General features: G+C 56.3%; 81 protein-coding genes and 2 non-coding genes across 83 annotated transcripts in view; 43 read left to right on the top strand and 40 right to left on the bottom strand.

Moving 5' to 3' along the window:
• Nucleotides 1-947: 947 nt before the first annotated feature.
• Nucleotides 948-1,800, top strand: D7B24_003415 (uncharacterized protein; the record flags this gene model as incomplete). Its single annotated transcript, XM_028637606.1, has 2 exons — nucleotides 948-1,226; nucleotides 1,291-1,800. 2 exons carry the CDS (start codon nucleotides 948-950, stop codon nucleotides 1,798-1,800), a joined length of 789 nt encoding a protein of 262 aa, XP_028499162.1.
• Nucleotides 1,801-2,529: 729 nt separating this feature from the next.
• On the top strand, nucleotides 2,530-3,318 carry D7B24_003416 (uncharacterized protein; the record flags this gene model as incomplete). Its single annotated transcript, XM_028637607.1, has 4 exons — nucleotides 2,530-2,619; nucleotides 2,779-2,962; nucleotides 3,075-3,191; nucleotides 3,254-3,318. The coding sequence occupies 4 exons, from the start codon at nucleotides 2,530-2,532 to the stop codon at nucleotides 3,316-3,318; spliced, it is 456 nt and encodes a 151-aa protein (XP_028499163.1).
• Nucleotides 3,319-4,881: 1,563 nt separating this feature from the next.
• D7B24_003417 (uncharacterized protein) lies at nucleotides 4,882-8,529 on the top strand (the record flags this gene model as incomplete). The annotated part of the gene is made up of 7 exons (XM_028637608.1): nucleotides 4,882-5,303; nucleotides 5,401-5,614; nucleotides 5,689-6,079; nucleotides 6,138-6,289; nucleotides 6,347-6,412; nucleotides 6,488-8,083; nucleotides 8,485-8,529. The coding sequence occupies 7 exons, from the start codon at nucleotides 4,882-4,884 to the stop codon at nucleotides 8,527-8,529; spliced, it is 2,886 nt and encodes a 961-aa protein (XP_028499164.1).
• A 1,228-nt stretch (nucleotides 8,530-9,757) lies between these two features.
• D7B24_003418 (uncharacterized protein) lies at nucleotides 9,758-11,604 on the top strand (the record flags this gene model as incomplete). The annotated part of the gene is made up of 3 exons (XM_028637609.1): nucleotides 9,758-10,096; nucleotides 10,329-10,790; nucleotides 10,855-11,604. 3 exons carry the CDS (start codon nucleotides 9,758-9,760, stop codon nucleotides 11,602-11,604), a joined length of 1,551 nt encoding a protein of 516 aa, XP_028499165.1.
• Nucleotides 11,605-11,878: 274 nt separating this feature from the next.
• ERG27 (3-keto-steroid reductase) lies at nucleotides 11,879-13,571 on the bottom strand (the record flags this gene model as incomplete). Its single annotated transcript, XM_028637610.1, has 3 exons — nucleotides 11,879-12,817; nucleotides 12,901-13,420; nucleotides 13,501-13,571. The coding sequence occupies 3 exons, from the start codon at nucleotides 13,569-13,571 to the stop codon at nucleotides 11,879-11,881; spliced, it is 1,530 nt and encodes a 509-aa protein (XP_028499166.1).
• Nucleotides 13,572-14,943: 1,372 nt separating this feature from the next.
• D7B24_003420 (uncharacterized protein) lies at nucleotides 14,944-17,672 on the top strand (the record flags this gene model as incomplete). The annotated part of the gene is made up of 3 exons (XM_028637611.1): nucleotides 14,944-15,455; nucleotides 15,545-16,967; nucleotides 17,049-17,672. The coding sequence occupies 3 exons, from the start codon at nucleotides 14,944-14,946 to the stop codon at nucleotides 17,670-17,672; spliced, it is 2,559 nt and encodes an 852-aa protein (XP_028499167.1).
• Nucleotides 17,673-17,990: 318 nt separating this feature from the next.
• Nucleotides 17,991-18,713, bottom strand: D7B24_003421 (uncharacterized protein; the record flags this gene model as incomplete). Its single annotated transcript, XM_028637612.1, has 2 exons — nucleotides 17,991-18,103; nucleotides 18,215-18,713. The coding sequence occupies 2 exons, from the start codon at nucleotides 18,711-18,713 to the stop codon at nucleotides 17,991-17,993; spliced, it is 612 nt and encodes a 203-aa protein (XP_028499168.1).
• Nucleotides 18,714-20,325: 1,612 nt separating this feature from the next.
• On the bottom strand, nucleotides 20,326-21,477 carry D7B24_003422 (uncharacterized protein; the record flags this gene model as incomplete). Its single annotated transcript, XM_028637613.1, has 1 exon — nucleotides 20,326-21,477. One exon carries the CDS (start codon nucleotides 21,475-21,477, stop codon nucleotides 20,326-20,328), a length of 1,152 nt encoding a protein of 383 aa, XP_028499169.1.
• Nucleotides 21,478-22,402: 925 nt separating this feature from the next.
• On the bottom strand, nucleotides 22,403-24,813 carry D7B24_003423 (uncharacterized protein; the record flags this gene model as incomplete). Its single annotated transcript, XM_028637614.1, has 2 exons — nucleotides 22,403-24,505; nucleotides 24,586-24,813. The coding sequence occupies 2 exons, from the start codon at nucleotides 24,811-24,813 to the stop codon at nucleotides 22,403-22,405; spliced, it is 2,331 nt and encodes a 776-aa protein (XP_028499170.1).
• A 2,271-nt stretch (nucleotides 24,814-27,084) lies between these two features.
• KRS1 (lysyl-tRNA synthetase) lies at nucleotides 27,085-29,650 on the top strand (the record flags this gene model as incomplete). Its single annotated transcript, XM_028637615.1, has 12 exons — nucleotides 27,085-27,347; nucleotides 27,404-27,474; nucleotides 27,521-27,788; nucleotides 27,857-28,001; nucleotides 28,054-28,149; nucleotides 28,201-28,306; nucleotides 28,357-28,437; nucleotides 28,493-28,566; nucleotides 28,620-28,815; nucleotides 28,914-29,281; nucleotides 29,377-29,560; nucleotides 29,640-29,650. The coding sequence occupies 12 exons, from the start codon at nucleotides 27,085-27,087 to the stop codon at nucleotides 29,648-29,650; spliced, it is 1,863 nt and encodes a 620-aa protein (XP_028499171.1).
• A 324-nt stretch (nucleotides 29,651-29,974) lies between these two features.
• Nucleotides 29,975-31,488, bottom strand: COX15 (Cytochrome c oxidase assembly protein cox15; the record flags this gene model as incomplete). Its single annotated transcript, XM_028637616.1, has 2 exons — nucleotides 29,975-31,055; nucleotides 31,130-31,488. The coding sequence occupies 2 exons, from the start codon at nucleotides 31,486-31,488 to the stop codon at nucleotides 29,975-29,977; spliced, it is 1,440 nt and encodes a 479-aa protein (XP_028499172.1).
• A 415-nt stretch (nucleotides 31,489-31,903) lies between these two features.
• Nucleotides 31,904-34,726, top strand: D7B24_003426 (uncharacterized protein; the record flags this gene model as incomplete). The annotated part of the gene is made up of 1 exon (XM_028637617.1): nucleotides 31,904-34,726. One exon carries the CDS (start codon nucleotides 31,904-31,906, stop codon nucleotides 34,724-34,726), a length of 2,823 nt encoding a protein of 940 aa, XP_028499173.1.
• A 1,077-nt stretch (nucleotides 34,727-35,803) lies between these two features.
• On the bottom strand, nucleotides 35,804-37,435 carry D7B24_003427 (uncharacterized protein; the record flags this gene model as incomplete). Its single annotated transcript, XM_028637618.1, has 3 exons — nucleotides 35,804-36,490; nucleotides 36,549-36,997; nucleotides 37,117-37,435. 3 exons carry the CDS (start codon nucleotides 37,433-37,435, stop codon nucleotides 35,804-35,806), a joined length of 1,455 nt encoding a protein of 484 aa, XP_028499174.1.
• Nucleotides 37,436-41,413: 3,978 nt separating this feature from the next.
• D7B24_003428 (uncharacterized protein) lies at nucleotides 41,414-44,251 on the bottom strand (the record flags this gene model as incomplete). The annotated part of the gene is made up of 3 exons (XM_028637619.1): nucleotides 41,414-42,273; nucleotides 42,323-42,467; nucleotides 42,518-44,251. The coding sequence occupies 3 exons, from the start codon at nucleotides 44,249-44,251 to the stop codon at nucleotides 41,414-41,416; spliced, it is 2,739 nt and encodes a 912-aa protein (XP_028499175.1).
• Nucleotides 44,252-45,845: 1,594 nt separating this feature from the next.
• On the bottom strand, nucleotides 45,846-47,128 carry D7B24_003429 (uncharacterized protein; the record flags this gene model as incomplete). The annotated part of the gene is made up of 3 exons (XM_028637620.1): nucleotides 45,846-45,896; nucleotides 46,148-46,791; nucleotides 46,852-47,128. 3 exons carry the CDS (start codon nucleotides 47,126-47,128, stop codon nucleotides 45,846-45,848), a joined length of 972 nt encoding a protein of 323 aa, XP_028499176.1.
• Nucleotides 47,129-47,425: 297 nt separating this feature from the next.
• On the bottom strand, nucleotides 47,426-48,397 carry D7B24_003430 (uncharacterized protein; the record flags this gene model as incomplete). Its single annotated transcript, XM_028637621.1, has 1 exon — nucleotides 47,426-48,397. The coding sequence occupies one exon, from the start codon at nucleotides 48,395-48,397 to the stop codon at nucleotides 47,426-47,428; it is 972 nt and encodes a 323-aa protein (XP_028499177.1).
• A 399-nt stretch (nucleotides 48,398-48,796) lies between these two features.
• Nucleotides 48,797-49,330, top strand: D7B24_003431 (uncharacterized protein; the record flags this gene model as incomplete). Its single annotated transcript, XM_028637622.1, has 1 exon — nucleotides 48,797-49,330. The coding sequence occupies one exon, from the start codon at nucleotides 48,797-48,799 to the stop codon at nucleotides 49,328-49,330; it is 534 nt and encodes a 177-aa protein (XP_028499178.1).
• Nucleotides 49,331-50,869: 1,539 nt separating this feature from the next.
• Nucleotides 50,870-54,299, top strand: D7B24_003432 (uncharacterized protein; the record flags this gene model as incomplete). The annotated part of the gene is made up of 3 exons (XM_028637623.1): nucleotides 50,870-51,264; nucleotides 51,327-52,546; nucleotides 52,603-54,299. 3 exons carry the CDS (start codon nucleotides 50,870-50,872, stop codon nucleotides 54,297-54,299), a joined length of 3,312 nt encoding a protein of 1,103 aa, XP_028499179.1.
• A 1,463-nt stretch (nucleotides 54,300-55,762) lies between these two features.
• On the top strand, nucleotides 55,763-57,588 carry D7B24_003433 (uncharacterized protein; the record flags this gene model as incomplete). Its single annotated transcript, XM_028637624.1, has 2 exons — nucleotides 55,763-56,420; nucleotides 56,477-57,588. The coding sequence occupies 2 exons, from the start codon at nucleotides 55,763-55,765 to the stop codon at nucleotides 57,586-57,588; spliced, it is 1,770 nt and encodes a 589-aa protein (XP_028499180.1).
• Nucleotides 57,589-57,746: 158 nt separating this feature from the next.
• On the bottom strand, nucleotides 57,747-62,744 carry D7B24_003434 (uncharacterized protein; the record flags this gene model as incomplete). Its single annotated transcript, XM_028637625.1, has 6 exons — nucleotides 57,747-58,828; nucleotides 59,049-59,083; nucleotides 59,637-60,316; nucleotides 60,517-60,884; nucleotides 60,917-62,371; nucleotides 62,456-62,744. 6 exons carry the CDS (start codon nucleotides 62,742-62,744, stop codon nucleotides 57,747-57,749), a joined length of 3,909 nt encoding a protein of 1,302 aa, XP_028499181.1.
• Nucleotides 62,745-64,012: 1,268 nt separating this feature from the next.
• On the top strand, nucleotides 64,013-65,293 carry D7B24_003435 (uncharacterized protein; the record flags this gene model as incomplete). The annotated part of the gene is made up of 1 exon (XM_028637626.1): nucleotides 64,013-65,293. The coding sequence occupies one exon, from the start codon at nucleotides 64,013-64,015 to the stop codon at nucleotides 65,291-65,293; it is 1,281 nt and encodes a 426-aa protein (XP_028499182.1).
• A 201-nt stretch (nucleotides 65,294-65,494) lies between these two features.
• Nucleotides 65,495-69,338, bottom strand: D7B24_003436 (uncharacterized protein; the record flags this gene model as incomplete). Its single annotated transcript, XM_028637627.1, has 3 exons — nucleotides 65,495-67,401; nucleotides 67,454-69,011; nucleotides 69,072-69,338. 3 exons carry the CDS (start codon nucleotides 69,336-69,338, stop codon nucleotides 65,495-65,497), a joined length of 3,732 nt encoding a protein of 1,243 aa, XP_028499183.1.
• Nucleotides 69,339-70,324: 986 nt separating this feature from the next.
• On the top strand, nucleotides 70,325-71,968 carry D7B24_003437 (uncharacterized protein; the record flags this gene model as incomplete). The annotated part of the gene is made up of 4 exons (XM_028637628.1): nucleotides 70,325-70,381; nucleotides 70,426-70,551; nucleotides 70,605-70,767; nucleotides 70,821-71,968. The coding sequence occupies 4 exons, from the start codon at nucleotides 70,325-70,327 to the stop codon at nucleotides 71,966-71,968; spliced, it is 1,494 nt and encodes a 497-aa protein (XP_028499184.1).
• A 533-nt stretch (nucleotides 71,969-72,501) lies between these two features.
• OPI3 (Phosphatidyl-N-methylethanolamine N-methyltransferase) lies at nucleotides 72,502-73,370 on the top strand (the record flags this gene model as incomplete). The annotated part of the gene is made up of 4 exons (XM_028637629.1): nucleotides 72,502-72,562; nucleotides 72,660-72,699; nucleotides 72,752-72,768; nucleotides 72,847-73,370. 4 exons carry the CDS (start codon nucleotides 72,502-72,504, stop codon nucleotides 73,368-73,370), a joined length of 642 nt encoding a protein of 213 aa, XP_028499185.1.
• Nucleotides 73,371-75,375: 2,005 nt separating this feature from the next.
• On the top strand, nucleotides 75,376-77,256 carry D7B24_003439 (uncharacterized protein; the record flags this gene model as incomplete). The annotated part of the gene is made up of 3 exons (XM_028637630.1): nucleotides 75,376-75,617; nucleotides 75,686-76,704; nucleotides 76,760-77,256. 3 exons carry the CDS (start codon nucleotides 75,376-75,378, stop codon nucleotides 77,254-77,256), a joined length of 1,758 nt encoding a protein of 585 aa, XP_028499186.1.
• A 1,295-nt stretch (nucleotides 77,257-78,551) lies between these two features.
• On the bottom strand, nucleotides 78,552-79,912 carry MPG1 (mannose-1-phosphate guanyltransferase; the record flags this gene model as incomplete). Its single annotated transcript, XM_028637631.1, has 4 exons — nucleotides 78,552-79,448; nucleotides 79,545-79,691; nucleotides 79,776-79,819; nucleotides 79,906-79,912. The coding sequence occupies 4 exons, from the start codon at nucleotides 79,910-79,912 to the stop codon at nucleotides 78,552-78,554; spliced, it is 1,095 nt and encodes a 364-aa protein (XP_028499187.1).
• A 3,044-nt stretch (nucleotides 79,913-82,956) lies between these two features.
• Nucleotides 82,957-83,778, bottom strand: D7B24_003441 (uncharacterized protein; the record flags this gene model as incomplete). The annotated part of the gene is made up of 2 exons (XM_028637632.1): nucleotides 82,957-83,303; nucleotides 83,748-83,778. 2 exons carry the CDS (start codon nucleotides 83,776-83,778, stop codon nucleotides 82,957-82,959), a joined length of 378 nt encoding a protein of 125 aa, XP_028499188.1.
• Nucleotides 83,779-89,452: 5,674 nt separating this feature from the next.
• D7B24_003442 (uncharacterized protein) lies at nucleotides 89,453-91,428 on the bottom strand (the record flags this gene model as incomplete). The annotated part of the gene is made up of 5 exons (XM_028637633.1): nucleotides 89,453-89,705; nucleotides 89,780-90,109; nucleotides 90,245-90,362; nucleotides 90,490-90,620; nucleotides 90,734-91,428. 5 exons carry the CDS (start codon nucleotides 91,426-91,428, stop codon nucleotides 89,453-89,455), a joined length of 1,527 nt encoding a protein of 508 aa, XP_028499189.1.
• Nucleotides 91,429-99,237: 7,809 nt separating this feature from the next.
• Nucleotides 99,238-101,755, top strand: D7B24_003443 (uncharacterized protein; the record flags this gene model as incomplete). Its single annotated transcript, XM_028637634.1, has 2 exons — nucleotides 99,238-101,596; nucleotides 101,655-101,755. The coding sequence occupies 2 exons, from the start codon at nucleotides 99,238-99,240 to the stop codon at nucleotides 101,753-101,755; spliced, it is 2,460 nt and encodes an 819-aa protein (XP_028499190.1).
• Nucleotides 101,756-106,059: 4,304 nt separating this feature from the next.
• D7B24_003444 (uncharacterized protein) lies at nucleotides 106,060-108,289 on the top strand (the record flags this gene model as incomplete). Its single annotated transcript, XM_028637635.1, has 2 exons — nucleotides 106,060-107,004; nucleotides 107,063-108,289. The coding sequence occupies 2 exons, from the start codon at nucleotides 106,060-106,062 to the stop codon at nucleotides 108,287-108,289; spliced, it is 2,172 nt and encodes a 723-aa protein (XP_028499191.1).
• Nucleotides 108,290-108,592: 303 nt separating this feature from the next.
• D7B24_003445 (uncharacterized protein) lies at nucleotides 108,593-109,603 on the bottom strand (the record flags this gene model as incomplete). Its single annotated transcript, XM_028637636.1, has 1 exon — nucleotides 108,593-109,603. One exon carries the CDS (start codon nucleotides 109,601-109,603, stop codon nucleotides 108,593-108,595), a length of 1,011 nt encoding a protein of 336 aa, XP_028499192.1.
• A 3,456-nt stretch (nucleotides 109,604-113,059) lies between these two features.
• D7B24_003446 lies at nucleotides 113,060-113,160 on the top strand. The gene has a single exon. It is a non-coding gene; the product is annotated as a tRNA-Val (tRNA).
• Nucleotides 113,161-115,067: 1,907 nt separating this feature from the next.
• Nucleotides 115,068-116,269, bottom strand: D7B24_003447 (uncharacterized protein; the record flags this gene model as incomplete). The annotated part of the gene is made up of 6 exons (XM_028637637.1): nucleotides 115,068-115,142; nucleotides 115,197-115,557; nucleotides 115,627-115,706; nucleotides 115,761-115,803; nucleotides 115,864-116,068; nucleotides 116,260-116,269. 6 exons carry the CDS (start codon nucleotides 116,267-116,269, stop codon nucleotides 115,068-115,070), a joined length of 774 nt encoding a protein of 257 aa, XP_028499193.1.
• Nucleotides 116,270-120,472: 4,203 nt separating this feature from the next.
• D7B24_003448 (uncharacterized protein) lies at nucleotides 120,473-122,576 on the top strand (the record flags this gene model as incomplete). The annotated part of the gene is made up of 2 exons (XM_028637638.1): nucleotides 120,473-121,107; nucleotides 121,160-122,576. 2 exons carry the CDS (start codon nucleotides 120,473-120,475, stop codon nucleotides 122,574-122,576), a joined length of 2,052 nt encoding a protein of 683 aa, XP_028499194.1.
• A 587-nt stretch (nucleotides 122,577-123,163) lies between these two features.
• Nucleotides 123,164-123,817, top strand: D7B24_003449 (uncharacterized protein; the record flags this gene model as incomplete). Its single annotated transcript, XM_028637639.1, has 1 exon — nucleotides 123,164-123,817. The coding sequence occupies one exon, from the start codon at nucleotides 123,164-123,166 to the stop codon at nucleotides 123,815-123,817; it is 654 nt and encodes a 217-aa protein (XP_028499195.1).
• A 190-nt stretch (nucleotides 123,818-124,007) lies between these two features.
• Nucleotides 124,008-126,108, bottom strand: D7B24_003450 (uncharacterized protein; the record flags this gene model as incomplete). Its single annotated transcript, XM_028637640.1, has 2 exons — nucleotides 124,008-125,134; nucleotides 125,211-126,108. The coding sequence occupies 2 exons, from the start codon at nucleotides 126,106-126,108 to the stop codon at nucleotides 124,008-124,010; spliced, it is 2,025 nt and encodes a 674-aa protein (XP_028499196.1).
• A 449-nt stretch (nucleotides 126,109-126,557) lies between these two features.
• On the bottom strand, nucleotides 126,558-128,454 carry D7B24_003451 (uncharacterized protein; the record flags this gene model as incomplete). The annotated part of the gene is made up of 3 exons (XM_028637641.1): nucleotides 126,558-127,849; nucleotides 127,906-128,329; nucleotides 128,389-128,454. The coding sequence occupies 3 exons, from the start codon at nucleotides 128,452-128,454 to the stop codon at nucleotides 126,558-126,560; spliced, it is 1,782 nt and encodes a 593-aa protein (XP_028499197.1).
• A 2,809-nt stretch (nucleotides 128,455-131,263) lies between these two features.
• On the top strand, nucleotides 131,264-132,916 carry D7B24_003452 (uncharacterized protein; the record flags this gene model as incomplete). Its single annotated transcript, XM_028637642.1, has 3 exons — nucleotides 131,264-131,344; nucleotides 131,419-132,243; nucleotides 132,293-132,916. The coding sequence occupies 3 exons, from the start codon at nucleotides 131,264-131,266 to the stop codon at nucleotides 132,914-132,916; spliced, it is 1,530 nt and encodes a 509-aa protein (XP_028499198.1).
• A 787-nt stretch (nucleotides 132,917-133,703) lies between these two features.
• D7B24_003453 (uncharacterized protein) lies at nucleotides 133,704-134,486 on the top strand (the record flags this gene model as incomplete). The annotated part of the gene is made up of 1 exon (XM_028637643.1): nucleotides 133,704-134,486. One exon carries the CDS (start codon nucleotides 133,704-133,706, stop codon nucleotides 134,484-134,486), a length of 783 nt encoding a protein of 260 aa, XP_028499199.1.
• A 516-nt stretch (nucleotides 134,487-135,002) lies between these two features.
• D7B24_003454 (uncharacterized protein) lies at nucleotides 135,003-137,045 on the bottom strand (the record flags this gene model as incomplete). Its single annotated transcript, XM_028637644.1, has 2 exons — nucleotides 135,003-135,860; nucleotides 135,918-137,045. 2 exons carry the CDS (start codon nucleotides 137,043-137,045, stop codon nucleotides 135,003-135,005), a joined length of 1,986 nt encoding a protein of 661 aa, XP_028499200.1.
• An 887-nt stretch (nucleotides 137,046-137,932) lies between these two features.
• Nucleotides 137,933-139,821, bottom strand: ADE13 (adenylosuccinase ade13; the record flags this gene model as incomplete). The annotated part of the gene is made up of 6 exons (XM_028637645.1): nucleotides 137,933-138,253; nucleotides 138,399-138,642; nucleotides 138,708-138,733; nucleotides 138,790-139,156; nucleotides 139,278-139,434; nucleotides 139,491-139,821. The coding sequence occupies 6 exons, from the start codon at nucleotides 139,819-139,821 to the stop codon at nucleotides 137,933-137,935; spliced, it is 1,446 nt and encodes a 481-aa protein (XP_028499201.1).
• An 808-nt stretch (nucleotides 139,822-140,629) lies between these two features.
• GLO1_1 (Lactoylglutathione lyase) lies at nucleotides 140,630-141,627 on the top strand (the record flags this gene model as incomplete). Its single annotated transcript, XM_028637646.1, has 2 exons — nucleotides 140,630-140,676; nucleotides 140,733-141,627. The coding sequence occupies 2 exons, from the start codon at nucleotides 140,630-140,632 to the stop codon at nucleotides 141,625-141,627; spliced, it is 942 nt and encodes a 313-aa protein (XP_028499202.1).
• Nucleotides 141,628-141,892: 265 nt separating this feature from the next.
• On the bottom strand, nucleotides 141,893-144,381 carry D7B24_003457 (uncharacterized protein; the record flags this gene model as incomplete). The annotated part of the gene is made up of 4 exons (XM_028637647.1): nucleotides 141,893-143,329; nucleotides 143,387-143,687; nucleotides 143,739-143,982; nucleotides 144,039-144,381. The coding sequence occupies 4 exons, from the start codon at nucleotides 144,379-144,381 to the stop codon at nucleotides 141,893-141,895; spliced, it is 2,325 nt and encodes a 774-aa protein (XP_028499203.1).
• A 2,043-nt stretch (nucleotides 144,382-146,424) lies between these two features.
• On the top strand, nucleotides 146,425-148,777 carry D7B24_003458 (uncharacterized protein; the record flags this gene model as incomplete). The annotated part of the gene is made up of 2 exons (XM_028637648.1): nucleotides 146,425-146,598; nucleotides 146,657-148,777. The coding sequence occupies 2 exons, from the start codon at nucleotides 146,425-146,427 to the stop codon at nucleotides 148,775-148,777; spliced, it is 2,295 nt and encodes a 764-aa protein (XP_028499204.1).
• Nucleotides 148,778-149,166: 389 nt separating this feature from the next.
• Nucleotides 149,167-149,300, bottom strand: D7B24_003459. Its single transcript has one exon. It is a non-coding gene; the product is annotated as a tRNA-Leu (tRNA).
• A 760-nt stretch (nucleotides 149,301-150,060) lies between these two features.
• Nucleotides 150,061-150,450, bottom strand: D7B24_003460 (uncharacterized protein; the record flags this gene model as incomplete). Its single annotated transcript, XM_028637649.1, has 1 exon — nucleotides 150,061-150,450. The coding sequence occupies one exon, from the start codon at nucleotides 150,448-150,450 to the stop codon at nucleotides 150,061-150,063; it is 390 nt and encodes a 129-aa protein (XP_028499205.1).
• Nucleotides 150,451-153,128: 2,678 nt separating this feature from the next.
• On the bottom strand, nucleotides 153,129-156,402 carry D7B24_003461 (uncharacterized protein; the record flags this gene model as incomplete). Its single annotated transcript, XM_028637650.1, has 6 exons — nucleotides 153,129-153,146; nucleotides 153,203-153,289; nucleotides 153,342-154,565; nucleotides 154,637-155,901; nucleotides 155,968-156,086; nucleotides 156,170-156,402. 6 exons carry the CDS (start codon nucleotides 156,400-156,402, stop codon nucleotides 153,129-153,131), a joined length of 2,946 nt encoding a protein of 981 aa, XP_028499206.1.
• A 1,072-nt stretch (nucleotides 156,403-157,474) lies between these two features.
• Nucleotides 157,475-158,896, top strand: D7B24_003462 (uncharacterized protein; the record flags this gene model as incomplete). The annotated part of the gene is made up of 3 exons (XM_028637651.1): nucleotides 157,475-157,855; nucleotides 157,905-158,569; nucleotides 158,623-158,896. The coding sequence occupies 3 exons, from the start codon at nucleotides 157,475-157,477 to the stop codon at nucleotides 158,894-158,896; spliced, it is 1,320 nt and encodes a 439-aa protein (XP_028499207.1).
• A 943-nt stretch (nucleotides 158,897-159,839) lies between these two features.
• D7B24_003463 (uncharacterized protein) lies at nucleotides 159,840-161,554 on the top strand (the record flags this gene model as incomplete). Its single annotated transcript, XM_028637652.1, has 4 exons — nucleotides 159,840-159,958; nucleotides 160,034-160,976; nucleotides 161,026-161,381; nucleotides 161,434-161,554. 4 exons carry the CDS (start codon nucleotides 159,840-159,842, stop codon nucleotides 161,552-161,554), a joined length of 1,539 nt encoding a protein of 512 aa, XP_028499208.1.
• A 602-nt stretch (nucleotides 161,555-162,156) lies between these two features.
• On the bottom strand, nucleotides 162,157-163,417 carry GNPDA1 (Glucosamine-6-phosphate isomerase 1; the record flags this gene model as incomplete). Its single annotated transcript, XM_028637653.1, has 3 exons — nucleotides 162,157-163,059; nucleotides 163,154-163,186; nucleotides 163,238-163,417. The coding sequence occupies 3 exons, from the start codon at nucleotides 163,415-163,417 to the stop codon at nucleotides 162,157-162,159; spliced, it is 1,116 nt and encodes a 371-aa protein (XP_028499209.1).
• Nucleotides 163,418-165,563: 2,146 nt separating this feature from the next.
• On the top strand, nucleotides 165,564-167,329 carry D7B24_003465 (uncharacterized protein; the record flags this gene model as incomplete). Its single annotated transcript, XM_028637654.1, has 3 exons — nucleotides 165,564-166,222; nucleotides 166,277-166,849; nucleotides 166,900-167,329. 3 exons carry the CDS (start codon nucleotides 165,564-165,566, stop codon nucleotides 167,327-167,329), a joined length of 1,662 nt encoding a protein of 553 aa, XP_028499210.1.
• Nucleotides 167,330-167,573: 244 nt separating this feature from the next.
• On the bottom strand, nucleotides 167,574-168,989 carry D7B24_003466 (uncharacterized protein; the record flags this gene model as incomplete). Its single annotated transcript, XM_028637655.1, has 2 exons — nucleotides 167,574-167,774; nucleotides 167,982-168,989. The coding sequence occupies 2 exons, from the start codon at nucleotides 168,987-168,989 to the stop codon at nucleotides 167,574-167,576; spliced, it is 1,209 nt and encodes a 402-aa protein (XP_028499211.1).
• Nucleotides 168,990-171,512: 2,523 nt separating this feature from the next.
• D7B24_003467 (uncharacterized protein) lies at nucleotides 171,513-172,319 on the top strand (the record flags this gene model as incomplete). Its single annotated transcript, XM_028637656.1, has 3 exons — nucleotides 171,513-171,653; nucleotides 171,714-171,848; nucleotides 171,909-172,319. 3 exons carry the CDS (start codon nucleotides 171,513-171,515, stop codon nucleotides 172,317-172,319), a joined length of 687 nt encoding a protein of 228 aa, XP_028499212.1.
• Nucleotides 172,320-173,376: 1,057 nt separating this feature from the next.
• Nucleotides 173,377-174,054, top strand: D7B24_003468 (uncharacterized protein; the record flags this gene model as incomplete). Its single annotated transcript, XM_028637657.1, has 4 exons — nucleotides 173,377-173,587; nucleotides 173,686-173,826; nucleotides 173,880-173,894; nucleotides 173,939-174,054. 4 exons carry the CDS (start codon nucleotides 173,377-173,379, stop codon nucleotides 174,052-174,054), a joined length of 483 nt encoding a protein of 160 aa, XP_028499213.1.
• A 114-nt stretch (nucleotides 174,055-174,168) lies between these two features.
• On the bottom strand, nucleotides 174,169-175,572 carry D7B24_003469 (uncharacterized protein; the record flags this gene model as incomplete). The annotated part of the gene is made up of 4 exons (XM_028637658.1): nucleotides 174,169-175,175; nucleotides 175,224-175,273; nucleotides 175,327-175,501; nucleotides 175,554-175,572. 4 exons carry the CDS (start codon nucleotides 175,570-175,572, stop codon nucleotides 174,169-174,171), a joined length of 1,251 nt encoding a protein of 416 aa, XP_028499214.1.
• Nucleotides 175,573-177,675: 2,103 nt separating this feature from the next.
• D7B24_003470 (uncharacterized protein) lies at nucleotides 177,676-179,749 on the bottom strand (the record flags this gene model as incomplete). Its single annotated transcript, XM_028637659.1, has 2 exons — nucleotides 177,676-179,262; nucleotides 179,321-179,749. The coding sequence occupies 2 exons, from the start codon at nucleotides 179,747-179,749 to the stop codon at nucleotides 177,676-177,678; spliced, it is 2,016 nt and encodes a 671-aa protein (XP_028499215.1).
• A 647-nt stretch (nucleotides 179,750-180,396) lies between these two features.
• Nucleotides 180,397-182,295, bottom strand: D7B24_003471 (uncharacterized protein; the record flags this gene model as incomplete). Its single annotated transcript, XM_028637660.1, has 7 exons — nucleotides 180,397-180,600; nucleotides 180,657-181,092; nucleotides 181,148-181,393; nucleotides 181,451-181,602; nucleotides 181,672-181,938; nucleotides 181,990-182,102; nucleotides 182,271-182,295. The coding sequence occupies 7 exons, from the start codon at nucleotides 182,293-182,295 to the stop codon at nucleotides 180,397-180,399; spliced, it is 1,443 nt and encodes a 480-aa protein (XP_028499216.1).
• Nucleotides 182,296-183,066: 771 nt separating this feature from the next.
• Nucleotides 183,067-184,046, bottom strand: D7B24_003472 (uncharacterized protein; the record flags this gene model as incomplete). The annotated part of the gene is made up of 3 exons (XM_028637661.1): nucleotides 183,067-183,153; nucleotides 183,219-183,292; nucleotides 183,341-184,046. 3 exons carry the CDS (start codon nucleotides 184,044-184,046, stop codon nucleotides 183,067-183,069), a joined length of 867 nt encoding a protein of 288 aa, XP_028499217.1.
• Nucleotides 184,047-185,206: 1,160 nt separating this feature from the next.
• Nucleotides 185,207-187,894, top strand: D7B24_003473 (uncharacterized protein; the record flags this gene model as incomplete). The annotated part of the gene is made up of 5 exons (XM_028637662.1): nucleotides 185,207-185,337; nucleotides 185,391-185,765; nucleotides 186,351-186,781; nucleotides 186,831-186,852; nucleotides 187,420-187,894. 5 exons carry the CDS (start codon nucleotides 185,207-185,209, stop codon nucleotides 187,892-187,894), a joined length of 1,434 nt encoding a protein of 477 aa, XP_028499218.1.
• A 1,962-nt stretch (nucleotides 187,895-189,856) lies between these two features.
• Nucleotides 189,857-193,176, top strand: D7B24_003474 (uncharacterized protein; the record flags this gene model as incomplete). Its single annotated transcript, XM_028637663.1, has 6 exons — nucleotides 189,857-190,262; nucleotides 190,788-190,878; nucleotides 190,938-191,137; nucleotides 191,781-191,864; nucleotides 191,939-192,268; nucleotides 192,833-193,176. The coding sequence occupies 6 exons, from the start codon at nucleotides 189,857-189,859 to the stop codon at nucleotides 193,174-193,176; spliced, it is 1,455 nt and encodes a 484-aa protein (XP_028499219.1).
• A 66-nt stretch (nucleotides 193,177-193,242) lies between these two features.
• D7B24_003475 (uncharacterized protein) lies at nucleotides 193,243-194,947 on the bottom strand (the record flags this gene model as incomplete). The annotated part of the gene is made up of 3 exons (XM_028637664.1): nucleotides 193,243-194,258; nucleotides 194,318-194,383; nucleotides 194,443-194,947. 3 exons carry the CDS (start codon nucleotides 194,945-194,947, stop codon nucleotides 193,243-193,245), a joined length of 1,587 nt encoding a protein of 528 aa, XP_028499220.1.
• Nucleotides 194,948-195,693: 746 nt separating this feature from the next.
• On the top strand, nucleotides 195,694-197,546 carry D7B24_003476 (uncharacterized protein; the record flags this gene model as incomplete). The annotated part of the gene is made up of 6 exons (XM_028637665.1): nucleotides 195,694-196,103; nucleotides 196,161-196,817; nucleotides 196,875-196,938; nucleotides 196,999-197,086; nucleotides 197,164-197,228; nucleotides 197,283-197,546. 6 exons carry the CDS (start codon nucleotides 195,694-195,696, stop codon nucleotides 197,544-197,546), a joined length of 1,548 nt encoding a protein of 515 aa, XP_028499221.1.
• A 9,020-nt stretch (nucleotides 197,547-206,566) lies between these two features.
• On the top strand, nucleotides 206,567-208,542 carry D7B24_003477 (uncharacterized protein; the record flags this gene model as incomplete). Its single annotated transcript, XM_028637666.1, has 3 exons — nucleotides 206,567-206,634; nucleotides 206,723-207,620; nucleotides 207,673-208,542. 3 exons carry the CDS (start codon nucleotides 206,567-206,569, stop codon nucleotides 208,540-208,542), a joined length of 1,836 nt encoding a protein of 611 aa, XP_028499222.1.
• Nucleotides 208,543-209,624: 1,082 nt separating this feature from the next.
• On the top strand, nucleotides 209,625-210,227 carry D7B24_003478 (uncharacterized protein; the record flags this gene model as incomplete). Its single annotated transcript, XM_028637667.1, has 1 exon — nucleotides 209,625-210,227. One exon carries the CDS (start codon nucleotides 209,625-209,627, stop codon nucleotides 210,225-210,227), a length of 603 nt encoding a protein of 200 aa, XP_028499223.1.
• A 1,092-nt stretch (nucleotides 210,228-211,319) lies between these two features.
• On the top strand, nucleotides 211,320-212,869 carry D7B24_003479 (uncharacterized protein; the record flags this gene model as incomplete). The annotated part of the gene is made up of 2 exons (XM_028637668.1): nucleotides 211,320-211,418; nucleotides 211,484-212,869. 2 exons carry the CDS (start codon nucleotides 211,320-211,322, stop codon nucleotides 212,867-212,869), a joined length of 1,485 nt encoding a protein of 494 aa, XP_028499224.1.
• A 1,684-nt stretch (nucleotides 212,870-214,553) lies between these two features.
• D7B24_003480 (uncharacterized protein) lies at nucleotides 214,554-215,235 on the top strand (the record flags this gene model as incomplete). Its single annotated transcript, XM_028637669.1, has 2 exons — nucleotides 214,554-214,825; nucleotides 214,899-215,235. 2 exons carry the CDS (start codon nucleotides 214,554-214,556, stop codon nucleotides 215,233-215,235), a joined length of 609 nt encoding a protein of 202 aa, XP_028499225.1.
• A 1,041-nt stretch (nucleotides 215,236-216,276) lies between these two features.
• D7B24_003481 (uncharacterized protein) lies at nucleotides 216,277-218,104 on the bottom strand (the record flags this gene model as incomplete). The annotated part of the gene is made up of 2 exons (XM_028637670.1): nucleotides 216,277-216,767; nucleotides 216,838-218,104. The coding sequence occupies 2 exons, from the start codon at nucleotides 218,102-218,104 to the stop codon at nucleotides 216,277-216,279; spliced, it is 1,758 nt and encodes a 585-aa protein (XP_028499226.1).
• A 2,741-nt stretch (nucleotides 218,105-220,845) lies between these two features.
• On the bottom strand, nucleotides 220,846-221,286 carry D7B24_003482 (uncharacterized protein; the record flags this gene model as incomplete). Its single annotated transcript, XM_028637671.1, has 2 exons — nucleotides 220,846-221,139; nucleotides 221,191-221,286. The coding sequence occupies 2 exons, from the start codon at nucleotides 221,284-221,286 to the stop codon at nucleotides 220,846-220,848; spliced, it is 390 nt and encodes a 129-aa protein (XP_028499227.1).
• A 1,700-nt stretch (nucleotides 221,287-222,986) lies between these two features.
• On the top strand, nucleotides 222,987-224,156 carry D7B24_003483 (uncharacterized protein; the record flags this gene model as incomplete). The annotated part of the gene is made up of 1 exon (XM_028637672.1): nucleotides 222,987-224,156. One exon carries the CDS (start codon nucleotides 222,987-222,989, stop codon nucleotides 224,154-224,156), a length of 1,170 nt encoding a protein of 389 aa, XP_028499228.1.
• A 222-nt stretch (nucleotides 224,157-224,378) lies between these two features.
• D7B24_003484 (uncharacterized protein) lies at nucleotides 224,379-226,225 on the bottom strand (the record flags this gene model as incomplete). Its single annotated transcript, XM_028637673.1, has 2 exons — nucleotides 224,379-225,991; nucleotides 226,057-226,225. The coding sequence occupies 2 exons, from the start codon at nucleotides 226,223-226,225 to the stop codon at nucleotides 224,379-224,381; spliced, it is 1,782 nt and encodes a 593-aa protein (XP_028499229.1).
• A 922-nt stretch (nucleotides 226,226-227,147) lies between these two features.
• On the top strand, nucleotides 227,148-229,118 carry D7B24_003485 (uncharacterized protein; the record flags this gene model as incomplete). Its single annotated transcript, XM_028637674.1, has 5 exons — nucleotides 227,148-227,389; nucleotides 227,539-227,725; nucleotides 227,817-228,633; nucleotides 228,693-228,814; nucleotides 228,870-229,118. The coding sequence occupies 5 exons, from the start codon at nucleotides 227,148-227,150 to the stop codon at nucleotides 229,116-229,118; spliced, it is 1,617 nt and encodes a 538-aa protein (XP_028499230.1).
• Nucleotides 229,119-230,271: 1,153 nt separating this feature from the next.
• Nucleotides 230,272-232,643, bottom strand: D7B24_003486 (uncharacterized protein; the record flags this gene model as incomplete). Its single annotated transcript, XM_028637675.1, has 9 exons — nucleotides 230,272-230,345; nucleotides 230,402-230,477; nucleotides 230,527-230,730; nucleotides 230,784-231,069; nucleotides 231,120-231,520; nucleotides 231,572-231,739; nucleotides 231,792-232,354; nucleotides 232,414-232,556; nucleotides 232,639-232,643. The coding sequence occupies 9 exons, from the start codon at nucleotides 232,641-232,643 to the stop codon at nucleotides 230,272-230,274; spliced, it is 1,920 nt and encodes a 639-aa protein (XP_028499231.1).
• Nucleotides 232,644-234,847: 2,204 nt separating this feature from the next.
• Nucleotides 234,848-236,797, top strand: GEM1 (ERMES complex Ca(2+)-binding regulatory GTPase gem1; the record flags this gene model as incomplete). The annotated part of the gene is made up of 2 exons (XM_028637676.1): nucleotides 234,848-234,857; nucleotides 234,924-236,797. The coding sequence occupies 2 exons, from the start codon at nucleotides 234,848-234,850 to the stop codon at nucleotides 236,795-236,797; spliced, it is 1,884 nt and encodes a 627-aa protein (XP_028499232.1).
• Nucleotides 236,798-237,279: 482 nt separating this feature from the next.
• On the bottom strand, nucleotides 237,280-240,118 carry D7B24_003488 (uncharacterized protein; the record flags this gene model as incomplete). Its single annotated transcript, XM_028637677.1, has 2 exons — nucleotides 237,280-239,459; nucleotides 239,509-240,118. 2 exons carry the CDS (start codon nucleotides 240,116-240,118, stop codon nucleotides 237,280-237,282), a joined length of 2,790 nt encoding a protein of 929 aa, XP_028499233.1.
• Nucleotides 240,119-240,921: 803 nt separating this feature from the next.
• MEU1 (S-methyl-5-thioadenosine phosphorylase) lies at nucleotides 240,922-241,955 on the top strand (the record flags this gene model as incomplete). Its single annotated transcript, XM_028637678.1, has 2 exons — nucleotides 240,922-240,949; nucleotides 241,060-241,955. The coding sequence occupies 2 exons, from the start codon at nucleotides 240,922-240,924 to the stop codon at nucleotides 241,953-241,955; spliced, it is 924 nt and encodes a 307-aa protein (XP_028499234.1).
• Nucleotides 241,956-242,905: 950 nt separating this feature from the next.
• On the bottom strand, nucleotides 242,906-244,673 carry D7B24_003490 (uncharacterized protein; the record flags this gene model as incomplete). Its single annotated transcript, XM_028637679.1, has 2 exons — nucleotides 242,906-244,171; nucleotides 244,275-244,673. The coding sequence occupies 2 exons, from the start codon at nucleotides 244,671-244,673 to the stop codon at nucleotides 242,906-242,908; spliced, it is 1,665 nt and encodes a 554-aa protein (XP_028499235.1).
• A 2,163-nt stretch (nucleotides 244,674-246,836) lies between these two features.
• On the top strand, nucleotides 246,837-248,287 carry D7B24_003491 (uncharacterized protein; the record flags this gene model as incomplete). Its single annotated transcript, XM_028637680.1, has 5 exons — nucleotides 246,837-246,983; nucleotides 247,082-247,451; nucleotides 247,520-247,637; nucleotides 247,695-247,835; nucleotides 247,906-248,287. The coding sequence occupies 5 exons, from the start codon at nucleotides 246,837-246,839 to the stop codon at nucleotides 248,285-248,287; spliced, it is 1,158 nt and encodes a 385-aa protein (XP_028499236.1).
• A 519-nt stretch (nucleotides 248,288-248,806) lies between these two features.
• Nucleotides 248,807-253,480, bottom strand: SSN2 (mediator of RNA polymerase II transcription subunit 13; the record flags this gene model as incomplete). Its single annotated transcript, XM_028637681.1, has 2 exons — nucleotides 248,807-253,384; nucleotides 253,442-253,480. The coding sequence occupies 2 exons, from the start codon at nucleotides 253,478-253,480 to the stop codon at nucleotides 248,807-248,809; spliced, it is 4,617 nt and encodes a 1,538-aa protein (XP_028499237.1).
• Nucleotides 253,481-254,304: 824 nt separating this feature from the next.
• D7B24_003493 (uncharacterized protein) lies at nucleotides 254,305-256,265 on the top strand (the record flags this gene model as incomplete). The annotated part of the gene is made up of 2 exons (XM_028637682.1): nucleotides 254,305-255,349; nucleotides 255,406-256,265. The coding sequence occupies 2 exons, from the start codon at nucleotides 254,305-254,307 to the stop codon at nucleotides 256,263-256,265; spliced, it is 1,905 nt and encodes a 634-aa protein (XP_028499238.1).
• Nucleotides 256,266-256,417: 152 nt separating this feature from the next.
• Nucleotides 256,418-256,957, bottom strand: D7B24_003494 (uncharacterized protein; the record flags this gene model as incomplete). Its single annotated transcript, XM_028637683.1, has 2 exons — nucleotides 256,418-256,689; nucleotides 256,747-256,957. The coding sequence occupies 2 exons, from the start codon at nucleotides 256,955-256,957 to the stop codon at nucleotides 256,418-256,420; spliced, it is 483 nt and encodes a 160-aa protein (XP_028499239.1).
• A 3,688-nt stretch (nucleotides 256,958-260,645) lies between these two features.
• Nucleotides 260,646-263,174, top strand: D7B24_003495 (uncharacterized protein; the record flags this gene model as incomplete). The annotated part of the gene is made up of 3 exons (XM_028637684.1): nucleotides 260,646-260,856; nucleotides 260,910-261,030; nucleotides 261,182-263,174. The coding sequence occupies 3 exons, from the start codon at nucleotides 260,646-260,648 to the stop codon at nucleotides 263,172-263,174; spliced, it is 2,325 nt and encodes a 774-aa protein (XP_028499240.1).
• Nucleotides 263,175-263,607: 433 nt separating this feature from the next.
• On the bottom strand, nucleotides 263,608-264,188 carry D7B24_003496 (uncharacterized protein; the record flags this gene model as incomplete). The annotated part of the gene is made up of 4 exons (XM_028637685.1): nucleotides 263,608-263,654; nucleotides 263,806-263,922; nucleotides 264,010-264,057; nucleotides 264,101-264,188. The coding sequence occupies 4 exons, from the start codon at nucleotides 264,186-264,188 to the stop codon at nucleotides 263,608-263,610; spliced, it is 300 nt and encodes a 99-aa protein (XP_028499241.1).
• A 2,184-nt stretch (nucleotides 264,189-266,372) lies between these two features.
• Nucleotides 266,373-267,135, top strand: part of D7B24_003497 (uncharacterized protein) — a gene marked incomplete at both ends in the record, with an annotated part of 1,543 nt that continues 780 nt past the window's right edge. Inside the window, 2 exons of the mRNA XM_028637686.1 lie at nucleotides 266,373-266,778; nucleotides 266,861-267,135. The exon at nucleotides 266,861-267,135 is cut by the window's right edge and continues 780 nt beyond it. Coding sequence (XP_028499242.1) covers nucleotides 266,373-266,778; nucleotides 266,861-267,135 — 681 coding nt within the window. The remainder of the gene's footprint in view (nucleotides 266,779-266,860) is intronic.

Consider the following 267,135-nt stretch of genomic DNA (forward strand, 5'->3'; position numbering starts at 1 on the left):
TCCCCCACTCGCCATTACCTACTGGCTTGTGGATTTGCCATCCCAGCCACTTTTTCTCTTAGCTGCCGCTGCTTGACCAGAAACCACAGCCCCGTCGCAGCCCGCCCGAAGCCCGATCTCTCGCCTCGTCTGGCGTCGTCCTCGTCCGTCTCCTTGGAGCATCCACCTTCTATCGTCCTGTTCATCCTTTGGCTCGCTTGGTCTAGTACTGTCTCGGCTGGCCTCCTCCACTTGCCTCTCTCTTACCCCCCCCTCTTCCCTCCTCTCCTACCTGCGGGCCTACTACAGTCTGCACCTGCATCCATCTGCGTCCCCCCGTCTCGCTTCCCAAGTCAAAACAAGTCAAGGCAGGTCACAGCTTCTACGCCCAGCGCCCAGCACCCAGCACCCAACACCCAGAACCCAGCAGCCGGCATCCAGAACCCAGTACCAGGTGGCCTTGCAACTTGCGGCCAGTTCCCCACCCCACCACTAGCATAACCTGGGATCTCCGAAGCTTCGCTGCCCACAATCCACAGTCCACAGTGTACTGGCGCCCTTCTCCTGCCGCCCGCTCGATTCGTTGGCTGGCCCGGCTGGCTACAAACAAGCTGCTAGGGGAAGCTCTGTCGCAGAACCTTCCACCTTCAAAATGTCAATAAAGTACGTCCCTGCCATACCCGCCGCCCCTGTTCCAAATTGTCCAGCCTTCTCTGCTTCCTCCTTGCCGCTGTCGCCGTCGCCGTCGTCGTCGTCGTCGCAGCCGCCGTCGCCGCCGACGCCCCCGCGGTTCCCGTCCTTCAACAGCACCATCTCCCCCCCTCTCACTGCACGCCAAGTTGCTCGAGCCTCAACATCCAGGACATTCTCCGGCATCTCGCGATACCCCGCCGTCGACCAGCCGGCCACGGGCCCGTCCTTCCCCGCCTAAGCTGCTTCAGCACAGAGTTGGCCACACCATCTTCAACATGACAGACCAGTATCTTCAAGAGCAGCACGCATATCACATTGCACGGAGGGTGCAGAGGGAACGAGAACTTGCGCAGGCCAGCTTGAATTCTAATCATCAGTCTAGTTGGGTCATGATCAGGGACAATGGCAACATTATTCCCCTGGACAACGAACGCATAAGGCATAGGACGAATAAGATCAGTCTCGAATTGAGTGTCCCGAAAGCCCTTCAGCAAGGCCGAACGCCATTTTCACACAAGAGCGCCGATGGCACCGCTTACATTACTACGAGACGAGTACGTATTCTAGTCTGTCCATTCCTTAAAAAACGACGTTGAGCTAATCTCTTGTCTCTACCAGGTGATCTATATCCCTTCAAAACCAACCGAAGAGTTCAAGTCGTTCCAAGCATGGATATTGGACTGTCAGGATAGCCATGTTGGTTCGCCCCTTTTTGGTGCATGGTACTGGTCGTCCATTGTACGGCCAAGCCCGGGAGGCGGCGTTCCGCCGGATCTGCCACGTCTGGAGTTGAAGCTCAGCTTCCGCGAGGGCGGGCACACTGAGTTTGGGCAGAAATTCGAAGAGCTCAAAGAGCGCATGGAGCACGTCAGGCGGCTACAGCAAGAGACTGGTCAGACAATCAACATTCCTGACGAGCCGTTGCCAGCTTACGAGGCGCGAACCGAGGGAACAACAGGCGCACCCAACCTGAGCGCCCCGTTGCCTGCTTCACTGCCACGATCTGCCAGCTCAGCGAGCCAGAATCAGCGACCAAATGAGCCGCCACCAGGTTATGACGAGGCCCAGGCCCAGCAGATCGGCATGCGGCTCGAGAGTCACATACGGGACGGCGCTGATCGTTCGTAGGGCTTCGTTGCGGCTTGTCATTGATTTGAAGAGCATTATCGCGCACGAGACATGATGGGAATTACGACTGGAGTCTTTGGGTTTGAGAATTCACACCGGCCGGTACAAACTGCATCTTGTTCTTTTTTATTTGTTCCGTTGACCAGTTTCTTTATGGTGGCAGATCTGACATAGCGAGGGAGGAAGCCTTCTTTACTCGATGCGACGTGATGCGGTTCAGTTCACATAGTACCGAACGCAATTGACTCTGCACGAGGTGTTGTATATCGCAAGCTTGGTCACCTATCACGTATGTAACTGCCAATGCCTTGGGACATTTTGTAAGGTCAGCACATGTGAGCTGCCTCGTTGCGAATGCGGGCGTGCACGTCGACTTCTTCATGTCAGTCATTGAAAATGCTGTAGTGAGAAAGCTGCCGATTGCCCCAGTCGCATGAGGTGGGTGTCTACAATGCCTTGTACTCTAGGCGTTTCCAGGCAATTCAAGTTGTAGTCAACATGTGTCTGGGCGTTGCTTGCTCAGCTCAGACCACTCGTGCAGTCACGTGCTCTTAGTCATGACGCATCAACAGCCCGGCCAATCAAAGCCCCTCAATTCATGATCACTTTTCCAACCTGCTCCCAACCGAGAAGCTCCCGACTTCTTCCATTCCCTTGCCCCCGAAGAGACGGAACCACGCAACGCCCGACCACCGCCAATCGCTCATCACGAATCCACAACAATCGAAAATGGGTATCTGGGACGCTTTCACAGACCTCGTCGAGGCGGTCACGCCCTGGAGCACCGTCGAGGCCGAGGCGCCCGCGGCTGAGGAGAAGGTATGCGCGCAAAATATTTCCCGGGCAGACGGGCGATCGTATGACCTGTCGGCGCGCCAGCGCCGAGGTCCATTGTCGAATACCATCGTCCCGAGTCCCTTGTGCGAGACGCATTGAAGACGACGAATCTGACCGAGTTTTCTTTTTTTTCACATGCAGACCGAGGAGACCACCGAGGAGACCAGCACCAAGGACGAGGAGCCCGCGAAGGACGAGGAGGCTTCTGAGGAGCCCGAGGCCGAGGCCGAGTCTGAGGAGGGCGAGGCTGAGGAGGAAGAGGAGGAAGAAGAGGAAGAGGAGGAGGAGGAGGAGCTCGAGGATCCCAAGACCAAGCTCGAGGAAGGTATGGTTCTCCCGCCCGCACGCTTTCTCCCCTCCCCCCTTCACACGCTGCGCTGCAACCACACGATGCCATTCCAGACCGAAGGTAGAGGAGACCGCTGACCGGATTGCAGAGTGTGTGGAGTCCAAGCAGTGCGCCGGCCCCAAGCACCACTACGACGACTGCGTCGCGCGCGTCACGGCCGCTCAGGACGAGGAGGGCGGTGCCAAGGAGGACTGCGTTGAGGAGTGTACGTCTTTCCTCTTCTGCCGCGACGATGGGTCAATCTTTCTTTGCTGACATGATCTTTAGTCTTCCACCTTGCCCACTGCGCTACCGCCTGCGCTGCGCCCAAGCTGTGGTCTAAGCTCAAATAAACAGCTCGCTCCCATCCGCCTGGCTGTCTGAAGACCCTTCTCCCCCCCCCCCACCTCGATTCCTGGAACCATGATATTTTGACCATCCCACGAACGAATTCTTACGACCTCTGGGGGAGCCGGGAAATCGTGAGACGGCGGCTTCTTCCAACCCCCCCTGTATAGTGTGCTGCGTGGCGCGTGTCGCGTGGTTATGCCGTTGTCTTGTGTAAAATACGACTGCGTCGCCTGAGAATAGATTCCTCTGCCTTACGACTCTGTGTTTCGGACGTGGAGAATCAACGAAAGAAGTGTCTTATGCCTGTTGCACTCGCAAAGTCGATGTAGCATACCCTCGAAACGGTCGAGAGTCATACCCATGACCTCCTTATTCAGCTGGTTCCAACTTGACACACGAACCTAGTAGTCAAGGCTACAGCCTCCAAACGCCGCAAGCCATGCCGAGTCCGTAGTGATGGCCCAGGCGGCCATCTTCCCAACAGGGTTGGGCCGTGTAGTTTTCTTCTACCCGCTTCGTCTGCAGGACAGAAATCGTGATCGATACAGCCTGTCGGCTGTGCAGCTATGTCGGTTCGAATCACTGATGATGCTCACTTCTAGAATGACATGCAGCTCCATCTTGGCGGAACAGACCAGAACTGGACACTCTTTGCTGCTTTCGATGCAACGTGTCTGGGTCTAGGGTCGACGTCAAGAATCAGTGGGTACGTGCAATCGGTCAGCCTCCGTGTCTTTTGTTGTTTTTGTGACATCGTTCACAATGTGCTGGGTGCGACTTCGTCAGGCGAGCTTCTCTGGCATTGCCTCCAAGGCTCAGCATTCTCATAGTGTCCTGTTTTGATGCTACCTTAAAACGCCTTGCGTTGACTCGAGGAAAAGAAATCTTCTGGCTCATTCGGCTTCACCAATTCATGATGAGTCCACCGAGGAGTCTGCATTCTACGAATGTCCTGAGTGAGGCCTACACGCCTGACTGCACAGGCACGGAAGGCTTTGACAAAGCGTGGACGCCCGACTGATCAAACGGTTGGCGAGTCTGACACAACGACGAATTTCTTGGGTTTGTCCTACACCTGTTGGAAATGAAAGCAATAAGCATCATGGATCTTGCTGCGCTCATCGCACAGGATGTACTGAAACGGAGTAAATGCGTGTTTGGCTGGTTCGTTCGTCTGGTGCTGCTCGGTCGGCACACGGTCTCCGGAGCCCGGCAAAAGCAAGGCGAAGCCGATGGGATCGCCGGCCGGTATCGGCAACGCCTCGGCCCACGCAGGCGCCCTTAGCTCCTCACTCCGCGACGCCCGACCCAGACAACGTGTGTCCACCGGTATTCCTTCAGAGCACTTGGACGGGCCATGCCCGTCCCAACTGTTCGGCCATCGGGGTAAAGTCTTACGAGTGCGGGGTATATCATCCGCGGTCCCGTGGTCCTGTCGAGGGTCGGTCCCCGTGGCACGAATCATCGGTTGCTGATTGTGCTGCCTGTTTTGTTGCAGCAACTCTCGTTGATCACAGTCAGGGTGCATTTACGCATTTGTGCATGAGTTTCCCCGTCCGGCGCCCATGTTTGAAACATCCATCATCGGCTTCGATGCCGCGCACGGCGCCCTGGACCTCGCCGGCCTCCCCGTCCTTTTTGACAGGGACGAGTTTGAGGGAACCCAGATCGCCATCAGGAACCTGGCCCGCGATCTTGAGTCCGTCACTGGCAAGCCTTCCGCATTGCTGAACACGACGGAAGGGCAGAGCGCCGTGGACGGCGTCATCCTCGTCGGCAGCCTTGCCAGGTGCAAGTTCCTCCAGGAGCTCGGCCAAGAGGGCACGCAGCGGGTTCGGTCGCTCGAGGGCAAATGGGAGACGTTTTCAACCCACGTCGAGGACAGCCCCTGGTCCTTTGCGAAGCGCGTCTTTGTCCTCGCGGGCAGCGACAAGCGCGGTGCCATTTTCGCGAGCTATACCCTGACCGAGCAGGCTGGTGTGTCACCGTACGTGCGAACCCGGGATCTAGATGACGTCTTGCTGTCTGCTTCTTTCGCATTGGCAAGATACAAAAAAAATGTTTCTGGCTAACATGTAGAAAAGATGGTACTGGTGGGCCGACGTTCCCATCAAGAAGCACTCGCAAGTGTATGCCGTGTCTGAGCCCACGATCCACGGCGAACCGAGCGTCAAGTACCGCGGCATCTTCATCAACGATGAGGCACCGGCCCTCACCGCATGGGTCCACGAGAAGTACGGCGTGAACTATGGCTCAGAGTTCTACAAGCGCGTTTTTGAACTGCTGCTGCGCATGAAGGTAGGGAACCCCACGCGTCGTGTCCTTTGTTTCTCATATCCTCCGTCACTGACCAGCATGCATCATCATCATAGGCCAACTTTCTTTGGCCTGCCATGTGGTCCGGCTTCCCCTGGCCTGGGAGTTCCTTCTTCACTGATGACCCTCTGAACCAGCCCCTCGCTGACACGTACGGCATCGTCATGTCGACGTCTCACCACGAGCCCATGCAGCGGGACATGACCGAGTGGAGAACCGCCAACAAGGGCGTGTGGTCTTGGGAGACGAACAAGGAGGCCGTGGCCGAACACTTTGAAACGGGCATCGAGCGCGCCAAGCCTTATGAATCCGTCATCACAATGGGCATGCGCGGCGAGGGCGACAAGAAGATGATCGCAGAGGATCCCCAGGGCACGTTGCAAGATGTCCTCGACAGCCAGAGGGAGATGATCGAGCGTGTGCACGGGACGCCAGACGGGACGCCGCGTGAGTCAAGCCTTGCGCAAGAGACTGCGGTCTCGGGACGTCGCTAACCGTCCGACAGAACTGATGGCTCTGTACAAGGAGGCGTTGCAGATGTACGAGAAGGGCTTGAAGGTGCCAGAGGACGTGACGCTGCTGTTTGCCGACGACAACTTTGGCAACGTTCGTCGGTATCCGACGGAGGAGGAAAGGAAGAGAAGCGGAGGCGCCGGTGTAAGTTGAGTACCATGTGTGTCTGGGAGAGTTCCAGATTCTGACTCGCAGCGATAGCTATACTATCATCTTGAGTACGTGGGCCATCCGCGAAGCTACAAGTGGCTTCACTGCACTTCCTTGGTAAGACAGACCCCAGGTCGGTTCGCGCGGCATGTGATACGCTTTGCTTGGGAGGCATACATTGACACTCCGTAGGGCAAAGTTCAACAGCAACTGAAGGCCGCTCATGCCAGCGGGATTGACCGTGTCTGGGTGTTCAACGTTGGCGACATCAAGCCCATGGAAGCGTCGAGCAGCTTTGCACTGTCGTTGGCCTGGAACATCAACGCGGTGGACCACTCCGCCATTTCATCCTACTTTTCGACATACGCACTCCGAGAATTCGGGACAGACCATGCGCAGCAGATCGCAGACGTGCTCGCGGGACACGATCGTCTCGTCGGGCTTCGCCGTCACGAGCACATTGACACGGACACGTTCTCGGTCGTGCACAACCGAGAAGCAGAGTCCATCGTTCAGCGGTGGAAGGCTCTGGAGTCACAGGCTCTGGAGATCTTCCAGGCGGTGCCCGATGCCCAGAAAGCGGCCGCGTATCAGCTCGTCCTCCACCCAGTCAAGGCATCCCGGATCTGCACCGAGCTGCGGGTGACGCAGGCGCTGAACCAGCTCTACGGCCTACAGAGACGCAACACGACCAATGTTCTGGCCCAGCGTGTCTTGGATCTGTTTCAGGAAGACTACGACCTCGAAGATGAGTATCACGACAACCCGTGGTTCGGCGACAAGTGGAACCACATCATGTGCCAGCCGCGCTATGGATACGATCCCACCACATGGCACGCCCCAACAAGGGACATGATTACGGGGCTTTCCTACGTGCAGACGCGACGAAAGTCGACGCGCATCGCCGGCCAAGTGGGCGTAGCCGTGCAGGGCCACGGCGGTGTCCGGCCGGGGCTGGCAAACGAAGAGTGCGACCGCACGCACCCCTCGACAGGCAACCTCGTGCCGGGCTTCACACTGCCGAAGCTCAGCCCGTACGGGCCTCAGAGCTACTACTTCGAGATCTTCGCCCGTGGCATCGAGAAGATTGAGTGGACTGTTGAGCCCAGCGAGTCTTGGATCCAGGCGTCTCCGGCGAGCGGCACACTGCTGCCCGATGACAAGCAGGACGCGCGGGTCGAGGTTACGATCAACTGGGATACCGCGCCCAAAGACTTCCAGGGCGTGGTCCCCATCAGCGTGCGGTCCGTTGCCGGATACTTTGAGCAAGTCCATCTGCCGGTAGACAGCCGCAGGATCCCGGATGACCAGAGAGCGTTCGTCGAAGCCGCGGGCATCGTCTCGATCGAAGCCGGCGATGCGCACCTCGATGCCTCGCTGGCCAAGGTGTACCGCCAGCTTCCCAAGCTCGGCCGAGTGGAGCGCGGATCTGTGTCTCTTCAGCTGACGGCGAATCCGGAGGGGGCATCATACCTCGAGTATCCGATTTACCTGTTCTCGGAGCCCAAGGCTGTGTCCGTGACCCTGTATTTCTCCACTGTCCTCGAGGTCCGCCCCGACACGCCGATCAAGTATGACATTGCGTTTGATGATGCCGAGAGCACGGGCGTGCAGCTGCTGAATAGTCCTGGGCGAGGCGATCTGCCCAAGGGCTGGGCCGACGCCGTGATGAACGGAGTCTGGACCCGACAGCACGATTTCACACTGACAGGTGACCTTTCTGGACCTCATGTCGTACGCTACCGTCCTTTGAGCAATGAGCTGAACTTGGAGAAGATTGTTGTGGATGTAGGTGGGCTGCAGGCAAGTTATCTCGGGCCGCCAGCGAGCAGCTTTGTCGGGGGCCAGTCTGATGCTTGATAATTTGGTCAGCATAAGTCTGGTGTGGTATGAGCTGGCTGACTTGAGACCGTCGAAGATGGGGGTTTCCGCATGTGATGAAGCTATTGGAAGTATCTCAACGAAAAGTGGATAGTGTCACAAGTAGACTGAAACTATCTGTGATTAGTATTTGGAAACCCTGTTGTATACGCTTGGGTGCGTGGTATGTTGGCCGCTTCGGAGTCGTGATGATGATGGAGAGATCGGTCATGGTATGCGCGGCACACGGATGGCATATCAACCCAAGCGCAGATATGAAAGCTCCTCCACCATGGAGAGTTGACGGTTGCAAGTCTGTCGCATTGCAGAATCAACGCAGCTTTTCATACAACCTTGCCCTTCCCGAGCAATGAGACGACATGATCTCGAGCCCTCAGAGGCAGAGGACAACGTGGATGTGCCACGGCAGAGGGCTCTGCCGCCCGACAGTCTGTCAGTCTAGCGATCAGGATGTTGGCTGTTTTGAGAAGAGTGACTTTCCGCAGGCGCTGTTTTGAGGAGAGTACTTCCCGCAGGCGCAATCACGATAGCTTTCAGAGACACCAATTCGACGCAGGCCTGGTCGACCCCGTCCCTTCTTGCTCCCCCCTCGGCTCGTGCGGCTCTTGACTCTTATCAACGATCATCACCCGCCGATCAGTACCGTCCGTTTCAAGAACGTGAGGAGATGTGCCGACAGCCGGAAGGGGGGGGCGTACAGATGGTCGAGGCACGAGACAGGCCATATGACCCCCTTGTCTCTCCCCCGCAAATCCAGAGACAACAACGGCTCTCCACATGTCGACCCAGAATGGAGCGCCATGCCGCGGCTCGTCGTCGTTCCCATGCGACGTCGACGGACCGTGTGTCCAAATCGAGCGACGAGCTAGACCCTTCTGACCTTGGCGACAGCTCTCGACTGGGATTGCTGTGAGGGGGGGACGCATCCTTGGGGTTGGCGATAGGGCGCGTGAGGGGGTCGGATGGTGCACAACGATGCACACAGTCTGGCACTGGGCCCAACGACAGGAGCAGCAGCAGTAGAAGCTGCCGGTGAAGCTTGGGGTGACCAGGGTTGATGGAGGGAGGGTCGGTTCAAAGGTGAGGGTTTGTCTGTCTGGTCTTGCGGCGCAGGTAGGAAGGTAGGTAGGTTAGGGTACCTACCAGGTAGGTAGGTAGGCGAGAGGGCTTATCATCCAAGATTTCCCTTGTCTTATTTACCCGCCATCTCCCCCCCCCCTTTTTCTCTTCGATTCACCTTTGAATGTTTAGGTCGAGAATTCTGCTCTGTTTGTGTTTCGGTTTCGGAGTTTTCCGGACAAACACCCAAACTCTGTCGCGTGAGGACACTGCTCGACAGGTGCATCGTGTTGCCCCCTCTCGCATTGCTCCCCTTGTCCTACCATCAAAGCTTGTCACGCCTTACGAACGGGACCCCATCCCTCGGTCCTGCCTAGGTTCCTGCTTAGGTCCACCTAGGGAACAAGTATAGCACTGGCACGAGACCCGCTAGCAGGTCCCCTGAAAGATCCACCCCCAGCGTGTCCCCTGGACGAAACTCAGTACAGTGGGCTTCTTCGCTTTCGCATCGTCGCAGGCACCATGGGTCTCCTCACGTCCAGTCCCCAACATCAACCCCCCTCAGACGACAATGCCATCGTGACTTCTTCCGCCAACAATCCCACGACGCCAGACGACAAGATGGCCGCCGCTCCAGGCCGTCACAGCGACAATTCGCTGAGTCTTGCCGACAAGAGCGAAACCATCGAGCTCCAGCTGCGCGCCACCCAGTCGTCCGCCGTCCAAAAGGAGGACCTCGATCTCGACCGTGATGGTCGCGACAGCATCGCCGACGGCCAGGTCACAGACTACCGCACCTACCGCCGCCGCTGGTTCGGCGTCGCGCAGCTGACATTGCTCAACATTATTGTGAGCTGGGATGTAAGTCGTCGTCGTTCCATTCCACACACACACACACACCTCTCAGCCCTACAGCTGCGCTGCTGTCCGCAAGGCTATGTGACAAGTCGAACCGACAGCTTGGCGAGACCAGCTTGTCGTTCTCGTCTCTCCGTTTCCCCTGACAAGGCAGCGAATGAGAAGGGAGCCGCACCTGCAGGAAGAACGATTGTCGAAATACAAGAGCAATTGCTGACGCACCTCGTGGCGGTAGTGGCTCACCTTTGCGCCTGTCGCCTCGAGCGCCGCAACGTACTACAATGTGACCGAGACGTCGATCAACTGGCTCTCGACGGCATTTCTCTTCTCCTTTGTCGTCATCTCGCCCGTGACCATCAAGGTCCTGCACATGGGGCCCAAGCTCTCCATCATGGTCGCCGCCGCCCTCGTGCTCGTCGGCAACTGGGTGCGCTACGCTGGATCGCATTCCAGCAAAGGGGGCACCTACGGTGTCGTCATGTTTGGCCAGATCCTGACCGGTCTCGCCCAGCCCTTCGTCCTGGCGGCGCCGACTCGGTACTCGGACCTGTGGTTTTCGAACCGTGGACGTGTCGGCGCCACTGCTCTCATGAGCTTGGCGAACCCCTTCGGGGCCGCCATCGGTCAGCTCGTGGTGCCCTTCATGGTCGAGAAGCCGTCGCAGATGTCCCAAGGCGTCCTCTACGTCTCCATCATTGTGAGTTCCTCCCTCTGCATCCGACACGCCCAGTCATGCTGACAAAATCCCCCCTCCAAAAAAGTCGTCCGTCTGCGCGCTGCCCGCCTTCTTCGTCCCCGCCGCACCGCCGACGCCGGCCTCGGCCTCGGCCCTGACGTCCAAGCTGCCCCTCATGGCCTCGCTGCGCACCGCCTCGCGCTCCCTCGAGCTCTGGCTCTTGCTCATCCCCTTTGCCTTTTACGTCGGCTTCTTCAACTCGTGCTCGTCGCTGCTCAACCAGATGCTCAACCCCTACGGCCTCTCCGACGACGAGGCCGGCATCGGCGGCGCCCTCCTCATCGTCGTCGGCCTCGTCGTCGCCGCCGTCACGTCGCCCATCCTCGACCGCACAAAGGCCTTCCTGCTGTCCATCAAGTGCGCCGTCCCCATCATCGCCATCGCCTACCTCGCCTTTGTCTGGATGCCCGAGACGCGCGGCGTCGCCGGGCCCTACGCCATCCTCTCGCTCCTCGGCGCCGCGAGCTTCGCCCTCGTCCCCGTCGCCCTCGAGCTCCTCTCCGAGATGAGCCACCCCATCAGCCCCGAGGTCACGAGCGTCATCGCCTGGGCCGGCGGTCAGCTGCTCGGCGGCTGCTTCATCCTCATCTCCGACGCCCTGCAGGCCGGCCCCGAGGCCGACCCGCCGCTGCACATGAAGAAGGCCCTCATCTTCCAGGCCGTCGTCGCCGTGCTCATCGCGCCGCTGCCGCTGTGCCTCGGTCTCTTTGGCCGCGCCGACAAAGTCAGCCTCAGGCGCGTTCGATCAGATACGGCGGCGTTGTCGTCGGCGTGAGCCGATGTGTTTCGGGGGTTGATTTGAGAATGGATTTTGTCCGACAGGCCAGCCCAAGGGGAAAGGATGACGTTGTTGATCTAATTAGCTATTATATAAGTAAAAAAATACCCTGTATATGCCCCAAGTGCTCGCTGCTGCCGTCCTTCTGTTGACTCTGCGGATTTCTCGTCATCTTCCTCGTGCAATGCCATACCTCTACCAGCCGTACCTCTACCAGGGGCAACCAGGTGGCCAAGCCTTCCTCGCCAACACCTTTCCTTGCCGCAGCCGTTCACCTGCTGGCACCATGCCCACTGGCAGCGCCAGGCCCAGCCGCCCCATCGCGCACGCCGAGCCTCGCCTCCCAGAAGACGCGCAACCTCTCCATCTCCTGCCAGCACCGCGCGCCCGTCTCCTCAAAGGCCTCGCGCGCCTCCCTCGTCAGCACGACGGCGGTGGGGCGGCGGCCGCGCAGCTTGCGCAGCACGCCGACGGCCGGGTCCTTGCGCAGGGCGTCGTCGTCCTCGACGCGGCCCTCCCAGCCCCAGCCCTCGACCTCGGTCTTCTTGACGTAGGTGCGGCCGCGGGCGTCGGCGGCGGACCCCCACTTGATGGCGCAGGCGTCGAGCTCGGCGAGCTCGTCGTCGTCCTGCAGCACGGCCCACACGGACGCCTTGGCGCCGCGGTAGCGGTCGACGGGGAACCAGGGCGAGCCGCACCAGCGCGCGAGCAGCAGGGCCAGCCAGTAGAGGGACACGAGGAAGCCCGGCACGGGGAAGAAGGTGCTGTGGACGATGCCCGGGTGGGTGACGAGCATGGACGGCGGCGTCTTCCTCGGGCCCGGCCCCGCTGCTTTCGGGCCCTGCTTCGTCTTCGTCTTCGTCTTCGTCTTTGTCTTCGTCTCGGGGGACGAGTCGTCGTCGGCGTCGGCGGACACCTGGAAAAAGCCCGCGGCGTATGGCTGCGCCGCCGGCAGCCGGCAGGTTAGGGCGAGGAGGTCGGTGATGCGCTTGGAGCTGCTGTAGGGGTCCAGGCTCCGGATGCCCTGGAAGTCGGCGAGGTCGAGCGACTCGCTGACGGGCTCGATGCTGCTCGTCCAGGCGATGCGGCCGGCGGGGAGGTCGCCGTCGGTCGCGGCGTCGCGGCTCAGGAGCGGCATGAGCTCGTGTGTCAGGATGTAGTGACCGAGGACGTTGGCGCAGAAGACCTGGCCCACGGGCGGAGGGGCGGGCTGTGCACGGATGTGTCAGCTCGTCTCTTCAGGAAGGACATCGACGGCAAGGGGAAAGAGGGGAGAGGGGGGGGCTTGTGTACCTCATCCGGGTGAGCCGGCTTTTGGGGCGCCAAGAGACCCGGGATGGCAATCTTGTAGTCGGGGAAGCAGCACATGTAGACGATGCCGCGGGTGAGGAAGCGCCATGCCAGCTTGAACCAGTCGACGCCCTTGAAGCCGCCGATGCCGGCGTTCAGGATGACGGCGTCGAGGCGTGGCACCTTGTACTGGGTGTTGTCGGCGTCGGTGGGGTCGCCGACGGTGCCGTGCACGAGCTGGCGGGCGACGGCATAGGGGCTCCGCAGGTCGAGCAGGTCGAGCTGCACGCTGAGCAGGTGGACGCGGTCGATGGTGTCCTGCGGCTTGTAGGAGGGGCCGGCGCGGGCGGCGAGGGCTTTCGAGGTCGTCGCCGTCTTGTGGAGGTGGGTTCGAAGGGACTCGACCGTCTCCCGGGACTTGCGCAGGTCGCGGGTCGTGGGGATGAGGATGAGGTGGGAGGAAAGAGAGCGGGAGGCGAGGAATTCGTCAATGATGCGCTCTGCCGTACCGAACCCGATGCCACTGTTGGCACGTCAGCACTGCTGGGCTTGTTGCGTCGAAGCTTTGGGGTCGTCAGGCCGTGACGCAAATGGGGAACGTACCTGTTTGCGCCTGTGATGAGGACGAAGAATTGCTCGTGGGTCTGGGCCTTGCTCCAAGGTGGTGCAGCCATTGTTCACTGCCTTTTTTTTTTCCCTCTCCTCTTTCTGGGGGTAATTTCTTTTCCTCCTTCTGGGCGTATTCCTTTCCTCTTTCCGGGGGTATCACAAGAAATCGCTTCAACGCAAGGAGACGGAAAGAATGGAAGAGCCAAATCGGCAGGGCAAGCGGAGGTGGCTCGAGGCTGGCAAGGCGGTCTATGTGAGGGCGGGCAAAAGTTGAGGCTCGCATTCGGGTTCAGGGTTTCGGAGGGGGAGGCAGCAGAAAGCTTGGGCGCCGGGGTCCAGGGCCTCGGTGGCGCAGACGTCCAAGGGGTCCGGACACGAGCGCTGGGATTCTGCATGTCGAGTGGAATTCATCTTTGGGTAGTACGAGCGAAGAACCCGAGCGGTTGCGTTTGTGGAAGCCACACGGCGTTATGAAATGCCACACGGCTCGGCCGGCGGAACTGGAGCATCATGGGCACTTGGCTCGATCGGACGTGTAGATGCATGGCATGCAGCTTGCGGGACCCAGATGCGATGCGTGATCAAGGCTATCAATGGATTAGCCACTGGCTTCAGACGGTGATACAGTATGCAAATCGATTCTGGATGCTTCGTACTCGCAAACGATGAGCATACGATAAAGGATTGAAAAATCATTCACGTGATGGTGTCGACTTTGCCTGTACATGTACATCTGTCCATGGTCTATGCTGCAGAAGTACATCTTTGTTACAGCACCAGATGAAGCCATCCAAGGCTGGAGACGCGTCACATGGGATGGTGTGGTCCGATTTTTCCAGAGTTCTGGTTCGCGGGCTGCGGGTGCCCCTGGAAAGGGGACGTACCGCGCCAGGCCAGGCACAGCCAGGGGAAGAAGGCAGAGGGGCAGACGGACAGAAGGGCTGCAAAGCGCCGCGGTAAGGGCCACAGGGACCACCTCAAGGGACCACTGTAGGAACCACCTGTAGGAACCACCTGTAGAAACCACCTGTAGAAACCACCTCAAGGGACCACTGGAACCACCCAGACCACAGGGACCAAGTGTAAGTGCCACTCATCACCCACGTGACCACCCGCCTCGACTTTCGCGTCGCGCCGCGCCCCGCTGGCACGAACACGGTCCAGGCCCCATTTCCACCGCGTCGTCGCCTAAACAAATCCATGCCGTCCCCTGTCAGACCTCGACGCAAGGCAGCCCAGCGAGCGTGACAGCAATCAATTCGTTCGCCTTGACCCTGCTGCTGCATGTACCGAGACGGTATTTTTTTTTTCTCACCCTCCCTCCTGCCCATCATCCGCATCGCGACACAAACGGCCTGACCACGCCCTCAACCTCTCGACGTCCTGCCATTGGCAATCTTCCAGGCATCGATCGTCGCCCTCTGTTGTCTCTCCGCCATGGCACCCCTCTTTGGCGAATGCACGTTCGCCTTTGTCCCGAGCTCGCTGCTCACACCGACCCAGATCGGCTCCTTCACCCAGATCCTCGAGAAGCATGGCGGCACCGTCCTGGAACCGGCCGAAGATGGCTCCATTCGCATCGAGGAGAACGTCACCCACATCATCTCCAACACGATCGATTTCAAGCAGTTCACCGACAGCCAAGCCTACATGATCCCCGTCGTCACCCACCAGTGGATCTCCTCGTCGCTGCATCGCGGCAAGCAGGCCCAGGTCCGCCCGCACTCGCCCGACCCCCGCATGATCTTCTCCCAGGTCACCTTGTCGTGCGCCGACCTGCCCGTCATTGACAAGGAGACCATCATCGGCGCCACCCTGGCCCTCGGCGGCATGGAGTCGCCCGACATTACGCGCCTGACGACGCACATTTGCGCCCTGACCATGGACCATCCCAAGTGTCAGACGGCCGTGCAGAAGCAGCTCAAGGTCAAAATCGTGCTGCCACACTGGTACGGAAAAGAGTCGTCTCGCAGAAAGGCGTCCTTTTACCCCTCCCTCTTTTTCCTCCCCGGACGCATCACGCTCATGACGTTCACAGGTTCGAGGACTGCTTCAAGCTCGGCAAGCGCATCGACGAAACGCCCTACCTCCTGCCGGATCCCGAGATCCTCCTCGCCGACCCCAGCGACGAGATTGGCTTCCCCGAGACGAAGAACCTCGAGGGCGCCACCGACGCGAATCCCAGCCCCGAGAGCTTCCCGCCCGTCAAGGGACACGTCGAGCCGTCCATCATCTTTCAAGGGAAGGCCGTCATGATCTCGAGCGATCTCAACATCACCAAAAAGGCCCACGCCATATGCCGCTCGCGCATCACGCAGGGCGGCGGCGAAATGGTCGCCGAGGTCGAGGACTGCGACATGTACATCTGCCAGTACCGCGACGGTCCAGACTACATCAGAGCCGCCCAGCTCGGCAAGGATGTCGGCAACCTGGCGTGGCTGATGCACCTCATCTCGCGCAACGAGTGGACGTCCCCACTCCGCCGCCTGCTGCACTACCCCGTACCCCGGGGCGGTATCGACGGGTTCCAGGACCTGCGCATCTGCGTCTCCAACTACGGCGGAGAGTCCCGCATCTACCTCGAGAATCTCATCAAGGCCTGCGGTGCCACGTATACCAAGACGATGAAGACGGAGAACACGCATCTCATCACGGCCCGCGACAGCAGCGAGAAGTACGAGGCCGCCAAGGACTGGGGCATCGAGACGATCAACCACCTGTGGATCGAGGAGAGCTACGCCAAGTGCGAAAAGCAGCCCGTCACCGTGGGCAAGTACGCGCACTTTCCGCCGCGGACCAACCTCGGCGAGATCATCGGCCAGACCTTCTTCGACGAGGCGCAGCTGCGCGACAAGTTCTACCCCGGCGGCGCGGCGGTCCGCAAGTCGTCGCCGCGGGCCGCGAAGAAGCGCAAAATCCTGGACGCCGCCCAGGACAACGCCTACAAGAGCGGCCCCGCCGAGGGCGCCGTCATCGGCCGTCAGGAGCACCGGGACTTTGACGTGCTGCAGGACGAGGCGGACGAGTACGCCGAGAAGACGCGGAAGCAGTTTGGCGTGTCGGCGCCGCCGGGGGAAGAGCCGTTCGCTACGCCCGCGCGGAACATGCCCGTGCGCGGCAAGGAGAACGAGACACCGACAGCGAGGTCGACCGGCGGCCGCAGCGCCAAGAGCAAGGCGCTGAGCAACCTGCAGCGCATCGCGCCCGACATTGCGCTGTACGAGAAGGAGAAGAATCGCAAGAGCAAGGACGGCATGTGGGGCGGCAAGCGCGCGGCCGACATGCTCGATCGCGACCAGGAGGCGCGGACGTCGAGCCCGGCGCAGGCGGATGATGACGAGGTGGCGGAGAAGCGCGCGGCCAAGAGGCGGCGGTCGTCGAAGCCTGACGGCGTCATCAAGGTCATGCTGACGGGGTTCTCGCGATGGCTCAACGACAAGCACAAGGAGGACGTCGAAAAGGTGAGTTTTTCCCGTGCGAGAAATCTGGGGTGAACGAGATGTGCTCTTGTATTTTGATGGGGCGTGCTGACCTGGGAACAGAGGAAACTACGGGAGCTCGGCATTCACATCGTCTCGGAGAATCAACCGTGCGACTACCTGGCGGCGCCCTTCATGGTCCGCACCGTCAAGTTCCTCCGCACCCTCGCCAAGGGCGTCACCATCCTGTCGTCCGACTTTATCGAGACGGCGCTGACGGACGGCATGGCGCCCGATCCGACGGACCACATTCTCGTGGACGAGGAGAACGAGGCCAAATTTGGCGTCCCGCTGCAGACGGCCGTGTCGCGCGCGCGCGCCAACAACGGCAACCTCCTGCGCGGGCTGCCCATCTACTGCACGTCGGGGATCCGCAACGGGCCCGAGAGCTTCCAGCCCATCGTGCAGGCCAACGGGGCTCAGTTCCTGACGTACAACGCGCGCAGCGGCACGACGATCAAGCCGACGACGGCCGAGGAGGACGGCGGGGCGGCGCCGGACCCGGTGTACCTGCTCACGTCGGACACGGCCGAGGAGAAGAAGCTGTGGCCCAAGTTTGAGGCCATGGCGGAGCGGGGCCACATGGAGCCGCGGATCGTGGCGGCCGACTGGCTGCTGGACGTGGCCATGACGCAGCGTGTTTCGTTTGACGAGAAGTATCTCGCCGTCAACTTTTTCAAGCATTAATTGGGGTGTGTATCTGCCTGCGCAAGGATCATGAGACCGGGACAGGGAAGGGGGACGGGGGGCAAGCGAAAAAGGTGTGTGTTTGTGTGTGTGTGTGTGGGATTACGTGGCCATGTGCATGAACTCGGCGTCGAGGTGTTTGTAGGGACATGGCAGGCTGCGCGCAGCCCTCCGGGATGGACGAGGCCTGGGCTGATGGGCGCGGTCGTCTTTTTTGTTCACGTCCGTATTGTGTCATACCATTTTGAACATGTCGTTCCCAAGCACGTCCGTTTCTGAAGACCCGTTTTGCTCTGCCTGTTTGACGCTTTCTCGCCCTCAGAAGAACTTGACACCGAGCGAGTCGTCCTGGCCGAAGACCTGCGCCTTGCCCCGCTTGGCGAGGACCTGCAGCGCCTTGAGCAGGAGATCAGGGTCCATGCCGTGGAATTCTGTGTCCCGCCGCCCCCGCGAGGCCCTCGTTAGCGTGTGTTGTCAAAAGGCCACCTGCCTGCCTGCCAAGGAGGTGTCAAGACAAAAAAAAAAGAAGAAAAAGGACGCACCCGTGCCGAGGGAGGTGTCCCCCTCGGTCAGCTCATACAGCGTCACGACGACGCCCTTCTGCGCCGTGTCGTCGACCCACGCCTCGACGAGGGCGGCCCACTCCTCGGGCGTGCGCCAGTACACCCAGACGGCGTCGCCGTCGCGGGCGACCGTCTCGGCGCGGCCGTCGCGGCGCATGGCGTCGAGGACCTCGCGCGCGTCGGCGGGGCCGAGGCGGCGGTTGAGCGTCTTGTTGTGGAAGAGGTCGTCCGTGTTGTGGTGGGTGGTGTTGGCCGTCGCGGCGGCCGGCAGGAGGCTGGGGTCCGCTGCTGCGGCCGAGGACGAGGCGGCCGAGGGGGGCGTCAGCTTGAAGATGCGGTGGTGCTGCGTGTAGGCGAGGATGAGGGCGGACCATTTCTCGAGCTGGGCGTGGTGGGTCGTGAGGTTTGTCTGGCGGGTGAAGAAGGGGGGGAAGGAGTATTCGCGGGGGAAGACGAAGGGGGGTTTTGGCTGGGCCATGGTCGGTGGTGTTGCTAGGCGCAGTGCGGTGTTGGTGGTTGATAGACCAAGGTAGGTATGTTGAGGTTGAGGTTGAAGTTGGAGCTCCCCATCATCCGTGGAGGGGCTCTGTGGTCCTCGACAGGTACCTAGGTACTGTGTGTGCTCTTGAATGGGCAGTGGGGCAAACTGGTGGGGCATCTTGGGCATATGCATAGCTCCGGTTGACAGCTTCAAGACATCACTCCTGCTTCACATACATGGACTTCGTCATCAAGAGTTTTCCCGCGCGAGAAGAAAATTCTAGAAGCATACTATTCATCCACTGTTCCGTTCTTCCACGGTGCAACCAACCAGCGGAGATCCCCGTGAAGTGGTCAAGAGCCTTGAGCATGTCGACAGACGATGATATAACAAGAAGCCCCCAGCATCATGACGGCATCAAATCTGAAGCCTACTCGGCTCGACTCTATGCATGACACGGAGACCTGGAAACAGCCGACGCCAAAATTCACAGCCCTCCTCCGGTCTACACCCATTTCCTCAACATACGGCCCAATGACAGTCCTACCGGATTCCCCTCGTCGAAGCAGCGTCCGGAGCTTCTCTCCACTCGTCCAACCCGAAGTCTCTCACTGGCCCCAGCCCGCCAGAGGCTTTGCGGGCAGCGTCTCGTGTTCCCATCGCAGCCGACCCAGTCGGCGTGGGCTCGGGCCGGAGGATTCGGGGCCAAGAAGGCCGTGCTGATGTCCTTTGTCAAAACGTCCACGAAATAATGCTGAGAGCGGCGTATTCCCCATGCGAAGGTGCTACGATCATCAATGCGCGGGGCGCACCTACAGATAGAGTCTCGAAGCGCAAGAAGCATAGCTCACAACTAGTTCAACGGATGGAAAATACAGGCCCACGTTCATAGACCCTGTCCCAGCCAAGCCACATGCGTCCCATCTTGCTCTCCTATCGTCATGCCAAACCAAATCGTCAATCCTATTCCGTCTGCATCGGCAAACATGAAGAATCCTAGTCATCCCGACAGAGAGCGGGATGCAGAATGATTCTGTGGCCCGGGGCTGACTACGGGGCTCCTTCGTGGAGCTGTCAAAGGCTCTCAGTCCTTGCCTCGCGGACGCGAACAACAAAAGGCAGGCCCTTGCCAGGACCATCTTGGAGGTTGCGGATGCCTTGCCACGGAGAACGCCGGCGGATGATAATTCTAAGCGATGCGTCTGTGGATTCGAAGATGGATCTCTGCATAACATGCAGAATGATCTCAGGGAGCGTTGGCGACGATTCCTCTCCGAATCACAAGACGGTGCAGTGCTCGGATCTCTTGAGCTCAACAGCGCAAATGCAGACCGTACAATTTCGTACTGACTGCCTTGATGGCAGACGTGGTGCAACACAGGCAAGACCATTCTCTTGCACCAGTCGCCATTCCTGATATAGCCAACAGACGTTGGCACGTTGCCTTCCTTGATGACAAGGTCGATGAATGTCCAAAGCTCCGTGATGCGTCTACTTCCTGCCCTGTGGCTCTAGTTTATGTATCTACATTGTGGTATATATCTCCCCCCGACAGATGACGTTCCTCGCACAACATGCAACAGCAACACGCAACACACTCACAGCTCGCTCACCAGCTCATGACGCCCCTCCCACGGTCAAAGCCGCCCCGCAGCTGCGTTTCCGGCTTGACGACCTTGCCCTGCAAAATCGTATACCGAACAAGGTTCTCGCAGTCCTCGGGCATGATGCGCGCAAGCCAGATGCACTGCCCGACACCGACATCTCCCTCTTCCTCCTCTTCCGTCTCGGCAGCGCCATTCGCCGCGGCGGCCACAACCTTTGGCCTGACGTCGCCCCCAGCCGTAGCCCTCTGGACGGAATCGAGGCCGAAAGCGTCGGGCTTGCGGTAGACGATAACGTTGGCGCTGTACTTGTGGCCGCCGACGTGGGAGATGAAGTAGATGCCGACGCCGCCGGGCCTGTGGTCGTCGAGGTCGCGCGCGAGGCCGAGGGGCCGCAGGTGTCTCTCGAGCTCCTTGCGGATGAGGGGCGCCGACTGGCCGCAGCGGGCGTCGCGCGTCTTTTGCGAGCACAGCAGGACGAGGGCACTGTGGGGGCTCGGGCGGCGGACAAGGGCGGCGACCTGGGCGTCGGTGCTGTCGGGCGCCGGCAGGGAGCGCGGCAGGGTCAGGGGTTCCAGGGGCGACGTGTTGGTGGGCGCCTTTTCGACAAACTCGGTCAGCAGGGCGGGGACGTTGGCCGGCGTGACGTTCTCGATGATGGTGAAGGCGGGCAGCAGCAGGACGGTGGTGGGCTGGTCGTAGTCGCTGGTGCCGTGGGGCGTGGGCATGTTTGTGGCGGAGAGCATGAGTTTCTGGGCCGTTAGCATGGTGCTCAAGACGCTGTTCACAGTGGACTTTTGAAGGAGTCGGGAGGGAATGTGTGAGGCAGGGAAGCATACCCCGTTACTTGGTGCCGCGGCCTTGCCAATGGCCTCCATGACGCTGCCCTTCTCGTCCTCAATCTCGCGAACCCAGTCGGTCTTGCCGGTGGCGACGAGGAGGTGGGTGCTGAAGCCCTTTTGCACGCCGTAGAGGGCGTCCTCTGTCTCAATCTTGAAGCCGCGCGGGTACTTGATATGGCAGCTCTCGCAGTCGTGGGAGCACTCGTCACCGTCGACGGCGGGGTCCGTTTTGGGGAAGAGGTCGAGCATGGGCGTCGCGCCGCCGGTGCCGAGGGCGAGGCGCTTTGCGCCGGCGACGAGGGAGGCGAAGACCATTTTTTGTGTCCCTCTTCCTGACGTGTCGTATGGTGATGGAAACGGCGTCCGTGTGTTCTGGACAACTGGTACAGCACAAAACAGGCGTCGTGGAGGGTTGAGTGTCGAGGGCGAGGGTCGAGGGTCGAGCAAGGAACAGGCAACGGCAACCGAGCGAGCGAGTGCCGTGCGGGTGGGTGTCTAAATACAGGAACAAAATGGAAAGAGCGGAAAAAAAGGGACCCCTGGGCTGACTCGTTCGGGGAAGCTTCGTCGGGCGAGTCGGTCTTTCCAGCGCCGGCTCGGGACTGCGGGGCAGTTGCGACCATCGGATCTGATAACGCAGTACGTACCCGCGGCACCTAACCTTTGAATTACCAAAAACCTACCTCAGGTACCTTAGGTAGGTAGTACCTAAGGCAGTACCTTGTTCGGCACGGAACGGTCAGCAAACTTCGTCAGTCATCTTCCTTCCCCCCCTGTCCGGCAGCCCGTTGCCGAAAACACGCGGCGCAGCTCAGCAAATGTCAGCCACCAGGTCGCATCGTCGACGTGAATTGGTCAGCAGCCTTTTACACACGACAGCCTGATGTGGGATTGTGGTTGCCTACTCTCCATGATGACCACATCCCACAAGCTACATGTACCTAGGTAGACAAGGGCGGAACGCGAAATAGGCTACACACCGGAATTAGGAATGGATGGAACTTGTCATTAATCAACTGCCTCATGCAGTACACCCCTCTGCCGACTCGACGTGCCGAACGCCTAGACTCGCGCCCGCGACACACAACGGGAATCGTCTCGTCTCATCTCAAACGACATCCTCTACGCTTGATTCTCCGATTCTCCCCCACATACCGCGGCCCCCCACTAACCTTCTGCCCCCTGGGGCCGTCCCCACGGTGTAGAGAATCCACATCTAGGTACCCAAGACAATGCACATCTACGTCTTCTTTCTCGCCTCTGTGTACTCGTCGTCCTCGTCTTCCTCGCTGCTGTCGTCGCCAATCTCAATCTTCCTGACGTCGCCGCTCTTCCGCCTGCGCAGCTTCATCGCCTCGCGAATCTTCTTACTCGCCACCTCAAACCCACCCTGCGAATCGAGCGTCGTGAACCCGCTGACAGGGAACCCGCCTGAGCCGAAGCCACCGCCGCTGCTGCTGCTGCGGCTGCGGCTCCTCGACCGCGACGGCGGCCGCGTCGAGAAGATGCCCACGCCGCCAATGTTGCTGAACGACTCGTTGCGCGGCAGCCCGCGGCTCGACATGGTCGTGTTGCGCCGTCCGAGCGACGGCGGTGTCTGCGCATCGTAGTTGCTTGACGCATCGCTGTCGCGTCGCTGACCATATGGCTGCTGCTGCTGCTGCTGATATGGCGGCGTCGAGGGCCGGCCATCTGCTGTGGCTGCCGTGCCTCGGCTGCTGCCTTGCGAGTCTGCCACGAGCCGCGTCTTGTCAAAGTCGGGAAACATGTCGGGCCCCAGCGTGTTGATGACGTCCGTGACCTCCGTGCTGAGCTGTGCGCGGCGTTCGCGCAGGTGGTGAATGTTGTAGCTCGACGCCGGGTTGAGGCACAGCACGAGCGGCCGCAGCGACTTGAAAATATCCATGCCCACCTCGCCAAAGCGTAGCGCCGCGAAGCTGATGCCCACCATGAGCGGCCACATGACGAGGTACGCCGTCCACCACGGCACCCACGCCGGCACCGTGCCCCAGAGGTGGTCGACGTAGACGCGCCACGTGACGACGGCCGAGTAAAAGTTGTACAGCGTCGGCGCGAAGAAGATGGCGACCATCAGCTTCCACGTCGCCATGACGTCGCGGCCCTGGATCTTGACCGTCGATCCGGCGAGCGCCTGCTTAGCCTTGCGGATCGAGATGACCTTGGCCGCAATGAAGACGGGCGCGAAGAGAATGAGGCCCGGCAGCACGCCGACGAGCAGTGTCAGCAGCTTGCCGATGCGGTAGATGAGCGTCAGGATGACCTTGGGCGTCGACATTTTGCCGTACTGCACCTGGTGGTCGCGCAGGTTGACGTAGCGCAGCTGCCGGTTGTACTCCTTGACCGCCTTGGACAGGTGCACGATGCGCTCGTCATCCTTGTACCGCTCGTAGCCCAGCGCCAGTCGCCGGTTGAGCTCAATGACCACCGGCAGCGGCAGCTTCTTGCCAGTGGGGTTGTAGAGCCGCCGCGCCGCCTGGATGAGCATGAGCGTGTCGTAGTCGGGTGTCGAGACGGTGACGGCGCTGAGAATCTGGTGCGTTGTGTCGAGGAGCTCGCCAATCGCCTCGCGTCTCTGGTTGTTGCGATACATGTCGATGATGCGCTTCGGGATCTCGTACGGCGCGCCAAACTCAATGACAGCCCGCGACCGGAACTTGTGCGCGTGGAAGTAGTTCATGCCGACCGGCACGATTTTCAGCCCAATGTCGGGGTCCTCGGCGAGGGCACCCAGCGCCATGATGGCGAGGCCGGCCTTAAGCGGCAGGAGCTCCGTCCTGTCGTGGCTGCCGCCCTCGGGGAAGATGCCGACGCAGCCGCCGTGTCCCAGACGGTTGAAGACGGCTTCATACACCTTGGTCTGGTCGACCTTGGGCGCGAGCTTGTACTTTGTGCCTTGGAACTCCTCCGAGAGGCCGCTGCCGGCACCGTCGTCACGGCCCGTCAGCTGGCGCATGGGAATCTTGCCCTTGAACGCGCGCTTGATGCGAATCTCCTCGGGGCTGACGATCTCGGCAATGTCAATGCTGGCGCCCGTGTGGCCCTTGGTCGAGGGCAGGAACAGCATGCCGCCGACCTCGCCCTCGCCCTCGCCAAACTTTGTACCGACGCCGCGAATCAGCGTCGGGTCGTTGTCGGGGTCGGGCAGGTAGATGGTGCCGGTGCCAGGCTTCGCGGCATCCTGAGGGCGGCCAACAGGCACGGAGCCGACCTGGCGCGAGCCCCAGCCGATGAAGCCGTGAACAGATTTCTGGGCGATCAGCAGGCTCACGCGACGGCCGGCCTCGTTGCGTAGGGTTCGGTACAGCACGAGGGCGTCAACAAACTGGGGAAGCAGAGATATGTCAGCAAAAAGCGTCGAGAGTATAGGCATCATCTCGACGATGGTGGGGGAAGGCGACGAACCTGGTTGGCATGCGGCGCGGCGACGAAGAGAACGGGACCGGTCCGTGGGACCTTCCACGTGCCTCGGGGGTGAACCTCGCGGAAGAAGAGGTCGACCAGCACACCCATGACCCAGAGGAAGAGGTCGTATTTCCACGGCACCATGGGATACAGCTCCTTGGGCCTCTTCTTCGATATGCGGCCCGTAGGCGGCGCCGCGGCGGCGGCCTTACCAGGCTGATCGCTCATGGTGGGCGAAGGTGTCGAATGACGCAATCTCTGCGCACGAACAGAGGGGGGGTATATGTGTGTGCGTATGTCTCGAGCGAACAAAAAGTATATAAGGCCGTGGGGATGAAAGGAGATATGTTTACCCCGTCATGTCGTTGCGATAGCAAGGCGAAGCAAATGAGGTACCTGGAAGACCACGCGACAGAAAGGGGAGGGGGCACGGGGGTATCAAATAGGCAAGAAGACGTGTGTCGGGCTTGTCCAGAGGAAAGAGGTAAAATGTCGTGGATGTGCGGCGACGCGAGCACACATGCAGCCGAGCAGCACAGAAGCAGACGAAGTTGAGGATCGGGCAGGGAGGAAATGCTGGGGATCTGCGAGATCAATCGGCGACTGTCCGAGCTGCCGGCGGTGGTGGTGGTGGTGGGATGTAGACGGCAGGTTTTCGAGGCTGGCCGTGTCGGATCAGGTTGATACTAATGGGCTGGATGGATTGGATGGATGAGCACACTCGGGAAGGTCAGCACCAAGAAAAGCGCCTTAACCCGGAACAGGGCATGGGGCAGGCAGAGAGCTGAGGGGATCGACGGGGGTCGGACCGTAACGTCCCATTGGCCCGAGCCCCGCGGAGCACCCAACAGGACCCCCGGAAACCCCCTCCACAGGGCCCGAGCACCCGCTAAGCCCACTGAACCGAACCGAACCAGCAGTGAAAGACGACCCCCCCAAGCCCCCCCAAGCCCCTAAACCTCCGAACCCGACAGAGAAAACCCTCAGGGAGGAAGGGCTCCAGAATCACATGAAAGAACTGTAGGCTGGCTCGTCTCATGCCGCTTCTTCTGCCTTGCCTTCCATGGAGCCTCATCTTACTGCTCCACTTGCAACGAGATCAAGAAAATTCAAGATCGGAGGCCGGATGTAGCCGCGGCCACGTCTGCCTTTCCCTTGACGGTTCTTTTGGCCAGGCTCATCCAGCAGGTCTTTTGGAAGGCTTCGCAGGGAGGGTCAGGACCTCGAATGATTCGGCCCCCTCAGTGCACCCCCCCCTGACGCATCGTACATGCGGTGGCATGACGCCAATGCCATGCGCGACCTCATTGTTGGCTACGAGCTGGCTGGGTCCAAATTCTCTTGATAGGCTCAGGCGTCGGCTCAACAAAACCAAAATATGGCTGCAAGCGACACTGGACGCGGGGGTGGAAGCATGTACAATCATGAGACACGAGAGACTGGGCATCATCCCTGTGGGTGGGTGGTGTCTCATCGAAGCTGATTCTATCTTCCATCGTTCCCGACGGCGGGATTCGGCCATGGCATGCCAGCCATCATTGATGTCTCACGCTGCTGTCTGTGGGCAATGTCGTCTGTGGGCAAAGACCTTCATGCCAATGACTTTTTCGAAACGACATGCAGACTGACTGTCCTTGTCATTGCGTGTGCTGTTTGCACTTCTGTCCGAGACAGGAGCAGAATGACGACTGTTGGTGGAGGCTGCAGCTTTCCTCGCTGAATTATGTGCTTGCATGCAAAGGCCGTCTCGGCGCAGCAGTGGTGCGAGCAAGGTGGAGAGGCCGCCGCATGTTGCAGAGAGATGTATGTAGTTGCAATGGCGAGGCACGACGCCATGCCTCGTCTCCGCATTCACAAGGCTCATCGCTTCACCACCAACATTCATCATTTGCCATGTTTCGTGGGATCTACCTCCATGTATATAGTAGTGGAGACCAAGCCCTATCTATACAGTACACATCTGGACGCTTGGTTTTTGATTTTTCTTTTCAATTCTTTGTTCCATCATGGCCTAAGAATCGGACCTCAGTGCAAACCATCGATTCGAGATGGTGTCCCTCAGTACCTTGCCTTACGGTCCCTACCTAGGTCCCTACCTGGGTCCCTACCTACATACCTTAGGTACCTGCCTAAGGGATGTAGGTATTAGTGACGACAACGTCCAGCAAAAGAGGCCCCACCTCTATCGATAAGCTACAGTGCGCAGAGGCCGTGCTCATCTGCCCCTCGTTCCGCTGCTCGATTGCCCCTCGTTGCTTTGGCCCATCCGTGAGTCAGGGTCAAATAGTCACAAATTACCCCGCCGCGACATAATATCGTCCAACGGCACCGCACTCGGGGGCTTCGAAATTTTTGTCCGATATCACAGCACGCCGCACGCAGCACGCGACACGCAATTACCCCCCTTCTCCGGATCGCTCTTCGCCAGGCCATCCGCACGACAAGAAATTCATCTAGCATCGTCGCCGTTGGCACCTGATTGCAAACGACCCCTCCAACATGGCCGACTCGAGCGCCCCCGCCCCGGCCCCGCCCACCGAGGCCGTCGCCAACATGCACCTCGACAGCGTCACCGGCGAGATGGTGTCCAAGAGCGAGCTCAAGAAGAGACAGAAGAACCGTGAGAGGGACGCCAAGAAGGCTGAGAAGGCCGCTGCCGCCCCTCCCAAGCCCGTCGCCGCCAAGAAGGACAATGCCGAGGCCGACGAGAAGGCCCTCGACCCGCGCCAGTACTTTGAGATTCGCTCGCGCGCCATCAACAAGTGCGCCATCGCCCCGTTCTTGTCAACGTCTGAGCTTCGCCTGCTGACCAGTCCAGGCTGCGCGAGAACAAGTCTCCCGACCCTTACCCCCACAAGTTCCACGGCAAGCTTGACCTCCCCTCGGGCCGTGGCTATTTTTTTCCTTCTCAACCTTGCTGACCTCTGACCCAAAGTCGACTATGACGCCCGCAAGTTCACCACCAATTTCGGCCACCTCAAGTCCGGCGAGCACAACAAGGACAAGATCCTCCGCGTCGGCGCCCGTATCTACAACAAGCGCGCCTCGGGCTCCAAGCTCGTGTTCTACGATGTCCGCGTCGAGGGCGTGAAGGTTCAGGTCATGTGCCAGGCCCAGGAGGTCACCGGCGACGTCTCGTTCGACGACCAGCACCTGCACCTTCGCCGTGGTGACATCATTGGCATCGTCGGCTACCCCGGAAGGTCAGCAGCCATACCGCTCTTAAGCTCTTGGGGGTTCCTGGACGCCATAGCTAACCCCCCGCATACAGGACAGCGCCCAAGTCCAAGCTCGAGAAGGGCGAGGAGGGCGAGCTCTCCATCTTCGCGACCGAGATTAAGCTCCTGACGCCCTGCCTGCACAACCTCCCCGACGAGTACTACGGTCTCAAGGACCAGGAGGAGCGTTTCCGCAAGGTATGCACGCCTTCGGACCGTTGCTGCAGGGTCAACCGCTGACGAGGAACAGAGGTATCTCGATCTCATGATGAACGACCGCAGCCGCAACACCCTCATCACAAGATCCAAGATGGTCACGTACATTCGTCGCTACCTCGACGAGAGGGTCAGTATCACTGCGAGTGCCATGCTGAAACCATTGCTCATTCGCTCCTAGGACTTCGTCGAAGTCGAGACCCCCCAGATGAACGCCATTGCTGGCGGCGCGACTGCCAAGCCCTTCATCACCTACCACAACGAGCTCGACATGACCATGTTCATGCGTGAGTCCTATATGCTCTACGTAATGATGCAGTGTCTGACTTTTGCCCAGGTATCGCCCCAGAGCTGTACCTCAAGGAGCTTGTCGTTGGTGGCCTGAACCGCGTCTACGAGATTGGACGTCAATTCAGGAGTAGGTGCCCGTGACCACACAGCATAGTGGGCTGGATGACTGACTTGGGTCGCAGATGAGGGCCTTGACCTCACCCACAACCCCGAGTTCACCACTTGCGAGTTCTACGAGGCGTACGCCGATGTCTACGTGCGTTTGATTTGCTCTCGTCTCGCCCGACTCGATGCTAACGCGGTGGACAGGACCTCATGAACACCACCGAGGACCTCGTCAGCGGCCTCGTCAAGCATCTCACCGGTGGCTACAAGACCCAGTTCCACACGCAGACCGGCGAGGTCTACGAGGTCAACTGGGAGAAGCCCTGGAAGCGCTTCGAGATGATTCCCGAGCTCGAGAAGCAGACGGGCGAAAAGTTCCCTCCCTCGGACCAGCTGCACAGTGCGTTCCCTATTTCGCTGTTCTGCACCTATTTCTTTTCCCTTTTTTCCCTCTCCACTCTGTTATGAGCATCAGTGCCCGACTAACATACGCCCCAGCCGCCGAGACAAACGAGTTCCTTCGCGGCGTCCTCAAGAAGATGAAGCTCGACTGCTCGCCCCCGCTCACCAACGCCCGCATGATCGACAAGCTCGTCGGCGAGTACATCGAGGAGCAGTGTGTCAGCCCCAGCTTCATCTTCGGCCACCCGCAGGTCATGTCGCCCCTGGCCAAGTACCACCGCTCCATGCCCGGTCTGTGCGAGCGCTTCGAGGCCTTCGTCTGCAAGAAGGAGATTGTCAACGCGTACACCGAGTTGAACGACCCCTTTGACCAGAGGCTGCGCTTCGAGGAGCAGGCCCGCCAGAAGGACCAGGGCGACGACGAGGCGCAGATGATTGACGAGAACTTCTGCATGTCTCTCGAGGTACGTTGAGCGCCGTGCTCCCATCGTGCACAATGCGGCAGCGGAAGATTGCAGCATACGCAGACAAAGAAAGAAAATGGGCTAACGCTGCGCAGTACGGTCTCCCCCCCACCGCCGGCTGGGGCATGGGCATCGACCGCATGGTCATGTTCCTGACCGACCACTACACCATCCGCGAGGTCCTCGCCTTCCCCTTCATGAAGGACGACACGCAGAAGCCCCAGCAGAAGCTCGCCGCCGAGGAGGTCGGCATCGAGCCCCTGCCCGTCGAGGGCATCGGTACGTTAGCCGCAACTTCTTGGCTCATCATTTGCCATGACCATTCATGACCGTTTCGTGACTAACGACAATGCCTCAGCCCACAAATAAACAATCGTCTGCCCGGCAAGCATCAAAGGGGGAGAAAAGGTTTGCATGCTGATCGTAAATGTCGTGCTGAACGATTTGAGAAAAGAAAATGGAATAGTATTCAAGCCTCGATACAGGCCCTCTTTGAAGTAAAGAAAAGGTCAAAGATGTCTAGAGAGTTGAGGTGTTCTACAACGGATACGGAGGTGGAGGGTTTTTGGTAGACCAGAAATGAAACGCCTACTTTGGGGGGGTACCCCTATCTGCGATGTGATAGTACATGCTTATACATGATGCGTTCTTGTGCTGTTTCGTTACAAATCCTGCTAGTATACAGGCGTGTGTTCATGGCTTCTTGGGCACCTGCACCTTGAGCTTCCGCTCGAGCATGGCGAGCGTAGACTTGGGAACACGCAGGCGGTGTCCGAGGATGAGGACGCCCGTCAGCAGCGCCAGGCTGCCGGCCTGGTGGGCCGAGGCGAGGGGGATGGGGACCATGTAGATGAGGGTGCTGATGCCGAGGGCGGCTTGCAGGCAGACGAGATGGACGACGCCGAGCATGCCCTTCTTGGCGTCCTTGGGCAGGGCGGCGCCGACGCGGCCACGGCGCGAGTACACGAAGAGCGTGAGGATGGTAGTGAAGGTGGTCATGGCGAGGATGCGGTGGTCGAGCTGGACGGTGCTTGGGTTCTCAAGCATGTTGCGCCACCAGAGGTCCGAGCCGTCGGCCTTGCGCGAGTAAAACTTATCCCAGAGCTCCGCCTCGGGGGGCGTCAGGCCGAGGCCCATCTTGGGGAACTCGTTGTAGATGAGTCCGGCATCGAGACCGGCGACAAGGGCGCCCGACATGGCAGTCGTGAAGACAAGGGCGGTGAGGCCGTAGATGGAACGGCGGAACGGCGTGATGGCAGCGTGCTTAAGGACGTGCAGGGACTTGACGGCGGCAACGGGGTCAGCCGTCAGCTTGCGCGTGCGCAGGATGGTCAGGGCCGTCAGGAGCATCCAAGAGTAGCAGGCAAAGGCGGTGCCAAGATGGGCCGTCAGGCGGTACTGGCTAACCCTGGGGTGCGAGCCAGGGGCAAAGAGGTCGTCCTTGAGGCCAGACTTGACCATCCACCAGCCGATGAAGCCTTGGAAGCCAATCAGCAGGGAAATGCCGAGCAAGTTGGCTGCCATGGGCTTGGAGACGCGGCGTCGTGCGACAAAGTAAAGGGCAGGCAGGACAAAGGTCATGCCGACGAGACGGCCCCAGACGCGGTGGCTCCATTCCATAAAGTAGATCTGCTTAAACTCGTCCATGGTCATGTGCGGGTTGAGGAGCGCAAACTCGGGCGAGGCGCGATACTTGTCGAACTCGGATTGCCAGTCTTCAAGGGTCGAGGGAGGTAGCGAGCCGGTAACGGGACGCCACTCGGTGATACTGAGACTGGAAGACGTTAGTTGTTGCCACGGAGCATGACTTTTGATGCTTCAGCTGGAGCGGAACGTGCTTAAACATACCCAGACTCGGTCAACCTCGTCAGGCCACCCCAGACGACAAGACCAAAGACACTAACAGCGCTGCCCAGCAGCCAGATGGCGACAGGCTTGGAGGTCGTCTTTTCGGGAAAGGACTTGGTCGCAGCCTTTGCAGCCTCCTTCGCCACAGACGGCGCAGCCTGAACCTGCTCAGCCGCGGCATTGGCCGTGAAGCTCATAGATGGTGCCTTTGCGACGGCATACTGGCGGGATCGTACGATGTTGATGATGCGTGATGGTGAGCGCAAGGGAACATGCTGATGCTGGCATTGGCGGCAGACAATTGCTGGAGTCGACAGCCGAACGGCTAGTCGACGTAGACCTGGGGCGAAAGACGCCATGTTGGCCAGCAATCGGGGTCGGTGGTGAAAAGCGTCGATCTGAGGGTGCTTGGTGGGTGATGTTAAGGTACAAGTCCAAGGTGGGATGGAAAGTCGAGAGAGAGGCTCTGGACCCTAAATGATTCATTGGATGGGAAATCCAGATGCTCCGAGTGGACTCGGGACTTCAAGATCGGAGGGTACGTACCCGGTTTGCACCCTGTCAAGAGCCCATGTGGACCCCTGCTCGTCCTGTCCAGCGACAGTGGTGCCACTTACAGGGGTCCCCCACTGTAAAATCCAGCTCACCGCTTTGCCCACCGCGGCAGAATCAGAAAAAGTCCAAATTGTCCAGCAGGCAAGCACCTCCGAGCTTCAGTGGGCAAGGCGCCGATTGACGACAACTACATCAAACCTCACCAACTCGATCGACACGATGCCCGGACGACAGGCACACGGAAGGCCGCTCATCTCTGCCAAGTCGGCGCCCAAGCCGCACAAGAAATCCAGCCAAAAGGTCCGCGCCCGGGCTCTCGACGCCTTTGGAATCGCCTCCGAACAGTTCCCCACAAAGGAGAAGAAGACACCGCGGTTCCGTGAGATCAATGCCGATGTTGGACGCAAACACAGTCGCGAGGAAGATGAAGAAGACGAAGACGACGAAGACGACGAGGACGAGGCCCAGTCGAGGAGGAAACGCGTGAAGCCCTCGGCGGCCCCCACTGGCGATGACGAGGAGGATGAATTCGGCAGCGACAGCGAGGGCAACGAGTGGCGATACGGTGTCGGCGCCGATGACGATTCGGAGCTTGACAGTGACGAGGCGTTTGGAGAAAGCGACGAGGAGGAGTTCCAGGGCTACACCTTTGGCAAGAGTTCGAAGAAGAAGACCAAGAAGACCAAACAGGACGATTCTGACGATGACCACCCGTTCGACGACCCGGAAGACTTCGACGCCGGAGACGATGGTGACGACCTCGGAGAAGACGCCATTGACCTGGCGCAGATGCTCGATATGGCGGAAGACGAGTCGGACGAAGAAGGAGAGGAGGGAGAATCTGACGAGTCTGATTCGGACGAGGACGATGCGTCCAGCCCACCATCGTCCGACGAGGACGACGAGGACGATGAAGATGTTGATTCTTCCAAGCTCGATGCTCTGCAAACCTTCATCTCTGGCTACGGTGGCGAAGACGACAAGGAGGATGCTCCGGATGGATCAAAGCCCCGCCAGAAAATTAGCTTCAAGGACCTCGGCCTCGCGGGCGTCAAAGACCCGCAAATGAAGAAATCCATGAAGCTCATGTCCAAGGAGGAGAAAGAAGCCCGCCCAGGGGGCGCTAAGAAACTTGCTATTCCACTCGGCAAGCGCCAGCAGGACAAGCTGAGCCGTGCTGTTGCGTACGACAAGACAAATGAGACTCTCGATCGCTGGACCGACCGCGTGAAGCAGGATCGTCGCGCCGAGCATCTCGTCTTCCCCCTGCCCGAGAACGCGCAGGATGCGGGCCTCAACCACGACGAGCTGGCGCCCATCACGTCCAAGACGACAGGCAACGAGCTGGAGCAGACCATCATGAGCATCATGGAACAGAGCGGTCTGGCGCTGAACAAAGAGGAGGAGAAGCGCATCAAGGCCAAGGACAACCCGAACGAGGGTCTCTCAAAGGAGGCGCTCCAGGAGCTCGTCAACCAGAAGCGCCAGGAGAAGGAGCTACGCTCGCGCGAAGCCAAGCGCAACAAGCGCATCAAGAAGATCAAGAGCAAAGCGTATCACCGTGTGCATCGCCGGCAGCGTGAGCGCGATGAGCTCAAGCTTCACGAGGCCATGGCGGAGGCGGGTGAGATCGACTCGGAGGAGGAACGCGATGCGCAGGACCGCGCGCGCGCCCTCGAGCGTGTTGGCGCTCGTCACCGCGACAGCAGGTGGGCCAAGGCCGGCAACTCGAACAAGCGTGCTGTCTGGGATGACGACTACCGCTCCGGCCTTCACGACATGGCCCGTCGTGAGGAGGAGCTACGACAGCGCAAAGAGGGCCGCGCAGGTAACGCTTCGGATGATGATGACGACGAATATTCCGACAGCGGCTCCGAGGACGGCAAGAACCGAGACCTCCTGGCTCAGCTCGACAGGGCGGAGAAGTACGACGATGATGAGCCCAAGTCTGCTCTCATGAAGATGAAGTTTATGCAGAAGGCCGAAGCTGAACAAAGGGCCGAGAACGACGCCATGATTGCGCAGATCCGCAAGGACCTTGCCTCCGATGCCGAAGACATGTCCGACGAGGAGGTCGAGGAGATTGGTCGCAAGAAATACGGCGGTGAACAGTCTTCCATCTCCGCGCCAGCCTTGATGGCTGCCCGCGAGAAGAAGCGTGCCGCCGCTGCGGCAGCCGCCGGGGAAGACAACGACGCTCCTTCTGGGAAAGCCTCCCGCCCCAAAGCCGACGCCGCATCCCTCAACATCGGCACCTCCATCACAGCCGACGGTACCGCCCTGAAGAGCGACGCCTGGTCCTCCAATGAACCGCGCCGCAAGAACAAGAAGCACGCGCCCGTCGTCGACACGATCAGCACGACCGATATCATCAAGGCCGGCTCCAAGCGCGTCTCAAAATCCACCAAGACATCGGCGGCCGGTACCGAGATGGACGTTGACGGCGACGATGCGGACCTTCACCTGCCCCTCGCCATCCGCGACGTTGACCAGCTCGATCGCGCGTTCGCCGGTGACAATGTCGTCGAGCACTTTGCGGCCGAAAAGGCCGAGATGGAGACCGAGCAGGACGACAAGGTCATCGACGAGACGCTGCCGGGCTGGGGCAACTGGGTCGGCGACGGCGTGTCAGCGCGCGACAAGGCGCGGCACAAGGGCAAGGTGCTCCGCAAAGTCGAGGGCATCAAGAAGGCGAACCGCAAGGACGCCAAGCTCGAAAAGGTCATCATCAACGAGAAGCGTATCAAGAATGTGAGGACCGCCCATCTCCCCGTCTCCTCGTGCCTCTTTTTTCTCCCTGTATCCCCCCCACAGGCCTCTTTCGGATACCAGACGCGAACGCAGCTAACGAAAACGCAGAACGACAAGTATCTCGCCTCGCAGCTCCCCCACCAGTTCGAGTCGCGAGCGCAGTACGAGCGCTCCCTGCGCCTGCCCATGGGCCCCGAGTGGCAGACCAAGGAGTCGTTCCAGGACGCGACGAAGCCGCGGGTGCTGGTCAAGCAGGGCATCATTGCGCCCATGCTGCGGCCGACGCGGTGAGGGCTGTTCGAAGATTGCTGGCGGGTCGGAGCATGATGAGGACATGGCCAGATGTCTGTTGCATCAAAAAGCGTCTTTTTTTTTCTTCTTCTTTGTTTTCGGGCATGTGGGATCTACAATCCGCAAATAGAATGCTCATAGAATCACGCCGTATATAACTACATCTTCTCAACGCTGCCTCCGGACAAGGTCATGGCTGCAGGTTCAGATGGAGGCGCGAGCTATGTGTGATACCATGCTGCTACAAAGTAGCGATGTATGTGTGCCATAGTCACGCGATCCAACATGTCGCTTGCTTACCGGCATGGAACCTTACTGTGGATGTGACCATGAACTCGCGGCCTAGTCGTCGAAGATAGATGTCAGATGCGTCAACCCCCTATGCTCGTTTCCTACCTGGCGACAACACAACGTGGAGAGGTGCACCGGCCTGTTTCATTGGCTCTTCCAAGCCTACCGACGCAGGAGATTTGTCGTTATGGAATCAGCATGACCAGCGCAACTCTCTGGCGTTTGTGCCCAGACTCGGCGAGCAGCGTCTCTCACAGGGACTCCTCAGCTCACAGATACTAGACGAGGATGGCAAGCCCTCGACTGCATCATAGACTGCATCATCATAACCTGCATCGTCGTTCTCCATGAAACGACAGTCACCACATTGTACATCCGGCAGACTTCATCTTGCGAAATTGATCTTGTTGACTAGCATTACGTACGCAAAGCATCGCAACGCAGCCGAGGACCCTGCCAATTGCAGGATCACCATATCCCTTTTTTTCTGGGAATCGAGAGGTCAGACCTGCCTGCCTGACATCGCCGCACCGTGCCGCACCGTATGTTACATTGAAAGTTGTTCGTACTTAAAGGAAATCATACACTGTAAGGAATATCTTTGCGACCTCTTGTTTGAAAGGTTTGTTTGAGGTGGACAAGTCCGCTATTTGCGACTTGTACCACTATTGATCGAGGTCATGCGTGGCCTGCCAAAAAGAAAAGTGGCCGTTTCAGCGACTGAAAACGGCCGTCGAGAAGTGAGGAAATTTGTGGTGGAACTGGCGAGTCTACGCGCCTTCAGACTTAGCGACTGACAAGGTTGAGCGCTTTGTCCATGGCGTCGCTAGGGCTGACGTAGAAGGCCAGCGCGATGATAAAGTAGAGGCCCAGCAACATGGCACCCTCGAGGTAGTTCGACTTGCCGTCTTGGACGGTGTAGGTGACGACGAGAACGGAGAAGGCAAAGGCGACCGTCTCGAAGGTCTCAAAGTGGAGGGTCATGGGCTGGTCGAGAACAGCCCAGCCGAGGATGACGAGGAAGGGGGTGACGAGAAGAGCGATCTGAATGCTGGATCCGATGGCGACGCCCATAGCCAGATCCATCTTGTTGCGAATGGCCACCACAACAGCGGTAACGTGCTCAGCAGCGTTTCCGACGATGGGGATAAGAATAAGACCAATGAAGTTCTTGCTGATATGCGCCTCCTCCACAATATCGTCGATGCTGCCCACGAGGTAGTCGGCGCAGATGGCGACGAGAACGGTGGTCACGACAAGGACAAGACCGGCGGCAACGGGGCCCATGGCGGGCTCCTCCGTCTCCTCCTCGCTAAGCTGGACCTCGGAATCGAAAAGGTTGGGGTGGGTGCGAAGCTGGAACCACAAGTACATGACGTAGAGGACAAGGAGGGTGATGGCGGTGCCGCGCGAAAGCACGAGGATGCTGTGTTCCTTCTCGGGGCTGTCGGCCTGGTTCAGTACGGACCAGAGCTGGACAAGGGTTAGCGAGGAACGCAGGGAAGATGAGTGAAATCTGGCAAACACATACCGTAGCGGGGATGACGAGCGACGCCGACGACAGCGCCATGAGCGAGCAAGTCGTCTGGGCCGTGGCCGAGGCGAAGCTCTGCTCCATGCCGAGGCCGGTCGCAGGGTCGCGCATGTTGACGATGCCACCGAAGAAGAAGCACATGCCCATGACAAGCAGCAGGTTCGACAGGATGGAGCCGAGCATGGAGGACTGGACGACCTCAATCTGGCCGTCCTTGAGGGCGACAATGCTGACGATGAGCTCGACAGCGTTTCCAAAGGTGGCGTTGAGGAGACCGCCGAGGGACTCGCCCAGCTTCATGGAGATCTGCTCGGTAGCGTAAGAGAGAACGGCGGCCAAGGGGATGATGGCGAAGAAGTTGATGGTGAACACAGCAGTCGCACCCCAGCCCATCTTGCCGGCAACGATGCCCAATGGCACCATGAAGAGGAGGAAGTTGACATAGTCTGGCGCGAGAGGCGGTCATGTCAGTCAAGTGCTAGAGGGTTCGAGGCCGCGGTCGCAAGCCAAGGGAGAAACGTGGAGAGGAGACAGGCGCGCGAGAGTAGGAAAAAGACAAACGTACTGCTGAGGAGGGTCACCTTGGTGACGTGCCAGGTGTAGGCGGAGTACTTGACGAAGACATTGTCGCTGTCGCTGCCGGGCGTCCTCTCCGTATCGAAGAAGAATTGAACCGTCTTGTTCCTGGAGTGACCATTCGCGCGAGGCTCGTCGCCGTCGGCGTCCCTCAGATGGGGCTGGCCGGAGCCGTTGCCCAGCAGTGGTGAAGACTCGCTGGCGCCATCCTCACGACCGGCGTCGGATACAGGCTTGCTCGTGTTACTGTCCCATGTGCGGCGAACCTGCTCGCGGAAACTGACGTTGGCTGTGTTGTTGTCGGCCATCGTGGGCCATGCAATTAGCCGAGGTGTGCTATGGTATCAAGGGACTGGCGGCGATCTTGTTGTCGTCGGGTCGTTGGGTAAGGCTCGCAGGTGGGAAAAGGCAAGGCAGGAGGACGAGGCTGACTGGAGCTGGGCTTGGGTAGAGGGGGTCTAGGCGGAAAGAGTTGGATCTGGTCCAGGCTGGGAGCGAAGTGACAGGACAGGACGATGCAGACCAGAAAAAAATTGGGAAAGCGAGGAAGAGGGTAAGGTGAGGTGAGGTGGACTAGCAGAGAAAGCGTTTCTTTCTCGTGTGTGACACGGTCTGTGGCTAGTAGGCAGGACCGGGCAGATATGTGGGAGGGCAGGGAGAGAAGGAGGAGGAGGTGTGTGGATGCGCGAACTGGACGATGGAAGAAGGAGACGGACGAGAAGCAGGTACTACTTACAAACCATTGTGGCTGGTTGGGCACGCGATGTCTGGTAAAGGATACTTTTCAGATGGTGGGGTCGAACAGGGTCGAACAGGGTCGAACAGGGAGCGCTTCGCCTTGCGATGGCGGTCAATTTGCTTGTCGGAACGGGGCAGTCGCGCGTGTCTCGATCTCAAGCTGCGACAGTGGTAACCGTGACAGCAGCGGTAGTGGCAGAAGGGGCAGGTGAAGCGCTGGTCGCGGCGTCGGAGATGGAGACAGAGCAGCAGCTCATTAGACACAGCCCCCTCCCCCGGTCAAGGTTCGGGTGGTATCAGAAGGGGAATAGGGTGTTTTGCGGTGCACGGCTAGACTCTGGAGTGCAGCAGGCGAAAGTAGGGACCAGGGTGTGGGCAAAAGACCTGCAAGGTGGCTGAGAGACAAGAGTAGTAGGAGGTGAGGTAGTAGGTGATCGTGGTGTTGATTGTAATGCTCTGACTCGATAGAGATGAACGTGAGAAGTGTACCAGACTGGTCGGGCGAGAGCCAATGCGGGTAAAGATGCCCTGGTCAGGCAGTGGGCGGCCTCCGGGGGGGGGGTCTGTGGCAGCACAGGTACGCTATGATGAGGAACGTCCTTAGGTATGTGTGTGTGCGCGGTGAGCGATGGGGGAAGGAAGAGACTGAGAGAGGTGAAGCTTCGGCCAGGGTAGCTCCTGCCGGAAGATCAGAGGTCCAGTAGCAACCCAGAATCCCTGCAGATATCCCACGTCATGGAGAGATCAACCAGTCACGGGCTACTTTGACGGCAGGGAACCCTGTTCCAGATGTGCCCCGTCCAATGGGGCGGCGGTTCTAGAGTGGGGTCGAGCGTGGCTATGCTCAACCCGTCGACCTGTTTGCTCGTCGTCCACTGTACAACCCACTGATTGCATCGAAATTTCAACTGGTGTGCCTGTCACCACCCCCGCTCCGTCGCCGGATGCGTTCTGCTTTGTGTCCTCTGTTCTGTTTCACGATGCAATCGAAATCGTGAGGGGCGCCTCCGAGGTTTCAATACACCTGTTTGGCCTCCTCCCCATCGAATACTCCCACGAAAAGAGACAACGACCAACAAAACTCGGTACGACGCGACGTCGACACAGCTTCCCCTGGAAACATCCCCACCATGATGACATGCAAGATCAAACGAAACAGGGAGGCCCAGGTACCATAGCCAAGCTCCATCCTCAAATGTGGCTCCTTTGCGTCAAGACTCGGCGCCATGGAACCTCGAAGCTCCAGCAACGCACAGAAGCACTGCGAGCAACCAACGCCAGAGATCTTGGAACGTGGACCTGATCGACACCTGCTTGACGTGTGCGATTGAACTCTGCTCACTCTGCTCTGACGCTCACTTCCTGCCTTTTTTTTCCCTCTCCATCCTGGGACGTTTGACTTGCTTTTCATTACACGCCGTGCCAGTAGATGTACCACTGGCTTGGCATTCGGCCAATCGCCCTGCACCGCCTCCCTTCGTCCACCCAACCCCGTCGCCCGCTGTGCTGACCTCACGATGTTCCGACGCATCTGTGGCCGCCTCTGATCGAATCGCTGTTCGAGGATAACGTGAGGGGAAGACAGCACCACGATGACTAGCCGCAGGTGCTCACCATTGAGCCTAAGACTTCTATCCTGGACCACTTGCGCCTGACGCGTCGCTTCACCCCCGTTCGTGCGGACTGGACCCAGGCGGGCTGTGTGCTGGCAACGCAGGACGCCGCCTGCCTGCGCCAAACCGCTTCACCCGGACGGAGGTGAGTGAGATGATCCCTTTGCAATCTTGCAATCTTGCAATCTTGCAATCCAGGCAGTGCCGTTCCACGTGCACTTCGGTTAGGTGGCCAACCCGGATGGATGATCGAGTGCGGTCCTGTCACCCTCCGCCTCACTCTGCTGAATCGCGTGTCTTGGCTCAATCAGCAACACATGCCGAGCGCTGCTGACGGAGCGGCGGTTTGTCTTGCGTTATCCTGCGGCGCAGGCGGTAGGCACAGCCCGTGACGATGCTCAAGACCCTGGGCCTCTAGGTCTATTAAGACTCGGCGGACTGCTTGGCTCAAATAGTTTGACTGCTTCGCCGCTGGCCTCGGAGATGGTACACGAAGCAGTATGGCTGGGTTTTACAGATCCCGCCCACGTTCGGCGTCCTGATGTCGGCCCAAGATTCCGGTGGCAGAGACGGGTCGGAGGCATTCTGTCCATCTGCCTGCCATGACGCCTCTCTTAGGTAATGTGGGTCCGGTCAGCTTGCGTCTGAGCTTGCGTTTTGGGGGGGGGGGGCAGTGATCAGAGCGGCTCATCACCTGAGAGACGACCTATCGTGATATCGAATGATTCGGATGGCCGGCATTGGCAATACGTCTCAAATCACAAGGCGTTGCGGCCTCTGTCGATTCACCGGCAAGCACAACAGTCAGCCAAGCAGGCCGCCCAAAGAAGCAGACCATAGAAGTCGCCCAACTCGGTCACAGTCTCAACATCTTGTCGCGAAGACATCTTCCTTCCATGCCATCACCAAGTTGCAACGCCATCTATACGCAAACGATTCCCAGCAGACATGCCGGTCATCGTCCAATCCAGAAACGCCACAGGTGAGGTCAAACCAAGCTTCAGAGCCAAGCTTTCCAACCCCCTCCCCATCCTACGCCAAAGTTCGACATAGACACCCAGAAAAAAAAGAGCCACGCCTTTCCCGTCCCCATCGCCAGGCCGCGCGCGCCCCGCAAAATCCCCCTGCCGCACACAAAAACCCGGGGGATCGGGTTGATGACGCGTCACCCTCATCAGACCCCCCCCCCCCTTCCCTGGATTCATTCGCCCACGTTTATTTGTTTCGTCTCGTTGTGTCTATCTTTGCCTAGCCCGTGGTTTTCAATGAGGAATTCTGTCACACCGTTGGGTCTTGGGTCTCGCTTCGAGAGAGAGAAACCCTGTCTGATGGGTAGTCCCTGCATAGATAGACGTCTGGTCAAGCTTTCGAAGCTCCCACCACCTTCGAAGAGAGCGAGAGAGCTCCCTGGCCCGAAGATTCGGATTGGAGGAGACGGGACTTTGATCTGATCTGCGGAAAGGAGGGGGTGTATCCACGCACGTTGTCACTGTGCTATGTGTGCTATTGTGCTTGTTCCGACTCGATCGCTTGGCAAGGCTGGCCGTCGTCTTATGCAAGTAAGACTTGACGCGAAGTGCTCACCAGTGACGCAGCGCGGCTGCACTTCTGCCCTCCCAGGTCGGTATTTGCCGCTCGCCATTTGCTTCACCAAAGCTCATCCAAGGCACATAAAAAGTCACCATGAGGAACATATGTAAAGTGGTGACAGCATCGATTGCTGCCTTTCATGTATCCATTTTGCGAATCAAATCGTGGTATCTAGGTGCTGGTCGTCTAGGGTTGTCGTTTCTCCGTATTCCATGTCTCATTAGTGGGCGTTGTCGTTTCCGTTCCGTCCTCCTCTTCGAAAGGAAGAGCGCCATTCTCTCTATGCCTTGTCTCGCTCTCATCCAAACGTCGCACAGCATCAGACGCCGCCCATGACTATAATCGTTAGCACTTACGAATCATAGGGACAGGGTCGAGCTCGGGAAACTTACCGGCAGAGTAGGCGAGATACCATGTCAAGCTCGCACCGCCATCGATCCAGCTAGGATCAAAGTTGGTCGAGTTGAAAAAGTCCCACGCCGCCTTCGGGTTGAGTGTGGCCAGGTTGCCAAAGATGATGCCCTTCCACCCGCCCTGGATATCCTGCGCCCGGCCGTTGCTAAAGTACACGTCCCATTCTTCCTGGACAAACTGACGCGTTCGGACGAGCGGCGATGAGGGGAGGAGAGGGATCATGTGGATGCCTTGTATGAACTCAATGTTGGCGCCAAAGTAGGTCGTGTGATCGATCTTGTTCTCGAACAGAATGCCCGCGACCTTGTTTCCAATAAACTGGGCCGGCTGGACCTTGTTGTCCTTCGTATAGAGGTAGTAGTGCTGCAGCGAACGCGCCTGGACGGAGAGCATGAGGTTTCCTCTGGCAGCCATTTTGGCGTCGCCCGACACTGTACCCCACATCTTGATGGCGTATGCCTGCATCATGTCCTCAGAGCTTGACTCTTGGTCTTTACCGTCATAGGACTCAAAAAGACCCTGAGCCCAGGAATGACCGTGGAACCAGTCGAAAGACCTTGATTGCGGGAAGTACATGTCGTGGACACTCGGGTTCGCAAAGTCGCGAACCAACACGTTGACGTACGCCTTGTTTTCGGGGATCCAGCTGGGGTCCAGATGACCGATGACGGCGGCGGCCAAGACGTGGTATGCGTAATGGAAGTGGTGGTCGTTATAGTACGTGTTGCCGAAATCTGCGCCACTGTTTCCGGTGACGTAGGAAGCAGACGAGACCAGACCACCCCATGATCCTAGACATGTCAGTTTTGCAGCATGATCATGGGATTTGGCAGTACTCACGCTCATATACCAGGGGAAACTTTTGCTTGTTGGCGGCAAAGCGTGCGAATGCCTGCTTGAGTTTCCCTAGCGCCGGTTCTGCAAGTTTCCTGTCGTCGAGGAGGTCGTTGATAACCGTGAGCATGATGGCGAACTTTGCGAGTGCCTATGATCGCATGAGCTCTGGTTCAATAATAATCCGAATCTTGAACTCACCTTTCCACTAAAATACATCGAATCCAGGTCAGACTGAGCGGCCATATTCTGAGAAGCCTCCTGGACTGCGATCCCGCGAATCAAAGCCCTCGCTTCGTCCGACATTTTCGTCATGGTGCCCCTCTCGGGGTCCCAGGGAGCAAAAGTCATGTCCAAGGGCATATTTTGCTCGACCATGGTCCACTCATCCGCCATGACGGCAGTGGCAATGCCCTTGGTTGTGGTCTGCAACTTCACCTCACGAACTGCCGCTCGCGTGTTGTCGTCAAAGGACTCAACGTGGTGGGGCAGAGCATACATGACAAGCTTGCCTTGTTGATGACCGTCCTTGGCGAACTTGAAGGTGTATGAACCCGCTTTGTTACGGGTTGACCCTGACAACACGACGGTTGTAGGGAAAACACCAGCCGCTTCATCGTACAGAGCCTCGGCATTGCCAGGGTCCTTAGCCACCTGAATTATACCGTAGAAGGGGCTTTTGGCCTCCGCATAGCCGTTGTTGATGACCTGTAGCTCCAACGGGTCTCCCTTTGTCGCGTAGGCATAGATTCTCCAGGTTCTGCCGTCTTCCAGGTGAAAGTTGAATTTGGCAACACCAGGTTTGGGGTCAGTAGTCACCTTCGTGACGTTTCGGAAGAAAACGCCACTCTGGATGACGGGTATCGCGCCCGCAAACTGAGCGGTGACAAAGGCCATGCCCTGGACCAGCGGGAAAGATACAGCCGGCACGGCTGTCGCATTGGGCCGCAAGTGGACCCGGGCCGAGAAAGCAGTGATGCTGTCTGTTGCGATTACTGTGTCTTTACCAAGATCTTTGGAGCTAACAATCAGAGACTGGATACCGATCGGGTTGATGAAATATGAAGCTTCTCCTCCTGATCCAGGTCTAGCTTTGCCAAACACTCGCTGGCTCGCTTCAATGTGGGAGATGGCCATACCCCAGCTACCTGCTGCCCCCTTGCCCGCCGCCCACGCGACAGAGTAGGGGTGAGTAAAAGCTGGAGCGCTCTGACTCCCAACCAGGAAGTTTCCAAAGAACTTATTCGTCTGCACTGGAGTTGTGGAGTTGACGCCCTTCTTTTCAACCGGGTGGTCATTGCGAATCTGGAATTGAGAAGGGGGCGCCGCCGTGGCGATGGGGTCCGCGAATATGTCTCCTGAAGGCATAGTGACTGTAGAGATGGGTTTATCCACAATGGCCGATGTCGCCGTAGAGTTGGAGACGGTTCGAATGAGCGATGTTGGTGTTGTAATGGGTGCCTGGATAATGGGAATAGATGTGACTTTGCCTTTCAGGTCAAGCCCCGAGTCAACAACACCTGTGGTTTCAGGCCTCTTGCCAGACAGCGTAGCCGGGATCTGAGCGACTCCTGTCTGAACAACACGAGTCGTCACTGGAACCGTCTCGTTGGGAGCGAATATCGGGACCGACGAAGCGGAATATGTCCCGTCCGCGTGTGTACTAGTTGTAGTGCGCGGGGCAAGGAGGGTCAGTGTGTAGAGAACTGTCTCTGTTGCGCAAGTTGCGAGTAAGCTGTCGTCGATTGGAGCTACCCGAGGCTCGAAGAGTTGGAGAGCTGTTCCCGGGGAGAAGTCTTGGCGGGCGTTCTGCCGATGCTGGTGGTGATGATGTAAATCGCCAATGGCGTTGCCCCGAAGAGATACCTGCAGAACAGTCAGCTTCACCAGCCAACTCACGAGGTTCAAGCCCATTCGGGCGGGGGCGGGGGCCATGGTCAAGAAGTATCAGTCAGTCTTTCGGGAGCAGATGTGGTTCGTGTTGGGGTGCAGGTATTCAAGATTTGATTGGGATAGCGAGCCAAATGTCGAGGCGAGCAGCTGGTAGAGGTTTTCCGAGTGATAGATGGGATGGCGGTAGTTCGCCATTGATATAACCGCAACATGTCGACCCGGCATACAGCACCAGCTGCTTTGCTTCTCCGGGAAGATGACTCCGTGCAGTCCGAGGCGAATTCTGCGATCTCTCGGCTCCAGTGGGTTACCGCGCAACGTGGGCAGGTGGAATGTGTGTCTCATTCACAATAGACTGGGCTTACTCTTGGAGGAATGCCAGACCAGGCGTGGCGGATACTGGTGCGTAGTCTGCCGTAAGGAGGCGTGCGATATCGAGCGGTATATGCAAGGATACTAAGGAATGAGGAGCATATGATTCGAGGTTTGGCGAAGCTAGCTGCTGGTTCGTCTGGTCGGCAAGTTGCTGAGCAATTCCCGGAGCGAGAAAAAACGACGCCACAAGCAATTGACGGGGACAAGAGACGACACCAAAGTAGCTAGTTTTGGCGTTTCGGGGAAGTGCAGCCTGAGACAAGAAGTAAAGGGTCCTTTTGGTCTCAGAGGCATGTGGCAAGGGCCGCGTGCTACTCTTGATTTTGGCGATTTGAGACTTGGAAGACGAACTCAACGGCCTGGGAAGGTACGGATGACACACACACGACAGGGTCAAGCCGGCCGGTAGCCCCTCACCACTGACGCGTTGCCCTTGGCGTGGGTCCATTCTACTCACTTGTCAACATGCTGCCACATCCATAATACTGAAATGAAGACAAAATACTACTTCGAACCCCTGTGCTCAATTAAATTGACTGGACCATTGTCGTCTGATTGAGATGCATGGCAGGTTGTGAGGTGAGGTCCGAGGAATATGCCAAGCGTGAATTGCGACGGTGGAGGGGCAGGCCGCCAAAGCCACGAGCCAGGCTTCTTGGCTGGTTGATGAAGCATTCCAGTTGTCGTTACCAAGGCTGTTGTTGCACGGCCAGGTGCATCATGTGGATGTTCAGTCGCATGACCGGACATCACAAAGCACGAGATAGTTGCTGTTCACCAAAACGAAGCCAACTGATATTCAGTCTCATGCGGAGCGCCAGCGCCATCCGCGATACATATAGGCCTATGTTGGTAAAATCGAAATCCCATGCCGAAACGCCCATGCCCCATTGATTCTCATAAATAGACGGTCTGTACCAATTGTACGTCTCAGAACCGTCTGTGCTAGCCTCATGAGCCCAACTTCTTTTTTCGTTGCCCGAGTACGTTCGGCTCGACAGAGAGGTGTCGTGGGCGTCCCTCACCCACGTCGTCTGGCCTGTAATGGGTAGCTCTACGTGACCTCTCCAAACCTTCTGCCTGTCCCATCTTCGGGTGCTCTCCAGTTGACTTGGTGGATTGATCAGCGTGTGTTGGAGTATTCCTTCTTCCACAGCCCTCTTCCATAAATGCCACCGAGCGCTGTCTGGCAGGCGGTCTTGACCCCTCAAGCCCTTGCATCTGATTCCTCGCTGGCTGCTCAGACCTCGCTGGATTCTCTTCAGCGAGCCACAACGTCGGCTGTGAGCGCTCCAGGCCCTCGGCTCTCGGCCTGACTTGAAGGTCAACATTGGGTCCGGAGGTCCTTGTCGACATCGCCGAGCCAGAACCTTCGTTCATATGCCGCTTGTTGTCGTGACGAACACCGACATTCTTGTGGTGACGTTTTGATTGTGAGCTTTCGAGGCCTTGAGACAACGCTGTGACAAATGTGGCAGGTCTTGACTTCCCGGACCTCGTAGATATTTCGCCAGTCGCGCCATCGTCGCCGCGGCTTTCATCAGCAGATGCTCCAGCACTCACCACCTTCCTCCCTGATTTTTTTTCGAGGCCGGTGACAGCCCGGTCTTGAGCCTCGGGCACCTCATCGTCAGCGATGTACGTGCTTGTCAGCCTTGCACCACTGGCCCTCTCCAGCCCTGTAACCGGCTCACCGTTCTCCGCCTCACGTCGCTGTCTGTCCTTTTCCTCGCGCTTCTCTTTCCTCTCTCGCCCCTCGGCCTCCCGCCGACACCGTCGCATCTGCTTCTCACCCACCACCCAGGGCACCCCCAGCACATCGCGCTTGAAATTATCCCTCTTCTCCCAGAGCGCAACCTCTTGGGCCGTGGACCTTACCATCTTGACCTTTTGTATCTTGACCGTCTTCTCATCGCGAAAAAGCGCCACGCTCCCCTTGATGTCTACCACGGCGCCGACATCAACATCATCGCAACCCGGCTGCAGAAATTCGAGTCGTCGAGGCGCATACGCTAGCGGATCCTTGTCCCCAAAGGTCGGAAGTACGGCAGGGATGACTTTGACGGCAACATTACACTCGATGCAGGCGCCGCTGCTGTCGTCAATGGTGAAGATGCGACGGTTGTAGACATCATCGATGGCGACTACCACGCCGACGAGGCGTACCCATTTCACGGGAAGATTGCGGTGGAAGAACAGACCTTGCCCTGCGTGAGCCTTGTTAGTGTTTGCCGCCCGGGAAGATGAAGGTGGATGGAGACGCCTACCTTCATACTCGCGGTGCGTGTCGAGGGCGTGAATGGTCGCCGCGGTGAGCAGGCACCATTGATCGAACGTGGGGGAGAGGTGGAAGCAGTATTGAGGGTACAGGTCAGTGGATGCGCTGGTCATGGCATGGTCGGCAAACTGCGCTTTGAGGATGATGGAGAGATGTCGCAGGCGCTGAAGGTAGGACACCTTGTCGTGTCTCGTTTGACGCGGTCCAAATTGAGACGCGTCGATAGCAGATGCATGCGAGCACTTTAAACCAATGTGGAGTCGCATGGTGCGCCCTGGTGACGCAGTTGCAGGTTGGGATAGGTAGCACAGAGGGACCCGTTGACCCAGCGACAACCGGCCCAGCTCACCAAATTTCACCCTGAAGCCGCAGTCAGTCTGGGCGAGTGGCAAATCATCAATGCAATCACTTGAGCAAAGCTCTGTAACGAATTCATTCAGAATATGATCTGTCTTGGTATAGCCTAGGCCCAACGCCACATAATCCATGAGCTACACATCGTGAAAAGCCAACCCAAAGTACCATCATCCCATGCGCCGATTGACTTCCCTACCAGCTCACGCTCATCTCTTGGAGCTCCTTGTTGGCCGACTTGACTCAGAGGCCTTGGCTTTCTTGAGCCTCGCAGCCGCCGCCTGAAAAGCCTCCTCCGAGGGCTCCTCCTCAACAACCCTCTTCTTGCCTGTCTTCGTCTTGCTCGGCGCTGCGTATTTGGCCTCGAGGTCTTGGAGAAAGTTGGCCCGCTTCGCCTGGTTCTGCTGGATCAACGCAGCCAGATCCATCTCATCGTCCTTCTTGTTCTTCTTGCCCTTCTTCTTGTTGCCAAACAGCTTGTCGTGTACGCCCAGCTCCTTTGCGTATTCCTCGGCCTCCTGTCCCTCTGCTTTCGCGGCCTTGACCCGTGCCGTTTTGGACTTGGCGCTCTCCTTCGTGTAGGCCGTGAAGGGTGGTACATCTCCCGCCTTGATAGCCGCATCGATTATGGAGCGGAAACGCTCATCGTCCTCGAGCACGTCGCTCAGCATGACTGATTCGTAAATTTGGTCCATCTTGCCCTTGTGCTCCTCGTACGCCACGAGCACGTCATCCTTCTCCTCGTCGGAGCCCTTGTACTTGGCGGCAAACTTCTCGATGGCATCTGCCGAGATGGAATCGCGGTACTGCTCACGGTAGAAGTCGGACCAGTTGAAGCCATCGGCGTCTACGATGGATTCAGAGGTCGAGCCGGTCGTGTCGTAGCGCTTGCGGCGCGCAGGGTCGGATAGGATGGCATAGGCGAAGGCGATGGACTGGAACTTTTCGTTGGCCTCAGACTTTTTGTCTTCGGGGACCTTGTCTGTTTGGCTCAAGTTAACGCGTGCACACAGCTTGAGGCTGGGCATGGAGCTTTGCTGCCTACCTGGGTGGTTCTTCAACGCTGCTTTGCGGTAGGCCGACTTCACCTGGTCGGCAGTAGCCTCCCGCTCGAGACCCAGCGTCTCGTAAGGGTCGATGACTGGCGGCTCGCCATCAATCAGATCGTCGGAGGAAGACATTGTCGATCTGTTGAGTGTTTGATGAATGTGTGGTCGTTCTTGGTGCGTTGAGCGGGCAGAGCATCAGCCATGAACGCGTTTCGACGCGTCCGCATAAAGTGGCAGGCTAGGTGAGCTCCAAGTGGGGGTCAAGTCGGCAATCGGCGCTTGCAGTGCCGGTGGCAGCTGGAGTAATAGCCCCGCAAGAGGATCTCCATCACTCTACCCCTCCCTGACCAGTCTGCCTTTTCACATCTGCATCTCAGGCAGAGTGGCAAGGCGAATCAGGTGTATGACTGACTACCCACTGACAGAGACGAAGCTCGTCAAGAAGGACACCGGCTTTTTCTTGGTACTCAGGACAAGGTCGATCGACAATCGCTGATTCTCAATCGCGCCTGCAACTTCACAGTTGTAACCATGGCTTCAATGACAGGCACCGAGCCAGCGCCGCCCATCAATCCTGGTGATCACAAGGCGTATCTCCAGTACGCTCTGTCTCTAGCGGCCCGATCGCCTCCGAAATCGACAAACTACAGTGTAGGCGCGGTTCTCGTCGACCCCAATACCAACGCCATCGTCTCCACCGGCTACACGCTGGAACTCGAAGGCAACACACATGCCGAGCAGTGCTGCTTCATGAAGTTTGCGGCCGCCCACCGTGTGACGGAAGAGGAGCTCGCCACGGCCGTCCAGTCACCACCCTTGATCCTATACACGACGATGGAACCTTGCTCGGAGCGGCTCAGTGGCAACCTGCCCTGCGTGAAACGCATCCTCCGCCTGAAGCACCTCATCACGGCCGTCTACGTCGGCGTGCAGGAGCCAGAGAAATTCGTCAGTGACAACACTGGCCGAGGCGCTCTCCAAGCTGCAGGCATTGAGTTTGTTCACATTGGAGGGCTCGAGAAGGACATTCTAGCCGTCGCCACGGCAGGACATTTGATCGAGTAGGGAGCAGACCACCCCACCACCACTGTCCAAGTTTGGCTTCTACCTACACAACATTGCAGGGGACAGCGTCCTGCGTGCTACCCCGAGACATCCGTCACGACTCCCTCATGGTTTCTTCTTGATTTGGTGGCTGGCCAATCCGGGCACCCCACCATTCCAGTTGGGTAGCTGCATCGATCCAGTGGCGAAAGCTACCCTTGCAATTGTCGGTTGGACCAGCGTCACGGCAATGATTGAGAGCTGCAAATAGCGTTGTGACAGCTCATCCATCCACGCATGCTCCAGGTAGCTAGCGGAGCGGTGTGCCTTTCTTGGATGGAGCTCACCCACAAGCTGTCTTGCCGACACAACATTGGATCTCCAGCAAGAAAGAACAAAACAACTGCCAGCTTATCATCAATTCTAAAGAACCTGATTTCCTTCCATCACGGCGATGCGTCGCTTCAAGGGCAAATCCAGTTCTGTATCAATGGATTTGTCCGCACCCAGCAATTTGCACGACTTCTCAAGTTGCGGCACATCCCTCGGACCATCATCCTGGAGTCATGACGGTAGCCAATGCAGACGGATTGTCACTGTAGCGTGCTATCACGTCGGGACGTATGGGGAGACTTGTGCCGCCGTGCCTCTCGCCCCCAGACGGCTACGATCCCGACTGGTCGATGACGCTACACCACCCACATGGTAAGCCGCATGCTTGACATTCATTGTCTGGCGTGAATTGACACCTGGGGATGTCAAAGGAGGCCAACCAACCCCAGACATGACCTCCTCGTCTTGATGTTCTCTGGCCAGCCATTCATGTTGAGGCTCGGCAGAAGGCGGGCGGGGGACAAAGTGGAAATACCCACTAGTGGGCCTCCCGCCTAGATGATCCACTAGGGGTGTAGTGCGTGCCCAGGTGCCTCAGCTCAGCTACCTCGTCTTCCAGTTTGGATTCTCACACACCTGTCGATCGGAGCAGGGCATCATCGAACATTTGGCTCAGGACCCGTGATCAGTCTCGTCTTTTCAAAAACAAAAAAAGAGTCTCCGGAGTGTTTCTCTGTCTCACCTCACAACCCACTTCCTGCTATCGCATGCTAACAAGTGCACCAACGACGACCCCTTGGAAGCTTGCATCCATTGGACCCATGGCAAACCGAGGCTTGCTCTTCTTGACGCAAACCCCGTCCGCGAGCTTCATGCTTCCATAAACGCGCTTCTACAGGTAGCCTGATCAAAGGGAGTTCCCTTCGAACCAAGAGTATCTTTGCGTTTGGTAGCCCTTTGCGCAAGGATTTTGTTGGCCTAGGCAGGAGGATTGGGCAGTCCGGCAAACGGAACGCCTTCAACACGACAGTCAAAAACTCTCACCACGCCTCGGATATCTAATTCTTCGAGCGACACCCGCCCATTACTCAATAAACTCACATCACACTATCACTAAAGCTTGGAAGCCTCTATATTCGCCTCCCATTCGTCCTGACCTGCTAATTCTACGTCGCTGAACTTGGACTCGAACATCTTCACCAAACCTGTCGCTCACCGTTTTGCATCATGGCTGATCATTCACGGGGCGGTCGCGGCGGAGGCCGCGGGGGAGACCGAGGCGGAGACCGAGGCCGTGGTGGAGATCGTGGGCACGGAGTGGATCGTGGACGCGGAGGGGATCGTGGGCGCGGGGGAGATCGAGGTCGCGGCAGCGCCTTTGGGGGCGGCCGCGGTGGGTATGGTGGTGACCGTGGAGGCCGGGGCAGTTACCGTGGAGATCGTGGAGGAGGCAGCACGTATGGCGACCGCGGTGGCGGTGGTGGAGGTGGCTACCGAGGCGATCGTGGTGGAGGTGGCTACCGAGGCGATCGTGGTGGTGGCGGCTTCCGAGGACGTGGAGGCCGCGGCGGATTCGCCCCTCGCGCCGAGCCGTTCGAAGGCGAGCCTCATCGTGTCTTTGGGTTTGTCTCTCTTCTCATGTCCCATTTCACATGCGTAGTAACCAATACTGACACTACTTCAGGCAAGACCAGGCCATCCCAGAACCTAGCGCCACAGTTACGGCTTTGGAAAACAAGCTCGTGGCCGCTTATCAGTCTCAGGGCCTGAGCATAAAGATGAGCAAGCTCAAAATGTCCGGTGAGGCTGATTTGCTGTTCCCCCTCCGTCCTGCATACGGAACCAAGGGAAACAAGGTGGTGCTCTGGGCGAACTACTTCGAGATGGGCGTCAAGCCAAAGGTTGTGTACGCTTACAACCTTGAGGTACACAAAGTTCGCCCCAACAAGGGCGCTCAGCGGCAGGTCGATCCGAAGACCAGGATCAAAAACAAGGCACTGAAGTCAGATGTCTCGGGACGAAAGCTAGCCATCATCATCCAGCTCGCTATGGACAAGCTGCGCGAGGAGGATCCGAAAGCGATCCTCGCCACCGAGTTCAAGAGCAAGCTCATTTCGCTTCACAAGCTCAAGTACAACGATGATTGCCTTGAGGTAACCTTCAAGGGTGAGAATAGCAATAGGACCGAAAACTTCTTTGTCCGGATCGTTGATCCCATCGAAGCCTCGTTCGACGCCACTTTGCAGTATCTCAAGACCATGACGGACAAGGGCGATCCCAATGGCTTCCCCAAGTTTGCCGTCCCCGTCGATGCCCTCGGCGTCATCCTTGGCTACACCCCGCGCAAGAACCCCGAAGTCTCGCCCGTCGGAAGCGCTCGGTTCTTCCCTATCGGCCCAACGTGCGTCGAGAAGCAGCTCGGCGTGAACAATCGGATCTCTGCCATCCGTGGATACTTTCAGAGTGTCCGTCTTGGCACAGGACGTGCCCTCCTCAACGTCAATGTCACCAGCGGCATCTTCAGGACTGCCGTTTCGGTTGCCGACCTCTGCCGTTGGGCCAATATCGCGCAGTACGGCGGAACGAACCCGCCCGACCCAGGCACTACCGCCAAGACCAAGGCCCTGTCCAACTTTCTCAGCAAAGCACGCGTCAGGTGCGTCTTCAGGGACGGCAATGGCCGTGACTATGAGGCGAAGAAAACAATATCGGGCCTTGCTGGAATCAGCAGCTCGCAGATTAACAGGGACGTTCTTAAAAGCGAGACTGTCAAGTTCAAACAGAACTTCCAGTGGGGCGGACCCAAAGACGTATGGTTCAAGATGGAACTTCGCGAAGGCGAGACGACTGTGATGGGCAACAGGCGTCCAGGTCTCTACACCGTTCATGAATACTCAAAGTGGAGTATGTGGACTGTCTCCTTAACCTGTCTCAAAGCTTCACGCTAACTTTGAATGTAGAGTACGGCATTGACTTTGACGCGAAGCTTCCACTCGTCAACCTAGGACGACCCGACAAGCCGATGTATGTGCCCGCCGAGCGTTGTACCATCATTGAGGGTCAGTCGGTGCGGTCCAAGCTCAGCGGCGAGGAGACAACGTTGATGCTCGACTTTGCCTGCCGGTCTCCGTTTGCCAACGCCCTCTCGATCAGCACGGAAAGTCGCAGCGCGCTGGGCCTGGATGAGAACCCGACGCTCCAGCAATTTGGCCTGACCATCGACCGGCGCCTCCTGACGGTCTGGGGCCGTGAGCTCCAGTCACCCTCGGTCCTTTACCTCAAAAACAAGGAGGTGAGGACGTTTGGCGGCGGATGGAACATGCGGGATGTGCAAGTTGCCGAGGCAGGCCCCAAGATCATGAACTGGGCCTGGGTGCAGGTAACGGAGAGCGAGCGCTACACCGATGCTGCCGAAGCGGTGGGCAATTTTGCCGCCTTCCTAGCGAACACGGGTATCCCCATCGACACCGCCCCTCGTCGAGGTCTTCGGGTACGCACTTCGTCGTTCCGATACCAGGACGACGTGGAGGCGGCGTTCAAGGAACTTGAGCAAAGGGCTGCCAAAGGGCCGCCTAACCTCTTCGTGCTCGTCATCCTGCCGCGCCAGGACACAACTCTCTACAGTGTCATCAAGACGCTGGGCGACTGCCAATTTGGATTCCACACCATTTGCGCCGTGGAGAAGACATTCACCAAGGAGAATCCCATGACGTTCGCCAACATCGGTCTCAAGTGGAACCTGAAGAACGGCGGCATCAACCACAGGGTCAAGGATCCCATCGGCATCGTGGCCCAGGGCAAGACAATGGTCGTCGGCTACGATGTCACACACCCCACCAACATGGGTCTGCGGCCAGGCGACAAGGACCTGCCGCCGAGCATCGTCGGCCTCGTGGCTAGCGTTGACAAGGATCTGGGACAGTGGCCGGCCGTGGCGTGGGAGCAGGAGGCGGGCCAGGAGATGCTGGACAGCAAACTCCTGGAGAGCTTCAAGTCGCGGCTGGAGCTCTGGCGCAAGAAGAACCGGCAGTCGCTCCCCGAGTTCATCATCGTCTACCGCGATGGCGTCTCAGAGGGTCAGTTCAGCCAGGTGCTTGAGCACGAGCTGCCACAGATGCGCGAAGCGTGCCGCGTCATGTATCCGAATGGCCGCACGCCTAAGCTCTCCATCATTGTGTCGGTCAAGCGGCACCAAACACGGTTCTACCCGACTCGCGAAGACCACATGGATGGCAAGTCGCGCAACATTAAGAACGGCACGGTGGTGGACCGGGGCGTGACGCAGGCGCGGTACTGGGACTTCTTCCTGACGGCGCACACGGCGCTGAAGGGCACGGCGCGGCCGGCGCGGTACACGGTGCTGCTGGACGAGATATTCACAACCAACTACGGCATGACGGAGCAGGCGGCCAATCAGCTGGAAAAGTTCACGCACGATCTGTGTTACCTCTTTGGGCGGGCCACCAAGGCCGTCAGCATCTGCCCGCCGGCGTACTACGCGGACATTGTGTGCGAACGGGCGCGGGTGCACAGGCCCGAGTATTTTGACGTCTCGGACACCATGTCGTCGTCGGTGCGCAGCGGCGGAGGCATGTCGGCAGATGACGGGGCCAAGGTGGTGCATGCACGGCTCCAGGACACGATGTACTACATTTAGGCAGACGGCCTTCGTTGACGTCATGCACTGCAGACTGGAAATGGCGTGCTTCAGGGAAGATGGATGATTGTATGTATCAGTGTGGCCTATGAGAATAGCGAAGGGCATTCGAGTTGCGTCGCATCGATCGGCCTTCGAGTTCATCCGAGTGACGATGTTTTTTTCTCCTGGTGGGTTCGTCGGTGGGTTTAGCCCGAGAACCACACCAGAGATCAGCGCTCGGTATCCGGGGAAGGCCGAGTCCTGATGGGGCCAGCCCTATGCGTGGGGCAGCATCCAACGGATGACGGGACGGGTGTTGGGGACACCATCGTCACAGCGTCGTACGTGAATGGGGCAGCAAATCTGTGCAGGTGATGTGCACGACGCTGAACATGACTGTTCGTCAGCAAGGTGAACGAGGACACTGGGGCTGCTAGGCAAAGTAAGATGACTAGTGACCTTAGGTACGGTACCTAGTTATGGTACCTAGGTACCTTAGCTACTTTACCTTAGGTACCAAGGTCGGTAGCTCCGAAATGGCTCTCACGATCGCGCAGGCCAGTGAACGGCGTCTTCGTCCGATTGGGCCCCTGCTACTCCGATCCAGCACTGTTGCCTGATGGCTGCTGCTCTCCATCTACTGACAGGCTTGTCCGGCCAACGAGAGAAGAGGGGGACCAGCAATTCTCCTCTCTTGATGTCGTCGGATGATGTTCTAGGCAGGTACTGGTAAGACTTGTGGCGTACCGTACCTCTCTGCCTGCCGCTGACCGTTGGCCTATGGCTAGGACGCCCTGTAGTGCTGCAAGCCCAGGCAACAGCGTGGACGGAGATGAAAGAGGGAAGGGACTTTGGGGTCTGGTCGCTTCCCCTTGCTGTCACGCCGCCGCCGGCCCCATGTCTCTCCAAATTGCGAGGGAGGGGCCGAAAGTTCAGCTCGGCCTTGGGCGCCAGTGGAAAGTGCACCCGGCGGACCCTGCCTTGCCTGCTTCCCATGCACGGTTTGGATTTCCTTCCTGGTTCCGTACCAGTCGCCAGGTCCAGTCCCTTGCTCTTGCTCCTGCTCGGTAGACGGCCCAACAAAAACGTGCGAAATCGAACTCGGACTTCGGTCTTTCGTTTCGTCCAGGAAAGACCGTTGCGCGACGCACTCACTAGTCGCCATTGCTTCTGCTGCATTTTGTTTTCTTTGTTTCGTCGCGTCATCATTCTCTTCCCCCCCTTGTATGAATTTGCTTCTCGTCAATAACTTCACTGCAATTTGCGCACTACTAAAACCCTCCTGCTGTCCCACTTCCGTTCTCCTGACAGCCTCCACCCGGACCGGACGACGCCAGCAGTCATAGTCCAGCCCATACTAGCAACCGCGAAGGACAGAACACACCCAGACCATATTGGCCGCCTCCCACCTCGCCTTATGAACCCCTTGGAATCCAGACTCATCCTGCTCCCTGGCGTGTCTCTCTATCTAGCTTTGCAATATGGCTTCGCCGCCGGAAACCACACCCGTCGAGGTCAAGCCGACCCAAGTACACGCCCAACCTCAACCACAGCCGCAGCTGGAGAAGAGCGACGACACCACCTCGACAGAGGTGCCCACCCACGACCCCATTGATGAGAAGGCATCAGTCGATAGAGATAGAGCCTTTGATGAAAAGACACTTGACGACGGCGCAGCGGAGAAGCCCGTCGAGAAAAGTCAAGATGAGCCAGCCGCGGATGCAAACGCCAACGGCTCCGTCGAAGATGAATCCATCTACCCCAAAGGCCTCAAGCTCACGCTCATTCTCACTTCACTGTGCCTCGCGGTTTTCCTCGTCGCCCTCGACCAGACAATCATCGCCCCGGCCCTGGGCGCCATCACGGCGCAGTACAACTCGGTCGGCGACATCGGCTGGTACGGCTCTGCCTACCTCTTGACCACGACAGCGCTGCAGCCCCTCTATGGTGCCATTTATAAGCATTTCAACGTCAAGATCGCCTTTCTCATCGCCATCTTCATTTTCGAGGTCGGCAGCGTCGTCACCGCTGCCGCGCCCACCTCGACCGCTTTCATCATCGGTCGTGCGGTTGCTGGCATCGGCACAGCTGGTCTGTTCTCCGGATCCATCGTCATCCTGTCCTACACCATGCCGTTGCGTCTTCGGCCCTGGCATTCGGCCTCATCGGCGGCATGTGGGGCATCGCCTCGGTAGCCGGCCCTCTTCTCGGCGGTGCCCTGACTGACCATGCCACCTGGCGCTGGTGCTTCTACATCAACCTGCCCATCGGAGGCGTCGCCATGGCCGTCATCGTCTTCTTCCTGCATCTGCCCAAGAATTCGCACAATCTGCAGGGCCTCACCGTCAAGGAACGTGTCAAGCGACTCGACATAATCGGTGCCCTCCTCTTCTTGCCGGCCATCGTCTCCCTCCTGCTCGCCCTGCAGTGGGGCGGCAACAAGTACAAATGGAATGCTCCCACGACCATTGGCCTGTTCGTCTGCTTCGCCGGCCTGCTCGTTCTCTTTGGCGTCGTTCAGCTGCGCAAGGGTCCCAACGGCACCCTGCCCCCTTGGCTTTTCCGAAATCGCAATGTCGTCTGCGCCATGCTCTTCGCTTTTTGTTTTGGCGGTGCCTTCTTCCCGCTCATCTACTATCTCAGTCTGTACTTCCAAGCCGTGCAGGGCGTGTCGGCCGTCCAGGCCGGCATCAAGATTCTCCCACTGCTCCTCTCTGTCGTCCTGTCTTCCATCGTCAGCGGCGCGCTCATCTCCTGGCTCGGCTACTACAGCGCCGTCACGCTCCCCTGCCTCGCCCTCTTCGTCGCTGGCGCCGGCGCGCTGACGACTCTCGACGTCGGCACTGGTCTGCCGAAGTGGTTCGGCTTCCAGGTTCTCGCCGGCCTCGGCGTCGGCCCAGGCTTCCAACTCGGCGTCCTTGTCGTGCAGACGGTGCTCAAGCTCGAAGATGTGCCAGTAGCCACGGCCTGCGTGCAGTTCTTCCAGGCCCTCGGCGGCGCAGTCATGATCGCCGTCGCGCAGTCACTGTTCCAGACGGGGCTCATGGACGGCGTCCGCAAGAACGTGCCGGGCATCGAGCCGCGCATCTTCATCAACTCTGGAGCTGATCAGGTGCGGGAGCTTCTCGAGAGATTGGGAAGGGAGGATGCGCTGGGCGACGTTCTCGATGCGTACATGGTCGGACTCCGGGATACGTTCTACGTCACTCTCGCGTGTGCGGCTGTTGCTTTTGTGGCGTGCGCTGGTTTGGAGTGGAAGAGCGTCAAGAAGGATGGAAATGGGGCAGCCGCTGTGGCCGCCGTCTAGATTGTCAAGAGGATGATGATTTTTCACGTTCATTGGATGATTTTGTACAACAGGACATATGATAGATACCCTGCTCATTCTGGAGAGATTTGCTTGCTCCAACATTGTACTAATTGAATTCATTGAACTCGACGGTATTCGCAGTCTTCTTGTCTCTGCTATTGTGTATCATCCGGCGGTCTGTCCCACCCTCTTCTCCTGGCCTTTCCCCCGCGCGCGCCCCTCTCCCCCTCCTCATCATCACCGCCCACGAACCGCAGCACCCAGTCCCTGACCCTCCTCGTCTTGTCAACTTGCGGATGTCCGCCCCTGCGCAGGTCCGCGCCCGAATAGCACCCCGCCCCCTCCCCACGCGCCCCGCCCCGATGCAGCAGCGAGACCTTGGTCCGCCCCCTGCGCAAGCTCTGCCCGTACACCCTGCCCCGGAAGACGTGCAGCGCCACGTCGCGCAGCATGACGACGTCCCGCCTCCGCAGGCGCAGCACCAGCGACGGCACCGCCGCCGCGAGGTCCGCCGCCGACAGCCAGAACGTCACGGCGAAGCCGGCGCGCGTGTCGTCGCCGAGCAGCAGCTCGAGCACGTGCAGCGTCGCGCCGTAGCGGGTGCGCACGGGGCGCGGGGCCGACGGGGCGATGACGCCGGCTATGAGGTTCAGGGTCACCGTTTGCGGGTGCAGGGCTAGGAGGGAGTGGGCCGGGGGCACGTCTTCGAGGTCGGAGAGGTGGAGGGGTTGCTCCTGGTGGTGGTGGTGGTGCTGCTGCTGCTGCTGTGCGGGTGCGACGGGGAGGGGAGGCGCGCCGGGCGGGTTGGAGGCGAAGGAGGTCGAGGTTGTGAGGAAGGATGTTGTTTCTTCGGCGGAGCCGGGGACGGGGCCGGGGACGGGGGAGGAGGGCAGGGCGGTGTGGTGCGCCAGGGAGTGGTCGTAGAACTGGGTCGTGAGGTTGTGAGAGTCGGAGCTGGAGATTGATGGGGTGAGGGACGTTGTGAAGAAGTTGGCGTCTGGCTGGAAGGCGGGGGCGTTGGGGTAGGCGTGGACCTGCGAGAGGCGCGTCTCAAGACGTTGACGCGTCAGGGGCAGGGCGCGCCATGATGGGTTGCTGGATGGTGGGATATCGTGTGGGTTGCCATCGCTGAGGAACGCCGTGAAGGGGGTGAGAAGTCGTTCAGGAGGCCAGAGGGATCCCAGGTCAGGGCGGATGAGAGGGGGGCGCCGGCGAGGATCAACGTCTTTCGGGGCATCTAGAGTCGATATTCTTTATGAAACTGATGCCCTGAAAATAGCCGAGAGCGTCGGCTCTGCGCATTGGCTCTGAGATGGAAAGATTATATCTGAGTGTGTTCATCGTGAGTGCACGGTGCCTATATCCGAGGTCAGTACGATAGAAGCGAATATTGAATCTGTTAGGGACATAATCGCATACAGCGGTGTAAGTCGGCCAGGAACGTGTGACGGGCACACCAGGGTGCTCAGGAGTGCTCCGCATCTTCATGGTCCTGTAGGCGATATCTGTCAAACGAAGAAAGTCTATGGTCTTTGGAGACCGTTTGCTGATCTGGATGTGACTCTGTCCGACGCCATACCACAGCCAGCTTGCAGGACGCAGGTACGCTACCACTCCACGTTTCCTTAATCACCCTTCGCCAACACGCATGCACGTTTGACCTCCAACAGGCCAGTCCTGAAGTTCGTGCCACTCTCTTAGGTGACCTTACAATAGCGACACTTTCCTTGCAACTGATGCCGGGCCGAACCTGGAGGACAAGTTTTTCACAGCCATTAGCCTGTTGTCTAGAAAGCGCTTCACGTACAGCCTAGGTGTAAAGGAGACAGTAGACGCATCAGATGACAATGGCGCACGACTGATCTCGTGTACCATCTTCACCCACACAATTATCAAGATGTGTTCACTGTTCACCGCAAGAGCACCAGATTCGGGTCGTCTGAGAAGAAATACTCCATAGCCGACATATCAAAAGGGAGAATTTTAGTATTGACAAGACTGTCGCCCGTGTGGGAGATCTGACCGACAAAACCCCCTATTCTTACCCCTTTAATGTGCTGGAGAAATTGTGCGTCCCAGAAGGCACCGTATAGACGGCGTACCCCTCCTCCTCCCCAACAAACGTGGCCCTGCCCGACGCGCGTACTTTCTCGCCAGCCACCCTGACCTCGGCCTCCGTATTGGCCGGCACCGTCACGCTCAGCGCAAAGATATCGCCGACCCTCGTCCACTCGCTCCTCGCCTCGCCGGCTCTCGTCCTGAACATGCCCGCCGCGCTCGTGAGGTCTCCGACAGGCTTCGGCTGGAATACGAGCTTATCGGCCCACGTCGCGCTGATGGTCCCGAGGGAGCAGGCCTGGATCCCCGCCACACCGGCGTGGAACCATTCGTCAATCTGCGCGAGGATCATGTGATTCTTCGAGTCGCTGCGCGTCCAGCGCTCGCCAATCGTCGTGAATCCGTCCGGGTTCTCCGGCGTGGGGCCCATGAAGTAGCCGTAGCTCGGGCGGTCATCTTGCTGCAGGGCGGCCCACAGCACGTCGTCGCGCCCGCCGGCGGAGAGGGCGCGGACGATGGGGCCGAGACCGATGGTGCCGCCGCTCAGGTGCGGACCCTCGCCGTCGGCGGAAGGGTAGAACTCTACGAGATCGACGAGGGCTTCAAGGACCTTCTCGCGGTGCTCGGACGGCACGAGGCCGGCGTCGAGGGCCAGAGCTTGCGCAGCCTGGGTGGCGTTGACGGGGCTGTCGTTGCCGCGACTTGTGTAGCGCCCCGTAGCGTTGTTGAAAAAGGCATCGTTGAAGGCTTCACGAATGTCGACGGCCAAGCTGGCTTAGCGGACGGCGTCTTCAGTGTGGTTTGTCAGATTCGCCATGCGCGCCATGGCCTGGATCGTGTGGTAGTAGCCCCATGTGCCTGTGATACGGCCCGAGGTGCGGCCGTCTTCTCGACCCAGTCGGCGAGGGCGGCGTCGACGATGTGGTCCTGGACCTTTTCGCGTTGGATGTAGTTGACAAAGTCTATCATCTGGTCGTAGTATGCAGACATGACAGTTGTATCATCATACAAGTCGTGGAGAAAGGAGGGAACAAATACAATGGCATTGCCCCAGTTGATCTCGTCACCAAAGCGTCCGCTGTAGCCCCAGTCGTAGACGGGTGTTTTGAGAGCGACGTTACCTGCCATGGGCGTGTCGGCGACGGACTGGCCTTCGACGAGATGACGCATAGAAGTGCGCAGCATGCCATCAACGTGGAAATTGCGGTATATGGCCCCCATGGGCATGGTGTAATCTGCGGGTACGAAAGCTTCTCGCGCCCGGGACAATCGGTGAAGACAGACATAAGATTGCTGGCGAAAGAGTAGTGGGCCATTTTGTTGATGCGGTTCAAGCGAGCATTGGAGGAGGTGAAAGTACCGGCAATGGGAACATCGGCCTGCAGCCGAATGCCGGTGACCAGCTCTGGGCCGGGCTCAAAGCCCGAAGGCAGACCGGTCACCTGGACCCATTGCATGCCAAAATAGTTGAACCGGGGGTGCCACGTTTCGCCGCCAGCCCGACCAGCTGTAGTATAGGTGTTGAACAAATCGCTGCCACGAGGCCTGGGGCCTAGACTTGCCTGGTTGACCGTTCCGTTGGCGTTGAGGCCCTCCGCAGGCGCGACCTTGATCGTGACGCCGGCGGGCAGCTCAGGGAGGGTGATAAGGGGCCAGCCAACGATGTTCTGGCCAAAGTCAAACACCCAGATACCAGGGACGGGGTTGGTGACCGAGACCGGGGTGAAGCGTTCCTGTTCCTTGATCAGCTCGGCGGCACGGGCAACCAGTCTGGTGGCGAGGTTGGGAGCAGGTGCGATGCCAGCCGATGTCCAAGCGGACGGCTTGAGATCGGTCCCTGGCTGGTCCCAGCCAAGTTGTTCTCGACGAGCATCGTAGTCGGAACCAGAGTACCACGCGTCGGTAACAAGGGGACCAAGGGCTGTGCGCCAGGAGCGATCGGTAACAATAATGGTGGAGCTCCCATCGCCAAACATGATTTCCAAACGAGCAATGAAGCGCGGAGTGACGGCAGCGCCGGCCGAGGGGTCACTCGCCGCGATATTGTTGCCCGAGCCGGTAACCTTGGCACCCGCCTCGTGCGACTGCTCAAGCGCGGGAGTGAAAGAAATGATGGAGGTATCGTTGTCAATGGCCGTGATGACACGCGACTCAAGCCGGTTACCACCGTCGCCTGTGTCAATATTGATTGAACCGCCAATGTTGTACCTAGCGACAGAACTCAATCGAACATTGCTGCTTCCCGTTGCGACATCGGCAGAAAGAGTGCCGTTGCCCATGAGTTGGCTTTCCCACCAAGAATAGGGGGCGTTGCGTCCAACAGCCGGGTTTCGAACATTGCGACGAACGTAAGCCGGTCCGTTGCCCAAGCTGACGCCAACAGCATTGGGGCCGGGCCTCAGAGCGTTCATGACATCGTAGGTGCGGTATTCGCTGGAGAGTTGGTAGTTGGAGTAGCCAGGGGCCAGGACCTCGTCCGTGGCATCCTCGCCATTGACGGTAGCGTGGTGCATGCCAACTCCTGAGATGTACAGACGGGCATCAGCGACAACTTTGCCGCTGGGAATGTCGAAGGGGCGGGCAAAGAGCGGCAGTGGCTGGCTATCATTCCGGTCAGGATAGTCGATCCAACGGGCTCGGCCCCAGTCAGACTGATCGAGCAGGCCGATAGTCCACGTAGACGGCCTTGACCAGCCCGAGGGCTGCCCAAGAGCATCCCAGACTTTGACACGCTAGGCGACTGTATCGCGGGAGGTGAGGCTGATGCCAAATAGCACATTTTGCTCGTTGCCTTCAGTCCTCTCACTCTTCCAGATGAGGCGGCCGGCCAGTAGGTCGTCAACGGTGGCGGCTGCCTGTATCTCGTAGGCTGTTTGTCGGTCGGCCGGGCATATGTCATCAGACTCGGGACAGTCTCGAGTTTGTATCATCTGCCATGCGAGAGTAGGGCGAGGATTGCCGAGACCGAGCGGCGCGTCAGTACGGCCATCGACGCTGAGCTGACTGATCTTGACAGCGCCGCAGGATGAGGCGGTTGATGCCGGTACTGAGGCCAGCATCAGGGCCGCAGTTGATATGGTCGCGCAGAGACGCATCTTGCACCGTTTGAGAGTGGTCGCCGCTGGAATCTGATCTGGGGGTCTCTGGCCGGAGGGTTTGAGACGTGGGTCGAAATTTCACAGGTCAATTTATAGGAGACATATCTCGCAGCCTGCTTGTTGGCAACTGAAGGCGATACTTCTTTCCCAGTTGTTACCGCTACACAGACGAGGAGGGCAAGATTCGGGTTCTCGCCTCGTTGATCGTCCGGCATGATCATGATGATCTGAAGCGTCGCGACAAGAGACGGCGAGGAGTGTGCTGGATGGCTGATGGAATAGGGCCGAAGATCTCTTGGAGAAGCCTGGCATTTGTAGATGATTCAGTCGGCACAAGCCGTGGGTTTGCGGAAGCCATCCAACGAGGATGCACTGGTTGAATGCTCCAGCTTCTTGATGGGCAACGCAACGAGTGGCGGGGTCTAGCATGTCCCCGGACTTTGGCAGTGACTTGGGGCGATCCACCCCGCAAGAAGGTGACATCGTATCTTCTTCCGGAGTAATTAGGTGATATGGTGTAAGAATTGTATTTGTCTGTCTAGAGCGAAGCGCTATGCATTTCTCCGACACGAGAGTCTGCATAGAGGCGTGGTGCGCTCAGCAGTGCCGAGTGCCCCAGAGCGAAAGAGCGAAATCGGAAAGGTATTTCATCTCGTGTGTGAAAAGGTCAAAAGGCACAGAGCAGGTCTATCGTTGCCTGGATGAAAGGGATCTGTAAGTACAACTGAGCTCCGAAACGATGGTGATGGTGATGGTTATGGCCGTTGTTGGACTCGGACTTTTAAGTCTGGCTGCAGTGTCATGGACGCAACACGGAAGTGACATGAGTCAGGGCAGGTGCCTCCCAGTGGAGTGAGGAAGGATGACGACTCATTCGTTCTTTCCCCATTTCTTATCGGCATCTGTCATCTGCGATCGTCCGGGACACGACAGCACGTGACGTGATTCCCCGGATGCCAAGGGCGGCACACCGAAGCTCACCGTGCAAGTTCGGCGTCGTTCGGCAGCGAACCTCGGCATCTACGGGTCCACCCTCACTTCTACCGGCCGTCGTCGTCGCTTCTTCAACACCACTGCAAAGCATTTGCATTGGCCTTTTCCATCTGCTCGTGCTCTGTCTCTCATTGTTGGTCAATTCGATTTGATCTCATAATATCCCGCGCTCCCCTGTGTCAGGAAGCTACTACCCAGGCCCCAAACGTGAGGCGCCGGGTTGTGTATTCTCATCAAGCTACCTATTCTCACCTCACCCGCCACCTCCCACCATGTCGTTCCCCTTTACTATCACCGAGCAGATACTGCCCGGTGCCTACATTCGCGAATTCCCTCACGCTCTGAGCACCTCCCAGGAGTCGACCCTTCGTCTGGCCGTCAAGATCTACACACCAAAAGACAACACCTCTCCGCAGCCTGGTGATGTGACCCTAATCGCAGCCCACGCCAACGGCTTTCCCAAGGAGCTCTATGAGGCCATGTGGGCCGACCTTCATGCAGAGGCGGCCAAGGCCAACCCCCCCTTCCGTATCCGCCAGATCATCGCCGTGGACGCCGCCTGGCAGAACGCCTCGGCGCCTCTGAACGAGCACCTGCTCGGCAACGACCCGGGCTGGCTGGACTATCCCCGCGACATGCTGCACATAGTCAACACGCTGCGTCCTCCACAGCCTCTCGTCGGCGTCGGCCATTCCTTTGGCGGCAACGCCATTGCCAACCTGGCCCTGCTGCACCCGCGCCTGCTCTCGACCGTCATCCTCCTCGACCCCGTCATCTCGCGCTGGTCCTCCAACGCCACAAGCGACGTCTCCCGCTCGCCGGCCGCCATGTCCATCGGCCGCCGCGACCTCTGGCCCTCGCGCGACGCCGCCCGCGCCGCCTTCGCCAAGTCCCCCTTCTACCGCGCCTGGGACCCGCGCGTGCTCGAGGCCTGGCTCGCCCACGGCCTCCGCGACACGCCGACGCCGCTCTACCCCGAGCCCGGCCACGTCACCCTCGCGACGACCCGCCACCAGGAGGTCTTCACCTACTTCCGCCCGAGCTGGGACGCCTACGCCGCCGACGGCACGACGCTCGTGCGCCCCGACCTCGTCCCCGACCTCGACCCGGCCCTCAACAGGGGCTTCGTCACCTACCCCGTCTACCGCGCCGAGGGCGCCAACACGCTCGTGCGCTTGCCCAACCTGCGGCCCGGCTGCCTCTACCTCTTCGGCGGCACGAGCGACCTCTCGCTGCCCGAGCTGCGCGACGAGAAGATGCGCCTCACCGGCAGCGGCGGCGGCGGCAGCGGCGGCGCCCGCGACGGCCGCGTCGAGGCCGTCACCCTGCCCGACAACGGACACCTCGTGCCCATGGAGGTGCCTGGCGTGTGCGCCGCCCACGCCGCGCGCTGGATTGGCCGCGAGATGGTGCGCTGGCGCCGGGAGCAGGCCGACTACGAGGCCTGGACGAGGAAGACCGTCGAGGAGAAGACACAGCTGTCGGACGAGTGGAAGAAGCGCCTCGTGCGCCCGCCCAAGCCGGGCAAGACCAAGACGGAGGCCAAGATTTGAAAGGGTGCTGTAGATGACATGATGAATAGCCTCGTTCTATGCGTGCAGGAGTTTTGTGTACATTCCATGAGGCAGCTGTAGAAATTGATGGATGGGTAGGGGGCGCGGCATGATTGTGGCTACTGGTTACAAGGCCAAGAGAACAAGATCCCACATTTTTTTTGAATATCATCATTACATACAGTTGACATTGTGCTTCTTCTATGCCTCGTCTTCCTCGTCTTCTTCATCCTCCTCCTCCCCCTCCTCCTCTGGTTGACCCTCCGCCGGCGGCACCCACAGCAGCAAACCCTCCTTGTCAATCTTCATCCCCTCCGTCGGGATGATCCGCAGCACTTTCTGGAAGTACTTGTCCCTGACGGCCAGGTTGGGCCGTACATAGGCACCCCTCACCAGCGGTAGCAGTCTGTACGTAACAGCTCGCCTGCTCACTGGCAACACGTGCAGCGTCGTCTGTTTCGCCCCTGAAAAGGCAAACTCTTCGCTCGGCTCAAGGCTCAGCCCAAACGTGAGGAAGTGGCTGGATGCATTCTCGATCGTCACGTCCAGGTGCATGAGTCCTGTGGCAGCGTTCACGTAGGACACGGACGCCAGCACGCGGGGTTCGGTGCCGAGGACAATGGAGCGCGGCACCGACATGGTCGTCGTGTTGACGGGGCTGCTCGGGTCGGCCGTGCCCCGGCGCCAGTGGAGGACAAAGGCCACATCGAGCGAGGCTGGGCCGCGGTCGTCGAGACTCAATTTCTGAACGATGAGGTCAAATTTGACTTCTTGCATCGACTTTGGAGGTATAATCAGCCCAGCTGGGGAAAGGTCGGGCCGCCCAGCTGCATGACCACGTGCCCCTGGGAGGCACGACAGTACTTTGGCTTCCATTTCGACCACTTGGAGGTCCTCAGTCGCGAATGACGCGTAATGACAGACGAGCGACCATCGCTGTGCTAGTCCGCGTGGATGGGCTATCAACTCTTCACGGTCCACTGTTTCCGGGGTGCCCTCGAAATCGAAGAGACTCGGCCACGGCTCCGGGTGAAGGCGGGGCACTATGTCGTAGTTTGCCTCAAAGGGGTTGACGATGGTGACCTGGAACGTCATGACCTGTAAGATTGGCGTTGCAGGATCTGTGGCTAGGTGATAGCCAACCCTGGCAGTGATGTCATACGAAGTCGGCGCATCAGAGGGGCTGAGGTGCAGCACAGCTCGCTTCGACTGCGAGGCATCGATGCTACCGAGAACAAGGCCCTGAAATCTCGACTCTTCCTTGGCAGCCTTCACACTTTGTTCTGCAAGTCCGTCGACTTGCACGCGAAGGGCAGGTACGTGCTCGCCAAACACATGTAGCTCTAGCTTGGCCGTTGCATCTGTATCTTCGGCGTTGAAAATATCGAGTGGTAGCTCAATCGATTCGTTGGCATAGTATTGCTGGAGGATGGCGCTTCGCCGGATTTCCATCTTGGGTGGCTTAGGCTGCACATGGATGGCATGTGAGCTCAAACGCGGTATGCGTCTCTTTGATAGCGAGGGACCAAACCAGACATCGGCCACATTCGCCGCCTGGAAACCAATTGTGTAATCGAGGGTGAACGCATCCGTATCGAAGTTCAGTACGACAGATGCAGCGCGCGCCTCGCCGGATTCGCGCAGCGGTATCGCCATCTCATACACTGACGTGCAGCCTGGCTTGATCTCCAGATCAGCTTGACCATTGAGGACGGAGCCCCGCTCGGCCTCTTCCACGTCTTCTGATTCTGGACCTGTCGTCTCTACGAGAGCTATGGCGGCTAGCGACGTGTTGTGCTTCTTCATCGTGCCCTTCGTCTTCTCCTCGATAGAATGATCGAGGGTGATCGTTTGCAAGCTTCCCGCGAAATCTACTCGCAGTTGCTTCAGAACTATTGGTGCAGAGTCTGGGAAAGCAGTTGACGTGACGGCAAGCTGTGCTTGACACGTTTCGCCAGCTTTGCCCTCTTCGGTCTTGAAAACGAATGATGCTGAGACGAAAGATGTCATATTGTCATCGCTTAGAGACACAATCGGCTTCGACTTGACGTTGACACCATCGAGAGACTTCGCCATGTTGTATGGCCAGTTTGGCCGCCGCGTAAAGTCTACAGCCAGTCAGATATGCATATTGAGTTGTGAACGGGCAGGTGAACTCACTTTTGTTCAAGAGCTCCCAGTCAATGGAGACAACAAGGTCCCCGAGCCCAACCTTGGCAGCAGCAGCCCTCAATAGCCAGCTGAGGTCTTCAGTAATATCCAACCATCCCTCGCTTCGGAACGACATGTCCACCCAGAGAGGCCTTAACAGTGCGACGACGTCGTCCCAGGCTTTCAAGCGGGCCATCTCTCTAGCACATTCAAGTGACAGCTCCGCCGACACGCGATGCTGCCGGCGGACCTGGAACTCAGCTCTTGCGGCCATCAGACAGTCTATGATTAGTTGCGCATGGTTCGTGCCTTGGCCATCAAGAGGCGACTCCTCATACGGTGCGGGGCAGAGATACGTATCGTAACTGTACGCGTTATTGGTCGCATTCGCACCTTCAGGCTTCGGGTCCGGGATTCGACGATGCTCCTCGGATATCGCATGGGCCAACGCACGACGAGAATGCAAGTGACGAGCTGCATCTCGATACCAGTAGCCTGTGTGGTGAAGCATCTCCCATGGTTGAAGCCGCTCGCCCATGACAACCTTTTCTGGCTGAATATACAGGGACAGTGTGGGTGGCGCCAGCTGCGCCAGTTCCGCCTTGTCGATCAGATTCACCATGACAAGTGCCCATCTCGACTCCCACGCTTCCCAGCCGTAGTTATTTGTACCGCGCCCGCGCCTGTCGACAAAGTCTGCAATGCGATCACGGTGGGCACGCCATCTCCGTACGGCCGAAGTCGTCTGTCCATTCCATAAGGAGCATCGAATTGCTCGAATCGTGATGACATCGGTGAGAAGGCGTGCTTCATTCCAGCGTGGGCTCCAACTAGGGATCATGTCCATAACATCCTCGCTCAAAACCCCCTCGTATGCCTGGTCATATGATCTCAACGCCGAATCCATCTCCTGACGAAATTCGGCAAAGACACCGGCCTTGAAGTCGTAGCGAACGTTGCAGTCCTGCAGTGTCAACGTCTGCGATGTGCCACTCGTCGGGGGTACTGTGGGTTGAGGGGTCACGCCGCGGGTGCGCTTCTTCCTAGCATGGCGTCCAAGATCGCGGTAGTACTCGATCGAGTGGGAGTAAATGGTCGACAGGATACTGTCGGTGGTCTGCTCCAACTCTGTGAAAGAGTCCTGGGTCGGGATGTAGAAGAACGACTTCGGATCCATTGCCACACCTCTCCGAATGTTTTCTAGTCTTTCTTGAATATCTTCAGACAAGGACGGGGACGACTCAGAGTCGTCACTCAGCAGAGCAACAACCAGGCGAGTCTTGTAGCCTGACTGGGTGAGCGCTAGCCTCAGTATGTTGATATCCTTCTTCAATTGGTTATCGTTCAGGATAGCCATAGATGTGTCGGATGTGAGCGTGTAGAAGCACAGATACACACTGGGCACCATCTGCTGGTGCTTCTGAATCCATTGCGCATCGATCAACCCATCGGGGTACAGAGGGGAGATGGGGCTCAGCGGCGAAAATGGCGAGTGTAAAACCGGGGGGAACTCGGGTGTTTCGATACCATCGGGCAGCCGGGCTCGGCGAGGAGGCAGCACAAAAGACTACACAGCGTCAGAACCGGCGACAATACAAGACCAGAGGTATGTGATGGGTTGAGCTACCCTGCCTGTGAATGCAACCCTGAACTTGTAGGGCTTGGTAGCAAGCTGAGGGTTCCATGGCTGGTCCCCTGCATCCTGACCGGCAATGTATTCCCTCAGCGCCTCGGCCTCCTTCGTTTCCAGAGAGGGCAGCTGCGACTGTAACAAAACTCCCTGATCTTTCAGCTCGTTGTCAAAGGGTAGCGCATTTGCTGGAGCTTCGGTCAAGCCGGCAACGACGAGGAAAGGGAGGTTGTGGTCCAGGCTCCCAGCTGGATAGCCGTCCATGCTGGCAACAAAACAGGTTTGTAAAGGATACCGAAAGTTTGGATTTGTCGGTCGGCAGGGTAATGACGCGAATCGTATCTATCAATCTGAGAGTATTGGGTTAGGACAGAAACGAACGAGAAGTCGGTTCAAGACCTTGGGTACACATACAGTTCAGACTAGGATGCCCTACACAATCCGAAAGCCAGTTGGCAGCGCAATCGAAGCTGCTGGTTTATTCGTATTTGTCCCCTAGAACGAGAGGTCCTCAAAAGACGCTGACGAGTGTTGGTCGCCTGGGGGTCTGATGCAGTGAATGCGACAGCCCACTTGGACAGCCATCACAGGTCCTACTACCCACGCCTAGCTAAGCCCGGCGCTAACCCCATTGAAGTGGAACTCTACTCCTTACAGACCAAGTAGGCGTACCTGACCGCGCAGAGGGGAGCTTTACAGTGAGGGCCTGGCTATCGATGTGTCCAGCGGGCCGCTGTGGGACGCTGCCAGCTGAAAGGCCCGTATCGGACTGGCGTTATCTCCTAAAGTGCTTGGGTGTGCCAATGAGGGCGCGTCTCTGATTGGCCGTACAGCGGGACATGCGCTCATGAGACAGCCTGGATAGGCTTTGAGCTGGCAGCCTCGCGGTCGGTGTCTGTCTCTCTTTCCGTGCATCGTCCACTTGTCGTGCTCTTCTTCCTGCCTCGCCTCGTCATAGCATTGTGCGCAGAGATTGAGACCTGTGTTTCCCCCACACCTCACCGTCACGACAGCGCCCATTAGAAGCACTGCTTCGTACTCCGATCATCCATCTTATTCTCGCACCTTTTCCCGCAAGACACACAAACGCTTCCCCACACTCTGGGCGTCTTGCGACAATCGTCGCCTGGGCTCCCCCGATCTACCTCCCGTCACCACCGCCCCACGACACCCTCCGAAAACACTGCCCTGGGGCACCCATTTCTGCGATGGCTTCGCAACAAGCAATCATAAGCGAAACAGTCGCTGCGATGAAGAAAGCTATGAAGCGAACAGCATACGGTCCGGCCTACCCAACTTTGTTCGGTGTCCCAGCAATTACTTCGGCGTCGCTAACCGCTTCCTTGCGTAGAGTCCGATTCCGACAACGAAATCGAACATTACAGCAATCGCGGCAACAAGCTCAAGAGGCGAGCTCTATTTGCGCACCAGGGCCAGCTTGTACCTCCTTCTGGCCCCGAAGTCTACAAAGAGGCAAGTTTTTTTCTTGTCACCCTACGATTGATGCCGGCCAACTCTAACAGCGAATAGGAGGTTGAGTACGCCGGCCAGCAGCGCTACATCATTCATCGCAATGCTCCCATTGTCGACGATGAGGGCTACGAGGTCGAGAGTGACGACGACGACGAGCGCGCCCAGGACGCTATCGCCGCCGCCGCCGAGTTCGACCCTTACAACAACGTCCGCCTTGAACGTGCGTGCCGCTTCATACCCGACCGAAGGAACAACACTAATCCTCTTTCGCAGAACTGCTCGCGCCCCTCACAGCTTCGACCGATCTTCCGACACATCCTACCATTTCAAAACCCTTCGTCTCAAAAACTCTTACTGGCCTCGCGGATCAGAGCTGCGACATCATGCGGAAGGAAAACAAATCTCTGTGGCGAATCAAGCACCTCTTTACCAGGCTCGTTGGCGACCACACATGGGCCCCCTGCGAATTGATGCTCGGCTCGGACGATGTTGGCCTGTTTGCGAACGACCATTTTGCTCCCCTCCGAGCCCAACAAATTCAGGAGGTAGCTGTCGCACAAAATGCCAGCGAGCCCGGAGCTGCTGTTGCCAACGACGAAACAATACTGAGCAAGACTCTCGATAGCCACGAGAGGTCTGCAGGCGGCGATCAGACGGGAGACCTGACAACAGCAGGAACAGGGGAGGGGGATGTCTCAATGGTTGATCCGGATGAAACGATTACGGAGAACCCACAAGACACCAAGGACGATTTAGAGCCGGTGCCTCAGACGGACGACAAACCCGAGCCGGACGCCGCAGTCGCGATAACAAACGGAGATGGTGCAGTGCCGAACCGCGCAGGGGATCCGCCAGTTGTGCAAAAGCCCTCGGGCGAGAACAGCGAGCACGTCAACGGCACTGGCACTGGCAATGGCAATGAACCAGCGCCCACCACAAATGGCCATTTAGACGCACATGCAGATGGGCCTCCGAGAACTTCGCTGCCGCATTCTGGACTCACGGTTAAAGCCAACAATGGCAGTGAAGCTATGTCTGTGGTGTCAGAACTTCTCGAGGAAATCTTCATTCACCCACTCTACCAGTCACCAGCCAATGCCGAGCCGGATCGAGGAGGCCTTTCTGTGGACGAGGCCAACGATATGCGACAGCTCGTCGCACTTTATGTGCAGAAACAGGAAGAGGTCTGCCGGGGAGCGGAGAAGTTGCACGAAGGTCTCCTGAAGGCCGACCGACTACGCAAAACCGTGCTTCAGTGGTCCAAGGCGGAGGCCCACTGTGGGCCAAATCGTGATATGTCTGATGGCGAGGACTGGTATGACAAGGAGGAGTGGGGATTGACGGAAGACTTGAAGAAGGGTCAGGACGAGGAAGAGGAGGAGACTGGCACGTCGACGAAGAAGACCAGAAACCGAAGGTAGCGACGGTCTCTGATGTGATATGAAGTTGGCGTCGGTTCACGGGGCGTCTTTGTCAGGCATTATTCTTATTTCTGGGAGCGAGGCGTTCAGGATCAGTGGTAAGCAGTACCTCTTCGAGGCATACATACAGTCAAATCGTAACTCTCAGTTTCAACTTGAAGACTAGGATTGGATCAAATGGTGGCTTTTCGAACATTTTGGCTTTCCATCTGGGTTCGTGGCCAGCACTGACAACACAGCAGTGGGAGTTGGGTGACCAGATGGAAAACAGCTAGCTCACTTGAGCCGATTGTTGCCAGTGGCATGGATGGTGCTCAGGCCACGTGAATGTTCGCAACAGTGCAGAAGAGCCAGCCAAACACCACCCTGGACAGGCTGGAAGCGATCACACTTAAAAGTGGGTAACCCTCAAGCTCCCATAACCGAAACCCTTTCCTTTCTCTTCTCCCCTGCCTTCATGCCATCTACACCTCTTTCGCTCCTAGAAATTTGCATGAACTCCCGTTGCTCTACCACATAAATTGTCTTCGAAGATGGCACCCGTCGAGAATGTCAGTCCGGCTCTGGTCGACTTCAACCAGAAGTCCCTCTTTGGTACGTGGAGAACCCCATGACGTACCTGCGTGGTGCTCGCCCGCTGGGAGCTTGGGCCAAAAGTCTGGGGAAGCTCTTATTGACGAGGCGTGAACAGCGTCTGCCTGTGCGATCATGTTCAACCCTCTTTTCTGGAAGTCAGTATTCAGTTCTCTTGATCCCGCATGGACCTGGCTAACATGATTCCAGCATCGTTGCGAGACAAGGTGCGTAGGGTCGCTCGACCTCACCAGGCAGTACCACGATCCAACCGAGAACTGACCATCCCCGCTCGGCGCTGATAGAATACAACAACAAGCTCCTGACGAAGCTCTTTGGCGGCCGCTCGCAGACGGCGTGTTACGCCCTCGCCGCAACCATCTTCTTGCTCGGCCTCTTCCGCGACGGCCTCTACGAGCGCGCGTTGCGCCACCAGCCCACGCACCCAGCGCTTGATACCGACCTCGCCAACTACGCGGGCTATGCCCTCCTCGCCGCCGGCAACGTGCTCGTCATCACGTCGACCTACCGCCTCGGCATCACGGGCACCTTCCTCGGCGACTACTTTGGCATCCTCATGGACGACATTGTGACGGGCTTTCCCTTCAGCGTCACGGACGCGCCCATGTACAACGGCTCCACCATGAGCTTCCTCGGCACGGCGCTGCTGTACGGCAAGCCCGCCGGCATCCTGCTCACCCTCTGGGTCCTGACCGTCTACACCGTCGCCCTGCGCTATGAGAACCCCTTCACCGCCGGCATCTACGCCAAGCGCGACCGCGAGAGGGCCGCCGCCGGCCCTGGCAAGGAGGCCAAGAAGGTGCGGTAAATGAGGCCCGAGAGGGTGGCCAGCTTCAACAGCTATGGTGGTTGCCGCGTCAGAGGGCGGGACCAGACGCCCTTTGGCGCGAGGGGGGGCTTTTCACCCCCGCGCGGGCGACGATCGCTCGCCCTGTAGGAGTAGATCTTCACGTACAGACTCCTAGGACGCGCCGCCCGAGACAGATCGGTCCCGCATCACGGGATAGAGGCTTCACGCCGCTGTCGGGTTCCTTGACATGTCAACGACGGGCCGGAGACTGGGGGACAATTTAGTGTCGATTGGAGAGCAGAGGGGATGTTGATGATAGTGGTGGGGAAAGGTCGGGGTCGAGGACAGCCTTCAACAAAGAGAAGTGGCTGCGGATGCCCGGAGAAGCCGCGGGGGGAGGCGGCTGCTTGGGTGTGCTTCGGAGCACAAGGGACAAAACGGGAAAGAGAGGCAAAGAAAGATTGCCGGATTAGATAGCTTCACTCCACAAACAGTCACAATATAGTAGTTGCGACAACCCGTCGCGACCACTGTCGTCATACTCTTTTTTTCCCCCTTCGTGATGACGCCTGAAATGCTGAGCGGTTTCAGACCAAGCGCTCTTTCATTTGCACAACCAGGTGCACAACGGCATGGGCGGACGAGGAAGGGCACGAGGGCAGAATATATGTGACAAATGCGCTCACAAAATAGCCTTGTCGCCCGGGCTGCGATGCGTTGGCCGAAAGTGGGGGTCAGAATGGCGAGCAGACACCGAGCTGCCATGGCCCGGCTGCTAATAGCACGACGACGGACCGCCCTGGCGCCAAGCACGAGGAAAAGACGGAATCCATTCCATGCCGGCAATCATGTGTGACGTCCGAAGTTTGAGGATGGACTAGGCCTGGATGGATGTTGGTGTCTTGGAAGCACATGGGGTTTTTTTTATTCCTCTGGCTGGCTGACGATGAATGGCAGATGCTTAAAGGACTTCCAGTGTAAGGTACCTAGGTACCCATGGTAGCTAGTGAATTGTTATCTTACAAGGCCGCAAATAAATCTAGTCCTTCGGATTAAACGGCTGCTCCACCTCTCACTGAAGTCTTTGACAAAGAAGGACTCGGCCAGCGAAACTAAAGCATCATGTGGCAATCTGATGTCATATTTCGGCGTTGGATCTTATTGACGTTGTCAGACCCCTATGTTATAGTCACCAGGTCACCAACACCTTCAACCGTCTGCTGGAGCACTTCAGAAGGAAACAAGGACAGATCCACCTCACCTTTGACCATTGAACCACAAGGCAATTCTCAAAGATGACACCGATCGGCAGCACCGGATCGGCCACCCCATCGCGTGGGATCTCTCCAAGGATGCGAAGGTAGTTTGGCCCACCAACCCTTCAGACCTCCACCGGCAGTCACCGAGCCAGCCGAATCGCCGAGCACGGCTTGAAGTGGCTAGCCAGGGACAGAGACAATAACCCCTCAATTAATCCGCCAATGGCCTCGCCGTTTCTGACATCATCCCGACCATCGGCGCCCGCCCAGACCCTGAATCGATCGAGCTCTTGGGGAGCAAAGCAACTTTTTTTTTATCCGAACGGGCGGAATGTCGAGGCCTTCTCGACGAGTCGCGGACCCCCACCGAGTCTATTCCCCTTGAAGGTTTTTGTAGGTCAACAAGGGGCGCCACGGGACGGGAAAGCATGTCCCAGCCTTTTGGGGGTGGACTGCTGTGGGGTGAGTGTCACTTGCTCGTCTCGAATTGCGGCGATGTGGAGGGGGGGGGGGGAGTAGTCGCTGCCGTGAAATGTGATCGCCGTGACGCATTTTCCTCGACGTGCCATTCTTGTCTCTCGCTTCCCATTCTTCTCTCAACGCACCAGCATACCCACGATCCACCGACGATCATCACTATCCGGAATTTCTTCTTCAAGAGCCAGTCTTACAGTTTCTTCATCTCACATACTAGCCAGCCAAACACGGGCTAGTCCCTATTCCCCGGCGCAAAGGAGTTGGATTCCTGTCAGAAGACGTTCATCATGGCGGATCGCACACATAGCAATGGTACACCCAACGGCCTCACTAACGGGGTTCGCGATGAAACTGTCAATGGTGCCGCCAGCGGTTTGGCCAACGGTGTAGAGGATGCCAGCAAGCGCGGTTTCATCGGCGCCATTGACCAAGGCACAACCTCTACTCGCTTCATCATCTTTGAGGTTGCCACTGGTGAGCCTGTAGCGAAACACCAGCTTGAGATCGAGAACCATCACCCGCACCCCGGGTCAGTCATTCATGGGATCACGGATCATGACAATATGGATGGACACCTTACTGACCCGATAATCACAGGTGGCATGAGCATGATCCCAAAGAATTGCTCCACAGCGTCACGACGTGTATGGAGGCTGCGTTTGCCGACTTTGTAGAACTCGGTCACACGAAAGACGACCTGAAAGCCATAGGTATTACCAACCAACGGGAGACCACCATCGTCTGGGACGATCGCACCGGCAAGACTCTCCACAACGCCATCGTCTGGTCAGACACGCGCACGGCGGATAAGGCACGTCAAATCAACGAGCAGGCAACAAGCAAGACGATCTCTGATCTAACTGGTCTGCCTGTCTCGACATATCCATCGGCCATCAAGCTATCATGGCTGCTGAATAACGTTGACGAGGTCCGTCAGGTCTGGGAAGATGGTCACCTCATGTTTGGCACCGTGGATACCTGGCTTGTGTACTGCCTCAATGGCGGCTCCAAGGCCAAGGAGCCTGTCCATGTCACCGATTCCACCAACGCCTCTCGCACCATGCTTATGAACTTGAGGACCCTACACTGGGAGGATAGCATCATTCAAACCTTTGGCCTCGACAAACACCCCCTGAGGCTGCCGCGGATCGTTTCATCGTCTGATCCGAACGCCTTTGGCAGTATTTTTTCCGGTCCGCTTGAGGGTGTTCGTATCACGGGCTGTCTTGGGGACCAATCCGCGGCTCTGGTTGGACAATGTGCCTTTGCACCAGGTCAGGCCAAGAACACATACGGCACCGGCTGCTTCCTTCTGTACAATGTCGGTAAGGAGAGGCCGGATCTTCGCGGTTCTGGTTCGGGCCTCATTAGCACCGTGGCATACGATTTTGCGACGACGGGCGAGTTTCGCCAGGCAACATATGCACTCGAAGGTAGTATCGCGACAGCGGGATCAGGCGTCAAGTTTCTGGTCAAGAACCTGGGTCTTGGCAACGATGCCCATGATATTAATGCGCTGGCGAACTCAGTGCCCGATTCGGGCGGTGTAGTTTTTGTCACTGCTTTCAGCGGCCTGCTTGCACCATATTGGATCGATGATGCTCGAGGCACGCTTTGTAAGTTACCCAAGCCCCCGTTGTGCCAAATTTTTGAATACTAATGTGTCATCAGTCGGTCTCACTCAATTCACGCAAAAGGGACACATCGCACGAGCAACTCTCGATGCGACATGCTACCAGGCAAAGGCCATCCTTGACTCCATGGCCAAGCAATCTGGAAGTCATCTCGACTCTCTTGCCGTTGATGGCGGTCTGTCCAACTCAGACCTGTGCATGCAGTCCCAGGCCGACATCAGTGGCATTCCCATTGATCGTCCGGCCATGCACGAGATTACGGCTCTCGGCGCCGCCTACGCCGCCGGCCTTGGCATCGGTGCTTGGACGATGGACGAGCTGATCGCTATGAACGCACGCAAGCAGGGTACTCGGAGGTTCGAGCCCAACGCGGAGAAGAAGGCTGAATACGAAAAGATGTACCGAAAGTGGGGTCAGGCCGTACAGATGAGTCGCGGATGGGCTACGGATGAGGATGCGACTGCTTCTTCTAAAGAACAGTCCATCTCCTCCAGCGAGGAGGATGCTCCGTTCGACTTGGAGCACATGAACTAGGAAGCAACCCATGTGCAGAACGGAGATGCAGACATATTGGACCCTGAAGCGGAGCTAGGGTGCCTTAAGCAGTGGTGGGCCAAGGGCAAGTTTCGGCGCGTCGTGCCAGAAGACGAGCCCTCCTTGAAGAACGGGGCGGCATGGCCCGAGTATGGACTGTACCTAACCGCCGTGGAAGAGCAGTGGTCAGCGGTCCGCAAGCGGTACCTAGATGCCGCGGCGGAGGAGTGTGCTCGCAAGAAGGCGCGGATCGAAGCGGAGGACCGTGACAGGGCGGATGTCGCCATGGCAGCGTAGACCTTGTCGGCGGAGGCGTTGGGATCGATGTGATTGGGTGTTTGGCTTGGTGTTTTTGGCGCAGCTGGCTCGAGGCCAGAATGGAAGGATTGGTATGGCTGGGCAGGAGCTGCTCGAAAGGCAGAGAGCAGTTAGACAAGTTAGACGTCAGAGCATTACAAGCGTAGCAAGTTCTCTCAAGTTCTCCCGTTGCTGCGGACTAGTAACGTTGTTTGACCCCTTTTGTTTTATTTCCTTTTCATTCATCATGCCGGGTATCTGTGGTTTGTTTGCCTGTCACATCTAACCGTGTCTGCAGATAGTAGGTGATACAAGAACACCAAGAAAGTTTGGACCCTCAAGTAAATGCTCGCATCAAACCTCATTTCCAGACCGCACTGCGAGGCAGTTGTAGTGAGTGGCAGAGGCCATTCAAACAGATGAACCCCCCTTCTCACCTGAGGCTCAGACAACAAGAATTTTGGAAGCAAACCCACGCCGATGGGTATCACACTTTTTTTTTGCCGTTGGTCGCTCCTCCTCTCCCCCGTGTGTCGTCTTTCGTGCCGGTTTCCCCACCCCCTTTTTTTTCCGTTCCGAGGAAAAAAAAACACGCTTCCAAAAAAGGTCCAAAAAAGTGCGAGTGCCTGCTATACATACAAGTCCATACATTCCAGACAAGATGACAGGAAATCAAAGCATGAATCGAAGAGGACGTCGAGAGAACGGACTGAGAGTACCATTTGTGCCTCAACCCCGCCGCTTTTCCTTCCCCTTTTGACGCGCCGAGTGCTAGAGCAGCACGAGTTGTCGTCGCTATGGATCACGTTTCCTTGATATTTTCGGATTATGGTTTCCTCGTCTGCTCTCGAGAGTGGAGTTGTGTTCTGAATGATTAAGAGTGATGATTTGCAAGAGTGTGGTGAGAAGAGAAGCTGGAGAAGTACGAGCAGGGCAAGTCTGCCACATCCTCGCCGTTGGTTCGTTTTCGGTGCCGGTGCCAGCAACACATGGAACATTTACATAATGATGGCAGGCACATCAACGTTGGCCTTGATGCTCTTGTGGGGAAGAACACTGCCGCCGTTGACGTAAATCTCATCAGCAATGGTGACATCGTCTCCCAGCACCGTGACGTTCTCGAGACGGGCCCACTTGCCGACAGTGCTGTTCCAGCCGACAATGGTGCTCTTCACCCAGGCGTGGTCCTTGACCTTGGAACCAGATAGCAGGACGCAGCGTTGGAGACGGACACCGTCGCCAATGACGACACCAGGGCCGATGGTGACATTGGGACCAATACGGCAGTGCTTGCCGATTTTGGCGGAGGGGTCGATCAGAACGTTGCCGCCGTGGACGTAAGACTCGGACGCAGGGGCCAGCTCCTTGCAGCCCTTCTTGGTGAGTGACGACAGGTACAGACAGGTACCGGTGAGGAAATCCTTGGGCTGACCAACATCCATCCAGAAGCCTTCAAGGTCGAAGCTGTGGAGCTGGCCGTCGCGGACAATGGCAGGGAAGGTCTCTTGCTCGATGGAGGTAGGGCGCAGTTCGATGCGCTTGAGCACGGAGGTGTTGAGAATGTACATGCCGGCGTTGATGCGGTTACCGACGAACTCGACAGGCTTCTCAACGAAGCGATCGATACGCGTAGGGTGGTTAGGCTTGTGGACAATGACACCATATTTGGAAGGCTCCTCAACCTTGGTGACGACAATGGTGCCCTCCTCTCCGTGGTTCTTGTGAAACTGGGCAAGCTGCTCAAAGGGGTAGTCGCAGATGACGTCCGAGTTGAGCACGAAGAAGGGAGCATCATCCTTGGCGAGGACGTCTTCCGCAAGCTTGAGGGGGCCAGCGGTGCCGAGAGGCTCGGTCTCGATCGAAAAGGTAATCTTGATGCCGAATCGCTCCTCGTACTGTAAACAACAACGACATGTCAGTTTTTGACCCAGCTGGGAAGAGAGAGCCATTTGCGCGTGCAACAAGAAGCCAGTATGGTGTAGATGACGTACCTCGGCAAGATGCTTCTCCATGATCTCGGGACGGTAGTTCACGGCAAGAACCACATCGGTGACGCCTGCGGCGGCCAGAGCCTCGATCTGGTGTAGAATCATGGGCTTGTTGGCAAACTCGACAAGGGGCTTGGGGAGAGTGAGGGTCTATCGGTCGGCGGTATTAGCATCGCGTTGATTGAAAACGGCGGTGTCTCAGCACGGTCTGCGATTGTCGAGAGGAAGGCATACAAGGGGGCGGAGACGGGTGCCGAAGCCGCCGACGAGGATGATGGCTGAGAGGTGTTAGCAAGGTATGATCGTAGATGTGCTGGCCCTAGCAAGCTTCCTGCGGTGTTTGGGAAAGGTAGGAAACGCTCACCCTTCATGGTTGCGGAGTTGATACTCAGGGGCTTCTGCGCGCGAGCACGAAAAGGAGCTGTTCGGGTCTCGGCGGTGCAGTCGCGAAAACCGAGAGGGGAGGAAGGAGGGTATCACGACAAAGAGGGAATGCCGAGAAGGAGAAACGCAGGGGTATCGCAGGGAACGAAGGAAAGCTTGGAGAAGAAGTGTGCTGGAGGTTGAGAGCTCAGGTGAGGCTCGTCGTGGGAATCGTGCAAGATGGTGGAGGTAGGAGTGTCCGAGATGACACGACAGCTCTTGCGGTTCACTTCAACTCTGGCAGCGACGACAGGAGACACGGGACCCCACAATATCGAGGGTCCACCTGCCTTAGGGGGAGCAACAGGGGGGGTCGCTTCCAACCTCAGATGGAAGCTCCAGGTGAGGTAGGGCTCCATTGAGCCAATTGCGGTGCAGCCTCCAATGGGATCCAGGGGCACACCTCGTGACGAATGGAGTGGGGTTTCAGGCTCGGCTCAGCACTGGCTCGTGGTCGACGACGGTTCACAGCGTGGCTGTGACGCCGGCCTTAGGTCTCGTACAGATGGTAGTAGCTCGTGAAGAAGCGCCCCAATTTCCTTCGGAGCGAAATTGTTTCAATGCCGGCGCCCTAAGTGGCAATCGCTCACCCATGGATTGGTAGGTACTCAGCATGGTGCAGTGGGTGGGTTGTTTGGGTTTGCCTCCTCCAGGTCGGCACCACCCACTAACAGCTCGAAGCTGGATCACTACCTGCCAGCCGCGCGCCCTATGAGGCCCGCCGCCTGTGTAGTGCTACCTACCACTGTGCCGCACCACACTGCATCATGAGGGGTGGAATGTCTTTTTGGCACAACATGATGCCGCATTGCTTTTCTGACTCTGCTGGGCCGTCTCATGTGACCCAACTCGGTCTCAAACAAAATCTTCCTCACCGTTTGCGTCCCATTCTGCATGGTCTTTCAATCGTAGCATTGACCCCGGTCACGCATTGTAACATGGGACATGTCAAGTTTGGATGGGGGACGATGGCTACGCCTCATCGCAAGAAGCCCAATTTTTTCCCGAGAGGGGGGGAGGGGGAAAGGGGGTGGACCGTAGTTAAACGATGTCGACGTAAACTTGCCTCGACACCCACCCCTCAGGTGACGCGTCAATGCCAGTCTTTGTGTCTCTCGGTCCTGTTCATGCTGGAGGTAAGAAGTGCCACAGTCAGGTGCGACACGCAGGAATAGAGAGAGTTGCTTGAAATCCCCATGTTTGGGGTGGTTCACTGGCAAACCCCGTCTGATGTTCAGTCCTAAGCCACACGGGGCGATCATCAGTACACCCTCCCCACTCACCTCACTGCCCCCCTCCCTCCGTCTCAGCCATTACCTCTCCCGAAATTACTGTACAATTGACAAAACTCTGTGCGTACATCAACGTGGACTGATGATGCCAAGGGCCTGGGAAGGCCTGATGATACTCCCTTCTGTGATGCCAATTCTCAGAGGGGAATGGAACGCGGATGATCGAGTTTAGGGATGCCAGACCTTCTTGTCCCATTCGAATCCTCGTTCAACCCCTTCCTGGCACCACCCCCGTTTCCCCACGTTCCTATGTGCTAAGACACTGCTGATCCGATTACCGTCGCCAACATGAGCCGACCCTGCCACACGGATTTGCCGTGTTCGATGTGATGGGTGACCACCCTCCCTTCCCTACCTGATCGTACATGCGCAGCCGAATCCCGGGGTGTTGGGCTGCTAGACCTCTGGCCTGCCTTGCCTGATGTAGCCTCTCTCCCTCATTTGCGTCCTTCGACAGAAGGCATGACGAGGGGGAGCCAGCGTTTCAGCCCCTAATTCAACCTCATCTCCTCATCCAACGGCCGATGCGCGGCGAACCTCACAAGACACTACGCTTTCAGAACGCGAGAAAGTCCGGGTAAAAGATTTCTTCATTATCATAAAAGCTGTCTCGAGGGTTCATCATTATCGTCATGGTCATGCGCGTCACCTAAGGTGATCACGGTCAAAATGCAGCCGCTCTCTCTGCCTCCGTCTCGTGTCCAAACTCGATCTCGTACTCATTCTTTTGACTTCTTCAGGCCTCACCGCCTCTGTCATGACCAGCCATTGTTGATCGCGACGTTGAGCCATGGTGATCCGTGTTGCAGTTTGACGTGACCGCCAGACTGTCGACTGCCGTGAACACACACAGGCTCAATCGCAAACAACGCAGACCATCTCAGGGCCCGTCCATCCATGATCATCTCGAAAAGAAATTCAAGCAAAAGCCGCTCATCGAAAGAATCTAGCCGTCCCCGTCAATATCGTGGTCGTTATGTGTGTTTTCAGTCGCATCGTCGGATCATCCCCTCGCCAAGTTCGCGCCTCCAACCAGGGGAGAAAATCAGGTCGGCCATTCAGAGTTGCCCCCAAACAAAGCCGAGTGAGTGGTGTGGTGCAGAAAGTTGGCCTCGAGATGCTGGAGCTGGTACTGTAAGACCCCAGCCCAGAGGACCCCCCACCATTGTGTGTCGTTAAGTCTTAATCGATGTTGGCAAAACTGAAGAAGAAAGCCGTCCCATCCGTTCTCGGAAGCGAAAAAATAAAATGCTTGGCGAGCAATCAAAAAGCGTAGAACTCGAGCCATGGATTGAGCGGAGTGTCCCTTGAGGAAAATGACAGAAAAGGGAATGCTGCTGAAAAGGCGCAAAGAAGGGCGCAGAAATCATGTCTAAGGTCATCAAATCATTGTCGATCGTTCTGTGTGAGAGCAAAAGAGTCGAAACAAGGTATGCGTCGCTTTTTTCGTGGCGGGTTCCATATGTCCTTCTGACAGTTCGTGTGGCTGATCATTCTGCGTCTTTCGACTGACCAGTTTCTTTACTGCTCTCCAAGACTTAGCACAAGAGCATTGAAAGTATGCTAGGCACGCTTCCAATGCCCAAGCACCAGATTGTCCTTGGTGATACCACTTCGGTAATTCGGCAAGAAAAGCATGCTCGCAGGTGGAGGAGGCTCAGCATCGGCGCATAGCGGCAAGTCGCGGGCCCCGTGCTGGCCTATTCGAAAGAGGCAGTCGAGCTGCTGCTCGAGTGGTGTCCAGACCGGCGGTTGTCACGCTGGCTGGAAGCCATGTGGCGGCTCTTCTTGGAGGAGCGGCGAGGAGCCTCAGTGGCCGGGAGGCCCTGAACGATACCGTTACGAGCGAGCATGCCTCCGTTGACCGAGAAGTTGCGGCACACCATGAAAGCCCTCATGGCAGCATTCTCCTGCGCAAGCACGTCCGATTGGTAGGCCAGATCAGTCTGGTACTCTCGTCCGTTGACAAGGACGAGGCACGTGAAGCCGCTGGGGTCACGGTAACACTCGTACGTAGGATCTTGCCACCCACGTCGTCGGCAGAGACCTACACGAGACGATCAGTCAGCGCCTTGATCTAACGGAAGGCCTCCCCGAGGCACGATCTCGGGACACGCATGAGGCTGGGCGTTGGTTCGAACTGATGCACCCCTCATGACGCCAGAGAACCTGCATTCAAGCCCAACTTGCTGTAAAATGGCCCTGCCAAGTGCACAGGACCCCTGATACAAGGCTGACGACGATAGTTGAGCGCAGTCATGCCTAAACATCACAGGGATTCGACTCATCCAGATCAGATGAAGCAGGAACACCGTGGCAATCGTACCGCCCTGGTGAAATACAGGGGCTACCACACCTCTTTGGCGGACTCATCGTCATCTTCGACCTGTCAACCCGCCCCACTTACAAGGGCCGAAATTGGGTACGAGGCCGTCGGCAAGCAGATCACGAACAACACACGTATACAGAGGGGAATCAATGGCTTACTTACTCTCCAGATACTGAGTGTAGAAGCCACCCATGTTGGTGCAAAGGCCCAATGCGTTGTTGTCGTGTGTTGGTAGATGTTTGATGTTGACGGCTTTGGTACAGGAAGGAAGGACCAGGGGCAAGCGTTGGCCGTGGGGAACGAGGTGTCTCGGAAAAAAGTGAAGCTGTGGAAAAAAAAACAATGACCGCCAGCCAGCAGACTATGGAGCCAAAAACCCGGACGCCGTTTTTCGATGCAGTCGGGCCCAACGTGAGGCGAGCGAAAGTAGTTGCGCACACCAAGCCCTAAGAATAGGAGGCGTAGGGCAGCAATGGGGAGGAGGAGGGGGACGACGGACGTGGTGGAAGAGAGAAGATGGTCGGGTAGTGTTCAAGTGGGCGTGGTGTGTGGGCGGCGGTAGGCAGTTAAGCTACGTAGCTTGGGATGCAGGAAATCCGGACCATCAACGGCGAGACATGTGTGCTTTATTGCAGGACGAGGAACAAAACGTGGTGCGGGGCAAGGCCACTCGGCAGCGCGCGCGAGCAGACAGGAGATGAGGAGACAGGGAGAGTGGTGAGGGGAGCTTGGGGAGGCAACTGGGACTCGAGACGCAAGAGGAAATGACGGAAACGCCAGCAGGTGAGGATGAACGGGGTCCTCGCAAGGGAGATGCAAGCGGCGATGCGGCTCTCGAAAGTGTGACCCATCCTGATGTGTTGGCCTTCTCGTCGCCAGTTGATAGTACCACTGGCGACTAGGCAACTCCACTGCAACACATGGGAGGGGGGGAGATGCACCATCCATGATCCAAGCGAAGATCTCTGATAAGTTTCGGACGAAGCCTGTCGCCTGTGGTGCGGTACCGCTGTTGGTCCATGTTTACCTCAGAAAGACCGATGGCTACCTGAACTCTCTTCCTTGCTTGCCGCCGCTGCTGGGATAGCAAGCGCTCAGGGTCGACCGACCACAGCATCGACTACCGAATGGGGATGGACTTGGGTCCCGGACCTCACTCAGCGGTTTGGCTACCCGCCTGGGACTTGGGACTGAATCCTGTGGCTGGGTGCAGAACAAGCCGCCGCCGACCGACCGAGCAGCACTTGCAGCAATAGTAGCAAGCAGACCTTGCAAGACAGTGGCGAAATGGAACCATTGTCATGACGGTGGCTAATCCCGCGTAGCCTGCGAGGTGGGCAAGTGGGCGAGAAGTCATTGTGTCGTGGACCCGGTTTGGAGCACTGGTCACAGTTTTCGCGCCGGCTTGGCAACAGACCAGTAAAACGCAATGCTACCGGAGAAGCGCATCAAGACAGATGGATGACCGGGCTTGGGATGGGTGGGCTTTCCAGCTTCGTCACCAGGATAGAAGAGGGAGGGGAGGGGAGGGGAATCGCAAAGTTCAGGGCCCACGGATCCCGTAGTCGAGAGCCTAGGGGGTAAAAACAAAGAACCAGCCAGAAATCCGGCCTCCAAGATCTTTGTCTTAGCTGCACTAATGCAAAGAACATCAGCCAAAGAGAACGGCTTGTTTAGTGCTAGGGCCATTGAAATCGAAGTCAAGACGGTAAATAATACCACCACCTGCATGGCCACCTGTCATGGTGCCGCGGGGGGCCCTGGGAGGCTAGAGAGGCTTCTGCGTCATGTAGGTGCATGTTGTTCGAGTCCATTTCAAGCACCAGCCAGCTTCTTGGAGGGGCGGCGAGCGACGACGGTCGTCGGTCGGTGGGCTGCGGCCACATTCAGCGACCCGAGGGTAAGGATCAGAGGAACCAGGCCGACCATTCGATTTACCGCTGTGCCGACCAGGCCTTGTCGAATGCAAGGTGATTTCTGTAATGATGATTGATATCGACGCGGTGATACACCCGGATGTGAGGCGACACAGACTGCTTTCGAATCTCCATCGTTGAGTCTCGTCCCATCCGACATCCCAGTCGGTAGATATGAGCATGGGCATTTGAGGTGCTTGGGACAGTGAGCAGTCCGTCATCCAGGACAGCTTGCTAGGGATGGAGGGGCCAGCGCTCGTCGGCGACAGCTACCCGAATTCGAGGGGGGCAAGTGACTGGAGTGGCTCCAGTCCTAAAACACTAAGAGAAAAAAGAAGGTCGGTGAAGACGGCCGTCGCCAAAGCAGCCAGAAAAGACGTGCATGAACAGCAAGCAGTGGCTGGGCCAGGGTGCCGAGCGGGGTCGATGCTGTCTTGTTCGTTGGTTTGAAGGCCGATCGGTGGCAGACCAGGGTCTTCCGGGGCCACAACAAAGCCTACGAGAAGCCCTCCAGAGAGGGTTCAGTCCATCACGAACACAGATGACGAGCGGGCCGGGGGGGGGGGGCAAGCATGACGGCGCCGGCCCATCAACGAGCCAGAAGACCCAAGGGCGCTCCGTGTTTGGTTGCTGGCGTGGGCGGGCAGGCGAGGCAACCAAGCCAAGATTGTAGCAGCCTTCGAGACCTTTTGGCTCATGCACTGATGAGTTGGCATTGCTTGCTTGATATTACCTCGGGCGCAAGTAGAGGGAGCCACCGCACCGTACAGAGTACGTGAGCAACAGTTGGGATCCGATGCATCTGAAGGTGATCGCAGGTGAATATACCTGGCGGTACGAGTCGCCATTCCCTTTGTATGAGGGAGTGGCCCCCGTCCGAATTCTCGGTCGAGTCGGGCGTTGTGAGTCGTCGTCCAGCGTCTCGCGTGGCCTGAATCCAAACAGCCTGACTGTCCAATCGAACTCAATTGCTAATCCCCCCGTGGAGTCACAGTAAATGCGTCGACGCTTGATGCCTGTCTCTGCGTGACATTGTCTTACCAACAAGGTAGGTAGTCTGGGAATTCTGTGTAGGTCTGTCCGCCTGTCTTGTCCTTGTCTCCTTGTCTCATCGGCACCAAAGCTGTGCTACCGAGGGAGCTTAGGGCGTAGTGGTGGCCTGCCACGAGAGACGGCGCGCTGTGATTTGACAATTGGAACCATTTCTGGAAACCAGCTTCGGCCAGCATTTCCATCGACTGGCTTAAGCTGAGATGACACTCCGCTGGCGCGTTGGACGGCGCGCTTGAGAAACAAGCCAGCAAGTGTAAAGATGACACACGATATCGTGATGTCGAATGAGGTCTTGGGGATTGCGTCGTGTCATGTTGCCCATCTGCACAAAATGGCTTGGTGCTCCGCCCGATGAGGTATCACGGCTGGGCCATTTGCTGGTTCGCAACGTCAAGATTCCAGTGCCCGGGGGGGCAGGATGCTCCAGAGAGCGGTTACACCAGCGGACTAAACTTCTCAGGCTGGTTTTGTGGTCGGCATTTGCTAATCCATTCCGTGGCATGACTGAAATCCGACGCGTATCTGCACGAGAAGATGCGTGTTTGAGATTGATCGACTGACGGACCTGTTGGTAAGATAGGTAGACCAGGAGGATAGACGCTGGATCGAGGCGCCGAGGTGTACCTGTAGGCGCTGGGCTCCTGATGGATTCTCCGGAGCAGTCATTGCCTCTTTGGTTTGCAGCATGTCCCACTTGGCTTGGAGGGGCCTTGGGTCCTGGCGGCAGTCGTGAGGGGGCTGCCTGGCGATTGGGCTGTCTGCAAAGATACAATAACAAGAAAGACCCCTCAGCAAGGGCAACTTCCTTGGTTCTGAGATCGCAATATCGGAAGGTACCCTGACCGGACATCGAGTACATAGACGGATACATGGGAGCGGCGGCTGCCAGCCCCCTCGTTGCACCTTCCTACCGAGGGTCGAGCGTGGCACGCGCCCGCCTAGGTGCCTTCGAGACCCTGGCACTCTACCTGGCTCGGACGCGGAATGCCATCTAGCGTATCGCCAGGGATTCATCCCACCTTCACCTCATCCTCGTCCCTCAAGAAATCCATCGACCAACCGAATGACCTGCAGACTCTTCATCGCCTCGGAAGTTCCGAGGGGCCATCGCAAGGGTGAGTTTCAATTCGGCGGTCTACAATAACATGCTATGCGCGCGGCATGTCATATCTCCTCCACCATGGCATTCAGCGTGCTACTTTCCCAGCGATCGTACGCCATGTTCCCCTCCTTTCACCGACGAACGGCGGTACATGCAGCTGGCAGCTTACGATGTACCGTCCGCCACGAAGCCATACTTCCTGCCCCATCCATACTTCGTACAAGTCACTTCCAAGTCAACCGTTCATGGATCACTTTTCATTACAACCCAAGGCCTCCTTCGCGCCAAGCCCCCACTCCCGCGACCAGCTCCAGCGTCCACCTCCCACAGCCTGCGGGATCTTCCAGATGTAACATGAACAGTTGTTTTCTTGCCGACCGCTATATGCAATCGACCCCACGCCGCCACTGTGGACGGAGGGCTGTGGAAGCAGGCAGGTAGGCCACCCGTTGTGCGGGGGCTAGTTCTCGATCTGGAGGTGTCAATAAGAAGACGGTCCGAAGCGCTCTCTCCTTCCGCTTCTTGCGTTAAAATGCTCGTCATCAGCCTGCCTGGCATGGAGTTTGCAAAAATGTCGCGGCATCACTTCGAATCCTGAGAGGCGCGCGTCTCTTTTACTCTCGAAACGCCGACGTATATATCTGGAACTGAAATATTCTTAGGTCAACCGGCTTAGCCGTCTGCAGCATGGCATGCATCCCATCGCGGTCGTCCAACCACGGTTTGCTGCTCCTCAGCGGGTCCCGCCCACTTCCTACCACAGGATTCGTCGTTCACTTTGGAGCAATGTCTTTGCGAGCCTGATCTGCCAAGTGCACTGGAGGCCTCGTACACGCAAGATATGCCAGTGACGGCCACTCGGAGAAGATCGTGAGCAATGTGACAGACGAAAGAAGTGCTTGACTGGACGTTCAACCCGCGAGAGTCATACATACAAAAACGACGCGGAACTGCAGATGGGGTCTCGCACCGGATCGTCCGGTGGGCACACAATGTGGTGAGCTCTTGCCCGAAATGTCATGTTGTGCGTCGAACGTGGCGTATGTGCGACGTAGATTCTGACTGAGAACCTTCTTTCCCCAAGAGGCTGACCGGCTCGATGATGCACTGGCCGCATACCATCAACCGCTGATATGGGGGCCTATTGCAGCTCCAGGGCTCTTTCCATGACAAGGACATCATCCATTCATTTCGGCCTAGCGAGGAGCGGCAACATTTACCGGTACACGTATGAGACGTCTCTTTTTCAGCCTGCTGCATATTGTGAGTAGTGATGTACAGTTTTTCAACTGGACAAGGGGACCGGTGACCTGCGACCAGCTGTCGACGTGCATTATAATCAGCCATGGGACCCTGATATCATTGCACACACATTACACGAGGCTTTGTAGTTTCATGGCTGGAGCAATCCAGGCCCCGGAAGACATGAACGTCCGAATCGAGCTATAAGATCGATTCCTAACCATGGTACAGTCACACCACAGCCGAGGCCGCAGCCTTCAGTCTTGTCGGTCGTTGACGTCCAAAAGGTATCTCAGCCATCCAAACCGGAATAGAAGATATGGCCTTTGGCCATTGACCAATCTGTCGAACAGCCACTCCTCTACGATTGCCACGTGACGCAAATGTTCAAGTGCGTGCCTTGCCGCGATCGCTCGCGGCACCCCTGTTCCACATATCTACAAGTAACTGCGCCCTGCGGCCGCCGCATACGAGGCCGACTTGCAATAGCAGGAATCGATAACCGGACAGGACTGCAGGCAGTAACAATCAATAGACCCCGCTTTCGCCGCGGACTAGAACCCTTTCTTGGCCGCAAAGTAGGCCTTCATGGCATACGCCTTCTGCTCGGGAATCGTGTACGCGGGGTGGATCGTGGCGACGCGGTCCTCCTCGTCGAACACCTGATCGGCACCCGTGCGGGGCCTAACCCTCCACCTGGGTTCCGCCAGAATGGTGTCGTCTTCGCCGACGTATGACATGTCCCAATCGTGCTGGGCCGATGTCAGGCCGCTGAGGACGTAACAAGAGTGGTACGCGTCAGAAGGTCTGGGCTTCAAGTTAGCCACGCCTGCTGCTGCCACTGAAAGAGGAAATAAACAAAGGACGAAATTGGCACACACCTGCTGGGTTTGTCGCGCAACCCTCCACGCTTCGACTGATCCTGGGCGCAGCAGAGGATATACCGGATGAGTCCTTCTCTGCTAAACCACTTTTCTTCATGCGGATCACCAGGACGCAGGCTGTTAGCTGGCAGTTCCCCTTCATCGTCACCGACGTTTTCGTCAAGCTCGCTGGCGCCGTTCAGTGCGGCATCGACGAGGGGCCAGCAGCCGCCGACCCAGTGGCTGTAGCAACCATCGACGAGCTTGTTCGTCCGGCCACTGAAGCCGCCCTCGGGGGCGTACTGGCGCGAGGAGAGCCAGGAGATGAGTCGTGGCACGTCGAGGTACCTGTGAAGTGTTTTTGCCTGCGTCAGCGCCAGTGCTTGCCTTGCTTGACCCTTATGTGTGGCATGCTCTTAGTGGCCGAGAAAGGGGAGGAGGGGGGGGGGCTGCGGGCGGCTTGGGTGTGGTAGGGGGACGCACTTTGGGATGATTCGGTGCGGGGCGTCAAGTATGGCGAGACAGCCCAGGGCACAGAATGTGTATGCTCCGTGTGCTTCCGTGTCTGGCTTGCCTCCGAGGCCGCCTTCAAAGGTCTGGCCTAGATGGTGGGTGGGTGTGTCAGTCGGGATGTGTCTCAATTTGACATGCAACAACAGACAGGGGCAGGTCTAGTGTGCCTGCTTGCCAGCCAGCCTGAGACAAAGGGGAATAAGGGTTTGACTCACATCTACGGACGTAGTCGGCTAGGCCGGTGAAGAGGGTGGTCTTGCCGTCGGGGGTGTAGGCCGGGGAGTCGGGCGACAGTTCGAGGGGCATGTTCAGGAGGCCAGCGATGACGGTGGTACAATAGGCACCCCTGGAAGCAAGCGGGAAAAGGAATAACAGGTAAGCGTGGTTTTCGTATGGCGAGATGGCGCCGTGAGCCGTCGTGTTGCATCGGCGCACATCATGGGGAGCGTATGAGCTTACCTCACGTCGACTTCACCGCCATACGCCATCTGCACGCCGCCGTCGGGCTGTTTGAGGGAACACAACCACTTCCACATGGCTTTCCGGTCGATGACTTCGTAGAGCTCCTCGCCGCCGACGATGGCGATCGAGAGGATCAGCGCAAAGGTGGTGGCGAGATGCGACACTTGCCCGTGGCCGCCACCGAAGCCACCATTTGGGTTCTGCATGGCCCTCGCCGTATCGATGAGCTGCTGCCTGTACATGGAAACGTCCTCGCCGAGCAGAGCCAAGCCGTTCAGGGACCAGAAGAGGAACCATGGCCGACTCGCATCCGCGATGAGATAGGGGGCGGGCAGCTTCCCGAGCTGCTTGTGGAGATATTTTATGTGAGCTTCACGTCGAAGCCTGGGTACGCCGTGGCGGTTGAGCTCGAGAGTGTCTGAGTAGCCAGCGAGGAGCGGGAGGCACTCATGCATGGTCGCATTCTGCTGGGTCAGCGTGTGCGACCGGTGTGATTCTTTGATGGGCGGCGGGGATGTGAAGATCGCGGGCACGGGTGAGAAGCTCTGCCTGTTCATCTCCGATGCCAGAAGTTCCTGTTCGTCGGACTCGGATGCAGAGATATCGACGAAGCCATCGTCTTTCGCATCCACCACTATGGCTTCGCTCTCGGCGGATCGCCCCGTGTCTGTTGGCGTAGAAGCGGCAGCCATGGCAGCAGCTGATGGTCTACTGCGCCTGAATGCTACTCTGGTGCGGTGATTCTCCGGTCTGACTCGGCGGCTTGTGCTGGTCGCGCTACTGTTGTTGCTGTTACTGTTGCTGTTGCTCATGCTTCACCACATGGAGGGGTTGGCGGGGCGGGGGGGAGGGGTTTTGTAGTGGCTGTCGACGTCGTCCCGAGCTCTCAGTTCAATTCATTCTCATACTCTCCATGTCTTGTAGCTTCCTTTTCCCTTTGATCAGACTGATCGGTCGAATTGAAGCTATGTTGACATGAGAACAATCACAAGATGGTTTTCGCCTTGTCATTGTCAGTCGTGGGTGAGGTTGGCCGTGGTGTGGAGCTCGAGAGCTCTGATTGGTCTATGGAATGTGTGGCTCAATTTGAGGCTTGTCTCGGCCCGCTCTAGCTGGGCCTTATGACAATCAGGTAGCCAAGCCTTGGTTGGTAGGCCAGAAGAGCCCCTTTCTTTGTTGACCGTGGGTTGATAAGCCTCTTTCAGGGTCATGTCTCGAAGCCACGTGCGATAACTCGGCCGAGTGACCATCGCTCGGGGTCTTGGACAGACGTATAGCATGTGTAGCATGTGCTTAGGCAGTGAATAGTCATCACAATGCTTGCAGTGATCAAAAACACGCTACGGCATTTCTTGACCTTCACGGTGTGCTTCGACCTGCTTCAGAAACTGTCAATACTCCATTCTAGAGCTCGTAACCAGAAGAGACTCGATGCAGCAGTTGCTTGACAAAGCATGTTCAAAACGGCAAGCCACACACAGTTAGACCTGTTCTCTAGAGCATGACCTCCTAAAACTGCGTGTCATTCGAAGCCCTTCCTGTCCTGGGATTTCCGCTCTGATAATATGAAAAGAAGGTCGTTCGCGCCTCCATCACCGCTGCTTTGTAGAGATCGACATGCTTGAATTGGAGTTACTTGTGCCTCACAAATTGGATCGAGCACGATTTAGAAGACGCTGCTGTTTTTCTATGCCTCGAACATATCATCTCTGATTTCCTTTTGGCACAGTTCACATGTCGCATTAGGTCAGTGCCATAACAATAATAATCTTGAAGACACTTATCGAGCCGAAGATATCTTCCATGACCGTGGCCCTTGTTTCCGAGTGCAAAAACATGGAATTGTCAGTCTACAAAAGCCAAAATGGAGCTCATGTCTGATGTCTATCAAGCTTCTTAACTAATTTTTGGTCTGTAAATAGTCTGAAACTGGATCATCTCTAGTAGCAAGTTGGCTGGCTGATTAGAATCAGCGACGCGTCACTTACGCTAGAGACTCGACGATTGGGCTAACCCATGTGGTTCTGGTATCAGATTTGAGCTCTAATGACAGCAGGGCACAGACTTTCTCTGGAAGTTGACCACAATACCTTGCTTGAGCAGAATGTAAAGCACGAAGTCTATCATCACTCTGGGCTTTGACCACTTCATCCTTATATCTATTGTTCATAAACTACATCTCTTTTGCAATAAATATATATATAGTACGGGTCGGGTTGGGGCTGGGGGGGGGTTGTTCTTGAGCGCATCTCGCCACTTGTCAGTTGAAGTTTGCCTCTGGGAAGTTATGACCTCAACAAAGGAGATGGCGTTCCCTCCGTGCCACAGTTCTAATTCTCTCGACTCGATACCACACCCGGAGCCTGCGTCCATCTCTACATAGTCTTCACATACGAACCTAACAAACATAACAAAACTTCAGAACCCTACTATGTTCCCCTGCTGACCTACTAAAAGGCCTAGCGGGTGTCCTATTGAAAGATGTTCACATTGAGGTTGTTCTAGCTACTCGTGCAACGCATTTTGTATCATCGAATGTCCGTGGTAGGTCAAAATATCAAGTCACTCTGCTCCTACCATGTTTTAGCAGAGTACAACAAGCCTATTCGAAAAATTGAGTCTTGACCAGTATAGACTTCAGGAGATCGGCCATTCCGCCGTGCAATAAGAGAACAGGAGCTACCACTCGCTTCTAGCTGCCTCACTTCTAACCTTACAATCACAAGCACCTAGCCTAGCGCATTCTTTCACGTTGCCGCCATGCTTCAAAATCTGCTTCATATGCAGAAATGGCTCGCGGCAGACATTGCATCTAGCTCCATTGCGGAGTCCCTAATCTCACTGATGACGAGGAGGGCTGGTTCGGGCGTATAGGTTTTCCATACCATCATGGATGGCATAGTGTTGCCAAGTGTGCTTTTGCGACTATGCTGGTTTTCTGCCTATCACCACAGACTTAGAGGTGATGAACTGACGCTGTCACAAACATCCACCTCAACAGAACAATATATGCGTAGAAATAAGGTTAATAAGGCTCGGCAGGCTGGCATGTTCGTCTGTGTGAAAACTTCAATGAATGTCCGTCTTGTGAAGAAAGAAATGAGCTTAAAAGCAGTCAATCACAGCTGTCATCAGGTAGTCTGTCTTGTCATTGCGGGGCTTTTCCCCAGACTTATTTAATCTACAACTCTGGAGCCTTAATACTAAAAGACGTTGATTTGTGGCTCTTATAACCCGAGAAAGGGGATTGGGATATCCCTTGAGCAACATATCCAGAAACTCTGTCAAATCCCCACAGCTGCCACAGCAAGACCAAACATAAGAGCAAGGGCACCGGGAATGGCTTGAGACTGGTCAGAGGGTGACCGCAATTGTCCGTGAGTCCCTTCTTGTACCAAACCAACTCGAGCCCATGACGATGGTTTAGACGCAATCATTCACTTGATTGTCTTGACTTTCGATCAAATTCAACTCAGTCCTGACGCAGTTCATGGCGCACTCCTGACTTTGCTGCCTCACTGTATGTTCATACCTAGTTCGCAACAAGTTTCAGTTGGCCGAGTTGTGCAAGCTCGCCACCAAATGATTTGCAGGGTAGGATTGCAGAAGCAGATACATTCCATTCGTCAATATCGGACGGGATTGCTCGAAGCACGTCATCCACCACAGACAACAGAATATGTTGCTCATGTGCTGAAGCAGCCCGACCATGCTGACCTCCCAATGGCTCGACCTGCAGGCGAGGATCTCGCCTCCCACTGCGGAAAGTAGCTTCTCCAAGACCCTGCCCCTCACCCTGCAAGCAATCGCTCTGCATCCTATGAAAAGCAGCTGTCCTGTACAGACAGCTCATATGTGCATATGTGAGACGCATCCATGCCGGGCGCCACCGCCATGATAACCACATTGTACGTCTTGCAGTTGCAGCAAAGCATGCCCGGAGGGTAAGCGGAGGAAAAAAGAAATCTCAGCCCAACCCGCCCGCGCCACAGCAGACCTGGAGGAAGGACTTTGCTCCTGGATACACCCTCCGCGACGACAGCGTCAGTCACACGCGCCAGAACGAGGTCCAGGAGGAAGAGAGGGAAGAACCCCTCCTCATCGGTTCCATCTCTGCCAGGTACCCGTTCCAGACGTCGGAACTAATCTCAATCCAACTGTATTCGTCAGGCACCAACCGTGGATTTTGTGATCACGCTTCAACGACCAAGACAAATCCAAAGAATGCCCCCACCGAGTCATGAGCCTCGCCCCCAGTGCTTGCGACCATCCGATGTTGAGAGTGAGTGAGGCATTACGTGCAGAGGCGTGTGGCTGTTAGTACGGCTGCTGCACATGTCCGCCTCCAGCACAGAATTCCAGAAAGAGCATCGCTCGTGCAAAGTCTCGCTGTCGGCTGCCACTCGTGCGTCTTTGCCCCCATGATTGGCTCGAGCGAGATGGTGTGGATACTCGCTACATTAGGGGGGAGCGGGCCACGCCACCACGATACCGTCACGTTGCGGGCCAGGGAACCGGCCTCTTGTACACCGCATATTCGGTGGAATGCTCGTTGCAGGTGTCCGTGGCCGTAAGGAAGGGTAGGAGGGGGGGAGGTGTTGCTTTTCCCCGTGTATGGCACGCCTTCGGGGGAACTACGACGCGTGCACCATCGTTGACGGGGATGCACCTAGTATCTGCCGTCTTTCGAGCACTTGGTGAGCCAGATACAGTAAACAACAGGGAGGAATGGCGTGTGTCTGGTCGGAATATGGTTCGAAACCTGATTCAGTTCTGCACGAATAGCGTACCTGTCGAGGGGCCCCTGTGCAACGCTCGGCACAGTGAGACATCTCAGCCATCCTCTATCGCGGGGTCGTCGCAACACAGCGTCCCGTGGCGTGGGCTGTAGGTGGTGTCTGTCCGACGTTCAGGGCCGCAAAGACGGGCGAGAGCGCAGGCCCGTCATATGGCGGCATCGCACACACCCATATCTTGATGTCTCAGACAACGTGCCATGAGGTGCCACAGGGACTGGGAGACGGAAAGAGAGGGACCTGATTAGAGGCGACAGGGCCGGGTGAATAGAAATGCCAGAGGCTGACCAGCGGTTGGAGGTCCATGTGCAGGATGATGCTGGGGGGATTTCATGCCTTAGCTGCGGGCAACCGAGCATGCGTACCTGGGTGGTACGACACCAATGGCATTCAGCAGCAGCAGGCGCCGTCGTTGAACTGGTGCCATGTCTCTAGGCGTCGAGCCTATCGTCGGGTCTTGGGTAGTCCCTCAGCTCGACCACAGAGCAAAGCAACGGACTCTACTTGTTCACTCAACACGCGCGCTCAAGATGAAAGGCCCGCCTTCACTGCCACGCCACTTGCTTGCTTTTGCCTCGTCGTTGGCAGACTGCAGCAGCGACCAGCGATCAAGATGATTTGACAGCCGGAAATAGGCCAGTCTGTTCGGAGGCCTGGATGCAGATCTCCTGCAGGTGATCTCGGCGAAGCCAATTGGCGAGACGTGCGTTGCGGTAGAAGCTGGCGAACTAGAACTGATCGTCGTAGCTCGAGCTGGGAGCTCCATGCACTGTGTCGCGGAGAAATGGGGCAGAAACGGGCAATTGTCGCGCTCGGCCTCAGATGGACCCTGGAATCCGCTGTCACCGATGTGAGGTTGTCGACTGTATCGGGATGCTTAAAGGACTGGCACTATTGATGAGGGGGGGGGCAATCCATTGTTTCGTCGTCCGGGCTAGCTGTTGGATAGATCATGGGCCGAGGCGCTGGCTACCCCGTCCAGCCCCTCTCTGCCCCTCCACACCTGCTGCCGAACCTGGCCTGGAAGTGCATTCGGAGTCTTGCACATATAGCAGTCTCTTCTAGCTGGAGTGGCGCCTTGAATCGTGTCTACAGGGCTCCGAGTTGGTAGATCTAGCGGATCGCCCTCGTACCTTAGCTTGCGTAGCTTGCACGCCTCATTGTTGACCGCGAGTTGAAGTAAGTTGGATCAAGAAAACGCTTGTCAAGCGCCCGCAAGACCGAAATCTAGGTCTTGAATTGCCACGAGCCTACCCCTCAGTGATGAAGCCAGGTATCTTGACGGCCAGCACCTCAAGCTTCTGTGAAGCAGCGGCACCGCCCCAGGACCAGGCGAATCAACAAAGGCGAAGCAAGGGCTCTGCCTCGCTTCCTCTACTGCAATGATACGCGAGAGAGATGTACCTCTTTCGAATATTCAGGAGCATCCTGCGTGGCCGACGTCGACAGCTGCGTGTAAAGCCGGAAGACAAGGGCTTCCATCAACGTAGAGATGCGTAGTGATACATGCCACTCAATGAACCCCAGACAGGATGGCCGTTGGCAGGAGGGAGAGGTTTTAGAAGTATGCGTTGTCCAAGGATGAAGGATTGAGGATTCGGAGGGGGTCGGTCACTGGGGGGTTTCCAGCCCCTCGCGTCATCGGCCGCACAGACCAGAAAGAGGCATCAGCGATGTGATCTGGTGACAACGGCATTGTCTGCAAGGGGGAGTGCCAGCTCGTTGCGATCAAGATGGCAACTCAATCGCGGACATGGCATGTGCGCAATACGATGGGCTGCGGCCAAGAGCCACATGGGCGATTGGCAACGGTAGGTTGGAATGCAGCTGTGAGGGCGAAACTCAGTAGTCAGACACTGTTCTGCTTGCTGCGATGACATGACGAGTTGGCTCGCTTGTCCGAGCTGGCGTGGATGGGAAAGGCCCACAATCGGATGGGATGGCTGGGGGCGATCGATCAAGCTGCCATGGCAGCGTGAAGTGGCTCGTGGCCCTCAGTCTCGGGAGGGACCGTTGCGAGAGTTAAACAGCGCTTCCCTTTGTTGCTCCCTCGGCAAATGCCTACATCATACTGCACACGGAAAGGCTCGCAACACACCCAGCATGTGTGAGGCGTGACGACTTGTTGACGGAACACTGCTATACCGTGCGAGAGGCTGACTGCATTCAACGGCATCCTTCTGATACCGTGTTCAAAGGAACAAGTTGGTACGGATCGCAAAGTCGGCCTTCTGCCCGCTCCGTGTGTCGTGCTCCATGCTACGTCCGTTTTCTTTGTTGTCGCTCGTTTCTCGGAAACACGAGGCAGTTTGATAGCCTTGAAAACTTGAGCCGGAAGGGGACGTGGAATTCAAGCAAAGCAGAAGAACATCAATCACACCCTGCTATGACGAGAGCCGCAATTGCCGCAGAATACCATGTCCACTCTAAAGCCCCCCTGCGTGTGAGGGAGAGGGGCCTTGCTGGTGAGAGAGGGGCTTTGCACTGAAACCCAGTACCCAGTTGACATTCCTGACGGCCCACCTCGTGATCGACTTCAGCTACTGTTAGTCTATTGCCGCCGGCCTTGGAACCATTACTGCTTCATCCAGGCTCGGACGCGAGTTCACCTGATTCGATTCGTGAATCGGAGGATTATCGAGGCTAGGCGAGCAGAGACTCCCGTTGTGGATCTTGCAACATGCTTAAGGTCCCCGAGTAGGTAGGTGGGTAGTGGGTTCTCTTCAGCGTTCCTCGTGCAACTTGGAAACAGGGAAAACCAAAACGAGGTAAAGTGTATAACAATGAAAGAAAAAAAAAATACACGGTAGGAAAATAACCGGGGTTCAAGGGGTCGGCGGCATGGAGGCTCTTCACAGTTCCGGCCCTCACAGGTGGACTGCCTGTCGGTGCGTCTTCACGATTGCCCATGTCCCTTATTTTAGTTGAGAAAAAAAGCCCTGGAGGCGACGACGAGAGAGCGGTCTGGACAGCCAGGGCCCGGTGGGCTCATGGGCTCGGCAAGCGCTGCACGGCGATGGAGAAAGCGTAGAGGCTTACCCCACTGTGTGCCGCCCAAAATACAGTGCGAACCGATCTCGAGACCGACATGGACACACGGAGGAACCAAACGGCAGGCGGCGATTGGCCCTGGCGCCCGCGTGAGCAGCTGGGCCCCTGTCGCCATGCCCCACCACTTTGCAGCTGCAGAGGCTGCGCATGGACCCTTGATTGGTTCGCTCTCTCGGCTGGGGCTGGATGTTGAACTGCATCTCTCTCACCGCCAGTTTCGTGGAGTCGCTCCTGCCTCGTCCTCGCGCTCCTCTCCTCCCACACCTGCCCGCCCGCACCGCCCACAGGTCCAGGTCAGAACAGGTCCAGAGGACGAGACCCCCAAGTCAGATCTGGAGAGGGTCGTGTCTCTTCGTAGTCCTTGTCGCTTAACCCCCCCCGTCCCGTCCTGGTCGTCCTGATCTCGACTCCTCCTCCTTGAACCTCTTGCCGCACCCCCAACCTCGTCCGTTCCTCGATCAAAACCTCTCTCCCCGTTTTACCCGTGGAGAGCCCCTTCCAACGCTACGCTTCCTTTTTCTCCCCATCCCAAGACCCCGGCAAAAGAGCGGTGTCTGGCGGTGAGATAGCATATCACGAACCAACCTCCCACATCCCCACGAACCCGCCAACCCTATCACCTGGGCTGTCCCCCCTCTTGTCCCATCAGTCACGATGAACAACATGACCTTCAACACCAGCGGAGGAGACGCATTCTGGGATTTGGGAGACGACCAACGGCAACAGTTTCAGCAGTTCACCCACCAGATGTCTTCAAATCAGCAGCACATGGCCTCAACTTCAGGCCACAGCAGTCCCCAGTCCTCTCACGGCGCCATGCCCGCACAACGAATCTGGCCTATGCCCCTCGACATGAGTTCCGGCGCCATCGAGCACTCGAGCCCGCCCGAGTCGCACCACCAGCATCATCACCAGCACCACTCGAGCTCGCCTGCGCAGAGCGCCTCGCCGCTGTCTCAGTCCTCGCCATACCAGCAGCCCGGCAGCATGCTCACCGACTTTGCCTTGCAACAGCACCTGCAACAGCACCAGCAGTCCACGCCCGACTTCTCATCCTACATCTCCGACCCTTTCATGCCTGTGACCTACGACAGCTTTGCCTCCAACTTTGCGCCCATCAACCCCATCAGCTACCTGCCCGCAACAACCCAGCAATTGCCCACCAACTTTTTGCAAGCGGCCGCGTTCAACTCCATGCCGCCCATGGACGACAGCGTCCCCGCCATGACCTGGCCCAACCTTCCCATGGACAACTGGCAAGATCTTCAGGCTGCTGTGCCCCCCATGCAACTTGGCTCCTTGCCGCACACTGTCGGCAGCAGTTCGCCCACCGGCACGTTTCTCGAGGTCCTGTCCCTCGCTAGCTCCAACGAGGGCAGCTGGATCATGGTCGGCGATCAGAACAACGCTGGCAGCTTCAACCAGTTCCAGCAGGCGCAGCAGAACGCCGCCATTTTCAACCCTGGACAGACTCTGCACCTGAGGACAAATTCTGACTCGTCAGACGGCGCCAACTCGTTCGAGCTCGGCAGTTACGAGGAGATCCCGCCTTTCCCCATCTCCCCCTTTTCTCCCGGCTCCGACTCGTACCCTGAGCAGCACGCTTCTCACCGCAGCTGCTACGGCGAGAACCACAACCATCACCATGACACCGTTTCTCCGACTGCCGCCGTCGCCCCCGTGCCCATCCAGACCACCTCGAGCAGGCCGAGCCCCGCGAGCGGCTCTGGTGCCACCTCGCCGCCCATCGTGTCCACGCGTCGCAACTCCGGCCAGCGCAAGAGCCCTACCAGCAAGACTGCTAAGCCTGTCATCCGCCGCACCTCCAACGGCCGCAAGGATGGCTCCGTCGAGAAGAAGGTCGGCCGCAGACGTGGTCCCTTGTCCGAGGAGCAGCGCAAGCAGGCTGGTGAGATCAGGAAGCTGCGTGCTTGCCTCCGTTGCAAGTTTTTGAAAAAGACGTGCGACAAGGGCGAGCCTTGCGGCGGTTGCCAGCCTTCCCACGCCCGCCTTTGGCAGGTTCCTTGCACTCGTATTGACATCAAGGATATCAACTACTTCCTCAAGGGCTGGAAGGTTGACTACGAGCGCCACACCAGCCGCAATGTCTCCGTCTTCAATGTCAAGGGCTTCTCTCCGAACGAGACGTTGATGTGGATCACCCACGGCTACGGCTTCGCCCTGCCGGTTTACGTCCGCGAGGTCTATGTCAACGACGAGAGCGTTTTCCAGGTTGACTGGGTTGAGTCTCATCTCACCGACCAAGAACCTATCGAGTTTGACATTCGCACTGATAGGCTGGATGTCGGCGCCAAGGGCGTTTCCGTTGATGCTCTGTCTGCCTACCTTGACAAGCACATTGACGGGCCTTTCGAGGAGTTTATTGACGACCACTTCGAGGGCACCCCCTTCATCACTGAGATTCTCAAGACTGCTCACCGCTTCTATGTCAAGGAGAAGATGCCCGTCATTCGCAAGGCTCTCAAGCTCGTCCTCGCTTACAACCTGACAATGCACATCACCATGATCCAGCAGCAAGGTGACGAGGCCGGAAGCGACGGACAGATCGATGATGAGGACTCCAAGTTCTACGGCCAGACCGTAGCCCCTGTCATGGTCAACTTCCAGATCAAGTGCGCCCTCGCCGATATGTGGCGTGAGCTGCAGCGTGACATCCTCGAGGAGCTGTCGTCGCTCTACTCGAGCGTCTACAGTGGCGAGCGACTGAAGAACTGGCCCACCATCTTCATGCTCGCCTCGATCCTGCTCGCCGTCTGGGAGGAGATGCAGTTCGACTCTCACTACCGCATGCCCGACCCTGCTGCCGTCAACAAGTTCTGTTCGGACATGGAGACGACGCCCGTTGGTGTCATTGTCGGTCTCTTCCACGCCATCTCACAAAAGCTCCCTGCCTTCACCGAGTGGGACACCGCCAAGCACGGCCACATTCTCAACAACAACACGGCTGTCTGTGAGGCTATGACTGAAGTCCGCGAGCACGTCCGCAAGCATGGTAAGTTGTGCTTCCTCGATCAACACAAAACCAAGACGGACACTAACGGTCTTTACAGAGGACTACCTCCGTGCTCGTCCGGAGTGCACCTTTGACAGGAATGACTTCGACTGCCTGTCGAACAAATTCCTGTCCAAGCTAGTGATCCGCGCCAACTAGGCCAGAACCTGGCCGCACTCCGAAGAAACCCCTTTCGCATAGTGCACAAAGTGTACAATGCTCCTCTGAAGTCGTGGGGTCGACTCATCTACACTATTTCCTTTGTTCTGAATTTGTCTCCAGAGTCACAGCGACGGCGTTGCCACGAAGCATACACGCAAGACGTGTACTGCATTGATTGCTTACGAGCTTTTTAGCCATTCTTGGTCTTCTCTGCCTCCCATCCCATGGTTTGATCTTCTCTTCTCGGCATGCCACCGCATGGATGATATCTGACGAATATGTCACGGCCCTTTTTGACGATTTACTCATTTTACGATCTTCTTCGACGAATGTATGACCAACGGCAGAGGCCAGCGGGAAAAGGGGGGATGACGACCTCGCATGCGGAAGGGCGGCCAGGGTTATTTTTAACGTGCATTATTTTATCATGGGAACGATGATGGCCGGTACGACAGGTACGGAAGCGACGACAGAGCATACACACAATGATGATGATATGCATGGGACTCTGGCGTTTGACAGTCCCCGAGGGACCGCCCTTCATGGACTTATCGAAACTTATTACTAGGCGGACGGGTTTATAGCCATGAAGGCTTCTGCCTATGATTGTATTCAGGCAGCTTGCGTTTATACTCAAAAGCAATTTCTCCCGTCACCTCGACTGTCGCACGAATATGTCGCGTCTGCTGATCATGACTACGCCGGTTCCAATTTTGTGTGTGTTCTTGTCCAGGCAATCGTTGTGACGATGTTGTTAGGCCTCTCGACGGAGTGTCCCAGCAGATCCAGCCTCGCGATTGTATCGTGACATTGTCGTGACAGGGATGCCCGAATCCAACCTTAAACAGGGCAGAGTCAATTGCCAAATATCAGGCACTGCACGGGGTGGCCCCGGCACTGCCGTCGATGTTGCTGCTGCAGCTGTGGCAGCAGCCGCACCAAGTTGCGCAAGTTGACTCGTCATCGGCAAGGCTCATCGAACCTGTCTTCCCAAAATACGCGACCGCCAGCCCCCTTTGTCGCTGGAAATCAGGGTGGGTGCTGGGCCTTGATGGCTCCTGCGCAAGGGAGATGACGTCGTTTCGGGAATTATGTCGTGGCACCCGATGTCGCTTACCCCGCACCTGGGCCTACCGTCAACGAGACACGCCTGAACACTCTTTCGGTCTGAAGTCGCGACCTGATCTGGAGCCTTCATGACATGTACATGTCGGTGCAAATATTGGAGGTATGAGGACGACTTAAGCTCAGGGCGAGGATGCGATCTACGAAGGAGGGGCCTGCCAGAGGCTCTTCGGGTTGTGGTGGCGACAACGTGGTGCTCCCCCGGGACTGTTTGAAGGTCTCTGGGTAAGGGGGGGGGTGGGGGCGCTAGTGTTGTCAGCGTGGAGGGGCCGGATGCGGCGGGGAGGCCGACGGGTGGGTTTTTTTGGCGGCAAGGAATGGGGACCCGAGGGTCGGGGATGGACAACGTCCTTGAGTGCGACATCATGTTTCCGTTGAGATATGCGTGGAGGGCTCGAAATGAAGTGCATGCTTGCTACGGTGCAAGTCCTGAATGCAAAGGCCGAGCATTTGAGCGGACAGCGGTCGCTGCGGATTTGCTCGGGCGAAGGTCAATGGATGACCAGGGTGCTGGAGGCTGGAGACGTCAGGTGAGCTGATAAGGCCAGGGGAGGTTCGTGGCCTCCATGCACGCAGCGGCACAGTCAGTCAGGTACGCCGCCGCCTCTTCAAGGTTGTCGTCTCTGTTACAGAGTGATGCCATGGATAAGCAGTGAATCTCAGGCTTGGCTGTCGATGAGGTCGCTTGGTGGCGAAGCTGGGCATTGGTTCGGTTTTGCCCGAGACTCGTTACCACGTCGTAAATGTTCCGGGTTGGGTCGATGAAGCGTTGAGTGAACGGTTTCCGCCAGCGCTGAGACAGCGGGCCCAGCATGCTCGTTCCAGCCTTCCCCGGATTGAGGGAGGGACGGAGGCCAAAGCCATGGGTCTGATGACCAAATAGTGTCTGATAAGAGAATACTTCCGTTTCCGTGTGTTTCTCACCTTGTTGGCATGTATCTCGCCTCCGATTCTGGAGCCTTCCCGCCCATTCCGGCTAGGCCGACCCACACCTAGCGTATTCCCTGCTGCGCATTGCGCTGATGAATCACAGAGGCCCACCCCCGGTCAAGGCTCACATCACCTTGACTCTTGTCCGTTGCCTCTTGCCTCTGCTACGTGCCTGCCTAGGGACTGACTGCGCCTTCCCCCTCACCTCCCGCCACTGCCTGTGCCTCTGCAACCGCCGCCTTGGTCCCGGCCTCCCAACGCTCAGTAGCCCACCCTATTTAACCACCTCGCCCTCCACCCTGCGACCCAACTGACCTTTCTTCCCTACACCACTACATACCCTCACGAACGTGTCTGTCTGCACCCAAGACATCTCTCATCTCCTCTAGACGACATTCTACCCATCTCCATACCCCCTCGCTACACACTCGCGAATCCGTCACCATGCAGATTTTCGTCAAGACCCGTAAGTTCTGCCCGAAACCTGCCACCGCAGGACCAGTCTCGCCATATCTGTTTACCTAGTACTGACATGGTCCTTTCACAGTCACCGGCAAGACCATCACCCTCGAGGTCGAGTCTTCGGACACCATCGACAACGTCAAGTCGAAGATCCAGGACAAGGAGGGCATCCCTCCCGACCAACAGCGCCTGATTTTCGCTGGCAAGCAGCTTGAGGATGGCCGCACCCTGTCTGACTACAACATTCAGAAGGAGTCCACTCTCCACCTTGTCCTCCGTCTTCGTGGTGGTATGCAGATCTTTGTCAAGACTCTGACCGGCAAGACCATCACCCTTGAGGTCGAGTCCTCGGACACCATCGACAACGTCAAGTCGAAGATTCAGGACAAGGAGGGTATTCCTCCCGACCAACAGCGCCTCATCTTCGCTGGAAAGCAGCTTGAGGATGGCCGCACCCTGTCCGACTACAACATCCAGAAGGAGTCCACTCTGCATCTCGTTCTCCGTCTCCGTGGTGGTATGCAAATCTTCGTCAAGACACTCACCGGTAAGACTATCACATTGGAAGTCGAATCATCCGACACGATCGACAATGTGAAGTCTAAGATCCAGGACAAGGAGGGTATTCCTCCCGACCAACAGCGCCTCATCTTCGCTGGAAAGCAGCTTGAGGATGGCCGCACCCTGTCCGACTACAACATCCAAAAGGAGTCGACCCTGCATTTGGTTCTCCGTCTGCGTGGTGGACAGTAGTTGGGCACTGGATAAGATGTCTTTGCATGATTTTGAATGGCGTTCCGGAATTCCCCTTGATGAACAGGGGAACATGGGCATACCTTAGGCCCCTTATTGAGTAGACATGAACTGCTCACAGCGCTGAATTGCGCTCAGAATTGATAACCGTTCAATCTGCCTGATTTGCTCCACTTGTGATTTTGATGTACGACTGATGATGACGATGCACACTAAAAGGCCCGCAACGTTCGCCCCTTGCGGTTCAGTGGAGTCGACCTGTGATCCCCATTTTGAACGCTAGCAGTCTGTTCGGAACCAGACCTCCCAAGTTGTGATATGTTGTATCACCCTCTGAACGAACCGTATGAACAAATGAGTCCCCCTGATACTGCTTCAGTCGATTATTCATCACGTAATGCATGTCAGCGGGTAGTTTTGCCAAACCAGGTCTAGATTCGAGTGATGGTGAGAGAGCCTTGTCTGCCTCCAAGGAACTAACGTGTAAATCATCAACCTCGGTGCCTAGTAGTATTCGAGTAGATGATGCCTATATGGCCTTACAGGTCACTTGCACTCGTCCCAACTCAACGGCTTCGACAGCGCGTGATCGTGGGCCAGGCGTACGGAGTCCTGAAAACGCCAAGATTGTCTTGGCGGAGGGGCTGGTGAGCCGGGGGGATACAATGGTGGGGTCCTGCACGGCAGACCCGTTCCTGGGAAGTTTCCCCTCCATCGCACAAGACACGCCGTCTCGCAACCCTTGTGTTCTGCGCGCGACGGCTCGATTATCGGAACTGTCTCCGGCATGTGCCACTGCTGGTTTCCGTGGCAAGGAGCTTCAATCGAGCGACGACTTCCTCCGTGACGCGTAGACGCGTCGACTTCCTGCACCAAGCTTTCCCTTGGTAGCCATCATTACGAACAATATCCAAACCGAACATCTTTCGAACGATCCGACAGCAGCCACTTGCGGCTGCATAGCATCACGAATCGCTGAGCATCTGCGACTCTCGAAACCGTTAGTCTGCTTGCTAGCTACCTGGCTGGCGATGCCGTCGTACTTTTATCACTTAAAATTCGAGCTCTACCCGACGCCCAACCCTACGACAAGCCTGCAGCGACCGACACAAGGCAGCACAGCAGCGAGCAACATCTGGCTTCCTCCGCCCGGCACCGACATCTTTGGCGAGCTTCCCTCACATCCTCCTCGTACTACACGAACGAGCCGAACCGGAAGACCGCAGCCTTCACCCGTCCAGTCATCATACGGCACAGCGTATCGAACGAACAACGCAGCCCAGAAGCGAGCCAGCGACGACAGCGAGGAACCCGGCCTGCACATCATCGACTGCGGACTTTCGCGCGCCCCCGTCAAAGCCGACAACGGCAAGGACGTCGAGGTCCTCACGGCGCGGCAGTGGAAGGCGAGAACGCAGAGCTTCCCGCCACCGCCCGCGTTTGCGGCCATCCGACCCGACGCCGCCGTGCAAGATTGGCGCTTCGGCCGAGTGAGCGTCGAGAGCCTCGAGCAGCAGAACACCAACAGCGCAACAGACATGGAGGAGGCCGCGGGGTCGTCGGGCGAGCGGCCGTCGGCTGCCACGGGCATCGGCCCCATGTTCGGCGGCGCGGGCAGCATGACCATGGCGAAGCTCCTGCCGCTCGACACGACGAATACGGAGCTCGGATGGGGCGTCGTACACTTCTACCGCGAGCAGGACGACAGCCCGAGCTTGCGGAGGCCCATCACGGAGCAGCAGACGGGCAAGGACGGCGATTGTACGACGGTCTGCATACCTGCCATTCCGAGCTACTGGTCGTTTCATGACTTGCTGGGCTTTATTGGCGAGGAGTGGAAGGAGAGCATCAGTCACTATCGACTTGTGACGACGGCGCAGATGAACCGATATCTTGTCCTCATGAAGTTTCGGGACGGTCAGAAGGCGAGGGCATGGCAGAAGGAGTTTGACGGAAAACTGTTTAACAACATCGAGGTGAGCATCACCATCATCCCAAAGACTGAACCGTACCTCGCTAATATGTCTGTCACAGGCGCAGGTATGCCAGGCTATATTCATCAGGTCGATCACTTTCGAGACACCTACAAGACCGGATGGCGCGTTTCCTGACTTGAGCCGCGATCCGTTTACGCCCTCCTCCGCCGTGTCGAACACCCTCAAGCCGTTTCCGCCGCCGACACCGAATCTTATCGAGCTGCCGACATGTGCTGTATGCCTGGAACGCATGGACGACACGACGGGCCTCATGACCATCTCATGCCAGCACGTCTTCCACTGCAAATGCCTCGACCACTGGCAGGGCTCTGGCTGTCCCGTATGCCGGCACACCAGCAGCAAGCCCGCATATGATCCGTCAAACCCCTACACTCAGCCGTTTGGCTCCTCGGTTTCGAACCTCTGCAGCGTCTGCGATACCGCCGACGATATCTGGATCTGTCTCATTTGCGGCAAGGTCGGCTGCGGCCGCTATAAGGGCGGCCACGCGAAAGACCACTGGAAGGAAACAGCGCACAGCTTTGCCCTCGAGATGGAAACGCAGTACGTCTGGGACTACGCCGGCGACACCTGGGTGCACCGTCTCATCCGCGACAAGGGCGACGGCAAGGTCGTAGAGCTCCCGGGCACCACCAGCCAGCAGGCCGGCCTGTCCAACGGCGGCGACGGCTCAGGTCAGCAAGATGACGTCGTGCCCCGCGCCAAGCTGGACAACGTCGGCATGGAGTACACCCACCTCCTCACCTCGCAGCTCGAATCGCAGCGCGTCTACTTTGAGGAGATGATCAGCAAAATCGCAGACAAGGCCGCCAAGGCGACGAGCACGGCCGACTCGGCGCTCCAGCAGTCCAAGGCCACGACATCTGAAAATAAACAGCTGCGCGCCGAGCTCGACAAGCTGCGGCTCGAGACGGTGCCGCAGCTCGAGCGCGACGCCGAGCGAGATCGCAAGAAGGCGGAGAAGGCGCAGGACCTCGCTCGCAGCCTCGGCAAGGCGCTGCAGGAGGAGAAGGAGGTCGGCAAGGGACTCATGAAGCGCGTCGAGCATAACCAGGCCGAGGTCGAGGCGTTCAGGGCGCGGGATGCTGAGCAAAAGGAGAAGATTGCCGAGCTCGAGGAGATGAATCGAGACCTCAGCATGTTCATCTCTGGGCAGGAGAAGCTCAGAGAGATGGAGGCCGAGGGGCAGGTTGAGGCTGGCGAGTTGGCGGAGGGCAGCGCCAGCGTGCCGGAGAAGAAGGGCAGGAGGAAGGGAAAGAGGTGATTTGGGGGCTAGGGGTGGCATGCATAGCGAGGCGTACATGAGGAGATGAGAATGATATCCACTGTTTAACGCTGCAAATGTGTGTGGTTTGACCGTCCTGGAGGCATCATTTCTTGTGACGTCCCGTCATACCTTGTTCAAGTTGTCAAGGAATAAATGAATGTACTTGATGAAGTTCATTGCAAAATGGAGGAGAGCAAGGACGAGTCTCAACAAATTGACAGGTGTGCGAGGAAGTGAACTAAACGAAGTATCGAAGCGCTTCGCTAAACAGATTCAAAATCAGGCTGTGGCCTGTCTTCATCAGAACGCAATCGACTCGCCCGGTATGGAGATTCTGCCCTCAGCAATGGTCACACCTCCACCTATCAAGTCTACCTGGCGGATGTCCCCGCCCTCTGTCTCCTCCAGCGACAGTGCAACCTTGATCAGACACCTTCTTCCAACTCTCAACCCCTGGTGAACTTCAATCTGGGCGGCACCGTCGACGAGTTCCAATTCTCCATGCTCATGAAGATAAACTGACAGGGGTCCGGCCGCACTGCCAGTCGCCGGATCTTCGCCAGACATGCCTGGGCTGAAGAATCTGGCTTCATACGTATTCGCGCCCACTCGCGTGAACAGGAACAGCCCATAAGCCCGCTTGTCGACGAGAGCCAGCTGCTCCAGGAGCTTGTCCCTCTGCACGACTGCCTTGTTCAGAGCCTCCACAGAGGCGAGCGGGACGAGAAGGTGATGGGTTGTCGAGGTGGACGTCACCTGAGGGGGCAACAGGCTACTGCTGTTGCTGGCGGTAAAGCCGATATCCGCCTCCGTCAGCCCGAGGCTCTCGGCCAGCAGAGCTCGGTTGGGATGGATGCCGTGGACTTTGGGCGGGGCCTGGCGAAGGAAGACTTCATAGTCGTTCTTTTGCTCAGGCTTCTTGATACGGCGGATCTTGAGGGCGATGACCTCGCCTCCGAGCTCCTGGTGGAACAGAAACGTTTCAGATCCGTCTTCGTGCGTCTGGCTGAGGTTGGCGGAGGTGAAATTAAGAAGCCCGCTCTCGGCTAGGTACCACCACACACCCAGGATGTTGTGGCCGGCACCATAAACTTCCCGCCCATCGGGCAAGAAAGACCGCAGGCGGTAATCTGCTTTCTCTTCGGTGGCTGGCAGGATAAATGACGTCTCAGAGAGGTTAAACTGTCGCGTGATCAATTGTTGCTGGGTGGTCGTGAGCACCTGAGAGGTGGCGTCCACGATTGCGAGAGGATTTCCTTGATAGGGCGTCTGCGAGAAGATGTCGGCAATTGTAAACTGTAGGGAAGCCATCGTGCGAGTAGTCCTTTGGGGGTTTGAGTACTTCAGCGGTCGTGTGGTCAATGTCTTCTTGTATTGCTGTGCATTTGGTACCGATGAAATACGAGTAAGTGGGAGTGGCGATACATTGTTGGTATCGCTGATACAAGTCAAACTATTTATGTTGAGATTTGCGCGTCTTTGGTATTCAGTTGGGAAGTTGTCTCATGGCGGATGCAATTGTCATTCTCGCGATGAGCGATCAAGCTTGTATTTGTAATCGCGAAGGGCGCGCCTACAAACGATGTGACATGTCCCCTTCTGGCAAGAGCGAGCATTTCCTGACGAACCACCACGATTTGTCATGGCGTCTGCTCGTGTCGTGATATTGTGGCTTTTTTACAAATGCGTCGGGACTTGGTGTGAAATCAGAAGTTGTATCTGATGTACAAGCTATGGGCACCTTAACATCGATGGTGCGATTGCTTCTCAGTTGCATGGCCGATGAAACCACACGCTTCAGCTTGGCACCACTGACATGAGCATGTTGATTTCTTTCGGCATCATATTACAGCCTAATCGTCGCTCTCAACACATGAAAGTCCTCATCTTCGGTATTCTGAGCAGGTCCAGTAACATCGTATGCTCGTCTGGGCAGAACCAAGTAGTGGTGCAATCTCAACCTCGTCTTTTGAACGGAGACAGCCTTTAGAGCTGCTCTGAGGCATCGTGAAAAACGACATCTTGGTCGTCAGAGGTGCCTCTCACATCCATCTCGTTTGGGAGAGCTTGCCGCATCTCGGCAGTGGCCTTTTCCACAGACTCCAGCAGAAAATAGAAGGCCACACCAAGTTGTGGGCTTCTATCAGTGCGCTGCAAGAACAGAGCCTCGGCTGTTTCTCCATTCACTGTCGCTTCCGAGTCAACGCCGGCCAGTCCATGTTATGCCAAACACGCCATGGTCGCCTCGTTTGCCAACACAGCAGCAAAATGCAAGATGTTTGTTCCATCAGGTAATTCTGCCTCATAGTCTGCCCCTGCGGCGAGCAGCAGCCTGCATATTAACTGCTGCACACTGTGGGCAACCGCGTAGTGCAGCGGTGTAGCTCCGGCCCTATCGCGAGTATGAACATTGACGCCAAGATCAATAAGATACTCAACTGTATAGAACGAATTATGCTGGAGTCCTACCATGAGTGGCGTGCTGAATGGTGCAGCTGGCTCGTTCGGGTCGAGTTCATACTCTTCAACAAGAATCTGAACCAAGTCAACCCTGTCGTGAATGCATGCAGTATACAAAGCACCCCTCGTCTGTACTCGGATATGCGCACCCATTTTAATAAGATCCCTCAATATATCGGGCTCTATCCGGGCTATTGAGACTTCCAAGGCTGTAAGACCGCAATTGTTCGGGACGTTGACATCGATGCCATATCGAACAAGAAGCACGATGGCTTCTTTGTGGTTGCTAATTGCGGCTCAGTGCAGCGGTGTAAAGCCAACTTCAGCTAGGCCACTTATCAGAGAGTCCCAGGGGGGTAAGTTTGCCAGTGCAGACTGCAGATCACCCTGTTGTATCCCAAGTATTATCTTCGTGATCCGCGACAGATCTAGGTTATCGATTAGCGTAGCGATGGGAAATGCTTCTGAGATGGCGAGATCGAATGCAGTAGCAGACCGTTGAAGCAACATATTTGCAGCAACCATGCTTCCCGGAGCGATTCTTAAATCGTTCTCTTGCTGCACGTTACAACCGCTTCAAATAAGGAGCGTGACCAAACCACCGTCAAAACAACGAGATTTTCCACCGGTCAAGTGTAACGCGGTATCTCCAGTACTCGGCACTTGGCTGAATGCTGCCTCCGGGTTGTCAATCAGAATACGCCGTGCTTGATCATAATTTCCCAGAAATATAGACACCAACAGGGAATCACGTACGAGAGGGGGCCTCTGCGTTAACCGGAGCTTGACTTTCGGGACGAGGCTTTCGTGATGTGTTTGAATCATGAGATGCATGAACAGACCAATGAGCCACTGAGGAAATTCATATCTGAATTTGTATGTTTTGGACTCAAGGCGAGTGCACCCACCCACATCGCATGGAGGTGCCCAGGTTGGAAGAGCAGTATCAGATGCGAAAAAGAGGCCCACGTTTTTGCGGAGAAGTCGCGATGTACTCCAACGTGACTGGGTTGCGTTCACAAGGTGGCATGAGCATACGCAAGAGCGCTTGCACGAGCCGTTTCGGTACGAGAGTCAGATGCTAGAGCTCGCGGCAGCCGATGGCAATGATGTTCCTGGCGCTAAAGTAGACTCCTCTGCATGCCCTGCTGACATATATTCTCTGATCTTTGGTTTAAAGGTATTGGCTATAGCTGTCTTTGACGATGTTTGTCGATTGGAAAAGTGCTCGATGCCGGCGAGGACGCGCGTGAGTACTCCGTAAAGGGTTTCGAACGTTTCACGCCCCTGATCTTGTGCAGTGTTCAGGTCATTGTGGACAGAAACCAACTCCATTTTGATACGTAAACCTTGTTTCCTGAGATTATCAGAATCAGCATTTAACCAGCCCGGAAAACCAGACTCCAGACAAGCCGAGGGAGGGGGCAAGATGGACCCATTGAACACATCACAAAGCATCCTTATGCTGCGATGAGTCTCTTTCAGGCGATTCCTCTCAAGAATAACCGCATTCTTACGTCGAATCCACCAATGCCTCATCTTTGAGATTTCTTTCAGATTGTCGTCGTTCAGCAGACGTTCCAAGGAACCCAAACATGCATCAGCTGACACCAAGTGCCGCTCAAGACTTTTGGACAAGTACTCCTGTGAGCAGCCGTCAGCAGCGTCGCATATATCTCGTGTATAACAGAGAAGGACCCTGAAGTCGGTAATTTCGTTTTGAAGCTGGAGTATTTCATGCGGTGCGTTTTTCCAGGCCTGACGGAGGGATCGGAGTCTTTTCGAGATGCGACTACCAACGTCGAGGACGCCGATCACACCAGCAAGGATGCCGAATGCTTCGGTCATACTGGTATGGTAACTGAGTTTCGTTTGGAGTAAAATTGCCAGAAGTGGAACGCTTTGCTCGGACAAGAGGCAGGCTCGTAGGAGCGAAAAGAACAAGGCTGTCACGCGTCGAACCGAGACGCTGCAGCCTGACTTTGGGTTAACTTAACGGCCTGATACACGTGAGCCATCTGTCAGCTTAAGACTAATACCGACCTATCGCAGCCCGAAGAAGTATTCATGGTACTTGGGAGGATGACCCTGGATGCCTCACGGTTGAGCCGCAGCCGGATAACCAAGACTTCCACGACTGTGTAACTGGATAGTCTGATGAAGACATATGAACATGCTATTTAAGCCACATTAAGAAGTAAGTATGCGACGTGTATTTGTCGTGGAATGGGTGTCTTCTCGACAGAGCTCTAGCCTCGCCAGCGTTTCACGGTCTATAAGGGCTATTGTTGAAGCACATAGTAACCAGGTTCGGTGGTGTAGTTGGTTTATCACGTCAGTCTAACATCTTCCCTCGCTTTGAGTCAAGAGTTCACTGAAGGTCGGGAGTTCGAGCCTCCCCTGAATCATTTTTGTTGTTATGATGTCCCGCATGAACTTTTGCCAACCCATGAACATTTGACATCCCAAACGTTGCGCAAGACTCCTAGCCAAGGATTAGTTCCCGCGGCGTTCTTGATTGACTGTGCGATCGATACCTCGTCAAGTAGCCCCAGGGAGATTTCAGTGCAGACATTGCAGTGTTCTTTTCCGTGTTGGCTAGAAAACACTTAACGCGGCAAGTTCGCATCTCGAACACTGTCAATGAGAGGTTCACTTTATCTGATCTCGGTTGCTCATCACTTTGTCGTCTCTATTCCATCCTGTCATCGCCCGATGCGCCATGAGCCCCATACTCGTTGCTATATACATTCAATGTCTCCCACATAGATGGAGAGGGAGATTACCCCAGAGATCGCCCTGCGTACCATGAAAAATATCATACAAGTCATGCCAAAGCCCCAAATTGCCCCAAATTCAAATCATACCGTGTGCTTCATGCAAATTCCATCCTACTCATTATCGCCGCTGTCGCAGGCTATCCGTCTTCTCACAGGGGTATCGATATCGCCCTGCCTTGTCTGCTCGCAGCTCATGTGAGCCGAGACTGATATTTCATTTTTTCGCTTCGCTTTTTTTTTTTTGGTCATCCCTCGTCCTCGCATCGTTTAGTCTGCTAGCTCACTACTGCTCCCGCTGGAGCCGCTCGTGACGCTCATGCTGCGGCGGGCTTGGTGGACGAGACGGTAGATGCCAAAGGCGACGAGGGCGAGGACAACAAAGAGGACGATGACGATGATGGCGATAGTGTCATTTGGTTTCGTCATGTTGGCGGTCTTGTGTAGTTATGGAGGTTGCGGAATGGGCTGACGGAGAGCTTTCGCGGGGTTCGATTGAGGGGTTGCGGAGCCTTGGAGCTGGTGTGGAGGCGGAGTGTATGCGTGTGTCTCAGATGGTATGGTTATGGCAGTTGAGTGTCGTATGTGGTATTGAAATAGCGAGAATATGATCGAGGACTGAGTCTCAAATGTTAGAAACTCCATCAAGATCAGACTGATGTCCTGGAGAAAGGCAGACTCACGATCTGGACTCGTTGGAAGCTGTGGTCGCACGCTGTAGGCAAGCTTCAAGCGGGGCCTCTGTGAGCTGCTGGTATGTATGTGTAGCTCGTTGATGCTGTCAAACGCAAAGAAGCAAGTCGAGGAATTTCGGGTATCGCTGAAGTCGTGGAATAGTCCCGCTGAGCACAATGTATTGTCAGGTAAAGGTACCAGAAGAGAGGAATGTGTCTGACGGCACAACGGTGGACAGAGAGTATTAATGGGCTGTTGCCCCGCCACCGGCTTTTGGGCAAGTCAATAAAATGGCAAGGCTGGGGGCGCTGGTGCAGGGGTGCTTTTGGGGGGCAGGGCGGGACTGGCACAGGCCTGATAGGGTCCACATCAGCACCCTTGTGTGGGTCTGTCTGCCCAGCCTCTGCGTTTCAAGTACCTTGCCAGCCATTTTGTGTGCGCAGATACTCCCACACGCGACCGCGCCAACCAACGCGTCTACAGCCAGGCTCCCTTTACCATGCCATCATCAGGCGCCATCGACTGGTTGGATACGTAGGGTTTGCTGCCACCGCTTTCAAGTTTTTGATCATTGACTGCCTGACGCATCCATATTCGCGGCCCGCGAAACCTTACAGGCCTTATTCTATCCTCAACAGCCTCAATATTACTGCTTGAGAGGAAGTAAGGCACGAAGAACAGGCAAATGTGCACGCAGGATCCCACATACAACTACATACATACCCAACCGCGCGTCGACTTGAAAACCAGAAGAGACTGCGCGAACATGGCACAGCTACCAGTTGCTGGTTGCAGCCAGCGCGACAAACCCATGCGCCGGCGCCGCAGATCTGTGTCATAGCTCTTCGTAAACTGTGCACTTATTATTTCAGCTCGGTATCTGTCGTGCCCGTAGCTGTCTTGATGATCCGAATGTGGCGCTCGTAGAATTGAAGCATCTGCGGAGAACATGTCAAAATCACGGCTCGCCCCAAGGAAACATGGGACCGTACCTTTTGAGGACAGCGCTTATAGATGACGTCGGTCGTGTGCTTTGTCTTCTGGCCGTTCTTCCAATTCAGGTACACAATCAGCTTGCCCGTCTCCTCGTCCTCGCATGCATCAATTGTGGTGACGTCGTCTTCCCAGCTACCGCTCGGCGGCTTCCAGGTGTTCGCTGTGGCGCTTGCTGGTGGTGTGCTATCGGACGGGTGGTCGCGGCTCTTGCGCGCGCGTTTTGACGAGGCTGCTGGTGTGCTAGAGGCAGGGCGTCCGCGCTTCTTGGTCTCCTTTCCCTTGCGGGATTCCTCAAGGATCATTGCCCGCGAGCCGACCGACTTGTAGTATTCGGCGATGATCTCTGGTGCACCCTCGCTACCCGCAGCTGTAAGTCACATGTAGACCCGAAGCAGCTCCGCCTCGGGGGTGGGATACGGTACGTACGTCAGGTTCGATTCGGGTTCCCACGTCTGGTCGGCTTTCTTCGAGTAGCCCTCCCACTTTACTTTGAAGAAGAGCTGATCCTGTGTTGTGTTATCGAATGATTCAAGCACGACGGAGGATTAATTGAGAAATACCCCTTCTTCAACCTTGTGCGAGATAATTTTTTCGACGATGAAACTGTAGCATCCAGAGTCAGCCGGGCCGTTCGTTGCAGCGACGATGTGGACTTGTGCATACACCTCCTCGTCTCCGTCTTCCTCGTCATCATCCTCGTCATCTCCCTCCTTATCGTCTGCCACGTCCTCGGCATCTCCATTCTCGACCGGTTCATCATTCATTTCCTCGTCTGACTTATCCGGTGATCTGGACTTCGTGGATCGGTCGCGCGTAGTGGGGACCGGGATATCGAAGTCATTGTCCGATTGCTCGGTGTCGCTGAGCGCTGCAGAGTCAGTCAGTATGCGCTGGGCAGGATTGGGTTCTATCCTCGCGACGCGGCCCAGGAAATCGCGCGCGACCGCCAACATGTCATGGATTGGACGGCGCGACAGCTGTTACGCGACGCGATAGAGTTGCGAAAGGGACCGTGATCGGCTGGCAGATGCGGGCGGCGAGGGAAAGTGCGAGGCCTACCTGGCGGCATCGTGATGGAAGAGTGGGAGCAGGAATCAATCGAGCTGGCGGGGGTCCGGGTGCGTCAGGCTGGCTAGGTCCGAGTGTGATACGATTCCGTTCGGGGTGAATGGAAACAGTGACGGAGTTGGTGGAAGTGCTTCGCGACACGCCCACCATGTACACGCTTAGAAGGTTCGGCCCACACCATTCTGGGAGAGCTCTGTCCAATGAAAGCACCGGGACTTTTTTCGGCACCGGCATAGCTTTGAGGCAGCACGCGACGGCTCAGCACAGTCTTGAGAATGGGTCCTGTGGGGACTACCAGACCAACAGAACAGTCGGAATTGTCGCACACTTTCTATCCTTGTAGTTCGTCACGGGAAGTCGTCTTTAGCCTTCATAACGTGGTTCTCTAGGTATGTGCTCCAAGACTTTCCTCCACGGTGCTGCTTTGCACATTAGTCTCTGCCGAAATGACGAGAAAAGTCAATCGCATCTGCCGCCGGCAGCACCATGGCTGTCATGGGGAGAACTTGATGTGACTGCCCTCATACGGACCATCAGATAAGACAATTTTATCATGGCGCATAGCAGGGACACAGGCGAGCCACGACGTTGATCGACAAAGTGATTGCACGTGGAAGGCCAGAACATGGATTCCATCACTCATCTCCACTGCTTAGACAGCCTGCTGTCTTCATAAGGCTAAGTATTTTATCCGCCAATTACTGTGACTTGTTATTTTCGCCCTCTACTTCGGAGAACAATTGCAACTTCCGCTTGTTTTCTGGTGTTTAGGCTATCATCTCCTCTGAAACTGGACGAAGCTTCCCACTTTGCATGAACCATTCCGCTGCACAGACATGGTCGGTGATGACACATCTTCCCTGTCGGCTTGTGGCCAGCTCGATCTGTCGAAAGGCCATGTAGTAGATCGATGGGAGACATCTCGGCATCTTCAGCTGATCTCACTCTGAGCCGATGCTCTCCGAGCATCAAGTCTTACGGGGGAGGTAGGGATCCGACCCCATTACGTTCACATGCGATCCTGTCCAACAGATCCTGCACCCTGAGAGGCATGAGCTAGCAGTCTGCTGCTCCAGTTGATCCAGCACGATGCTTCCAGATTTGTAAGACCTGCCGAAAACCACGAGCTTGCCCGAGGCATCGTGCCGTTCTTTTCTGTTGGCGATCCTTCGCCCGGGAACAAACGGCCGATCTCCTTGCTCGATTCTTCAGGTCAGTACGTTGTCTGAAACTTAAGGCCCGAATGTGGAAGCTACCTGCCGCATTCATAGCCTTCGAGTCCCGAGGAGAAGGGCCGGCCCTGAAAACTCAGCCTCACCCGGCTGCATGTGCGATCGACTCCCAGCTCAATCTCCCCCTGAGGGCCCGGATTCACATGTAACGAAAGGGTTCGCACCGGAAGGTTTGGATGCTGTCATCAGCTGCCGGTGCGAACTCTACTGCTGGTGGCATATTCCAAGATCCGGGCTGGCTCCGGAGGTCCCTGAGAAACGGGCCCACAATGCAACCCCCTCAGCCGTTCCTGAAGCGAATAGGCGTTACTAGCTCAAGACGAGAGAGAGATAAAACAAAAAAAAAATATGGGCGCATTGCGACCTGGTGTGCAGGACGCCGCCTACGAAGTGCAGCGATGGTAATCAAAGGTCCTGCAGCGCGAAAGGGGCGGCGCCGATTAAGGACCGCAAGCCTTCAGAAGCAGTTGGGACGCTACAGCACAGGCGCGTCTTGGCTTTGGCTTGAGGGTACATTGGGGCGCTCTCATTCCCGCCCACCCCCACGGGCGTTAATCGCGGCTCGGTTGTGTGTTCGAGGATGGGCGGCGCGACTGTGACTGGTGAGGGTCGAGACGGGGAGATGGACGGCGCACCGAGACCTGATCAAACAAAAATGTGGTGCGCTCGCGGTGGGAGGGGGGTTGACAGCAGCAAGTGCGGGAGTGAGATGAGGGGGACGCACCACGGGTGCGGTACTGCCTACTAGGTAGGTAGGCTCGTTGGTGGATTCAGGGGGTGTTGGAGGAGTCGGACTGCGGGCCCGATAGGGCAGGGAAATTGGCTCGGGAGATCTGATGACAGAGTCAGCATGACGAGCTGCCGTCCTGACAACACTGCAATTCCTGAGCAAAGTCGTCGCTTCAGGTCAGATCAAGACTGATTGCAGCTCGAAAAAACCGAAGCCGAAATAGAAGCCCCCCACCAGTCCCCTGCAACCTCTCTGATGCTCTAATGATATGCCGGAGCATCATAACCCCCTGACTATCTGGACTGGCCTTGGGGGGACTTTGGTCTTCACGGTGGACGTGGATGTGATGAGAAGAACAAGAGGAAGAGGCAGGCCTAGCTGGATCGGAAGCCCCCATCTCATCGGTGGAGACCGGGCCTCTCAGGAACCGAAGAAACGAGTCCGGGTACGACGGCCGTGGACCGGAAGCCAGGATCAAGCAGCACAACCCCTGACTGGCAGCTGCTGGCGTACCCAACGGGATCACGCCCCCGGTGAAGCCGCCCAGCTCACTTTCCGTCCTTACAGGATGCATATGCAGCCTGCAGCTCGAGGCATTCATCGTTTGTGGTCAATGAATGATGTAGGAGAATTTGCCGCGACGAGCTGCGCGTGGCAAGATGAGGATAGGCCCGGCGTCCATGGCGAGCCGAGACGCGGATCGGGCTGGAGATTCAGATGGCAAGTGTGAGGAAGCGTGTCCTGACAAAGACCTAGCTCTCCGAAGAACGAAGAGCCACCACCAGGGCATGCGTGTCGTGCGAACAGCGCTAAGGCGAGTGGTCTGGGCCTGGGCCGACAGCTAGTTTCAAGGATCATATGGAGGCCAGATACCCAGGTAGGTAGGACGGGAGGGGTTGAGCAAGGTACAGGCGGCGGTGTTTTGGGCGACAGAACCCAATTTTGGACGCTCAATGACCACAGGCAACGTCCAGTCTGGTAGTTGATGCTGGCTGCTGACGAGAAGAAAAAGAGTTCCGATTCAGGGAAGCTTGGATATATCTAAACCTGGCACATCTGGCAGGGCAAATATAGGGGCAGGCATTGTAAGTATACCATCGGCAGGAAACCGCTCATCTGTCCGTGCCTTTTGTTTCCTCCGACGAATTGGCCGTGCCCTGCCTTACCGTGCCTACCTGCTTAGGTACCTACCTTGATTATAAGGTAGGGACACCCAAGAGTCAGGAGCCGCCAGGCTTACGGTAGGTTCCTACATCCGGAGGGTGCTGCTTAGGTCTATGTCGCCGAGTCGGGCCTGGAGCGAACCTGGCAATTGAGTGTGCCCTGAAATACGGAGGGGGCTTCCAGATTCACAGTGGCCCTGTTCCCTGTAGGATCTCCCACTTCAGCCACTGAACGATTCATCCGCTACTTGCCCCGGCGCTGTCCGTGCTGCCAATGGCCGGGCGCGCCAATGAATCTTGGGGAAAGGGGTAGGGGGTAAAGGGGGGAGGGCTCGAGAGGGAAAGAGGGGGGAAGAAGACCCCTGCACCCGTGCTTGCCTCTAGCAGCTCCAGTACCTTACCTAGCGCCAGGTGGTTTGGGCAACTGCTACCGGTGGAGGTGAGCACCCACCAGTCGTTGTTCCTTCCTTTTTTTTCTGGGCGGGTGGGACCCCTGGCGCTTGCTCTCGACCAAAAACTGCAGAGATAATTAAAACCGGGTGACATTTGAGAACCAGCCCAACCTTCTTCCCCTTTACCCTGCTTCCCCTGTTCGTCGTCTTTTCGCTGTTGCGACACTTTCCCTTTTCCCCCAAGAGGCATCAGGCGAGAGAGCGAGAAAGAGAGAAAGAACAGAGAGAACCAGAGCGAGCAATTGACGACGGCGACAGCCAACGCGAGCTGTCCTGACCTGACAAGCTTGAGTATATCGCTCTGCCCCAGTTCCCCTCCTTTAAGCTAGGATCTCGTGAAAGCTCCTCCCACCAGCTTGACCTCCGACTCGGACCTCTCTCCCCCCTCGAAGCCTCTTCTTCTCGACACTCTTTTATTCTTCGCTCTTTTCCCCCCAAACCTCCGTGCCGTTGCGCACCCCACGCTCGTTTATTCTTTCTCGACACACCTATGCACCTCGACTTTCCTGCTCCCCGGGAGCTGTTGCAAGTGTCCACTCGCGACTCAAAAAGCCAGCCTCGATCCGATATCTGATAGCATCCGTCTAGCTGCCAGAGCCATATTCTCCCCAAAACCAACAGCTGAGCATGGACGACACTGTGAGCAACGCAGGTAGCAGCAACACCCCGAAATATCATGCGCCCAAGGACAAAAGTTGCCCCTACTGCGGGCAGGCCTTCACATCCTCGTCACTAGGACGCCACCTCGATCTCTACATCAAGACCAAGAACCCTAAACCTCCAGATGGCATCCACGATGTCGCGGAGATTCTGAAGTTACGAGGCAACATTACAAGACGCACACAGCGAGCCTCGATGGGAAGGGCGGCATCCACACCAACCGGCACACCTAGGATACGGACTAAGAAGGAGCCGTCTGGCAAGGATGGAGACTCTCACAAATCCCCCGTTCTCCCCAAGGATGGCCAGTACATGGTTGATTCGCGCCTGAGCAAGTACTCCTCCGCATTTGGTCCGCCGACATGGGAGGCGACTGGTGTCATCAACAGCATTCCCAATAAGACGCCTGACATCTCTCAGGGCGGCGAGGGCGATGGTTTATTGGATACTGGCAAACGGCCTGGCATGCAGAGACAAGTGAGCAAGCAAGTGCTGCAGAAAGCTCAGTTTGATGTGAAGCATAGACTGGCAGATGCCATGGATACAGCCAGAGCCGCGGAATTGGCGTTGCGGGAGGTCCTGGGCTCATGGCGGGCAGCTAAGTATGTCGTCAAGATGAGACCAACACGAGGCTGAGAACTGACTTTCCAATAGGCAGCATATCGACAACGATTCCATGCCGTTCGAGTTTGATCCATTGTCCATGGACTTTCCCTCCTTGACGCTACAGTGCCTGCAACCACCCCCAACACTCTTCTCTTCAACACAGCACCCCACGTCTACGTCGTGGTCAGTTCAGTTTCCTGGCCAAAGGGAGTTTGACGCGCTCCGTGCCCACTTCCAGGAGGAATTCAGAGCGTGGAAGGTGACTTGCGCTTCGGCGACAACCGCTGTAATGGAGGAGCTGACTTATCCGCCCCGCGAGGGACCTTATCGAGACGCTCGTGAAGCTGTCAAGAAGGCTGAAAAGCAAGCCGAGACGCTGGAACGGCAAGTCAACGAGCATTTGGAGTCGGCATATGCTGTATGGGACTCACTCCCCGTGGCAAGGCGAAACGAACTCTGGGTGCTTGAGCTGGCCAGAAGCGTGGGAAGGAAGCAGAAAGAGACTGAAGCGCTGAAGAAGACGCAGCATAAGATGAAGCAGGAGAACACCAACCTCAAGGCGCAAATCGAACAACTCAACCGCCTCCAGCAGCCTCGCGAGTTCAAGATTGTAACGCCTACTACGATACCTCTTGAGCCCGAGATTCTCTCGCACATTCTCGAAGCCGGCGTCAGGGGAGGTCGTGGTGTCGGTCTTAATTCCGACGACCGTCATTTGGACCTCAACGAGGTCATCGCACGATCAATCGAGCGATGGAAGACGGTGATCACGTCGTCTCGCGTCTCCTCCGCTGGCATGAGCGCCCAACGACCTCTCGATGCATCCTCGGCTGTTACTCCCGCAGCCACACCCGTACCTGCTCAACGCCAACAACCTGTCGTGCAGCAGACTCAGGAAACACCGCAGACAACCAGACCGCCTATGCCACCGCAGCGACAATCTACTACGACAAGCGCCACCGGCATGAGTGAGCAAGAGGCATCATCAACAAGCGGCCCGCCATCTGTCAGCACAAGCGACCGCGACGCAGACGCTGACGCTGACGCTGATGCCGATGCTGATGCCGACGCTGATGCGGAACTTGACATGGATGCCGAAGCAGATGCAGATGGCGACATGGACGCTGATGCAGACGTGGATGTGGATGTTGACGCCGAGATGGATGATGAAGACAGCTTCGCCATGTTGACAACGCCATCGACGAAATTAATGCTTCCGCAGCAGCCGATGCAACGGCAGGCGACGCTCGATGTTCCACGGACACGAGGACCCATGCAACAGCACCGAGGGGGCGCGAATGATGCGCGGTTCCTGATGCAGAACGGAGCGGCAGCACTTGCGAACCGCACACACATCAACATGAGCCGCTCGATGCCTAACATGCAAGCAGCGATGCAGAATATGCACAACGACATGGGAATGGCAATGTCTGGCGTTCGGGGAGACCCCATGTATATGGACTAGGTACCAAGAGGCGCGTGCCCTCCGCCTTTCGAACTGCACTGGGCTTGGACCCAACAAAACACACTGGATTTACTTTGAAGCCATTTTGTACAAAAGCCTTACGGATTCACGTTTTGATCTAAGCGCACATAGAAGCGTAGCTCACTACCCTTGGGAGTTTTGCTGTAGTAATAAATGAAGGGGCCAAATTGATGACAGCGATTTTGCGTTTCCATCTGGTCTATGTGACTAAAGGTCTGACTGTTGATGAATCTGTCAGGAGTTTGCAGGCACCACGTATGACAGTTGCCGCCAAGCATCCGGGATCTGGCTTTCAGGGGTTTCATGGTATATGACTGGGTTCTGGTACTACCAATCGAACGGTCACTTGTGATGTGTGTTTGCTGCCGTCCTAGTCGTAACCCATGAGTTTGTCGTGCCATATCCAGAATGGCGTATAAGTCGTGCAGGCGCCCAGCATGATAAGCATTGTCTTGCCCGTCGCAACGATCATGTTCAGCTTCTTCGGCTATATCCCACTGCCGGAGACATTGCCATTTTCTCGCTTCCCAAGGCAGCTATACGATTTGAACACTTACCCTCACGAAATGATTCATTCAAGCCGTTGGGCTCCCGCTCATCTGTCGAGCCAGGCTAGCGAGGATCCGAGCATGCCGCCCATCACGCTGGACGACATGCCCGGCCCTCACTCGTCGACTTTGGAAGAGGCGAGAGACGAGGAAGGGTACTCGAGTGCCGAGGATTATGCGTCTATGGAGCCTCGGAGCGATTCGTCTGGTGAGAGTAGACAGGATACTTCTGATGGGGAAGAAACCTCGGAACTCTCTAGAGATGGCGAGCAGGACGTCCCAGCCGGTGACCCTGATGAGGGAGACTGGCATGTTGTCGACGATGCGGCGGGGCCGGACCCGGACCGCACGGTCGCGACGCTGCTGAACATGCTGTGTATACTGGACAGGCAGGCCCGAGACCTTGAGAAGAGGGGGTATGAGATGAACAGTAGGAGGGGCGAGGTCGAGAGGCAGCTGTTGAGGACTGAGCCGTGGGCGCTGGCGCGGGAGATGACGGGCGAGGAGGCGTTCTGGTGGGAGCGGCGGGACGGGAGCGGTGGCCGCGAGATTGAGGAGCTGAGAAAGCTTGCTATAGGGACGGTCGGTCTTGAGGTAGCGGTGAAGGATGTTGAGAGGAGGAGGGAGAGGGTAGTTCGACTGTTGGTTGAGGTTTGGGGTCGTGGGATTTAGATCGTCTGAGGAATGAGTAACTGTCGGTATACCCTAATGCGGCGAGGTACTGTATCCAGAAAGAAGACTCGACATGGTTCCGAAAATTGGAGAGTATCAAGACTGTTAGATTGCTCGTACCTTCATGCGGGATCCGGATTCGAACTTGGAAGTCATATAACGCTGTTTGATCACATTATACTGATATGAATCAATACCCAAAGTCCTCCCAGACAACCTCTTCGTTCTCCAGCCAGCCTTTCATAACCGTCAGCAGCACAGGCGCAGCGCACAAGTAGAACTTTCTCTTCTCCCCCGCAAACACCCGCTCCAGATCATGCTTCTCCATCCGCCTCCTCTCGATCCTGACGCCCAAAGCCTCGACCTTTGCGAGCGTCTCCTCGTCCGCCTCACCAATCTTTCCCGTGACATGTACGCTCAGCCTTGCCGCCAGTCCCGGGATCCTCTCGACGGCGTCACGCACAACACCGACGTCCTCCCCCCTAACCCCCCAAATGACCTCGAACGCCTTGCCACCCGTCAGCAGCCCCGGCGCCTGCGCGAGCAGAGGCGTAATGCCGACACCGCCCCCGACGAAAACCTCCTTCTTCTCCTCCTCAGCGACGGCGCCCATCCTCGTGCCCTCCGTCACGGCGAACCCGCGCACGGCAACCTCGAGCGGGCCGCCCCGCAGCAGGTGCTTGGCAAGCAGCTCCGTCGCGCCGCCGCGCTTCACGCGCGCTGTAATCTCGAACGCGCGGGCGGACGGGTAGCCCGAGATGGTGAAGCTGCGGACCCAGTCCTCGTTCAGGCTCCGCGGGTCGTCGTCGCGCATGTGGCTCCAGCCGTGGTCGAGCTCGGCGGCGAAGTCGAGCGTGACGTATTCGCCCGGCACGGGGTCGCCGCGCGGGACGTCGAGGGCGAACGTGAAGCGCGTGATGCTCGGAGTCAGGGGCTGGCGGTGCTGGGGGGTGGCGGTTGCGAGCGGGGTCGAGGGCAGAGCGGCGGCGCCCTCGGCGGCGAGGGGGCGGGCGGGCGGGTTGTAGGGGGAGTAGTCGACCTGTGGGGACGTGGCGCGCATGGGGAGGCCGGCCTTGACGAGGAGGGCTGAGGTGAGGGTGATTTTGATGGCGAGGCGGGTGTGCGGCAGCAGGGCGCCGGCAGCGTCGCCGGTGAGAATCGTTGCCGTTCCGGTGGCCTGACGACATGTTAGTTCCCAGTTCCAGATTGCCGAGCAGAATGCGAAGACGTACATAGAGTACATCCGAAGTGTCAAAATCGGGTATGGTGATGCCCACGAGGGGGTTGGCCTGGAGATTGCCCAGGGTCTGGTACAGCCTGTTTCCCGAATCTACATCCGTCAATCATTGTAGCACGTTGAAGAAGCAGCAGGGAGCAGCAGCGACAAACTCACACTCGGGGTAAATCAGCTCAACAGCTCCCTCATCGTTCCTCCCGATCCTCACAAACCCCTTGCTCCCGCCGCGATGATTCGTATCCATGCCCGTCCCGTGCCCGCTCGACAGGAAAAACAGATCCGCCTGATCGACAACCCGTCTGGCCCTCGCGCTCAGAGGGAATCCATCCTCGACGCCCTCGACCTCGGGCGTCCTCGCGACAAGAGCCCGCCCGTTGAGGTACTTGGGACAATTGCCGAGGCTCCCCTCGACGCGGACCGCCATTTGCACCTCGCCCTGCGCGACGGCGCCGGCCACCAGCCGTCCCATGAGCTTGACGCGGTCCTTCGTCTGCAGGTCAATGCCGAGCCCCGAAACGACCTTGTCACCCGAACGCACGACCTGCTCGTCGACGACAGGGCCACCCCACAGCGCCCGCAGCACAGGGTCGTGCGCGGCGTCGACCCGCGCCCGGATGCCGAGGAGGCCGGGGCCCATGGCGCCCGCGACGCCAGCGGCGCCACCCCAGAGCGTCGTCCAGGGACGGCCCTCGGCGTCGAGGGTGCCGAGGGCCAGGAGCGGGGCGGCGGCGATGCGGGCGGCATAGGGGCGCGGGAGGCCGGCGGAAGTGGGGTTCGCGTGCGGTGTCGGCACCGAGAGGAGGCGGTGCACGGCAAGCTCGCCGGGGTGCCAGACGGGGCCGGCTGTGGCGGCCGACATGGTGAGATGGATGTAGGCGAGGTAGTCTGGAGTGAGGTGGTGTTGCAGGAGGTTGGACGAGGTGTTGGACGTCAGCAGCTGGTAAGGCGGGGTATCCAGGTTCGAATGTGTATCGACGTCAGGGATGGGAGAGATGGCGAAGAGGGACTGGGAGACTGGGAGGAAAAGAGAAAGGGAAACGAGGCGAATTTGCATTCTTGTTTGTTTGACCAGATGAGATGTCGAATTGCGCCCTTCGTCGCCCGAAACTCCTTAGCATCACTGGTTGTTGCAGATGACAAATCGTCAGCCTCAATCGCGCGGGTCTTGAATTGGATACTGCTGATGCTGGTTCTTACTCATGGCCAGCTTCAAACCCCGAGCATCTCGCAAGACAAGCAGAATCGTCACGTGAGCCAGAGAGAACTTGTGGGAAGGGCTGTGAAGTCTGATGAAAAAAAAAGTCGTTATATTGATAAAGTGTACACCGAAAACTTGGCCAAACACTTTGATCCAAGCTGATCGCCCTCCAACCCCGTTGCTAGAATGGATATCAAGAAGCTCGCCGTGGCAGAAATCAGCGCTGCTCAAGGCCGCCGGCTCATCATAAAAACATTATGAAACGGGTCAAACACGCTCGAATAGATCCTCTGGTAGGCCCCCCTTTAATACCTCGCATCTCTTTGCGACTCTGGATCCGCGTTGTACGTGTCGTAGCCGCGATCTTGCCGTCGAGGGTTCGGCCTATGACTTTGCGACGTGCCTGGACGCGTAAAGTAATCGTTCTCTACCCGTGGGGGCATTGGCGCCGTCATATTCCGGGACGGCGTGTAGTGCGAGCCCGGTCCACGGCTGGGCACGGGGCCCGTTGCGCCACGGCCTGGCTGATATGGCTGGAACGATCCACTGGAAGCGCCCGCACGCGCCGATGATGGTGCAGCGGAACGATCTGAGAATATAGATGGAGCGGGACTAGCGCGTCCATCCGATGGAAGAGGGTACTCGCCGTACGCAGGCCTGCTTGGCGCAGGTGATGAACGGCCGCCGTCATACGTGTCGAATGTCCTGCCCGTCATGGACCGAACGGGCGCGGGCAATGGCGGCATTGTGTCGGCAGAGTAGGTCGAAGGACTCTCTGTGATGTTGTTGCGCAAGGAAGAGCCGTATGCAGACATGGCGTCCAGAGGCGGCCGCCCGCCGGTCCTGTGAGAGTTGGACGTTCCAGGGCGGTTGGGAGGCGCCATGGCGTTGCCGGACGGCAGTGGAGTGGCGTAGCCCATGTCGGCGCTGTTGCCCATGAGCGGAGCATTCGAGTTGTAGCTGGCAGTGGACGACATGGTGGTTGTCCTCGGAGGCATGGGTCTCTTCCTGTCCATCTGACCAAGCTCGATGCTGCCCGGGCTTGCGGGTCGCGATGTGTAAGGCGGCAGCGTGGTCATGGTGTCCTTACGATCAAGCTGAGGCATGTCGGGAACTTTGCCGGGCTCACCCAAGTTCGGCAGGGTCGGAAGCGTAGCCTGGCGGCCGAGAATGGGTTTCTCAATACCGTTGACGCCGGCCTTGAGTTGCTTCCGCTCTTCCTTGGCGAGAGCTTTGTCGACCTTCTCATGAACAATCTTCGTGAGAGATTTGTTGACCTTTCGCTCGCAGTAGCCAGACAGGCCGCCGTCGGCACGGGGAATCCAGTGCCACAGGAAGAAGACGTAGAACAGAACGGCGGCTAAAAGGAACAAGGCCGAGAAGATCCAGACAACGAGAGTGAAGAGCATGCCCGACAAGATGACGGCCTGTCGGGTGTCCTGCGTGGCGAGTTCCTTGATCTTTTCAAAGAAGCTCAGAATTTCCTGCCCGACATTGCCGCCTCCATCGGAAGAGAGCTTGACCTCATAAACAGACTTGAGGGTCAAGGCATTGATGGCCTGGCGTGGTCCGGAGCAGAGCAAAACGCGAATCCATGCTGTATTGGTCAGAGGCAATCCGCCAAGGCACTGGGAGAGGTTTCGTTTCACTTACACTGGAAGCTGAAGTAGGTGAACAGGGCGATATACTGCCCACCCTTCTTGCTCTTGGTGAGTTCAGCAAAGACGAGGAATCGCCTGTAGCCCTGTCGCTTTCCCAGGCGAATACTCTCAAGGCGGACGGCAATGTTGTCAAGGTAGCATTCGGCAATGTTGCCGCGCTTCATGACGCGCATGGCGCGGAGCTGTTCGAAGCCGAGGTTGACAAAAGATGCAATGATGCAGATGGAGAAGATCCATTTCGAAATCTCAAAATCAATGGCGGGGTCGATCTCGCCGGACCATTTGTTGAAGACGAGCAGGTTGACGGCAGTAAAGGTGTCGACGCCGTAGACAGCAATCGAGATGATTAGCATGAACCAGAGGTACCCGTAGGCGAAGGGAGTGGCACAGCCTTTTGACTTGAAGTCGTTCAGGTTCTAAAGTGCAAACGGTCAGTAATAGTACTCGTGGCAACTCTGAATGAGGACACACTCACAATGTAATCCCACTTCTGTTCAGGCCGAGCCTCGACGACCTTGCGTCGATTCGTGCAGCAACCCATGATGTTGCATGTACCGTATGGAAGCGACAGGCGGAGAGCGGCGGAGAGAGGGTAGCAGGTGTCCGACGTGGCGGGAGCTAGAGGCTTGGTACTTGGGACGATTCTTCGTTGCCGCTCAATTCATGTGGCGTGCGCAACGTCGAGCGATAAGTCAATCGTCGTGTCAAACGTCGTTGTGATATCTCGCGTTCCGGACCGGCCGTTAGCACATGTCGTTACTCGCCCGCGAAGTAATCGACTTGTGCACTGTCGTGATGGCTGTTTGCGTACAGTTGTTGCGACGACTCAAAGGAAGGAGAGGGACCAGTCCCAGGTCGCTCGAGGCCGGATACAGCGAGGGAGTAGGGGGACGAGGACGGAGGGGAGGGAGCGCGCAGGGTGGTCGGAATGTGGGCCACCAGGTGGTATGTGCAGGTGGATGCGAGGAACGATCTGAGACGCAACGACGTCGTGGCACGACCAGGCGAGGCTAGGTGAGGGTCGCCTTCGAGGACTGGCGACTGGCGACCGGCTGGTGGATCGCGTGGAACGTTTTTTCTTCTTTGACGAAGGAAAGGGCAAGGAAGGCTCAACGAATGGTGAATGGATCGGCAGCTCGGAGTATGAGGCTTGCCAATGCCGCGCAAGGTTGGGGAAGAGACGGCTTGGAGGAGGGCCAAAGAAACAGGACGCCGGAATATGGGGGACTTGGGATGAGTGCCGGATGGTAAGGCGCAAGTGGATGTCGTCGTCGTCGATCAGGGTGGATGGTTTCGCTATTGCCGGGTTTGATCTACCGGAGAGAAGGCGCGCGCTGGGTATCAGGGAGTCGAAAAAGGAAGCAATGCGTAACAAGAATGATGTAGCCGCACGAGGGCAATGATTGTTGGTCGCGCAAGACGTTTTGGATGAGAGTGAGTGTGGTTGTGTGAGAGAGAAACGACGAGCGTGGGCGAGGGGTCAATGAGTGTTTGGGTGTTTGATTGGAATGACAGGCGGCGTGGAATTCACGCAAAGACGACGGAAAGTTCAGAGGCGAGAGAGAGAGAGTCGAAAACGGTCATGCCCGCCATCAAAGTCGAGCAGTGGAATGATGGAGGAGGGAGGGTTCACGAACCACTGGCAGGGAGATGATGTCGAGGGTCTGAGGTCAAAGAGGAGGGGGGGAACGAGTCCGAAGGGCAGGAGATCGGCGCTCGGGCGTATGAGGAAGGCGGATCCCGACCGTTTGTGGAGGAGGAGCACGACAGGGGCACCTGCCTTGACCTTGGGCGTACTGTCGGGAACCTTGGGGGCCCTGAGAAGGAGCCTTGGGAGCCGTGACCCAGGGGGCAAGAGGCTTGGGGGCAGGAGGCCTGGGGCAAGAAGGTTTGGCGCCAATCATTTCCTGACCTGTAGTTGGTCACGATTCACTGCATTGAGCAAGGCCACCCAGCAGCAGTCCCCAGAACGGAAGGGTCCTGGGAGAGGCCCTGGGAGAAGGAGCACTGTACCTGGGGGCCACCATTGGTCGTGAGCACCTCGTCAGCGGGCATTTCATTGTCTGGACGTGGTTTGAGGCCTGGGCCCAAGAGACCCCCTCGTCAAATCAGAAGGGCCTCGACGCAGGTACACGACGCTAGCGCCCAGACGAGCATAGTGGCATTTGGGGGAAATGGGGCCACCGTTTGGCATCTCCACTAGCCCCTCGTAGCCGCTACCTGTCATCCCTTCCACATGCTGCCTTTGTTCCCTTTCATTCATTCATTCGAGGAAGATCATCGTCGGCCTCCCGAGGTTTGGGTGCTGCGGTGCTTGTGGCGGCTACGAGGCTGTTCCCCCTCGACGAGGCCATCGTGAGCCAACCGAATACCCTCAACGCCAATACCCTCATGTGCAGCTGGCTGGGCGTCGAGAGGCCTGCCTTCTGGGACAGCCGTCGTAGCCGCTGCCGAACCAGGTGCCGGGTAGCCGCTCGTCGCGGCACGTACATGTACTTGTGCTGCACAGTATAGTACCTATCCACGCGTTCACAGGAAGCTTTTCGAGCGAGGGCGCGAATGAACGCAGCCGATTTTGCACAAATGCGCCCGTTGACCGAGCCAAAAACAAACCCAAAAACCCCCTTACTGGCCGACACGGTATGTATCTGCCGAGTGCAACCTTTGATCATCTGCTTCCGAAGCAACCAGTAGGGGCGGATTGGACTCGCGCGAGAACAGAACAGACGGCATCCCCGATAAAATCCGCCCCCCGCTTGTCGCATGACGAAACTGGGGCCTGCGCGACGTGACCGCTCTCCTCTGAGACACCATGTTTATTGCTGGGGGCTTCTTGGGTACTGTTTCGGCAAGCCACTGTGATCCGCGCGGCTATGCCATGTTCTGGGTTGCCTCCCTTGCAGCCACGCCTAAGAAAACGTCAAAAGACACCAGTTAAAGAAAGGCGCCTCTGGCTAGACGCCAAGGGAAACACTCGACAGAGGCAAATGTGTCTTCGTTTGGATCCAGCCTGATGTCTCTCGTCTCATTTTCCCACTCGTGGCAAACTACGACTACAGGAAGTAACTTCGTCAACAGTGCTGCTCACCAGCCCAGCCTCATACTGCAAGGAGGGCCAATTGTCTTGATGACGGCTTTTCAGTCATGTCTCTCATGTGACGATGACTGTGGCCTACGACCTCCAGGAACAAACGTCCCGTTCATGGCTGGGCGTGCTAGACTTACAACGTCGACCTAGACAAAGGCATCATTGACGCTGGCAATAGTTGTCCCAAGGTCCCAGACAAAGGGCCAGCGCCAGCTTTCTATGTCTTTGTCCGACCACTCAGTCGCGCTCTCTTCTTCATCATATGCTGCTGCTTTCCTATTCAGCAATGTCCGTGGCAGAGCTTCCTCTTGATGGCCTTCACGAGGCGTTTACACTTGACAAAGTGCCCCCAAAGCGATAACATCTCCGGATGAACAGTATCTGACGATGCAATCCGACACTGACCACCCCATGGAGGAGCCTCAAGACTTTGAGCTCGTCAAGAAGTTGAGTGAGTCGCGCTGGCTTGCGCGGCGACACGCTGATGGCGAGGTATTCGTCGCCAGGCGGATCACTGACTTTGACGAGTACTACAAGTCACAACACCAAAATCCCGGCTTCCTGACGACCAAGCAGCGCCATGCCAAAGGCCTCCTGGACCTCGTCTACGAACTCAACTTTGGTCGGCAGATTTCGCACATTTTCAACCACGAGAACATTGTCTCGCTAGCCGGCTACCTACGCCAGAAGCCGCTCAACGCCAAACCCTTCAGCGATGTCGAGGCAACAGAGGACTATCTCGTCTGGGACAACTGCGATGCTGGGAACCTCGAGCCTCTCCTCGTCGACAAGAACCCCCAGGTGAAGAACCGCAGGGTCTTCATGCCCGAGTCACTCTGCTGGCATGTCCTCACATCGGTCATGCGTGCCCTCGCCTGGGCGCACGATGGGTACCGCCACGACGTGGACTGGAAGGCGGGCACGCACATGTGGACCAAAACGGACACGGACTGGATGCCTATCCTACACCGCGCCATCACCCCGGCGTCCATCTTGTTCCAGAACCCGCGCGGTGCCGAGATGTACGGGCAGTGCAAGCTCGGCCACTGGGGCCAGGCATTCGTCTCGGGCCATCCCGCATCGCGGCACGACAAGGGCGCCCGGGGCGAGCCAACCATAAGCAATGCTTTTGGGCAGATCATGGCACCGCACGCGGAGCCGAGCCATCTCGAAGCGACGCGCGAGGTCAGCCTCGTCGAGATGCGAAAGTCGATGGACAAGTACACCCGTGATGGCCAAAAGGTGAGAACCACGATTGCTTGGCTTGGATGCCGTCGCTGATGAACCGCAGAATCATCGCATGTACACCCTCAGTGACGAGCACTGGGCCCTCGGCGCCGTCCTCTACCGCATGATGACAGCCCGGGAGCTCCCGAGCCGTGATCCCTGCGCCGGGTGCGCTGCGGGGTGCGTCCATGTCACGGCCTGCGCCGACACGTTCTGCCTCTTCGAGGAGGCTGAGTCGGACCAGCTCGACCGCTGGGGCGATCTCGACCTCGATAAGACGTGTAGGTGCGACTACGGCGGGTGCGAGCACGTGCGCGAGGTCATCAAGATGTCCCAGTGCACGCATCCCAAGTGGGGGCCGACATGCGTGTGCGCGGACAAGTGCGGCACCAAGACTGTGAACATTGACGACGTCCTCGCGCAGATGGACTACTCGAAGGGTCTGCTCAAGGCGGTCCGCCTGCTTTTTGAATGGGACTGGAAGTTCTCGGCGAGGGGCTCGGTGGAGCTGTGCGGCAAGATTGACAGCCTGTATGCGAGCTGGAAGACGGACACGGGGGAGGGGCGGGAGTACGTCGACGTGCGCGATGATGCGAGGAGGCGGTTCTTGGTGCTGAACGGGCTGGATCAGATTGAGGAAACGATGGAGGACGACGACAGTGACTCTGCTTCGGAGGCTTCGACATGATGAAGAACCGTTGCTCTTGTTCGTTATGGTGCGCTTGGGGATGATTGGCTTCTTAGAGACAGATGTGATTGTTCTTATTACTGTGTAGTAAAGTCCACGGCAGCATTCCACGGCAGACCTGAACAGGTACTCTTGACTCTCGGTGGAGGCCATGAACCCGCTCGTTAGCGCCATAGCCTTGAAAGGAAGAGGGGGACTCGATAAACGACAAAACTTCCCAGCTTCCAAAGCTGTGGCGCAGTGGCAGAGCGCTCGGGGTTCTTCTTCCAGAAGAGATTGGGCATCCACAGACCTGAAAAAGAACTTCTTTCCATGGAATGGAGTTCAATCCTGCCCGCCTATCTTCTCTCTTCCTTTTCAACAAATCCAATGATGCTCGTGACGATGCTCGCTACTAGGGAGGTAGGTATTGTGGGTAGCTAGGTATGGGTCGGTGCTGCCCCGCGAGCGCCATCCCCGCACAGACCAGCTCCAAGACCCCACCCTTCCTACCTTGGTTGTCGTCTTGAGACAGCTCTCTACCTGACAGCACCATCTCTCGCGTCAATTCCTCTCTAGCACCACCATCAAACGTCACAAAGCAAGCTTCCCCCCCCCGCGAGGTCAGCACGAATTGCTGCTCTTGGCGTCGAGCTTTCGAAGCTTCCACCACGGATATCCATCAGAGACAAGCAGCACGGCGACCTACTCCACAACCACGCCATCGTCAACCCCACGCCCACAGTACGCAATCACTCTCGACAACAGATCACCCTCGACAGAGCCAGCAACAGAGAAAAAAACAGCCATGTCCGCCCAGACGCCCCCTCTCCTACTGACGAAGCGCCTCACGGCCTTCCTCGCCGCAAACCTCTCACCGACCCTCCACGCCGCCCTTCTCACAACCCCCTCCGGCAAGCTTCTCGCCCACGCCTCGACGCCCTCCGTTCCTCTAGCCCCCGCCCCAGCGCCCGGAAGCGGCACCACCGCCACCACCAACAGCAACACGTCGACGACGGCGACAGCAGCCTCGCCTACGACGACGACGACAACCCAATCCGCCTCCCCCGTCGCCCTGCTGCGCACCCAAGCCACGGTAGCAGCCTCCCTCTACGCCCTCCACGCCGCCGCGGCCCCCGCCCTCGCCCCGGCGCTCCCCGAATCCGCAACGCCGACGTCCCTCTCCTCGTCCTCCGCCGAACCCGACGCCGCAGCCCGCCCCGCCAAACCCCTCGCCATCACGGTCCAGCTCTCGCACGGCGTGCTCCTCATCCGCAGGCTCAAGTGCGGCCTCCTCTTCGTCTGCATCGGGCCCCTGCCCGAGGACGCCACCGGGGCCGCCGCCGCCGCCACCACCGGTCCGCACGCCGACGGCGGCGGCAGCGGCCTGACCCCCGCGTCGCCCGATGACAGGGACAGCGTGCTCAGCGCCGGGGCCGCGACGACGGTCAGCGTCGCGAGCAGCGTCGCCGGCAGCGTGGGCGGCGCCGCCGTCGTCGCGATGCGCAGGCAGGCCGAGGAGCTGGCGCGGTGGCTGGATGACAAGCTGGGCAGCCTGCGGGTTCCGGAGGAGGGCGTTGGCGTTGAGTAGAGTCGCTGCTGTGCCCTTTCGTGAGCACTCCTCGTGAAGAAACTGTGTGGGAGCGGTGTGTGGACTATAATCGCCTTTTGATGGGGTCTGAAATTTTGACATTCGGATGAGAAGAAGGAGGGGTTCATAGGGTGACGGCGTTTCTGGCGTTGCGGAGATACCCAAAGACGGGGGTTCTAGCTATTTCAATGAATGGGAAAGTCATGTCAAATCCCCTTCGTGACTGGACTCAATTCGCATGCGTGCAAGATGATGCGTAACACGAAACCGACGATTCCATAAATCATAAGCAGAGTGGTATTCGCTATCAAAAAGACTGCTTTCAGCCATACCCGGTAATGCTGTCGGATACCAAGGCCCCATGCCGAGTCTACGCCAGGGACTCCATGAGCCCTCCTCCAAAACGGTCCCAAACGCCGTACGTAGCATAGCCAGTCAAGCAAAAAAAAAAATCACGCGAGGAAGCAAACCGCCTCCTCGTAGATGCCGATCAAAATGCAACACCGCCACTGCCCCTCACTCGATGCTCATACGCATCAGATGGTCGTTCGTATCTACCATGCCCTGGAACCCCACTCGTCCCTTCCCTCCATTCAGACGGCCCCCGTTCCCCGGCGTGCCGCTGAGACTCCCGCTCCCCGTGTCGCTCGCTGCCCCGCTGCCGCCCCGATCAGCCCTCTCGCCGCCGTTGCTGCCCGGTCGAGAGCCCCACGGCGCACTCTCTCGCTGCCGCGGGCTCTGCATGATGGGCGAGTTGTGGACGCTCATGCCAGGGCTCACAGCACGGCGCTTGAAGCTGACAGGGTCAAAGTCGTCCTCGCGGCGCCGCTTGCTGTTGATGCGCCGGGTGATTTCGGCGGCACTGGGGCCCTGCTGCGACTGCTGTGGGAACGCGGGTTGCGAGATGTTGGGCGTGTCGCCCTTGGTCGACTCGCCGCTGCTTGCAGCCATGGCGAAGCTGGCGGTGGCACCGAGAGAAGGCGAGTCCATGTTGATGTCTTCGCTGATGCCGGAGGAAGAGCCGCGGGGGTTGAAGGACGGCGGTGGCGGTGTCGTCCGGTTGCCGATGCTGCTCGACTCGGAGAACGTATCCCAGAACTTGGCACCCTTTGAATTCTTGATAGCTTGCTGCTTGAAACTACTGGAAAGGCCTGCCTGGTCGGGGTTCATGTTCATGTCTTCACCGGGCACTTCGTCGATGTCCTGGTTTACCAGATTGGGCGAGGACTGGGCGGTGGTTGTTCTAGGTTCGAGGTCGACGTCGCTCTCACGGACCTGTCGTATCACCTCGCGTTCGCGGAGCACCTCGGTCTCCACAGGCGCACCTTCTTCGAGGAGTGCGTGCTTGATGCGGGCAAAGTTTTTTGTCTTGGGCTGTGCAGTGCATCAGCAAGGGGAAAAAATGGGAACGTTCAGGGAAGATTGTCTTACCATGAGATTTCCTCGCCGCGCGGCGACCTGCCGCATGATGGTGTGCCGCGGCTTCTGGCCAGAGATGCCCATGACACCATTGATGCTGTCGCCGCCCATCCTGTCCTCGTCGGCGCTCGAAATGTGCAGTTGGTTCGCCTGCCAACTGATGCTCTCGCGTCGTGAATGGGACATGGGGATATCCTTGGCAATGGGCGGTGACTTGGAGAGCGCGCCAGCCGAGGCTGAGCCGAAGCCGAGTCCCAGGGGCCCTCGACTCTTCTTTCTCGGCTGCTTCCGTGGGCGCTGGCGTTGCTGGAAGCTCAGAAGGCTGTTGACCGCTGGTGAACCGAGCGGTCCGCCGGTTCGGTTGACCTGCGGTGTCGTGACGATTGCGTCGTCCATGTCCTCGTCCATGTCGTCATCGGATGAGGAATCCGAGGCGAACGGATGGGCGCTGCCCAAGGAGCTCGATATGTTCATGCGTTCTTGGTTGCCCATCATGGACCAGAGCGAGTTGGACAATTGCTCGGCGTTGTTGTAGTCGTTGCTTCGTCGCTGGGGTATGTTCATGGCGCGGCCGCCGCCGATGGTCGGGGAGGAGTCGGGGGAGGACTGTTCGGCTAGGGTCGAGTGGTGCAGGCTGGTGGCTGCGCGGGAGAAGTCGAGGCCGCGGGAGCGACGGGGCAGGATGTTTGTCGGACTGGCATACGAATGGTCGAGCTTGGGGGATAAAGGTGCTGGCTTGGTGAATACGGCAGAGGCGGCGGCAGAAGGCGGTGGCGGAGAGGCAAAGTCTCGCTGGTGCGGCGGCATGTGTAGTGATAGGCCCTTGGGAGTAAAATCAACGCGACGGGGCGTGCTCGGGGCGATTGCGGTGTCTCTGATGTGGTTGTCGTCCTTTGATGTCGCCTTGCCCGTCGTCTCGAGGATGAGGGGGGATGGTGACAGCCTCGCAGGCGTGCCGCCGCCGTCGGAGAGAGATCGCAGTTTGGACAAGGGCGACCTGGTCACGGTGGTGGTACCTGCTGCTGCCGCTGGTGCTGCAGCCTGGGCCATGTCTCCACGGGCGTCGAGGCCCAGTATTTCTGCATCGTCCATGACGGCCTCCTCGTAGTCAATCGGCTGAAAACTCGGCCGGTTCATCATGATGGTAATTTGCGAATGTCAGCCGTGGGCCGCGTAGCCAGCACGGGCGGACGAGATGTTGTTTCGAAAGATCTGGAACAAGGAACGAGATAGGTAGATGGCTCGTCCACTCCAGCTAGATAGATGGGCACACAAACACGGCAGCGCCGAAGATCTCTTGTGTCATGCGTTTGGTGATACAGGGCTTGATTCGAGAGTATTCGTAGACGAAGTTGGCATGATTGAAGCTCTGGCGCTTCAGAAAGACTGGCGGAGGGGGGAAAAGGAAGGAAGGAAGGCATGTAACAGAGCAGAGGTGAGAGTCGTCGAGTGACGGCGGCTAACTCTGGGAACGCCCTGGGGGACTTGGGCCTCTACGTAATGTGCCCGCAGTGGTATCTACCTACCTATATACCTACCGAGTCAAAAGGCGTCACTGAACGCGCCGCGCTCTCCCCGCCATCATCCTCCATGGCCCACATTGCCCATCTCAATTACCATCCTTTGACATGACCTCTTTGTCTTTGTGCTGTGGTCAGAACGGCATTCTCGGGTGGCTTGATCATCAAGGTTTCCCTGTTTCTTTTCGAGAGATTTGCGGTCGGTTGTGGCCTTCCCTGTCTCAGCCAGACTGCTTCGAGCGACTAGCTGGGACTCCACTCACACATGCTGAATGCGGTCATCGAGACCAGCCAATTCCCATGGAATTGGTCGTGCTCTTGAGCCATTGGGGGATTCTTGCAACATCCAGTTTCAAAAGTCGCTCCTTTTCTTCTACCTATCCCGATTTTCTAAATACCTTTTTGCGAGGTCCCCTTTGGGAATCCAGCCCAAACGCCGCTGTCATGCCATCATTTCCTCTCCATCTCGCCGTCCTTGTCTACCGCCCAGGAACACATCCATGACCCTTACACGGACAACTGGACGGGCTTGGTCTTGGCAATGTACTCCTTGTACGGCGCCAGCTTCTGCGCGACAGGTCCCTCGGGTCCAAAGTAGCGCTCCACGATCTCAGCGGACCGGCCTGTGAACAGCTCAGGCTTGAGCATGTCATCAATCTCGTTCCAGACGGGCTTGAAGAACTCGGTCCTCTTCATGCGCTCAATGAGATCGTTCTGCCCGCCCTGCTGCTTGACAACGTCGCTGGCCTGGTGGGACAGCACGCGAACCTCCTCGTGCGCATCCTGGCGGGACACGCCGTGGGTCGACAGCTTCATAATGATGTTCTCCTGCGAATTGTTAGCCACCTGGTAGTTTTCTCATACCCAATTCCGACAAGGCCGCGTAGGCGCCGGCCTCGTACTGCCAAGTGGGTACCGCAAAGGTACTGCCGCCCAATGACGTGTTGAAGGGAAAAGGAGCGGTATGACATACGCTGGCCATGAAGGGGAGCTCGGACATGACATGGGCATGGATACGCGCGGGGTAGATAACGAGACCATTGGTGACGTTGTCCATGGTGTTCAGGATGCTGTCGGCGAGGAGGAACATCTCGGGGATGTCCATGCGACGGATGGCCGAATCGTCAAGAGTGCGCTCGAACCACTGAGACGCGTATGTGTTGGCAAAGTTGATGGGCAGGCTCATGAGCTTGCGGCCGAGAGAGGCAATGCGCTCGCTGCGCATGGGGTTCCTGGGCTTGTCAGCAAGGGGTTGCGTAGGACACAACGAGACATGCTGTACCTCTTGTAGGCCATAGCACTCGAACCCTGACTATGTGTTAGCGCGCAAAGTCGGGCATGGTAGTTTCTTCCGTCAGACTCACAATCTGGGTCGACTCAAACGGCTCCTCCATCTCCTTCAGGTTGGCAAGGTGACGGATGTCACCCGTGATGCGCTGCACAGTAGAACCAATGCCGCAAACGGCGTTGGCCACATTCAGGTCGACCTTGCGGGAGTAGGTCTGCGTAGAGATGTCGTAGCACTGAGGGAACCCGAGCTTCTCGCAGAGGAGCTCGTTGAGGCGGTCAATCTTGGCGGTATCGCCCTCGAACAGCTCGACAAAAGAGGCCTGCGTGCCGGTGGTGCCCTGGGCGCCACGGAACTTGAGGTCGGCGCGCGCGCGCTCGAGGTTCTCGAGGTCAGACACGAGATCCTGCGCCCACTGAGCCAAGCGCTTGCCCTGAGTAATACTGGGGTTCTGTCAGCGGATAATGTTTTCAAGTGCAACAAGTACAGAAGCTGTAGCCACTCCGGCATCGTAGCAAGCCTACGATGAGAGGAGACCGTCTGACATGAACGTAATTGACTTACAGCTGCGCAGCCTGGTAATGAGTGTAGCCCAGGCAAGGAACGTCCTTCCAAGCCAAGCCGGTCTGCTGAATGTTGGAGATGACCTTGGCGAGCTTGGGGATGAGCAGGTCAAGAGCATCGCGCATGAGAATCAGCTCAGCACCGTCGGTGACGTAGCCTGTCGAGTGCATTAGATTCCTAGTCAACCCGAGTCTCGTATCGGCCTATGCTTACAAGAAGTGGCACCAAGGTGAATGATACCGGCAGCCTCCTTGCCAGCATCGATACCATAGGCGTGGACGTGGGCCATGACATCGTGGCGGCGGATCCTCTCCTCCTCCTTGGCGACATCAAAGGCCTCATCGGTGATCTTAATGTTGGCCTTGAGCGCTTCGAGGGCACTGTCTGTGATGGCCTTGATCCCGAGCTCCTTCTCGGCGGCGGCGAGGTTGTACCAAAGGGTGCGCCAGGTCGAGATGCGGTTGCGCTCGGAGAAGATGGTCTTCATCTCCTCCGAGGGGTAGCGTTTGCTTAGCACCGTGCTGTATGTGTCGTAGCCAGCCATGATGAGGAACTTGGTTGGGTTCAATTGGCAATTGGAGTCGAGAGAGTGCTATGAGGTGTGAGTTCAACTGTCACAGGCTGGCGATCTCAAAATATTTTCCACTGCCCATTAAGCGCTGCCCGTAAGGTTCCGATACCGTCCGTCACTGGTAGTGGACTGACATGGATGGCGGGGTAATTTGGAGGGGTCGTTTTCATGGGGCAGGCGGTGTACGAGATAGCAGATAGAGCGGCAGAACGTCAGTCTTTATGCTGAGGTAAGCCGCTCAACAGTATTGGAGCTCCAGGAAGCACAGTGTATGTATGGGTGCGCAATTGATGCGATACCAATGATTGCGTGGAATATCAGCTTTCGGATCGTCAAAGGACTCGTAGGGGCTGCTTCACATACCAGTCAAATGAGCGTAATGGTCATGAGTGGCGGCGGTCTACTATCTGCTGCTGTGTCACCAGCTCATTGCGGGGTATCCGCAACAGAGCTACAGCGCCTCACGTCATACAAACACCCAAACTCGCGCCCTCGGCATTGTGACCCGAACAAGAAGACAGGGCCCTCCATTTCGCATCGCACCTGGAAAGTTGCCCACGATCCACTCAATTCTGCTGTTGAAACCCCTTCATAGCAATTCACGACCGCTACTACTACGTACATGTTCTCTCTTCGCGGCCTGCAACGACTGCGTCTCACCCAAGCTCACCTCAACAAACCCACCATCCACACAGGTCGGTCACTGCCATCTCACTCACGCTGATACCCACATGGTCCCTAACAACAAACTGCAGCGCAACCCTTTCGCAGGCTCGCAACAATGGCAGGCACCACAAACCCCAAGAACTACAAGTTCAACCACTCCATGTAAGCCCACCTCCGATCTTGCGCACGAACCTCTCCCCTCCTGACCACCCCCCGAGGATCCGCGTCAAGGACCCCAAGGCGTCGATCAAGTTCTACGAGCTCCTCGGCATGACCGTCATCAAGACGATCCGCCAGCCCGAGGCCAAGTTTGACCTCTACTTCCTCGCCTACGACTCGCCCAAGGCCGTCTCGGCAGGCGCCTCCGTCTTCGACCGCGAGGGCCTCATCGAGCTGACGCACAACTACGGCACCGAGGACGACGCCAGCTACACCGTCAACAACGGCAACACCGAGCCCCACCGCGGCTTCGGCCACCTCTGCATCGCCGTCGACAACATCCAGGCGGCGTGCGACCGCATCGAGAAGGCGGGCTACCAGTTCCAGAAGAAGCTGTCCGAGGGCCGCATGCGCCACATTGCCTTCGCCAAGGACGCCGACGGCTACTGGGTTGAGCTCATCACGTGGAACGACGTCGCCGCGACCGAGGGCATCACCGAAACGGACGTGTCGACCTACCGCATGAACCACACCATGCTGCGCGTCAAGGACGCCGACAAGTCGCTCGCCTTTTACCGCGACGTGCTCGGCATGGACCTGCTGCGCAAGAATGAGTCCAGCAGCTTCACCCTCTTCTTTCTCGGCTACAACAAGGACGGCGACGGCACGGCCACGCGCGAGGGCGTGCTCGAGCTGACGTGGAACCACGGCACCGAGAAGGAGGCTGACTTCAAGTACCACAACGGCAACGATCAGCCGCAGGGCTTCGGCCACATTTGCGTCACCGTCGACGATCTTGATGCTGCGTGCGAGCGCTTCGAGTCGCTGAACTGCAACTGGAAGAAGAGGCTGACGGACGGACGCATGAAGAACGTGGCCTTCCTGCTGGACCCCGATAACTACTGGGTCGAGGTTGTGCAGAACGAGAAGTTCACCGGAAAGGATAACTTCTAGGTCGTTTGTCAACGAGGGGCGGCGTTAGGTGAAGCGTTGTGATGGTGGCAGGCTGGTTGTTCAACGAAACGAGGACGAGGAAAATCGGCGGCGTTAGTTGACTTGTGAGAGGCAGGCGAGTCATTGAAAGTACAAATCGAGCTTTGGCGATTCTTCTTACAGTGGCATAGTAACGACCATGTCGGTTTATATTAAGGAAAGCTATTATTCATGCATCACCTGGTCACAGCCAGGCCACCTGTTTTATATACTGATCGCCCCCCACTCAGGCAACAGTGACCGTGGTGTTGGCACGGAAATCAGCGCTGGAGCTACCGACCAGGATGCGGAACTCGCCAGGCTCAACGACATACTCCATCTTGGGGTTCCAAAGACCCCATTCGCCGACGTCGAGCTCAATCTCAACCTTCTGAGTCTCACCGGCCTTGATGTTGACCTTCTTGAAGCCCTTGAGCTTGATGTTGGGCACGTCGACTGAGGCAACGAGGTCCTTGATGTAGACCTGGACAACCTCCTTGCCGTCGTGCTTGCCCTTGTTCTCCACGTTGACGGAAACGGTGATCGTCTCGTCGGCAGAGGGGGTCTTGGTCGAAACCTCAAGACCGGAGTAGACAAACTCGCTGTAGGAGAGACCGTAGCCGAACTCATACATGGGAAGAGGGCTGTTGAAGACGTAGTTGCTGCCGAAGACAAGGGTGCCGTTAGGGTAGATGCGACCAGGGTTGGGCCAGCTGCGGGCCGAGTTGAGGTGGTCATAGTACGCAGGTGCGGTGCCGATGTCGTAGGGGAAGGCAACGGAGAGCTTGCCAGAGGGGTTGACATCGCCGTAGAGAATATCGGCCAAAGCGTGACCACCCTCTTCACCCTGGTAGAACATCTGCACGAGAGCGGCGGCCTCCTCAGAGATCCAAGGTTCGGTGATGGGCTTGCCAGAGCTGTAGACGACAACGGTGGGGGTGCCAGTCTTGAGGATCGCCTTGACCAGACGGGGCATCATGCCGACGAGCTTGAGGTCGGAAACATCAATATGCTCACCAGTCGTGGCGTTGAGACCGGCCCAAAGCTCATCCTGGTCGCGAGACCAGGTGCCAACGACAACGACGGCAACATCGGCGGCCTCGGCAGCGGCGATGGCCTCAGGGAACTTCTCATCCGAGTTGGACCAGCGGTCACCACCCTGAGTGAAAGTGACGGTGCCCTCGCTGGCATCGCGGAGACCCTCAAAGGGAGTCACACCACGGGTCATGGCCTCGTGAATGACGTAGTCACCGTAGTTGACATAGCCGTGACCCATGGGACCGATGACAGCAACGTGAGCCTTCTTGGAAATGGGCAGCACATTCTCGTGGTTCTCAAGCAGGACAATGGATTCGGCATCAATCTCGCGAGCCAGGGCCTTGTGCTCCTTTGTGTTGATGTAGTCCCAGTGCTCATCCTCGTCAACAGCGGTGTAGGGGGTCTCGAAGAGGCCAGTCAGGAACTTGGCGCGGAGAACACGAGAGACAGCCTGGTCAAGAGTGGCAATGTCGAGTTTGCCCTCCTCGATGAGCTCAGGGATGTGCTCGAAGCTGTACTTGCCACCGCCCATCTCGACATCGTTACCAGCGGGCAGAGTCTTGGTCGTAACGCATTCGTGGTCGAAGGGCTCGGCGGCGCAGACTTTGAAGGCGTCGACAAGACGAGCGGTACCGCCGGCATCGGACTAACACCATGTTATTAGAGGGGATGTACCGCATGATGAGATATGAGATCGGCTTACGATGATGTAGTTCTTGTATCCCCACTCCTCGCGAAGGATCTCTTCCTGAAGGTGGTGGTCCGCAATGGTAGGAACTCCGTCGTAGGAGTTGTAGGAGCTCATGACGGACCAGGCATCGGCATCGATAATGGCACGCTTGAAGGGGGGAAGATATGTGGTGCGAAGCTCCCTCTGGCCTCCGTGCACAGGAGCCGTGTTGACACCTTGCTCGGGGGTGGCGAAAGCAGCAAAGTGCTTGACCATGGCACACACTTTCTCTTCCTGGAGACCCTTGACATAGGCGTAGCCGTACTCGCCAGCCCTGGAATACTGTCAGCCAGACTCTCATGTAAAAGTCATAGGGGAGCCGTACAGGTAGGGATCCTCAGTGTAACACTCCTCGACACGACCGAAGCGCATCTCACGGGCCAGATCAACAACGGGCGCGAAGATCTGGTTGACGCCTAGAGCGCGCGACTCGACGCCAATGACGCGTCCCATCTTCTCAATGAGCTCGGGGTTGAAGGCGCAACCGTGGGCGATTGGGGAGTTGAAGATGGTGGCATTGATCGCGAGGAAGCCGTGAATACCCTCGCTCTGGATGAAGGCGGGAATGCCTAGATGAGTCAGTACGCTTGAATTGGCTTTTGTATTGAGGTCAGGGGGGACATACCCAGCCTCGTCTCATTGACGAGGTAGTCTTGGGCGAGCTTGGCTCCACGGCTGACCATGGTACGGTTCATGAAGAGACCGGTCCAGATAGAGTTGGCGCGCTTGGTGGCGATCCACTCCATGGCGGTCTCGTTGTAGCGACCATCGGTAATGTTGAGGTAGTCGCGAATATCACCCTGGATGAGCTGGGCGGTCTTCTCCTCGACAGTCATGCGCTTGAGGAGGTCGGAGACTCGGTCATCGACATCGGCGTTCGGGTTCTTGTAGACGGGAACACACGATGAGTTCTGGGCCTGAGCGGCCACCATGAGGAGCGAAGCTCCGGTAGCGAAGGTGAACTTCATGATGGAAGGTACAAACGTCGCAGAGACACGGAGACGGGGAAGGGCGTGAACGACAATGACGCTTCTCGTTCTCGAACAAAAAAAAATCTCGAGGGACCGACGCGGGAAAGGGGGGGTATTAATATGTCAGTCTTTTGTGCCTTATTACTACCCAAGACCTTGACATCCTCGTGGTCTGCGGCCAAGGATAGCATCCAGAAATGACTTCATTCCGGTAAAAAAGGCTGCTGCCGCTGACAACGGTAAACCTACTCCGCATCGATCTTCAACGACCTCGTGAAGGTAGATCTGGGGTGGACATCACAAGGGCTCAAGGGTGCTGGTCTGGGGATCAAGGAGCAGTATGGGTGCAGAGAGCTGCGGCCTTGGGTCATCGCCATTGGACGGGGTAGCACAGCCCCTGGCAGTTCCTGCGCGAGTCGAGGGGCGTGCTGATCGTATGAGGAGAACAGGGCCGTTGTTGCATGGCTTTGGTGCAGTAGCCCGATGTGGCCTGTGGCCTGTTCCTAGTCTTGAGCGTGTTTTTGATGAGGGGAAGTTGGAGTTGGGATGGGCGTGGTAGGTTGACTTTCGATAGTGGTCGGTGCCCTCTGCGAAGCATCCAAAGCAGGAGCCGAGATGGCAGTTGGAGAAGGTCCGGGGTACAGGGGTCCAGGCACCACCTGCCTCGCCTTACTCTCTTTCTCTTTCCCTGTACTCAATTCAGGAGCTACCTTTACCTAGCCTGCCTAGGTAGTTACAACACCAGGAGTACCTACCTACAGTCGAACATGTCGAATAGCCGGTGCTTGGCGGAGCCGGGAGTGGATCCGAGAAGGCCATGTTCCCACCAATGGCCAGACAGCGGCAGAAGGGGGTCCGAGGCTCTGAGAACCGCTGGCCTGCCACTGGGCAATTCGCTCACTCTCTTTCTCCCCTCCCTAAGCCAAGCCAAGGGTCGGCAGATCACCAGTTGCCTGTCCTCCACATCTTCCATCCTCCACTCTTATCCTGTTCATCCCTTTGTGCCCCTGTCAATTCCTTCCATCGCGTCCAGGCATCAGAGCCATCCATGTCATCTCCTGTATGGCCCTGGTCTCTCACAAATGACCACGAGGACGGTTCAAACCCGATACCCGACGCTTCAAGGTTGTCGGCAGGCCGCAGAAAGAGGGGCCCGGGGGCTTATGGCCTCCTTTCCTTTCTTATCCTCTCCGCACAATCCCGCCTTTGATGGCGGGGTGGGTTCCTCGAATTCAGACTTACATACTCGCTCGGATCTTGCCCATCCATCACCTGGCGCTGGCCACCGCCACCAGTGGTTTTCTGATCTCTTCTCGTCACATATGGCACATCATGAACTATCGGAGTCGAAGATGTTGCTAACTAATCCTCACTAAGACGCGTACAATTGACTACCATCTCCATAGAGCAGCTAGCAATCGCCGACGCTCGCGATACGCGTAGGAGCTCCGCTTGCAGATCCGAGCAAGCCAAGCACGCCTCCCCGCCCTCCTCAACCGAACGACGCCCCTCCAACGAGCCGAAGCTTCCCCTCATCTGCCCTCCCCAGACACCTCTCGAGCCCCGTTAAAGCCGCCTGGCTGCACCGGCCCGCCCGCCGTGCCAATGGAACCCGAAGGTTTCTCCAGTGACCCCAAAGCATCTTACCTCACATGATTCGCACAACTTGGTCCGTCTCCGTCGGTCTAAGCTTCGCTGCAAAGCGGGTACGGCGGGATTGCTTAACCCCAATTCGCCAACCGCGCCGGGCTATCACCGGAGGCCACAATGTCAGCCTCGACTCAACCAAGTGTCCAAGCCGACGCCAGCGATGCTCATTTTCCATTTTCCTTTCCTCCGCCTTGGACAAGGCCTACAAGAGACAACTCACACTCGTCTCGTCTGTCTGTCCTCGTCCCTTGAACCAAAGTTGCTTCACCAGTGCCCGTCTGTCCGCCCTGGAACTGACAGGATTGTGACCTGACCTGAGACCGACTGAGCCAAAACCCCCGTCTGTCAACTCACGATCCATTGTCCGCCTCCATTTCAACATTGCCCATCATGCCTCGCTTCAGGGATGGTATGTGGCTGCCAGCCGAGAACATGTGGGTTGAGCACGCCGAGCAGGTTTACTACACCAACGAAAAGCCTGATGGCAAGGGCCTCAACCTGTTGTGTCCGACTAAGACCATTGAGAGCCGCGGCCACACGTTGAACAGGAGCACAATCACCATGGTAAGCATCGTGCCAATCGCATATCAATTTTGCCGTGCGTTTGCTGATTGTGGCGCAGGATGTCAATGCCGAGGCGGATGGAATCATCTCTGTCGAAGCGACTCACTGGGCTGGTGCCCAGATCAAGGGACCTCATTTTGAGCTATTTCCCCAGGGAAGACCGGAGGTCACGGCAGCCATTTCCACGAGCGACAAGGGCACGACGTTAACTTCCGGTTCGCTGGCTGTAACGGTCGACCCGAGCAACTTTGACATCCGCTTCCACAGCGCCGACGGCTCTAAGCGGCTCACGTCCCTGCAGGCCCGTAGCGTGGGCCTGGCATACAGCCCCGCGCCAAGCAACCCCATGCAGACAGGGGATATGCGAGACTTCAAGCACTACATGTTCACTCAGACCTCACTGGCTGTCGGCGAGACCGTCCATGGCCTGGGCGAGAGGTTTGGTGCATACAACAAGGTTGGCCAGTCAATCTCCCTGTGGAACGCCGATGGTGGCACTTCTAGCGATCAGGCCTACAAGAACGTCTCTTTCTGGCTTAGCTCAAAGGGCTATGGTATCTTCATCGACACCCCTGCGAGGGTCGATCTGGAGATCGGGAGCGAGAGGTGCACCCGCGTGCAGACCGCCATTGAGGGACAGAGGCTAAAGTGGTACATCATCTACGGCCCTACCCCTAAAGAGGTCCTCCAAAGGTACTCCACTCTGACCGGTCGCCCCGGCAAGGTGCCCAACTGGAGTTACGGACTCTGGTTGACCACCAGCTTCACCACCAACTATGACCAGGACACGGTCAAGTCCTTCCTGGAAGGCATGAAGGAGCGCGGTTCGCCAGTTGATGTGTTTCACTACGACTGCTTCTGGATGAAGGCCTTCACATGGACTGACTTTGTCTTTGACTCGGAGAGGTTCCCCGACCCCAAGGGACAGATTGCCCAGCTCAAGGAGTCTGGTCTTTGCAAGAAGGTCTGTGTCTGGATCAACCCTTATATTGCGCAATACGGAGCCGCCTTCAGCGAAGCTGCTGAGAAGGGCTACCTTGTCAAGCGCAAGAACGGCGATGTCTGGCAGTGGGACCTGTGGCAGGCCGGTATGGGCCTGGTAGATTTCACAAACCCCGAGGCTGTCACATGGTATGTTGAGAAGCTCAACGGCCTCTTCGACCAGGGCGTCGACTGCATCAAGACGGACTTTGGCGAGCGCATCCCGACGCTGGACGTCGAATGGCATGACAAGACCGTTGACCCCCACAAGATGCACAACTACTACGCTTTCATTTACAACAAGATTGTCTACGAGGCTCTCCAGGCAAGATACGGCGAAAACCAGGCCGTCCTGTACGCCCGGACAGCTTGCGCCGGTGCGCAGCGCTTCCCTCTGCAATGGGGCGGCGACTGCGAGTCCACCCCAGAGGCCATGGCGGAGTCCGTCCGCGGCGGCCTCGGACTCGGTCTCAGCGGCTTCTCCTTCTGGAGCTGTGACATTGGCGGCTTCGAGGGTAAGCCGCCAGCGTGGATCTACAAGCGCTGGGTGGCCATGGGCCTCCTCTGCAGCCACAGTCGCCTGCACGGCAGCAGCTCGTACCGTGTGCCTTGGGTGATGGATGACGACGACCAGTCAGAAGAAGGCTGCTCTCGAACGTTGGCCAAGTGGACCGCACTCAAGGGCCGTCTCATGCCCTACCTCTTCGCCGAGGCACAGGCTTCCGTTGCGCAGGGCCTGCCGCTGTCGCTGCGTGCCATGTGCATCGAGTTTCCCGACGACCAGACTAGCTGGTACCTCGACCGCCAGTTCATGGTGGGTCCCAGTATCCTGGCGGCACCCATCTTTGAGGAATCGGGCGAAGTCGAATTCTACCTGCCCAAGGGCAAGTGGACGTCTTACTTTACGGGAGAGACCCGCGATGGCCCCGGCTGGTTCACCGAGACGCACGGCTTTGGCACTTTGCCTCTATATGTGCGTGAAAACACGGTCCTTGTGCTCGGCAGCGAGAAGGCCATTGGTGCCGTGTACGACTACACGGAGGACGTTGAGGTGCGACTATACGGTGCGCAGGAGGGTGCCAAGGCGTCGCTCGTGGACAATGACGGTAACGAGGTCGGCATCCTCGAGGTGGGGGCCGATGGCGAGGTCAAGGATACTTCAGCGCTGAAGGGCGAATTCACAGTAAAGAAGGTATGAGGATTTGTGTGGGTGGGACTTGGGCTCGAACGGCAGTGGTGTGTAGAGATGGACGTTGCTGCATGATGCATCTTTGTGGTTAGACTTATACCTGGGTGCGACTTTTGCTATTTCTCTTTCCCATCATTGATTGAATGAAGATGCATTTTTGAATCGTCTCTTGCATTCTCAGACTCTCACCTGGCATATCGTATGCATCCAGTGATGATGCGCTGCATAAACAGACCGTGGTGGGGATGTGGTGTCTCATGGTGAGGGCCGCCGCAGAGGTAAAGAGTAAAACACATTCAGCCTGCACTCGGCCGCCAGCATTTCGGGTGCTGTCATCCATTCGGCGACGACTGGAAAAAGATACTTTGTCAGTTTGCGCAACGGACAAAAAGACAAATTGCCACCATCGCGATTCGAACGCGAGCCTCTCTCGAGATCTGGTTATGATACCCCTCAGGGGCACAAGATTGCGCTAGTTGTGCTAGCGCTCAGTATCTTGAATCAGACGCCTTAACCACTCGGCCATAGTGGCTGGTTTGTTGAATTCCGGCTTCCAAATCAAAATCATATGCGCTTTGCATTAGGCCAGATCATCGGAACACCCCTACAAGTTATTTCCATTGCAAGGCACTACGATGGTGCATCCTCTACCACACTTCACGGGGTACTCTTCCTCACACAGCACTATACCTCATGATTATTTTTCATGGCATTTGCAACACTGTTGCTTGCGCTGTCGCTGTAGGTTTTCGGGCTGCCACGTGGGCTTCGTACAGGTCGGGGACGGGCGTTAGACTAGCGGACGCTTTGCGTGGTGATGGATGTGCAGGGTGCGGGACTCGGGGCTCGTCTGCAGCCCTGCCTTTTTTCCTTCTTTTTTTTTTCGCTGATGATACACTGATCGCGCCTGCCGACAAGCTTCGCGGTCGATGCGATTTGAGAACTGAGGAGGTAGGTGGTCCCTGGGGTTTCCAACAGAGACTGTTAGCTAACTCGTTCGTCCGGTCATTCGGCTACCTGCCGGAGACGTGACGGCAGCCTCCAACTACTAGCACGCGGCTACCCCCGTCAGCAAACGGAATACGAATTGTTTTTTCCACAGTTGGTTCTATTGGAATATCTCATGGAGAGAATGGCGCTCACCAGTAAAAGTACGAAAGACGCCAGATGCTCTGGCAGCCAACATTGATTAAACTCGCTCGCTATCAGAAAAAGAAGCCGCCCACCCCGAATGCGCCATGCTCTCATGCAACATCGACTTCGCCCAAAAGCACCAGCGCTCAGCCTAGGCGTCACTGACAGGCAGCAACAGCGACGACCAAGGCCGCAAGAAGGAGGCTCTTCACTCCGGTCGAGTGAACTCGAGGCGCCGCAGCCGAGAGGGTACTGGCGGTCAGGCCGGAGAAATATTCGTCGCCCAGCTCATTATCCATACACCTTGATAAGTTCCTGAAGTACGATCCTTTGGATTCATCTTTGAACTCCTCCAACCACTCGTCAAGCAGCTCGCACCAGACGACGCAGCTGTTGAGGCCAGACCGGTGAATGAACGACGACGGACAGCACTTGTGCAGAGCGTAGAGTGTTTCGTTTGTGTAGACGGTTGAGACCCACTTGACGCCAGAAGGGACGCCCGGGGATTGCACATCAATGATGGCACTGGTGTTGACGCATGATGACATTGCAGATATCTGGGTGGCGTGCTACGCCGCTGAATTTTTCGATCAGGAAATAAATGGCGGTGTGGCTCAAATGTGGCCTTGGGGACTGTTTGGCGATAGGATCTCTATTGGCTGCGCTTGGGTAGACGGGATGCGTGAAAGTCTTCTTCTGGCTTCGATTGATGGTCGTTCGAGTCGACTCACTCAAGACGATTGACTGTCTGACATATATAGACATGCTGACAGACTCATGGCAGGCCACGAGCTCTTGCTTTGTTGTGTTTCGCAAACTCGCTACGTCATCGAGGTTATAAGGCTGCATTCACATGGTCGCGATGCTGTATTTGGAGGTCAAAAGCCAGGGGTGTGCCAAGTTTACCGCCCAGATGACGAGCCTTCACCGCTCGAAAAGGAAATCGTTACAATCCTTCGAACAAATCCTCCATGGGGCCAGTCCAAAGTAAGAAGCCTTCGCGGTCGATCAGGGGCACAGACGAGCCTTTTTCACGACGATCAATCCGGGGGATTAAGCTCACAATTAACGTTGGGGTTTGGGTGCGCTCTTTCGCTTTCATGCTTACGACGTCATGGCCCGATTCCGTGCCTCTCCAATAATCACTGCGCCGCTTGAAATGGGCGCGAAGAGTACCATGCCACACAGGCAGAATGATGTAATTACATACATCAAATTTCGTCTCGAACACCATATGTTTTCTTGGAGGGTAGATTCAACCACATATATTATGGATTGTCCGATCTATGTCTGACGTGGTCGTGGGTCGAGAGAGCTAGAGAAAGGCCAGACTTCCGACGACCCGAGATCTTATCGACAAATACAGGTGTGCAGGTCCGACCTCATATGTCACAACCAGACCGATTCGAAATGAAGGCTGGCCAGGGCGCCAATGGCGATACCCCGGCAAGGCGATGCGCGTATACCTGGACTGTGGACACGAACCGCGATGTGCTCCTGGAGATGACTCTCATGCTGAAAATGTGAACATCACCTCGAAGATCCACAAGCTGTGATAGAGGTCGATTGCTGAACCAGCCGGAACGACAAGTTAGCAAGGCCTTGGGCGACAGCGGATAATGCTGCTGGGATCATGAACACATTCCTTCTCCTCATTGTTACTCCAACATGCAGGCGAGCTGAATAGGACGGACGCGAGGTCCAAACAACTGCAGGCGGGGTGCTGCAGTGCTGTATGGTCCTCGCAAGCTTTACCCCTGAAGCAGGATTTGGAGAAGCCGAACCCACCCACTATGCGGCCGGCCAGGTACCCAGCCACCAGCGCAGTACGACCCTACCTACACACCACCAGCACTATGCGCTCGACGAAACTGGCGATGGAGGTCTCCTTCCGGCGGTGCAGTCGACATGCAAAGACGGAGATGAAGGAGGCAGTCTTGGCTGCACTGCTTGCCCTGACGACGAGGAAAACTATACCCTCGGATGGTTTCGTGGGTGCATGCGAATGCTGAGTCTCATCACCCAGGGCGCCCTGGACGCTTGTTGGGCTGTGGGCCGGAGGCGGGACTGCGGGAGCGATCTAGATGAGATAGAGTAGCTTACACCCACTTCAGATGAGACGAGGAGCACCCGACCGCCTGCGAGGATATCTATTGGACTTGAATGTTTCGCCAACTCTGCGTATCTCAGATCGGCAGGCTCACGATACGCGGGCCGATTGCAGTCTTGGTGTTCCTCTGGTGCTGTGCATTCTTCGTCCCAGCTGGACGGACGTCAGGGTCGGCTATCTGAGCTTGGTCGATCCATTCACACACTCGGGGCACGGGATGGGAGGAGGGGTGAGAAGAGGAGGAGCAAGCATCAACCGACCGACTCGAGACTTTGCCCCAAGCTTTGAGCTGCAGCGGGTGACCAGCCCACACAGAAGCGCCTTTTGCATATCCATTTTACGCATACTGCTCCAGCAAGCCTGATCCAGATTCAGGCATTCGTAACGTTCAACAGGGCTGCCTGAAAGACAGACACAATGTCTGAAGCACATGTCCATGTATCTGGGAACGAACTGGCAAACCGGTAAGAACGCGTATTCATTCAAGTCTGTCAGTTACGACTCATCTCTCTGTTTCACTTACACATGCCCCTGGAATACGGACATTCATCCGTGTTGACCACCCTCTGCACAGGTGCTGCATCCCTCTCTTTTACCTGATCATTGCACGGCAACCATGGAGGCTGTTGACGAGACGCTGGATGCAGCTATGTCCTGGCAGTTGCTATCTATGACGGAGCCAGGACTCCACCAGAGCGCCGTCATGAGAAAAGCGCTCTCCAGGGCAGCCAGTGGATTTGGCAACCGCGAAGCCATCGTGCAGACTGTTCCCGTGCATAGTCCCACCTGAGTCATCTGGGCGACTGTTGTCAGCATCAGTGACTTCTGCGACGGCTACCGGCTTGCACTGATGGAACCATCGGCAAACTGTTAAGCCCCAATTTGTGCTGTGCACCCAGCTTCTGAATGCGAAGCATCGAATGGGGTCGGTTCGAACTGTTGCCGTTATAACCGTGCCACGCCCCTACTGGGCCCCGTATCGGCCTGGCCTTCTCACGCCTTAACATATAGAGCGACGACTAATTCCAGGAGAGACCAAACGTGATGACGTAGCTGCTAGGCTTCGAGAAAGCCTCATCGATTAGCCGTGCATAGTATAGACATCAATCATTCTCATTATATCAGGTCGGCCCACTAGATCAGCGTGTCAGCGTTCATCGATTCATCTGGGGCAATGCAAGTCTTCTTACTGTATCTGGAGTGTTCGTGATCTCCTCAAATGACTGGAGAATTTCGAAGCCCATGGCAACAACGTGTTCGTAGGCAGCATCCTGAACCTGGAAACGTATTAGAAAAAGTACGCAAAGAGTTGAAAAAAGGATGACTCACCCAACTCAGCACCGTCTTGGCCGACTTGTGCGCCTTGTTTTGTCGTGTGCCCATCAGCACCAGCCCCTGTAACACCAGAACATCCTGGGATGTCGGTGGCACGACGGGCGCCAGCACCCCGCCGATGCCTTCTCCACGGCGTGGCATCAATGGCGGGACATAAGTTGCCAACGGGCTCCCAGGGCTGCAAATTATAATCGTACCAAGCAAAGTATCATCTGCCTTCTTGGCTCGGACGATGCCACAAGCTTTTGTCTCCTGAAGGGCACACCTATACAGCTCCAACACCTCAGCAGTCGCGTGCTGGCTGACATGAGAAAGAACCCGTTCGGCATCACCATTATCGAGACCATGTATCAGATCGAAGCTGATGCTCGCTCGTTGAATCCCTTGCAAGAGACCTTCAGGAACGGTCCAAGCGCTCAAATCGTTGATGACAAGATTCGTGAGGCGTTTTGGAAATTGAATGTCCCAACCGTTGTTTGCGAACCAGGAAGCGGCGATGCCCTCCCCAATGGGGATGCCGAGAAATATGCCTGGGAAACAGGTACCAAGCTGGACCTTCTTGATGCTTCGCTTCTTGGTAAGGTGTCGAATGGCTCTTCGGTGCAGAGACCGTCCCACGGAATGGTTTCTCTTGGAGGGGTCCACGAATATGGCGCCGAGGATGCCTGTCCTATCAATGGCATACGTGGCAGCGAAACCGTATAAAGCGTTTGTGCTGCTGTTCCGGACGACGAAGTGCGTCTCGTCGATCTTCGGGTTAAAGAGCTCAAACGATGCTGCAGTAGCAGTTTCTAGGCAACCGAGATCGGCCGAGTTCGCTCGTGCGGTGGCTTTGATGAGCTCATGAAGGCCATCGGCGTCTCGCTCTCGGTCGTACTCCTCCACAATCCAATTTTGACGAGACTTCAGAACCTTCTTGCTCTTCCTCAGTGTCCCCGGCAAGCTGCCTTTTGGTACAAAGTCTCCACACAGGGCTCGCACCAAGGCATTTAGGGCGTTCTCGGTGAAATCGAAAGTGCAGATGTAGGTGCCAATGGTCTTGTCTAGAGCAAAGTCGTACGGCGAGCTGACAGCAACGACCATGACAGATTTCTTCTGTCCTCTTGATCGCAGCATTGAGCACATCATCTCGACGTGCTTGGTGAACCCGCTTTGGTAGAGGTTTCGATTTGCATCTGCTGTCACAATAATGATTGTCGATGCTCGATGAATTAGATTCTCATGGACTAGCATCGTGTCAGTATGTGGTTGACGACCCTTGGGAAGGAAAGTTGAATACCTGGTCGAACCCCATTCGCCGTGTAGCTTGTATGGAGGAGTTTGCCGTGCCTGGCCCGAGCCAGCGATCGGCCAAAGTCTCTGAAGACTCCTTCGCCGCTCATAATCGAACCTCTGTCTCTATGTGCCCATTTCTCGTGGATGTGTGGTGCTCCGCTTTGGTCTCCTTTCGACTGCAACAGGCTTTTCGTAAGCGAGGATGCAGGCGACGGTTTGACCAGGGGCGTCAGCAGCAAAAGTTCTTCATCGGGATCCATGGACCTCGAGAGTGGAATGAGTTGATCCTTGTCTCGAATGACAGTAATCGAGTCGTCGTACGCCTTTGTGGACAGGGCCAAATGTGAAGGCCGGAGCTTTGATAACAGCGATACGCCTGGCGGGTTGAGTGCTGTCTGCCACGAGGTGCATGTTGACTTGAGCTTGACTACCCGATTCAGCGATGTCATGACCCTTCCTCTGGTGATGATGCCGTTCTCAAGGCCTAATTTCAGGCCTCGGATGGCCTCAAGCTGAACATCGTATGCGCGGCATAGCAGAACGAGATCGCACCCAGCCTCGACAGCCATCACTACTCCATTCTGAACGCCTATGTCGTGGCTCAGGGCCTGCATCTCGAGGCACTCCGATATGGCGACGCCGTCAAATCCCAGCTCGTTCCTGAGCAGGTCATCGACGACTTGGTCCGACAGACAAGCGTGAGCGATGTTCATGGAGGGATTAGAAATGCCGCATCCGCCGACGAACATGGCATCGAGTTTCCCCGTTGCGATGGCGTTTCGGAAAGGAACGATAGCGCTCAGGCTAAGTTCCTCGAGTGTCTGCGTGATCATAGGGATATCGAGGCTGGAACCCAGGAAGTCCAAGTTGCCGTATGACGGGAAATGCTTGCCGCAGCAGGCTAGCCCAGCATCTCTGATGCCGTTCATTGCTGCAATGCCATACTGCGAGACCTCCTGTGGGTCATCGCCCGTGGCACGGACGCCAAGAGGCTGATATCTGGCATTAGAGAGGACGTCAAGGACGGGGCCAAGCATCATGTTCACGCCACAGGCTCCGACGGCAGATGCCGTGGCCTTGTTGACCTCGTAAGCCAATTCGGCCCGGCCCGTGGCGGCGATGCCCATGGCACTGGGGAACTGGCAGACGTAATCTTCATCAAAGAGACTATTGACGCCACCGTTTTCCTGGTCTACAGCGATCAGCAGTGGCTGTGGGTGGTTCGCTTTGTGAGCGATAGTCTGAAGCTCCTGTACGAGCTTGGCTGTCTGGTGGGCAGCTGGTCACTTTTAGCAATCAGATTCCAGTGAAAGCAGGCAAAGGATCCGAGAGACGTTGGACTAACACTTGAGATTCTTAGCCGTTAGAAGGATGGATCCCAGATGATGCTCCTCGATCAAGGTGCGGATCTGTGGTGTGACTTCCGTGCCATCCCAGCCCATAATGAGCATCTGCCCAATGGCCCTTCATGTGACAAAGTCAGTCATGCGCACCGTTACAAACACTCCGTTTCCAGCTTCACCAGACCAGAGGAGCCGCTGACATACCAATCGAGGTCCTCCCATATCGGATCGAGCTTGATGTCGACCTTACTTGCCTTGGACGCCATGGCTGCTATCGGCTTCTGAGATAGCCCCGTGCGGCGCGTGTGCCCATTGGCCTTGGAGGTATCCAGAGGCCACAGTTCGCGGCGATGAGCCTTGTCGGAGCTGCGGCGTTTGGTTCGCTCTGGACCAGTGGTCGCTGACTCCCGCTTGTCGTTTGAGATGGATTGGGCCATGAGCGGCTGTGGTCGAGGCGCCATAGCCCCGTGCAACCTACGGTGTAGCCCGGTGAGCCGGCTGAGCCTCGGCTGAGTCAGTGATTGGAGGACACACGAAGGGCCTCTCTGATCAAGGAATGGGGCAAAAAGGTCTGTGCAGTCTGCACGAGAGGGGACCTGGAACGTGCGCTGTACACGACGTGCAGGCAGGGCAGGGTAATCTGTCAGTGGGCGTGGGGAGCCTGGGGAGTAAACTCAGTGGTCGTGGACGCTGGAAGCTGGAGACAGGGGCGAGCCTTCGATAACAGCACCAATGTCCCTCGGCGCCTCGGTCAGATGTGCGACGTTACATGACAGTGGGTTTCCCTCAACGACCGTACCAACACGTCCTGTCCCACTCAACCCACCTACCTGCTACCCTAGGCGGGCGACCATAGAAGCTTAATCAAGGGAGCCTTCTGAAGATACAAGTGACTTGTTTTTTGTTGGACGTCACGTACCCGCCCACGTTGGCTTGAGGCTGGCTCCAGCAAGTCCACCCACGCCATCGGATCGTCACCCTGTCGAGACAGCCCTGTAACGCTTCCCGCGAACCGATAATGTCAAGGGTCCATTCTTGACCCCATCCAGCCATCCGGTAGCCTTCATTCTGTTCCTCCATGGTGTTCGACAAAGGATGGGTTCCACTCACACTGCACCCTCCAGTACCTGCGGGCCCTTGGAGATATCGCCGTTCAGTGACCTTGGCGGCCGACCGACGGAACATGCGGGCCAACGCTGCCGTCTGCCATGCCACCAAGCGGAGGCTACTGTGGCCACGAGTGTTGCCACGAGCCCGTCCAAGCTGTCACTCCATGGACCACAGATGACGGCATGCAACCCCACGCCCCTCCCGGTATCCGGCCTTGGGCACGTTGGAGACCACGTTCCCTAGCCAGTGCAAGCCCATATCAGTAGCCGTCAGCCCTTATGCCGTCGTCTTTTCATGCATGTATGGAGTCAACACCAGAAAGCAGGCGGGCAAAACGGCCTTGACAACACCACCGAAGACGAAGATCATAACCAACTAAGCATCAACGTATCCAACACTATGCCTATCGCTCTCTCGCCGACGCGCTCCGAAAGCGGCATCACTAGGTTCACCAACTGCCGCCTGGTCAGGGGCGATGAGTTAGTGACAGAAGACCTCTGGGTGAGCTCTCAGACAGGCAAAGTCATTTCTAGCCAAGCCGCTTTCTTCGATGAGCTCACCGTCCCGGACAAGTCTATCGATCTGGGCGGACGCATCCTCTCGCCCGGCTTGATCGACGTGCAGCTCAACGGTGGCTTTGGCTTCAACTTTTCCACGCTTCTCGAAGACGCAGCCCAATATGGCAAAAAGGTTCTGGAGGTGAACAAGAGGCTGGTGGCGACGGGAGTGACATCCTACGCGCCTACCCTTACATCGCAGAACCCTGAACTGTATCAGACGGTAAGAGCCGTTCAGTACTCTAGAAGAAGAACATGTCTAAGTGGTGTAGGTTCTCCCATATCTGGGGCCCTCCAACTCACGGCACCACGAGAATGGCGCAGAGTCGCTCGGCGCGCACTGCGAAGGACCGTTTCTCAACTCCTCCAAGAATGGCATCCACAACAAGGATGTGCTGCAGGTAGCAGAGACATTTGAAGACATCGAGGCCTGCTACGGCTCGTTCAACCTGACCCCGTCGGGCGACGCGCCTCTGCCCATAAAGAAGATCACCATTGCCCCTGAACAAGGCCAGATGATGAAGTTCATCCCTGAACTGACGAAACGGGGCATCATCTGCTCTATTGGACACACAGAAGCCACATACGAGGAGGCTTCTTCGGCAGTCGCGGCGGGAGCCACGATGATCACGCACCTCTTCAACGCGATGCGCCCGCTACACCACAGAAACCCGGGCGTCTTTGGCGTCCTTGGAGCCTCGCAGAGTCTTGAGAGGCCATACTTTGGTATTATTGCCGATGGTATCCACCTCCACCCGACCACGGTCAACATTGCGTTCAACACGCACCCAGATGGGTTCATTCTCGTCACGGATGCCATGCACATGATGGGCCTGCCTGATGGCGCCTACCAGTGGACGAATGGCGACGCGGAGAGCAGAATCATCAAGGTTGGGCCTACGCTACTTCTGGAGGGGACGGAAACGATTGCTGGAAGGTGAGTAGCACGGATTCTGTTGAGGTGACCGGACGGCTAACATGATGGAACAGTTCAATCACCCTCATCGAGTGCGTCAATAACTTCCTCAAGTGGTCCGGCACCACTATTCCCAAGGCGTTGAAGTCAGTGACTTCGACGCCGGCGGCGATGCTGGAGGTGCAGGATACCAAAGGGTCACTCGAGTCCGGGGCTGACGCCGACCTTGTCGTCTTCTCGGAAGAGAAGCAGGATGGGGCGACGCAACTCGTCATTGACGAGGTCTGGAAGTTCGGTACGCTGGTGTATCGTCGCGGAGGCTTGGGAGACCCAGTTTCTCCACTGTAGATGAACGGACGGCCGCTTGAAAGAGTGATTACTACACAGGAGTTAATTGCAAGAGATAAAGCATCAAGATTTGATGGGAAGGTTATTCTGGAATATCGTGGGATGATAAGAAGCCTGGCACAAGAGGAATATTACTGGGCATAGAGTTAGCTAGCTTCGACAGGTTGGAGATAACCATGTGATGAAACAGTGTGGCTTGTACTGTCTCATATCCCACCTTTCAGGCTAATACAGGTGTAACCTAGTGTTCAGCAGAGTGGCGGAGAAGATCTCACTGCCATCGGGGCAACGGATGTTCATGATGCTTTGCTGTGGAATGTCAGGCTTTCACACATGACATCGTGATGTCTATGATTCCAGTTGCCTCTGCACAGGATGTGGCGGTCGATTGGGGTAAATCGGTCAACGTCACAGTGCTGAGGGCGACTGTTCGGCTCTGAGACAGTGGTGTGATACCCCTGTACATCCCCGCAAAGGCAACCCATTAGCGCCTTTTTACCCCCCCAAGGAGGCTCCAGTTGGACCCGTTCTCGAAGCTACAGTGCGAACTGTGCCGCTCTCTATCCAATCACAAGACCAGCCCTTATTGATAGGAATCGTCCGAGGACGGCAGGGCAAGGACTTTCCGGGGTTGAACCAGGCAGGTGGGCTGCCCTCCGCTGCTGGCCGCTGCGCTCTGTCGCTCTTTCCCCCAAGGCAGATTGTGTCCGAGAACCTAACGACGAGACCCTCGTTCCGGACTCAAGTGCCCTACCCAACGTCGCCGGCAGCCGAAAACGAACACCACAAGCTTGCTGACACGACCAAGACCTTGACAAGACAATATACGGACTCCCGGCGTCATCTCTGAGACGACCTGTCCATCGCCTCCGTCCGCCATCTCCCCCGCACCGGGCGTGCGCATCGCATCGCCGCTCGTGTCGCAAGTCGACCGAGCCATGCAATGGAGACATTCAACACAATGCCCCCGCCGCTTGCCGTTGCGACCCCAGACGACAACATGAGCCTCGGGCCAGACGTCGTGGACGGGCTTGACCCCTCCATCTTCGACGACTCGCTGATGTGCGTACTCTCTGACTGGGGAACACCCCTCCTCCCCCCCTGAACACTGAACACTGCTAATGATCCACGTTTTAGGGACAGCGTCCATGGCGCATTTCCTTCACTTCCATTCACGCCCACCTACGACTTTCAAGATTTCTCTGCCGGTTTCGACGACCCCTTTTCTTATTCTGCCCGGCCTTACGAGGCTCAACCGCCGATTGAGGACCCGAACCAGGACTCCCCGACGCAAGAGCTGGACAACAAGTTGCTTGGCTTCTCAGCTGCCGCGCCGAGGGCCACGCTTGTCGACGAGGCAGGGCAGCACGTCGATATATCATCCATGACGGCTGAGCTGCGTGGCATGTTCTTCGTCGCCGAGGACGTGTTCGGCGGGGACACGGCTGGGAGACCCCTTGAGCTGACCTGCTACCGACGAAACCTATGGCAGTGTCTTGGGGAGATTACGCTCCCACGACACATCACACATGTCATTGACGAGCACGGAAATCACATGCCCGTATTCGAATTGTCGGCCTCCATCGGTGCCGTGGAGTCCATTGAGAGTAAAGGGACCGAGATCATATCGATACCCTGGAAGAGCACCAACCCTATGCCAGGCGAGGAAATGAAGGCAACGAGTGCGCCGCCAAATTGCCCGCTCGATCTCAGTGCCGGACAGGAAGTCGACGCGAATCGTGTTACGCTGAACATGTCCTGGAAGAGACTTCAGTTTAAGCACGCGACGGCCAACAACGGAAGACGGAAAGGCTTGCAGCAACATTACGTTGTGCAGATTAACCTCCTTGCAAGACCACAGTCGGGCGATTGGGTCAAGGTTGCGGAGATTGCATCCAGTCCCGTCATCGTCAGGGGGAGGAGCCCGAGAAATTTTGACAGCAAAAAGGACATACCCCTGACGGGAGAGAAGAAGTCTGGTGCACGGAGCAATTCAGATGCTTCCATGCAGCATAGAGACAGCAATGGGGGGCAGCCGCCACCACTGCAGAGATTGTCGTCATCTGGGTCCAGTGTTCAGGTATGGTAATAAGCACGATATTCTCTTGTCGTCATCTGACCTTTCATAGTACACCGGCGACTGGCCGACACCACAACCGTCGAAAGAGCAAAACACACTGCACTCGGCAAAGAGGCTAGCCATGTCTCCAGGCATCTCACGGCCACCAATACCGTCCTGGTCCAACGAGCCCAGCAGGTCTATGGGGCACGCATTGCTAGCTAGTAGCAATGCACGGCAGGGAGTGTCCGGCCCAATCAATCTTTCTCTATCCGAAGACGAGAGGAGTCCGAACAGGTCAAGTGCGGAGCTGCAGAGTCCGCGGTTTTCAAAGACGGCCGCTGCCACGAGACCGACAGCCAGTCAGAGCCCCAAGGATGACGAGGATATGCTTTATGAATACTTTCCCCTCAGTGTGGACGACTGGTATGTTCCACACTCTGTGATTGCAGATCCTTCAGCTGACGTCTCTGAACAGGATGCCTCCAGTTGAAGCCGTGTATCGGCCCCACATTGTACACCACACCATTGTGCCTGCTGAGCTCAAGGCTCAGCAGATGCGGAGCAAGATGAAGAGATACTTCACGGCTGAGTCTTGAAGAACAGGGCACATATTTGTATGGAAGGGTGTCACGATGTATTTTTTGTGGAGAATCTGAGGTTGAGAGATCCGGCGCGCCGTGCTCGCATTATCATCTATGTACCATATAAGCTGCCCCTGGCCACAGCCATGCGCTAGGGTTGATGAGAGGAGTGGGACAGGAAAGAGGCCTGAAGCTGAGACGGATGCAGACAGTTGAATACCCATGACCATTGATTTCAAACGCCTACTGTTGAACTGTCGCATAGACCAGCTGCCAATTCTCTGGACTGCAATCCAAGCCATGCAGGGCTGAATCTTCGCTTCACACGCCACCCAGGGAGGGGAGGCATCGATCTCCCTAATCTCCCATTCTCACAGTCAGGTGAGATGGGATACATGTGCCACCGTCTTCTAACTCGGCGTTGCAAATAAGGCAAATATAAAGTCGTATATTCATGAATGATCGGGCAGGCCCTTGACTGGCTTTCTTTCATTTTCAAATACATCATACATTGGATATCATTCTGGTCTCTATCAAACTCCGCAAAACGAGTGGGAAGCAATCGTTCCAATTCCAAGAAATCAAATGTCCGTTTTCTCCGCTTCCAGGCGGCAACCTCACGCTCCGACGGCATTCATCCGCAGACCGGGCATCTGCTGCTCCGGGTTCGGCGTCAGACGCCTCGTCAGAGCCGGCTCGGGGATCCTGGACGCCATGCGATCCGGCACGAGGTCGAGATCGGGCGACACGGCGCGGACGTTGGGGTCGAGCGCGGGGCTGTTGGCCCTCAGCAGGGCCGGTGTGACGGGCTGCGGGCGCAGCACGGTGGGGCTCTGAACAGCGTCGACGACGACGGCCGAGTCCCTGCCGCTGCTGGCGGGCGAGGTGGGCGAGGCCGGGTGGACGCGCAGCTCGGCGGGCAGGACCTGCTCGTAGCCGCGCTCGCGGGCGACCTTTTCTATCGACTTGAAGTAGCGGACCGTCTTGACGGCGAGCTCAAGCGTCGCGTCCTCGTCGCAGACGACCATGGCGTGCGGGTGCATCTGCAGCGCCGACAAGGTCCACATGTGGTTGACACCGGCTTCGATGCAGCGCTGCAGGGCGGGCGCCTTGCGGGCGCCGAGCGCGACGGCAACGACCTCGGCGGCGTCGAGGACGGTGCGCACACCGACGGTCAGGGCGCAACGGGGCACGGCGGCGAGGTCGTCGCCGAAGAAGCGCGCGTTGTCGAGGACCGTGTCATAGGCTAGGGTCTTGACGCGTGTGCGCGAGGCCAACGAGGAGCCTGGCTCGTTGAAGGCGATGTGGCCGTCGGCGCCGATGCCGGCGAGGAAAAGGTCTATGCCGCCAACCGCGCTGATGGCGGCTTCGTAGGCAGTACATTCAGCCTCGAGAGAGGGGGCGTTGCCGTTGAGGATGTGGACGTTGGAGGGGAGAATGTCGATGTGAGAGAAGAGGTTGCGCCACATGAAAGTGTGGTAGCTCTGAGGGTGGTCGCGAGGGATGCCCACATATTCATCCTGAGCAAGTTAGTTGATGTTCTTGGGCATCATCTGGATTTTGTATGCGATGTATGAGACGAGCAGGACGCATGAAGTGAAGCATATTACTCACCATGTTAAATGTGACAACATGTTCGAAAGAGACCTGGATTACCATTAGCCATGCATATGACGAATGTCGTCTAGGAACACATACCTCGCCAGCCTTGTACTTCTCAACAAGGAGCTTGTACACGCCCATGGGGGTACTCCCAGTAGGGAGACCCATGACGAAGGGCCTCTCGGTACAGGGACCAAACTCCCTGATGCGGTTGACGATGTAGTTGGCGACGTAGGCGGCTGCCGAGTCGGCATCGTCCCTGATGATGAGCCTCATGACGAAGTTTATGAAAGGGGTCTAGCGTGGGGGTAAAGATGTTTGGGGAAGAAAGGAAGCAAGAGGTCTCTTGAGGAGGATCGTCTTGGGAATCGTGTTGCTTAGGAGGGACAGCATAAAAAGTAAAGCTCAACCGTGAGAGGCTTCGCCTTATTAGGGAGAGAGACAAGCTGCCCGGGAGGCGAATCGGAGCAGACGGCCTCTGGGCTGGCTGCGTGGAAGCATGGATACTGCGTAATCGATCGTCTCGTGGCACCGTCATGGCTACAGTCTCGGGAGCCTGTCATCCACGAGTCGAGCATGGAGGTCGCCGCTGTGGGGGTATGGAACGTCACGACGGTATACGTGAGGAAGGGCCACGGCATGGGTGCTGGACTGTACAATGACGCTGCCCTGCCCGAGTTCCACCAGGCCGGAACGCTTTGTAGGCGGGGGCAGCCAGTCCGGGGATGGTGTGATCCCCATGTTGCTAGGCCGTTGGCTGACGTTCAACGGCTCGGCGGAGACGGGTCACTAGCATTTGGTGAATGCTCTCGCATGCTGAAGGGTACATGCCTCCACGACGACTGATACGGAGCGCCTCAGCTGGTGGTGTGTGCTACGGTTTGATGACCAGGCGAGCCTCGACAACCATCAACCTTCACGATCGCGAAGATGCCGAAGTCTTGATGTTTTTGTTGTCCGCTGGCCAATCAATCTTCTTGATACACCGATGCATGCGTAGCGTAACTTCCCACAGGTCAAGGTTCTTCAGAGCGTATGCTGACGCAGGTTGGCTGCACAATGTCAGGATTGCAGTCGAAGCATGTGTGGTACAAACAATAGAGTGGGCCTGGACCCTTGGTTTGATGCCTGCCTCGACGAACGCCTCAGATGCAACGAGCGCCCGGATGAACAAGGATGGCGCTCGTAGCCTCTGGTCGTGGCCATGTGGGTTGGGTGGATGAGGCACGGAGTCGAGAGAGGGAACATTGCACCGTCGATCTTGGAGGCTTGGAGTCAGATCTGGGTGGGGCCCGGCGATTATCCGACGGCACCAGGCTTATCGGTCAAGGCTAACATTTACAGGCAGGAGCCCACTGAGGGCACAAGCAACGTTACAACCCATAAGGACCGGCGCCCAACGACGTCTGTTTCCACCTCGCAACGCCATCCTCAGCTTCTCCAGTTCCCACCAAGCCTCGCCAGAAGCCGACGATCCCACCAACCCTGTGCCCTTTTCTCCGGCTCCGGCATGCGCGCCATCCAGAACGCTCGAGTTCCAGGTCGTGGGCCGCCCGAGAATACACAGTGATGCGAGAGAACGACGGACCATCCCTGCTATTGCGCTCTCGGCATACTGCCTTACATGGCATTGCAAGCACCACAACGGCACCCGCATCGCGTCCCCTCCCCTCCAGAGTGTGAGAGGACCCAAGTGGATCACCAGTCTACCATCTTACCATCTGTCGCCCCATCGCCTGTGCGACGTTGTGAACGGACGGATTGATGGAACGGACGCAGGGGAGCTTCGACTCGACTCAACTCAACTCGAGGGACCCGTTTCCTCCCTTTCCCAGTGTTCCACTTTCATCTTCGTGTCTTGCCCTGTCTTGCCGTCGTCTTGCTACTTGTTACTCGCTTTGGCTCCAGTCCACCGGCCCATTGGTCCATCCATCTGTCGGCGTTGTGCCGCCCTACCCTTTTCGTCGTCTCTCCATCGAGCCTCCTTCGCCCTGCTGCCGAGAAGCCACCTCGACAACTGCGAGTGACAGCGACCACGCGGTTCAACTCTCCTGGCCCCTCCACCGTCGGCAGGTTTCATACACCGCACAGCTGTTGGTCGAAGGGTAGAGGAAACCCGACCTAAACGTCGCGATACCATCTGGCGCCAGCGGCCCTGTCGATCCTCAGCCCGTGTCCCACCTACCCGTCGCCCTGCGACGCGCGAGGCGCCATTGTCACCCAGCTGGTACCATCCTGGGTCGAATGCCATATTCGCTCCGTCACGAAGGTCACACCAAAACACAGGGGACATGGCTTGAGCTCTATTTGGCCTATTTACCCTGCATTCTCTCGTCACTTACATGTCCCACCTGACCCTACATCGAACCTCTTCCTCACCATAGCACGGTTGCCCCATGTCATGCAGCCGCTCGTTTCTGCAATGACAACCATCCACCGATCCTTCCTTGCCGCCATTGTCAAGCAGCTTCTGCGCGGCAAGTCTTTGATACAGTCCCTGCTCACCTTCTGGACCACATCATCACATCGCCCTTCCAGCGCCAAGCAGTCCTCAACTTCCTCCTCATCCTCGTCCCAATCAATCTATGAGGGCGGCAAGGTTTCGGCGCCTTATGCTCCTGGCCTCCGACGGTCCACACAAGACTTCCTCAGAGAGGTTGAGGATCTGATCCTTGGGCCCTTGTTAGACGATGGCCTACTCGAGCTCTCTCACGCCCTGAAGACACAGTTTCGGACTAGACTACAGACCGACCCGGCATGCATGCTGCCTTCGTTCAACCACAAGCTTCCTACCGGCTTGGAGAGGGGAAGATACCTCGCGCTCGATGTTGGCGGCTCTACATTGCGAGTTGCTCTGGTGGAGCTGCGTGGCCATGACTACGAGATCAAGGGCAAGGAGACTGAGATTGTCAGCATGAAATCGTTCCGCATCGACAAGACGATCAAGGATCTAGAAGGTCTGGCCTTTTTCGACTGGATGGCTGAGAGGATTGTCGAAACACTGGAGAATGAGGAAGAGGGCCGCCGAGCTGAGAAAGACGGCGCGTTACCCATGGCATTGTCCTGGAGTTTCCCTATTGAGTATGTTTCGTTCGCCTCCTGAAAGCTTATGGGCTGGTCACTGACAAATTGTAGACAAACGTCCCTCCGCAGTGGTCGCATTCATGGTATGGGCAAGGGATTCCGCGCCGCCGATGGTCTCCAGGGACAGGATCTCGGTACCGTGATTGAAGCTGCCTGTCGTCGCTCTGGTCTCGTGGCAGAGCTGCTCGTCATTTTGAACGACGGAAATGCTACATTGCTTTCTCGAGCCTACACTCACCCGGCTACGAGATTCGGGCTCATTCTCGGCACCGGCGTTAACATTGCTGCCCATCTTCCTGTGCCCCTCATCGGCGCTGCCAAATTTGGTGAACGACCCCAGGAGTGGTTTGAGGAGGCGCAGAGTGTCATTGTCAACACAGAGCTGGGCATGTTTGGACATGACATTCTATCAATCACACGTTGGGATGCCGACCTCAAAGCAGGGCATCCCCGTCCCGACTTTCAGCCGCTGGAGCACATGCTCAGCGGCATGTACCTGGGCGAAGTTGCTCGATTCGTGCTTCTCGAGGCCATCGCGACAACTGGTGTGTTCGGCGGGGTGGTTCCGGAAAACCTCACCGAGCCCTACTCCTTGAGCACCGAGACAATGTCCATGACTGAGAGGTGAGCTGATTGGCTCTATTGGCATCAATCTACAATACTGACAATCACAGTGACAACGCTACGCTCGAGACAGCTATTGCGGCCTTTGCAGCGCGCCATCCTTCATCACACGCACCAACCGCAACAGATCTCGCCTTCTTCCGCGATATCTCCGCTCTCATTTCCCGCCGTTCCGCTGCCATTCTTGCTGCAGCAGTCCACGGCATTTGGGATCTCCGTCTCGACGGCGTCCGCGAGACGCTGCCCACGTTGTCGCCCTCGGAAGCTGCCACGGCGGACACAGAACTCGCCCTCAAGCACACGATGGTGGCCTTCAACGGGAGTGTGCTCGAGAGCTACCCGGGATACCGTGACATGTGCCAGTCTTTTGTAAACGAGCTTCTGGAAGCTAGTGGCAAGTCAGGCCTGAGCATCGATCTCGTCCCGGCAAAGGAGAGCTCGATCATCGGGGCGGGCGTGGCCTTGGCGGCGGTGGTTTGACATGCAATACGCGTCGTGAAACGGACAGGACACGTAGTCACGAGCAGAGGAACAAGCGTAGCGCAGCATGGAGTTTATAGATTTTTTTGAGCAGATCAGCTAAATGAAGCCTTATGAGATCCGCACTGCGACTGTCACGCTGTATGCCGAAGAATAGGTTTACAAATAATCGTCTTTTGGGTATCAATCTACGTCGTTTCATGTACTGTTCGTATCCACTTCTCGTGATCCTGGCATGCTGCCCTCAAGAATCATCCTCTATTTCGTCGTCGCTGCCCCGCCTTTCCCTTTTGACGGCTTGCGACCGCCGCCTCGGCGCCTCGTCTTCATCACTCTCGTCGTCTATCTCCTCAGCGGCGGCAGCCTCCGCTGCCAGCCTCTTCTTCTGGCGCAGGATCTTCCGAAGGATGAGATCGTCGTCGTAAAAGTCCCTGAGTTTGAGTTGCTGCAGTGCCCACGTTAGCGGACTGCTGGCTGGGAAAAGCCTCCAGAGAAGGACAGGCGATGCTCGCAGGTTGTAGTAGCAAGGAGGTCTAAGGCGTAGCCAGCAGGTGTACAGATGGCATCAGATAGCGAGCACAACAGGTGAGAGCAACCGAAAAACCCAAGGGAGGACGCCGGGAAACGCAGCAAAAGGGAAAAGAACACGTACCACATTGCAGCCCGTCGTGGGACACGTCCTCTCCTGGTTCCGCGATTCGGCAAACCACGCCTGGATGCTCTCCTTCTGGAACGTGTGGCTGCACTTGTTGTTGCTGAACGGCTGCGTTAACGGCTGCAGCGACAGCGGGCAGATGAAGCTGTGGATCTCGCCTTCGATGATGAGATCTTCGTCTTCTCCGTCGCCGTCGCCGTCGTTGCCGTCGGCGCCGCGCCGCGCACCGCCCCGGGCCGAGGCGACGGGGTTGCCGTCGCGGTCGAACCAGCGCGCGGGATCCGGCAGCGGCACGTCCTGGTCGCCGAGCGTGGCGTCGTGCCAGAGCTTCTTGAAGGCGGCGTAGTCGTTGTTGAGGGCGTAGCGCTCGTACGGCGGCAGCGCGGCGTAGGCCTGCGCCTTGTCCGCGCGCACGCCCTGCAGGATGTCGTGGATGGGGTCCTCGGGCGGCGCCAGGTCGGGCCCGGCGCCGTCGTCGTCGCCGTCAAAGTGGGCGTCCTGGGTGGAGATGTCGGCAGCGGCGGCGCCGCGGCGGTCGCGGAGGCGCTGGGCGCGCGTCGGGAAGGACTGGATGTGGTCGGCCGTCGCGGCGATGGCGTCCTTGTCGTCTTGGGCCGCGGCCTTGCGGTCGACGAGGTCGCGCACGGCGGCTTCCGACTCGGCCGTCAGCGCGGCGACCTCGGCTTGGAACTCGGCGATCCAGGCCTCGAGATGGAGATCGGCGGGCGTCTTTTCCGCGCCGCGGGCGGCCCGCTTGGCGAGGGTCGTTTGCAGGTCGCCCTGGCGCTCGGCGAGGCGGTCGTTTGCGGCGGCGACATTGCGGCCCAGCAGGGTCGTGGCTTTGCGGATGTGTTCTTCATATCGGCGGGAGTCACGCCCAGTGGCAAGAGCGTTGAGGGAGCGGGCTACGTTGTCGGAGAGAGTGAGTTCGAGGGGTTCGTAGGGCGGCAGGTCGTTTGGGTCTTCGGAGGGTGCCCTGGGCCTGGCGCGGCGTGTGGCGGACATAGCGTTGCGATAAATGGCAGGTTCAAGATGTGCCGCAATGTGTCTGTTGTTCGCAGGATCGTGATGGGTGGCGTGGTGGCGGTGGTGGTGGTGGTGGTGGGAAAGGCCAGTCAAGAGGAAACGCGGTAGAGACGCGTCTCGGTCAATCGGTGTGGTGGGGGATCATCGTGCGGGGCTGCTTCATGTGAGGTAGGCTGCCGGGGAGGGTGTCTCTTTCTGGCGACACTTTTGGCAACTGAACAAAGCACCGTTTAGGAGAAGCATGATTTGGGAGTCAGCGCCTACATCGAGATCAAATCCTTCCTTTATTGGTATTTAAAAGGCCATTCTCAGTTTCCCTGCAACCGCTTCTTGGTGGTGTCTAGCAAAGTATATCCAGTGACTAAAGAATTGATGCTACGGCACAGGCCTGCAATGACGCTCCTCTGCACATCCAGCATCTTGATGAGAATCCAGCAATGAACACCCAGCGATGAACATCCAGCATCTTCATGGATAAGGCGGAACGGCAAGCTGACTTCAGTCGCATCGTGATCCACGCCCAGAAGTCTCATGTCTTTCCCTTCGTCCTCTGAACATCAGCACCAGCCATTGGTTGTCTTTGGCCGCCTCTGGATGCCACGCCATGTGCCGTGTCGTCAGAATGAGCTGATAGATTGAGGAGTCGAGAACTTCACGAGCCTGTAGGGGCCCTTGTCAATTCGCTACTTGGCGTCTTGACAATAGGCCAGCAGTTGGTAAGGGAAACGAAACAAGGCGACTCCCGATATGACGAGGCGCGAACCATGTCGATCAGCATTGTAGCAAGCGATCGCCCCGAACAAAAAGATTTCAGATCGGGGAGCTGGAAGCTCAGCCGCTCGGTTCGCCAACCGATCCTACGACTGTGCAGTGGCAGAGACAGAGCCCCCCCCCCCCCTCCTGAGCGCCTCGTCTCACCTTTTCGGACATCCCCCCCTGACGCATGAATGGATGCAGCAAGCGCAAGAATACGATAGGAAAGATGCAGCATCTCGATGTCTGGACAGAATGGGAAATGGTGGCAGGGATGAATGACAGAGACAAGCAAGACAAGGTGGCTGACAGGTCGGGGTGATGGCAGCGCCACCAGTGGTCAGATGCCGATTGGCCTTCTCCCGCTCGATGTCGCCCCGCACCTCCCCCCATTCGGACAAGCGTCGACAGGCACGTCCCCCTCCGATGCCGATGGCTAGACCACATCTCAAGATCGATGCAGGCATTTCTCGCACCGACACTTCGTCGCCCATCGGAGGCGTCTGTCTACCATCGGCCGAAGCTCCATCAGCATCGTGATGCGACTTTCAATGTCCGGCACGACTTGGGCAACATGGGAAAATGTATGGTCTGAGACCCCATTCAAGCTGCGACATCTGCCAACCCCACCATTCGACTCACAGATCGCGACTGACGACTCACGATCCACCATGTACTGCTGTTCTTGGTTGACCGCCGGCGGTTCTGATCCCTCGCACCGACCGACGCCTTGCTTGCTCTGAGAAAAGAGCCCCGCCCCTGGGCCCCTCTTGGCGCCGTTTCTGTTCGACGACGATGGCGGCCCTGACAGTCTTGTTGCCACCAAGGTGTACGACCATGCCATGACTATTTCCCCAATGATGGGATCTCTGCCTGGAGCAGCCTGGAGCAGCCTGGAGCAGACAGCTTACGCTGACCGTGTAGAGAGGCAGTGAGATCCAGAGGCCTTGCATAGATAGACCTTTGATCGCACCCCAACACGCCGATGCAAACGAGAGCCCGTCGGCTGGCAGACCACCGGCTCAGTCCCAGCCGGACCCTCGTTAGCCTCAGGGCCCTAGCCCACTTTTTGTGTTGGCGTCTACCGCCTTCGATCAAGTCCCGATCGCGACCCCTACCTCTTGGGTCCCGCGATCAGGCCAACGAAATGCCGTGTCATCGCCTTTTACTAAGTATCCCTCGGCTGGGGCCAGCCAGCATCAATTGTCTGCTGGGCCCCTCATTAATATCCCGGCCTGTCATTACGTCCATGTCAGCGTCAGATCGCATTGTCTCATCAGTTTTCTGTCCATCGAGCCACCCAACTATCAATCCCGTGCTCCCACCTCCCATCCCGCCAGATCTTTACCCGCCCCTTCAGAGACTCCTCATCAGTCCCTCTCGCTCGCTCGCTCGCTCGGCAGATTCGCTTCCCGATCAACACGCTGACCAAGAACGACGCGCACGCCTGTTCAGCAACGCCCACCCAACCTGCAAATACGCTACGGTCACCTGTGTCAGTGAAGTGATAAAGCACACAAGCAGGCCAAGGCGACATCCATCAGGACCGTCGAACCGCGCCGCCCCTCCCGACAACCCCGGCTCTGTGCACCCAACGACTTACGCCTGCCCGCACCCCTTTCGTCACCTGCATATCAGACACAGCACGCACCCTTGTCGCCCTCGCCTGTGGCCCGAACGGGAGCCTACACCTGCGACGAAGCGTATATCATATCAACTTCGCGCTTGAAAATTCACGAGCTTCCCGACATGTCTGCCTTCGTCAAAACGCAACTTCCAGTCATTCCCCGCAGCCACACACACGCCATCTCGAAGCGGTCCGCCCAGAGGCCGAAAGCACGCCCTGATCGATTCGCCAATATGAACCCCTGGGAAACCTGCGCTCTACAGGTTAGTCTCTCTCTCGGCGAGCTTTGCCGTCTTGAATGTCAGCAACTAACAAGCCGAAAGTACCATTTCCCCGAGCCAGCCGGCAATGATGATCAACAACGTACCCTCACGCAGCGCCAGCGTCCCGAAAACGCAGACCCCGTCATGTATCCCGGTCTCTACTGCCCCAGCGGATTTGACATGATGAGCATCCTTGTATGTCTTGGCGCTGTCGCTGTCTACTCCAGTCGTCCGTTTGGCTGACAAACCTCGCAGTTCCGTGTCATGGGTCGGTCCTCGCCCAAGGTCGAACTCGGCCCTATCGATTGCTCAGTCGCCCTCGTCCTCTGCGATCTCGCCCAGCCTGATTGCCCTATCGTCTACGCATCAGAAGCCTTTACCTTCCTTACCGGGTACTCCAATGCCGAGATCCTCGGACGCAACTGCCGTTTCCTGCAAGCACCCGGCGGAAAGGTCAGCCGATCTTCTCCTCGCAAGTACGTCGATGACAGGATGGTCAAGCAGATGCGCAAGGCTGTGGAGAAGAACGACGAGGTCCAACTCGAGGTCCAAAACTTCCGCAAGGACGGCTCGCCGTTCATGAACATCTTGACGATGATCCCTGTCACCTGGGACAGCGAAGACTATCGATACAGCGTTGGCTTTCAAGTTTCGCGCGACGAGTGAACAGGCGTTCATCTCTTGGCATTCGAAACATCCAACCATTCGAAAACGATGAGATTTTCAAGGGCAACACCTTCTATCATGACGACAACGAACCAATTTCGCCCTCCCCCAACCACCTTTGATGAACATATACGCCAGCATCGGACATGATTTTCGACAAAGTTATCTGCTTTTAGGCATCAGCGATACCCAAAAACACAAGCCAGGCGTTTTTCTTTTCCACTTGACACACGTGTACTTTCCCTCCTATCGTTATCAGACCTACAAGCCTGGCCAGCGATGGGTCAACAAGCATTATTTCGGCGTAGTGATTCATTCTTTGGGTCTTGCATTGGTCACTATTAGGTGTAGAAGAAGATACCCATAGTCCTCATTGGAGGCAGCATTTCCTGTTTATAGTGGATGAAATTTGACACGGTTCTGGACAGTTGTCTGGAGCAACAGCCACAGAGCTGACATTTCTATTGACTATTGAATTATTGGACACGAAATTTGAACTGCGATGATCCTGACATGCGTGCGTACATGAATCCTGATGCTTGGCCCGACACTCTTAAGAAAGTAACAGTACCGCCTGGTACTTCATCTATCGCTAATTGAATCACACCCGCCTAAGCCAAATGAACACAGACAGTGTGTGCTTGGTGGCATGAGTAACGATCGTTTGGAGGTGCAATCTTCCGGACCATCATCACTCTCTTAGTAGGTCTGCGTAAATGACATCGGCCAGCCACCTAGAAGTTTGCTGACTTGGCAGTGTTTCTTTTGGGGACTGGGATAGCAAGGTGAAAAGGCGGCAATCCCCAATGGAGATCCGGCTCTGATGTCAGAGGGCTTCGTACTACAAAGGCCAAGCACAAGAGGCAGCCAGGTCCCGCACATCTGAGCCATCGTCTTGGTTTCAGCCTCTGTTACACGGGCAGCCTTCCCCATCATTGATTCTCTCAATTGTACCTCATGTATTCGTGTTGCGCCTCTCATCTGCTACCCTATCTTTGATCCACCCCACAAACACTCTTTTTCAGGGGCCCGCGTCTGAGGACCTGCGATTACCAAGATGCCTCTGCGCGGCCCGGTTTCCGTAACGGCATACAGGAAATCCACGGCCGAGATTGTCCAGATCGGACCCATGACGGGCTACATTTACGAGGACGGGTCGCACACAGACACGCGCGTCGGGTGCGCGACGCTCGAGATCCCGCCCGGGGTCCAGGGGCCGCCGATGCACTGGCATCGGTTCCACGATGAGCTCTTCTTCATCGTCAAAGGTGAGTACGTGCGTGCATGACTTTGCAAAAAACGTGCGATTGTCATTTCTAGGTCGTCGCAGGGCAAACGGTGATCGAAGCGGTGGCTAATGACGTAGGCACGGTGCGTTTCTCCACGCCAGAGGGGGACACTGACCTTCAGGCCGGCGAACTCATGGTCGTGCCGCCGCGGGCGGTGCACACGTTCTCGAACCCTTCGGTGACGGAGGGGGCCGAGTTCTACATGACTGCCACTCCCGGTGAGATTTCTCCTCTGTGAAGATGAATAGGCTTGTGTGTCTGATGTGAATAGGGTACTATATTGACTGTGAGTCGTCAAGTAGCGCGAGAGAATAAATACTGACACCGCAGATTTCCGAATGTTGGGCAAGATCACGACGGACAAGGCAAAGCTCACACCGGCGGAGACGGAGCATTTGATGGCGCTCTTTGGCACGTTCCCGCCCGAGGTTGAGTCGGAGCCCTAGCTTGGTATTTTGACAGCACATTCAGGGCAATGCGAATCCAAGGTGACAAGGTGCATAAACTGCTACATTATGCGTAACTAAATTGTAACGACTGGCGCTGTGTCATAGTTCAAATCAAGTTTGTTTCCGTATACGCCCTGATCTCCTTCGTCCCAGATCATCTTCATTCGTTGATGCCTCGACCCGCGTGGTCTCTTGTTTCACCCTTGGCTTTGACGATGCTGGAGCAGCCTTGCTCGGCTTGGCTGTCTTCTTCAGCTTCTTTAGAGGTGGTGTCTTCACAGCACCGTCGTCGTCTTCGACCTTGACCTTGGAAGCCGCTCTTGCCCCGCGCTGCTTCTTCGCTGGAGGCTTTTCATCCTCGTCGCTTGGCTCGACTTCGTGGACGGTCTTACTGCCCTTGAGTTTGGCTGTCGTCGTCTTGGCTGTGGGCTTTGCGTCTATCGGCTCTTCCTTGGCCGAAGGCACCACGCGACCCGTCTTCTTCTGCCTGCTCGGCGCGTAGCAGCTCGTGCGCCCGCCGACCGTGATGAAAGCCAGCTTCTCGCCATTTGGAAGCTTGCTCACGGCGTCCTTGCCGCCCTTGCCCCATCGATACTTGAACAGCCAGTCTTCGGGGAACTCATCCGAATCACCGAGCTTGTCCACGGCCGTCTGACACACGTACCGCACCTTCTCGTAGATGGTCTTGATCTCGCGGTCGCTAAAGTCGTCGCAGTACTGCTCAGGGTGCACCTTGGCCTGGTACAGCACCTCGTCCGCCACCCAGTTCCCGATGCCGCTGATGTGCGTCTGGTCCAGCAGCAGGGCTTTGATGGGAACGTGCCGCGACGTCATCTTGGAGCGCATGTACTCTTCTGTGAAGATGGCGGCGTCGACGACGGGATCGGGGCCGTTCTCCACGAGGGGCGTGTGCTTGCGGATGTCGTCCCCGGGACAGTCGACGAGGCGCACGCGGCCGAAGCGACGGGGGTCGGTAAAGGCGACTTCGACCTTGGGGGTGCCCTCGGTCTCGAGGCGGAATTTCCAGTACTTTGGCGGCCAGAGGTCTGCTTCCTCTGGTTTCATCTTCTTGTAGTAATTTGTGTAGGCTGTCTTGTCACCCTTGATGTGGACCCAGCCTGGATACTGTAAGTGCTGCCCCGCAATAAAGGCTCGTGTTCACGTACCTGTCATGCCAAGGTGCATCACAGCGTGCGGAGGTTGGTCAAAGGTCAACCTGATAAGGTCAGATGAGAGGCTGGGTAGCAGTTATGGCCGTGGCGAGAATACCAGAAATATTTGCCCTGACTTCCGGCTGACATGACTTTTCTTCCCTGGACGGCCTTTTCGAAGGCTGGCCCACTGGTGCCAACCTTGCCGAAGACTTTGTCATCTTCAGGGGCCGTAGCTTTGGCGATGGTCTTGCCAACAAGATGGTGGCGGAGGAAATGCACACACCGCGCGACTGTCCTGTGTCAGTGCAAGCCTCATTAAACACACTCGTGGCCACGGCGCACCTTCAGCTATTTCGGGCATCTTGAGGCTCGTGAAAGAGACAGTGGCATGAGAGACCGCCAGAGGGGGAGCCACAGTCACGACGCGCCCTGGGGCTGGGATAATGACGACAGGCAGCAACGAGCCAAACGCGTGGTCACGGGACCCTCTCGTCACCGACCACATGTCTGCAGCTGGTCCAAGCTCTTTGCTCCCGTTCATGGCCCGTGCACCAATGGCCCGGAGATGTTCCAGTGCCCCCACCTCAAATTCGAATCGCAGACCTCAAAAAGTTGGGCGCAGAAAATTCCCTTCACTTTCTTCCCATCCTTCCACCACCACCAACAACCACCACAACAACAACAGCCTTGCCTGCAATTGTAAGTCTCAGCCTTTCTCGGCTCGCGCGTCGCTTCACGGAGCGGGTGCGTGTCTTCTCTTCCTCATTCATCTGCTATCTGATGATTACCCAAACCCAATTCAAACTAGAGTCTTTGACCAAATGGAATGAAACTACAGTTTTTGCACGTCAGTCTGACATTGCAGCTCAATTTTCTGTTACTCAGCATGCGCGACCAAGACCTGACGCTAACCCGCATCACAGGTGTTTACTTGCATTGCATATGCTATGGCTGTTGTGTGGTTCGCTTGACGGTCGCTGGTTGGGCTAGTGCCTTGACCTGCGACCTCGAGCACTGTTTACAAAGGTTAGCATTTACCCCATTCATTCTTGCTGTTGCCAGCCCCCCCCTCGAACAATGTGATGAACATTTATCATACTACGTATGTTGGAATTACCGACTGAGTACACCTTGAAGAAAAAAACGGCTGTTTCTGATCGTTCGTACCATTCTGGCTGGCTTGATATCATGCTTCTGCACCTGCAAGATGCTAACTCGCTCAACCAGATTCCTAGACAAGGTACACACCGATCCCGCTTGCTCCTTTCCACCCAGCACCAATATGATGAAGCGGCACTGGGCTCCGAGAGTACCTAATGGGCTCGACCATGAGCGACACGCCTCTTTGCGGCAGGCCTAGAAAACCTCGCCCACTGATTTCATGTCGATCCGGCAAAACTTTTCGTCGAATCAATGCGAATCTGGACTGACAAGGAACAGTGTCAGGGTCTTCAGATCGCTTCCCTTGTGACGTGTTGCGCTTCAATGCGCGTCACACGGTGACTGCTCACTAATGGTAAGCCAATTTTTTCTTTCTTTCCAAACCCCTCGCTTCCTGATGAACACAGATGACGAGTCCTACACGGTTTTACCGATGCGGACAACCTATTTTTATACCATTCATGCCTTACTGAACTGCGATTTCTCAAAAACTTTCTTCAAGCTCGAGAAGAATCTCGCTAACCAGCACTAAAGATCCTCCAGCCAACATGGCCCTTTTTCATGACTTGGTATGTCACACAGCGCCTTGCCTCAGCACCCCAGCCCCGTTCAAGTGATGAACGCAAAAACACAAGACAAGCATATGTCAGAGCCCGTGACACGGCGTTTGATCGATACCTGTTTACATTTTCCTGATCCCGACCGCTTCAGTCATCAGTCTTCTGCTCCACACATGGGAGAACACGACTGACTCGAGAAGATCTGGTAGGCTGGCAAACCTCGACTCTAACATGCAGCAATCTGCGTGCGTCGGCAATTCATCAGGTTCGTTGCCTGTGTTTTCTTTGCTCCTTCCTTCCCAGCCCCTTACATGATGACTCAATTTTTATCACGACGGTCTCCATAGCCTTAGTTGCATTGATGAGACTGCCTTTGACACGGCACCCATACTGAAATCGGCTTTCCTCAACTATTTTTTTCGATCTCGATTACACGGATTGGAAAAAGTTGCTGACTGTTCTCAAAAATAGGTCTACTCGTTTGCTTCATCATGTGATATCACTATGAATAGTTTACTCTTACTTGTATCAATACGAAGTAATACCAATTGAATATTCTTGCCAAATTTTGTACGCCTTATGTGACCATGTGCTTTTTCCATAGTATCCTTCGTCTTGAAATACACATGAATATCAGGGAGTTTAAGGGTATCGAACAACCAAATCAATCGCGTGCGTATGTGCCGAAGCGCCTCTCAATCCCGCCCCGAACGCCAGTTCTACCCGCAATTCATGTAGGCATATTACATCGTCCCTATCCAGAACAGCGTACAAGAAACTGCAACGACCATGGCCATCACACTCCCCCTCGGGTCGCGGCTCGCAACGTCCCCATTGCGGGGTGTCGACGTGGCCGTGAACAAGCCCGTCAGCGTCTGCGTCGCCGACGTCGCGGCCCCCGCCTCGACGCTGCTCGCCGTCGTCCGTGTCGCGAGCGGCCAGTCACCCTCGCTCGCGTACAGCACGCCATTGATGATGACGCCCTCGTCCTTGCGCAGCATCTCGACCTCGTCGTCGGAGCACGTGCTCGGCACGGCGCGCAGCCAGCATGTCGGTGCCGGCGCTGCGGGCAGCTTGTCCCTGTGCTTGTCGGCTTTGGCGTCGCCCGTTGTGGCGTACGCGGCCAGGTCGACGGCGTCGCCGGTGGAGAGGGACGTGCCCATGACGATGCGCGCAAAGATCTGAAAGGCCGTCTCGGGCTGGAAGGCGGGCACGGCGTGGCCGGCCTGGTAGACGCGGCTGAAGGAGAGGTTGCCGTACTGGCGGACGACGCCGCCAATGTACGAGTCGTTGACGATGATGGGCGCGTAGCCCGCCTCTGTGAAGAGCTGGCCGTAGGGCGCCCGGGCCTGCCAGGCCAGCGCGTTGGCCGTCGCCTCGCCGCCGCGCCAGTTGCAGATGTAGTCGCGGTCGCCGTAGACGAGACCGACGCGCACGCCCGAGTCGAGGAGCGCGGCGAGCCGCGGCAGGAGGGGGCCCCTCGCGTTATCGCCCGTGCGCGAGAAGGCCGAAAGGACCTCGAGGCTGTAGGAGGAAAAGTTGGTCACAGCACCGATGGCCTCTTGAAAGGCGGGCGTGTTGGCGTATTCGATGTAGATGTTGGAGGGGAAGGACTCGCGCGCCGGCTGGGAAATATCGTAGAAGCTGCGCCCAGACTCGCTGAAGGGCTCAATGACGGACCTGTAGCAGGTCGTATACGCTTGGGAGCAGTGCTCATTGACGCTGTCGACATTGCCTGAGCTCGTCGGGTCGTAGACGCTTTGGGCGGTGCGGCACTGTTGTAAAAGGTCGCGGCAGCCGCCATCGGCGTAAAAGCTGGCATTGGCGAGGTTGGCGCGGACCGAGTTGATGCCCTCGAACCCATATGTGTTGTTGACTGCGAAGCTCGGATAGTAGGGTGCCTGGATCTCGTCGTCAATGCAGCCATTGACGATGCCCAATGCAGCGAGATGTATCTCGAGGGTCGAGTTCCGCGGTATGGTATTGTTCAGCCTCTTGGCGTTCTGCCGCTCCCACACGTCTGAGAAGACGGGGCCATATTTGCCGCCATAGCTTTCGGCGAAGAGATTGATACCCAGTGCCGCTTGTTTGGGAGGATTGTACTGAGGAAACACGGAGAGAAAGCCCTGCAGCATGTGCCAGACGGCCATGGCAGCATCTTCGGTGGTATTAGGGGTATTGGCGGGGTTCAGAGAGCTGAAGGTGCCGTTCAGAAAGAGGTGGGGTGGTAGGTCGTCGATGGGACTCCCTGGCGGGGTTGTGCGGGTGTTGTTGAGGATATTGAGAGTGCCATTTGTTGGTGTGTCGTAGGAGAAGCCGACCTGGTTGGGCTGGGGTGGGTTAGTAGACATTCTTCACGTGCTGAAGATGTCTCAGTGGCTGGCTCACCTGGTCTATGAAAAGCATGTTGGAAGCACGATCCCAGCCCCATTCACTGGCGAGCGTGTCGTACTGGTCCAGCCCCGCTTCGATGATCTGGCAAGGACCGACCCCGTTGAACATGCCGAAGAGAGAGCTCGACCCAGGCCCGCCGTTGAGCCATATCGTGAGTACGTCGGACTTTTGGCGGGCCTCGACAAACCAGAAGAAGAGATTCGTAGGGTAGTCGCCGGGCACGTTGACCCAGCCGGTATATTGTTTCTGGTGGTCGAATGCGGAGCGACAGGCGCCGTCGGGAGACTTGTAGCTGATGGTGATATCATGGTTGAGAGGTGATCGCACGGTGGTAAGGTTTGCTGTCGTGGGTGCATATTGCGCTGATGTCGTTGAAACAGAGCTGAGGCCTGCAGAGAGGAGCAGTAATTGGAATGTACGCATGATTAATTGCGACTCATCGCGATCTAAGCGCCCGCGCAATTCGCCTACTGTGTGAGTAGATTTGTAGCGATCGAAACGCACCAGAAAAGTGCTTGAAAAGGAAGATGCAGCTTCGAGGGTTGTTGTTTTTTCGAAAAGAGTCTGGAACCTGGAGCCTGGAGCCTGGAGCCTGGTGAGCTCTGCTTGCGTTGACCCCGAGCGTGGTGTGACGTCCAGCCATCGGCTCGACCACTGGGGGCCACGGCAGAGGTCCGCGCAAGCCACAGCGGGGCCGCTCCAGGGGTACGAGCTCAGGCATACGTCAGGCGCTAGACGCTAGACGCCGGCCGGTCCTTCAGCGTGCCTGAAGCACCTGTCACATGGAATTGGCTGGCAAGGATACAGGCCAGTCAGCTCGTACGTACCCTCTGAAGCTGCGATTGTCGCCTTTGTGTAAAGGACGCTCTTGTGATGGACATTGTACACTAAACAATTCGTAAAAGCTGCTGCATTGGAGCAGACTAACTTGGTGCACATCAGGGGCAGCTTCACTTCAGAAGAACTCGACCCCCCAAGCACCATCGTTACCCCTGCTCTGCCACGACAGCAAGCTCCCTCCAATAAGAATACCCGCGCCAGAAGCTGTAGTCTTAGGGTGACCATGGCCGCTAAGCAGCCGAATCTCTTTGCTCCCGAATCATCCTCCTGCGTGCGTTCGCAGCTTCAACGCTGGCCTTGCGCGGGTTCTCCGCTTCAAAGATCTCATCCAGCTCCTCCAGCGTAGACCCCTTGGTCTCCACGAAGAAGAAGTACATGAACCCGACTTCAAAACTATCCCAGAACGCAAAGAATACGTAGAACCAGTACCCAATCTGCCGCCTGCGATCAGTGCTCATGTAACAACAGCATCTAGGGCAGAGAAACTCACACTGGAGAGCGCAATGGGCCCGACAAAGGTGTTGAGGAAACCGGCAGCTCCCGCTGTGAGCTTGAAGGTACCCATGGCCTTCGCGCGCATTTTGTTGCTGACGACTTCGGCTGGGTAGATGGGTTGCATCGGGGTGAAGCCGACGGCGAAAGTGGCGCCGAAGAGGAAGATGAAGACGATTGTGACGGTGGAGGCATTCTGAATGCCGTGATCCTCGTATGCAGCTGCGCACCCGGCGACAATGGCCAGAGAGACGGTCATTCCGGCCGCGGTCCCCATGAGCATCTTTCGACGACCGACAATGTCGTGCAGGCGGGCTCCCGCTGCCGAGAACACCCACCCGACAATCGAGTAGGCAATGTTGAGGATCAGCTTCGTGTTAGTGTCTGTGATGCCAATGCCGTTGAGCATGATGGGCAGGTAGTATGATATGATGCTAGGAGATGATAATCAGCAATTGCTAAGTGGACAGCGCAATGGATGGCACTTACTTGTTACCACTGAACTGACCAAACCAGGAAAAGACAATGTTCAACATGATCCTGTATCGGCTTGCACGAGACTCGAACAGCACCCTGAGGTCAAACAAGTCCTTCCATGACGCCTCATGGTCCGCGTCAATCGCACCGATCATCTCCGCCATCTGGAGGTCTACGAGAGGGTGATCAAGGTCACCATTGGCATGATACGTTGCGATGATATTTTTTGCCTCTTCGTGACGATCTTGTGCCACAAGCCTAACATACCACATTAGTCAATGAGAAAGACTCACGCAAGGCTCAGGTGATACACACCATCGTGGAGACTCAGGGTAGAACTTGATCAGGCAGCAGACGAGGCCTGGGCATACCATTTGTAGCCAGAGGGGGATCCTCCAGTCAAGGTCTCCTCGATGGCCAAGGTAGAGATGACATGCATAGACTGCGGAATTGGCAAGTATCGCACCCTGTAAGTGACAGAAAAGGCATGTGTCAGCATCGAAGACGACAAGCCCTCTCCCCATACGGGTACTTACCACGTTATAGAATGTGTTGTACATGCCTGCGATTGTCCCTCGATAGGCAGCCGGGGCTATCTCCACGAGGTAAAGAGGAGCAGCAGTATGTGCGCAGGTAGCGAAGAAGGAGAGCATGAACCGTCCACCGATCAGCATAGGAAGGCTGGTAGCAAGCGAGGTGATGATGGTGCCGATGCAGACGCCTAGACAGCCGAAGAAAATGTGCCATGTGCGTCCGTACCAATCTGTCATCCAGATGAATAGAGCTCCACACATTTGTCCGACCTAGAACGGAGATCAGCATGATATATGAATTTACACAACATGATGGCGTACTTGGAAAATGGCGAACACAATACCCGTGCTGGCGTTTCCTGAGGCTGGTAGTCCGAAGTACTCTGTAAAGTTTGGCAAGGCATTGATAGACCCCATCAGTGAACTGTCGAATCCTACAGATCTAGTAAGTAGTATACCGGGGATCTGTGGGCGGCAGCCTTAAAGACGAAGCCTTACCGTTCATTGTTGAGCACAAGAACACCATGGCGGCCAAAATGTATAATTTGATATATCCTGGGCCGCGAGGATTCGGTTTCTGTGTCGCCATGATCGTTGCGTACCTCTCCGCGAAACTCTCCCCGACATCGGGGTCTTTGTGTGTGACATTTGCCCCTGACTTGTTCATCTTGACTTCGCTAGTGTCACTTGAGCTAGGGAAAAGTATTGCAACAGACGGATCGACTCTGAAAATAAAGATTGCAAGGTCAAGATGCGATATGGAGAAGATTGGCGTGCTGAGATTCCCTTGGGTCTTGGAGGCACTGAGTCGCTATATAACTGGCGGACGGTCTGAGTTGCACTGAAGCGATCATCCCACTCCCCACACTCGTTCGTGGGTCTTACTCTCACCAGCGCAGCGTGGACACGGGGCCCCGGATTTTTGCTTCAGAACTAGACCAGATATGGACACGGAAATTCAAAAGCTCGTCCATGCATCCAACGACGACCCGCGAGTCGTCTTGCTGACTAGGAGATCGAAAGATCAGCATCGAAGCCATTGGTCCTTGTGAATTTAGAACGCGCACTGGAGATGCCGGAGAAACCCAGGGTATTGAGGCTGCACCAGCGGTGTCCTGGTCTGGTTTGTGCCCATTGTAATACCTTCAGCATCTTTCTTTTCATGTAACGAGAACAAGTGACGATTTCTTGACCAAGTAGTTTGATTTGTTCGTGGTGAAATCCACCTGGTGCCAAGGCCTGTGCGCCCAATGCCTCCTATAGCTTGATTCCAGGTACATGCCCTGTAGAATAGCTAGGTACAATACATCACCTTTCTTCCGCACTTGACCCCGTCCAACAATATTGCCCGCACTGAGGCGCCCTCTTATTCCTAAAAATACTTCTCACGACAAGCTATCACAGTTTAGGCCTCAAATCAATCTCCATTTGATCTAAGTCACTCGGCCCTTCGAACAGGTACTGGTTGAGAGCAGCTGTGTTGACCTTTGATCATCGATTTCAGCGTATGTGGCCACAAACAAGGGCAGGCTCGGGTTGCATGAACTTACGTGATGTGGGCCAAGGTCCTGGATCTTGCTCACACCCAAAAGTCTCAGAGCCGTGAGTGTTTCGTCTGCTAGAACTGATCCCAAGTCAGAAAACAGCGGAATAGCACAGCGACGTGACTTACTCTTCAGCGTTCTTTCGACACCTTCCTGTCCTCCTAAAGCGAGGCCATACAAGGCTGCCCGACCAAGGCCGACTCCCTTTGCCCCCAATGCAAGTGCCTTGACCACGTCTGTCCCCCTCTTGATACCTCCGTCCACAAGAACATCAATTTTGCTCAATACTTGAGGGCAGAACTTTCTGATTTCCAACAAGACCTGGATGGGAGTTGGTGCGGTATCCAAAGCCCTCCCACCATGGTTCGAGATTATGATGCCTTTGACAGCTGGAAACAATGATGCGGCAAAGGCGTCTTCGTAAGACTGAATGCCTTTGAGCACAATCGGCAACTTGGTTTGCGTTGACAGCCAAGCCAGGGTTTTGCCCCAGGTCAGCCCGGATTCTGTTCCCCATACCTGCGGTGCACCACCCTGAGCGACTTCGGCCATCTTGAAGCGCTCGTCTGCTTCACGTTTTCCAGGGAAAGGGGCGTCCAAAGTCAGAACAATGAATTTGATTTCGGGAATGGCCCGGATTTGAGCAAGGGTTCGCTCGGTTGCTTTGATGTCCTTCAAGACGTAGAGCTGCCACCCAAACACCGCATCTTTGCCGGCGCGGACGATGTCTAGGGGTGACATGGAGGCGTTTTTGCTGATGATTTGGAGCGCATTGAAGTTGGAACACGCAGAGGCGATTCCTGCTTCCCCCGAAGGATGTGCCAATTTGGCCATGGCTGCTGGCGAAATGAAGATTGGTAAACCTACACTGTTTCCAAGTATATTTGTCGAAAGTGAGCAAGCTGTACAGTCGACGAAGACCCTTGGCCGCAGGATGATGGAGCGATATATTGAATTGTTGGCAGTCTTTGTGAGCTCGTCATCGGAGCCAGATGCATAATAGGAGATGGCTTTCGGGGTCAGATGCTGCAGCGCCAGCCTTTCCATTTCCGAGATGCTGAGCATATTGCTCGTTGGAATTGATACTGTGGCTGACGGCGAGGACGCAGTTGAGCTTCTGTTTGGTGTCATGGTGGTAAAACCTGCGCTCGATGACCCCTCTGTATCGAATGTACCAATAACGCTAATCAGGCCTTGATATTCGTCAAGGAGTTCTCTCGGGTGAACTTCATCGAATGGGACAGAGGCGTCAGCTCCAGCATACCGGAGAAGAACTGCCTTTCCTCCAGGATGGCTTTCTAAGAGGTTTGTGATCTAGTGATGATGGTCAACAATCGTGAGTCGCAGACAGATGTATGCAACACATCATCATGGCAGTATGATCAGTACAGTCTTCACGGGCGACCTTTCACTTACATCGTAGACTTTACCATGTATGGCTATCCAGCAATCCCCCGCAACATCGTGATGTCGTACTATATGGTGTCAGATATGTGATCGTGTCAAAGGGGGGGCTGCAAGCGACGTGCTTTCTGACAGCCGTAGAACCTTGTCCATTGTACTGTTGCCCGCCGTTTCAATATCCTTCTCAAATTACACGGACGAAGAGAACTCAGGCGATCTTCCTCGAGAATTTGTCGAGTGGTGTTCAAGGGTTCGTGGCTGATGCGAGTGCAAACATCCACCCCTCCGTGTCCAGGCTGACAGGGGTACCACGGCATTATGGATTTCCGCATGCCGTTCTGGGCATGGCGTGACCGGGCCCTCAATTCCCCGACGTCCCCCACGTCTCCCCGTTTCGGTAATACAGCTGTGTAGAATGAACGTCACTTGCATTTACTGCCTGGCAGAGAGACTCCGCCGGTTGGAGCGATGGCCATAAAGCCGAATGATTTTCTTTTATGGTCTGCGGACACATGTGCTGTCAGATTCTTATTGTTCGCTTCCTTATCCAGTGACATTCCATGTTTCGCCGCCCTACATCATCACCAAGCATGCTTCGCTCCAGACAGAACTTGCGTAGTGGGTGGTCCTTCAAACAGCACGATGATGACGACCCCGGTGCCTGGCTTCCAGTCGAGACTCTTCCGAGTCAGGTCCATATCGACTTGCTCGCCAACAAGAGGTATGATCCCATGATCTCGGCTCAGTGAATGAAGCGATATTGATTATTGCCAGGATCCCTGATCCTTTCATGGACATGAATGAACAATCTGTTCAGTGGGTTGCCGAAAAGTCGTGGCAATACAAGCTTCGCCTCCCGGCACCAGCCATCCACTGCCCAGAAAACACCAGTACCGACCTCGTTTTTGAAGGTCTAGATACTTTCGCCACAGTCACTCTGAACGGCGTTGAGATCCTGAAGTCAGAAAACATGCACATTTCCAACCGTGTCAATGTCAACATGACTTGGAACTCCGATAGCGAGAACGTCCTTGAAATAGTTTTCGACTCAGCTTTGCTCCGTGGTCGTGACATCGTCAAGCAGCACGGAGAGCACCAATTCTTCGCCCGGCAAACGGAGGAAGGCAGAATCCCTGTTCGCAAGGCACAGTACAACTGGGGCTGGGATTGGGGCCCAATCTTGATGACGGCAGGACCGTGGCGCCCTGTCTATTTCGAACAATATACGGCAAGGCTTGATGACGTGCGGGCCGTCTACGACTTGGCGGCAGACTTAAAAAGCTGCTCTGGGCGACTCATGGCTCGGGTTTCTGGTGCGTTTGAAAAGACTGACCACGTGGTCTTTCTCCTGTCCCGCAATGACAAGGTGGTGTTCAAGCAGACTTGTAGCGTTGGCGCAGGCGGGTTGGTTGAAGCTGCTTTTCAGATAGAAGATCCCTGTCTCTGGTACCCTGCAGCATATGGAGCACAGTCACGGTATCAACTATCACTAGAGGTTTGGAGAGGCCAGACAAAACTCGACAGCAGTACCAAGCTCATCGGATTTCGTTGCTGCGAGCTCGTTCAAGAGAAAGACGCCTACGGCAAGTCATTCTACTTTCGGATTAACGGAGTCGACATCTTCGCTGGTGGATCTTGCTGGATTCCTGGCGATAGCTTTCTCTCGCAAATGACTGCGAAACGATACCACGATTGGATGAAACTCATGGTTGAAAGTAACCAAATCATGATCAGGGTGTGGGGAGGCGGCATTTACGAAGACAACGCTTTTCTGGACGCCTGCGATGAACTTGGGATTCTAGTCTGGCAGGACTTTGCCTTCGCATGCGGCAACTACCCAGTTTATGCTGCATTTCTAGAAAGCATAGAAGAGGAGGCGCGGCAGAACTTGAGACGCTTTAGATCTCACCCTTCTGTGGTTGTTTGGGCCGGAAACAACGAAGACTACCAGGTGCAAGAGAGATACAAGTTGGAGTACTTTGCCGATGATAAGGATCCCGAATCTTGGCTTAAGTCTACTTTCCCTGCAAGGTATATCTACGAGTTCCTGCTGCCGAAGCTGGTTCAAGAGGAAGACTCCTCAGTTTTGTATCATCCTGGCAGTCCCTGGGGAGACGGAAAACATACGACTGACCCAACGGTGGGAGACATCCATCAATGGAACAGTAAGTCTACCTCAAACATACACGTTTTACGACTGCTGACAAAATCAAGTATGGCATGGTTTGATGAATAGGTATCAGGAGGCGGAACACTTGACTGGCCGCTTCGTCAGTGAGTTTGGTATGGAAGCGTATCCTCATCTACAGACCACTCGAAGAATGGTCACGAGCTCTCGGGAACAGCGGCCTGGGTCTCTGACGATGGATTATCGGAACAAAGCCATTGACCACGAACGCCGCCTGATGACATACGTCGCGGAAAACTTCCAGGTTCGCTATGACTTGCCAGCGTTCACCCATCTCACACAGATCACACAAGCCGAAACCATGCGCTACGCGTACAAGGCATGGAGACGAATGTGGGGGCATCCCGGAGCACGAAAATGCGGTGGCGTTCTTGTGTGGCAACTGAATGACTGCTGGCCAACTATGTCCTGGGCTGTAGTGGACTACTACCTGGTAAAGAAACCAGCGTTTTACGCCATCGCGAGAGCACTGCGACCGCTGGATGTGGGTATATCCAGGAGCTGCCTAGAATGGACATCAGGACACGCGGACCCCACATTACGAAAGGAGTGTGAGTATGACGTCTGGATCGCGAGCAGTCGACTTGATACAGTTCGGGTCGAGTTGAGGGTCAGATTCATCTCCATCCAGACAGGCAAGGACATACGCGACGCCATCGCCAGTGCCCTCTATGCTCAGCCGAATGGGACGACAGAGGTTCACAAGAAGCAGCGCGTGGCTGTTGCAGCATATGCAGCGAATACTGCTGATGACCCCTTTGTAATTCATGCCTCGTTAACTTTTAACGGGGAACTTGTGGCCACCGACACTGCTTGGCCGGAGCCTTTCAAGTATCTTGACCTGAACGACCGGCACGTCGGCCTCGAGATCTACCAGTCGGGCGGCGAGATCTCAATTGCCAGCAGACTTCCAATCAAAGGCTTTGTGCTTGAGGAGACAGAAGGCATGAAGTTGAGCGACAATGGCTTCGACCTTGTGCCTGGCGAGAAGCGGGAGATACAGATTGAGGCGGGGCCGACGACAGCTCCTCTGAGGTGGACTTACCTTGGGGCGCCGGATGAAACAAGCACATATAGACCTAAGCTGTAGATATTGAACATACTCCGAGGAACATTCAAGAACGAGGACATTTGGCGCTGGCAACGTGCGATGGACCTAGAGCTTCCCTACACTTCAGCGTTGGGCATGCTAAAGCCACGCTAATACGGTGCCGTATTCTACCCCGCAGCCCTGCCATGGCCCACAAGAGTGCCTTATAGCCTGATGTTTTCGCTCCTCCTCGATCTCATCGACCTCCAACAAACATACACTTCAGTCTTGTAAGGTTAATAATAGCCTCCTGTTTGCATGTACGATGTTTCACACCTTCGGTAGCACGGACCCACCGGCTTCACATTTATCGCCACAGTTCGCAAGACCGATCTCCCGCAGAGTTAACAAGTCATGTTCGGAGTGTACACGGAGAAAGGTCAAGTGTGATGGCCGTGTTCCCTGTACTAGTTGCCAGTACTACAAAACTTCGGAGAGTTGCGTCTACAGGCAACGGACCAAGAGACAAGCTGTCAGCAAGAGGTGTGAATTTCCTGGATGTCCATCCCTTGTTAACTCTGGATCGTTAACAGGGCATTCAGTACATTGGAACAGGTGACCGAGCAAATGCAGGTACAAAAACGCATTCTCAATACACTGTTCCCGCATAATTCACCCGAGGATCTGGTTGGAAGATCAAGAACAGAACTTCTTCAGCTCTTGTCGACTGGTTCGCCATCCGATACTTCGGTTTGCGATATTTCGCCTGAGCCATTGAGGCCTTCACCTCAATACTTTTTATCAGGCACAGGTGGCACAGACGTGTCTGATGGTTCAACTCAAGCATCCGAGGCTGGCGATGCTGTTCAAGAGAGAAGATGGGACGAATCAGCTCAGCAGCCTGCAGAAATCGGCGCTAGCGATGACATCAATGCCATCAGTCTGGCTACACATCAGCACCGCCCCTCATATTTAGGCGTCACTTCAATGAGTGCTGTTATGGGGGCTTTATTCCGACTGTGCCCAGCGGCTAAAGCTCGTACGATAGAATTCTCGAAAGAATTGGCAAATGAACAGCATCCGCCTCACCAGCAAGCTTCAGACCTGATTTCGGGACCCAACTTACCGGCCCTCAACCAGCTTCGAGAACAGCGCTGCGTCGAGTTCTATTTCGAACACATACACGCCATTACACCCATTTTGAATGAAGAAGAGTTTCGAAGAACATACATAGGGGGCACCCGGCAAGATGCTTCATGGTTGGGACTTCTCAACATGATTCTGACGCTTGGGTCCATTGCCTCTGGCAGTAACACATTGCACGTGCAATACTACAAACAAGCGAGGGTTTTCCTCGACCTGGACTCTCTCGGATCGGGAAACATGGAAAGTCTCCAAGCTCTGTGCTTACTGGGAGGCTACTACCTGCATTATCGGAATTCCCCAAACATGGCATATGCTGTGCTTGGTGCTGCTCAGCGCGTCGCCATTGCCCTAGGCTTACACCGAGACTCGTCGCGCCGTACTCATGATCAAGGAGCCGACACAAATCAAGAAAATCTCCTTCGAATTGAAACGCGGCGGCGGACATGGTGGAGTCTATTCTGTCTTGACACTTGGGCCAGCATGACTCTTGGTCGCCCAACCTGTGGACGATGGGATAATGCGACAATGGATACCCTGCCCCCAAGCCTCCTTTCACCTGATGATCATTGTGCCATCTCTTTAAGGTCGAGCTGTCAGTTCTGCCACATTTGCAACCGCATTCAGCATAGATTTGCGCAACTACGAAGGATGTCTGCCATTGAAGCTCTTGCTTTCGACCAAGAGCTTCGGGACTGGTACGAGACACTGCCATCAGTTGTCAAATACACTGCTAATTCGCCGCCACGCGTCACCACCGCGCGCGAATTCCTGAGAAATCGGTATCTCAATGTACGGCTGGTACTGTCCCGTCCATTTTTGCTGTATATGGCTCACGACAACGCTAAACAACGCATGTTCGCACCCGAGGAGGAACAAATGACCGACACATGCCGCTTAATCGCGGCTGAGGCCATTGATGCCATTACACTGCACTGGACCCCCAACCACATTCATGTGTGGAACTCTGCGTGGTACCTTTTCCAGGCCTGTATGGTACCACTTCTTTCGATCGCCATGGAGACGGCATGGAGGCCGGGCTTGTTCCCCGAAAAGATGGACCGATGGTCTGCAAGCCTGACAAAGGCTTTGGACATATTCAACGACATGAAGCCGTGGATGAGGGGATCGGATCGAGCAGCCCACATGGTGGCTACCCTCTTTCAGGCTGTCACGGTGACGGTCGAGAATCAAGTTCACCCATCAACCAGTCCGGAAGGGGCCTGGGAGTTACCAGGCTGGTGCGATGAGCAACTTGCGGATATAGACTGGAACATGTTTCTGAGTGAGGAGAATGCTTTCAATGTATGGCAGACGCAACCATAAAACGAAAAAGATCCCTCGGGGTTGTGCATGGATGAAAGCCAGGCTGTAGGTCGGGTTCGATATGTTTTGGGGGACGGGAGCCCAATCTACCCTCTTATTGCTCATACAAGACTTATTGGTTCCTGCACTGGCCTCATAAGTGTGCCGATTGAGGCCTAGGATTGCAAAAACCACCAACCCAGCAAAATAATATACTGTGGCTGTGGTACATGGCCTGGATATCTGTAGTCAAGTCATAATTGTCGACTCCGACAATGGCCAGGGGATGGCGTGATAAGACTTCCATATCGCGCAATCCAAGATAAGCCGCTACAATTGGTGGCACGTGTGCGAATCCTGGGACTTCACATCGCCAATTCATGGACCTCCCAATTTATCAATTTTACCTCGCGAATCTGCATTGAGAGTGATCGTAGCCGATGCCGAGTCCACGGGTTTCTCAGCGTCGACCCCTATCATGCGCAGGTTCGTAGCCGAGGTGCAGTGCCCGACTCGGTGTCACACCAGCTTATTTACGGCCAGAATGTTCGAGGAGGAAAGTCCGGTGCGACAAGACTGTCCCTTGCGGACGATGCGTTCGCCTCCGAAAACCATGTGCTCGCGAGGTCGTTCGCACCACGAAAATCGTCTCTAGGCACGAAGACGAGCTCCAGTTCTTGGCCAGTCTGAAGCAAGGTCTCACAGATGCGAGCGACCTCGAAGTGATGGGACAACAGGTTCAGCGGCGTATTGACAAGCTTGAGAGTGGCCTCCCGATGGCATCTGCTGGCTTGATCATTGCCACAACGCAATACGACGCTGTCCCATTACCAGGCGAAGCCATCGCGAGTGGAAGTCCGTCACTGGGGACTCCGCCTTCTGTCACGAATAAATCGAAATGCACCCGTGGTTGCTCATCATCCGAAAACGCAGAGCCGACAACGGTACGGCGCCATGAGGGCACGCTGTCCAGTCAAAGTGCAGCTACATTGAGGTGTCTCGAGTCTCTGGCTTGGGGCCGTTTCACCGGACCTTGCTACCCCCATCGTCGATGCAATTGTATGAGATATCGATCTTACGCCGAGCTTGCCTCTGTGAATTGCGACACTCGGGACGTATACTTGCAATGGTCTTCAGCGAATATAGACCCGAAGATCTTGCTTCCGAACAATGATGCTCGACGACTGGTCAAAGATTTCCACATGCAACACCTCTGGTGGCATCATAATGGTTTCCATTCCGACACTTTCCTGGAGCAGTGCGAGATATTCTGGACTTCAGGTGCTGTCGTGCATCCTTTATGGATGGCGTTGTATCTCGCTATTACATGCGTGGGTAGAGCAAATTCTTTGTCCGGGACTTATCACTGACGTTCATGTTTATGGTAGACGTCACTCTGGTCACTGGTCAACAGCCCTCGTCAACGCCGAGAGCTTGGGTTGAGTTCGTGGCATTCCCTGTCGACGCAAATCCGAGCCAAGCTGACTGGCTCATGTAGTTTTCGATGACAGCCTCATTGAACTTCAATTTAGGAAGCTGACCGACATTTTATACGAAGAAGACTTCCTTCAACACCCATCAAGTAGGTTGGCTCGTGCCTCATGCGTCTCGTGATAGCTTTTTGTACTCGGCTGACGACGCATTCTTCTTGGCCAGTGTTCTCTGTTCAGGCAATCACACTTATAACTAGACTTGGGCATAATCTGGGCCTGAGCCAGGTTACCGGCAACTTGCTCGGCGCCGCTCATGGCATTGCCAGGTGTCTCGGTCTACACCGTGTCCAACCACTCCCGGTACCTACGCTGATACAATCCGACCCTGATATCGCCATAGGGCAGGCTCGGTCAGACTGGCTCGAGCAGACAGAGATCGAAGTTGGCAAGCGTACTTGGTGGCAACTCGTGATTCAGGATTATTTCTCCATCCCGTTCACAGAGACCTACGCTATTCACCCCTCACAATTCACTACGCCAATACCAAGGAATTGTAACGACCACGATCTGATCGAGAAAGACAACACTTCAATGACGTCAAGTGCATATACACGGATCATCGCACAGCAGGCCTTACTCATGGCCCCTGCTCTTGATGGCCTTGGTCCTCTCGGCTCCCGAAAGAATTCGAAGGAAATCTACGAACACGTATTAAGATGTGATGCCGATATGCGTCGGAATATCCACAGCCTACCAACATGTCTCTTGCGGGAGGACCACAGGGACTTCCAGGGTCCCCTTATCTCTCTCCCTTGGCTTCCCACCGCAAGACGCACCATGGCAATCTCCGCTGCTGACAAAATCATCAACATTCATCGACCACTACTATTCTACTCATTCCAGAGCTCACTTTTCCCTAGAACAAGAGCCACATGTACCGCGGCAGCGGTCACTATACTTAGAGAGCATGAACGCGCAGCGTCTGAAGACACAGTGGCTATCTGGACACAGACAGCCTTTTGTATCACGGCTGTCATAGTTTTGGGCCTGGAGCTTCTCCACCAGTCTTCGCACACTAGTGAAACCGCCATTGAATATCGACAGCTCCTTTCAAAAGCGGGCGAACGTTTGCGTAAGCGAGCATGCGACGTCCTCGCCGCGAAGTGCGCTACGCTGATCGAGGTTCTCCTCTCCGTCGAGGAGGAGCTTGTCATCAAGGTCATGCGTATGCGTGATGGAACGATAGAGGAGAAGCAGCGTGAAGCTATCGACGAACTCATCGCAAGTCAGGACATCTTGGCCAAATTCCTTGACTTGGATCCGGTCTCCGGAATGAGACCTATGCTCTGGGAAAGCCCAGCAGCATCCGAGACATGGGACCCTGCTGTTTTGTATGACGTGGAACAGTTTGAAGATTTCGACGTTTGGTATAATGAGGTGTTCTCAGGCGTTGCTTATTGAAACAATATGAGGTAGAGGGATGAGCATACTGAGCTGACCAGTGATCTCGTGGCGCACAGCGCACAATCAAAGCTCCTGAAACACCACTCCTGTGCCCTGTTCGACCTGTTGCAACTCAGAGGTCTCTTGGTGACCCTTGACAGCTTTTGGAAGCGCAATTGCGATCGATACTGGATCGGATCTTGCGAGGATACTGTCATGGACATCCAGTGCCTCAGCGACCACTTGCGAAATGGATGCTCCTCGAGACCGGATAGTCAGGGAGGTTTCAAACCCAGTCCGGTGAGTCTCCTGGTTCTTGACTTGAACTTGATCTGGGCGGCTTTCCAGCTCCTCCTTCCAAGAGAACCTCCATCTGGAGGTTCTCGTGTCACCATTCCAGCTCACGTAGAGTATGACTGTGCCGTCGTCTACCTCCTCAGCATAAACTGCGGGCGCCTCTGCTGAGATGCCAGTCCAGTTGTACCGGAAAGCTCTGTAGTTGTGTTGCTCCATCTCTCCTAAGGGCCCATCACCAAAGCCGGCGTGGAAGGCGATGTCCCCTTCCGATGTATACTCTGTCAATTGGCCTTCGGATCCCCAGTTCAACAACGCACCTCCACCTGGCAGTGTCTGAAGAGAACCTTGTGATTTGGAGAGAATCGAGTTCTTGGGCGGGTGGAAAGCGGTAAGCAGCGTCGCCAGGCCGCTTTCGTGATTCAGCGCTATGTATTTACCTCTCGAAAAGGGGTGCAGCCGGATTGCTTTATCGCCACCTCCAGCGGATTCCGAGCCGTAGAATGAGTTGTCAAAAAGAGATATAACCTCTGTCGAAGCATTGATGGCTGGGAGATAGCGCGCGTGATGCTGGAACCCAAATGGGACGTCCTGACCCAGGATGAAATCGGACATTGGACCACCAAGGCGCCAGATGATTGAGCCATCTGTGCCGTTTAGTTTGTAAATGGTCGAGGCGTGACGCGCAGAAAGTAGATAGTGTCCATCGTCGCCTTTGGTGATCGAGTTGATGTGAAAGTAGTCCCAGGCTGTCGTACTGTGAGTTCCAGACCCTGCTTGACCTAGTGGCAGGGGAAGCGAGGTCTCTAGGGCCCTCTGTTAACATCTTCTAAACATAGATCAGGATTCCACTGAGGCATCTTACCATTTGGCGTTACGAAGTCTAAGCTTCTCCACTCAAATAGGACACGGCCAGACTCAATGTCGACCTCTTCAGCCGCCGCGTGTCAGCCCAAGCAAGTGTTGTACTGAGGAGGAGGGGCCAAAAACCTTGAAATATCGCGTCTACTATCCAAGTCTGATCTTCATCGCCGCCGTAGCCACTCAGGTCCATCTGCAGCGGCTGATAAATCTGAAGAAGCGCCGTCTTCTCGTTGATGATGATGAACTCATGCTTGTCGCTAATGAAATGTCCACCAGCTCTCAGTGACCTGATCACCTCGTAATTCTGGTTCAACAGGACATGGCGACCGTGTCCGTGGCCGTGCAGACCATTGTGCGAGCCTTCAAAAGCGAACATAATGTCTGAACCATTCCAACGGGCGGCCTGGAAGTTTCCAGTCCAAGGGGAGAAGTAGGTGTATCCGTCCCACACGAGATCGCCGTCATTGCGAATTATGTAGGCGCCCTGTTGTGCTGGGCCTTTGGGTGGCGCCTCTACCCCGGTTCCACTGAAGGGGGCAACGAAGAGGTAACCTGGCTCACATAAGTCGTCGCACGGGATCGTAATATTCAATTTGATCGGATTGAGGTCTGGCCGGGATTTGTATGTCATATCCGCCAGAGTAAGGGTTGCGGCGGCGGCCAGAAAGATCATCGGAAAATACATAGCCGATCAGATGTTGGTCCTCGGTCGTTGTTGTTCGAGATGTGCCACTTGACAGGGCGGATGGTAGCATAACTTTATGTGGTAGCAGTTTGCGACCGATGAAACAACACACTGAAGATCTAGACGCAGGAAATCCTCGTGTGGCGCGTGATGCAAGCGTGCTAATTATGATACAATTACGAACTAACGAGATCAGAGCAGAAAGGACTTCGTCTTCATGACAATCTGCATGTCTCCAGGACCGGCGACCGCCGATCGAGGGGTCCGGAGCGGGTGAGTTTGATATCTTGCCCGCACCCACAGGCACGTCCGCCCCCGCCCCCGCTTCACTCGCACTTCCGCGGCACACCCGTTTCATTGAACATGTTGCTCGAGACTGGTCACCCTCTTTGATGGTGATGCGCCATAATATTGGCTGAGCCTTGACTATCTCGTCAAAACACCATGAGGCGTCACTGCGGGTATTGATTGCGACATCTATGGATTGTCGGGGATTGCCTCTGAAGATTGGTATTTAGCCTCGATGCCCTGGCACTGAGAACCCTCAATTTATGAGCGGCAATCCAACAGACTTGGTGACACTGCAAACACTTTTCACGCAGACCGACTTCCAGCAACTCTCTACACCAAGCGAAAACATCCTGGTGGCTTCACTAAATTTACCAGCTATTCGCCTCTCCTCCAACGAAGCCATGGCAGAACCCAAGTCGGATCGAGTCAATACCCAACTGACCTCGGTGCCTCCATCGGTTGACGAGAAACACCCGCAGACGTCGCCCCACTTTGGCTCCGGCCCGGAATCTGAGAGGCAGATTCCGGAGCGAACGTGGACCGATGCCGAGGAAAAGGCCGCGGTGCGCAAGGCTGATTGTATTGTCATGCCTCTTCTCATGTTCGCATTCTTTGTCCTGCAGCTCGATCGCTCCAATGCCGGAAATGCCTTGACGGACGGGTTTCTCAAGGACGTTGGGATTACGCAAAACCAGTTTAACGTCGGCATGCAGCTTCTCAATGCCGGTATCATCCTTCTCGAAATCCCAAGCAACATCGTTTTGTATCGTGTGGGGCCCAAAATCTGGCTCAGCTGCCAAATAGTTGCTTGGTGAGTGAAGAAGCCACCTCGTCTGCTCGCACTACCTTGGCTAATACATCATGTCAGGGGACTTGTTGCCACTTTCCAAGCTTTCCAGAGCGGGCTTCCAGCATGGCTTACCACCCGGCTGCTTCTCGGATTATTGGAGTCAGGATATATACCTGGCGGACTCTACACGCTGTCTCTGTGGTACAAGGGCCCCGAATTGAGCAAGCGCTTCGCGTTGTACTTCATGGGCAACGGCTTTGCCACTGCATCCGGAGGTCTCCTAGCGTACGGCATACTTCAGATGCGTGGCGTTACAGGACTGGCTGGCTGGCAGTGGCTGTTCATCCTCGAGGGACTGCTGACGCTTGTTGCTGGCTTCTGCTTCTTCGCCCTGTTCCCGGGTATTCCATCGAATCCTGTGTCGCTGCTTGGCGTACGTTTCTTCACGGACCGCGAGATTACGATTCTTCGAGATCGTATCATTATTGATGACCCGAATAAGGCGACCACCAAGACCTCGATCAATCTCGGCGACCTACAGCGTGCCGTGGCAGATTACAAGTTATGGCCCCACATCCTGCTGACGTCTGTTGGACTGGCCCCCAGCATCGCTCTTTGGTCATATGCGCCGAGCATTGTCAATTCTTTCGGATATGAACGCCTGCAGTCTAATGCGTTGACTTCCGTCGGGCAGTGGATGGGTGTGGCTCTGACCCTGTTCCTCGGCTGGCTTGCGTAAGCATCACTACTGTATACCGGTCGAAAGTCCAACAAGGGATTAACCAGATATAGTGATACATGGGGTCGCCGAGGCTGCCTAGTGCTTAGTGCCGTGAGCATTCAGTTTGTATTCACGGTAGGTAAAATTCGGAAGAGCGGGGGAGTTCGCTGCCGAGTCTGACGTGTGCCTCACTAGCTTGCGTACAAGTGCCTTCCAGATGATGCTGCAGCGAGCACCAAATTTGGCTTATTGACAATGGCTGCGGGAACAACCTCCTGGTGGCGTGAGTAGAATGCTCACCGGGATCAATATTCTTCTCGGAGATTGTCTACTGGAATCAAAACTGACTTGATTATTCAGATGCTGTCCATGGCTCTTGGCTGTCGCTTAATGCTCAGACACCAAGTGAACGTTCAATGAGAATGGTAAGTACTTCTTTACGGACACGCCACAGGGTACCCTTCTCACTGACATGGTAGGCCTGTTTCATCATGTCGGCCAATGTGGCCGGTCTCATCGGTGCCCAACTGTTCCGTGCTGATGATCGCCCTTTCTACCACCGGGGCTGGACCATTGCCGTGGTCTTCATGGCGTTGTCAATGGCATGCGTCCTGCTTCTGATTGCACTCTATCGTCGGGCGAACAAGAAGTGCTTCGGGAAGGTGCAGTCCAGCGAAGCAGGCACTGTGCAAGTTAGGCCCATCGGGGACGGGTTGGTCCTTTCTAAAGTGTACAACTACTAGGTACCTTAGTGTTTCACGTGGCTGTGACGAGATTTCCTCCTCGGCCAGTACGACGATCACTCGTCTCATAGACCAACAAACTCAAGCAACGTTATATTAAGAGGGCATGGATCGCTCCGATATCTATTCACTGGGCAAAACGTGTGTTGTAGCTGCATGCCTAGTTCTGTACTTCCTAGGCAAGTTAGCCGGGTGCCTTGGAGGTGCCTTGTGGGAGTACAACATATCTCTAGCGGCCCAACGTGTGCCCAGCCGCCGGGAAGCCAAGGCTGACTGCTCAGTTGATTACCTCGAAGAGTGAGGCGGATCAGAACCCAGTGACCGCTGTCGAATATACCGTCGGAAGATCGACCGATTTGATGCCCAACGGTGCAGCCATTCCGGTAGATTGAATTGGATCAAAGTAGTTGGCGGTGCTGACGAGCCGTTCGTTTCAATATCCGTAGAAATTGAAATCGTTGTGCGATGCGAGACGAGCCCAAGGCTTGCTTGTGCAGTGGCACTAGCGGAAAGGCTGACGTTGAACAAGGTGAAGGGGGCATTGAAGTTTATGGTCGTGGCATGGGACTCGTAAGATGAACCGTTCCTCTGATGTCCGCCGTGACACTTATTGCTGATTGCTTGCTTCACCATCATAAGGTATTTGACTGTTGATGGTGAGACAGACGATGAATGGCCTGTACATGTCGAGGCATCCTTTCAATATAAATTGAGACGATACACAAAGCGACACAAGCTCGAAACACCAAAACCTCATATTGAAGGTTCTCGGGGGGGGGGGGGGGGGGGGGGGGGTTATTGACAGCAGGCTGCAGCTACAGTCACAAGACGTCTAGGAAGAACCTCAAAGGAATACTGGTGAAATGCCTCAGCCACAGGAGGATCGATATGATAGCTACTCATTTACTTTTCGTGGAACGCAAGCTTCTATATTTGCTGTCTTTGAGAGTCACGATGGTCGTCCATACTTGTACTACCAGAAGTCATGGCCTAGATACGCCAGTGCTTGGCCTCAACAGACTGAGAATAATTTTGTGAAGGACACTGTAGGATTCTGCTCAAATGAGCCGGTACCTTGGAGTCTGGGCGGGAAAATGTAATTTCCAATGAGGCTTGTGTAATCATGCACTGGGCTAGCAACGTGGAGGGTCTTCGGCCTGGAGAATCGGACGGTGTGCGCCTGTGTGTCACACAACATAGCCCCCTTTCTCACACCAGCCGAAGTTGCACCGACCTATATACCCTCCTTCAGCAGTCGCCCGACCCAGGTGTCAGCCTGATCCTGTTGTATTACCCGACATTACGCAACGAAAAGTCACATTTCTCTTCGCCAATACGGAACAATTTCGTTCTACCAGTTTCAAGTGAGTACGTTCCGACAATCTTGAGAAATGGTCGTCATATTATACAGAGTATCTGCACATGTATTCTTTCTGCCGTGGAGGAAAGTTTCTGACAATGTATACAATCTGAGATGTTTACAAGCACAGCAACATAGCGGTCCTCGCCGTATCGAGCATGCAAAGTCTATACCGATCGAGATGGCGCTAACAGGAAGCAATTTTTGCCTCAAAACGTCCACTTCGCCACCGGGGTTCGAGATTCAATGCTGTCGACATCCCACACACCATTCCATTCTTCCAGATCAGGCCTGAAGGAGGTTGCATGCCGCAATATTAGCAACCGGGCGGCACACACAGCAGAAATAGCAAGACGCACTCAAAAGCAACGATACGAAATTTGGGTGCCAGGTTTTGGCATTTCACGAACAGAAGACCGCACTGCGTTGATGCTGCTTGGCTTGGACTGCCACCCTTGACCGGTTTGCCACTCGAGGCTTGCAACTCACGCGACCCATGGTCGTGAAACCACACTTCTGAGGCAACAACCTGCATCTCACGAGTTCAGTTTTGGGTGTCAGAACCAATAGCAGGGCCCAGACATCTTTGAGCACCGACCGGTCAATACAAGGTGCAGTGCAGCCATCAGAAGCCATACCACATCAGAATTACAAAACTTTCCCCAAAATACAAACGCCAGCTGGCTGGGTCGCACAACCGACTATACCTGCCCACCTTCCACTAGCTGCTTTGTTGCCCAGGAATATCCTGTAGCTACTTGGGCATTGAGGCCCAAAGCCATCCTACTTCCCGAATCAGTGCCCATGCGAACCATGGCGGAAGTCATTGGAATTGTCGCTGTTGCGTTTCAGCTTGCAACGGTTTGTATGAGACTTATGGAGACCATCAGAAAGATAAAAGGAAGCTCGAAAACCCTGAAGGAATACCAAAGTCAGCTACAAGATCTCCGCAACCTTTCCGCGACGATCGGGCAAAACCCCCTTCTTCAGACTCCAGAGGTCAACGCACATACAAAGTCACTCTTGGTCCTCATTACTGAGCACAACTTTGAACCTTTACTTCGGAAACCCCGATTTCTGCGCAACCTATATTTTCTAAACACACAACGAGATTTGTTGAACATCTTTGACACAATCGAGAAACGGAAAACCAGCCTTTCCCTCATCATACTCAGCATTGAGGCCCAGACTTTGGATCAGATCCGCGTAGACGTGAAATCCATGGCATCACCTACGCGTCCTAGTGCTCAGTCTGCCGACTCTGACATTGTTATGGCCGACTCAGGGACATCCGAAGGCAAATCTACACGCACGGCCCCTCTTGAAAGGGACTTGGTCAGTGGGAATCCCATGAGCAAAGAACTCACAACCAAAGGATTCATGGCCAGGGACCAGTCCCCATGTGATTCAGGAAATCCTTCACCGCAACCAACGACGTCGTCCAGCAACTTTGCTCACCCCAACGCACACCTCCCTACTCCCGAGGAAGTGGAAAATGGTGTTGCCTGCTTGAATAAAGCCGGCGCACATGCCGGTCACTACGGCGCTTATTCTGGCATTGGCGTGACACAGGTCAACGGAAATACCTACGATGGGGTACGCCCCGAAAAGTGCTCCGAGAAGCGAGTTGCCCATATTGCGGCTCGTGCAGCAACGGACCAAATCAATGGAAATCATGTGTTGATAACACCTAAAGTTGATTCCCAACCAGTCGACCCGAACGTCTATCAGGATAATTTATTTCATATGTTTGCGATACGCGCAGGTGGATTAGGTGCTGATACAGAAAATACGACGGACACGCAGCGCAATGGGACATTTTTCGAGCTGAAGAAGTGAAGGAAATGGGAATCACAACCTGAACTATGATGGTTTGAACTTTGATCTCTGACGAGTCCCGGGTAATGATTTCTCTGCTGGCTTCGTTCTCTTGTGCGAGGTCATAGCGGATTGGGACTGGATTTAGCACGTAGCATTATCTATGCAGTTTCGTCTCCTGAGTTTTCCCAAAAAAAAAAAAAAAAAAAAAAAAAAAGCAATCTAATGCCTTCACATGGCAGGATCACAGTGGCAGGCATACCGTACCAAATGAACAATCTCAAGATGATAGCAGATAAATGCGAGAAACAGGGCTGGAAGCCATGAGTCATAACGGGGTATATGCCAGATATTTTTAGGTCAAATGAAGGTATTCCATAACTTGAATGATGTGGACTGTTTCGTTAGTTTTCACATAATCATGGTGCAAGGTCAAAGGCCCAAGTAGAGGTACAAAACTGGCCGACTTGTGTTGCTTGAGAGGGCAAGATCAGATCAATGGTTGCATCGTATATGGCAACAAAGAACGACGGACCTGGGTTGCCCGGACTCAAGGCTGCTGCCATGTCCAGGTCATGCAGAGTACTGAATCTAACTTTCCAATCATGGTGAACTTTGTCATTTGTGTTTAACAGCGAGAGACTAGCTCGGTTTCACAATACTCTACTGCTCGTCATGTTGTCCGGAGTTGAAGCCGAGGAAAGATTGCGGACTGATTACGCAACCGTGGCTCCACAGAGCCTCACCACAAACTTAAGAGGTGCACACCCAAGACTCACGTTCGCTCCCAAACACCGAGAGCACAGCGAGCCAGACCCTGATCAGCGCCCAAGGTGGACTTGCTGTCGCCCTTGGTATTTTAGCCATGCAATCCACCCACGCGGCAAGGGGCAAGAGTTGAACCCACACGCTTTGCTCTGCCCCCTTGCCAGCGGCAGGAGGATGTATCGCCTTGAACACAACCGGGTCCTGCATCCTCGAAAATCCCAAGCAGGGTGAGGGAAGGTTATCCTGCCACGGTCCCGGCACTGGGCCGGGAGATCCACGTGGGTACGACGCTCGTTTCGAAAGCGGGAACCACGAGGAGGGAGGGAGGGATGCGAAGGGGGGTGTGGGGGTTCAGTGGCAGCTTGTGTCCCGCCGCGTCCGATAGTACCACCCCTTTGTCGTGTCGATCCATTGGGAGATAGAGAGGTAGTAACTTAGGTAGGTAGGCAGGGAGGGGGTTCGAGGATGAAAGATTTGAGGCTCTTTTCCTTAGGCTCCGGCAGGTGTGACCCACCCTCCTAAGCTGAGGGGCCCTGCTGCAAAGCTCACTTCTCGGACCGTCACTGACAGGGCTGAGGGTGTGACAAGGGTGGGCTCATCTGTGTGTGTTATTAGAGGTGTGAGGCGTACATGGTGGGTGCACGCATGGTGCCTGACAAGCCTGACAACGACGGCCCGATCAGAAAAATCGGTCGTCGAAACGATAAGGTTGCCGGATATGTCCCACTTGGGCAGTCTTGGCTTCACACCGCTATATGTGTTACAGGAAGGAAAAGACAGTGGAAGGAATTTTTGCGCGGTTTGTTACCGGCTTAGCTTGCAGATAAGTGCCGTGTGGACAGCGAAAAGGGGTGGGCGGGCGCAGGCGTTGATGGCGTCGTGGGCGGTTGTGCTGAGAAGCACACGTGGATGTACGCGCAAAGCACGGGAGAGGTAACTTGTTGAGGTGTTTACGAGTAGTGGCGGGGTGGTGAGTCAAGGGGACCCGATATTTCTCACAAAAAAGAGACCAGACTTGCCAGGCAACCAACAAACATGTGAATCCGTACGACGACCCTACTGGTGCGAGAGCCAAAAGCTCGCTTGAAAAGGCTTGGTGTTCTGGGCAGATTATGTCATGTCCTAGGGACAAGCTTGTGCGGGAAGTCTCTGGCCAGGCGGTGTTACATATATCTCAGGTGGATCACATCAAGATGAGGTTGCAGTCCGCTGTGCTGTGACGACGAGCTCAAGCCACAAAAGCTATCGATGATCCGAGCCTCAAGCTTTGACTCGCGCCAACGCGCGCACCCTTGAGGCCCAGGCTCTTTCTATTCAAGGCAGACGCAGGCAAGGGAGACCATCTTGCTGCGGGTCGCAGCTGCGGCAGTCGGGAGGGTCAGGAACCCATCCATACATGCATTGATTACCTGCGACCCATTCGACCCGCCCGTGGACCTCTGCGCTGGGTGTCTTGGAAACCGTCATTGGCACGACCGTGAAAATTCGCGATATGCTGGAGCCTCGGCGCGTCATGGTTGCAGCCGCATGGCGCCACCGGTGCCTACATGCCAAGCGTCGTACCGCCGGAATGCTGTCGGTATTCGAAAGATATCGACTCAGGGATGGCACGACTATGCTCTGAGCTTCTAGAGTGCGTCGAGAAGGCTTCGGGGAGAGCCAGTTCGATGCTGCGTCTTGTGCAGGTGCCGTGGGCCTCGGGTGGCTGCAGCATTGGGAGGCATGGCTGCAATAGGTGTGGTGAGGCGAAACTGCCGGAGCAAGACTGACCATGAGCAAGGTTTGAAGGCAGCTTGGATCAAACCGGACATGGCTCCAGGGGGGTTCAACTGGACCGACGAGCAAAGGCATGAAGAAGGCGAAGATAAGCCGGGTGTGGAAGAAAATACCGGGTCCGGCGCGAGACTGGTTTTCGGATCGCCAGCTAGCGCGTGTCGTTATCTCTTTCTATGCCGTTTTGGATGGCTGAGGCAGCCTTTAGAACGGGCGACGGTGCAAGAATTTCAGAATTCGAAGGCGTCATTGCGACGAATTTGCATGTGCCGCCGTATCAGCCAAGTCCAAGTGCCCTGGCGTATGAATCGCGCTGCATCGGAGATTGTGGCTCACCTCCCATGAAGACGCCACACGATTGAGCCTCTGAATGCTGGGCCGCCACAACGAGATGTCGTTCCGATTGCAATTGCGAAGCGCTGAGCGAGATGTGAAATCCGCATGTCACTGGAGAAAGCATGTGCTCGCGACAAAAGGGTGCGATTGGAGGGGCTGAGGGGTCGGCGTGCATTTCACCGATGCTGTTGGTGTTTTTTCTTTCTCCTGTGCGCCAGGGGTCTCGCACAAGGACGTCCGATCGCGAAACCCATGGGTTGATTCCATGCTGACATTCAGGCGAGGTTCGGAGGATCGTAAGAACGTCGACCGGGCGAGATGTCATTATTCCCGGCTCGCCTCGATATCTCATCCTCCGATGATGTGGGTTGGCCTGGACGGCCCAGATGCTTGGCAAGCGCGCACACGCGATGCACCCTTGATCGGGCTGCAGATGCCAACGACCGTGGACCTTCGAGACGTGGGGGGGGGGGGGGGGTTCTTACATGATCTGTAGGTCGGTAGGTCGTCGGGTCACGTTTCTGTTTCAAAGAAGCATGCATCGTCAATCATGGCGCTGCCATAATGTCTCAACTCGACACGAATCGGGCCCACGAGCAACATGGCCGTGACCACTCAAGGGTTGCGCCGCAAGGGACAGCGTCTGTTGCGTGTTCTCTTCGCACAATGCTGGGTAGCCTGGCTGGACACGCATGCGTCCGTGGGGGTTTGGGGGCATTTGGGGGAGCTTTCCAATGGTTCTTGAGGGTGGATGGGGATGGCGGCCCGCAGGGCGGCGCTCACGATGGCGAAACGGGCAGCTGGAAGTTCGGCCTCGGACTAAGGCGCTCCATGGCAGTCGTGGTTGGCCGCGTGTACAAGTCGGGCAAGGAGGGGTTTCGTGGCTTGCGGTGGTTGAATTGCGTGACAGAAAAGGAAGCCAAGATAATGATGCTTTTGCTTGCCAGCGCAACCTCTCGTCCTGACCAGTTATTCACAAATGTGACGTGTTTCTTCAACAATCGTGAGCAAACCGAAACGTAAAGTGGGCATCTACGTGCGTTTGTTGGTGTTCGTTCAGTTGATCCGCCAGACTTCAGACTGGCGTGATGCCTGCGCCTTGCGAGCCAGACCTGCCATCGTGAAGGCTTCAGCCCCTCTCCATCGCCAATGCTGCAGTAAGGTTGGTGGAAGAACAGGGCAGAGCGGGTTCTGAAGATAGCTACCTCACCTTCACGGTGGGTGCTGGACGACTCCACTTGAGGCGCATGCTTGGCGATCATCCTGTTCAAGGTGAGGGATGTGGTTACAGTGGCCCTGGCGCCGTACCCGCCCTCGTCGCTGGTGCTAATTCTGAGGCGGATGAATCGCGCCAAAACTTGATGATCGATGGAATGGAAGTCCATTCAACTCATACTGTATGATCCCACGAACTCTGCATTGCTGACTACCCACCCCAGGGATGGAACCGCCTCAAGACCGCGTCACGGGTCAGGCCAGCTGGTGATATGCGTGTACATAAGCTGAATAGATTGGGCTCGCCTCGTTCCATTCGCTTCAGGGCCAGTCCTGCAGGAGGGCCAATTGACGAGGCATGCAGGGCGCACACAGCCCCTCACCCCTGGGACGTGCCTCGTTGATTGATGCTTGCACACGGATGTGTAGAGGAACAAACAGCAAAGAAGCCAAAGTAAGCCGGCGCTGCCGTCGGCTCAGCAGCCGGACGGGCGTTTCTGATGGTGGCGCCGATACCACAGGTATCAGCCTTTGTGAACAACTGGTCTGTTGGCCCGTATGGCACACAGCTGGTTGCTCATTTCGTCCCTATTCGACGTGGAAGCTCTGAAAAGGACCATTGGCATATCTCGGCTCTCCATGGGTACCTGATCATTATTCGGGTAGGCTCAGTCGCCTCAGATGCGCAGTCGACTCAGCCCAAGTGATGAGATGATCAGGTCAACCCTGCACCGATATGTAGCACTTAGGAGGGCTGGAGTACGATTCGGAGGAGCGTCTGTCTCATTCGATTGATGCGCCAACAGCATGCGGGCGCGGATCCGCGCTCCGCGGGTACGCAGATGGATAAAATCCAGGAAAAAGGAGAAGCCGAATGGCGGCAAGTTACATATGTCACGCTCGCGATTCGTCTGTGTACATGTACTTGTACCTGTGCCTGAAGTGATTGCCTCTGCTCGTCTTGTTTTCCTCCTTTTTTTTTTAGACCTCATTTTTGTTCTTGCAGCTTGGGGGACCGATCTCCATACTTCTGTCACAATGATGCGCTGTTTTCGGCTTGTCCTCCTGTTCATGAGCACAGCCATCACATCTCACCAACAGACATAAACCAGCACAAAAGAAAGGGCCAACCAGACCAACCGCTCTTGTTCGGCATCGCATCGGGGTTTTGTCTTTTCATGACTCTTTATCTGCGAAGTCTAGCCAGGACCGTAGGGCAGGTACAGTACCTGAGCCCTCCGCCAAGCTGCTGTACCTAATGTGCACCCCCTCCCCACTCCGCGACATAGACCCCCCCCCCTTCCACCCCACCCTTCGCACCTGCCACTACCCACCCCTGTCTGCTTCAGTTCGGGCATTGCTCCTCCCTTCCTTGTCCCTCACAGTATGTCACTCGCCGGGAACGAGCGACCCTGAACTTTTGATTGATGCCCTTACGCTAGGCTCGACACCTTTCTCCACCACGTCAGTGGCAGGAGGGGGGGTGAGGGTGTGGGTTTTGGAACTATGAAGCCGACAATCTTGTCTTGTCACGGTACAGAACGGCGGTATTCCCGCCTGGCCTCCCCTGCCTGCCTCCTGCTCTGACGCTTGCCCTGGGCCGGACGAACTCCCAAGATCCAGAGCAATAAATACACCACGCCCTCCTTCTGCTGCCCACCCAGCGGGCTTGGTTTCCCTCTCTTACCTAACGATCCCCTACCATTCGCATTCTTGCTCTTACTCTTCAACAAAGAGTAGAGCTATCACGATGCCGTCATTCAAGTCTTTCTCAACTGTCGCCAGCGGCAGGAGTAGTGTCACCTTGTTTGACATTCGGTATGTGATCAACAGATTGGGCGATCGCCCTCGGTCTCCGTATTCCATCGCCGAAGGCCCGCCGACTGACATTGTGTGACACTCCCAGTCTCGACAACGACTTTATCGTCTTTCGCGGTTCAGAGCACGAGTCAGCCGGCCAAACTCTCAAGGGCTCTGTTGTTCTGTGCCTCTCAGCCCCTCTCAAAATTGAAGATGTACACCTCCGATTCACTGGTGACCTACGCTTTTCGTGGGACCAGTCCCGCACCCCCACCTCCAGCATGTCGAGCCACAAGGTTGACAGGCATACCGAGCTCCTCCGCCACCGTTGGGCGCCATTCGTCAAGAGCCAGAACGGCGAGAAGAAGGTTCTCGAGGCCGGCAACTATGAATGGCCTTTCAAACTCGATCTCTCCGGCGAGACTCCCGAGAGTGTCGAGGGAATCCCTGAAGCCAGCATCACTTACCGTCTCAAGGCGACCGTAGCTCGCGGCAAGCTTTCTCACGACCTTCATGCGTACAAGCCCCTGCGCATTGTTCGCACACTGGAGCCTTCGGCGCTAGAGTTCCTTCACGCCATGAGCGTCGAGAACATCTGGCCGAACAAGGTCGACTACTCTATCATTATACCGCAAAAGGCCGTTGTCTTTGGCGCGACAGTCCCGCTGGAAATGCGATTTACGCCTCTGCTGAAGGGCCTCGAAATGGGCGACATTACGATCAAGATGGTGGAGATTCGCGAGATGAGCACGCCAGGCACCCCCTCGCGAGATCACCGGACAGAACGCGAGGTGTCCTCGTGGAGTTTCGGAGTCACAGCAGAAGACAACTGGCAGGACATGATCGGCGACACGGGCCAGGAGGGATGGACAGTCAACAAGAAACTCAACCTGCCCAAGCGACTAAAGCAGTGTGTGCAAGACGTCAATCACCACGGCATTAAGATCAGACACAAGCTCAAGCTTGTTGTCGCTCTCAAGAACCCCGACGGCCACGTCTCAGAGGTAAGTCTGACGAGCGCGCAATCGCGACTACAATGTGCTGACGATTGAACAGCTTCGGGCGACTCTTCCCGTTTCCATCTTCATCTCCCCAAACATGCCCCTCGACGAACACGGCGTACTCCTCGACTCTGCCGTCGGTTCTACCCCTCCCGAATCCGACCACACAACCATCGCGCCTCCTGGCTACGGCGAACACATACTCGATCAACTGTTCGAAGACGTTGACACTGGAGCTGGCTTCCAGACGCCTGGTATCCAATCTGGATTCAGCTCACCTTTCTACGCGCAATCCCGCGCCGGTTCTTCTGATAACCTCCACTCTCTCGGTATGACAAGTGCCCACGGCGTGGCACCCGCTGCCCTCACTTCGCGTCTGCAAAATGTTTCTCTGGATCCTTCCGAGCGGATGCAACCCACCGACGTCATCAGCGCTTGGTCGAACCCACCGACGAGCCACCCTTCGCAGCCTGCCTCTGCGGCCCTGACACGCCACAATAGCGCCGAGGATGAGCGCAATGGTGGGAACAGCAACGACTCGCCCCGACCTTCGGGCCGCAACTCGCCCGAGCACGTAGAGAGCCTCGACGTGGCGACCCTCAGCAAGGTGCCCAGCTATACTACGGCGCTGAAGACGCCAGCACGCTCGCGGGCAGCGAGCCGCGGTGAGGTACTGCCCGATTACTTGACAGCCATGAGCGCACCTTCGACACCCATGCCGAGCGACCGCCCTGAAGTCGACCCCCTGGACGTGATTCACGAATCCGTGCCTACCGGCTCACGCACAGCGCCTGGAACACCACCCCTGACTGAGAGGCACATCCATCCGTGGAACCGATCGACGAGCATGAATAGCATCCTGCAGCAGGTCGGTGTTGACGACCGACGCCTTCATTTGATGCAAGCCCGGGATCGTGTCGTCTAAATACTCCGTCTCGTCGTTGTTCTCTCAACTCAAGTTTCTTTTCCGTTTAGGTCATCAACACTGGCCACGATTGTTTTATTTTCGCTTTTTCACCATTTTGGATCAACAGCAACGATAATTGGAATTGCATGGCTACGGCGTTTGGGATATGCGTGGGGACCAGTTGTCTCGATGATTATAGAGCAGCCAAGTAGATGAGGCCGTGAGGCGTTTGCTTTCTCTCACAATTGACAGGACTTGCTGGGCATGGGCGCGGATTTTCAGAAATATTCTGACGAAGAAGACTGCTGGGGTCCTTAGATTTACGAGCGATATACTGTACTAGCAAGACTGCCTTGAGGGCGAAGATACCAACGAAGCTTATTTCCTTGATCACAGTCCCTCTTTACGTGCTGCGCAAATCGAACAAACCGCTATTGCACAGCGGGGATGTACTTAGAGTCCCGGTGAGCAGATGTGCACAGGTTCGTCTCATGATGGCGCGTAGGGAGCGGCGCGATCGCAACTTGAAACGATCGGGTCAAACCGAATGCGTGTATCCTTCGTACAAGGCTATGCGGCGAGAACTGCCGTGGTCATGAAACGTCGCAATGAGATGATCGCCATGCGCGATTGCTGGACCCCATTTCATCAGGCACACTGACTCATTAGTCATGAAGCGTGGATTGTCAGGTCGATAGAGTGGAGTATGCGCAAATGTCACATGCATGGGCCGGATTGCATGACATGGCGTATCTCGTGGATTCGCAGGTCATGCTTACTGTCGTCGTCAACAGGCAATGAAGGGAGCCGTCGGGTAATCAGCTGGTGGCATGCATCTCTTCGGGCCAATGGGTGCTTGCCAGCATACTTGGGCTTCATCGAATGTGTGTTACTCTGGAGCCTGAGAGCCTTGCTGTTGAGAGGTGGCTTTCGTGAGGATCATCAGGCTTGCTGCTGACACGGATGCAATCAGGCTTCTTCGTCGATGCCATAACAGCTCCAGAGTATCCATCAGCTTGCTCCCTCGTTGCTTACTGATAGCTTCACTTAAAATTACTTCCAATCTGAAGGGCAACATTGTTTCCCCCCCCGGAGTGACCATGACTTCTAGTCTCGACGCAGCGAAATGGTCCAGAATCGATAGTCTTCTCAGGAAGAGCCTGGGGGCTCGCGAGGCCTGCCGTGCGAATCCCAATGACGTCCGCGCCATGCAGCAGGCATGGCAACCGATTTCGCGGATCCTGTCCCTCTTCCCCGAAGAGTTCTTCACCAAGACAAACCACCTCCAACTCACAGACGTGAGCCCTTACGGCCAGGGAGTCTTGACGGCGCTGACGGACATCATCTGGGCGTTCAGCAGCGGGCCCGTCACGGAGCAGCTGGATTGTCCCCAGACGGCGGTGGATCTGTATGCGTACTTTGAACGAGATCTGTACAACGTTTGGCTGCAGGCAAATAGCCACCACGAAGGCGGCGACATGGCGAGACTGTTTCGGACGGTGACGAACGAGCTGGCGGACTGGAAACTAATTACCGGCGATGATACAGCACGCCCGGGATTGAGTAACTCTCCGAGGCGGGGGATGGCGGCACATGCGTGGGTCATCACCAACTCGATGGTGCTCCATCACAGCGAGGAGGTCGTTGCTGCGAAGCGGCTCTGGGAAGAGCGGTGTGGTGTCTTTACTGTCATTTCAGACTAGGTTGTTCCACCGATACTACTAGCAGCGACAAGTTTTGGCGTTCCTGTATACGTTGCACGCCTTGCCCTTCGCTCACTCTCTCCTTCTCTCTCTCTGTCTCTTTTTTTTTTCTTTCTCCCTCTGACATATTCGTGAGGGAGATCCCCTGAGTTAGGAACTGAATTTCATGTCTAAGCCACACAATTGTGCCCTGCATGCATTGTTGGACCCCATCGCCGTGGCGTGATCGTCGCTTTTCAGGGCAGCCATCGTGGAAAGAATCCCAGCAGAGCAGGGACCGTCGCGGCGACCCCGTTCTTTGGCCACCGGGGGATTGGTGGTCCGGGGCAAAACCTGCGGACATGTCGACCAAAGCTGGAGGCTAGAGCAAGCCACACAGATCACAAAGCTTGTACAGCTGAGGGTTCTGGTGGTGTCGCGACATGGGTTGGCATGGTTCACCTGGGACGATCTGCTGTTAGCGCTGGCCAAGGGCATGAGGAAGGGAGAGTCGGAAGGCAATGGAGGGACGTGTTGACGTCATCCAGGGTTCTGGCGCGAGCAATTTAAGTGGCCGTTGGTCTGCCCCTCTGTCGTCGAGCGGGCGGAACAGAGTTTCGACATCGTCTGCTCTTGTGAATTCGACTGCATCCAGGCAGCCTCCTTTCGACACGTACCACCTATTAATCGTAATTCATCACCAACACTTGAATCATTCTCGCCTACAAGCGTATCCTGTAAGTATCGACTCGAACCCACCCCCTCTTCATTAGGGATCAGCGCAGGGAAGATGGGGGCAGGCACCACCAAAGGGGAGGGAGGGGTTGTTGGCCCGGGCGCCCGAGCTGTTGTGGACCAGTCGTATTTGGTGCGTCCGTAGATGGATCAGGTCACCGCCTTGCCCCAAAGAGCGAGGCCAAGAGGTGGCATGGGGGGCTTGGGAGACGAGCTTCAAGACCCTGGATGCCTCCCTCTCCTCCTCGTTGAGTCGTCTTTGCTTGGCCGTCGTTGCCGGATTTCTTCGTTGCATTGCTGACCCGGAAAGAACGGTTCTCTCCTCTCTCCTGCGACTCACCTCCTCCACTCGATCAACACCACGGCAAATCCGACATTATGAGCGCTACTCCGACCGAGCTGCCATCGAGGGCGGCCACTGGCCTGACCACCGCGAGCACAAACGATGGTGCCATCTCCGACACTGACCCCACCAGCGTACGCCCTCCCCTTACCGCTCAAAAGCTTCCTCTTCGAAGCCAAGGCTAACTACCAAACTACAGACCGCTGGCCTCCTAGGCGAGCGCCTTCAGGCATGGAAGCATGCTGTTGGTTATCTCGAGGACTACATGGGCGCGATTGAGAAGATTCACCGCGCTCAGGCTAAGGAATATGAGCGCGCTCTCAAGACCATCTCGAACCCCCTCAAGGAGGGTCACCACTTCGACCAGTCTCTCGGTGGAATCGCTGGCTACTTCGAGAACATGCGCTCCAACACCCAGGCCCTCATCAACACCAACATTGAGACCGAGAAGTCGATCAAGGGCTCTGTCCTGCCCGTTCTTGATCGTCTACACAAGGAGATCAAGGCCAAGAGCAAAGAGTTGACCAGCGGTGTTGAGAAGACGGCCAAGGAAGTCGAGAAGGCCCGCAACAACACTCAGAAGCATATCGAGCTTCTCGGTCAACAGACCGCATCCTATGAGTCCTCTGGTGGCAAGATCCACGGCTCCGATGATCCCTACGTCGTCAACCGTGGTGTCCTGCACCGCCTCCACAAGCAGGTCATTGAGGAGAACAACAACCGCAATGATCTACTTGCTGTCCAGAACAACTCGCAAGCCTTTGAGGCACATATTGTCCAGGTCATTCAGCAGGCCATGGAGTCCTTCACCCTCCTCGCCGGCGGCCAGGGCGAGAAGACGCGCGCCCTGCACTACGACATGCTGCAATCCATCCAATCCGTCGTGCCCGATTTCGAGTGGCGCGGCTTCACCACCCGCTCCGCTGACCGCCTCATCAACCCCAACGACCCCGCCCGCTCCGTTGACGACATTCAGTTCCCCAACATGTCCCACCCGGCCACCAAGTCCCTCATCGAGGGATCGCTCGAGCGCAAGTCGCGTAACAAGTTGTCGTGGGGCTACACGACCGGCTACTATGTTGTCACACCTTCCAAGTTCCTTCACGAGTTCAAGGACTCGGATAATGCTCGCGTCGACCCCAAGCCCGAACTATCAATCTACTTGCCCGACGCCATCATTGGCGCTCCTTCTGGCGAAAAGTTTAACGTCAAGGGCAAGGATCGCAGCGGCGGCATGAGCGCCAAGCTTACCGGCACTGCCGAGTTGGCCTTCAAGGCCCACACCCCTTCCGACGCGCAGCGTTGGTTCGACATTATCAGGGGCGTTGCCGGCGCTACCGGCCCCGCAGAGCCGACGTCACCGTCGTCGCCCGTCGTGGATCAGGATGCCAAGTTTGCTGCCGTCACGCCGCCAGGTCCCACTTCGCCGGTCGCAGGTCACGAAGCACAGCAATCTGGAGTACTGGCGGCAGCGGACGAGAAGCCTCCTGTGCAGGCTGCCCCTGCTCAGGCTGCTCCTGCTCAGGCGGCACCAGCCGCAGCACCGGCTCCTGAGAAGGCTGGAGCTGCCCCCCCTGCTTTCTAGGAAGTTGAGGCTCTGTCATAAATGAGGCGGATCGGTCGCCCGGTTCGCTCCGACGCCTTCTCTACATGCGGTCTAGGGCAAGGCGGAAAGTGAGGCGGGCAGACCATCCACTACGATGGACCTCGACTCATCCTTTTGAAATGTGATACTTACTTTACTTTTTAACGCTGAGCGCGGCGTTGTTCTCTTCGCCTTGTCTCTCTGCGAGGAGCTAGTGTAGGGAGCAGGGTTGACAGACCAGCCAGGTAACAAAGTTGCTCGAGATAATACAACCAAGACCTTGAAATACAACAATTTTCTGTTCAATGCTGTAACGCAGCTTTTGCGTATTGTTCGACGTTTGCTTTTCTCATTTCGCTGCCGGCCCGATGCTTTGGACCCGGGTCCGGTTGATGGCCCGGATCAACATCATTTGCAAGGCCGTCCTAGTAGGTGGTAGGTGACAGATATTTTGATCCGTCATCAGAATGAACCAAAAGCCCGTTCTTGTGGAACGGTGTGTACGCCAATGACAACCCCCTTCCCACCTGGATCCCTGTTCCGGTCATCAAAGCCATTGTCGACATCATGAGGCGAGACGCATCAAGCAATCGTTGCTTACCGAAGGCCACGTCGCCAGTGACATGTCTCAGAACTGCTGAAGGAAGTAGACGATTGCTACGTTAGGGATCTTCATCGCCGATTCTAGGCCTGCTGATCCATGATGCCGCGAATTGACGACATGATGTGGGGGGGGGGGGGGGGGGCGGTCTGGCTGGCCATGTCGGCGGAGCCGCGGCTGCGATATCTCGAGTCGCTGACGGAAAGACTGCAGTGTGACGGGCGAAGGCCAGGCAAACCATCGAGCGTGATGCCTTGCACGCCGTTTTCGGGCCGTGCGATCTCGCAATGAAGGCATGCGGTCGCGATGTACAGCAGGTAGGTGTTTTGGAAAGGAATTGCCATTCTGCCTCGCTAGAGATAACGACAAGGCGCTCACCAAGGTCAAACACCTGCCGATGATGTGGTTCCAATTGGTGCATAGAATTGAGCGCGCGGACCAGACACTCCACTGCAACTTCTAATTCGACACGGCGAGGGACTTCACTCCCGAGGTGGCCATCGAATACAATAGCGTTACACAAGACTTTTCAAGTGATCTGATCTTGAGATGGAGGGAAGGGGAGGAGGAAATGGGTGCGTTGGCATTCTGTCGGCCGCCCTGTTTGCAAGGAGCGAGCCTTGAACTGGGCGAGAGGAGAGATGGCTCGCTGGCTGCCTTGCCATTACTCGAGGTGGACGTCTGCACGGCGTTTTTCAACGAGACCTGAGCCAATAGACGAGATTGGCTGCGTTTTCTCGGCAGAAGAACTTGGGGGCATGCAGGCTCTGGTGCATTCTGGGCAAAGGTTATCGAAAAATGTGACCGTCAGATGGCGAGGAAGGGCCTTCTTATTCCCCTCTTTCGTTGACACCGAAAGTACCAGCTTTGGGTCATCGGTTCGCCACCTTGGCTGCCTTGTGCGCGGACTACATCGAGCGGCTGGTGCTGGCTGACATCCTATACGCCCGCCTCCGGCTTGCTTGGCTGCCTCGCTGGACGTGCGATAGCCCAGCCTTAATGTGACTCGTAGCCTTGTCCGGGCAGTGCACCATTAGTATACCTATAAGGCGGGGCTTCGACCGCGATAGGTTCTCTAGTGAAATGGCTTCTCTTTCGGCTGATATTCTTCTACGCCTACCGTTTGCAGCATGGGGTTCTGAGAGCATAGCTGCACCAGCTCAGACTTTCCGCCTTCGTAAAGTTTTCCTGTGCTTCGACTCGCGGGGCTTCAGACCGAGCAGGCGGCTAGCTCGTATGATGGGCAAACCATGGGACAAGCACCAGGGCGAGATCATCAAGCTCTACAAAGATGACAGAAAGACGCTTGACGAGGTGATGAAAATAATGGAGAGGGAGTGGCAATTCAAAGCATCGTAAGCCAGACTTTCAATTTTATTTGACAAAGATGTTCCGTCCTGAATGGAATGCTGAAATCACACCTTGCAGGAGACGAGCTTACCGAGGAAGATTCAAGAGATGGGGTATCGGGAAATATACTCTCACCAAGAACAAGACCCCCAAGGCCAGCGCCGAGAAGCTTGATAACCACCAGCAGGAGAGCTCGCCAAACCCTCCTTTCCGCTTCATGGCTGGACAGAGCATAACACCAACTAGAACTTTGAGTAACAACAGTGGGATTGAACGCTCACGCAACTTCTGGGAGGACGCCGAGCTATCCAGGCAAGAGATTGACGAGCTTAACCGCAACACAAATACATCGTTGTACGTCTCTGATTCGGTCGCGCTTCTCTGTCTGACTATTTCGTCATCCAGCTTGATCTAGAATTGCCGCTGACACGCTTACAGGGAGTGCTATACCAGGCAAACGCAGGTCGAAACCGTTTGTTCAGTGAGACATGAAACGCTCCCGCCGTTGTCTTACACTTTTCCCCCATCTCCAGCATCTTCTGCATCGAGTTTCCCAGAACAGGTCGGCGTTGAACGAGAGTTGACTGAAGAAGTGCCCCTTAATTGTTTAAATCGTTCGACCTTGCCGGATATCTCCATGGACGGCATGCCGCGCGCACACATTCAAAGAATGAGACAGCAGAGCAGGCGTGGGCCAAGCCAAACATACCGGGCAACAATGAGTCCGGGGACAGCAGCTTATTATTCTCCGCCGGAGGACAGCAACGTCGATACTCAATACCCCCCCGAGTACCAATACATCCATCGGCAAGGACTTCACGGCCAATACTCCGGCCGCATCCCGGTCGACTTCAACTCAATGGAGCCATCCGTGGCTTACGTTAGCGGGGCTTCTTGTGCTGTACTACAAAACAACAACGCAAACCAGCCAGGATGGTTCTGGGAATCTAATTGAACCCTCATATCATGAATCGTGGGACCTTGCGATATACTGTCGACAGAAAAAGCCGGCAGATGCGATTGCTGAGCTTACTACATTCATCTGAAGCTCTTAACGCTGAAATGTGAACCGGGGAGTGGAACTTCTTCTGCGACCTCCTTGCCCGTACGTAATTTTGTGTACCTCGCCTGGTCATCTCTACTGCTGACTTCAATTTTCTTGACTGTCATGATACACCTCTCGAAGCAAAGTCCGGACAGAAGACTGGTCGCGAGTATGGTAACAGGCGTTTGGGATCCTTGACAATCGTATGCTGGTAAGATGGACAGGATTTTATCACGGCCTCTACAAGGAAACCGAAGCATGCACAACACCACCTCCAAAAAAGAAGAATACGGTCATTATGAAGACCATCTCTCACTGTTTTATTACTACGATGCTTGAGTATAATGATCACGAAAACATAATTTGGAATCAAATGGGAACGCTCCCGCTCGTCAAGTCGTCGACTTGCTTTCATCCCAGCCTTATCTTTGGCCACATTCCGAGGCATTCTTGCATGTCAGCCCCCACAGCATCCCCAGCCCTTGCTCCCGTGATACCATCTCCAGACGTGGCCTCACCAACACCCGCGGCGACCAGGCTTGCGAGCGCAAAGGCCTCCCTATCGCCATTGGCATCCTTCATCAGCGCATCAATGTCCGCGCGGCGCATACCTCCATTCTCAGACCATGCCTTCCATGATTCGAGCGCCGCGACGAGCCGGGAAGAAAGCTCATCATTGAGCACAATGGTGTGGAGCAGCGGACCCAACACCGGCTTCAGCGACCAGGAAACAGGGCCTTCAGGCACCGGCACGGAGGAGAAGATGCTTCCCCATGCCGAGTTCTCCTTGAGCCAGCGCAGGGCGTGGGGCGCCAGTTGCGCGGGCGTCCACTTAGGTGATTGCAGCGCTTCGAGCAGACGAGCTTCTTTTCTCTGCAGATCCGCGTGCATCTTGTCGCGGACTAGGGTGGATCAATGTCAGCTTGTTGCGCTCGCCCAGTGCGTTCAAAGGAATAGGAAAGGAGAACATACAATCGTCGAGCCTCTGGAGGTTCTCGCGCTCCATCCGCGTCTTGATGGCCTGCTGCCTCTCCGCGACGCTCATGCGAGCCTCCTTCTCCATGTGACCTCTCTGCTCCCTCATACGCCGCATCATGAGCTCCACACGTCGCGCCTCGGAATCATCGGCGCTGAGAGTCCCCCACTCAGGTGTTGCCGAGGGATCGACGAGAGAGATCAACTCGAGAACGCCACAGGGGATGGACGCGCGGCGGACGAAGGACAGGAGGGTCTCTGGAATGCGATGAGACCAGAGGAGGGTGCGAGCGGAGGTTCCGTAGGCTGTTGCCGCGCTTGCGAACCAGGTCGCTGTCGTGGCTGGGCGGAGGTGCTCGATGGAAAGGTTGTCCAGCGGTGACTCGGGGTCAGGGTCGGAGTGTGACGACGATGGCGACTCCGGATCCAGCTCGTGCTGAGCGGCTATGAGACCCTGAGAAGAAATCTTGCAAATAATGGTTCTTGAAGAAAGCCTCTTCGGGACAGTGGTAGGGGGAGGAATATTTTCCCCCTCGGCCCGTGGTTTGATATCTTGATTGTCTTTCGCGTCGGTTGAGCTTTCGATCGGTGCCACTGTCTGAGCCTCGGCAGATGGTGCTGGCAAGCGAACCCAGTATGGCGGCAACGACGTGTGATCTCTTGTCGTCCAGTGCGATGACCAGCTAACGGCCAGACTTAGATGCCCGTCAGAATTGTCCAAGGGGGCCACGGTCAGCGCTTTGTGGGTTCCATCAGGACTCTGCATGAGTGCACATCCGACGGGCGTCCAGAGTCCAGTATTCCTCAGCAGCCTCCAGCCGTGAGCATTAGGTACAGCCCCCAAGTCCAGAAGATAGCAAATGAGTTCCTCAAAAGCTACCTCGACTTGGGGCTGACGTAACTGGTCGGCATACTCCACGCGCTGCGTGCGAATGCCAATGGTGTTGGTGTTCCAGTTGAAGACGGACCACGAGCCGCCGGGGATGGTGCTAGGATGAGACGCCAAAGACCAGTACGCAGATCGATGCATGGAGCGGTGCCATGGGGTTACGGCATAGCGAGGGAGGTCGACTTCGATCACACGATTGACGACATCGGAGCGGGTGAGGGCGGTCAGGCGGGAGTGGCGGAGCATGCGGCGGATGCGAGAGAGAGCAGCCAGAGTGGCCAGTGTATTGTAAAGAATTGGCAGTACACCCAGCACGGCGAGCGGGACACCGATGTAGGTGATGATGTCCGACGCGGACGAGTTCGTGTTGCCCATGGTGGAGCAGGAATATTTGGCAGCGCCCTGTTGAATCTCGAGCGCTGTCCTCGTTGGGCTACTCTCTAAGACGCCTGCCTACCTGGGCAACTTACCTGTCCGGCTATCTATTCGACCACTCCAGATATCTTCCGATAGGTGACTTCGAAAACTGGGCAAGAAAAAGCGACCGTCTTGCAGGACATATAGATCGGATTGTGGATTTTGGCTAGCAACCACGTGAAGCATCGTCAGACCCCTGAAACTCAGCCGCACATCGCCAAAAAGAGCTTGGCGCCTCCAAGTGTGCAATTGGTGGCGCTTTTAGCCGCCTCAAGTTCGTAGGTACACAGGAACAGGGCAAAAGCCTCTGTTTATCTCTTTGTCAGTGTTCTAAAGCATTCCTTCGTGACAGCTTCCCAACCAGCCTAGTGATCGCTCACCGACCACAGCGCAAAATAGATCATAGATCGCAGCCCGCAGAAATGAGACAATTTCCCGCATGATCCTTTCATTATTATTATTTTTTCCCTTTTTCCACGTAGATGTAGACTACTTTAGCGAGTGGCCAAAACGATTTGTGGGAACAGGGATTGGATTTTGTGTACGGAGATTACTTATTAATCCCGGATATGATTATCACTGGCCCGAAGATGGCTTCGGTACATTTCTGACCTCACGTGCTGGATGGAAGTTATATATGAAAGTTGAGTGTATTCGTCGTATATTGGACAGTACAGCAGGCTGGAATATAAAATGAAGAATGAACAATATATATGGGACTTGTAGAATCATAATTCATAAGCTGAACATCTCTTCACAGTTGTCGTAGGAGCGTCATCAGGCTTCAACTGCTGACCGACGGAACGATATTGAATGGTGGCTGCAGAAACCTATGCACCTACAAGACCGATGAGAGAAGCCTTGCAAAGCGATTGGCGGTCGTCTGTGAAACACGCCAGTCACTGGAACTTCTACTTGAGGGCAGCCTGCCCCGCCGGAAGTCTCGCGCTGCAGGATTGCCACCCACATAGAGTCATAGGGACTTTCTGGATATCATGTCTTTCTAAAATCTGTCATGATTCGTGGTTTGTTCACCTGAGTTTCGCTAACTCACCTCCAGTATCCCTTGAGTACCGCCTTTGAGTCTGAGAATCGACTCAAAATGCTTCTCTCCCCAATCAGGGGTTCACGTGATGACAAGTCCCCAAAACTTGAAGCTGAATCTTCGTTCTGCGATAAACTTTGGCCGGCAATCAGCCAAAATGAAATACTTTTGTTCAATAGTTCCCGTCTGCCAGTCTTTGAAAAAGAGCTGGGTGGACAGATCACGGCTACCCATCGGACTTGAGAAGGTCCACCACCACCGCCGTATTTGGCCGACATCGTGGGATTCGTGCGTAACCTCCTCGACGAGCCAAGAGATATGGCTGTAGCAGGCTTATTCGAACGACTGGGTGTGGCGTCCTCGGCAGATGTAAATCATACTGTGTCTAAGATACTTCGGGTCCTCGCCTCATCCTTCATAATGATGTAAGTCAGCGTTAGTGAGACAGACGATCTCGCTCAATTACCCGAACATGTCCACAACTTGAAATAAAAATCGGATCCATCGCTCTTGAAGCAAATCGAACCCTACTTTGAGAAGAGAAAAAATAAATTCAGACCAGGTATCAGTCACGATCCACTCGACGTGGGCCTCACGGCAATGAATCTCGAAAGGAATTATGGGGTCGAGATTTTATGGACCAACTATCTTTCTCAGCATCTTGACTACACCGACGAGGACGAAAATCGTAATCTGTACGTATTCGAGCTCAAATTGTGGCTCCATACAAATCTTCAGCAGCAGGTTCGCCATCTACCGCAACGTGAAGTCCTAGTTGTATGTCTCGACACACTCAATCTTCTTTTTCCGAAAGACGATAAGCGGGCTCGGTCTTTATTAAGGCGAGGGAAAAGACATTTCTGCGATCTTGGTAATTGCAACAGGCTCATAGAACGAGACTTGCAGTACTACCCATATTGGGGTGACAAGCTGCATCGATTGCAAAAGGTTCTCGATAGCCCTCGCTCAGGCTACAGACAATTTATCCCCCAGGCCAACTTGGGCAACCTGATGGAATCTGCCAGCTTCTGGATCGCGTTAACTGTGGCCTTCTTGGCTGTCATCAGTTTCGCTTTTGGCCTCGCGGCTGTTATTTACGGAAAATTAGCCTGTGACATCTCCCAAGAATCTCTCGAGTTGACCCGACAGCAATACATGCTTTCTCTTGCCCAAGCATGCTCCGACCCCGCCAGTCCTTTAGATGTCCTCCAATTCTGTCAGAATGGATGACCGCGACTAGCTAAGAACCTCTACAGACAGCGCTGCTTGCCTTTAAGAGACGCCGCAGGAATGCATTACAACCAATAACACATCCATACCTCTTCATGGTTGCGAGATGACAGATCGGGAACACCAACTATGATGGCCCATGGATCAAACCAACTTTAACAAGTATATTTGAAATGTTGACCTGTTTCTTTTCTAAATGTCGATTTGAGAATGACTCAACAGGGATTTCCTTCCGCCGTTCTTGGTATTTACGCGAACAATGTGTCAAGGAGGGTGGTCAACGTATTACGAGGCTTTCCGAACCCGGATATGCTTCGATATAGGATTTCTTTCAGCACGCACATACACATCGTTCAATTTCATTTATAAGACAGTAGACTTGCTCAAGTAGCAGAGCCGCTACAGCCACGTGCTCTCATGCAATTCATGATTCAGGACTTCTGCCCCTTGATGGACCCTCGGTGGCGCCCTCAAGTGTGTTTGGCCATGCATCGTCATCAACCGATTCAAACATGGCACCCCCGCGATTTTCGTCCGAAAGCAGTTCCTTGAGGAGCGAATGCTGTCCTCGCAGTGCGCCGCTACTCGCGAAGAGCTGCGAAGCGGCTAATGTTAGCGAGGATGGTTGATGTCGTTCTGACCGCCACGACATTTCGCACTCAAAGGTCAAACCTGGGATATACTCGAAGGACTTTGCATCGAATGCTGCGTGCTGTTGCTACGCCGAATGAGTGAGTGTTTTTATTCGTCGCCATGGCATAGCACTTACGCAGGCTGTCGACAGTACAGCAGCAACAAGGAACGAGGAGCAAAACTGGTGGCGATGGTGAACGAGGTCATCGAGAAAGAGGTTTTCGTCAAACATTGCAGAGAAAGGATGGTACCATTGTGTGTATGCCGTCAACATAGCGGCAGCGAAGATATTGCTCATCGGGACGTTGGTCCAGTATGTGACGTCCAAGTCGGTCAAGCGAGGATCGCAAGGAAGCATGACGTTTACCCCGGCGTGAGGGCCGCCGCGTATCACGTCCATTATCTGTGTAGTTACTAGTGAAGGATGTATCTGCAGTGACTCCGAGGCAACTGCGGTAGAGCTTTTCTGCGTGATGCTGGTTTCAGAAAAAGGCAAATCGGGCAAGGATGGCAAGGCCGCTTGAGTTTTCGAAGAGCTGCTGAGTGGATCCTGCATGGGACATGTCGATAGATAAGGACTTCTTAGATCGAAGTCGGAATCAAGGTCAAGGTGTGTAGATGGTGCCATGGTCTGAGGCACAGCAAGCAGTGAGGGTGAGGGTGTACGGGGGCTGAGGGATGGCAGGCCGGCGCCGTCGGACATCGAACGCAGACAACGGAGCGATTCGACGGCCTCGTCCTCCGGGAGGGCTCTCAGGCGTTTCACGAGCTCTTCATGGTGCCGGAGCTTGCACTGCAAAGCTTCAATCTCGGTCTCGTACTCCTCGACTTTCTGCTTGCTGGATCGGTATGTGCACTGCGCATGTCTCCTCACACAAGCAGTGCATGCTGGCCGAAAGCCGTCACACTAGATTTGTCAGTGCCGCCGGAACCACGGGGAGCGAGTCATGCGAGGCAGGCAGGAGGGCACTGACGGCACTCTTTTTGGTCCGACAACGCTCGCAAGCGACGTCGATAGTCTTGCGCCTCTTCCTAGGACTGGGACTGTCCCCAGCATCATCACAGGGCTCCTCATGGCGAACTGAGCAGCACGGTGACGACAGCGGTAAGATTGGTCTGAGAGGCGGAGCCATGTCTTCATTCAGTGTACGACATGCCTCTCCTGAAGCAATTCAGGGTGATGATTAGCTACGGAGCATACTCCGGGCGAGCGACTGAAGTACAGCGTAAAGCATGTCACGCGCGCGTAGGCGATGTCATCAAGCAACCTCGAATACCCCACCTCTGCGTACCAGCCACGACATGGTCCGACGGCACGCGCCGGTCCCAGCCTTTGTGGCTGAATAGGGCAGACGCCTGGGCTTAAGCTGCACTTCAGCTCGCTACCTCCCTTGCTCTGACAACCTGCGCCAGATCCCGAGTCCGTCTGCTGAACACAACTTTACAAATTTTGTGCTGTCCTGCCTGAGTTTTCACCCATCTTCTCCATGTCCCCATCAATTGAACCCTCTGCCCGCCTCGATGCCAGTCGACAACGCGCACCCGACTCGAGTCAGGCGAGCCTGTGATGGGTGCCGGTTGAGGAAGGTTAAATGCGACGGAGCCCAGCCGTGTGCCAACTGCGAGACTCATGGCATTCGGTGCGTTGGCGCAACTCTTGAGCCAGAGAGACGCAAAAATCCCATCCGGGGTAGACTTGTTGCGAAAGCTCGGGGAGAAATCACGGGAGAACCATCCCCTCCACAAGCACAGCATCCAGTCGCCGTCTATGGAAGCCAGCTTTCACCTGGCCAAACTGTCCTTCTTGGATCCTCGTCTGGTCCTCCGCCACCTAAAGACTTCTTTCGAAACCTTCTCCCGCAATTCGAACAGATCATTTACCCCTTCAACCCCGCAGTCTCCCCGGCCGACATATTCGCCGCCATCGACGCCATGGACGAGAGTTTTGAAGACGCTGCCTTGGTTTATGCTTTTGGAGCTACGACTGCGTTTCTGACAGAGACCTCGGCCACCATGCACGGCGATGCTGCTTCGCAAATGAACGAGCTTCTTCAATACAGCCTGGAGGCTCACAGGCGCGTCGACCTTGGCCCAGACTCATTCATCCGGCTAGATGAGACCCCTCTCATCACCAACAAGCGGATCATGACGTGTATCTATCTTGAAATTGCCATGATGCCCCTCAAGTTCTATGATCGCAGCTTCGGCCATCTTCGAGAAGCCATCACCATGATCCAGGTCGTCCAGACACGCCAGCGTAGCGCAGAGACACTCCGGGGAGCCGACTTGGTCATGTTTCAGAGACTCTACTGGGAGGCCTACATTCATGAGAGATTCCTCACCATTGCATCAGGCTTTCCCAGCATCCTCCCTCCCCTCAAGTCTGGTGTCCCGATGCGGGATCCAATCATTGCAGCGCACATTCAAATCGGCTTTGATCGAATCATTGAGCTCTTTACCATCCTCGACGACGTTTTCTTGTCGAATTGGGATGGTAGAGAAGATAGGGCTACGCAAATCACAGTCGACTGGATCGAGAGCAAACAGGTGCAGCTTGACCAACATGAAATAAATGCCGCGGAATCCGAGCGCGAACTTCGTTTCAGCGGCCACGATGGCTTCACAGAGCTACAGCACGCCGATTTGTTCATCACCAGGCTCTGGATACGGACGCTGCTCTGGCAGCTCGCCCTCTCGAAGGGGTTCTTACGCTTGGCTCCCGCACATACCCACGAGGGTCTCTCATTACAATTCCCCGCTCTACGCCTGACAACACAGCTTCGGAGCCTCGTCAGCCGCCTGGACAGCATTGCTAGCATCAGCACACAGGGCAGCGGTATCCTCCAGAAACTGTTCGAGATCACCAGCACCATTGCCGACGTTCTGGCCGTGTCTGTCAACCAGCCGAGCATGGAGAGCCACATTGAAGATTTCCTTTACATAGCGCGCTTTCTCATCAACTTTGAGCGCATGCGCGACAAGCACAGGGTCTATTTGCAGGAGAAGATGGACACGCTTCGAGGGTCGTATCCCGGACTGCCATTTTCACCAGTCCCCTTGGGTGCTTTGTCGCAGGCTTCGTCGCCAATGGACCAGCTATGACCAAGATGCGCTGCTATCTGCGAGTGTGACCTTTTTCATGACTGATGTGTGACTTTTGACAGACAATTGCACTCAAGGATTGCATGTTGGAAATGATCATGCTAATGCTAATACTCCATGCCATGTATCCGCCGGTGAACACTTCACTCCGACAGACAGGCGACTGCTCTACCGTCTAGTTGACATCCCCACGCACATAATTACAAACAAGACATCCACTATTTACAGATGAGGCTGTCCAATATCAAGCACCTGTCCCTGCGTGCCGGCCATATCCTCCCACAGCTGGACCGAATCAAACACGCTGTGTGACCCCTCGTCATCGAGGAACCAGTTGATGCCCGCACACGAATCGTCGCAGTACACTGTTGTGGTCAATGCAAAGCGATCGTTGGCAAAGACCTCAAGTACGTCTCCGTCACGGAAGATGCGCAAGCGAAGCTTCTCCAGCTTCTCCGTCCCATTTTCAAGCGAGTAGAGAAGTGTGAAGGGCGCGTCGAGAAGCGACTTGTCGACATCCGCCTCGGTATTGGAGAGACTCTTGTCAACGACAATCTGCTCGGCCTGGGGGATGAAGTACACAGTCGTCTTCTGCACGCCGTCGGGACTTTGGCAGATATTGAAACCGACGCGCTTCTGCTTGGGGTCGACTGTGATCACAGCGTCGAGCTCCCAGCTATGGTTGCGGGTCCGCTCTCGCAGGATGCCGGCAGCGCTCGTCCGGCCGAGAGATGACCACTCTGCCGGACGGGAGGGGCGCAGTGTTCGGAGGTCGTCCATGGGCTTGATTCCCAGCGTCTGCACAGTCTTTCCACCCGAGCCGCTCTCCAGAACCTTGAAAGAACGAATGTCCTCGATTGGTGATTTCAGGCCCCTGGTCACGTTGTGTGTCGTGGAGAGGAACAGTTCCCGTGGCAGGGACAAGAAACCCGTCCAGCCCCTCGCTTTGCAACGGCTCATTGGCAGGCCATCCTCTCGAACCCAGCCTATCGTGATCCTCTTTTGCGTCTCAGGATGAACATAAGAGTTGGGCGCGTACAGGCTGCCGTGATCCAGAACACCGTCAAACTCGTGCCGCAGACGTGGGCCGGCCGCAGTCTGCTCTACCGAACCGGAGAACCACGATGACCACTGGCCAAGGGGCTCTTCATCGCCCTCCTTGTACCTGGGCTTGACGCCTCCTTCCGTACCCATGAGAAGAAAATCTTGCTCGTGGGCACCATCTTGCAGGCTGATAAAGTTGACACATTCCCAGTTGACGCCGAAGTCGCTCGTCCAGGAACCGGGCGCGCGGAAGCCGGGCGCTAGGTCAACGAGGGGACCGAGATATTTCCACTCCGTGAGGTTATCAGGCTGGATGGCGTACAAGAACACCGTGGGGCCCTTGCCGACGACGCCGCCGGACAAGAAGCCGTAGAGGCTCTTCTCGCCGCGAATGCGGTCGAGCGCAGGCCACTCGGCGAGGAACGGGTCGCGGAAGCCGGTAACTTCGACGCCCTCGGGCTCGCCCACAAGGATGGGGTTGAGCTCGCTCTTCTGCCACGTCTTGCCAGCATCGGTGGAAGTAGCGAGCGACACGCCCTCGGAGTTGCGTATATGCTTCAAGGTCCAGTGGATGGGCAGGGCGGCAATGGACGAGTAGACGACGGTGAGTTGGTCTTTCTCGCCGTGAGGTCCGGTGGGCCAGAAGCAACCAGTGAAGATGCCCTCCTTGTCGTAGGGCTCACTCGGTTTGAGTGCGGGCTCGCCTGAGGGAGCATGTGTCCAACGCAAACCATCTTGGCTCGTTGCATGACCCCAAGACATGTTGCCCCACTCACAACCATACGGATTCCCTATCATTGTGTTAAAACCGAGATCTTATATGCCACGAAGATGTGCAATGTTGCTCTGTTCTTACATTGATAAAAGATGTGATAGGTTTTCGTGATGGGGTTGTAACCTGGACCGCACGGATCGTTCATCCACCCGCGAGCCTTCAGATGGTATGAGGGCGCATGGTGCTTCAGAGGCAGACGTGCCTGTGTGGACGCCTCGTGGGCGGTGGTGCGTGTAGTGACAAGACTCATGATGTGTTGCTCGGGGCAGGGCAAGATTCAAAGAACGGGAAACGTGCCTGCGTTGGCTGCTAAAAGGGATGGCAAGAGGGGAAGAAAAGATGGCTTGCTTCGTGGCGGTTGAAGTAGGCATGAACCAGACGTGATCTACATTGTCAGCTGAATTCTTAACCATCACATCGGATCAGAATATGGTGCTAGTTCCATAACAGCTTCCCCACGGGACGCATGGCTGCAGGTCAGAGAGCTTTCCAATTCAGCGAGAAAGTCGGGGTGAGCGAGCATTTCCCCGGCCCCAAACAGGCTGTCTGGTGACCCAGACCAGGGGTGCTGGGCAGGCAAGGTTCCGCACTAGCGTCCCGGCATTGGGAATCTCATTCTGTTTCTTGGTTGTTGTCGGACCGACAAGTCAGCCCCCTGAGATGCCCACAGGCGGCTCAACACACCACGTATGATGCATCACACACAGCAGCTTGTCGGTCCGACAAACTGTCTGAGGCCGGGCCTTAAGCGAAGACGCGTGGAGCGCGCATTTCCCCATTGGGCTAAGCAGGTGTTCTAGACGGTCGAGGTGGTCTGGGGTAACCAGCCAGACTTGACTCGTCAATCCAATCCTTTTCCTTTCTTTCCCCTGGGGAAGGCGAAAGACTCGTCTGGGGTAAGTCTCTTCGCGTCATGGCCCCGTGGGAGAACCCTGTCCATCTGATGTCTCCTTTCCGTTAAGCTGGAAATCTCCAAACTTTCCACTTTCGACCCCATCTCTCCCTCACAACCATCCCGCAGTCTTACGAGACATGTCCAAGTTCCGAGATCTATAAGATCTCCAGTCGTCCCCCGCACAATGGACACTGCTTTGCCTCAGCAGATCACCACTCACTCCTCACTCGACTCCTCATCTTCATCCATCTCTCCAGAGGCGAGAACAACTACCAACATGACGTCCGACTCCAAGATCGAGGCTGCGGTCGAGAACCTACCTCATGGAGGTGATGTCAAGCACCATGAGCAGGCTCGTGACGATGCTCGCAATGCCACTACGCGTGAGCACAACTTGACTCTCAGGGACTCGTTCAAGCTCTACCCCAAGGCGATCCTCTTTAGTCTATTGTTCTCAACTGCCATCATCATGGAGGGCTACGATTTGTCTCTGATGGGAGCCTTCTACGGCTACGATGCGTAAGTCTCACCTTCCTGCCCTTCATCTTGATCTCAGGTACCAAAGGTACCTGAGATATTGGCGGTGGCATTGGCAGTGGTGTTTGCGGTGGTTCTGCCGTACCTCGGTGCTGGATTAAAAGCAGACCACATGCTTACGTGCCCCATAGCTTCCAGGAGAAGTTCGGCAACGAGCCGGACGGCAAAGGAGGCAAAGTCATCTCCGCGAACTGGCAGACATACATCCAGGTCGGCGGACAATGCGGACAGATCATCGGCCTCTACATCAATGGGTACCTTTCCGACGCTATAGGATACCGTAGGACCATGTTTGTCTCACAATTTATGATGATCGCCGTAAGTTGAGGTCCTGGGAGTTGTGGCTTCATCACAAGATGGTTGAAACCGAAGATCAGTCCGAACAACACACTAACGACGTTACAACTAGCTTCTCTTTATTCCCTTCTTCGCTCAGAACCTGGACACTCTTCTCGCCGGCCAGATTGTCCTTGGAATTCCTTGGGGTATCTTCCAGACTTTGACCCTCGCCTACGCATCTGATATCGCTCCCGTCGTCCTTCGCCCGTACCTCACGGCATACGTCAACCTCTGCTGGGTTATCGGCCAGTTGATTGCCGCCGGTGTTCTCCGTGGTCTTTTCTCCATGCAGGGCCAGTGGGCCTACCGTATCCCCTTTGCTCTGCAGTGGGCGTGGCCTCCTTTCATCATCCTCGGAACCATCTTCGCTCCTGAGTCTCCCTGGTGGCTCGTCCGCCAAGGCCGATTCGACGATGCCAAGCGTGCCATCATGAGCCTTGTTTCACCCAAGTCCGGTGTTGACTTCAACGTGGACGACCAGCTCGAGATGATCAAGGCGACGAACGAACTTGAAGAGGAGCACTCCGCCGGCATGAACTACTGGCACGCCTTCCAGAGGTCTGACCTCAGGCGCACGGAGATTGCCTCCATCTCGTACACTGCGCAGAACCTTTGCGGTAGCGCCATGATGGGATACTCGATCCAGTTCTACGAGCGTGCCGGCCTTTCGGCGGAGAACTCCTTCACCTTCAACCTGATCCAGTACGCCGTCGGTGCCATCGGTGTCGTTCTCTCTTGGGTCCTGATGACGAAATTCGGCCGTCGCACAATGTACCTCGGCGGAATGGGCTCCCTTCTGATCATTCTCGTGATTATTGGTGGCCTCGGATTTGCTCCGGCTTCCATGTCTGGTCCGTCGTGGGCTATCGGCAGCCTCCTTATTTTCTGTAAGCCACACTCTTAGGTCAGCCACCCGGCCATGCCAGCTTACTGACTGTGATCATAGACACTTTCATGTATGATATGACTGTTGGCCCTCTTTGCTACACCCTTGTGGCCGAGCTTCCCTCGACCCGTCTCAAGGCTAAGACCATCGTCTTGGCCCGCAACTTCAACAACATGGCAGGCGTAAGTTTCATCCTTCTGCAACGTCCACTCGAGACCAAAAACTGACATGACACAGCTCGTTAACAACGTCCTCATGCCCCGCATGCTCGGCGTCAACTCCTGGAACTGGGGTGCCAAGACCGGTCTCTTCTGGGCCGGCCTCGTCGTCCTCATCCTCATCTGGGCCTACTTCCGCCTTCCCGAGACCAAGGGCCGCACCTATGGTGAGCTGGACATCCTGTTCGAGCAGGAGGTCAGCGCTCGCAAGTTCGGCAGCACGCGCGTCGATCAGTTTGCCGAGGACGAGGCCGTCATCAAGGAGTAGAGGACGGAACGACCTTTCAGCCTGATTCGTCGATGGATTATTCATGTTAAATAATGTTTTTGTATTGGGTGGTGTTTTGGTTGGGTAGAGCGTTGACCTATTATTACCAAGACAAGACGTACGACCTACTGGCAGTATCCATGTGATAATTTTGCTCCCATGACTATGTAACATGATGAGATGGTGTGAAGGCATCTGATAATTTTGAATTCCAACACTTGAGTTGAGATCAATGGCTCAGACTCTATGATCCCAATTCCAGAATCCGCCTGCTTGTGCTTGGAAGGCTTTACAAAAGCCCTTCTGGTGCTCGTAGCTGCAACGTCAGTCCATTCAGGGGCCAGCCCGCTACGCTTGAAGGCCACTCACACCATGAATCAAGCACCGACGCCTACATGGCTCGCTATGCAAACGAAAACTTACAGATAATTGGCCTGTCTGGTGACTCCGAGTAAGGTAGCCAGGTCACGGGGTCGCTCAGCGCACCGATGTAACGGAGCCGCTCCGCAAGCCATTTCATCGGCATGAAGAAGGGTGGGAATTGACTGCCAAGCAAAGCTGGGTGGGATGGAGACTGGAGCTCGTGGGGACGCTCTCTTTCATCTCATCGTGTCACCTGCAACATTGCAGTGCCCATGCTTGACCCCCACCTGAGCAAGAGGTTGCTCCCCACCCAGGCATATACCATATGCAATCGACCTATAGACTGGAACCAGAACGCGAGGACAAGGACTAGCAAGGCAGCAAACACAATGTGCGGAGAAAGCCGTAGAGACTGTCAGCGCGGGCCTTTTGCGTTGGTTGGGACCCCATCATCATCACCCCATCACTTCGTAATCATTCCAGTACTCGAGGAGGCCGATTCTTTCCAGACTCAGAAATTGTCAACAAGGCGAAGCAAGGTCGGCCTCTGTGAGGTACTTCCGAGGCAGACGCTTCAATTCTCAGGTACGGCATTCACTGTGAAAACGAGACTCAATCTTGTCGGAACCCAACTCAACTTCAAATTGCCGCAGCCATCGGGATCAAGCCCAGCGGACCTCCCTCTAATATCGCATTCATATGTACAAATTGTTTAGGTAGGAACAACAAGGGTCAAATCGAACCCCGCCGTCCACAGAAATTCATCCAATCCCAAGTTTTAAATCATTTTCTATTTCGCAGGCTGTGTTGCTCCGTCCTTTGGAACCGCTGACTCTGTTGGCCTGCTCCAGGTGCGGATATGACCTTTGATAGCGTTAGCCCACACTTCCAGACACGGTTGGAAAGAAATCATAACATACCAGACTTGCAGCTCGTCATGATGTAGTCCTCGGTGAACTCGAGCCAGCACATGGGACTAGGGTGGATGACCTTGGACTACGTTACGTGTCAGCAGTGTCATGTCCTCAAGGGTGAGCTATCATACCATGACAGGCGGGAGCATGGCAGTGTGTGAGCGGGGCTCCACAGGGTGGACGATGCCCTCCTCGTCGTCATCGATATCCGCCGTCGAGAGGGCAGAGTTGGACCGCAGACGTCCACTAGTCGTCGTGTTGCCTGTCTCGAGGCGCTGCAGCGACGTGGAGCCGGGGAAACGAGAAGAAATCGAGCCTCGTTGGCGGACGGACGCCTGTTGAGAAGTTAGATTCTGCTCACCGAAGACTGTGGAACAAAGGTACATACCGCCTTTGGCCTGCTCAACATGCCGACGTTGAAATCCCATAGGCACAACCTGCGGTCCTCGCCGACGCTGCCGAACCGGTAGTTCTTGTCATCGCATCGCCACGGGTCAAACGCCACCGAGGTGACCCAGGACTGATGGCCTTGGCAGCGAGCGATGATGGCGTGATCGATGACAGACCAGATGGAGATCAGGTCATCTTGTCCGCCTGTAAGAACATACTTGCCGTCAGGCGACCAGCACACGCTGATCAAGCCGCCGTAGTACGAGTGGTAAAGGTCGAGCAGCCTGGTCTCTTGTCAACGTCATCCCTCAGACTCCGAATAGCTGATACTCACTCCTCCTTCAGGTAGTCAATGATCCTCAGCGAGCCATCCTCGGAGACCACGGCCAGGTGGCGGTTATCAGGGCTAAAGGCAAATGCATTGATGCGCTGATTGGAAAGTTTCCATGCCGCTACCGGGTTGACCTTTTGGTTCTTGGAGTGCACAGACTTGTAAATGTGGATTCGCGTGTTCGGATTGACGTTCTTGGGCGCGCTGGACTCGCCAGAGTCGGTGGCGTCGGTGTCGCCATTGGCCACGCCGTTCGTCGCCAGCTCCTCCTCGGGCACAAAAGGCGCATCCTCCTTCTCCTTGTCGTACACCACAAGCGAGCCATCCATGTGGCCCGCGAGGAAGAGGTTATCTGAGCCGGGAATCCACCGAATCTCGGACACGGGGGTGCCGTTGATGATGCCCTGCCACACGTGAGTCTACGGTCCCAAACACGGCGGCTCAACACAACTCACATTCTTATTCAGACGCGTGTAGCGCTGAGACACTGGCTCCCACCAGATGATCTCGCCCGTGGAGAAGCCCATGATCACGTCAATGTGGCCCAGGCTCTTCGTCACGGGGTTGATGTCGTGGCACAAGCAATGTGCCCTGGTGAACAGAATCTTGGTCAGATAATCTTGCTGCGCTTTGTCAGTTTCAGCTCCTGGATCCGAGGACGCATGCGATAGGTACCTTCTGCCAGGCCGACAGGTCCAGCCACTGGAAGGCACGGTTGATGTTGGCGAAGCAAAAGACACCCTCCGGCTTTCTGTCGGTTAGTTTCTTGGAGAGGTTCTCGTTGACGATAACGCGGGAGATGAATGACGAGTTGCTCTTGGTCATGTTGTTCTTTGGCTTCTTCTTCTTGCCGACATCCTTAGGGTTGATGGGTGCCAGGGCCGCGTTGCCGTCGCCAAAGGCCGGCGCCGATACGAGCGTCATGGACGTCTGGGGCGCATCGCTGAGAGAGCCGTTCCCGCCATCACTGCTCATGCCGGCCTCCGTCGAGTAACGCTCGCTCGGGTGTTCTTGTATGCTCGTGTTCGTATTGGCCAGGGACGAGAGGCCGTTCGCGAAGGGGCCTCGGTAGAAGGACGGCGGAGGCGGCCGCACATCTAGCCTCAAGAGAGACACCTTGGTGCCGACGCTGGCGGGCTGCGGGTTTGTGGCGAGCGGATTGGGGTTGATGATCGGAGCTTCGGACGGGTGAGGAGGAGGAGTCGCAAGGTGTAGGTCTTCTTTCAAGACGTAGGTGCCTGAGATGTAGCCGTCAGCGGGTTGCGCGTTTCCGTTCCTAGGCGCAGTCGCCACTCACCCTCGCCGACGAGGAATTGATATTCGGGGCCTTCCGGCTTGGTGACGGTATTGTTCGTCTCGATCATGGGCATGGCTCCGGGACCGCCCAGGCCGACGTAGGCGCCGGCCTGGGGATACCGTGGGGGAGGAGGAAGAACGCTGCTTTAATAAATACGTAGTGAGGTTAGTCACCTGTCAATCCCTCCCGCACCAAAAGGGACGCCGCCGACGAGGAAAGACTAACAACATCGTGAGCGGACAGAAGAGGGGGGCGTGTCTCTTTAAGAGGCGTTCGGCTTTCGACTGCGGGCTACTGCATTCGCTGTCGCAACACGGCAGAAAAGACGCAGGTGGCGCACTCTGAGCGACTGATGGCGAATGTGGATTGTGCCGAGTGGATATGTCGTGCTTCGTCAATGCCTGCCGACCACGATGTGTGCGACGAGACAGACGGTGGGATCGCGCAGCGCTTGGGAGTCGACACTGCCAGGGGGAGAGAACCGCTGGGGCGACAGAGCAGCGCAATCGGCGAGGCGATCAAATGGGGAAGGTCGATAGCGGGGGTTGGTAGGTCGAGTGGGCGGCGTTGCTCGCTGCAGAAGTTGGAGAGCCCTGGAGCACGCAGGTTGTAGGTGTGTCGGGAGGGTCGCAGAGGCGGTGGTCGCAGACGACGAAGACGAGGTCGGTGGAGATGTTGGGTTAATATAGGCCAAGTATGAAGAGAGGCGGTTGGCTTTGTACGTGGACCTCGACGTGGACCTAGACCTTGGGCCTGGACATGGATTGACCTCTAGAGTCTGTCCTGTCCGGTCTGTCCCCTCGTCAGGCGAATCCAGTAGAACTGCGCCGCGGCCAAGGGCAAACCTGGGGTCGAGGCTAGCGCAGGCCCTGACTGGTGGGAGGATGCCTGCATTGACCGGGTCCAGGTGCCTGACAGCCGGGTTGGGAGCTGTGGTGGTGGTGGTGGTGGTGTTGGTGGTGGTAATGGGAGGGGCCTTGTTGGGGGGGGGGGTCGTGGTTTGTGGGGTAGCGATGATCTTAAGGATGCGGGTTGGCTGTCGTTTTTCGTAGAAATCAGAATCAAAGAACGGGCTTTTGAGGGTGTTGCAACCATGTACAAAATTCTCATTGTGCGTCTTGGCCGGAGCATCTCGATCATGGTTTCCCTCAAACCCAAATCCGCATTTGTTCAGGCAGGCTACCTCACGATTGAATGACCTGACCATTCGCACCAACCACGGCGTCGCCCCACTGGCGTCTGTCCCCTCGTGGCACAGCAAGATTATCCGCTGTGCAGGATGCGCTGGAGGCGGTAACCTGGCCCGACCCTCTCTACCTGCGTGTTCGCTTACCTACATGTGTGACGAAGGGCCTGCCTGGTCATCCACCTTTGTGACGTTGTGAGAAATGACTGTCAGTAAGACTTGGATCTGTCTTACTATATCACAAAGCCATCTCTTCGGCTCTACGAAGGGATATAGCTCCGAGGTAGTGACAAGATGGTGCCTTCGCCTTTGACCTTCACTTGGATGGAGCAGACTCTTGCCAGTTCGCCTACTTGCTCGAACACCCCACGAGATTATAACGTATGACTGCTCTCCATCTCCACGCGACGACATTGCATCGCCAAGTAGGAAGTTTGGCACCAAGTAGCATTCATGCCACGAATCGCCTATTTCGTTTCCAGAGTTCTCTCCGTCATGAGTGTCAGATCACACAAGTCTCTTAGTATTGCGAACCACGGCCTGTTCTCTTCCGTCTTTCACTCAAGAACCTTGATGCGTCCACCAAGCCACAGCCATCCAGCAAGCCATGCCGCACGAAGATCATACATGACGCGTGTAGCTCAAATTACGTTGAAAATGCGCATCTTGCAATTTTATGAACACTGCCATGGCTTGATCGGGTCTGCAGGCGGGGGGTCAAACATCAGACAGAGGGACGTTATGTGACAAACGTCCTCTGGTTCTGACCGATGCCGCGCAGCAAGCCTGACCGATGGTGACGCTTCAAGAACACTAGATGCAAGTTTTCAGTATACATAGTGGAATATGAATCAGCGAGAATTTTCCAAGCATGTTGACTTGAGCTGTTCCTGTTCTCCAGTCAAGTCCCCTCAGGAACACAATAACATCCTGCCTCAAAATACGCCGCGACACCAATAGTGAGTGGAACCACATGGTGCCCCACCCGTTTGCTGGCTTACCTAACGAACCCAACGCTCTATCCCCAGCAATCGGCACCACGCCCGATCTCTACCCTGTCACCTCCACTCGAGCTCCCTCCCGGTCGGTCGCGGGTCCGCGTCTAACACTTCATTCTTGGGTTAGCTGTCCAACGCCAACAGGTGCAATAGCCTTGCTCCTGATCCTCTTGGACATACAAGACCATCAGAACACCTGGCCATGGCCACGCAGTAAAGTCCTCTTGAGCCCTCCTTGCTACCGCCCATCATGGCTTCTGGTATGTGGCCTGATCACCTGGACGCAGAGCAGCCCTCCATCCACTAACGCATCTCGGCATCGACAGTGCGCATCTGTGTCTGTGGTGACGAAGGCACCGGCAAGTCCAGCCTCATAGCTTCTCTCGTGAAGGACGTCTTCATCCAGAACAAGATTCAAGCCGTCCTGCCCCCGATCACCATACCACCTCAACTCGGCACACCTGACAATGTCACCACGTCCATTGTCGACACCTCTGCCCGACCACAAGATCGAACCACGCTACGCAAGGAGATCCGGAAGTCGAACGTCATCCTCCTCGTCTACTCCGACCACTACAGCTATGAACGCGTCGCGCTCTTTTGGATGCCGTACTTTCGGTCCCTTGGTGTCAATGTCCCCGTCGTCCTCTGTGCCAACAAGTCCGACCTGACCGGTGACGTCAACACGCCGCAAGTCGTGGATGGCGAGATGCTACCCGTCATGGCTGAGTTTCGCGAGATCGACTCGTGTATTCGGTCGAGCGCGAGGGAACACCGTAATGTGAACGAAGTTTTCTTCCTGTGTCAGAAGGCCGTCACCCACCCCATCGCCCCTCTTTTCGACTACAAGGAGGGGAACCTCAAGCCGGCTTGTGTAGACGCTCTGAAGCGGGTGTTCTATCTGTGCGACAAGGACCAAGACGGCTTCCTGAACGACCAAGAGATGCACGACTTCCAGTCTCGCTGCTTCGATAAACCGCTGACTTCGGAAGACCTCGACAACATCAAGCAGTCAGTGTCGAAAGCAGCCCCAGAGACCAGTCCTGAGAAGGGCATCGACAAAATGGGATTCCTACAACTGAACAAGCTCTACGCTGAAAAAGGTCGCCACGAGACTATCTGGATCATTCTGCGCAAGTTCAACTACACCGACAGTTTGAGCTTGGAAGACAGCTTCCTCCACCCCAAGTTCGAAGTGCCCGAATACTCGTCTGCCGAGCTCAGTCCTGCTGGCTACCGCTTTTTCGTCGACCTCTTCTTGCTTTTCGACAAGGACAACGATGGTGGTCTGAGCGACGACGAGCTGGAGGCTTTGTTCGCGCCGACGCCGGGGCTTCCTCAGTCCTGGCAGGAAACGTCCTTCCCCTCCTCGACTGTTCGCAATGAGGCCGGCTATGTGACCCTGCAAGGCTGGTTGGCTCAGTGGAGCATGACAACCTTTATGGAACCGAAAACAACCCTGGAGTACCTCGCACATTTAGGATTCGAACCAGCGACATCTCGTGAGACGACGACAGCTGCTCTCAAAGTGACCAAGGCTCGCAAGAGGAGAAAGCGCCCTGGCCGCGTCGAGCGGAACGTTGTTCTGTGCTACGTTCTCGGTGCGCCTAGCGCTGGCAAATCTTCCCTGTTGGATGCGTTCCTTAACCGTCCGTTCGATCCGCTCTACCGCCCCTCCATCAAGCCTCGCCGCGCCGTCAACAGTGTTGAGCTGCATGGTGGCAAGCAATGCTACCTGATTCTTGAGGAGCTCGGTGAGCTCGAACCGGCCATCCTCGAGAACCAGGCCAAGCTCAACGCTTGCGATCTCGTCTGTTACGCATACGACTCGTCTAACCCTGATTCATTCAGTCACATTGTCGACCTGCGTCGCCGCTACCCTCATCTCGACGAGCTTCCCGCCGTCTACACAGCCCTCAAAGCGGACCGCGACAAGACGACGCAGCGGTGCGAGCAGCAGCCCGATGAGTACACCCATGAACTCATGATGAGCGCTCCGCTCCATGTTTCTGTGACCTGGGGCTCCATCTCTGAGCTCTTCATCGCCCTCGCCGAGGCGGCCACGAACCCCAGCACCGCCTTCCCCAGAAGCGAAGAGCCGCCCGTGGACCGCACGCCGCTATATGTCGCGCTCGGAGCAACTGCCTGTGCCGGCCTTGCTGCCTTTATGATCTGGCGCCGGTCGACCAACTCGGCCTGATCGGAGGGAGGGCCGACGAGCTCTCCGGACAAGAGCAGGTGTCTTGGACATGGAGCTCGTGCACTAGACATCATCTTCCGTGAGAGAGACTGCATGCATACTAGGGCGTTTTGCAGATGGGCATTCGGGGTTTGACGTTTCACTTGACCTTTTTCTTTTTCTTTCTTTTCTTCTTCGCAAAGAGAACAACTCCCGTGATACCCAGCTCCGTCCTCGACTATACATATTCTACCACTTAGACAGAAGACTCGGCTTTTAATGCAAATATCTTCATCTTCGCTTGTGCACATGATCATTGCTAAACACATTCCCAGTGGTCCACGTCTCAGTGCTCAAGCCACGTGTCGGTCGTTGAGTAGCATGTCACTAATCAAGCTGTGGGCCGGTAATTCGAGTAGCATGTTGGTAAGCTAGTGGTATCATTCATAATTCTACACCAGGTATCTCAAAACTCGCACACCTCCGCACAGAACAGCCGCGCATCACATGAAGTCATCCTCATTAAACGGCTCGCTCTCCTTCACGCCGAGATTCAGCTTTCTCGCGCCCTCGGCGAGCCCGTATGGATCGTGCGCGCGGATTCGCGCGGCGCCCTCCCCGCCCTCGACGTCCGGCGCCGTGCTCGAACGGACCTGCACCTTGACCTCGCCCTGGATGCCGTCGACGCGGATGGTGCTCGTCGTGGCGCCGCCGGGCGGCGGCTTGAGGTTGGGGGCCGGGGCCATGCTGACGAGCTCGCGGAAGAAGGCGTTGGCGGCGTCGCAGCCGTCGAGGAGCCACTTGAGACAGATGGTGACGCGCTCCTTGGCGAAGGGGTTGTGGTCGTCGTAGGCGCAGCAGTTGAGGAGGGGGACGATGCCGTTGTGGCGCACCATCTGCAGCTGCACGTCTGGGTTGCCGGGGGAGGACTGGCCGGGCGGGGGCTGGAGGAGGGTGGCGAGGATGGTGAAGAGCTGGGCTTTGATGCCGGACCAGGGGAATTTGTAGGCTGGCGCGGAGAGCGGCGGGGGCGGCGGAGGGGATGGCGGGAGGGAGTCGGCGGCTGAGTAGGGGCGTTCGATGATGGGCGGGGCCGCGGATGTGTTGTCCGGGTTGGTGCCTTGCGGGGCGGCCGGCGGTTGTTGGTGGGGGGAGGGGTTGGTGGGGACGGTGCGGGTTGGAATAGCGTCGACGAGGGGCTTCTTCGGCACGCCGGCCTCGAGACCGTTGAGGAGAGTGATGAGGTCGTAGACAGCTTCCCACTCGATGAGCATGGCGCGCGAGTACGCAATCTCCGAAACAGTGGTTAGAAGGTCGAGGTACTGAGCCAGGCCGTCCCTGGCCCGCTCCATGTCCCAGGTGTCGACGGGGAACTCGCCAGGGTCAGAGTTATCCTCGCGCAGCTGAGCCTGCAAATGCATGAGCGCCACACATTCCGGCACAATGCGAGAGCGGAAGAAGCCAAAGAAGAACATGACGAGCTTCAGGTCGCGCGTCCTGTCTTTGGGGTCCTGCGGTGGCGATGAGATGCGGCTGCGGAACATGTGGTTGACGAGGCGGAGGAGCACTGTCTGCGCCGGCGAGATGATATCTTTCGGGATGCGGAGAGAGTTCCAGGCATAAGAGACGAGGGAAGAGTGGTGCATAGCTTCGACAAGCTGGGAGGTGAGCTGGAAGATGAGTGATTGCTCATCCTTTTCCCAGACAGCGATGAAGACGAGCATTTCTCGGAGCAGAGACTTGCCGCAGTCCAGAGCCAAAAACATGCGGCATCGGGTCTTTTGGAGATTCTCGCCTGCACGGGTGAGGCCAGTGCCAGCCGAGTCTAGGATGCATGACTTGACAATCATGTGAAGCGCTTCGATCTGTTTAGGGTCGAGGATGTTGGGGATTTCCGTCAATAGGCCTGTCAGGGGACCCTCGCCGTAAGAGTCGTCATCGTCGTCGATGTCGTCTTCTTCGTCGATCATCTCGTCGTATTCACCCTCGACGTATTCGACGTCAGAACCGTCAGTGTCTCTGGGGAGGTCCAGAGCGGATTCTTCAACCTCGTAGACTTCAGCTCCGTCCTCGTCGTCCTCTTCGTCCTCGTCCTCATAGTCAGTGGGGTGAAGCGCTGTCGCGTAGCGGTTGAGGAGATTGGTCTTGCAATGCTCTGTTCGTGAAGCTGCGAACTCGACAGAAGGCATCGGCACGACCCAGTCATCGTAATTGGCATCGCGGGCGCGCATCCACCACGTGTCGATCTCACGCGAAACCCGGCCATATGCCCGGTCTTGCTCAAACTTGTCCGTAATGTCAAGGTCCCACTTCGGCGTGAACTTCTCACCCTCCTTGATGTTGTCGGCACGGACCTTGACCTGTCCTTCGGGGAACCAGTTCCAAGCCAGCGGAGCGATGGGGGCCAAAACTCCTGGTGGCCTGTGTGACTGGTGCTGCGAATAATCCGTCAAGAGCTTCCGTGCCGCATCGCACATTCGTGAGTTGCGCTCCAGCCAGTTTTGGATTTCCGTCTTGGCAATGTCGACTCGGAAGCCAGACCCATCGCCCATGCCCTCTTGCGGGTCATCGAGCTGTGCATCTTCGTCGAAGAGAACGTCGTACCAGAAGGACATTTTGTTGCGGTCATTCTTGGCGGTCCAGTTATGAGCCTGTTGCAAGGATGTGACGAGCAACTTCTTGTCTGTGCGAAAATCAGCAAATGGGGAGATGTGTGGACGGAAGGGACCTACACAGATCTGTAATCTCGTTCAGTTTGGCTCTTGACGTTTCGTCAAGAATCTCGCCGTCATAGCCCTTGCTCGTGACATTGACACACAGGATGATGGTCTGGTACACCATCTGGTCAAAGTGGACAGCAGCACAGATATCCTGCGGAACCTCGGGCTCCGACGTGACGAGCAGGTTACGGGCAATGTGCATGAGCTTGTTGAGAATCTGCAGATCGTCCTTGAGGTTGACCTGGTTCTTGACGATGAGTGCTGTGCTCTCCTGAGGGCTGACACCTTTCTCGGGGTCGTTCAAGCTGGACAGCGGCCCCACGGAGCGGGTTGTGAGGTTGGGGATGGCGGCGCCGAAGATTCTTGTCAGCCAGATCCAGATGGCCACATTCCTTGCCAATGACTCTCGAACGTGTTTGAACGTGTGTGTCTTTTCTAAGGTCTTGGCGATCATGCCCGAGACCTTGTTTGCCGTCATGGGACCCATGGGCGGCGAACTGGTGTAATGGCCCTCGAGGCAGATGAGGGCTGCCGAGAAGCAGCGCTCCTCGATGGACTCCGAAGGCTTGGATCCATCGGAAGGACCAGGATCTGGTAATGAGGGGATCTCGATGGCGGCCATGCTGGCTCCGACCAGGCGCCCTGGTCTGTGGTGCTATCACGAGACTGAGGCTCAAGTGAGGGAGGGCTACCTCGAGAGGTGAGATGATGTGGCGGTGAGCGACGGCGACCGAACTGCCCAGACGAGTTGGAACGGTTGAAAAAGAAAACGCCTTGAAAGTTGTCGAGTATGACACTTTCAGGAAGAAGGGAGCAACTGGGCCCGGAGGTGGCGGGGTTTGTGAGGTTGTGGTAGTGACAGGACTTCGAGGTCAGAGTTGTGTTAGTAATGGCGAAAATCGAAGGTACTGGAGCACAGGCCAGAAATTTCCGAGGGGACGATGCAGGCTCTGTGGGCCGTGGCCTGTGGGGCATCGCCATGTTCTTCTTGGGCACTGGGAGGACTGGCATCGCTGGCCGTCAGACAGAACTGCTCACGATGTTTTCATTACGGAAGACTCATGTTTGGGTATGCATGTAAAATCAAACACGCACTCTGCCCTCGACATCTTGCATCCCGACATTGTTTCACAAAGAGCTGGGAGAAGACAAGTAGAACCCATGTCTTATCGGACGGTGGACCCTGTCAGCGCGCCCTCCAGCGAATGGCCCTAGGCGATAAGCTCCCAGTGAAGACGTGCAGCCACTCCAGCGTCATGGCGCCATCCCACTTTTCGACGCCGGCCGTTTGGCGGGGTAGTCAACATTGTTCGAAATCTGCTTTAGTTTGCGACTCTCAACCCATTGGCATACCGAATCATCCAACCCGTCCTTTGACGATCTCTCTTGGCCCTCCGCTCTTTGGTACATCGACCTACAGAAGCCATGTCTGCCCTTCCCAACACCTTTGACCGTGAGTGCCTGCCTCGAACACCCCTCGACCCATGACACCCGTCTCTTCCGGGCGTCACCTCCATCGTGGAGCATCGCAAGCCTGTGACCAGTGACTGACAATTGTGACAGGCCCGGTCCACATCGCCGTCATCGGTGGCACCGGTCTCAGCAAGATTGACGGCTACACGCCCGTCGCCGAGCTCAACCCCGAGACCCCTTGGGGCTTCCCCTCGTCCCCGATCCAGATTCTCGAGCACAACGGCGTGCCCATCGCCTTCCTCGCGCGCCACGGCGTCCACCACCAGTTCGCACCCCACGAGGTGCCGGCGCGCGCCAACATTGCCGCGCTGCGCCACGTCGGCGTCCGCTCCATCATCGCCTTCTCGGCCGTCGGCTCGCTCCAGGAGGAGATCAAGCCCATGGACTTTGTCGTGCCGGACCAGGTCATCGACCGCACCAAGGGCATCCGGCCCTTCACCTTCTTCGAGGGCGGCGTCGTCGGCCACGTCGGCTTCGCCGACCCCTTTGACAAGGGCCTCGCCGAGGTCGTCAAGACGTGCGCCGCCCACATGGACGGCGACGGCGTCGTGCTCCACGAGAAGGGCACCATCATCTGCATGGAGGGCCCCCAGTTCTCCACGCGCGCCGAGTCCCACATGTACCGCGCCTGGGGCGGCAGCGTCATCAACATGTCGGCCCTGCCCGAGGCCAAGCTCGCGCGCGAGGCCGAGATGGCCTACCAGATGATCTGCATGGCCACCGACTACGACTGCTGGCACAGCTTTGACGACGTCGACGTCGCCATGGTCCTCAAGTACATGGAGGCCAACGGCAAGAACGCCAAGCGCCTCGTCGGCGGCGTCCTCGACCAGCTGAGCAGGCACGAGAACAGCGAGCTCGTCCTTGCCAAGCAGTGGGAGGGCGCCTCCCAGGGCGCCGTCAAGTTCATGACCAAGCCCGAGGGCCGCAACCCCGAGGCCATGAAGAAGGTCGAGTTTCTGTTCCCCGGGTTCTGGGAGAACTAGGCCTTCGAAAAAGAAAAGCGTTTGAGATGAAATAGAGAGAGCGGTGTTCAGAAGCGCAGCTGCCTGTCGAGGCAGACAACGAGCTCATGTGTTTACGAATTCCTTTGCATATAGACTTGACAGTACATCAACTGTACTTATGCCAACTAGATTCCTCTGATTAGATGCTCTCTCGTAAGAACGGGTGTTACAGGATGTGGTCGTACCACGGGATCCGTCTTCGAGTTGAGGTGATGACACTCGGTCAGCAGGCGAGGCCCAGAGATGCTGCAATGTGCGAACAGCGTGGTGGATACTATGAAAAGTGACAGCTATGGGCTGTAGCATTGTGAATGTACATTTCTTCACCGCGCCTGCTTCATGGGTAGTCCTGTTCGAAGGTGGCACTTCGACTTTCAAGACGCCATGGCGCCAAGAAAGGGGACCAAGCGGGGGCAGAGAACCGAGAGCTATTCGTCCCATCCTTGTCAAGCGTGCCAGCTCAAGCTAGAATCGACTTCCAGAACTGTTATTGAGATGACCCAGGCACTATCACCTCGGCCGTCTTACGAGCTGGCGATTGCAGTGAGCAAGCGTCGGCCTCCTTAGTAAGGCAACCGCCCCTAGCAAGTCTTGATAATGATGTGACCTACTTCGTATCTGGCAGCAAGCGAGAATTGGGATGCCCAGTCGGCGAGACTGGGATTCACCGAGTCGCACCTGTCCCATTACGCCAGGCCAGAACAGCACTAATTGAGTACACCCCACAGCTTCGATGTCGACTCCATTTCACGTCAAAAACAGCAGAGTAACCAGAGACCAAAGCAATCACCGAGTGTCGGGCAACAAGTTTTAATCAATACGGGCATACATTTCCGTTGAACCCGCAGAATATCCAATAGTCTAAATGGTCTACATGTGCAACGCTGAGTAACGAATAAGGATATATAGATAAATCACATTTTCATGCTTCAAACGAAGACGCTGTTGAGAAGGTAGTCGATGCCCGCCTCCCTGTAGTCGTCAACCTCGGTGTAGCGGAGGTTGTCGCGGCTGGGATCGAACACGAGGTTCGTGGGGTTGGCGCCTGAGTACTTGGGCCACTGGACGGCGTCGACGTTGGGGTTGCCGCCGTGGATGAAGGAGACCCACATCTTGCTCATGAGGTCAGCGAGCTCGACGTACGATTGGGGCCGGCCTGCGAAGGGGTTGGCAGTGTAGCCGCGACCGGCAACGTTGTTGAACACAAAGGCGACCTCCTGGAAGTGGGTGGCGCCGTAGATGGGGTTGGGCAGGCCGTTGACGATGGCGTTCCAGTGGTAGGAGTAGACGGGCAGGCCGGCGGCCGAGTACGTCTCGGTCAGGAGCCTGCGGCCGGCGTGCTGCTGGTAGTCGCCGGCCAAGGCGGCCGAGCGCTTGAAGAGGGTGCCGAAGGGGGACGCAGGGGGCCGGCCCTCGTAGAAGGCGGGAATGCCAACAGCGGGGTCATCGGGGTACAGGGAGGAAACACCGGCGGCCTGGGTAGAGTTGAGGCCGAGAGCCGACAGCCACGAGAGCCAGCCGTCTTCGTTGTTGATGCCGTTCCGAGCGTAGGCGGTGCCCTCGTCAAAGTTGGTGCCGGTGAGGAGGGGCACGCGAGCGAACTTGCCCTGCTTCAGGAGAACGGAGGCCTGGGCGCTGATGAAGTCGCCGTCGACAACGGCACTCAGGGTCGGCGCGGCGACGCTCAAGGCATCGCTGCCGCTGAAGATGCTGTTCAGCGTCTGCCAGGGAAGAGCACGGAGGCAGGCAAGCTTATCGGCGGCGGAGGAGCACCCGGTCTTGGCAAGGAGGGCGTCAAAGTACGGCTGCCAGTCGGCGGCACCCTTGAACACGGCCGTTGGGCTACCACTCTGAAGAATGGCGCTGCGGAAGATGCCGTTGTGCTTGCCGTCGTAGGCGATGAGCTGCATACCCAGGGCACGAGCACCAGCAGACTCGCCCCAAATGGTGACCTTGTCGGGGCTACCACCAAAGGCGGCGATGTTCTTGTTCAACCACTCAAGAGCGACGCGCTGGTCCTTGAGGCCAGTGTTGCCGGCCTTGGCATTCTTGAGCTCTTCGCTGAAGAGGAAGCCCCAGAGCGACAGGCGGTAGTTGATGGAGACGGCCACGATGGGCTTGCCCTCCTTGACAGATTGGTCCACGATCTCGGTGAGGTTGTACCTCGGGTCACGAGAACCACCCTGGACATAACTCTGGAATCCGCGTTAGTGAAATGATCACAGAGAGAGAGAGAGAGAGAGAGAGAGAGAGAGGAGAGGAGGGAGGAAGAAGAAGAAGAAGAAGAAGAAGACGTACGCCGCCGTGCACCCAAACACCGACGGGGAGCTTGTCGCCAGCCTTGACACCTTTCGGTCGGACGACGTTGAGGGTCAGGCAGTCCTCGTTGACCGGGCTGCCCAGGCTGCTCGTGTCGGAGCCGTACCCAATGCACATCCATCCATACTCGGTCGCGTTGCGAACGCCCCTGAAGGTCGTCTGCAGCGGCTTGGGCGAGGCGAAACGAAGGGCACCGACGGGAGGCTGGGCGTAGGGGATGCCGAGGAAGTAGTCCTGGTTGGCGGCATCGTTGTGAAGGCCAACGTAGGCGCCCTGAGCAGTGTGCGCCGTAGGCACGCAGGTTGCTGCAGGCGCAGGAGCTGCCAGGGCCAGACCCGACAGGGCGGCCAAGACAAGGGTGGCCACGTGCGAAGGCATGCTTGCTTGCGAGGGACGTGGGAAGAATGACGGGCAGAGGGACGTGTCTTGTGCAGAAGAGAGGCAGATCTCAGTTGACGAGAAGCGCTGACCACATGGAAACCTCGTGGCCCTCAATTGCGATGCCGATCACCTCGCATCTTTTAAAGAGACCGAAGGATCAAGCATCTTAGGGTCCCCGCATCGAAGCATGACGCAAATGGCAATAAATTACGTTGCCCCCCTCATGTATTGCTGCGCTTGAGTGATATGATCCTGTACCGACGGCAGAAAATTTCCGCGGATAGTCCGAAGGCGATAGCGACATGGGCGGCATGGAAGCTTGACCAATGTTCCCCGGTGTAGTCGGCATGTCTTCTGCATCGGGTATGAATAGGCCGCCGGTAATTCGTATTGGACAAAGAAATGCAGAAATCCTGGCCAAGTTGCCAGTGGATGCAGGCGGGGGGGTCTGGTCTTCAAGGATCTTGGGGTTAGGGGAGGTTGAATGCCGACATGGGGGTGGGGCAAAGGGAGGAGGTGACGAAGGACGGAGGAGCCGACGAGGGGATTGGTGAAGGTGGGGGGGACCTCTCCGGCACCTCAGGCCATGGTCACATGACCGGAAAGTGGGCTCTGAACGGGCTTCCTCTTCACCTGGCGAGGCTGCGACAGCCGAGCCTCTCCACTTGTCTTGGCCTGCCTGCCTGCCTGCCACCCTGCCTGCCACCGGCATCGTTGCCATTCTACCTACTTACCTGCTTCAGGCAAGGTGAAGTGGGTAGGACTGTGAATGGCTCGGATGCAAACCAAGAAATAAGGAACTAAGCTCACGAGCTAGGCACAATATTGAGTTGGTCCCTCAGTCCCCTCATCCTCGGAGCGAGGAGAAGAATAGAAATGCTCCCGCCCTGCCAACGGCCCGGCCCCACCTGCCATGGGCACACACACGGTGATGAAGAACTCCAAGCTAAGGCCAGCACGATTCATTCACGCGGGTGCGCGGCGCAACGATCCCCGCTCGCTCTGATGACTCGGCCAGCTATCTACCTAGGCTCAGGAGGCGGTGCCGGCTCCTGACTCGCCAAAGGTCGCCAAAGGGTCCGATCCAAGCGACCATGGTAAGCCAGTGGCAATGCGACGTTGCAGCACGAGCCCGCGCTGATTGAAGCCTTCTCGCGGCCCTTGCCCGTCCAAGCAGAACGATGTTACCGCTGGAAGGAAGAGGAAACAGGTTATTTTGCAGTGAAGTGCCGTTGCTTTGGGAAAAGGCAATGCAATAATGATACACTCGCCGGACGAGTCGCCTTTTCCGCTTTGCCACATAAACTGTGCCGCCACCCTGCGGTAAAACACCCAAGAGCACCACGGCCCCTGAGCTAAGGTGGGAGCTGACTCGCACGCTCACGCCATTGACGACCACTTCAACTAAGAACGCCAGCGCGGTCATGATCTCCACCCAAGGACACATAGTTCCACCAGCAAGGCTTGATGGCCGTTATGCGTAGATTTCAGCGGCTCTTCCCCGACTGCCCGACGGCTGCGAGAACAGACACCCATCCCCATGCCAGGCGGCGGCGAGAGAAGAGGCTATGAAGCGGCGCTACGAATGACATCCAACTGTAAAGGCAAAACTAGCAAGGCACGGTCGCTGGCGTGAGAGTAACCCGAGACAGTGGCCAGAAGTGATATCAGCATTGGCTGTCAAAGATCCATTCACATGGAGATCGACAGCCACATCCCCGAGAACAGTTAGATGGTGGCCCATACAAAGCTGATGAGACGAGACCAGGCAGAGATTCCATACTGAGCTGAAGCTTCTCTTCTCTCCTGGGTCGGATCCTTCCAGACGAGGGAATCCCCGCCGGCCCCCCTCTAGTGTAGCATAGAGACCGATGATCCTACCCAGAATCTCTCGAACCTCAGATGGTCTGATGTATCTCATCTTTGGCCTTGTGATGCGCGGGAAGTTAGGAGCCGAGAAGGTGGACCATCACGGACCAGGGGATCTGGGGCAGAAGGGTCCTTGGTTTGTTAAATGCATCGGCAATCCCCACAGCGCCGCCCACACTCGTAAGGCCTCTTGCCAGGTCTCCTTGCTGTCCAACCTCCTCGTCCCCTGATCTACAGTCTTTCCTCCTCCGTGCTTTCTTGCATGCATCCGCATGTTCCGAGCATATCGTCATGGAGGATGATAGACGCACACGCCTTCTCGCGGCGTGCTGGTCTTTGGCCGCCGCCGCCGTCATCCTGCTCTCCCTCCGCCTGTACTGCAAGGTGTGGCGAGGAAGAGGTCTTTGGTGGGATGACCATCTCTTGATTGCTTCCTGGGTATGTTGCGTCCTTCACCTCCCTGCTGAGGACTTTGACCGAACGGTTGTCCTGGGCTGCTGAAAGTCTTGAAATACTCATGCGTGGCACCACGGCAGATTTCCCTCTCTATATCTTGCTCTGTGCTCTCGTACATCTGTTCAATCGGTTTCGGTACGAGGCGGGCAACAATCAGCGATGAGAATCTCAAAATCATCAGTCTCAGCACCATCATGGTGGCGGCGTTTGGAATCATGGCCACGACGTTAAGCAAAACGTCCTTCGCCATTACGCTTTATCGAATTTCGACCAACCAGTGGATGAAGTATCTTCTCATCTTCATCATCGTGACGATCAATGTCTCCATGAATCTTGTTTGGATCTTTGGGCTGGTGAAGTGCACGCCTTTTGCCAAAGTCATCGACGGCAGCCACCCGGGAAAGTGCTGGGACAGGCAGAAACTCCTCAAATTCCAGCTCTTCGCTGCATGTGAGTTACAAGACGATGCCATTGAAGCAGCTCGACCGGCCCGGCCCGTCATACTGATACCGACACAGACTACTCTGCTATCCTCGATTTCATGCTCGCCCTACTTCCGTGGCAGATCATCATGGGCATGTCCATGCGACGACGTGAGAGGCTCGGTGTTGCAGTGGCCATGAGTCTTGGCGCTATGTGAGATTGCCGTCCGTGTTCAGTCCTCGTACATCATTGCTAACGTCATTGGGGTAGTGCTGGAATCACAGCGATCGTCAAGGCGGTGCTCGTCGTCAACATGACGAGCACCGACTTCACCTATGACCGCGTTGACTTGACCATCTGGACCTTGGTAGAGCCCGCTGCCTCCATCATGGCCGTGTCCATCCCCGTGCTGTTAGTCAACGCCCCAGCTTGCCCCCCTTCGCACCACATGACACCATCGTGCTGACCCGCTCAACAATAGGAGGATGCTGTACCACGAGCTCAAGACGAGTCACGCCAGGTCCAAATATAACCGGAGCAACCCCTACGCCGGGCAGACGGGCGCGGGCGCCACGTCTTCCGACGCCAAGCGCGCAACGCGGCAGCCGCACAGCAAGTACGGCCAGAACTCGGTCGTCATCATGTCGAACATTGCCTGGGAGGAGTCGCAGGAGGCGCTCCGGGACCCCGAGGCCAGCGCCCGCTCGCCGAACCTCAGCGGCGTGCTCAAGACGGAGGAGGTGAGAGTCGAGCACGAGAGGTTGAGCACCGTGGGCGACGAGGACTCGATAGAGCTCAAGCCTTATGGTGTCAGCGCGACGGCGATGAAGGAGGAGGCTGGCGGCAATCGTCGCAATTCGTAGGACGTATATTCTAATACTATTTTCTTCGTTCAGACACCTTTCACGTCTTCGTCTTCGAGGCCTCCAGTGGTGTCGGTTTAATTTTCCAGATGGAGTCAAGGAGGGCGCTCTCGACACACTTACTCTTGGCAGCCCTAGCCGGCGTTCGGGCTACAGTCTTGATGGTTACGACCAAGGCATCCAGGCACAGGCTGGGTCCGTCATGAGCTTGGCACTGTATTAGGACCGTCCATGGCTTAGTAGAAGCTGACCTTGTCAACACATGGAATGCCGTCACTCTCACGATTCTACTGGTGATATGCTGTATACTTCTTTATGAAGTGTGTCACTGTTCATGTTCCATCTGCTATGGAGCCGTAACGCCCGCATAAGTGATAATCATGTCTACTCGTGTCATATCCCACCAGACCCCAGGCACTGCTACTACACTCTACGCTGCATGAAACCGGTATGCTTCCACTCCTTTTCATCCCTGTGATGTGATGCTACCCAGCCGTTCAACTCTCATTGATACAAAATTCACATCAGTAAATACAGCGCCCGGACGCCTTTTTCTGCCGCCGCGATATGCCACGGTCTCACGTCTGTCTCGCTATCCACCATGCCCCTGGCCCGCGCCAAGGTCCCAAGGCCACGGAAATAGTTGAGCATCTCCCTGAGCAGGGCTTCAAGAGCTCGAGGGTTCCCATCTGTGTGTACAATGTTGACCTCCATGATGACTGGGGGGTCCTCAACCTTGGTTCCACCCCGCTTGACAAGATAGCCACTTATGAGAGAGGTGCTTAGCTCTCCGGGCGCGGTTGAATTACCCAGTCTGTGGGATAATACGGCGCCCCAAGTCTGGTCGGTTACATCGACGAGAATCGCGTCACCCTCGGCGGGTTCTGTCACATCCGCCCCTCCTGGCGTACCTGTCGGCGTGCTAGCATTCGCCTGGCTGCCGTCTTTCATGGGTGTCGAGGGGGTGCCGATCTGGTCCGGGGAAACAGTTGATGGCTGAGGGGTGGAAACAGGTGTGGTATAGAATGACGTCGAAGCTGTAGGCGGGACCTTGACCGCTGGAGGGACGAGCTGCAACGAGGGGCTCGTGTCGACCGTGATGAGCGTCAAGCTGACCGATGCCTGCTGCTCCGTCTGAGCCAAGCCTACCCAGAAGTCAATCTCACTCTGGTCCATGCTCCCGCATTTGGTTATAATGATACGCCAGTGCACCTTCCATCGAGAGATAAGGTCATGAGTCGTCTCCCAAATTTCATGTGTGACTTCGTTCAATGAACTTGACAATGACTTGCCCTTTCGACCGAGATTGTATGACGCCGTCATTTGCTGACTCCCACGGTTGTCCGTCCAAGCTGCCGTGATCCACCTTTCGTCAACGCTTTGTGCATATGCTATGTGGATGCAGGTATTTTCGTGCATAAGCGAGGATGACCCTGTGTTATTGAGCCTGAAATCGATATTCCGCGGCAGGGTATGCTCGAGGAGGATAGCAGGCGCAGGCATGGGCCCCCCAAATATGGTGCATCGGTCGTATGTCTCCAGCGCTAGCTTGATGAGGTCAATAGGCAAAGCCGTTGGCATTCCAGAAACTGCTGTCAAGAAATCCACTGGTAGAAGTTGCAACACCAACTCGTTTGATGGAGCAAGCCTCTTGTCGGCAAGGGCTTTCTTATGCAGTTCGAAGAGCTGCTGGAAAGCCGTGCAAGCTTCGACGATCGACTCCGGATGACTTGGTATGTAGACGATGAAGACAACAAAGTTCTTCTCACGAGCCTCAAGGGAAAGCAGACTCTGGTTCAGGCTATCCATGCGGTCAGACAAGCTTGAGCCGTGCATTGCTCCATCGACCGTTGGTGTGCCAGTCAAACGTTCTTCCTCCCACGGCACGAGCCCGCCTGTGGTATGACCACTCTCGCCGTTGACAATGTCGAATCCTCCGAGCTTCAGGAATTCATACGTGTTTCTAATGCGCCCCAGAAATGTCGTGGCGAAGTCAGAGAGACCGTTTAAATTTGGAAACACGCAGGCGGCAGTAATATTCTTTGCCCCTTGAGACGGACCCAGACCAAGTGTCTCCCAGAATGAGATGGTCGATGGCAGAACAGACAGCTTCGAGTCCAGGCGCTTGATCTCTAGATGAGGTGGAGGGATTTGGAACAGATAGTTGGGCTTTGGAGGTTCAGCGTTCGGATCTCGAGGAGGCACTGGTCGAGGCTGAGCTCTACTGGGAGGTCCAAGGAGGGGGACATCGGACGCTTCGATCAACTCTCGGAATTGGCATTGAGTTGAATCTCCCATAGCAGCAGGTATAGCTTGCTGCAGTACCAGAGATAATGTTCTGGAAAGAGATGCTAGTTGGCGGCGGGTTTCTGGACCGACAGGGGAATTAAAGGTCGCCGACTGTGCATCACGCAAACAGAGATTGCCAGAAATCGCCTGCTCGGTGAGGATCTGAGCAACAGTAATGATGTCGTCGTCTTGAAGTGATAGCTGGCTCAAAAGAGGCTCTGGATCGTCAAAGTATTTCGCAACAGCGACTTCAGGAACCTCGAATCTGGCAATCCTGGGCAACTCCAGCGCCAAGGATGGATCCGTATCCTCCACTACGGATTCGACATCTCTCAACGACGTCACATGCGACACCATATCGTCCTCAAGATTCAGTCTTTTGGTGCTTGCCTTGAAGGGCGAGGTTGGTTCCTCCATCAATTCGGGCGATTCGTCAACGTCGGACTCGAGGCTCATGTCATCGGCGTCCGAGGACAATTCCTCGATTCTATCCGGGCTCGCTTGCAGACTGCTGTTTTCCAAACCATCAGTGATGCTGCGGATGCGCGCATTGGTGTTGTCCGTTCGAAAAGGTTTGCGATGCGACTTGCTATGTCTGCGGAGGTAATCTGTAGTTGGAGGCTTCTTGAGATTGAGGCTCGTGTCTGACTGTGTAGGTGTCCATCGGCAGGCGAAGCGACCTCCTTGCTCGTACTTCTTGCTTGCTAAAGGAAGTACAGGATCAAACTCGATGCTGTCAAAAACGCTGCCTTTGCGTGCTGTTACTGTAGAAGAGGTGCCAAGGGATTGATTGTTGAGACGGCCAAGAGAGGCCCGAACCTTTTTGAATACGGTGGCTGGGTCAAAGGGGCTAGGCTCTCGCTTGTTGCTAAGAGCCTTTGAATTGTCACTAGTCGGGCGTCCTCTTGTCTCGTCGTTCAGCGTGCTACGCGCATGTCGGAGTTCCGGCTTGGTAAAAATAGGCGCTTCCGTTTTCAGTTTCGTCTCCTCAGGAGGGTCGTCAATAGAGGGTGGTAAGATATCTGCTTGCAACGAAACTGGCTCAGGCGTTGTCGCCGGGAGGCTCGTCATCGTCGTGTCAGGCGCAGACATATTGAGGTCCAGAGGATTATTGTCATCATCCTCATCGAAGAAACTGAAGTCTGCGTCCGTAATGTCTGTGTCGCCAAACATGTCCGGGCCCATGTCTCCAAAAAGATTGTCATCCCCCTCGAAAGTCGAATCACCTCGATCTCTCTTAGTGTCGGTTTGCTCCCAGCTATCGCCTTCGGTATCTGCCATTGCTACCGCGTTGACCATGGGTGCATCGCCATCTACAGGCGCAGCGACCGACGAAGGCGGCCCAGGGCTCGAGGTTACGGCATCCGCCGTCGGTGCGGTGAAGATGCCAAGTGGATTCTGAACAGCGTCCGGCGGCGTAGGATACATGGCGCTGGCAGCAGCAGCATTGGCTGCACGTCTAGGGTCCATCGGAAACTGATCAGTTGGCTGAGGAGCAGCTGGAGCTTGGGCTTGGACCTCCTTCGCAGAAGCGGCCGCCTCTCTTGCTTTGCGTCGTTGGACAATGCTTTCCTCCCTCTCAGTTCCGGACTGAAACCAGGTCTTAGCTTCCGTCAGAGAGTCGGCCGCCTCCTTCGATGCCAGCGCTATATCAGTCCTTTCGCTCTGGTTGGCCTGTGGATCCACAGATCTCTTTCTAAAACAGAGAATCGAAGGCCATGAAAAGATCATAGGCGGCGACAAGTTCCGCACCGGCGTTCCTCTGCCTTCAGCTCGAAGGTCTACAGGCTTCCGAGGAGAGAGTTGGAGTGCGACCCACGTACAATTTTGCAAAGTATGCCCGGATAAGCCCCAGCCTTTCAGCATGCTGGTGCATATCTCCCTCCATTGTGATGACTTTGCGTCCGGTTCGGGCCTGGGTCGCCATAAACGTGTGTCTGGTGTTTGCCCAATAGTGTCAGCATAAGGCAGGGCACCATTCGCAAGTCCCATGTAGCTCCCGAGAACTCCAAAGGGCGCCGCCAAGACCTGACTCGACAGAGCCGCCTGGCCTGTACCAGGAACTTCGTGCATAGATATCAGACCTTCACTCAAGACCAGCGAAAAGCTTATGACCAGGGTGCCGGTGGTCGTCAGATAGATCCGAAAGGTTCCAAGGACAGCCGTCTCGGTTCCTGAGGCATTCTCAGACTCTCCCTGTCGAATGATTTTGGAGTTCAACAAAATTGTACAGTGGTTCAGCGGGATCGCGGCTAAGCGCCTACAGATTGGCGACGATACAGTGGAAATCATGGCGCTAATGAACTGCTCGTACGCGATCTTGACAGTGATGGATATCTTGCCATCTGATGATGATATTGGCGTTGACTTTCCCTCCGGATCAGAAGAGCTAGGCGTGGCCGTATTGTTCTTGTCGAACGAAGAGGCATTTCTGAGCGTTGCATCGGGTACGGAACCATTGAAAGCAGGATGGGTCGGTGTATTGGCAGCGGCTTGCCCTTGCCCGAAAGGTCGGCTCTTGAAGAGATGACCGGGTTCGAAGGATCCTTCATCAGTGAGCGCCAGGTTGAAATCAGCTACGTCTAATAAATGGTCCAGGGCACCCCCCTCCTCGGTGTGAGCTGCCGGCTGCGTCGCATCGTGCCGTGGGATATGAAAGTGCCATAGGGCGCGGCGACTGCTGTCAAAATGTGCTACACGGCCAGCATCTCGAAGCGATTTCTCAATGGTTGGTGCAATCGAAGCGAATGCTTGCGCCTGGTCGGGTGCCGGTTCGTACAGTTGATAAGCGATTGACGAGATACCTTTCTGTGCGAGAAATATTAGCCATGCCAGAAATACAGCAAACAGCGAGCGCGCCCTTACAATCAAGAAGATATTAGTACCGTATTGGCTCGTGTCCATGTCGACGGTGTGATGCGGGCTCAAGGTGTCGATTTGGCGACATCAAGATCCCCGCTGTGACTTGTGTCTCGTCTCTGGGGCTCTTCCAGGCACAAGCAACCCTATGAGGGGCCACTCATGCAGACAGAGACTTGGAGAAGACGGATTCCGTGCGAGTTTTTCTGCTTAAAATGTGTGTAGAGGGGTTGCTTCCGAATCGATTCTTGGAGACGCCCGACGCCATCTCAGCGAGCCGAGTCCAAGCCGAGATGGATCGAGGTAGACCAGCTAGTTGTCTGGGCTCAGAAAAAGGCAGAGCGGAGTAGAGTTGTCGACGGAATGCTGCAAGTTCTTATCGTGTTCGCTTCAAAGCTAATGCATGGCAATGGTCGGGATGATGGTGATGCGCCGTCGAGGGTGGACTTTCGCGAGCTGGCTTGGCTACCTCAGCGAGCTGAATCGAAAGGATGGTCACGTCCGCTGCGCGAGGTACGGCTTGAACTGCGACTGGAAGGCAGGGGCCACTTGCAACGAACAGCAGACCCCTGTCCTCCACAAACTCCACCGCGCAGCCGAAGAGCCCGCATCATTGAGACCGTGCTGCCAATCACCTCACACTTGCAAAGCTCGGTCAGCAGAGCCGCTAACGCATCCTTACCCTTGCCATGAGCGGGGCCTCACCGAGGTGCACTTATCTTATCGGAAGTTTTTTCTACAACCCGAAGGTCCATGGCTGGTCCCTCCGCAAAATCTGGCTAGCTTTGGCAGGTGATCTTCTCTTTCAGTATAATTTTTTGCGACCTTGCGATCCAACACCATACGTCTGGTGATAGTCTATCGTCGACATGAAGCTCACAAACCCGGGCACCGTCCCGGTTTATACCATCTCTGGCGCATCGACTGCCAGGCCCCTTCCCGACTGGCTGGCGCGCAGGAGAAAGCGATCGCTGAAGAATGATCTCGAGTACCAGAATCGTGTTGAGCTTCTGCAGGACTTCGAATTCGAAGAGGCAAGCAACTGCATTGCAGTCAGTGAGGACGGCGAGTGGTCGGTCAGCGCAGGAACATACAAGCCTCAGATTCACGTTCACACTCTTTCACAACTTTGTCTGTCTTTTGCACGCCACACCGAGTCTTTGACTGAGAAGCTCGCCATTCTTTCATCCGATTACTCCAAGACCCTCCTCCTACAAACCGACCGACGACTCGAACTACACACACCGATGGGACTCCACTACGGCATCCGTATTCCCCGATATGGCAGAGACTTGGTCTACGACAGGCAATCAGCCGAGGTCTACGTTCCTTCCGTAGGTGTCGACTCAGACGGGTTCGGCGAAGTGTTCCGTCTCAACCTTGAGGTTGGAAGGTTCATGAAGTCGTTCCAGGTTGATGTCGGTGGTGACGAGCCCGGCGCCGGCTTGCAAGGAAGCATCGGCGCCGGTAGTGTGAACACGGCGGCCATCGCCGAGAGATCACACGGACTGGCTGCGTTTGGCACATCGATCGGCACTGTCGAGTTCTGGGATCCGAGGTCAAAGTCGCGTGTCGCCCTTCTGTCCAGCCAAGAAGGTGGCATTACAGCACTCGACTTCAACAGCTCTGGGTTGTCGCTAGCCACGGGTTCCGCGAACGGCATGGTGCAGCTATTCGATATGCGCCGACCTATTCCCCTCCTTTCCAAGGATCAAGGCTACGGCTTCCCGATCAAGAAGCTAATTCACATGACGACCGCGTCCCAAGAAAAGAAGGTCATGTCGGCGGACAAGAGAATTATCAAGATTTGGGACGAGCTAGATGGCGAGCCCTTCACTTCCGTTGAGCCCATCGTGGATCTCAACGACGTAGCCTGGTGCAAAGACACCGGCATGCTTCTTACCGCCAATGAAGGTTTGTTCCAAACACCATGTCGATTGATCCGAAAGCTAGCTGACACTCCCAACCAGGGCAACAGCAACACTCGTTCTTCATCCCCAGTCTCGGACCTGCACCTAAGTGGTGCTCCTTCCTCGATAACATGGTTGAGGAGATGGCTGAAGAAGTCCCCACGGAAACCTACGATAATTACAAGTTCCTTACTCTCGCCGAGCTCAAGTCTCTCAGCTTGGCTCATCTCATCGGCAAGACCAATCTACTCCGCCCTTACATGCACGGTTACTTTGTCGCCTCGAAACTATACGACCAGGCCCGCCTCATTGCAAACCCATACATCTGGGAGGAGGAGAAAACGAAGCGCATCAAGGAGAAGGTGGAAAAGGAGCGCGAGAGCCGCATTCGCGGCAAGAAGAAGGTCAAGGTCAACCAGAAGCTCGCCGACAAGCTCCTTCAGCGCCAGGAGAACAGAGAGAAGGTGGATGTCGAGGCCGGCATGCTGGGCGACGACCGTTTTGCCAAGATCTTCGAGGACGAGGCGTTCAAGGTCGACGAGACGAGTCGCGAATACCACCAGCTCAACCCAAGCAGCACACCATATGCGCTGTCTGGAGCGCCTGCCAGGAATTCTCAGGGCAAGGAGGACGATTCCAACGAGCCTTCCCGGCAGCCGAAGCAAACTCCTGCGGATATCGTCATGAGGGTTTCTTCGTCGTCCAGGGGCAATGGCCCGAAGGACACAGCATTGGGCTCCCGCGCACAAAAGTCGGGCAGGGTGTCCAAGGTCCGAGGGGATGTTGTGGGCGAGCGACAGGTCAGCTTTGTGCCGGCACCAAGACACAAGAAGAAGCCCCAGCAGTTCGATTCGGAGCCGAGGGAGAAGAAGTCTGGTCCGAGGAGGAGCGCGAGCTCCAATACTTTCAGGAAACTCTAAATTCAACGCCTAAGAAGAATACCCAACGACTATGTTTTACACAATGGAGGTTCCTCAAGAGCTCTCTGCACCAGGCTACTGTCGAGCTGTTGAGTTCGTGAACGCGCCAAGTCGACAGGTGAATCATGACAGCCAAACTTCCATTATGAGCCCTATTTCCTTCCCCACTTCTTCTTGTCCTTCAACTGCAACTCTATTGCCAAACCCTTCTCCAGGTCTTCGGGCCGAAGCCGAGGAGTTGGCGGTACGTCATCAAGCTTTGTCCGACCGCGGCGGGACCTGCCAAGGGAATCCTTGACCTCTTTGGGAAACTCAGTTCGACGAGGTGTCAGAGCTGTGACAACCTTGCGCGCCGACCGGCGAAGGTTTTCTCTGATTTTCCACTCGCGCTTTTTGGCGACATAGAAGAGAACGGCCATCCCGACTACCATGGGTTAGAGCTGCGGGTTCGCTTCTGCCAAAAAACGGAAGGAAGACTTACTGCCGAGGGCGGCGATGATGGAAACAACAACAATGATGGCGATCAAGGCCTCTTCGGAGATGCTGATTGCACCTGGGCTGTCGCCAGAGGCACCAGCCTCGCTGTCAACGGCATGATCTGCGGCCCCGGAGTTCTCCTGACCGCTCGCACCATCGCCGTTATAGTAATCTTCGGTCGCGAGAGGGAAATCGTGCGATGTTTGGGATGCCATGATGTATCGGCAAGATGTGAGGACAAGAGTGTAAGACTTGGTTGTATGTATGATACCGTAACGAGGGGACGGTTGGTAGACGGCCTTGTCGAGCAATTTGCACAGCAAATCCCGTACGACAAAGTAGATAAATGGAATGATACCCGGTGCAAACGAGAGCGGTCCAGCTGTCGGTATATACAATCCAGTCTTTTGCTCAAGCCGTCGGCTCATCCAGATATTCTTCAGCCAAGCCAGTCAACCCCATGTCTGCCATGCGGTCGCTTGGTGCCCCTGACCAACCCGTCACCCCACCTCGTTCCATGTGATGGGCGCATGCATGTCTCTTCCCACATAGCGTCCCCGAGACGATATCGTCGCTTTGCTCGTTTCGTAAGAGGATTGGCTCCTAGACAGTGCTTGTCGAGACAAGTGCCCGTGTGCCGCGATGCGTTCATTGGTGGTGGTGATCACTCGAAGCGCCAGCACGCGGCGCCTCCAGGCATGCACCCCTGAAGAGACCCGCCAATCAGCAGATTGGTCCGTTGATGGGCGCCTCCAGGATTTAGACGTCGTTCGCTCTTTCCGCCGTCACATCTTTGCTCACTCATGCACCGCCGAATCAGTGCACGCGAGAGCATGGCGAGCTGTAGTGGTGGTGGGGTTTCTTAACGGCAGTGATATCGCTGGCCGATCAATAGCGCCGGTGCACAATGTGGGCGACGGGCACTGCACTGCTTTTCCCAGTGTGATGGGCTGTTGTGATGGGTCTAACGACGTGCTGTCCTGCATCTGGCTCCGAAGACATCACAGCGTTGTTGTTGGCCTTGTCACACCATGAATGCTGGTAAAAGTGACTGCGCTTTGCCTTCATCCGATAATTGAGTTAATGTCTTGCTCGTTCGACAGCTTTGGACATTTTTGGGCTGTATCATTTACCGCCCGGCTCGCTGGCTCCTTGAGACTGATAAAGCTGCTTGACACGTCAAAAATGTTGCCAAGATTCTGTCCGCCCACACGATCCCTGTCTTGTCTGCTGATGAGCGGATTGCCGAACCGTGGGAGTGGTCTCGACTGGCAGGCCCATGACTGCCGAGGGCCGCATTGTTACAGTTACGCCATTTCGCAGGATGCCGTATTGGCTGCACTTGAACGATGCGCCTGTACACGGTCGTGTAATGGAAGCAGACGCATATGACGGTATCAGTCACCATCGCCTCCCATGATCCTTGACAGCCATGCCTCGATCGAGCCTCTGCGTACATACCTACCTAGGTACCTCAATAGGTACCTTATTCACAGCTCTCGGTATCAGCACGGGCAGAAGGTACAAGACGCAAGTGCAACGGCCCAATGCTGTGGCCAGCAGGATGATGAGATAGGGTAGCGGCGCTCCACATGAACATCCTTTTGGCAGCAGCTGCCCTGACCATTGTCTTGGTGCTTGCCGTCTGCAATGAAAACAAAGCGACAAGTGCCTCACAAAGGCCGATCTTGAAAATGGCAAGCAAGTGGCAACTTCCTCTTCTTACTTGCTCCTCAGTCATTGTAATTGGTTGCCAACATTGTCTTTGGGGTGCTGGTACGTGGCTTCCATGACAATTCGCGCAGGACGAAGACGGGGAGTGACACCTGTATCTTTTCCACTCTCGTGGTATGCCCTCATCACCAGGGTCAGGACAGTTCCTGAAACCCCACAAGTTTGGTGGCCATCTCATGTTCTCGTCAGGGCCAGGGATTTTCAATCAAGACGAAAGCATCATCAGCATTGACACCCGCATCTGGGGCTCTTCTCAACTGACTTCAACGTCTGCCTGTCTGAAAGGAGCCTCGCAATTCCCAATGTCCAAACGGGCACAGGTCACACCGCCAAGCAGCCAGAGCCAGACCTCGGAGTCGTCGGGGCTTGTTCAAATCACTCGCATCCAAATACATAGTGTTGTGGTTCTTCGTGCCCCGTGCAAGCAGAACCATGATATCACCTTCGCTATTGGGAGCTCACTGTAGCCCTGGCCCTACAGCCAGCCAGGCCAGCAGCGATATCTCCAGGAACACCTCGGTAATCCCTGGATCATCAGATCGCAAGACTGCACCAGCAAAGCAACGTGATGAGGAGATAGAAGAGTCTATTCTGGCGGAGGACTCCCAAATGAAGTGTCCCAGGACGGCCCAGGTCAACGATACCCCTGGCGCTATTAACACTATAGCTGGTGGTTCAGACGGCACCATCGAAAAGCAATTGCTGAAGGCAGGCCAAGTGAAGCGCTTTACTAAGCCAGCTACAAGCCTGGAGTCTGTCGTGGACGATACCGGTTATTCGTTCCAGGCAGCACCCTCTTTCAGTCGGGACCAGTTCTCTGGACCAAAGGCTAAACCATACGTTCCCACACCCCAAGATGGACGCCAGCCGGAAAGGAACAGCTCTGCGGCTCAAAACTCGGGAGTTGATTCCATTGTATCTAATCCACAGACCATGGGTGTCGACGAAACAGCGCGCTTAACCACTGGGCCTTCTGCTGGCCAGCCTGCATCAGTAACAATAAATAACATGGTAGAACACCTACCCTCCGACTCGTCCACGCGGCTACAGTCACTGAACCCCCCCAAATGTATCAACAAGGCTCCTGAGCCACGCGAGGAAGCCCCCGCTCCAGGTGTTTCACGATACTTCTCGGATTACGACAGTTCAGAAGCGCAGAATACGTCTCAGCCTCCAAGGGGTCCCGGATTACAACCCAACAGCAAAGAGGATCATGATCGCCATCTCAGCTTCGGCACTGGCTCCCCTGGCCAGCACACTGACCAGTGTTCGAGAGTTCGAAGTATCCATCAGGAGGAGTGTCGTCATAGTATCGAACAGCAGACGCCATCGTTACCAGAGACCCATAGCAGGTGCCTCGAACTAGCAACGACTTCGTCAAAGCTCAGAAACTCGGATGCCAGTACAGAACATAATGATCGGCTGTTTCGAGGGCGAGTTGACCACAGTCCGCGTGGCCACAATCCAGATGCTCTGCTGCATCATCCTCCAAGCCGGGTGCGATTTCCACTGAATTGTCAAGTTACTCCAGCCCCCCCAGAGGCTGCTATGGCAGATTTGGCGATGCCTAGTGCACGAAAAACGAAGAACGTTGACCATGAAAGCCGCCGTTCGGGTCACGCACAACAGACAAGTCGCCCTGTGTGTTTGGCCAAGCCTTCGAGTCCATCGGCCTATTCCGCGATTTCAAGAGACTCCAACACTTCGAGACGTCGAGATTCAGCAGTTGAAAAGAACAAGTACCGCTCAGACAGCCGAGCCGAAATGCAGAAGACGTTTTCCGAGTGGACTGCTAGACTTGAGGACTCCGAGAGGAAAGAGAAGAAGCTAAGTGCTAAGTTGCAGCTGCAAGCCGCCCTGATGACCGAGAAGTGCGATACTATTGAGCGTAAAGAGGCCGAGGTCGCAGCGTTGAGAGAGAGAATAGAGGTTGGAAAACGCCAGTTAATCAAATGCGGTCGTGAGAGGGAATCTATCGCTACAGATTACGACAACCTCCATACTGATACTCAGGACCTCCAACAGAAATACAAGCAGGTTCAAGCCGAGGTGAAAGAGATGCAATGTAAAAATACTCAGGCAGATGAGGAGGTTCAAAGGTTGATGAACGAAATTGAGGCACACAAAAGCAGGTATGGCAAAATGGCAACGCGACTCGCAGACTACAAAATGCGCTTCAACGAGGCTCTTGACGAGCAGCAAAGGTTCTACAGACATCAAAAAGCCTTTGTGGACCGAGCGATCCTGGATGCTGCAGAAACGGAACGGAAAAATCATGACGAGAGCGAACGAGCCATTGTTAGAGGGGAGCTGGTGCGCGACGATCTCTCCAAGGCTCTTGAAGCTTGTCGCGCATTTTCACGGAGAGAATCTGACACAGGTGAGTCGTCAACGAACATAAGCTCTAGACACCCTTGACTGATACACTGGAAGTCAATGCCACGCTCAGAGATATCGAGGCAAAGCTACAAGATACTCAGCAGCAGCTTTTGCAAGAGGTGGAGAGATCAAACATCTTGGAAAGTCAGCTCGACGACCAAAATCAACACGACAAGTTATCGAAAAGTTTTCGAGCGGGGATGGAACAGATCCTGGCGCAGATAGCGGGTGACAAAGAACTCACAAAGGCCGAAGGATCTGATCTTTTACTCAAAAGGCAGGGTCATGACGATTACAAAAGAGAAAATGGGCTGACCGAGATTTAGATTGGATCAAATACTTTCGGCTGTCTCCTCACGCGACCAAGAGCTCCGGCGTCGGGATGAGATGATCAACGGCCTCACAGCGGCTCTCAAGGGGCATTTCGATGAGCTTGAAGCTGCGCTGCGCATGACCAACACCAGTCAGATGGACTTGCGACATTCAATGACCCAAGTTCAAGAGAGCATCCAGAATCAGCTCACAACGCAGTTGGATGGACACTGCTCTCGCGAAGCAGATATGCGCCAGGAGCTTATTGAGATGGCTGAAGAGAAGACTCAATGTGCGACGCTTCTTGATGTTCGATACCGCCAACTAAAGGATGTTGAGGTTTCAAATGAGAAGAAAACGGAAGAAGCCCAAGGCCTGCGCCTTCAGATCGCGAGCCTTGAAAGTACTTCAAACCAGGAAGCGACTCTGGCGAGCGATATTGTAGAGCTTCGACAGGCATTGTCTAATAAGGACGCCCAGAGCACCGTCCTGCAGCAACAGATTCAAGACCTCAATGTCATTCACCAGAATGAAATTGCCCTTCTGAAAAAGAATATGGAGCTTGAAATCTCTGGGCTGCACGAAGAGGCTAACATCAAGACATTGAAGATCTGCGACATGGAGAGCCAATTCCGAGACCAGACTGAAAGGCGCCAAAAAGACACTGGAGACATCAAAGAGCACCTTACGAGCATCTATGAGAGATTGCAGCAGAAAAGAGAAGAGCCTCTTCGTTCGGTTGTCAGTGACACTATTGATGCCGCGATACAGACGGAGTGTCGCGGGACAACAAATAGCGGACGCGACGTTGTTTTCGAGGATACTACTGTCGTGCGTAGCGAAGTCCGAAAGGAACCGGACGAGTCTCCCAGACATGTTCCTATCCTAGAGCAAGATGCAACAGCCGAGACAGCTAGATTACGGAGAGATCTGGTTGACGCTGAGCAGCGAATTGCCAATCTAACTCATAGGCTAAAGAGTCCAAGCCAGTCTCCCATGGATGATAACGCTCTCAACAGGCTCAAGCAAACCGACAAGGAGCTCTTGGTAGCCAAGCAACAGTTGAGAATACTGGAGGAGAGTGCAGTAGATGTGAAGGGCATGAACGAACAGTTCCAGACAATGCTCGCGATACAACGAGTTCTACACCACACGCACCAGTCTTGTTTGGCAGAAACAGAAGCAGCCGAGGCAAGGATGAGCAACACTGTTGGCCCTGCTCCCGCTAGACAGTTCGATTTGGAATCTGTAAGCCTCGAACATTTTAAGCCACGCGGTGATGAGCAGAGTAGCTCTCAGCACGACCGTGACAACGATGCCTCCCCTACGGCGGTAGTCGTCCAACTCCGCGAGAAACGTATCGTACTACGAACACCTAGTCAATCAGAGGCGGGCGAAGCCCTGCAAATGGTGTCCAATGACGAAGAGCGCACACAGAGAAGAGTCATGGGACCGACAAAATCGATACTGCGTCGTCGCCCTACCACTGACTCGAAGGTGTTTGAGCCAATCTCAGGTGGCCCGTTCAAGTTCACTCCAGCCATGAGGAAAAACGGGCTCCCCTCAGGCCTCAGGGCATATGACCAGCCGGTGGTCGGGCACGTCAGGACTTTTGACTATGTCGCTAACAATCGTGCCGTGACAAGGTCGCTCCAAAGCAGCGTACTGGGCCCCCACGCAATATTCCGAGAGTCTGGCCTATTTAGTCCCATAGAACGTCAGCGGCGTGAGCTGCAAGCCCCAGGCCCGAGCTTGCAGGCAATCAAAGGCAAGCGGCCAGGACAGTTCGAAAGCGTCACAGAAAGCAAGAAACCGCGGGTGGACGATGACATCGAAGATGTGACGGAAGCAGAAGAGGTCTCCCGTCACTTTTCGACCAAACCCGGCACCTCTGGCGCGACAGCGGGGCCAAAGTTGTGTCCAACAGAGCAGCGTGATCGTCCGAGAAAGGTGACAAAGACATATTCCAAGCTGAATCCTGTCAAAGAGACGATGGCCGTTTTTTAGACGGCTGAAGCTGCCATTGTATCATGGACATATTTCGGCGGCACAGAAGCGCTGCGTAAGTAGGCATCTCAACAAGACACGAGTTGCCGGGCGGCATGCCCCGAAATTTCTCTATACTTGCTATCATTATTTCCCCCCGAAGCAGATTGGACGCAGAGGTCAGCCAAATTTTGGGACGATGTGGAGGTCGGCTTATTGTATGCCACGAGGTAGCGATTCTCATGCGAATATTCTATCAATTGTAATCCATTTGTTCCTCTTCCTCTAGAAAAAGTATTCCTTGAAGAACTGGTATTGTTGGTACATCGTCTCGTTCTTCCCTCTTCACGCATGACTTGAGAGTCGTGGGAGATAGGGGCGAGCGCCCCGTGTTATCGTGTCATTGTTGGTACATCTGTAAATACTGGTCTCGACGTTGAAGGCTCGGGCGCATCTACCTGCCTTTTCGCTTCTGCTCGAGGAAGAGAACTTTCCTCCTGACTGTAGTGTTGTAATTAGCGTTGAATGTTGAAAAGCAGGCCGTTCGACCGGACGGGAGAGGCTCGTCGTTGCAAACACGCTTGTGTCGGGAGGCTATGCGAGCGATGGACCCATGACGGGCAACGCAGAGGAGGAGCAATGGCAGACGTACTGATGGGATCGTATTTGAGCATGCTCATCGGTGAGGCGGTGCGGGCGCGGTTGAATGTGTAGAAGAAGCCCGTCATGGCCATGGACAGGAGGCGGACGGTGATGACTCGGGCCTTGGCTGTGTCGGGCGGGCGCGTACGTTAGCCTTTGGTCGCAGTCTTTGCTTCCGATCGCTGGACGAGGAGGGGAAACCATGATGCCTTACTCTTCTTCGCCATCTTGCTGGTCTTGTTGGACGTGGGGGTGGTTGGCGCTGGTTCGGAGTCGTGAGGAATTGAGCGTGCGCTCCGGCGTACGATGGAGTTCAATGGCGTCGACGTCGCTCGGTATCGGGAAGTTTTTGGATTCGAGATTCGACGGGAGGAAGGACGGGCCGATGCTCATGGCGAGGCAGCTGCTGGCAGCTGTGAACCTGTGGAGGAATCGCCAAGAAGTGGAGCTGCAGCCGGTACGTGCCTGTCGCTCTAATCACGTCTTTCTTGAGTGGTTGCTAAAATGATGAGCTGCTCCCCCAAAGCTCTAAAAAGGATCGGATCGTTCGGTCATCAAGGTGAAGCTGCCTCTGTACCTGACCTTAGACCAAACCTTGGAATAAAAATTCCACGTCTGGATCATCACGACCAATTGCCCTACTGCTATTTTCAGTCCCATAACAGACCGAAACCCGCAGCGACAGTTACACGGCTGGCCCCGCCTTCCATTTGCGTGATAGAGCCTCGCCGTTGCCCGCTCCGTGTCTATCGCGCTTATAGACGTTTCTTATCAAACGGACTGGGGGGAACCTCTCTTCTCGACCACAGGCCCCCTCCTTGCCAGACCAGCCTGACTCTCGTCGACCCCCTAGTACCTCGTGGCCGGCGGGACTTTTCTGACCGACCTGGACCCTAATTCATCGTGGTGTGCTCTGTTCCGTTTTGGTCTGGGCCTCAACAGAGAAAAAGGATCGGTGAGGAGAGACCTGTGTGTGTGTGTCGCAGCAGCCCGCAATAAGAGATCAGGCGTTCGCCCTTCTCTTCTCTTTGCCCACTACCACTCTTCTCTCTCGCCTTTGCCTTGCGACACGCATCTGCCCCCCCGACGCATCCAATCGACTCGACCGCCTGCATCCGTCATGGCGACCGTGTCGTCGTCCGCGACTCGTCAGTCCCTCGCCACGCTTGTGCGGCCGCGACACGATCCAGGCGTTGCCTTTGCTGGCCATGTCAGACTGGCGGCCAGTCGCAGATCGCTGTGTCTGGCACACTCGCATCTGCAAGGTGAAGCTCCCCACTTTCTTTCTCTTACGTTTGAGCACCTGTCGACATTGATCGAGCAAACAACCCCCCCCCCGCCCGCCCTTCGCACGTCGACCCTTCGTACGCAGACCCCTCATACGCCGACTCCACGTTTTTATCTCGAGTGAGCTATCACGTCGAGCTAGCACAATTGACTTATCGCTTCCATCGAATCCATCGACCACAGACCACAGGCCAGATCAAGTCACAAAGCCCTGCGCTTTGGGGGCTCCTGGCAATCAGCAAGCTGTGTATTGAGAGAAAGAAAGCTATGACTCAAGCTTTCGCCTTGTTCGCCTGTAACCCCCAAACATGTGTACCCCCAAACGTGGCCCCAAACGACGCCTATCCACGACCCTCGCCGCCTCGAAACTCTCCCCGGCTGCCCCCCGAAACCGGAGCTTGATCTTGGGGCAGGGATCCAAGTCAGCGAGGTAGCTCCAGACCAAAGACCCGTCGGACCAAACACGCGGCAGACCGCCTGCCGGCTGCCCGGTTACCATCGCTCGAAGGAGGCTGTTTTGGCACAGCTCAGAAACTGGACTACCCTGATCCATGACGAGCAGATACCGCGGATCAGGCCGGTTGACCAGTGTCGACGCCGCATCCCGCGTCCCAAGCCCAACAGGGCCGTGTCTTGCCATGACCAGGCTTTCTACCTGACTGCCAACATTGTTGCCTACTCGCATCAGGTGCAGTGCTTCAGGTGCTGTGGGAGAACGGGTCATCAGACGACACGACGGGAATAGTGCGCTGATCATCCCGCCCACACCCGCCCCGTCGGTTTCGTGGGTGACATGTTTGCTGTTCACGTTGCCCACGGTCGAGTGTCATGGCTTGGTTGGACCTTGTCTAGAGTCCCAAGTGAAGCTTGTTCCTGACAAAGATTCCCCATGCCCCCTCAAAAACCCATGCTGTCCGCCACGTCGTCCCCCATCCTCGATGATTGCACTTCGACTTTGCTATGCCGGGAAGGCTTTCTTGCACCCTGATTCACCCGTCTCAGCAACGTAACAGCCATTAGTGTGGCCATATGTTTCCGATTCACCTCCACTATTACCTACAAAGTGCTCCGTCTCTGCTCTCCTAGCATACAAATAAAGCGGATCCGCAGGCGGTCTGTTCGAGTCAGCCCGTTAACTTGAATTTGCGACGCTCTCTAGATACCCCGCGATCTTCAACACAGCTTGCCCCGCCACGCCGAGCTCACCACCACCAATCTCTCTCGACGCTTCCGTTCGAGAGTCACAGTTACAGCAAGCAGCAGCAACCTTTCCGACAGCAGCGACGCATCATGTCCACAAAGCCCGGTCCGCGCCTGAACGCGCAAAACATCAACCCCAATGTCGTCGCCGCACAGTATGCTGTCCGCGGCGAGCTTGCCGTCAAGTCCGAGGAATACCGAGCGAAGCTCGCCAAGGGCGACAAGGACCTTCCTTTCGACCAGGTTATCTCCGCCAACATTGGCAACCCGCAGCAGCTCGACCAGAAGCCCATCACCTTCTTCCGACAGGTCCTGAGTCTCATGGAGAACCCCCTGCTGCTCGAGCACAAGGACGTTCTCACGAACCAGCTGGGCTACAAGACCGACGTCATTGAGCGTGCCGAATGGTTGCTGAGCAAGGTCGGCTCTGTGGGCGCCTACAGTGCAAGTGCCGGCGTGCCTGCGATCAAGGAGAGCATCGCCAAGTTCATTGAGCGTGAGTCACAACCGAACCCTTCAACCGAACCCTCTCTGTGCCCTGCCAACAGCAACATTTCGTTCTAACAATCCTTCTCTAGGTCGCGATGGCTTCCCTGCCGACCCCTCCAAGATCTACCTCTCTGGCGGCGCATCCTCGGGCGTCAACACTCTGCTCAACGTCATCTGCGCCGGCCCCAAGACGGGCGTCCTCGTCCCCATCCCCCAATACCCCCTCTACACCGCCTCTCTCGCCGTCCTCAATGCCACCTGCGTGCCGTACTATCTCGACGAGGCCGCGGGCTGGGGTACCGACCTCGACACAATCCGCACCGCACACGCCAAGGCCAAGGAGGCCGGCACCGACGTCCGCGCC

This window comes from Verticillium nonalfalfae (assembly GCF_003724135.2).
Source record: "Verticillium nonalfalfae strain VnAa140/NRRL 66861 chromosome Unknown scaffold_2, whole genome shotgun sequence".
In the NCBI taxonomy this organism is placed as follows: domain Eukaryota; kingdom Fungi; phylum Ascomycota; class Sordariomycetes; order Glomerellales; family Plectosphaerellaceae; genus Verticillium; species Verticillium nonalfalfae.